Here is a 288,358-nt window from a genome sequence, read left to right as displayed (position 1 = left end):
GCGCAGTTACCTACTTTACTATCAAATGGATGGTAGATGCCATAGATCCCACCAGAAAGCAGAAAATCGAAGCCCAGAAGCAGGTATGACAGTACGATGGTAAATTCTCCTGCATGGGAAAGTTCTCAATTTATGCCAAGGTTGCATTTAAGGAATGTGCATATAATTCATATTTCTAAATAATTTAGTATTTTCCTATATAATAACCCCTGCGTCTCTGCTGCTTCCAGACTTGACAGTTTGCTGCCTGTGAACCTCATTGCATTGTGGGAAATAACAGCTTTTTCCAACTGCCAAGCAAGCAACATCTCCCTCTGTGCATATGCTTCGGACAGAGGTGGGACATGGGCAAGTAGGACACGTCTGTGTGCGCGGGTGGTAGCGGCCCTGGCCTAGCGCCTGTTTTTTAAATGGGCGGGCCTTTTTACTAGTCCTATATAATAAAACCTCTGTGTCTCTGCGTCCTGTCCCTGTGTCCCTGCTTCTAGACTTTGCATTGTGGGAAATAACAGCTTTTTCCAACTGCCAAGCAAGCAACACCTCCCTGTGTGCATATACTCCGGAGAGTGGTGGGGGACGGGTGAGCTGGAAATGTCGGTATGCACTTTGACTTTGCCGGGGTTTAGCGGCCGTGGCCTAGTGCCCGTTTTTTTACCGGGCAGGCCTTTTTACTAGTTGATTTATAAAGCGCCAACATATTCTGTGGCACTGTACAAAGTAAGAAACAAACATGGTGTACATAATAATACAGACAATTATGTACACCAAATATAGACACTGTTACAAAATACAGAATTGGTAGACATAGTAATTACAGTGACAAATGTAACATGCTGAATAAAATGTATAACAAATTCCAAGACACCAAAGGGTGAGCGAGCCCTGCCCTTGCAAGCTTACAATCTAATAAATTATGACTACCACCAGCCACACAAATCTTTTCAGACAACTCCTTTCTCTGTGTAATGCACATGTACTAGGGATGTCTTTCATATGTTGTTATCAGACTTGCACAAACCTTTGATGATGACGACAGACTAAGATAATACATTTTTACTATGCCGTATCTCTGTGGCCAACAATATGTGATTGGTAGTTACTTGTTAGACATTTTACATGCATAACAATGGCCAAATGGTGTTTTGGGAGACCTCAATATATGCCTGACTACTCTGTCTAGGAGCCTGTAGATGACGCTGGTCACATTACCCAGATACGAGAGAAACTATACAAAATAAACCTGCTTGTGACTGTGTTCTTCTTTTCAGGCTGAGAAGCTGATGAGACAGATCGGTGTTAAGAATGTAAAGCTGACTGAGTATGAAATGAGCATTGCAGCTCACCTTGTGGACCCCCTCAGCATGCTGGTATGTAACCAGTGGCCCAGCCACAGCACCCTCACTCTGTTTCCTGTTTTACAGGCAGATGTCATTGTTACAATTCTCTTATTATTTGCAAACTATAAATGTTTTCTTTGGGATTAATATTCAAAAAGAGATGTAAAGAGCAGGTAATTTGCACTGCACAGTACTCATTAACATGTTCAAACAAAATGAAACATGCATAGTTTTGATTTTTTTGCGATTAAAAAAATAAAATAAAAATCAATAACGGTTTTTGATGTTTTTGTCTATCAACCGTGGCGGAAAATTCTAATAAAAAAAAAATGGAATAGTGTATGGGGATTGGTTTGTTTTTACAAACAATACTCAATTAAGGAAATTGAAATGAATTAGCCAGAGTCACTTCTGCTACTGCGCAGCTGTGCTCGAGCAGGTGCAGTACGGCCATGCTTGTGGCAGAAGAGGGTGTTGAGGGTCCCGGTGAGTGGTGAGGGACCGCATGAAAGCGTGGGAAGCCTCTGGATCCAGAGTTGCGTAAGAATTGACTTTAACATCTCAGGTTCTCTAATTAGCTGCATCTGGCTTTGATGAAAATCAGGAATGAGATAAATTTGAATCCTGTGTAATGCACCATTACTTGCATATATGAGGATGAGGTCACTAAACTTCAGTAGGTTTGCATGTAACATTTGGCTGTGTTCTTTCCAGGTAACATGGAGTGATATTGCGGGGCTGGATGATGTAATAACAGACTTGAAGGATACTGTTATTCTACCAATAAGAAAGAAACATTTATTTGAAAACTCAAGACTGCTGCAACCACCCAAAGGTGTGGTGATTTGTATATGATCTATTGTATGTGCTAATAAATGAAGTAGCTGTAAAAGATCATCTTGGGAACATATTGAGAGTGTCTCAGACCTCCCCTCGTTTCTCCATGTTAGTTAGGAGACCTGGAACATTGACTTGGCATTACAATAAGCAAAATAATAATAAGGATCTAGTCACATCCTGCACACTGACACATCCAGTTACCCAATGTGATGATTTTAGGTTATATTATTAATGGTATATATGGTATATAAAAAAAATCCTGAGTACCAATGTATTTCTTTTACAGATACAGTAGAAAAATCACCTGGGATTTAGCTTGTAATGCTTGAAGTATAATCTCTTTCAGTGTTTTTCCCAGACTTTTTTTTTTTTTTTCCAGCCGGGTGGCATGGAAAAGTAGCTGGGTGGCATGGAAAAGTAGCTGGGTGGCATGGAAAAGTAGCTGGGTGGCATGGAAAAGTAGCTGGGTGGCATGGAAAAGTAGCTGGGTGGCATGGAAAAGTAGCTGGGTGGCATGGAAAAGTAGCTGGGTGGCATGGAAAAGTAGCTGGGTGGCATGGAAAAGTAGCCGGGTGGCATGGAAAAGTAGCCGGGTGGCATGGAAAAGTAGCCGGGTGGCATGGAAAAGTAGCCGGGTGGCATGGAAAAGTAGCTGGGTGGCATGGAAAAGTAGCTGGGTGGCATGGAAAAGTAGCTGGGTGGCATGGAAAAGTAGCCGGGTGGCATGGAAAAGTAGCTGGGTGGGGCGATATTAGGGAATGCAGGGCAGGTGCTTCTCTGCACAACTCTGCTTACAGCAGAGGAGGTGGTGAGCCGATGACAGCCGGGTGCTCACAAAAACTAGCCGGGTGGAGAACCCGGCTAAAAAAGCCTGGGGAGAACACTGCCCTTTTATAGTACAGCTAGCCATTAGGCCTGCTACATTAGGTTGTATAAACTGCCTCCTGCGGCCCATTCCCTTTCTGCCTTATTTCACCCATGCATGCACACTATGGCCTTCATTCACTAAAACGTGATAACTCCTATCAAGGCCAATTCGCGAAAACATGTGCAAAACGCTAGCGCGGCCGTGATATGAGTTATCACGGTTTAGTGAATTAACCTCCTGAGCGGTATGGACGAGCTCAGCTCGTCCATCACCGCCGGAGGCTGCCGCTCAGGCCCTGCTGGGCCGATTTTCTTCAAATAAAGTGCAGCACACGCAGCCGGCACTTTGCCAGCCGCGTGTGCTGCCTGATCGCCGCCGCTCTGCGGCGATTCGCCGCGAGCAGCAGCGAAAGAGGGCCCCCCTAGCCGCCTGAGCCCTGCGCAGCCGGAACAAAAAGTTCCGGCCAGCGCTAAGGGCTGGATCGGAGGCGGCTGACGTCAGGACGTCGGCTGACGTCCATGACGTCACTCCGCTCGTCGCTATGGCGACGATCTAAGCAAAACAAGGAAGGCCGCTCATTGCGGCCTTCCTTGTTTATTCTGGGCGCCGGAGGCGATCGGAAGAACGCCTCCGGAGCGCCCTCTAGTGGGCTTTCATGCAGCCAACTTTCAGTTGGCTGCATGAAATAGTTTTTTTTTTAATTAAAAAAAAACCCTCCCGCAGCCTCCCTGGCGATCTCAATAGAACGCCGGGGAGGTTAAGCCCTATGTCTGCACACATGGCCGCAGGTTGAAGGAGATACCTGTCCTTTTATTAGGTAGGCTAAAAACATTGTGCAATCCTATGTTAGCCCTCTGTCAAGAGTACATGATACAGGCCACACCATTGTGCATATTTTATGTGGTGTTTCAAGAAGAGGGGAAGGAAACCTAAAGTGAAAGGTATATGAAGACTGCCATAATTATTTCCTTTTAAACAAAATAAGTTGCCTGGCAGTCTTGCTGATCTTTTTGGCTACAGTAGTGTCTGTATAGGCCCATACACACGTCGGATTTCCGCGATTGACGGGTCGTTTGAACGTCCCGTCGTTCGCCCGCTAAATCGGGCGTGTGTACAGACTGTCGTTCACTTGATAAGGGTGAGTTTGAGCGATCCGTATATCACACACCTGAAACAAGCATGCAGCTAATCTTGTCAGATTTTTGTCAGAAATCCCTGATCTGCATATGCTTGTTTAGGGTATATTTTTGTGAGAAATCCCTGATCTGCATATACTTGTTTAGGGTATATTTTTGTCAGAAATCCCTGATCTGCATATACTTGTTTAGGGTATATGGCTAAAAGTATCAGAGACAGAGGATAAAAATGATATAAGTATGTCAGCCTCCATATCCCTCTCAGTTCAGGTTCCCTTTAATGTAAATAGTGTTCAGCCTGAAAATGTGTCATTACAAATAAGCCAGAAGTATATGTGATTGGCCCTATTCCAAGCTGCATACAGCATATTATAATTTGCATATCATTGACTGTATATAATTGCAGGTTAGGTTCAGCCGTTGGTGAATCTGGGCTAATGTGAAAAATATTTGATCACTATAAAGGGCCCATTCACACTTGAGGGGGAATTGCACGATTCCCGCTCAGCGCAAAACGATAGCGGTTTGTATAAACCGCTAGCCCATGTAATTTTATGGCAGTGTTCTCACTGCCGCGTTTGTGGTTAGCGTTAACCGCAAACGCGCAACATGCAGCGCTTTGCCGGTGATTAGCGATTAGCAATCGCGATTAGCATGCATAGCACCGCTAATCGCGTTTGCTCTCAAAACTCTGCAGTGTCCAGTGATTTTTCCGTGTTAATCGCAGAAAAATCACTCCCGCAAAACGCTAGCGGTAATCGCCGGCATTTTGCGGTTTTAGGTGTGAATGGGGCCTAAGAGGTGAGACATGGTCTATGACATGTTAGTAATTCCAGCTTGCATGTCAATGTAAGGCAAACCAGATGCAGCCAGGGCCAATCAGATGTAATTCCTGGCGTTGTTTGATCAGCCCAGTTCCAAATTGCATACAGTTTACATTAAAGAGGAACTGTAGTGCAAATATTTATTCAGTGTTTGCCCATTGTAAAATCTTTCCTCACCCTGATTTACTTTCCGAAATTTCTTACAGGCAGAAACATCTTTAGTACTGGCAGGTGATCTCTGCGGACTGTTTGTTGGTGAAAAATTACAAAGCCAGTACAAACTATACCTGAGAATTCCACATATCTAAACAACCTAGGCCAGACCTCACTGGTGGGGTTACATACAATATACAGCAATATATAGCTATAGGAAGTCTTTCTGATGCTGAAACCAGGAAAATTGCCTTAAAAGTGGCTATGCTAAATAATTTACTGCATTTTACTACAGTATCTGTTATGGTGCCTCTTTACGTTTGTTTGCAAAACAGAGTGGGTAACACCTATTAGAGGGTAATACCCACATACTTTACAGTTATCTGTTTACAGTCCTAATGAACAGGTATGAACGAGTATTTCATAGAGCCCTGCTTGATTTGCTAGGTGTGCTTCTGTACGGGCCTCCTGGATGTGGTAAAACTCTGATCGCCAAAGCCACCGCCAAGGAAGCCGGATGCCGCTTCATCAACCTGCAGCCATCCACACTGACAGACAAGTGGTACGGGGAGTCCCAGAAACTGGCGGCTGCCGTCTTCTCTCTAGCAGTCAAGCTCCAGCCTTCCATCATCTTCATCGATGAGATTGGTAAATCACTTTAATGAATAACCCTTCATCTGCAGATATGGCATGATATTTCATGCACAAAAACAAGTGTTTATTGATGCTTAGATGATTCTGAGGATTAATGATTTACTGACGTGTTTTGTTGCAGATACTCTGATTAAAAGCACTCATACGCAAACTCATTTTACCATGCTTCTCCATGAGCTACCTAGTCTGAAAGATAACTGGCCATAGATTATCACATAGAGCCTGTGCACCAGTCTCCAGGTATAGAAGACCAGGCCGCAGGTCTCAATTTAAAAAAATCAGATTGCTCTTTACAGCTGTATTCTGCTTGGAGTACTGCTGCCATGACAATGTTCAGAAATTCTCACTGTGCTGCACAGGAAAAGCCCTTGTTACACATTTTCAACACATGGACTACTCTATTGACTGTCCGCAGACTAAAACTCCCAACTTCCAGTTTGTGTTATGCCTGGTACACACCATGCAATTTTCCCATCAGATAGACAGCTCAAATAGATAATTTCCTATCATTTTTCTGATAGATCTGAAACAATTTGAAGAAGAAATATCGATCAGAAAAACAAATTGTACCTGTTGGAAATGATCTATTTGACCCTCTGACGGGAAATCGCATGGTGTGTACCAGTCATAAGACTTCGGACCCTCTACAGATCGCTTATCGCAGTTGCAATTGCTCAGCGTTTTTGCTAGCGTTTTCTAAATCAATTTTAGCAGCGATTTCCGGCGGTTTTTGTAGTGATCTTATGTTATTGCTAGCGATTGTGATTAGCAGTTTTGAAGGATCCTGTCCCAGATGGGAACAAATGGCTCAGTAACGAGTACAAGCTGCTTTGCAGACCCTTCATTTGAATAGCTACTGCCTTAGAAGGGTAGCAGGACTGTTCTGCAGTAAATAGGCTATTGTACAAGAACACTAAATCAATTCTACCTTATAAACTGGAAAACGGGTCTGTTTGGGAAACTTATAAATGTGGTGATTCAGCACAAAAGTTCTGATAAAGGTACTTTAAGAAATGGTGATCGCACTGTCCAATATTGAAAGTTTCTTGATTTTTTTTGGGGGGGGGGGGGGGGGATATATATATATATATATATATATATATATATAACTAGAAAGTGACTCTAGAAGAAATAACTGCATTTTTCAGCTTCACAATCACTTTTCACCTTTTATTAGTAATGTCGCTCTTTTGGCATAATGGCATAAGTGGCTAGTGAGTGATTATGGATGATTGTCATACTTGGATCACACATTAAAGCGGAATATAACCCAGCATTTCAACTTTGCTCCAAAACATTATTTACAGCATATTATATGCAACCAACATTTTTTTTTTACTAGACCAGCATTGGAAGGGTTAAACACAGAGCTTTAAAGTTCCTTGGAGAGAAATGCTGCAGCAGCCAAGTTAGATAATGATACATTTAAGTAAACAAAATGTAACAAGTGAGGAATGTTACACACACTCTGTGCAGGAGCTGGAGGACAGCCAGAGTGTGTAACATTCCTCACTTGTTACATTGTGTTTACATAAATGTACCGTATTTTTCGCCGTATAAGACGCTCCGGAATATAAGACGCACCCAGGTTTTGAGGGCAAAAACCAGGGAAAAAAAATAATTCATAGTAAACCTGGTGCGTCTATATTCCAGGAGCGTCTTGTAGGTGTTCTACCCTAATTAATGTCCTCAGGAGTCCCCCATGTGCCCTCAGTGTCCTCATGTGCCCTCAGTGTCCCCCCCTTAGGTGTCACGTATGTGTCCTCAGTGTCTCCCATGTGCCCTTAGGTGTCCCCCGTGTGCCCTTGGGTGTTCCCAGTGTGGCCCATATGAGCCCTTAGGTATTCCCAGTGTGGCCCCCAGGTGTATAATATGTGCCCTCAGTGTCCCCCATATGCCCTTAGGTGTCCTCAGTGTAGTCCTCAGGTGTCCCCATGTGCCCTTAGGTGGTCCCAGTGTCCCCCATGAGCCCTTAGGTGTTCCCAGTGTTGCAATAGGTGTCCCCATGTGCTCTCAGATGCCCCCATATCCTGGATCTTGCAGAATGGTGTTATGTACTGACTGCGAGTGACGTCAGAATAGGAAACTCCCCTGGTAATACAGCAGTGTCACGTAGGATCCCCTCTTAGTTTGTGCACCAGCAGGCAGGGAAGCCCAGCCTCCGACTCATATTCTAGCCCTTCAGTCTTCCCAGAGAAATGGTGCAGCAATCTTGAGCTCAAAACTACCTCTCTGCTCTAAAAGATCAGCAACAGCATAATGACCCCAGCTCCCTGTGTGGTCCACTCCCCGTTCCCCGTGTAAATAGTCTGGCGGGCGGCATGTATGTATAGAGTGGCCCCCGAGATCACTGCCTGGCTCCCCGTGCATCAGCTTGCCCAATCTCCTCTCTCCGCATCTGTGCGCTCACCCCCCGCTGATGTGTCCGCACTCACACCCCCCCCCCCCCCCCGCCTGATGTGTCCGCTCACCCCCCGCACTGCTGTCCGCTCACCTCCGCTGCCGCTGATGTCCGCTCACCCCCGCTGATGTGTCTGCTCCCCGCCGGGTGTCAGGCATCCACTCATCCCCCGCCTGATGTGTCCTCTCACATCCCGCGCTGATGTCCGCTCACCCCCGCTGCCGTCCGCTCACCCCCGCTGATGTGTCTGCTCCCCGCCGGGTGTCAGGCTTAGCATAGCGGCAGTCTTACTCACTTTAGCCGCTCTCCGGGAATGCAGACCTGGTCTCCTCTCGTCACCCCTCTAGTGATGGCTTCATCAATGACGCGTATCATAGAAGCCATCACTAGAGGGGCGGCGAGAGAGGAGACCAGGTCTGCATTCCCGGAGAGCGGCTAAAGTGAGTAAGACTGCCGCTATGCTGAGCCTGACATGCGGGGTGAGCGGACATCAGCGCGGGAGGTGAGCGGACACATCGGGTGAGCGGACATTAGCGGCAGCGGGGGGGGAGTGCAAACACATCAGCGGGGGTGATCTGGGGGCCACTCTATACATACATGCCGCCTGCCAGACTATTTACACGGGGAAGGGGGAGCGGACCACACAGGGAGCCAGTGCAGGGAATCCCCGACGTGGCGGCGGTTCGTATCTGCAGGCGTTCGTAAGTCGGGGATTCCCTGCATTTGCCGTATAAGACGCAGGGACTTTTTCTCCCCATTCTGGGGGGAGAAAAAGTGCGTCTTATACGGCGGAAAATACGGTATCTATCTAAACTTCGGATGCGTCTGCATTTCTCTCCATGGAACTTTAAAGCTCTGTGTGTAACCCTTCCAATGCTGGTCTAGTAAAAAAATAATAATGCTGGTTGCATATAATATGCTGTAAATAATGTTTTAGAGCAAAGTTGAAATGCAGGGTTATATTCCACTTTAAGCAGAAGCTTTTAGTTTTCTTATCAGGGCTATGGAGACTGTACAACAATCATCTGACTCCAACTCCTCAGTTAATGAAAACCTCCAACTTCAGGTACCCAAAATTGCTTCAACTCCACAGCCCTTGCAGGTCTATGTAGGGGGTACAAAAATCATCGACCTCAGACTTTTCAGCTTATTAATCCACCGATTCCAGGTACCCAAAAATTGCTCAGATTCCTTAACTCCAACTCCACAGCCCTGTTTGTTATACAGCATATATAGAACATATATATGTTCTTGGCAAAGTCATGGAACACCAGTTCCCATTTAGTATTGGTAGCAGTGTCTTCATTAGAAATTTTCAGTGTTTCCATGACCTTCAACTTGGTTCCTTCCCATCTGTACAACTTGAATGGTCATCTAGTTACATCAGCTCACATTTGTTGTGAATTGAAATGGGCATACTTGAGCATAAGAAAGATAGTATGTTATACATATTTTCAGAATAATTTGAAACTTTTTCTGCTTTGGTTTCATATAGACTCTTTCCTTCGGAGTCGTTCCAGTAACGACCATGAGGCCACAGCCATGATGAAAGCTCAGTTCATGAGTCTCTGGGATGGATTGGACACAGATTACAGCTGCCAGGTAATAATGTGTGGATAGAGGATGAGGTCCCATCAGGTTTATAGAGGTGGAGGAACACAGGAAGCAGCAGGTATAGGCATACTTTATATCATGCTTGTACCACTGAAGCACATGTATTAGTGTTTATGCACAGAGCCAACAGCCCCAATGCTGGATACTGGAATACATTAGCCATATGTTTGAAGCTCAACAGAGTAACCAAGCAGCTAAGGGTGACCTAAACCTCTAGGAAAGTATAGGGTACAAAAAGAGACCAAAAATCCCTCCTACTAAAAAGCAATGCTAAGTGTGATTTGCCTTCTTAAAGCCAAAGGTACTTGTGATAATTCAGCTTTAAATAACTTCAGTGGTTACACACAATGCACCACTACTGAATATGCAAATCATCTCGCCAATCACCTTGCCAATGGAGGATATGTATAGGGAGAACAGTAGGGGGCCAAGGACCGAGCCTTGGGGGACTGCCACAGAGATGGTTGGGGGTGGACGAGGACTCATTGAAGGAGGTCGTGAAGGAGCGGTTGCAAGCAATGCACTGACGAGTTGATCAGAAGGGGTCTGAGGGAGATCTGAGGGTGTGGGCGGGTGATTGGGTCCCTGTAAGGGGCAGATTAGGGTCTGATCTGATGGGTAGCAGTGACAGGGGGCGATTGATGGGTGATTAGAGGGGAGAACAGATGTAAATAATACACTGGGGAGGTGATCAGGGGGGTGTTTGGGTGCCCGCAAGGGGCAGATTAGGGTCTGATCTGATGGGTGGGGGTGACTGGGTGATTGATAAGTGATCAGGGTGTGATTAGAGGGGAGAATAGATGCAAGCAATGCACTGGCAAATTGATCAGAGGGGGTCTGAGGGTGATTGGGTGCCCGCAAGGGGCAGATTAGGTTCTGATCTGATGGGTAGTGGTGACAGGGGGTGATTGATGGGCGATCAGTGGGTGATTAGAGGAAAGATGTAAACAATGCACTTGGGAGGTGATCTAAGGATGTGGGCGGGTGATTGGCTGCCCGCAAGGGGCAGATTAGGGTCTGATCTGATGGGTGGCAGTGACAGGGGGTGATTGACAGGTGATCAGTGGGTGATTACAGGGGAGAATAGATGTATACAGTACACGGGGGGGGGGGGTCTGGGGAGGATCTGAGGGTGTGGGGGGGTGATCAGGAGCCCCCAGGGGGCAGTTTAGAACTTAATCTAAAATATAGTGTTGACAGATAAGGACAGGGAGTGATTGATGGGTGATTAGGGGGGTGATTGGGTGCAAACAGTGTTCTGAGGGGTGATCGGGGGGGGGGGGGGAGGGGGTCTGAGGGGTGGTTTGGGCGATTAGGGGGGTGGGCAGGATCAGTGTGCTGGTGTGTATACTACAAGGGCTGCCTCCTAGCCTGATGGTTGCTCGATCACTGGGGCCACCAGGGGAGGAGGCAGCCAGTATAATACTTTGTATACATAAAGTGTATTATACACTTTTGTATGCGGAGATCGCAGGGTTAACAACCCGCCGGTGCTGCTAATTGGCCGGCAGGTTGATGTTGCGAGTGGGGGGAGCCTAATGCCGGCGGATAGCGATCCCTGGCTAATCAGTCCCTCAGGTGTCACCGATCGGCGTTACGTGGTCCTGAGGGTGCCACCTTGCTGACGCCCATAGGTAGTGGGCAGTCGGCAAGTGGTTAAAGTTCCACTTCAAAGATATGATCTTGTGCCTTGTCACATGAGCCACAGTTGATTTGTGATGAAATAGATTGACATTTGGTATTAATGTTTATTTTCCTGATTTGAGCCACTGATTAGCTTAATTATGTCACATGTGACCTAACTTATCAGCGAGGCACCAGGAGAGTATCCTGTAAAAAATGGAAGCCAAGGACGGACTTGCAGCCAAGTGTAATGCTTTATACACACTTGAGATAACAGTCTTTGGAAAAGGCAAGATCACAGACCAATTTTACCCCCTTCCATGTAGTATGAGAGCCATACTCTACACAGTCTATTCTATGGAGCTGCACTCCTCATCAGATAAAATCTTTGCAAGATGCTGCACACAAAGATGCCCGTACACACTCAAAAGATCATTATCTGCAAAAGATCTGTTCCTGCAAAATATCCATTCCTGCAAAATGCATTCATAGTCTATGAGATCTGCAGATCCTCATACACACTTGGTTTAACAGACTTCATCTGCATATCTGGCAATCATCTGCAGATCTGAAAATCCACCCTGGTGAATCTGATCTGCAGATGATTGTCTGTTAAACCAAGTGTGTATGATGATCTGCAGATCTCATAGACTATGAATGCATTTTGCAGGAATGGATCTTTTGCAGGAACAGATCTTTTGCAGATAATGATCTTTTGAATGTGTACGGGCATCTTTGTGTGCAGCATCCTGCAAAGATTTTATTTGTTGGGGGAGTGCAGCTCCATAGAATAGACTGTGTAGGTATGGCTCTCATACTACATGGAAGGGGGTAAAATTGGTCTGTGATCTTGCCTTTTCCAAAGACTTTTATCTCAAGTGTGTATGAAGCATAAGCTGTGCTGTAGGCGCTCACTGACAGAAGGCTAAACTATCCAATGAAAAAGATGTGATGTGGCCCTAATGTAGTGTCTGTCTTTGTAAATGGGCAATAGCAAGGTGTTTTTATTAAAAATAAACTATAGCATCTTTAGTGCAACTTATAATTATAATTAGTTATAATAAATGACGACATTGTCGAGTACCTGTGTCACATTGATGTGTGGCACAGGTACATCGACGATATTTTTATGCTGTGGACAGGAGGCGAGGAACTCCTCCTGGAATTTGTGGAAGTATTAAATACCAACACTTTGAATTTGAAATTGACATGTACATTTGATAAACTTTCAATACCCTTCCTTGATCTTCAGGTGGGGATAGGGGAAGAAGGGATGATCACTACTAAATTGTATCGTAAGCCAACGGCTTCTAATACAATATTACATGCAGGAAGTTTTCATCCTGCACATCTGATCAACAGTATACCTGTGGGACAATACTTACGGGCCAGGAGAAATTGCTCCAGCTTGGAGGATTTCAAGCTGGAAGCAATAGAATTAAACTCTAGATTTAAAGCTAGGGGCTACTCGGGGTCATGCATTAAAAAGGCCCACAAAAGAGCAATGGACTCAGACCGTGATACTCTAATTGCTCAGAGAAAGTCTAAGAAAGGTAACAGCTTCCTCGAGACCGTCCCTCTCATCACCAAGTATAATAAACAACAGGACCAATTTTATAAAATTCTAAAGAGGCATTAGCATGTCCTAACCGACGATGTGAGGATACGCCAGTGTGTCTCAGATAAACCTAAACTGACATTTAGGAAGGCTCCTACCATTTCAAATAAGCTCACCAGAAGCCACTACCAGGGAGACCAACGTGGAGATTCATGCACTGATTGGGGGATCTACAGGTGTGGTTCCTGCAATCAGTGCCCTTATATCAAAGTGGGTCGACTTAATGTCTTCCCACATGTAAATCGGACTGTAAAAATTAGACATTTTATCAATTGTGCCACAGAGGGTGTCGTGTATGTACTTTGGTGCGTATGCGGCGCCTTCTATATAGGCAAAACGACCAGGAATTTACGTCGTCGTATCTATGAGCATGTCAATGATGTGGTGAGCCACAATTTTGGCTCCCCAGTCGCGAGACATGTCATAGCATGCGAATCAAATCCATCCAATAAAATCTCCTTCAGTGCTGTGGATAGGATACATCCACCCCTGAGAGGAGGTGATTTTGATAAGATCCTGACACAGTGTGAATGTCGTTGGATCTATAACCTTAAGGCTACGAAATCTCCAGGACTTAATGATAATTTAAAATATGCTCCCTTTTTGTGAAATCACATACTCCTACATCTTTACGAAGGGGGACTGTGCGGATCTGGGGGTTGGGAGGGGGCTGAGTGGGGGTTTTCTTGTTAGGGGGGCGGGCTTTGGAGGTGGGTGGCCTGATGCCCCCTCCGCCGGCTTTTGGGGCCCATAGGTCGGGCGGGGGGGCCACCCGCAGCATCCCATATTTAGGACTGCCTTTTACATGCTTGGGCAGCCCTTCTTTATGCTTTTTTGCTTTATAGCTTTTTTCTATGTACAGTATATGCAAATTTTTCTTCATTGTATTATCATGCTGAATTGGTTCTTTTGATATGAGATGTCTCTATTGACTATATATGTTTATGATTTCTGTTATAATGATGTAAGTTTCATGTGATATTTTGATCTGTAATAGTTTAACCACCCTGGCGTTCTGATAAGATCGCCAGGGCGGCTGCGGGAGGGTTTTTTTTAAATAAAAAAAAAAACTATTCCATGCAGCCAACAGAAAGTTGGCTGCATGAAAGCCCACTAGAGGGCGCTCCGGATGCGTTCTTCTGATCGCCTCCGGCGGCCAGAAGTAACACGGAAGGCCGCAATGAGCGGCCTTCCGTGTTTCGCTTACCTCGTCGCCATGGCGACGAGCGGAGTGACGTCATGGACGTCAGCCGACGTCCTGCCGCCAGCCGCCTCCGATCCAGCCCTTAGCGCTGGCCGGAACTGTTTGTTCCGGCTACGCTGGGCTCGGGCGGCTGGGGGTTCCTCTTTCGCCGCTGCACGCTGCGGCGGCGATCAGGTAGCACACGCGGCTGGCAAAGTGCCGGCTGCGTGTGCTGCTTTTTATTTCATTAAAATCGGCCCAGCAGGGCCTGAGCGGCAGCCTCCGGCGGTGTTGGACGAGCTGAGCTCGTCCAGACCGCTCAGGTGGTTAACCATTTCAAGTTGAGTCTCCTTTAAGAGTCCGTTGTGCCGGGTAGAGGCGTCCCTTTGGAGCTGGCTCTATTCTCCTTCCCTCTCCTTTCCCTATGTCTATGCGTTTCTTTCTTCCCTTTTGTTTCTCTCAGGTGTCTGCTCCATTGCTTCGCCGTATGCCCGGCACTTAGCCTGGTAAGGAGAGGGGCGGGATCGGCTAGACTTGGCCGGCCCCTGACCCAGCTCCCTTTGTTGCCAGGCTACCGGCTGGAACGGCGCAATGTACGCATTGGGCATGCGTGCACGCGTCAGTTCCGGCTGGACGGACCACGCTGGAGCGCAGAAGCCGCACCCACGGAAGTCACGCGGCTTGGGCCTCCGACGTAGACGCCATTTAAGGCGCATGGAGACGGCTCCTGACATACATACCTGGTGGTCTGTGTCCTGATGAGCCGAATATTTAGGCGAAACCGGTAGACAAGGTCTGGGCGGCCTGGGGAGGCTATTACTGCAGCAATACTCATCACTCTTCATGGAAAAAGTTTGGCATCCGACATCCACATAAGGACACGTAAGCTTATAACCGCACTACAAATCTGCTTTCATCATCTATGCTGAGGCCTACTTCATTGCCTCATATTGGGACTGCTTACAAATCACTCATATTGAGCTATTATTTGATCCCATGGATGCCTTATCTGTTTCATATGATGCAAAGATTGTGATTATGATACGCAACATACTAAAGGTGGACACCATTTGAACTATCCAAATCAATCACAGTGATTACCACAGTTGCCTGCTTCTGGACAGGAACTTTGGATCGTTTTTGCTTGCCAGACCTTGTGCTTCATGTTGTACTAAGTATTACAGCTTGACATTCTCTTGATATTAAAGTGCCTGCCTTTGGACAGGAAGTCTAAGCCGTACATCTGGTGTTATTACATTTATTTATCAAGAAACTGGGGCCCAAGCTTGGCTTACAAACAACTATTGATCCTTTAAAATCTCTAAACTGCCTATCCACGGACAGATATTCTAAATACAACAAGTTGCCTGCTTCTGGACAGGAACAGTACAATACCATCAGTTGCCTGCTACTGGTCAGGAACTTTGTGCTAATTGATCACTGTTATTACATACTCTTCTGCCTGTGAACAGGAATGCCACAGCATCATCTGTTGCCTGCTTTTGGTCAGGAACTTTGTGACAACTCTTGCTGCTACCTTGCTGCTACCACATCTCTCTGCATCCCAGCATCCTTTTAGCCTTATGGGCTTCCTCAAAAAAATGAAAGTGCTTTCTTTTTCAGTTTGAAACATGTTGCATTACTGTATAATTGCTGCTGCATATTGATACATCTTATTCTCCCCTAGCTGTCCAGACATTCAGATCACCTATAGTCTGTATGATCAATATTAACTTTTTTAATTGTATTAATAAATGCTAATTTTTACTCATATCTTTGTGTTTATGACTCATTGAAGTGAGACCTGGGTGCAGATGGGTTCTGCTTTTCTTTTTCTAAATTCTTTAACCCAGTCACTCTGAGTCATGTTTATTGGTGTTTACTATATGCTTGTAGGAGTGGTCTGGTGTTGGTTGAGCTGCACATTTATACAACTTATAATTAGGCCTATATTTTCATGCTAGTCCTCAGTGATCTACTACAACAATTGGGTAATTAAAATGTTAAGCCTGATCTACGCGGTACTATTTTTCATCAGATAGACGGATCTATTAGATGTAATAAGAAATTGCATTGTGTGTAGAGGTCAAAATTGTTTCAGATCAATTTTGCTTTGATAAGTACCCAAAATCTATTGCACAATCTAACGCAATCCGATTGGAAATTATCCAATAGATCTGTCTAATAGATCCAATCTGATGGAAAATTGTACCGTGTAGACGAGGCTTAATGAATAGAGCTGTGTTGCTTATACCTCATCTACAGTACTTCTGTTATCACTGAATTCCTGCATTATGAATTGAAAAAATTAACCTGTAAGTGAATAAAGGCAGCCATACACTGGTCGATGTGCCATCAGATCGACCAGCTGACAGATCCCTATCTGATCGAATCTGATCAGAGAGGGATCGTATGGCTGCCTTTACTGCAAACAGATTGTGAATCGATTTCAGCCTGAAACCGATCATAATCTGTTCAGCTGCTCCTGCCGCCTGTCCTCCCCCTGCGCATACATTACCTGACGCTGGCTCCCGGGCATCTTCTCCACGCTGCACCGCTGTGTTCTTGCTCCATCTCGGCGCTTCCTGTGTCACTCCGTGACCAGGAAGTTCAAATAGAGCGCCCTCTATTTGAACTTCCTGGGTCACTGCAGTGACCCAGGAAGCGCCGGGATGGAGCGGGTGCAGCGCTGAGAAGATGCGGAGAAGACGCCCGGGAGCCCGCATCAGGTAATGTATTTTTCATCAAATCGGCCGCCGCTAGCGACGCGCACTTTACCCGCGGGCGATCGAGGGTAATTTCCCGCACGGCGCGATCGACGGTCCGATCCGATTTCGGGAGGAAATCGGATCGTCGGCGGCGTTTACCGCGAACGATTGGCAGCAGATTCGATCCCAGGATCGAATCTGCTGTCGAAACGGCCGGGAATCGGGCCAGTGTATGGCCACCTTAAGTTCCATAGAAGATTTTTGCTGGTCCCACATCCTCCTCTTTTGCCTATAATTATATGTTAGAGCAGCAGTATAGATCATTGTGATAACAAAACGCTCAGATTTGTTTTTCTGTTTTTCCTGCAGGTGATAGTAATGGGAGCCACAAACCGTCCTCAAGATCTGGACACAGCAATAATGAGGAGAATGCCTACCAGATTCCATATCAATCAGCCGGTATGTTAATGATCATGGGACACAATGGTAATTAATAGGATATGTTGAACAGGGCATTGTTTGGCATAGATTACCTCCTGCAAGAAAGCACAGTTTGAGGGACTGCATGAAGCCAGTTAAAGCAGACTTGGTTTCCTTTGAATTTTTTAGTCATTTTCTAAAAACAGTAAGTTATTAAAGAGAACCTGAACTGAAAATAAAAAGTCAAAATAACCATACACAAGTCATCCTTCCTTCCTGTGTAGTCTACTCCTCAATATTTTTCTCCTTTCCTGCATCTCATTTGTTCATTAGGATCAATGGAATTCTCCGTCCTCCATTTTAAAAATGGCCATTACCCCCTAACAGCTTCCTGGTCAGCACACTGTTAAACTGTAATATCGCCCACTTGAGACTTAGGGAAACATGGACATTACCTTGCACATTCAGTTGTAACTGACAGCTGCTGATATATAACTGACAGCAACTGGTATATTTCAGAACTGGAAGGGATCACTGTAAGAAGAAAATGGTGAGCTTCTGAGAGGAACTGACGGTGAGGTAAGTATGTAATATTCATGAGCAGCTACGTCGTGTTTATTTTAAATAATTTCTTGCTTCAGGTTCCCTTTAAGTATAAAATATTAATCCTTACCTTAAGGTGCATACACACCAACCACGACTGTTGCCCGTTGGGTTTCAGGCTTGATCCCAAGAGTGACAGTGTTTGGCACAAGTTCATACAGATGTATTCATTGCCTACAGCCAAGTGACGCATGCTTTTGCTATGGGGAGGGGAGGATTAACAACAGTACAACAGAGAAGATTCCTGCAAGCAGAGTAAGGGCTCATACACACTAAACGCTTTTCTGAGCGATTTTTAGCTATCAGTGCTTTCTGAGAGCTTTTTAAAAAATGCTCCCATTGACTTATATTAACCACTTCTATACCATGCAATTTTGTGCGGATCTGTGCTGCGTGGGCTCTCCAGCCCACAGCACAGATCAGGTTGCAGCCAGGCCGATCAGACTCCCCCCCCCCCCCCCCCCCCCCCCTTTTTTCCCCACTAGGGGGATGTCCTGCTGGGGGGGGTCTGATCGCCGCCGGCTGCTTGCGCTTGCGGGGGGGGGGGGCTCTTCAAAGCCCCCCTTCGCAGCGCTTCCTGGCCTCCTTCCCCTTCCCTCCCTCTCCCTCCCCCTGTGAGCGGCGCAGGACGGATTTCCGTCCTGCGCCTGATGGGATAGGCTTTAGCCTATCAGATGCCGGCGATCCCCGGCCAATCAGAGGCCGGGGATCACTGATCTCCTCTACGGCGCTGCTGCGCAGCAGCGCCGTATACATGTACACACCGGGGAAGATCTTCCCCGTGTGTTTACATTTACCCTGCGAGCCGCCGATCGGCTCGCAGGGTGTTCACGGAGACACCCTCCGTGAACTGACATGGAACGGCCGCTCATACGAGCGGCCGTTTCCATGGAATACACTTCAGGATTCAGGGGCGTACATATACGCACCGAGAATCCGGAAGTGGTTAAAATCGCTGTAAAAAAAAAAAAAAAAAAAAAAAAATCACGATTTTACCACAATTTTAATGCAAGTCAATGGGAGCGTTTTTTTAAAAAGCTCTCAGAAAGCGCTGATGGCAGAAAAAGCACTTATAGTGTGTCTGAGCCCTAACAGTGTGCCTGCGCTTTGCCATCTCTTAGAGATCCATCTGTACACACAAATTCTCAGCTGAATTCAGTCTAGCATATGTATGAGGCTCAGCATTCTGAAGCCAGGTGCTGATACACAGACTTGGGGTCACCACAGTGTAGTAACTGAAGGTAGTGGCAGTTCATACATGCACGGATAAGTCCTCACAATGCACTCTTCAGGGAATAACTGCTGAAAATAATTATTAGTTTTTTCTTTAGTAGAGCTGTAGTGATTCAATTCTGAAATGTTTTCAAACTACATGTATCTGCCTTGCATTTTTCCTAAGCTATAGCTTTTTTTTCTGCAGTCTCTGAGACAGCGAGAAGCCATACTTAATCTCATACTGAGGAACGAGAATGTAAGTAACACAAACACGTTTTATGTGCATTTTATGTATGTCAAAACTCATTCATTCTATCTCCAAATTCTGCCTCTGTCCTAAAATGATGCAATGGTCTTTGTTTTTGTCCTTTTGGGGGGGAGGGTGTACAAATTTTAAAGCCTTTTTTTAAATGTCTATTCACATCCAAAACTGTGCTACCATTAACCCTTTTGCAGCAATTATAGAGGCTTGCAAGTGCTCCAGGCCAATTTATTTTAGCACATATTTTTTATTTTGTTACATTTTCTTGCTACTAATATGTACTGCTGTAATGTGTGTTTATGGCCACTTCTCACTAGGGGGCAGTGTGAGACACTAGCAGAGGACTTCTGCTTTCAGTTTCTATATTTTCTACTAGCAGGGAGACATCTAAGCATTCCAAGTACTTACAGCACAAGTTCTGCCGAGTTTAAAAGCAGTGCACTTATCGCAAACACAAGTTACACAAGATAATTACTTTGAAACTGCTAATGGGTTAAACCTCAGTTTCACAAATGGTGAACTATCGGGGCACACGATGTATGATGGGGGTGGTTTAGAGTGAAAGAGCCCTGGTTATGAGGGGACAGAGAAATGTTCAGCTATTTAATGAAAATCTCACAGCAAGGCGATTGTTCAAGTGATCAGTCAGGCCAACTGCATTTAATTTTGTTGGGCAAGTGTCGGTCCATGTTTTTTTATTTTTGTAGGACAGTACATTTGTTTTTCCCTAATTCATTGTAGTGCTGGTCTTTTTTTGAAACAGATCGATACATGTGTGGATTTGACCCAGATTGCAAGAAATACAGATAATTTCTCTGGGAGTGACCTGAAGGAGATGTGCAGAGATGCTGCTCTGTTGTGTGTCAGGGAGTGTGTGACCAGCAGCTCAGAGGACTGGTGAGTATGGCTGCCATGTATCAATGACTTTTATTCTTTCATCCTGGAATCTGTTGGTGGAAATTCCTGTCTCTGTTTCCTGCAGTCCGGGTGAAGAGATCCGACCAATTCAGCAACAGGATCTAATGAGAGCTATTGACAAAATGAAGAAATCGAAGACTGCAACGAACCATGGAGGTTTAATGCACGTTAGTCTGGACTGAATAGCTGTCGCTAGAATCACCTGAAGTGATCTCCAAAAGGGACAAACAAGAGATGCTGCAGGAGGAGGAGCATCATCTCTAGTGGTGACTGGACATTATGGACTTCAGTCTCCCTGGTGGTCTCCAGCAACAATTCAATAGAAAGTAAAGAGCCTTGCAGAGAGGAAGTGGCTACTCTCTGGCTGTGTCATGTGAGCTGCTGACTATAACTGACATGTTGAATGTGTGTGTGTGTCCTCATGTTTACTTCTGTAAGATTACTGTCTGTCTATGCATGTTGAGTGACTAGTGGCATTCCATCCAAGAGACAAAAACCACATTGGACTGCTGTATACTGCCACTTAGTCTGGATGCAGGGCTCAGCTGTATTCCTTAAAATAAATAATACGGGCTGTACAGTCCCTTTTTAGCCCATCATTTAGTCTACTATAAAACATGTACAGTATGCACAGGAGAACACTTCCAGCTGTATTTATACAAAGTTTAGGCTTAGACCAATATGCAGGATCAACAACCGTTTCTGTATGTAGGCCAGTATGTTTCACCAGCAGCAAATTCTTGGTTCCAAGTTCCCCCCCCCCCAAATTTTTTTACATTTGTAGCACGGCGGTAGCAAGAGAAGTTTGAAGCAAACCTGTGACAAAAAAGTTAATTACTTAACCCTCCTGGCGGTCAATTAAAACCGCCAGGGGGCAGCGCAGCACTATTTAATTTTTATTTTATTTTTTAATCATGTAGCTAGCCTAGCGCTAGCTACATGACAGCCGCTGAGCTGCGGCATCCCCCTACCCCCTCCGATCGCCTCCGGCGATCAGGCCCATCAGGAAACCCCGTTCTAAACGGGATTTCCATTAGGGTTTCTCCCGTCGCCATGGTAACAGGGCGGGATGACGTCAAAGGGAGTCCCGATCCCACCCCTCAGCGCTGCCTGGCACTGATTGGCCATGCTGCGCATGGGGGGGGGGGACTGGCGGCTGGTAGCGGCGAATTGGCGTGGAGCGGCAGTGATCGGGCACTGCACGCAGCTAGCATAGTGCTAGCTACGTGTAATAAAAAAAAAATTTTTGCAAGTCGGCCCAGCAGGGCCTGAAAAATCCTCCTGCGCGGCATAGCTCGAGCTGAGCTCGGGCTTACCGCCAGGAGGGTTAAGATGCTTTAGGGCCAGTGTTCCAACATTTTAGCATACCCGACAAAAAATAGCATACAAATCAGAATCGTTTATTTTGCCAAGCATGACTGGGTCATGCCTGGAATTGGTTTTAGCATCACAGGGCAAAGTTACAGAAGAGACATAAACATAAAAACGCAAACAGTGTACAAACATTAAGTTACAGCAGAAATATACAATGCAAGGAGCCGTGAGGCAGTATCACAGCAAGAAGCAAAAAGACGTGCTCAGAAAGATCCCAGTACAATAACACTCTCGTGCCATGGCTAAATACAAGTGTGAGGGGAGCACGATGGGATTTATAGGGAGTTCAAGAGTTTCACCGCTGTGGGGAAGAAAGTGTCTCTGTGCCTTGATGTCTTGGTGAGGAGGGCCTGGAACCTCCGACCCGATGGGAGCCGTTGGAAGAAGCGATGACCTGGGTGTGATGGGTCATTGGAAATCTTTGCCGCTCTAGAGCATAACCTACAGTTGTGGATGAGCTCCGGGGGGGGGGTCCCAAGTATCGAGGTGCAGAGGACAGACTCTATGGTGGCGGAGTAGAAGGATTTAAGGAGTTCTTGGGCCATACCAAACTTCTTTAGTTGGTGCAGGAAGAAGAGTCTCTGCTGGGCCTTCTTTTGGGTTGTGATGGTGTTCATCTTCCAGCTCAGGCCATCAGATATGGTTGTGCCCAGGAGTCGGACGCTGGAAACGACTTCAACTTCAGCACCATCAATGAGAATTGGGTGCGGGATCGTACTCTGCCTTCTGAAGTCAATGACCAGCTCCACAGTTTTGGTGGTATTGAGCACTAGCTTGTTCGCTCTGCACCAGTGGCAGATTCTATCCACCTCGTCTCGGTAGGTCTGCTCATTTCCCTTGCTTATGAGGCCAACAATGGTGGTACCGTCAGCAAATTTGATGACCTTAACAGAGTTGTCCTTAGAGGTACAGTTGTTGGTGTAGAGCGAGAACAGGAAAGGTGACAGGACACATCCCTGAGGGGCTCCAGCATGCGCAAAGTCATGCAGGTCATACATTAACATCATAATGCCCATCAGCAGCATTAACCTTGCAACCCGAGTTAGCTGCCTGGGTGCTGATGTGCAATCTCCACTATCCAAGTGGATATAGAGTTAGAATAAAAAGTTGTCCAAGCGAAGCAAGGACCGAGCCCGCAGCCCAGCGAGCGAAGCGAGCGGGCAAGGGGACACTGATTCTACTAAAAAGGGGTATATCGCTTTAAATGTATGCTGTTTTATCAATGTATGCTAGTTTGTTGGAACTCCGGTTCACACGAGTGTTAACCGCTGTGCTTGGCATCGGTTCCCATTGTTCAGTAATCGCTTCATGCTTTGACCCCTGCAGGGGGACATAGAAGTGCCCCGCTAAGGCAATCCTGCCCAGGACAAGATGATGGGATAGAGCGCGGCGTTAGCAAGAACAGGAAAACCTGATACCAATACTTTATGCAATGATCACTAAGCGCTACAACGCCGGTTGACTGTCCATGTGAACCGGTCTTTAGGGGCGTTCCAGATCATACTCAACCCCGCTGCTATTAACTGGGACCTTCTCCTTCCTCACAGCTGCCCTCCCGTCCATGTACAAACACAGCCATACTGCAGCGGCGCCGTAGTACAAAGCCACTTGTGCATTTAGGAAAAGGCTGCGCATGAGCAGTTTTGTACTACTGGACATGCACGGACAATACTTGCACATGTGCAGTACAGCCATGCTCGTACAGTGACAGGAGCAAATTCGACAAGCTGTTGTTGAATTGGTTCAGAAGAGGGTCCAATTGCTGGAATGGTGGGCACCAGGAGGATCTGAGAAACCTTTAACTTAATCTTTTGTTTTGCTTCAGGTATTTTATAAATTTAAGTTCCTCTTTTTCTGATTGCTTTCATTGGCAAGGTATTTTATACCATTAAACTCCACATTCATTGCTGAGTGCTACAAACCAATATTGGTGCTTCAAGACTTTTTTTGTAATTTTAAAGTGGAACAAGTGGAATTGCGGTAAATTTTGTCCTCTTCTCCAATAGCTTAAGCCAGACTATAATAAGTTATAAGAACAAACTCATATTTAAAGAGAGCCTGAGGTGGGCTCAAAAAAAAAAAAAGTAGGTTACCTGATCGCGGGACTGAGTGGATCAGGTAGCTGCAAAAACCACCACTCCCGCGGGCCGCAATGGCCCACTTTCACTTTGGTGATCTATAAGTCACGATGCTGCGCTGAGGCTGTGTGTCTCTCATAGCGTGCAGGGAGACGGGAGCGGCAGGAGGCACGGCCAGGGGAGAGAGCTGCCCAATGGCAGCTCAGGAGACCCTGCTGGAACACCCCTGGTGGACATTTTTTAACAGGGAATTCGGTACTTATCCGTTAGCCGGGCGCATCCGGCAGATGGCGACAAAACTCCAGAGTTACATCTTTCCCTACTATCCATGGTGGCCTGGAGGGGAAATAGTAATTAGCGCCACCTGCCGGATGCGCCCGGCTAACGGATAAGTACCGGGAATTCCTCTCCCCTGTGTTTATTTCCAAGTTAGTGACAAATCTTGTCACTAAACTTGGGGGGCAGAGAGCGGCGGTTGGGGAACACCGAGCCATGTCATTAGGCAGAGAACATGGCTCTTGTGTCCCATCTGCCCCCCGAAGATCCTCCTCGGGTTCTCTTTAAACATGTGTGTGAGTGGGTTAATAGTTACTGTCTAAAACTGATCTCCAGAGAATACAGCAGTGCCATTTCAGACAGCTTAGAAGCTTCCAATTTTGCTACATGACTAATTGGCTGCTTAGCTTTCTCCTTTTTCAACACCTGGACTAATTTATTCACTCACCGTCCCACATCAGTCACTGTAAGCCCTCGTTTTCACGAGCATTTGATAGGCAGTGAAAAGCCTATAAGGCCTCTTTTTCACGAACTGTTTACAGGCAGTGAAATGCCTTTCAAACTCTCACAACTGCTTGCTGCTTCCTGGTAACTGCTTGCTGCTTCCTGGTAACTGCTTGCTGCTTCCTGGTAACTGCTTGCTGCTTCCTGGTAACTGCTTGCTGCTTCCTGGTAACTGCTTGCTGCTGCCTGGTAACTGCTTGCTGCTGCCTGGCAACTGCTTGCTGAGCACACAGCTCAACAGTTCATGGAAAAGAGGCCTCAAACTCACAATTGCTTGCTGCTACCTGGTAACTGCTCACTACTGCTTGCTGAGCACACAGTTAAATTGCCCGTGGAAATGAACCCTAAGGCCTTTTTCAGACGGGAGGCTAAACTGCGCCCTTTATGGGCAGATCTGCCTCCCGCATGCTGCCCACGAGCACCATTCATGTGCAATTTAAATGCAGCCAAATGGCAGCGGTTGCAACACCACGTGTGTCATGCATCGACACGCTGCGGTATTACCTGGCGTCAGAGAACCTCTGAGCACAGCTGTGGGTATACTCAGATGTGACTCTATGGGGTGCAAACACCTGTCCAGTGCTGGTACCGAGCGCTAACAAGTGCCCGGCTGGTGCAGGATTGCAGCTGACAGATGGGGAATTTGGCACCTGTCAACTGCCTGTGTGAAAGAGGTTACTTTGTGAAATAACTTTCATTACCATTCATAGGTAAGCTGCAATGATGTTTTCCATTAATTCTTGCCATGGTAGAGTTAAACTACAGGCATTGGATTTTCCTCAGCATTAGTGGTGTTTCACTGCAATACATATCACATTTTATAACAAACACAATAAAGAATGTAAAATGCCTTTGTAGTTACTGAATACATCGAGCTCCTGGCCCCATCCTCCTATTCCTTACCCAGATGGAAACCCAGCCAGTGCATTAAATGGGAGGAATAGACAGGTGGCTGCCATTTCAACTGCAGACACGCCTCCCCAATAACTATCCGCCTATGCTCCTCCCTCCTGCTATTTAGAACATTGCTGGGGGGGGGGGGGGAGGGGGGGTAAGGTGTAAGTAGCAGCTGAACATTATTAGTGAAGAATGTCCTACCATGTATTTTACAGTCTTTTATTACACAACTTTTCCTAGAATTCTGTATGTTTTAGGCATAATCCAGTGATCAGTTGCGCTGCAGAATAACTCTGCATGTCATCTCACTGCCCATACAATTCTATGGGTCTGTTCACAGTCCTGCAAGTACCTAGCCTTAAAAAATAAAAATCATACTGCTAATAAATGCATTTAGAAAAAGGTGTACTATTCCGTTAGCCGGGCGCAACCACCAGGTGGCGTTAATTACTATTCCCTCTCCAGGCCGCCATGGATAGTAGGGAAAGATGTAACTGTGGTGGAATTTTATCGCCACCTAGTGGATACGCCCAGCTAACGGAGAAGAACCGAAAAAAGGTCCCTGGGCTTCACCAACAAGCAATCCTAGCTATACGCATTGTTAGGCAAAATGCTATTAATCCTATATTGATTTGTGCTTATAAAATATAAGTTGATAATGACTGGGGGTAACAAAGCTGCTGCCACACTCATTAGTGCTGCAGTGTGGGGGAAAAATAAGGTATTTCAACCATATGCTTAAGCAGGAAGAGGAGAATGGCTGGGCTGAACTTATCCCATCCATCCGGTTTAGAAGTGGATAGTGGGCTGTAAATTAAAATGAAAGGCCTAAATTACAAAAAGATTTGTACACAGAAATTTCTTAGCAAGAGTGCAATTTTCCTTTTAAAGGTAGCTCTAGGTTCACAGTGCTCAGTTGCATTGCAGAAAAATTAATGTCAACGTACTGCCCATACAATTCTATGGGCCTGTTCACAGTAACTGATCACATTATTCTAACTTGCTGCATGCAGGCTTTGCATTAAAGTCTATATCCAGTCTCCATTGCAGTTCACACACATTTTAACACGTGCGTTATGCTACTGACCACTGAATCCAGCCATAGGCCCAGTGCACACCAAAAACCTCTAGCAGATCTGCTAACGCTAGAGGTTTTTGAAGCAGATTTTCAGAGCGATTATAGGCATGTTTAGAGAGGTTTTCTAAACATGCCTAGCGTTTTTTGGAGATTTTTTTTGTAGCAGATTTCAAATATTGTTACAGTAAAGCTGTTACTGAACAGCTACTGTAACAAAAACTCCCAGAAAACCGCTCTGATCCTATACTTTCCTATGCTTTAAAATTGAGGCAGAAACGCCTCATATCTAAAAAATGCTGCAGCCCCTGAGTTTGCGTTTGTGGAAAAACTAACCGCTCTGGTGTGCACCATCCCATTCACTTTCATTAGCCAAGCAGTTTTCCCCCTGCAAGCGTTTTAAAAAACGCTCTAGAACCGCTCTGGTGTGCACCAGCCCTTAGTGTTATTGGATAAGTCAGTGTTTCTCAAACCTGTCCTCGTGGCTCCCCAATAGTGCATTTTTTGCTTGCAACCTCGCCTATACACAGGTGGGGTAATTAGTGTCTCAGCTGGGTAGATTTCATGTAGCTGAGACCCTAATTGTGCATAGGTGAGGCTGCCTGCAAAACATGCACCGTTGGGGAGTCCCAAGGACTGTTTGAGAAACACTGGAATAAGGCATTGAATATTAAAATGTTAGAAGCAATTTTTTTTGTCTTTCAAAAGTTATAGGCTATAAAAGTTTTAGGTACTATTCCGTTAGCCGGGCGCAACCACTAGGTGGAGTTAATTACTATTCCCACTCCAGGCCGCCATGGATAGTAGGGAAAGATGTAACTCTGCTGCCAGCATGCGCTCGCCTGAGCGCTTAGAAAAGCACTGGTTGTGGGTCCCAGGCCAAAAAGCAGAGAAATTACAATCCTGGCTAAGGTCTCTAGAGATAATGGTGTTATTTTTTGGGGAAAAAAAAGAATAGCTGGGTCATCCTGGAAGAAATTTGTCTCTTTGTTAAAGGGAACCTGAGGTGAGACTAATTTGGAGGCTGCCATATTTATTTCCTTTTAAGCAATACCAGTTGCCTGGCTGCCCTGCTGGTCCTCTGCCTCTAATACTTTCAACCATAGACCCTGAACAAGCATGTAACAGGTCGGGGGTTTCTGACAATATTGTCAGAACTGACAAGATTAGCTGCAAGCTTGTTTCTGGTGTAATTCAGACACTACTGCAGCCAAATATGGCAGCCTCCATATCACTCTCACCTCAGGTTCACTTTAAAGGGAACTTGAAGCGAGCCGTATATGGAGGCTGCCATATTTTATTTCCTTTAAAGCATACCAGAGCTCAAAAACTTTGGAGAAACGGGGGGGGGGGGGGGGGGGAGGAGCAGGCATACACTACCACCTGTCTTTATGCCCACCGCTCCCCCATAGCTCACCTAAAAGCCTCCCGGGATTCTCTTCCGGTCAGCCAGTCAGGACTTACTGCGCAGGCGCCGGCCTGGCTCATCTTCCGCTGCGGGAAAACTACACATTGCTCCCACTGAACTTCGATTGTGCATCGAGCAGCATTATGTACATTTTCGCGTTACAGAAAATGCCCACTATTTTTGGCCAGTGAGACTATAGTGTAAGAGGACATCACACATTCTGCTTACCTCTGGCTGTGTTAAATACAATCTGAAGCCTATCTCAAGGCACATAACAACCCCAAAGATATAATAGGCTGCAGTCTCCTGCTGACAAGGAGTTCTAGCAAATACACTCAGAACAGAATCGTATGCTCCCAGGCAGCCAGAACATTAATCTTGAGGAACAGGAAGTTTTACAGTGTAGCTCTACTTTCAATCAGAAAAAAATGCTTACCCGATCATCCCTTCACATCTTATGTATTTTAACCAGCTGTGTTATCCAGGCAGATCTGTGTTTCCTCCTGGTGATGACTGTAGAGCTCTGCATGTGTTGACTGCAGTAGCTTCTAAGCATTGCTTACACCTGCTATTGAGATCAGTGAGTACTCCTACCAGATGAATGTTAATGTGTCCCAAGATCACCCATGTGTAATCAATGGGCTCTATTCACAATTACACATGCGGTAAGGGCCCATTCACACTAGAGCGTTTTGCCGCGATTTCGGCAAATGCTTTTTAAAAGCGCTAGTGTAATGAAAGCCTATGGGCCCGTTCTTACTTGGGCGATTTGCGCTAATTACCGCAAATTGCCCGAAACCGCTTAACGCAAACGCGTAGCCTGCACCATTCTCAGGCAATTTCCGGGCAATCGCATTTCAGTGCTATAGAAGCGCTGGTACTTTTCCGATAGCTGGGCGCATCCGGCAGGTGGTGCTGATTACTATTCCCCCTCCAGGCCACCATGGATAGTAGGGAAAGATGTAACTCTGGAGTTTTGTCGCCACCTAGAGGATGCGCCCAGCTAACGGAAAAGAACCGAAGCCCTAAATGCAATCGCGGAAAAATCGCTGTGGTGTTCATTGATTTTTTCCGCATGATATCGCGGAAAAATCACTCCTGCAAAACGCCGGCAAAAATCGCTGGCGTTTTGCATTTTTAAGTGTGAATGGGCCCTTAAAGATTTTTTTACCGCTATATTACCGCCAGTGATAATTTTACACATTTTTTCCACATTCACTAAAAATGTTCCACGTTTCCCGCAAGCGGGAACAATGCGTAAAAAAATTTGGGAAACGTGCATAATTACATAGTGAACATGCGGAAACCATGCGGAAAAGAAGTGGCATAAAACAATCTTGCCCAACCCAAAAAAATTAAAGTCCAGCAAACAGCACTCAAGGCTCCAGACTCCATTTAAAGAGACACTGAAGCGAAAAAAAAATTATGATTTGTATGTGTAGTACAGATAAGAAATAAAACATTAAGATCAGATACATCAGTCTAATTGTTTCCAGTACAGGAAGAGTTGAGAAACTCCAGTTGTTATCTCTATGCAAACAAGCCATTAACCCTCTGGGGGATAATCCCGAGCTGAGCTTTTATTGAAAAATCATCATGTACATACAGCGTGGTTCAATATGCAAAAGTTTTATTTTGGTATCAGTCATTGATTGACTACAGAGTGATTTCTAGACAATATCCATGCCATTTTTAGTGACTGCAATACAATGGTATATTAGCCCCATATATCTACAGTAAACATATAAAGCATATAATAATTTAATAACTCCTTGACACAGAGGGTCTGAAATATCCAGAAGCTTTGTCAGGGAAAAAGAAAAGATAGTTAGAAAGATTAAGCCTTCTGGATAGAGCTATCTTACAAAAATCTGTCTGCCCAAGGCGACCATATCTTATCAAACCGATCCTCTTTATCATTTAAAGAAGCTGTTCTCTTCTCCATCCAATAGTATTCATTAATTTTGTGCTTAAGGGCATTTTTAACCAGGGAAGAAGATTTCCATTCTTTCGCAATTATAGCTTTGGCGGCATTACAGAAGTGTACTAGCAATTTATTATTATGATTGGAAAGAAGAGGGTCAGTGTGACCAAACAGGGCCACCCATGGGTCAGGCGTGACCTCTACGTTTAAAACTTCGGAGGCCAGTTGGAAGCATAGTTTCCAGAAATCCTGCACTATCTTGCATAGCCACCAACAATGCGCATGATCTGCCTGCTGTGCACAGCCTCTGAAGCAGATGTCTGTAGGGGAGAGACCCCTTCTAAAGAGGAGTGCAGGAGATCTGTACCAATCGTAAAGAATTTTGTATCCCCTTTCCCTGACTAGGCTATTCCTGGAGGATTTAGCTAGACCCAAAAAGATAGTTTCCCAGTCGTCTAGGGACCATACTTTCTGGAATCTCTCCTGCCACTTAATCATGGCTGGGGAGATCTCTTCCAGGTGCCGGTACCAGATTTCGTGGTAGAACAATGAAATCATACCAGGAGTATGTTTATAAGAATGGAATTCTTTAGCGATGGATGGTGTTGAGGTCTCGAGACCCTCCACTGCGCAACTCTGCACAAAATGCCTAACCTGTAAATATCTGAAGAAATCTTGTGCTTGCAGCTTAAATTTAGTCTGGATTTCCTCCCAAGGGGCTATGATACCTCCAGGAGCAATATCTCTAATCAGAGGGGGACCTGACTTCAGCCAGTTTACCCATGGTTGGGTCTCTAGACCCGGTGGAAAGTCCCGATTTAAGAGGATGGATTCGTCTAGTGAGCGTTTGTAAAGAAGCCCGAGTCTAGATTGTTGTCCTTTCCAGATAGATAGGGATTCTAGGATTACAGTTATAGGGCCTGATTTATTTAAAAAAGGGCGCTTTGTCCAGAGTAAAGATGGCATAGGGAAGGGATGTAAAAGGGCTGCCTCGAGGTCGACACATCTAATTGTACCCCTAGGGGCTGACCATTGTGCTAATTGAGCTAGCCTAGAGGCGTAGAAATATTTAAGTAGCATAGGTGCTCCCAAGCCACCCTGACTCTTCCCCCTGGCCAGATATTGATAGCTAATTCTAGGGACTTTACCTGCCCATATGAATCTCAGGAAATGTGACTGTAGTTTTTTTATGTCTAGGAGAGAAATCCTTATGGGGAGAGCTCGAAAGAGGTAGAGGATTTTTGGCAAGGCTGTCATCTTAAGGGCATTTATGCAGCCGGTTAAAGAGATATTGTATTGATTCCACTCATTCAACAAGGTATGTAACTTTTTGATAATGGGGGTGTAATTAGCTGTATAGAGTTGCGCAATGGAGGGTGTCAGAATAACCCCTAAGTATTTCAGACCCTTATTTTGAATCTTGAATTTGAAAGAGGTGGCCAATGCTTCTTGTTGCAGCTGTGACAGCCCAAATGCCATTGCTTCGGACTTAGAGCGATTAATTTTGAAGCCAGATACAGAGCAAAACTCGTCTATAAGCTGAAATAAAGCTGGCAAGGAGGTGTGAGGACTGGAGAGGGTGAACACTGTATCATCTGCAAACAATGCAATTTTAAATTCCTCCCCCCCCCCCCAATGCTCACACCTCTAATATTACTATTGCTTCGTGCCAGAATAGCAAAGGGCTCGATGCACAGGGCGAAGAGGAGGGGAGAGAGAGGGCACCCCTGTCTAGTACCGTTTAAAATCGGAAAGGGCTTGGATCGTAACCCCATATTGCAAACAGATGCTGTCGGATGTGTATACAGACTTCGTACTTCATTGAGAAATTCCCCAGCAATCCCAAATTTTTGCAGTACTAATCGCAGATATCTCCAATCTACTCTGTCGAAGGCCTTCTCTGCATCCAATGACAGAAGCAGAGAAGGCCCTCCAGCACGGTTCATGACCTCTATTGTACCCACCATTCGTCTTATGTTGTCAGTAGTCTGACGCCCCATCACAAATCCTGTTTGATCTGGGTGGATAACCTTTGGAAGTAATCTGTTTAGTCTGTCGGCCAGTATTTTTGAGAATATTTTAATGTCCGAATTTATTAGAGAGATTGGGCGATAATTTGAGACTACAGCACAGTCTCTTCCTGGTTTGGGGATAACTACAACTGAGGCCTGAAGAAACTCCGGTAATAGGTCCTCCTCTCCTAGTAATAGTTTATTGAAAAGGGAAGTTAGCACTGGTATTAATTGTATTTTAAATGTTTTATAAAAAAGGGCTGTGTAGCCGTCTGGTCCGGAGGCTTTACCGTTCTTTAATGATGAGATGGTGAGCTCAACCTCTTTAGGGGAAATGGGAGCATTTAACTTAGATATGTCCTCTTGGGAGAAGGAAGGTATTTGAATTTTATCTAGATATTGGAGGATAGACCGGGCTGACACCTTAGATTTATCCGTCGTAGTTCCATCGTATAGGTTGGTATAATATTGAGAGAAGAGATCTATGATATGGGAGGGGTCATAAGATTTATTCCCTTGCTGGTCTCTGATGGGGTAAATTCTGTTCTGGGCCAGCCTCTGAGACAATTTGCGCGCTAACAGGGTGTCAGGCTTATTGGCCTTGTCATAAAACTTTTGATTTGTAAGTCTTAAGGAACGTTCTGCCCTCTTGAAGAGGATAGCATGTAGCTCCTGTCTTAAAGTCAGAAGCTGGTCCAGTACATCCTGCCCCCCAGATTCAGCAAGTATTATTTCTAGATTTTTAATTTGTGCTTGGATTTTTTTAGTTCTAAGTTCGTTAGCTTTCTTTTTCTGGGAGGAAATTTTAATCAGTGTGCCTCTAACTGTAGCTTTCAGAGCTGCCCAGTGCATACTCCTAGAAGTATCATTTGGAGAGTTGTGGAAGAGGTACTGCGTAAGTGATTCAGAGACCTCAGTCTGTACTTCATGTTCTTTTAATAAAGCTTCATTTAGTCTCCACTGGCAATATGTAGGGGGCCCCCGTGTGGATATAAGGGCGCTAACTGAGGCATGGTCGGACCAAGAGATTTCTGACATATCAATTGTGCCTGACCTTTCTAATAGGGTCGCATCCATAAAAATAAAATCTATTCTGGAGTACGTGCCGTGTGGGTGCGAATAGAAGGAGTGCCCTCTCTCTCCCGGGTGTGACGCCCGCCAAGCATCCCAAACATTAACCTCTTGTACAAAAGAAATAAGGGCTTTACTGGGGGTCTGCGTAAACTCGAGTTAGCTGGAGGTGTATCCAAGGTTGTATTGAAGTCTCCAGCCAAGAGGAGTTTGCCTTCGCTGTGTAGTGCAATTTTGGAAGCAAGAGCGTTCAGAAAACATTTCAGCCCTTCAGAGGGAGCATACACGCTTACAACCGTATATATACACCCAGATATTAAAACTATGACAATGATAAATCTGCCCTCAGGGTCTCTAATTACTTTAGACACCTCTAGTGTGTTGTTTTTCCTAAAGAGCACGGCCACCCCACATTTTTTAGATGGGGCTGAAGCATAAAAGGTATAAGGATAGGCTTTATGCCAGTATTTTGGTTCAGAGCCTTTTTTAAAATGAGTCTCCTGGAGGCAGAGTATATCTGCATTCTGAGTTTTATAAAAATTGCTTACCATTCTTCGTTTTTGAGGAGCATTTAGGCCTTTAACATTATGAGTGACAATTTTGAGATTAATAGGCACTGAGTTGGTAAAAGAATTCGGAGGGGCACCTGTCGTCAAGGTCTGACTCATTTTAAATGTGGGGTGGACGTGCTTGCATATAACACTGACTGTGCAGGAGTATATACCATTAAAATCACCATAGGGATATTAACATTGAGGACTGAATACCAGTTATAAAATACATTTTGATGCTTGTACGCTTGTACATCAATAGAAACCTGTAACCAAGTGAACATAACACAGTAAAACATAAGTGAATAACATAAAAATAATTCTGCCATAATGAACTTGGCAAGGTAGGGAGTCAGATCTTTGACAACCCTAATAAACTTTGAGTTAGCTGCGTGAATGGTAAATGCAGCTTCCGTGGGGGTCGGTATGCCTCAGATGCCAAATCAGAGTGGCGCAGGCCTTAGATCCGACCTAGGCCCCGTTAACGTAGTAGACAGGGCAGACAGAGTGTCTAATCTATCCGCAGGCAACCAAAATAAAGAGATCGCATTTAGGGTGGTAGGAAAGATAAAATTCAATATTCGGTGCTGGCAGGACAGTCCTGTTGGTTCGCATTACGGATGGTTTTCCTGGATCTCACCTTTGTCCATGTGACCCGAGGAGAGGCCACTCGACTTTGTGGAGTAGTTGCAGGTGATGCATGATTCTCAGGGGTTTCTATGCCTAGCTTGTCAAGCGTATCCTGGATCATATGTGGACCGTGAACTGCAAGCTGCCGGCCGTTATATAGGATAAGTTTAAACGGGAATCCCCACCTGTATTTTATCTTGTTGCGTACTAGTAGCGAAGTTAGGGGCTTCATATCCTTCCTTCTTTTTAAAGTGATCTGAGATAAGTCGGGGAAAAAGGTGATGTGATCATCTCCAAAAGTAATGTCAGGTGAGTTGCGTGAGTGGTATAGAATAGCCTCTCGGGTGCTGTAGTAGTGAAACCGCAAGATTATGTCGCGCGGGGGCTCATCGTCCCGCGGTTTGGCCCTAAGCGCTCTGTGAGCTCGATCCATCCGTAATTCAGCAGGAGGGAGGTCGGGCAACAAGGAAGCAAAGAGGGATTCAAGGTAAGAAGTAAGATCTGAGATCGATTCTGGGACCCCTCTTACCCTGAGATTATTCCTCCTGTCTCTGTTCTCCTGGTCCTCCTGACCATCTTTAAGAGCCTGTACGTCAGTACGGATCTCCGCCATATCTTGTTCTGTCTGCATGCAAAAGGCCTTAACCTCATCTACCTCCTCCTCTAACTCGTGCAGCCTCTCCCCTAGCGCTGAAATCTCCCCTCTGATTTCCTTAACCACGCTAGTGTTGGATGTTTTTACCAGTTTCTCGATGTCTTGGTACAGCTGCTTCAAGTCTGCTTTGGTTGCTGTGCCTGCAGTGGGAGAGGCCTTGTTCTGAGGCTGGGCTGCCTCGTTAGACGGGCGGGCGCCATCTTGAGAGTTCCCCGGCTTGCTCTTACGAGCGAACATTTCTGGGATTCCAGGGTCGGAATCGGCTCCAGCCTTCTTCGGGCCCATCTCAGGGGTGCGTTGGGGCTTCTCAGTCCTGATTTAGTGAGGAGGAGGGGGTTTCCGTGAGGCAAGGGTGCTCGTTGAGGCCTGGGTAATCGGAGCAAGTCCTACATGCGTCCTCTCAGCGGCGCGTCCAGGCTCCGCCCCCCCCTGCATAATTTTTTTTTGTTGCACGCAGCTAACACTTTGCTAGCTGCGTGTATATACCGATCGCCGCCGCTCCGCGCTGATTCGCCGCTACCCGCCGTGCCGCGCCGCTCCCCCCCCCAAGACCCCGTGCGCAGCCTGGCCAATCAGTGCCAGGCAGCGCTGAGGGGTGGATCGGGACTCCCTCTGACGTCGTTGACGTCGATGTCATCCCGATCGTCGCCATGGCGACGGGGGAAGCCAAACAGGAAATCCCGTTCTGAACGGGATTTCTTGTTTGCTTTGATTGCCGGAGGCGATCGGAGGGGGTGGGGGGGATGCCGCTGCACAGCGGCTATCATGTAGCTAGCGCTAGGCTAGCTACATGATTAAAAAAAAATAATAATTAAAAAAAAATGTGCTGCACCGCCCCCTGCCGATATTATTGTATCCCTCAGGAGGTTAAGCTCTCCGACTAAGTTAGTCCTGGAGAGGGCTGTTATCTGACTTTTATTATCTCAACTATAAGTAAACTGTTTACTTTTTCTCTGCTAGAGGAGAGGTCATTACTTCACAGACTGCTCTGAAAGAATCATTTTGAATGCTGAGTGTTGTGTAATCTGCATATATTATAGAATAATGCAATGTTAGAAAAAATACTATATACCTGAAAATAAAAGTATGAGAATATTTTCTTTGCTGCTAATCTTCTAGAAATTATTCATAGTACACAACCAATTCATTATATCATATTTTTTTTCCGCTTCAGTGTCTCTTTAAGTCAATGGGAAGTGAATTATATCACCAAGGACTAGTAGGTAATAAAAAAATTCTGTAGTTAAGTCAGAAATAAGGCGCCCCTTTTTTTGTGAATTTTTTTTTTTTATTTATTTATTTTTTTTTTTGCGGGATTTACCGACTTGCGGACTTTTCCTGCATTTTTATGCATGCGGGTAAACAATGCGTACAAAGAGTGACATTTTACTTCCTACTTTTTGTGAAGGTTTCCAAACCAATGTCAGAAACCGGTTATTGTTGCTATGTTTGCAGCAGATTTACCAGAAAGTTATTGTAGCTGTAGTCTGAGGCTGTAAGATGTTATTCAATGGCATTCAGTTAAGAAATGGTTTGTGTCATGTTGACATGTTCGATTATTGTGCTAAAGTGCAATTACTCTTTTACCAGGATTATATTAAATGTCCCTTGTAATTTAGGCTTAAATGTAGCAAATGTTTGAAATGCTACCTAATACACTATTTGGTTTGCTGGTGTTATGAAAATAAACTTTCAGCACATTTAAAAGCAAAATAATCACTCAAAGTAAGTTGTTCCTGATATAATTCAGGTAAGAAAGGTAATATTGAAATGAATTTAATTATATTCTTACCTTAATTATATTATATTGTTGCTCTTTGGAAGCTTACAAATGTAACATAGAGAAGGTGAAAACAGAGGAAAACAGGTGTAAAAGCTTTGTGAATCATGCCCAATGGGCTCTATTCTCAAAGACTTCCCGTATGCGGTAAAGTACATGCGGGAAGTTTGCGACCAAAATACCGTCAAGTTGACATTCTCAAAATGTTCCGCATGTTTTTTCCGCATGCGGAAAAAGTGCGGTAAAAGTGCGGGATTCATGCGGAAAACTTTCCGCAAAAGTCGGTATTTTCCGCAATAAAAGATCCATTCTCAAAAATGTTCAGGCGCATCATTTCGTCGTTAATTACCGATTTTTTTTTTTTATCACCTACAAGTAGTAGGTGATATATTCCGCATCCCATTGACTTTAATGAAGTCTGGAGGCTTAAGGGCTGTGCTTGCTGGACTTTAACTTTTTTTTTTTTTTAAACACTTTTTCATGCAACCTTTTTACCGCATGATTCCCGCATGAATAATGGCTGTTTCCGCATCTTTTTTCCCGCATGCGGAAAACATGCGGAAAATATTAGTGAATGTGGAAAAAATGCGTAGTTTACCGCTGGGGGGAATATAGCGGTAAAATTTTGCGGAAAATTTGGCTCTTTGAGAATAGAGCCCATTGTGTAGGAAAGCTTCTAAGGTACATACACACGTCAGATTTTTCCAAAGGACCGGTCGTTTGGACCTTTGAGCGTCCGGTCGTTTGGACATGAAATCAGGCGTGTGTACGGTCGGTCGTTCAGCTGCTAAGACTGGATTTGAATGATCCACGAAGTGTACGAGCCTTTATTATACATGGAAGGGGTAAAATTGGCCAATCAAATTGGATGTGTGTATGCACCTTTATAACAAATGCATGATACCATTTTATCTAATCTGGAGGCTTTCACAGGGCCTGTTTAAGTTATTTAAGGGATTAGAATGAGGTCTGTTTTTTTTTGTTTTTTTTTAATGCATTAAAAACCGATTAGCAGCCTCAATAGAGTTATCTCGTTTAAGATAAGTGCACCGCTTTTGACCTCAGCTGCAGAACTTGTAGTGCTGTAAATTCTTGGAATGCTTTGATCTCTCGTTACTGAGCAGAATATAGAAACTGAAAGCAGAAGTACTCTGTTATTGTCTTACTCTGCCCCCTAGTGACAAGTGGCCATAAATATACATTACAGTAGTACTAATTAGAAGCAAGATCATTTATAAATTAGGAAATAAAAATGCTAAAATAGGCCTGGTGCACTTGCAAGCCTCTGAATAAATAGGCTGCTAAAGGGAATATTGCAAAAATACTTGTTTCTTACAATATAAAAATTAAATGTTCAAGCTACAAACAACCAGTGGTGGCAGTGAATTTACTGCTGACTTGGAATAACCAATGAGTTGCAAATAAGTTCTCCTTGCATTCAAATTTCATGTAAATGTTATGAGGCTTGAACTCAGACCAATATAAATTGACAGGAAGTTATTGTAATTGGTCTAATTGCAGGCTGCATATAATTTACATAAAATTTGAATGCAAGGAACAATTATTTGCATCTAATTGATGAATCCCAACAGCTGACATCCTGCTCTCCTATTTTCCGCTGTCAGTAATTCACTTGTCCCTGCACGTTAACATCATGGTGGGTGGGGCCAACTGTAAAATGAGGGGGTGAAAGAAGACAGAGTACACAGCGGTCCAGGCAATCGCTGACAGCCTTATGCCAAAACTTTTATTTTCACTTCACCCCAATAGAGACAGAGGTTGTAAAAGAACACAATTCTTTGCATAGTGCACGCCACCTGGTTTTCATGGTAATGTTGAAAGATTTTTGGATGCGATAAAACACACAAAAAAAGTTGTATCCCTTAACCTATGTTTTTCAAAAAGAAATAAATGCCTGAAGTTTGTTGATTTTGGATTTTTGTGGAATGTTTGCTATATGTACTTGTTTTTATCGAAGTTTGTAAGGGTGAAACGTTGGCTGCCATTGCTCATCATGTCACCCTGAATGTATCACTGTTGTGTGTAAATTAAACATATATTAAAACAGAAGGGGAGGCCACGGTTTGGTGTGTATCTACAGTGTTACGGTGTACAGCCAAACAGGCAGAAGCACTGACGACAATGGCTGCATTACCTTACTAAGAGCTGTTAGCTGCCGTTGGTCACAAACCTGATCTGCTGTGTTAGTATTTGCAAGAGTGTTGTCTTAGCATCACTTGCCGTTGGAAATCATGCTCAACTGGAGTTGCACATATTATTGATTAATAAAGTGCCAACATATTATATGGACCTGTACAAAGTAACAAACAAGCATGAGGTATATAATAATATGGTATACACCAAATATAGACACTGGTTTAAAATGCATAATTGGTAATTACAGTGACAAATGTACCATGATTAAATATTCATCAAATTCAAAGACACAAAATTAAAAACAAATTACAAGACACAAAAGGGTGCCCTTGTGAGCTTACAATCTAAAGGAATAAGGGGGAGACAAAGGGTGGTGTAGTATACAATATGCATAACTAGAGGCAGTGTGTTTTTAGGTGATCTAGTAAGGTGTACAACAGGGGTCCCCAAACTTTTTCGGACAAGGGCCGGGTCAACATACATCAGACTGCTGAGGGGCCGGAACATAGATAAAATGATGTTGAAAAACATTAAACTGAATCTAGGTCCCCCCTCCCCCCCCCCCCCCCCCCCCCCCCAATCATGCCAGGAGGAGATTTCCCAGCAGTCGCCATTCAGTCATGCGGTGCCTGAAGAACGTCTTTGTGCACTAGAAAGTGAAGCATACCCAGGTGACAACCTCCCCTCCAGTTGGACAGCAGTATCACCTGGTGCAGAATTGGATTGGAAACTAACGAATGACTGCTCACTGGCTTCTACAGTATGTGGATTTTCTTTATGCGGGCCTTGGATATTTAAAGGTGCAGTGGGCCACATCTATAAGTTATACATTTTGTATTTGGGGACAAGTGAAAAAGCCTTGGGGGGCCACATTCGGCCCGCGGGCCTTAGTTCGAGGACCACTGGTGTACAACTTAGTCAGAAGTTAGAGTGTATACTGTAAGAGTGATGGATTTGTTTTGGAAGGGGATTCCAGAGGAAGGTTGAAGCATGTGATAAATCTTTTATATGTGAATGTGAGGAGGTGATTCTAGAGGACACATTCACTAGTCCTAGGTTCACAACGCTCAAGGGGTCACTGTTTCATTGGACTGGTACCAGAAGTGTTAGAGATTATCAGAGCTGCTCCCCTGCAGATGACGGAATATACAAGGCCACCATGAGACTTCAGCTGTTTTTTATCCATAGCCACGCATTGAATTATAAGTCTAGTGTCAGAATCCGCTCTGCTGGCCTTGATTCTCTGGACAGTTTGTTGGTTTCCTATGCAGGTTGCATAGTTCAGTCCAGGGAAAAGAGGCCTTTTTGTCAGCTTGCAAGATTCGGGAGGCTTGCTGCTGTGGTGATTGATTTGCATCCACTTATCTTGCAATTTGCATTTCTGCTTCCCTTGAAAGTTTTCAGTATAAATGTCACTTCCTCCCAGAATTCCTTGCTCGTCATAGGTTCTGTTTTGTGAGACTGACCTTAGAGCCTCAGCCTCTTTGTATCTTGTTGCTAAAAATCCTAGTGTAGTTAATTCTTGGGGAGTGCATTTTGCACTCCTACTAGTGCAATCAGTTTTGTGTATTATTTGTACTACCTAGTCTTGTCTTGTCCTGTCCTTGCGATTGCATTATCTCCAGCGGTGGCTGATAGTAAATCGTTCAGTCCTGTTCCTTGATCGCATTTTCCCTAGCTCGAGAGGTGGTGGATCCCCCTTGTCTGTGTCTTGGAGTATAACCTTGGCATTGGTTGCTACTGGTTACTCCTTCAGTCTGTTTTGTCTGGAACGAACGCTTGCTGTTGTCTGGTGTTAGGCAACCGATTAGCAAGCGTTCCCGCTATCTGTTTGTCTTTGTTTTCCGTGTTCATTTGTTAGTCAGAGTTGGTACTTTTGTCACTGTTGCGCTTCTCTTGCGGTGACCGTGCTATTAACACGCTTGTCACTGTTGCGCATAACGTGCGGTGACCGCGTTTAGTTAGTTCTTTTGTTATTTTCCATGGCGTTTGGATTGTAGTTATTTGCTGTTCCTTCCTTTACTCTATTCATGCTCTGTCTTAGCCCAGTTTTGTGTTTCTAATAGCAATCGCCTCTCTTGCGATTAGCTTTCTCACTCTGGTCTGTTCTGTTGTTATATGTCTACCGTCGCCGGGTGGCGACTAGATTGGTAGACATTCTTATAGTCTGTCTCTGTTCTTGCTTTCTATTGAGTTGCTACCTTGTTTATATTGCCCAGTGCTGCTTCACGTCGTGCAATTTCAATCTGGCATCTGTGGTTGTAAAGAGGTCTTGTTCCTCTGTACTCCACAGCTCCGCCTGCTGGTTGGAATTCCCCTCTACAAATGTATTTACATATACTGGGTACTCTTCTTCTGTGATTGTGGGGATTCCCATCTGCTTCAGCGCACTTGGTGTGCGCTGACTGTGGAAATCGACCCCAGATCATTACATCTAGGCTTTAAGGCGTGGTCCAGCATGTGGATGGCCAAGAGTTAGCTAAAGATATTTAAAGAACAAGTGACGCCCATGCTAACCTAGAAATAAAAAAAACCACATATATAGAGCTCTTTACCACTAGCAATCACAATCGCAAGCAATTGCGATTTTTCATTATGGGCCCTTTTCCACTACACAGCTGAATCGCAAAAACGCAAATCGCTAGTGATTTTTAAATCGCAAGGGTTGCCTCTTTATCATAGAAATCATGAGAAGAATTTTTCACTATAGTGATTAGATTTACAAATCGCAATCGCTTTCTGGGGCGATTTTAATAGGGATAATGCAATGCAAATGAAAATCACAAATCGCAATCGCATAACAAAATTAATGAAAATTCGCAATTACTGGCGATTGTGATCGCTAGTGGAAAAGGGCTCTTATTCTGTTATACGATTGCGATTTTTCATTTGCATTGCATTATCACTTTTAAAATCGCTCCAGAAAGCGATTGCGTTTTGCGATTTCCAAATCAAATCTACCGTGTTTCCCCTAAAGTTAGACCTACCCCGAAAGTAAGGCCTACCTTATATTTCAAGCGTGCTTGAAATATAAGCCCTACTTCGAAATTAAGACCTAGCTGGGGGACGCTTTGTGTATGGGGAGGTGTGTGGTCTCTTACCGCACCTCCCTTGTGGCTGCGTCCCCCTCCGTTCCTAGTAATTCCTCCGGTGGCGGCGGCATTGTAATTCATCTGTGAGGGCGCCCTTTGACCCTCACGCAGTACGCTAGGTCAGACTCTGCGCTGGGGCTCTCTTCCTGTCATGTGCGCCTGGCTGATGCGTCCCAGGCGCACATTGAATCAATGTGCGCCTGGAACGCATCAGCCAGGCGCACATGATGACAGGGTAGAGAGCACCAGCGCAGAGCCCGACTGCGTGAGGGTCAAAGGGCGCCCTCACAGATGAATTACAATGCCGCTGCCACCGCAGGAATTACTAGGAACGGAGGGGGACGCAGCCACAAGGGAGGTACGGTAAGAGCCTCCACATACACACAGCGTCTAGCCCCTCCCACCCCCGAAAATAAGCTCTAGCACTAATTTTATCCCCAAAAAGAATATAAGACAGTGTCTTATATTCGGGGAAAGACGGGTATGAAAAATCACTAGTGATTTGCGATTTTGCGATTTGGCTGTGTAGTAGAAAAAGGCCCATAAGTAGATAAATACTAGTTCTACTTACATAACCAATGTATTGCACTGTCCACATTATGATTCCTGTGAATTTTATAAAGGAGAAGCAGAGAATCTTATTCTAGGCAGTTTCCATCTTGGTTACCTGTGACCTCCTGACATCATTACCTCCCTCACTCTTGTTTTTCTCCTTTTACTAATTGTGTATTTGTTAACCGCCCTCCTCCCAGAGTCTTCAGACACTCCCACTGAGGTCTATACTAGGAAGTGCACTGTCTGTTGGCAACAGTAGCATGCATTGGTGGCAGCACGCCACGCAACGTGGGACGGGTTAAAGAAGAAGGCTTCTGGGTAAGTTTAACCCCCCCCCCCCTGCACACACCCGCTCAGCTGCACTAATTATCTGGATGAAACCCGAATTAAACTCGTTCTAATTTTATCCGGAGCTCATGCCTGTTCTATACACATATCACTGACCATTAGGCACAGCAACTATTCCTAACGACACAGCGCTTGTAGTGCCTTTTGATAGAGGGAGTGTCTTGGGCTGCCAGGGTGCTAGACCTTTGTCTGTTGGTTCAGGAACAGGAAGCAGAAGCTCCAAACGTTTGTAACTGTATGTGTAGTACAGCTAAGAAATAGAACATTAGTAGCACAGAAACAAGTTTCATATTGTTTCTAGCACAGGTAGAGATAGGCCACGTTCACATCATGAGACGCAGATGGCCGTGCATTTTAAACGCGACGTGTAATAACGCACACCATCTGCGTGTCTATGCGTTGCGTGGCTGAAACCATTCACTGAAAGTGAATGGGTCAGCTGTGCGTTTTGGTAAAAAATGTTTGCAGCATGCATCCGCAACGCATGCAGTGTGAACATCAGACAGCGCAGTCTATGCACTGATGTCGTGCGACACGCGTTGCCTCCTGCACGCGTTGCCAACATCTGGACCACAATGCGTGCAGTGTGAATGGGGCCTTAAACTTCACTTATTATCTATGCAAAATAGCATCTCTGAGCTCTCCGACCAGTTACGTCGCCTACAGTGCTGTTTTCTGAGGTTCTTCAAATAAGAGTTTTACAGCAGGGACGTTTAAAAGGTCATTAGTTCTACTGTGCTGCATAATTTAAAATACAGTGTGGTTTGTAAATTGCAAATATGAGAGAATGCTGCAATGCTATGAAAAAAGCTACAGTATATACCGTACCTAAAAATAAAAACCTGAGATTTTCTTTGCTACTAATGTTCTATTAATTATCCGTACTATAAGTTTTTTGTTTTTTTTTCCTGCTTCAGTGTCACTATAAAGCACACCTGAACTGAGAGTGATCTGAAGAATGAATTTTTTTCTTTTAAACAATGAGCATTTCCCGAATGTAACTCTGCTCCTCCTGCTCCTCTGACTCCAATACTTTTAGCCACAGACCCTTAACAAGCCAGATCAGGTGTTTCTGAATGAAGTCTGACTAGATTAGTCGCATGCTTGTTTCAAGTGTGACACTGCTGCAGTCAATGAAATCAATTATCAAATTAAGCCTCATACACATCTACAAGTACAGGACTCGATCCCTCAAGCATCAGTCAGGGGTTAAGTGCTGTACAGATATGGTGCCAACTTTGCATCTGTTGCTATGGAGAGGTAGAGGAGGGACAACATACAGTGCAAAATAAAGCGGGTCTGGTGGTCAGGGTGAAAAGAAGAACAGTGTATTCTGGATGTTTAGGCAATGTCGGAGAGGGAAGCTTCATTACACTCAATGGATTTTCAACCAAGCTGGTCCTTAAAAGGCACCTGAACTGAGAGCGTTATGGAGGTAGACATTTATTTCCTTTTAAAACATGTAAATTGCCTGGCTGTCCTGCTGATTCACTGCATTTAATACTATTCCTCGCTCACCATCACCCGGCATATGGGAGCATCGCTCAGGCTTTCGCCTGAGTAATTGCTCCCTAACAATCGGCCATTGCACGCCTTAAATCGGCAATAGGTAATCCTTGTGCGATGGCAAGGTGATAAGAAGCTTGCATCTGCATGCTATTGATCACCTAGAATAGGATATGGTCCATTGTGTCTTGAAATTGTTTTTCTTCTTCTAAAGGTGGCCATAAAGGGACACCAAGGGCCCACCAAGAAAGTTTCAGCCTAGGGCTCGCCCCCCCACCATTTTGGGCTCACATACACATGTACTCTTGAAATTTTGCATGATTATGGTAGGGAATAGATTGTGAGCCCTCCTGAGGACAGTCTCCAATAAGGACATGTCCACATGCGGCCAATCCCGGTAAGTGATTCCCGCTCGCTGCTGCTGGCTGCAATTTTGGAGTGGGGGGAGCGCGGAAGGGGGGGGCCCTAGGTGAGGGAGGGGGGAGGCTTCCCCCCCCTCCCCGCTGCTTTGTGCCCACTGCCCCCCTGGCCCTTTCAGCATGGGGGAACACTGAGACCTGCCTACCTAACGGGGGGAGCGTGGAAGGGGGGCTCTAGGTGAGGGAGAGGGGGGAGGTTTCCCTCCTCCCCACCGCTCTTTGCCCACTGCCCCCCATCCAGCATGTGGGCCCCTACTAACTGGGGACCTGCTTTTGTGGGGATATCTGCCGCCAATCTGATTGTATTTTGTTGGGAAATCTGCCGCCTATCTGATTGTATTTTGTGGGGATATCTGCTGCCAATCTAATTGCATTTTGTGGGGATATCTGCTGCTAATCTGATTGCATTTTGTGGGGATATCTGCTACCAATCTGATTGCATTTTTTGGGGAAATCTGCCACCAATCTGATTGCATTTTGTGGGGATATCTGCCACCAATCTGATTGTATTTTGTTGGGAAATCTGCCACCAATCTGATTGTATTTTTTGGGGAAATCTGCCACCAATCTGATTACATTTTGTTGGGAAATATGCCGCCAATCTGATTGCATTTTGTGGGGATATCTGCCGCCAATCTGATTGGTGGCAGATTTCCCCACAAAATACAATCAGATTGGCGGCAGATTTCCCTACAAAATACAATCAAATTGGTGGCAGATTTTCCCACTTAGTTGTGGAGAGGGCTGTTATCTGGCTTTTATTATCTCAACTGTTCCTGGACTATTTACTTTTCCTCTGCTAGAGGAGAGGTCATTACTTCAGACTGCTCTGAAAGACTCATTTTGAATGCTGAGTGTTGTGTAATCTGCACATATTATAGAATGATGCAATGTTAGAAAAAACACTATATACCTGAAAATAAAAGTATGAGAATATTTTCTTTGCTGCTAATCTTCTAGTAATTATTCATAGTACACAACCAATTCACTATATCATATTTTTTTTTCCGCTTCAGTGTCTCTTTAATGTAATTTCACAGGGGCATTGCGTTCCCTGTAAAAAGAATTGCATTGTACAATTGGCCACACAATGGAATGCACACAATTAATGAAAAACGCACCAGTTGTCACACACCTTGTCTCACAGATTCCACAGCCTCACACTGCTAACACATACCTTCTAACTTTTTGAAACAAGAAAGAAATCAAGCCATGGCCATGCCACATCACTAATCACACCCCCGGCACACCCCTAATTAAACATACCATAAAATTGAATAAGAAAAATATGTTGTTTAAACAACACTGGTCCTTTCTATCCTGGTTTATTTTATATTATAGTAACATTTTAACATAAGAAATATATCAATTTAAAGGTTGAGAATAAAGTTTGGAGTCAATTACGCACATTTTTCAGTAGAAAAAGACAGAAAGACAGTATATTTACATAGATCTGTACATCAGTCCTGAAAGAAGGACAACTGTGGCAGAAAGAGGGTCCAAAAGAGGAACAGTTGGGAGCTCGGCGAACGTGCTAATGTGAACGTACCATTACAGTATAATGGCAATGCAATCATATTGATCAACGCAACCCATTGCAACGCCCCTAGCCTAATGGTACTTTGAGATCAGTGTGTTAGCAGTGTGGTATGGTGGAATCAGTTGGAATGAGGTCCCTTTTACACTTTCGGGAGTCACTTACACTCCCCTGCGGCAGCTCTTCATAGAGGCCATTAAAATCAATGAGCCATGACACACTACCTGCGGTGTGACAAGATACGACAGAAGTGCTTCGGACACCACAGAGGTGCATTGCTTTGCAACTTCAACAGTAATCCCAGAAGTCACGTTAGTTTTGTTTTCTTTAGTCGCACCGTGGGTATAACACGCATTGCAACTTTTCGGCTAGGGTGCGATTGTTTCAAAACACACTGGTACTGCAGCGCAACAGTCTAAAAGGACCCTAGCACGAGTTATGCGGTGTGGTAGCTGGACAACACCTGTTTCAATTTGCAGTAAAGCATACTTTTTTATGTATAGTTTTATTCAGTTTTATTATTTGATGACTGGTTCATGGCTGGCATTGGTTTTAGCACATACAGGGAACATACAAGACTTGGGGCCATATGCAATTCTCTTTTTCACCTGAGTTTTCTCCTAGGAGATAATTTTTCATCTTTGATTTTAAATAACTTTCCAGCACTTTTCCCCCAACGTTTTGGTACTTTTTTAGTTGAAAAGTACTAACAAAATTATTTTGAGCATTTTCTTGCTTTCTGGGGGCTTAAAAGGCATTTTATTGACAAGTTTAAAAGTATCACCTAGGAGAAAACTCAGGGCTCGTTTCCACTATTGCGTTGCGAAATCGCTGCGGCAAAATTCACATGCAGTGTGCATGCGAATTTTCGTGCGAATTCGCATGAAAATTTGCATGGATGATGATGTATGCGAATTTAACCATGACAATGCCGGTGTGCTTTTCCATTGATTTCATGTGAATTCGCATGAAAATTTGCATACCAAAACCGCATACGAATTTCCTATTAAATACATTAGCGGCGATTCGCATGCATTCCACTCGCAGGCAAATTCTGCGTCTCTTTTGTGCGTTTTTTCACCGCTGAAAAAAACGCACCTCAACAATGCTACAATGGAAACAGACCCATCCACTTGCATTACATGTGCGAATCTGCATGCGTTGGATGCATGCGGATTCGCGATAGTGGAAACGAGTCCTCAAGTGAAAAAGTGAATTGCATATGGCCCTTTAAGTTGAAAAATAAGACAACACTCATTAACAGCAAAATGGCAGAATAAGCGGCTCAACAGAACAGGAACAGTGCTTCCGCGCCGGGACAAAACGATCCTCTTGTCCCGCACAGCAACTCACTTCAGTTGTTTGCTGTTGTGGGCCACTGCGCAGCCCTGGCGTGCTCGTCCTTGTTCCCACTCACAGCGGGGCATGGAGCCTTGTGTGCAAGTCGTAGTTACACAGTTTTGAACTGAATGAATCGGTAGAAAGTTAGTGTTGTGATCCACAGTCAGATTTCTGCTTAAAGGTGGTCATACACAGTGCAATTTTTAATACGTCTTTTCAATTCCAGAATTACAATCACTTTGCCTGATTGATAACATTTTAAAAATACGACCATTTACATTGTGTTTCCCAATTATGAATTTTTTTTTGAAAACTTTGCAAAAAAATTGGTTTTGGGGGGAGGGGGATCTGCATAGTTAATAATCCTACCTAGGCTAAGCATCACTAGGAGGGTGGGGCTACACTCAATATATAGCAATAAATAGATATAGGCTAGTGCTACGTACACACGCGACAACGATCGTTCGTTGAGAACGACGAACGAACTTTTAATTGATGAAAGAACGACCTAAGTAAAGTTAGTTTTTAAATGTGTGTAACGATCTGACCGTTAGAACGAACGTTACATCACATAAAGCAACTATTGCGCTTGCGCATAAAAATGAGAAGTTTCATGGAGAAATAGCGAAATGCGCATGTCAAGCCTAGTACGAACGACCGTTTCCAACGATGTACTACTTTTGCAAACGATCGTCGTTGGTAAAAATCCGCCAAGCTAGATCGTTCGTTTTTAACGATCTAGCTTGTCCGTCGTTAGACTTAATGATCGTTGGTTGCTTTTTTTTAAACGATCGTCGTTTGAAAGGATCGGGGAACGATCGTTTCAAACGACTATAGTCGCATGTTTGTACGCACCTTAGGTCAAGTACCTATTCAGTAAGGAGTTCAAGGCAAGACTCCCTAACACTACAGGGTGGCCTCCTGAGCGTGTCCCAGTGGCTGCAGTTCTTGAGCGCTTTGAGTCCAACAGGAGAAAAGCGCTATACAAATGTTCGGATTATTATTATATATGAAGTGTTCCTGATGCTGAAACCAGGACAATTACCATGGAAGTGGGTATCCTGTATAGTTTACTGCATACAGTTCCCTTTTTAAGCCTAATCCAGTTGTACAAAGTGGTGGGATGATTGGACAAATGTCAATATTCCCCTGTTGAATTTAAAGTCAGAGAAATGTCAATTTTTTTTCTCACATAGGGATTACATAACATACTGTATACCTAGCTAGCAATTTGTTTCTCATAGATGTCCTGTAACTGGAGTGACTCCCTTTGTCTGATCCTTAGCATACAACTAAGCTTCCAAACTTTTACATAATGCAATCAGCTGAAATATTGCATTATGTAAACATTTGGATGGTGAGTCTGTATGCTGAAGATCTGCCAATGGGAAAGATGATCCTTAAAAAAATGAGTTGAGTTCTCACAATCTTTATATTTGCATTAACAATGGTTATTTGAAGATTAGCTTAGTGAGTTAGTTTAAAAGGTTGTCGCTTCATCGCTGACTTATTATACGGAAATCTCTGCAATCATCAGTCTATATAGCATCATCTGATTAAATGCTTGAGCACATTCCTGTAGTGTGACAGAAACCAGTTTTACTGGCTGAAAAAGGTTTTAACATTATTAAATACATGTATTAACCTTTATTTTACCCCCCAGAAGAAAAAGAATTAAAAGATTTTAGTTTCAATAAAGATAATGTATGCAGATTAGACCTTAGGCTGTAAAAGGGAAAGAGGCGCCCTGATGTAATAAAAGCATCTAAAATCAGCTTAAAATCGAAAAGTGATATGAGGTAACTTACCTCAATGACGAAACCTCTGTAGTTAATACAAGGGATTTTTATTAGCACAGGCAACGCGTTTCGCGGGTCTCAGCCCGCTTCATCAGGCCAGTAAAAGTGCCAAATAGAAAAGATCTAGCATAGGGGCTGAGACCTGCGAAACGCGTTGCCTGTGCTAATAAAAATCCCTTGTATTAACTACAGAGGTTTCGTCATTGAGGTAAGCTACCTCATATCACTTTTAAATTTTAAGCTGATTTTAGATGCTTTTATTACATCAGGGCACCTCTTTCCCTTTTACGTGCTAAGTATACCCCCGAACACATCCTGTTCGAGGAGAGGTGGCAGACCACCAGTGGAGTCCCCACAGTGGAATCTGTCCCCTTTTTTCCACTAAGAGAGCGACCATCCTTCCGGTTCTGGCTAGGACCACCCCGAGTGGAGTCGGGTTTATTGTCTCCACCTGCTTCCTGTGGTTGGTTGCCCCAAGCAACCTCCCTTTGTGAGTAGTGCTTTTAATTTATTTTCTTTTATTGTGGTCATTGACATATTGCACTACTGGGCTCCCGATTTTTGTCTCCTGTGACTTTTTCTACAGGGTGTTCATCCACCCCTACTACAATAGACCTTAGGCTGCACATCATAAGCAATTATAGACAAGATCCTATTGCAGTTGAATAGCTATAATGTGCCTTTGTAAAAGGAAAAAAAAAATGTTTTTTATTGTTATATTATCTTCTACTCCTCCACTCTATAGTTCTCCGTAATATGTTAGCACTTTATAATTAAAGTTTAATAATAACAATAATAGTGAGCACAGGTGATCTCCAGGTGAATGCTTATCAGTTTTAGACATACACACAGTGGCCACTTTATTAGGTATATTGTGTTAGAAAAGAGTTGGATCCCCTTTGCTTTTTAGAACTTAAAGAGTAACTGTTAGCCATGAAAAATAAAATCAATTCTCTATTTCTATCTGTTGATCATATAAATGGAATGCTAAAAAGGCAATGCATAACTTTAAAATCAATTTTACTTTTTTATTGCAGAGATTAATCCTCGTGTCCCCAGCGCCTTAGTACGCAGTAATCAGCCGCAAAAGAGAAGTTGCAGTGCAGGCTGGGGCAGGGGGAGTTTCTGTACAGACACAGCTAGTTCAGCCTGATTGTCTGCAGCCTGTGTCACTCTCACTCCTTTTCCTCTCATTGGCTGCCTCCCATGACCGTCCGTGTCTGCCCCCTCCCCACACTCCAGCCCGACGGGCATCTCCGCCGATTCATGTGGGCAGTGGCTGCCACCACCACACCCCATCGCATCCATGGGGACCCCTGTCCCTGCAACCATTTCCTTAGGGATTCTCTGCATTTACAATCAACTGCAATTGGTGTGGGGAGGAGGGGGAGAAAGGGAGGAAATGACCTCAACATTGGCTTCAGCTGGAGGGAGTAAAGATGGCCCCTGCCAGCGAACAGAATTCTCTCCATTTACCTTTTTATTTTATAAAGTTCACTGAAATCAACACTTGGACCGTGCAATGCACATGTTATGTAAGTAGGGCTAGTATTTATCTACTTATATATGTCGTTTTTTATATAGCATAGTATGGCTGACAGCTCCTCCTTTAATTTACTAAACTGACTTTTTACATCAAGTATACGCTGTACTTTAGGCCAGTTCACCTGTTGACCTCTGGCCAAGTTGTACTTCCTACCAGATAACCTAAAACACACTGCCTCTAGGTATGAATATTGTATCCTACCCCACCTCTTGTTTCCCCCCCTATTCCTTTAGATTGTAAGCTCACAAGGGCAGGGCTCTCTCAATCTTTTGTGTTTAGGATTTTGTTACACTTTTTTTGTATAAATTATGTCACTGTTATTACAAATGCTGTACTTTGTATTGATTCTGTATTGGGTACCAGCTCTGTATTTTGTATATTGATGTATACCATTGTCTGTATTATATAACCCATGTTTGTTTCTTACTTTGTACAGCGGCAAGGGATGTTGGCACTTTATAAATCAATACATTCTTAGTGGCATACATTCAACAAGGTGTTGTACACATTCTTTAGAGATTTTGGTCCATATTGACATGATAGCATCGCGCAGTTGCTGCAGATTTATTGGCTGCACATCTATGATGTGACTGTCCGGTTCAACCATATTATTATTATTTATTTATTTATAAAGCGCCAACATATTCCGTGGCGCTGTACAATGTAAGAAAACAAACAAGGGATACATAACGATACAGACAATGATATACATCAAATATAAACACTGATACAAGATACAGCACTGCTGATTACAATTTGATTTAACATGATGACTAAAATGTATAAATGTCTAACCGTGTGCAAGCAATTAAATGAATAACAGTCCATGACACAAAAGGATGAGAGCCCTGCCCTTTCGAGCTTACAATCTAAAGGAATGGGGTGGAAACAAGAGGTGGGGATGTATACAGTATATGTACAGGCAGTGCGTAATTAGGTTATTTAGTGGGTGCATGGCCTAAGCTAGAGAATATGCTTGTCGGAAAAGGTGGGTTTTGAGGGAGCGTTTATCCCAAAGGTGCTCTATTTGATTGAGATCTGGTGACTCTGGGGGCCTTGGTAGTACAATAAAGGAATTGTCGGGTCCAAGAAACCAGTTTGATATGAGTTTTGGAGACTGTATGAAGTTCATAATAACCTACTAAGTGAGGATTTTAGATACCTATAGACTGTAATGGTCGGGTGTAGAAGAGTGCAAGACTGTTGTGCAGCGCCGTCCTTTTATTGCTGGACAGTTTGAGATGATGCCAACTTTGTGACATAGTGCATTATCCTGCTGAAAGTAGCCATCAGAAGGCAGGTACACTGTGGTCTAGAGGTGCCCATTAACGGTATCATTTTTTCACCAAATGCAATCTTTTAATGTGATTTTTATGATCGAATTGTATAGAAAATTTGCCGTTTATAAAGGCAATCGATGACGAACGGTTCTTTGTTTGATTGCTAACTAAGATAAAATCAATCCGAAAGTTGAATTTTATGATCGAATTTGAATAAAGAATTGTTCAGTAAATGTGAACAATCGATAATTGCTTTCCGATTAGATACAATCGTAGAAATCACATTGAAAGATTGCATTTAGTGAAAAATTGTACCGTTAATGGGCACCTATTAACAGATAGATATGGTCAGTAATAATACTCAGGTAGGATGTTGCATTTAAAGCGGACCCAGACCAAATATTTTTTTAAATTAAAAATATTTAGTTGCACCACTCTGACACATACTAAGATAAATAAACACTCCTTCAATCCTATGAGCATTTCATTGCATGCTTCTCACCTTTCTCTTTTCATAACTAGGGTTATACAGGTGTCAGCCATTACTTCTGAGCTTAGTAGGAGGTTTTAGATCATGGGTGTGTTTGTCATCAGCTACCCTCCCTCACAGGGGCGTCGTCTATGTGAAATCTCACACAAGCTGAGATCACCTCCCCTGTGACATTAGTAGCAGCCGGTGTTTTGTTTTTTTATCTCCTCCACCATTCTGCTAGATTTTGTCCCGGCAATATGAAAGGAAGGGAGGGGTTCCTCCAATAAATGTAAAATATTTTATGTTTGTCATCATGCAGCTGAAAAAAGAGTGCTATTTATTATTATAAGTTAGAAAATAGATTTTATTTCTGAAATCTTGTATTTTTAATTTGGGTCCACTTTAAACGATGCTCAGTTGGTACAAAGAGTGCCAAGAAAATGTCGCCCAAACCATTACACTACCAGCCTGAAATGTTGACACAAGGCAATGCTTTCATGTTGTTTAGGACAAATTTTGGGCCTCTGAGCATGCCTTATTTACTGTCCAGGTTTTAACCCTCAAGGTGACCACACACCATACAATTAAAAGATCCAATTTTACAACAATTTGATAAATACGATTAGTTGTCCTAAAAAATTGAAAGCTTTTTTGTTTTCAAACGAGAAATCCAATCGAATTTCCCGTTTTTCTTTCTTTCTTTTTTTTTTTTAAGATTGAACATGTTGGAAAATTCAGACCAATTTTATCAAGAAGTATATGGTAGGTGATGGATTATCACACTGGTGCGTGACAAGATAACAAACACAGATAATGTACAATAACAGTAATACAAGGTCTAGACCAGTCAGTACTTGTGCACAAGTTTTTCTTTATCGAGGTACAAAGTCGCAAGGCTAAATCGTAGTCAATATCAGCAGGGTCAGTAACAGGTATCAGATGTCGGTCGTATTGCAGGGATCAGACAGTAGCGGGGTCAGGGTCAGGCCGAGTCGGTAACGTAAATCAGATGACAGTTGTACAGAGGAACAAGACAGGAGCCTAGGTCAAGACAGGCAAGAGGTCGGTACACACATAATCAAACAATAGATGTTACTTCAATAATACCACAAGGATATTACGAATAAATTACAGCTATCAATGAGAAACAACAAACGACTGACTAACTGGAGTACATAAATATTGAACGGCTGCACAATATATTATGTAACTCAGGAAGCTAGCTAGGCCAAGAACCAGCGAACTGATTAGTATCAAGGCCACTGAGCACTGAACGCTCCTGGCCTTAAATACAAACTCCACGATCTGTAGCCACTCCCATTTGGTGAGGTCACTCATGGCCTATAAGGCTCAGTAGAGCTCGCGCGTGAAAGACACCGCCGGAGGATGTCAGCGCGGCAGTCCCACCGCTCGTCTGAACCACGCCACATCCGCTGCGGGACCTGCCGCTGGAAGGTAAGAGTGTTACATTACACCCCCCCCCCCCCCCCCCGAGGAGTTGTCTTCGAACGCTCATTACTGGGTTTCTCAGGAAGTTTCAGATGAAACTCATTAATCAACCTGTCAGCATGAATTTGACGAGCTGGAATCCAGCATCTTTTCTCAGGACCAGATCCCCTCCAGTCCACAAGATATTGTGAGGACCCTCGAACTCTCTTCTCTACCTCCTCAACAGGAGGAGGAGGAGCTGAAGGTATGATGGTATTGGCAGGAGGTTTCAGCAGGGAGACATGAAATGACTTGACTCCTCTCATCGACTGGGGAAGTGTCACTTTATAAACCACATCATTAATTTTTTCCTGAATGGGATAGGGACCCTAGCCTGACCGACGGCTGGCGTAATGGGATATTATGAGTAGATACCCACACCAGACCCCCTGGAGAAAACTCATACTCTGGAGATCTGTAGGCATCGGCATACAATTTCTGACGGGAGACCGCCTCTCTCAAATTTTGCTGCACTTGTGGCCAGATTTGTTGGACGTGAGTGCCCCACTCCTCTAAAACCGGAAAAGAGTTGATAGACAGAAAACACATGAATTTGGGGTTTTGACCAGTGACAACCCAAAATGGAGACAGTTTGGTGCAGGTATTAGGTAAGTTATTAAACGCAAACTCAGCAAATGACAAAAATTCTGACCATGATTCTTGACAATCTGACACAAAGCAACAAAGATACTGTTCTAATGATTGATTAGTCCTCTCTGTCTGTCCATTGGTCTCGGGATGAAACCCAGACAAGAAGGACAACTTGATGCCCACTAGTTCACAGAAGGCACCCCAAAATCGGAAAACAAATTGTACCCCTCTATCTGAAACAATGTTCTCAGGGTCCCATGCAAGCGGAAAATATGTGTAATGAACAATTTGGCCAGTTCCTGGGCTGAGGGCAACCCAGGGAGTGGTACAAAATGTGCCATCTTACTGAATCTGTCCACTACAACCCAAATCAATTTTTTACCATCCGAAAGGGGTAAATCAACTATAATGTCCAATCGAAAGATGGGACCATGGTCTGGATGGAATGGGTAATGGCATGAGCTGACCCCGGTTTATAGGTTATTACAAAGTTGAACCGAGTAACAAATAATGCCCATCGAGCTTGCCTGGGATTTAACCTTTTAGCCCCTTCAATATACTGCAAATTTTTGTGGTCAGTAAAAACAGTGATTGGACGATCAGCTCCTTCCAACTAGTGCCTCCACTCCTCAAATGCCATTTTTACAGCTAATAACTCTCTATTACTAATATCATAGTTTCGCTCTGCTGAGGTGAATTTTTTGGAGAAGAGGGCACAGGGGTGTAATCGTTATGGCTGGCCAGAGTACTGTGAAAGGACAGCTCCCACTCCCAACTCTGAGGCATCCACTTCCACAATAAAAGTTAGATTCACATTCGGATGCGTGAGAATAGGAGCTGAACAAAAATAAGTTTTTAAATCAGAAAAGGCTTTATAAGCCTGAGGAGCCTGAACCTGCGATAATAATTGGCGAAGCCAATAAAACGCTGGACAGCCTTAAGATCTTTAGAAGGTGGCCAATCTAAAACTGCGGACAGCTTCTTTTCATCCATTGACCGACCAGTGTCTGAAATAACATACCCCAAAAAAGGAACCTGCGTGACCTCAAATACACAATTTTAAAGTTTAGCATATAACAAGTCCTCTCTTTTCTGCAATTTCTGCAATACAAATCTCACATGTCCTCGATGCTCAGACACTGAATGGGAGTATATCAGGATGTCGTCCAAATAGACAACCACAAACTTTCCCAATACATCCCTAAACACATTGTTCACGAAATCCTGGAAGACGGCCAAGGCGTTACAAAGCCCAAAAGGCATCACTAGATATTCGTAGTGACCATCTTGAGTATTGAAGGCCGTCTTCCATTCATCCCCCTCATGAATTCTGATAAGGTTGTATGCCCCTCGTAAGTTAAGTTTAGAAAAAACCTTTGCCCCTAACACCTGTGCAAACGGTTACAAATTACAGCTATCAATGAGAAACAACAAACGACTGACTAACTGGAATACATAAATATTGAACGGCTGCACAATATATTATGTAACTCAGGAAGCTAGCTAGGCCAAGAACCAGCGAACTGATTAGTATCAAGGCCAGTGAGCACTGAACGCTCCTGGCCTTAAATACAAACTCCACGATCCGTAGCCACTCCCATTTGGTGAGGTCACTCATAACCTCACCTGCTGCATCCTCCTCCTGAGCCTATAAGGCTCGGTAGAGCTTGCGTGTGCGCGATGCGACCTTAGGGTCGCACGCGAGCCGGAAGACACTGCTGGAGGGAAGACCGGGATGCCGCCAGAGGATGTCAGCGCGGCAGTCCCGATGCTCGTCCGAACCACGCCAGATCCGCCGCGGGACCTGCCGCTGGAAGGTAAGATTGTTACATGGATTGTGAAATTGTATTCAACCAGAAAAAAATTGTGTGTAAATATTCAGTAAATGTTTCTCTTGATTTTTCTAACCAACCAAAACCAACCTTTTATCCCGAAATTGCGGCAATCTCAAAAATACGTGTGTGGTATCTCGAAAATTCAGATCAAATCTTCTGATCAATTGGAATCGGATCAGAATGTTCAAATCGAATCAAAATTAAAAAAAAAAATTGTATGATGTGTGTAATATTTATTTGTTGGTTGCTATTGGCAACAGCACAACACACCTTTTGCTCTGGCACCATATCACAGGAAGTGTGATAACTCGACTCTCATCACAGCAACAGCATAGGAGATAGAACTTCTTAGACGTCCTCAAAGTTTAGGAGTTTATTCAGTAAACAGATATACAGATGCTTATTCTCTACATGTTGTTACATCTTAGCGAAGCAATTGTTCTGTAGTAAGTCCTTTGCGTTACAGCTATTGGTTCCATTGCATGGCAACCAGGTTTTCCCTTATGTTCCATCTATACTACGTTACATCTAGACTACGTGGCTCGTAGGCCTATATACAGCATACAGTTAGGTAAGATGGCAATACATTACAAAAAGATTAAAGGGTGTGAAGTCATCAACCAGCAGTCAGAAGAGGCATAAGACAGAAGTCAGAAGTACACTCTCTGAAGCCTGTCTTTTAGTATTGACCACTAAAGAGTTAAATGTGACATCATCTGAGCAGGGACGGTCCATAACTCATCGTCTACTTATTGGCTAAGACTAGGGATTCTCATTCGGATTCCGCGGAAATGCAATTTCCGAAATTCCGATCGGAAATTGCATTTCCGCATTGGAATGCGGAAATCTGTAATGCAAGTGCGTTAGGCGGATTTCCGCCGGAAATCAAAATCGCGGAAATTTTGCCCGACTTTCACAAGATTCAGTTTAATAACCCCTGAAAATTTGGTGTTTCTAGGACTTACGGGGGCTTTGCTATTAACCGCTAAAGTCGGCGGATTTTTACTGTAATGTAAAATGCAGAAAATCTGCTTCTGCCTATTTTCTGCATTTACATTACAGTAAAAATCCGCCGACTGCTGCTCTGGTGATCTGCTGCTCTGGTGAGGAATTTGCATCCATTTGGCATGCAAATTGCTTAGCTGCTTCCTTTGATGGCTTGCAGTATAAATACCATTTCCTCCCAGAATCCCTTGCTGGTCATAGAGGTTTGTTCCTGCTAACTTACCTGGAGTCTCAGCCTTTGCTAAGATTATCTTAGAGTAATTCTTGGGGAGTGCTCCTAGTACTCCTATTTAGTGCAGTCAGGTTTGTGTTTAATTTGTACTGCCTATTCTGTCTTATCTGTTGCGATTGTCTTGTTGCCAGCGGCGGTCGACAGGAAATCGTTCTGTCTGTTTGGATCGCAGCCCTAGCGGTAGTGGCGGTGGATCCTTCTGTACTCTGTCTTGGAGTTTAACCTTAGCTGCGGTTGCTACTGGTTACTCCTTCTGTCTGTCTGTTTGGATCGCAGCCGCCCTAGCGGTAGTGGCGGTGGATCCTTCTGTAGTCTGTATCTTTGAGTATAACCTCGGCTACGGTTGCTATTGGTTACTCCTTCGGTCTGTCTTGTTGTGCGGATCGCACTCGCTCTTGCGGAAGAGTAGTGGATCCTATATGACCTGTTCCTGTTGTCTGTCTTGTCTGGAACGAACGCTTGCTGTAGTCTCGGTGAGATAACTGTTTAGCAAGCGTTCGTGTTCTCTTTTGTTTTCGTGTTCCTGTGGTTAGTCAGGGTTGGTACGCTTTGTCGCTATTGCGCTTCTCGTGTTGTGACCGTGCCGCGCACGCGCTTTGTCGCTATTGCGCTTAACGTGTGGTGACCGCGTGTAGTTAGTCCTGTCTGCACCTGTGTGTTGGATTACAGTTTGTTATCAGTTCTGTCGTTATTCTGTTCCTTTGCTCTGTCTTACTCAGTCTTGTGTCACTTATAGCAATCGCCATTCGTGCGGTTGCGTTCCCACTTGGTCTTCGCTGTTGTGTGTTCACCGTCACCGGGTGGCGACTAGATTGGTGGACACGCATACATTCTGTCCCTGTGTTCACTCTCTCTCTCTCTAAGGGCTATCTTTCCCTGTATTGTTTCGCCTTGTACAATTCCCATCTGACATCTGTGGTAGTGCAGAGGATTATTCCTCTGCACTCCACAGCCCCATCTGCCGGTGGGAATTTCTCTCTACAGGTGCATTGCACCCAAAGCTGGGTTCTGTTATTTTATATGCTTGTGGAGGATTTCCGCAGTGTCAGCGCGCATCTTGTGCGCTGACCACGGAAATAATTCCGCAATCGTTACAATGGGTATGTACAGTGCCTAGCACACAAATAACTGTGCTGTGTTCCTTTTTTTTCTTTCTCTGCCTGAAAGAGTTAAACATCAAGTATGTAAATGGAAGTTCCTGTCTGAGTCAGGACTGGGTCAGACTACAGTGTGACCCTCACTGATAAGAAATTACAACTGTAAAACACTTTCCTAGTAGAAATGGCATCTGAGAGCAGGAAAGAGATAAAAAAAGGTCAATAGCTCATAAAATTTAGCTCCCGCATACATCAATGAATGTGTCATTGAGCAAAAACAATAAAACAGTAAAAACGTAAAAAGTAGATTTAAATATAAAATAAAACTGTGGAATATCTTAAAAAGTCATTTTTAGGAGGTGGAGAATAGATACAATTGCTTATTTCATTTGTTTATTTTCACCTAGGGCATCCCTTACTACTGCAGCAGTCACGGGAAAAAACAAAGTTTTATAAAAGCCAAAAGTTCACCTAGACTCCCCCCCTCCCCGCCTTACAACAGCGCACAAACATGAAAATGGCATGGTTGTTTGAGGTTTGTGCCTGTGAAAATCATCATTCTATCTGTTATAGTTTTCAAGATTTTTATAAAGGTCAAAAGTTCACCCTGCTTCATTCACACAGCATTTATTCTAAGAATCCAATTAGCACACAGAGGCTGGGTCTGCATATAATACCCAGCCTCTGTTGCACACGCAGTGTGCAACCAGCCGGCTGTTTACCTCTGAAGTGTCACTCTCGCCGCTCCACCCCCCCTCCTCCATAGCGCCGCTCCCTGCCTGCGTCCCTTCCCTCCCCGCTGATTGGAGGGAAGGGACGCAGGCGGGGAGCGGCGATATTGGAGGCGGAGGAGCGGCAGAGACCGACACTTCAGAGATAAACAGCCGGCTGGTGACACACTGCGTGTTGCCAGCATAGCATTTGATTTATGGGGGCACAGCAGAGCGCAGGGGGGAGACTGGTGGTAACAGTGTAGCAACAGTGCTGGGTATTATATGCAGACCCAGCCTCTGTGTGCTAATTGGATTCTTAGAACCCACCTCGGGTTCTCTTTAAAGTGAACCCGAGGTGAAAATAAACTGATGGGATAAACAATTGCATTTATCCTCCTACTCCTAAAAATGACCTTTTTATTAGATATCCAATGATTTTATTTTAAATGTAAAAGTTTACAAAGTAGATTGAATATTTTGTCTATACTTGTGTGGCATACTATAGTGGCAGTCTATTATGTGTCCCTAAATGAAAATACAGGAACTATTGACCTTTTTCTATCTCCCCCTGCTCTCAGAAGTTGTATTATGCCAGGAAAACGTTTATGGCTGTAATTTGTTATCAATGATATCTACTATATTCCCAACAAGGTACTGACAAGACAGAAACTTCACTTCCATGCCTAAAAACTAACTCTTAGGGCTGGAACCCACAGGAGCGCTTTTGGCAGCGTTGCGATACGCTAGCACTTTGCCAAAACGCTGGGCCAATGTTAATGGATGGGGCAACTTCCACAGGAGCGTTTGCGTTTCCCAAAACGCAAACGCAGGACGTGCAGCATTTTGGGAGCGTTAGCGCTTCAATGTAAAGTATTGAAACACTAGCGGAAACACTCAGCAAAACCTAAACTGAGCGGTTTTGCTAGCGTTTTGCGGTTCAGCACACTGTAGCAAAATGAAAAATAATTCACAGGACCAATCAGGATAAAAACGCAAAACGCTACGCAACCGCTGAGCAAGAAAATACAATGTTGCAAAACGCGACCGCAAACGCGCATGAATCCGCTTGCAAACCGCTCAGACAAAACTCTAGCGGTAGCGTTTCGCGTTTGCTGTTTTCAGTGGGTTCCAGGCCTTACAGTGTACCCAATGAGCTCAGTAAAAGTAAAAAAAATTATACATACCTGGGGCTTCCTCCAGCCCCATCCGCTCGGATCGCTCCCACGCTGCCATCCTCCCATGCCTGCAGCGTCGGTACTGGGTCCCCGCACTTCCATCAGTCGGAGCCGGTCTGACGTAAGGGAAGTGCGCCCTCTACGTATCTCTCCAGCAGCTGCTGGGGAGATATGCAAAGAGCGCACTTCTCCTGCGTAGACTGGAGCTGAATGATGGAAGTGCGGGGACTCAGTATCGGTGCTGTAGGCATGGGAGGATGGCAGCGTGGGAGCGATCCGAGCGGATGGGGCTGGAGGAAGTCCCAGGTATGTATAATTTTTTTACTTTTACAGAGCTCTGAGTCCCTTTAAGGCAGCAAAATAAAACAAGTAAAACAGCCTGGTTATTCATATATTTTGCAGTGTACATACACGTTTATCTCATAATTTCACGTGTCACCTCGGGTACGCTTTAAATGTTTCTGGTTTATTTAGAAAGTACTGCAATAACTTGAAAGTTCCACTCGCTTCAGATCCCTCATTTGTTTGATTGCTCTTGCAAATGGTAAAAAGGATTATCTGAGCTGTTTAACCCATTGAGCAATTTCTTGGAAGTATTTTAAATGTTAAAATATACAAAAATAAAGCTGCGTGATTTAAAATTGATAATACTAAACAAAGAAAGGAAAGAAACCATAGTTACTGTGGCAATACAGATAATTCAGTTTGAATGGTGAAGTGAGTTTGAATGTGTGTGTTAACTGCAAAGAAATGCTTACTGTATTCACATTCCAACACTATGCTGGGCTGTTCTGTTTTCTATGAAGTACTTTAGATAAAATAAACAACTCTTCCCATAATGCACTTCCTTTCAATCTACAAAAGAAATTACCTTTACTATGGCTGCGATTGTCATCAGGTTTTCTGGGAATTGTAGTTTTTGTGATGACCTGCTCTAAATGTACAGCAAGTATCCCAGCTAGACTACGTTTCCCATAATCATTTGCTGCTAGGTCAGCATAATGTCATGCTAGACTGCCTCTCAAAGGAAGGCTGATCTTGGAAAGTGAAAGTAAGTAAATTCATATAAAGATTCTACAGATAATCTTGCTTGATGTTGTGAGATGCTAGCTTTATGTGGCAGAATTTTAACACTAGGGATTGCTCTAGAATAGATTAACTTGTCAATATTGTTGCTGTTTTTGGCTGGGAGAGGAAGACAGATTGGAAACCGCAAGACAAGCTACTGAGTAATGATAATGTGGTGTGACCTGCTACAAGACAGTTTCCCTTGCTCTGCACTGAGCATGATCTCCCCTCCTCTGATCAGCAACTTTGTATGGGAATAATCCTATGTATTAGCGCTTATGCTACTGATCATTGACTGATGATACATGTCACCCTGATTGATTACTCAACCGGTGCTCCAACTCTGACTCCTCAGTTTATGAAACCACCGACTCCGACTCCTTGACTCCAACTCTGACTCCACAGCCCTGGGTAGAATAAACATACCTGTCGGGTTTGTCTGTTGCAGACGTGCAAAAGACTATGGCCGCAACAAAATAGGATGTTTTTGAGCTGGCCTATTGCAAATCATTACTTCATCCAATATTGTACTGAGGTTTAATCAAGTTAAAGAAAATATACCTTATATTTGTCTGTGTAATTAGTAGAGATGGCCGAACGGTTCGCCGGCGAACGGGTCTGGCCGAACTTTGCCGACGAAGGCGAACTTTCAGGGAAGTTCAGTTCGCCCTCATAATGCTCCATTAGGGACAACTTTGACCCTCTACATCACAGTCAGCAGGCACATTGTAGCCAATCAGGCTACACTCACTCCTGGAGCCACTCCCCCCTCCCCATATAAGGCAGGGAGTGCCGGCCATTACACTCACTCATGTGCCTGCAATAGTGAGAGAAGGGACAGTTGCTGGCAGACTCTCATAGGGAAAGATTAGTTAGGCTGTTATAGGCTTGTTAGCTTGCTCCTGGCTGATTCTTATTGGCTAAAATAGCACCCCACAACAGCTCTTTTGAGAGCTAATCTTGTTCTTGTGATTATTATTATTATTATTGATTTATAAAGCGCCAACATATTCCGTGGCGCTGTACAAAGTAAGAAACAAACATGGGGTACATAATAATACAGACAATGGCGTACACCAAAATACAAGATACACAATTAGTGACAAAATACAAAGAATGATACAAAATGCAAAATATAGAATTGGTAATGACAGTGATAAAAGTAACATGATGAATAAAATGTATAATGGTTACCAAGACACAAAAGGGGAGGAGCCCTGCCCTCTCAAGCTTACAATCTAAAGGGAATGGGGGGGGGGGGAACAGGAGGAGGGGTAGTATGCAACAAATATATAGAGGCTGTGTGTTTTAGAATACCTAGTAGGAGTGCAATTTGGTCTTAGGACAAAGGGAAGTGGCCTAAGGTAGCGCATACGCTTGTCAGAACAAGTGTGTTTTTAGAGAGCGTTTAAAGGTAACAAAGGTTGGCGAGTGACGGATGTGTTCTATTTTGTTTTCTGTGTGTCCCACTGATCTAACTGACAATTGTGTTGCATAGACAGCTTTTGTAATTAATACTGTGTGTGTGCCACTGCCAGGCCCAGCACATTCAGTGACTACCAGTTTGTGTCATAGGCAGCTGCACATTGTAATACCCATTACTGCATATACCTAGCTGTTGTGTTAAGTGAACCCACCTCATCACTGCATATACCTACCTTTTGTGTTAAGTGAACCCACCTCATCACAGCATATACCTAGCTGTTGTGTTCAGTGAACCCACCTCATCACTGCATATACTTACCTACCTTTTGTGTTGAGTGAACCCACCTCATCACTGCATATACCTAGCTGTTTTGTTGAGTAAACCCACCTCATCACTGCATATACCTACCTTTTGTGTTAAGTGAACCCACCTCATCACAGCATATACATAGCTGTTGTGTTGAGTAAACCCACCTCATCACAGCATATACATAGCTGTTGTGTTGAGTAAACCCACCTCATCACTGCATATACCTAGCTGTTGTGTTCAGTGAACCTACCTCATCACTGCATATACTTACCTACCTTGTGTGTTGAGTGAACCCACCTCATCACTGCATATACCTAGCTGTTGTGTTGAGTGAACCCACCTCATCACTGCATATACCTAGCTGTTGTGGCAAGTGGTGTCATCATTGTCCGCCATAACAGATTCTTGTTAAAGGTTTTTAAGTTAATTCATTTCAAATACAGCAAGCCCTCGAAAGTCCTCCTGTATTGTTATTTTTGGTCACTTCCTCGGGACGTGCATGCCATGCCTGCTGCCTTCTTTGGATGTGTGGTGGTAGCCGTTTCTGCTCCTTTGCCCACACCGTGCCTGCTGCCTTCCTTGGATGTGTAGCGGTGGTAGCCATTTCTTAGGCTCCCACTCCAGACCGGAATCGAACCAGGATTCTCTGGCCATTACCCCTGGTCAGTCACCATGGTACTGAGAAAGTACCATAAAAAGTTTCACACAGTTGAATGAATGGCACACTTGCCCTTCATAACACATTCTTGGCAAATGCGTTCAAATTGGTTTGTCTTCTGCTGGGTCAAGGGTCCATCTGACCACAGATGCCTGGTCTCTAAAGCACAGTCAGGGCAGGTACATTACTTATACAGCATGGGTCTCAGGCTCCCACTTCGAACCAGATTCGAACCCTGATTCCCCGGCCATTACCCACTGGTCACAATGGCAGACAGACTTGCCCTCCAGAACAGATTCTTATGAAAGGCAAGTGGTGTCATCATTGGTCCACCATAACAGATTTTCGTTAAAGGATTTAAAGTTAATTCATTTCAAATAGAACAGGGCCTCGAAAGTCCTCCTCCTGTATTGTTATTTTTGGTCATTACCTCGGGACGTGCATGCCATGCCTGCTGCCTTCCTTGGATGTGTGTGGTGGTAGCCGTTTCTTAGGCTCCAACTCCAGACCGGAATAGAACCAGGATTCCCTGGCCATTACCTGTGGTCACTCACAATGGCAGACTTGACCTCCATAAAAGATTCTCGCCTCCTTGAGGAGGAGACCAACCTGGTGAATCGCAGTGAAGGCACCATCAGATTTGCCCTCCATAACATATTCTCGTTAAAGGATTTAAAGTTGATCCATTTCAAATACACAACAGGGCCTTGAAAGTCCTCCTCCTGTATTGTTATTTTTGGTCACTACCTCGGGACGTGCATGCCTGCCTGCTGCCTTCCTTGGATGTGTGGTGGTAGCCATTTCTTAGGCTCCAACTCCGGACCAGAATAGAACCGGGATTCCCCGGCCATTACCCGTGGTCACAATGGCAGACTTGCCCTCCATAATAGATTGTTGTTGCAGGTACTGAACCGCAAGCAGATAATGTAATTTAAAAAAAAAATAGATGTAAGCTTTAACAATGGTAGAGAAAGAACCATGGAAAGTTGATAAGGCAGTCAGACATTACAGAACCTGACATCACTCAGTGAGGAAGAGCAATCTCGCCATGGTGCGCAGTAGTCCAGCACGGCTGTCACTGCACAAACAGCTGTTTGCGGTGCGTTACACAGTGAGTTTGGTGTGTCAGTGTGAAGCAGTACACTAATTACACTACCTGATTGATGTATACACATGCAAGATGTTTTAAAGCACTTTAGGCCTGCAATTTAGCATACAATGTGATTTCTGCCCATAAAACACTGCTTTGCGTCAAATCCAGATTTTTCCCTGGGACATTTGGCATGTATCCCACTCCGCCACCTGGGAGTCTAGGTATTAGACCCCTTGAAACATCTTTTCCATCACTTTTCTGGCCAGCATAAGTGTTTCTAGTTTTCCAAGTTCACCTCCCCATTGAAGTCTATTGCGGTTCGCGCAAGTTCGCGCGAACCAAACCTTCCGCGGAAGTTCGCGAACCGAAAATCGGTGGTTCGGGCCATCTCTAGTAATTACCAGATATGATCATAAAAATTGACTAGTTTGCAAATTCAGGTTCTGCTTCTTCTCAAGAAACCTGAATTTGCACATTTTTTTGAATTTTTAGATACTTCCTTCTAATGTTAACAAAAAACAATGCTCTCATCCTCTCTCATTACCTTCCTGATTCCTACTCCTTCTTCCGTTACATTGTAAAAAGTCACCAGAAAGGAAAAGCAGCATTTGAGCATTTGTACTATAAATGATAAGGCCATTTGGTATCAGAAACATCCCCCCCCCCCTGTTGATTTTGGTAAAGTGTACATTTTTTACTGTAGGTCTGATGTAATATGAGCGCTGTTGTCTGTTAGTAACTTAGAGAATTGTTATAGGGGTTGCTCTAGTTGGCTTGCAGAGTTGTTTGAAGGAGTTGCTCTAGCTGGCTTGCAGAGTTGTTAGAAGGGGTTGTTCTAGTTGGCTTTAATTTCTCAGGCCCGCTTAGGACACTTGTGTTAATATGAACTGGAGAATGGCAGCAGTGTGTGATTGTGATGCTTGTTGTTTGTGCAGGTGGACACCGGCTGTAAAAGCACAGATGCTGTTTGTGCATCCCACCAAGAAAGTCTACATTTCTGCTAATCAGCACGTAGATCACCAATATCGTCAGTATAAGTTCGTTGTTTACTACTTAATGGCTAAATGTTTACATGTGTCTGTTGGAAGTATGGGAGAGAATGTTTAAGCTGGATTCACACTGTACTGGATGAAAACTAATCCTGTAAAAACTGATCCGTTTTTTTCTTTAAATGGATCAGTTTTTTAGATTGGCATTAGTTTTTCATCTGATTCTGTCCATTCAGCTTTTGCATCTCCACCCGCTGTCACATTCGCTTTCCTCTACTGCCGTTGCCGTTCGAGTCCTCTGCACAGAAAATTGCCAGTGTTCAACTCCCAGAACCCCAGCAGAAGCATCAGACTCCTGTTGGTTTGCAAATGGTCAATGGGTATCCTCCATGAGCACCAGGAAGGATTTTCTTTGGTTTACTACTTTGTGAAGCAGTTTGAATCCTCCCTGGAGAGGAACGTTTCCCATTGGTCTATTCAGGGCTGGCCCTAGACTTTTTGCCGCCTGAGGCAAATTTAGGAGAAAATTGCTGCCGCCCGTTCGTGGGTGCGGGGGGGCCGGCCGCCGAGCCGGAGGGGTAGCGGGCAGGTCGGAGTTATTGGGCCTAGCGGTGGGGAGGGGGGTCGGCCTCCCCCTCCCTCGCCTGGGTCCCCCGATCTGCACTCCCCTCCAGCTGTAATTAGGAAGCAGCCGCTTGCAGATCGTAAGAGGCACAGGCGGGGAGGACTCACCTTATCCGCGTTCCATCGTGCGCTCCACTGACGTCACTTCCTGCATCGCCTTCCACTTACAATACAGTGGGCGGCGATGCAGGAAGTGACGACAGTGGAGTGCTCGCTGGAACGCGGAAAAGGTGAGTCCTCCCCCTCCCCACCGCTAGGCCCAATACCCCCGACCTGCCCGCTACCCCTCCGGCTCGGCGGCCGCCCCCCCCCCCCCCCCCCCCCCCGGGCGGGTGCCGCCCCTAGAAGTTTGCCGCCTGAGGCAAATGCTTCACCCCGCCTCATGAGCGGGCCGGCCCTGGGTCTATTGCAAACCATTGGGATTCTTACGCTTCAGCTGGAGCTTTGGGAGCTGGATACCTGCGGGGGTTTTTTCGGCGCAGCAACCCAAATGGACGGTAGCAGCAGCAGCTAAGGATCCACGTGGATGGTGGCAGATAATTATTTAGCAAAACATTAGTGGTGAGCAACTTGGTGAGAACTGACAACTTCCGCTCTCATAGGCTAGCATTGATTCCGTCGTCTTCTGTCGCTTTCCAGCAGAACCGGCGCAGGACCCAAATTTGCGTTCCTTTCACAGAATGCACTGAACAGATCTGTTCAAAAGGGACTGATATGAACAGATCCTATTGCTTTGCATAGGATCTGTTTGCATCCGTTCGAATCTATTCCCTTCAGTACCGATAAACAGAATGTTTTTCTGTGCAGTGTGAAAGGAGCTTAAGACTTGTACAGAAAACATACCTATGACATATGGTGGCTAAACAATGCAAATTGTCTGGCTGTTCTGCTGATCCTCTACTTCCAATACTTTAGCCATAGACCCTGAACAAGCATGCAAATCAAGGGCCTGACACAATGTATTTGTAGGTTTTTAGAAATCCGTGCAGAACTGTCACCAAATAGTGCAGATTCCTTGTTAAATGGAACCCAAGGTGAGAAGGATATGGAGGCTGCCATATTTACCTCCTTTTAAACAATACCAGTCGCCAGGCAGTATCGCTGATCTCTCTGGCAAAAGTAGTGTCTGAGTCAACCCCGGAACAAGCATATGGCTAATCCAGTAAAACCTGAGTCAGCTGAGTCAGAGTACCTGATCTGCTTCATGCTTGTTCAGAGCCCATTGGATAAAAGTATTAGAGACACAGGATCACAGGATCAAGAAGACTGCCGGGCAACTGGTATTTTGTAAAAGGAAATAAATATGGCAGCCTCCATATCCCTCTCTCACCTTGGGTTCCCTTTAAATAGGAGGAGTTAGGAAGGTTTCTCAGACAGTGCTGTGTATGAGGGAAATTGCTGTTGCTGAGCAGGGCTGTAGAGTCGGTACAGAAATCTTCCGACTCCAACTCTGACTCCTCAGTTTATGAAGCCATGACTCCAACTCCGACTCCGGGTGCCCAAAATTGCTCCGACTCCTCGACTCTGACTCCAACTCCGTCTCCACAGCCCTGAAGTAACTAATACATCTGCTGTGTTGCATCAAAGCCCAGCACTGGAAGGGTTAAGCACAGAACAGCTTCACAGGATTCAGCAGGGGGAGGAGCACTTCACAAATCATGCCTAGCCTGCACTGCACACCGTGTCTTGCTCTGGCCGGGCAGGGGCGTAGCGATAGCCATAGCAGCTGTTATGGGGCCCTGGAGCATGTATTCATCATTAAAGGGATGGTCTGAGCGTATTAAAAATACAAAATCAACTTACCTGGGGCTTCCTCCAGCCCCCTGCATCCGCCCTGTGCCCTTCCTGCAGCTCCGGTGGCTCCCGGTCCCCTCCGGTGGAGATGCCAACCTCGCCAGGTCAGCTTCCTCTGCGCTCCAGCATGCGGCTCACTGAGAGCTACTGTACCTGTGCAAGGAGCGTAGCAATAGGGGGTGCAGAGGTAGCGACCGCATCGGGGCCCTTGGGCCAGAGGGGCCCCTTAGGGCCCTCCCTGAACTTCAGCATTAGCTCTATATTGGTCCTGTGCTCATAATAATCAGTTGTATAGATACTTTGAATAGTGGTAATCATTAACAAACTGTTTCCCATCCCCTTCTTGCACATCTGACACTGTAGTTGCCATTGGCAGGTTTTGGCATGCCATATCAATTGTTATGTATAGAGTGCATGGGGGGCCCCATGTAAAACCTGCATCGGGGCCCACAGCTCCTAAGCTACGCCACTGTGTGAAGTGCTATCAAGCACTTCTTAATTTTTTGGCAGTTTAGGAATGGATTTGCACTTTTCTCAACTGTTGTGCAGTTCTAGAAATTCACGCTAAACTGCCGCTATTAAGTAGGATTTAAGAATATTCTTATTACCATACAGAACTCTTCCCCCTGCTGGTTAGAACTGTTTAAGATGAAATAAACTATTGGTAATGCTTTTGAAAAATCTGGCCCAGTGACTCAACTCTGACTGCTTTATTTGTATGCTTGTTTCAGGTGTGTGATTCAGACACTACTAACCAGAAAGATCAGCAGGACTATCAGGCAACTGGTATTATTTAAAAAGAAATAAATATATCAGCCTTCATATTTCACTCACCTCTGGTTGCTTTTAAAGGCTCTTTTCCACCAGTTCAGGCAGGGATCAAATGCGATTGAGCATCACGGACAAAGTGCGCGCTTGTATGCGATATATGCACACGTTGTCCAGGGCCGGGATATGCCGCTATTTTTGTTGTGGGCAATTTGTTTCCTGACTACCCATACCCTCTAATGAGCCCTATATCTGCTGCTGCACAGGCTAGACTCTAGCCCAGGCTTTCTCAACCAGGGTTCCCTGGAACCCCAGGGTTCCTTGAGTACTCTGCAGGGGTACCTTGGCATTTTACCCCATCGTGGGGGAAGTATAATAGAGCACACTATAATAGGTGGTACTGTAACAAGAAGCACTAAATTGGGGGGTCAGGAGACAGTATAATGAGTGGCAGTGTAATAGGAGATAGTGAAATTAGCAGCCTAACCTATTTAAAGACCATGCCTCCTGAAAAATAAATGTAGGGGTTCCTCGAGACCAAAAAATTGTTTGCAGGGGTTCCTTGAGATCCAAAAGTTATTTACAGGGTTCCTCCAAGGTAAAAAGGTTGAGAAAGGCTGCTCTAGCCTGTGCAGCAGCTAGACAATATTTCATATGCTTGGTATAAATCTCTATAGCCACTTTCCTCTTGTTTTGCAAGTTTCCGCAGCCACAACTTTTTACTTTGGAAACTAGTTTGTATTGCGCTACAAGGATTCTGCGATAGATAAAACATTTCAGCATGCCTGAGCTCTGTACAAAAAGACAAATCATTCCTCTGAAATACTTCAAACATTGTGGAAACAACAAGCACTTCTCTTTTTTTAATATTTGAATGCTCCCTGAAACCATCTGCTTTTCAGTTGTAGCCCTAGCAGGCATTTATTTTTTTCCTCTATTCTTTTCCCGTTTTCTGAAGTCACCATGATAATCTTTTCAGACTGTCATAGAAATGGTTCCTATTGTCACGGCTGCTCCTTTTACCATTTTCACAGATCAGAAGTTTGTCTTCTTATAACAGAAGGTATTTGCGTTTATTCAGGTTGGAGTGAGTATATGAGGTGTCCCACAATGCATTGCTGCTGAATATACAAATCATCTCTTTGTTGTCTCTGAAAGCTAAACACACCTCCAGAACCGCTGGAATGCAATGATGTGTCAGCTTGTCAATATTACAGAGTCACAATAATCCAACATCCATACAGGCTATTTCAGACTGGTTGATCCTCATCAGTGCATGGCATGGATTAATATGGTTCTATGGGGTAGAACTTGAAACACCCAGTTACAGATTGCCCAGCAAGCTTCCCATTTTCACACAGCCATTTCCTATTCAGGAAGTTTTTTATCCACTAAATTTGAACCAGTCAGTGGGATTTCCTCAGAGATAGACTAGATGGCAGAATAGACTACGTATGGCATCCCGTAATTGACCTTAAGAACTGGAACCATTTCCACTGTCTCAAAAGGTGGATCGTAATCATGCTGGGAATTCACTTTGGTAAATTAATGCTTGCTATGGATTTGTAGGGCACCTGTCTGTACATCCCAATGCACCTATCATTTGCAACATATATTCATGATCATAGATGTTTGGTTGCCATTAGTAGCATTGACGTAGTGTCTGCCATCTCCTCCAGTGACATTTACGTAGGTTTTACAGGCAATAATGTCCTGGCTCAGACTGCAATGGGTGATACTGTCACCCCCTCTAGATTACCAGGAATCAGTGTTCACTTCATAACTCTAAGAACAGAAACTCTTTGAGATTTTGGCCAGATAATAAAGCTACTGGATCCAACAGGATCCATGGTGTAAATAGCAACTCAGTCCAGAGCTATGAGAAAAAGTTTAACTGCAGTGGAATGACATCATTTTCATTATAAGCAATGCATGTCATTTGTATCCTTCTCACACTGTATCTAATTCGGGGGATTTCCTTGAGCATTTTTATCAGTTCTGTAACTGCGTTTCATGGGGTCGCCCAGCTAAACTGTGATGGGGTCCCCCAATGTTCACACCCCTTCCCGTGCCTCCCCGTGGTGGCCGTCACAGCTTGGGGGCCCATCTCACAAGGGTCACAACACTTTGGAACTGTGTGTAGGAAATATGTAAACTTTTGGCAGTTACAGTACAGAATATTAGTGCAATTTCCTGCATACACTGTGTTCTCCCCAGGCTCTTTTAGCCGGGTGCTCCACCCAGCTGATTTGGGTGATTACCCAGCTGTTATCGGCTTGCCTCTTAATCCTCCTACTATGCTCTAAGCAGAGCTGCACTGACCCTGCATTCTCCCGTCGTGCTCCACCTGGCTAGTTATGCCACCCAGCTGAAAAAAAAATCAGGGGAGCACACTGCACTGCATAAAAAATATATAAAAAGTCTTAGATTGCCAAGAATTGTTTGCATTGTGAAGAAAATAATGGAGAAAGATTAAAAATAGTCATTCTCGCAAAGATTAAAGGATACCTGAGGTGACATGGGACATGATGAGATAGACATGTGTATGTACAGTGCCTAGCACACAAATAACTATGCTGTGTTCCTTTTTTTCTTTCTCTGTCTGAAAGAGTTAAATATCAGTTATGTAAGTGTCTGACTCAGTCCTGACTCAGACAGGAAGTGACTACAGTGTGACCCGCACTGATAAGAAATTCCCCTTTTTATCTCTGTCCTGCTCTCAGGAGCCATTTTCTGCTAGGAAAGTGTTTTATAGTTGGAATTTATTATCAGTGAGGGTCACACTGTAGTCACTTCCTGTCTGAGTCAGAACTGAGGTCAGCCACTTGCATACCTGATATTTAACTCTTTCAGACAGAGAAAGAAAAAAAGGAACACAGCATAGTTGTTTGTGTGCTAGGCACTGTACATACACATGTCTATCTCATCATGTCACATGTCACTTCAGGTATCCTTTAAGAATTGTCATTGCATAACACACTCACAGCTATTTATTCATGGAATGATCTATTGAAAGAAAAGATGACTCAATTTAACAAGGATAATCAGATTCTCTCTGTGTGCTGACACCAATCGTTACAGAACGGCAGACCAAAACCAAATGGACTCACTACGTAGTCATGTTGAAGTCCTGACCACCGCAGTCAACGCTCTTTCCTGGGTGATTATTAACCAACAAAACCAGATTACACAACTGTCTGGGGCTATTCAGGAACTTCAATTGACTATAAATACAGTGCGATCTCCTCCAGTCACGGACCTCCGTATATTCGTACATGAAAAGTTTTCTGGCCATAGATCTGATTTTCAGAATTTCAGGAATCGGGTGTTGTCTTATTTTGAATTGAGGCCTACCTTGTCAGGAACTTAGTCTCAGAGGGTAACATTTATAAAGACCCTATTGTCAGGTGATTCCCAAACATGGGCATATTGCCTTCCTGCAGAACATGAGGCGTTGTCCTCAGTTCAGGAATTTTTTAGGGCCATGGCCATTATATACGATGACCCGGATATTTCGTCTACTGCTGAGAGGAAGCTCAAGAAGCTCAGACAGGATCATAAATCGGTAGAGGTTTACGCCGCTGAGTTCAGGAAGTGGGCTGTCTCAGCTAGATGGGGAACATATGCTCTATTAGACTGTTTTTTGGCAGGATTGTCGGATGCAATCCATGACGTAATGATAGGACATCCTGAGCCCAAATCTGTAGCTGAGGCAATTTCTTTGGCCGTGCAGATAGATCGCCGTTTGCGCTACCAGAAACAGATTCGTGGTAGGAACGCTATAAGGTCTGTTTCAGACGACTCTTCTCGATCTTCATCACCCTCTGACGAGCCGATGCAAATCGGATATTCAGGGCTAAGTCAGGTGAAGAAGAGTCACAGAAGGCCAAGAAAACACAGTCTATATGGTGCTAAGGGGCCAGGAGAATGCTGTCGCCTGTGGTTGGTCAACACCATAGGCGAGCAGTCTTTATCTCTAAATAATGATCGTCTGCTCCTTCCCTGCTCTATTACATGGGAGGGTCAGACTAGTTCCGCAGAAGGCGTTGTGGACTCCGGTTCTGCAGCGAACCTCATTGATTACGACTTCAAAAAAAAATTGGGGATACCCTTGTTCCCACTGGACCGATTCTGGTCACTGCAGTGGATGACTCTACGTTGCGGAGTGGTCAATCTCTTTTCCAAACCCCCTTATTGTCATGTTGTTTAGGGACATTGCATAAAGAAAAATTACAGTTCCTGGTCCTGCCAATGGTAAACTCTTGGTATGCCCTGGTTACAACTCCACTCTCCGCAGATTGACTGGGCTTCAGGACAGCTACTGAAATGGTCAGCTCATTGTCATCGGCATTGTTTGGGGAGAGTTGAGGTTGGTCCTATCACGACACAGGTCGGGAGAGTGGCAGTGCAGTGTGCGGATTTTTCTGACGGGTTCTGTCCCTCACGGTCACCTCTTACGCACATACCAGGTAGTAAAAATTCTAAAGCAGACGCTCTATACAGGGGTTTTAAGCCTAAGACCATTCTACCTCAGATAAAACGGGCAGATGAGAGACGGTCTGTAAAGTGGAAGTTTTCTCCAGGGGAATTGGTCTGGGTGTCCACACGACATTGGGCTCTGAAACAACTGTCACCCAAACTGGGCCTTAGATTCACAGGTCCTTTTCCAGTGATCAGAAAGATTAATAATGTCACTTATGCTATTGATCTCCCTACCAGCATACGGGGGGTAAGATCATTCCATGTGTCTTTGCTAAACCGGCAGTGTCAGGAATATACTGGGGTGCTTATGATGTAAGGATAATATTTTCATTTTCCTGTCTGCTATGTACTTCAGATGCGTATGTATGGGTCATCATCTGGCTTTGGAGAAGCTGTACTTGTCTGTGTGACAGTGTGGAATACAATTACTCTCAGTTCCTCTGAGAGCAGGGAGCTAATTAGAAGCCCTATTGTCCTATTATACAAATCAGGACAGAGTCAGGGAACTTCAAAGGCTAACAAAGGACTCTAGAATTTACATCTGACAGGCCTGCTGGGATGGGGAGGAAGCCTTAATCAATTGTCACCTGGAGTGGGGAAAAGACCTTTTTGATGATCTGAAAACTGAGACAGGAAAGGGTTTCAAGTGGCATATCACAGGAAAGGATATGACGAGCGTTAGGTATGGACTAGGCCTCTGGAAATCCAATTATGACTGAGGATGTAATTAACTCTAGCTCCCCCCCCGTCCACACAGGCTTACAGCCTCGAGGCGAATATTTCATTATAAAAACCAGGGGACAGCTACCTCAAATCAGTCCTCTCCTGACGGTAGCGGCAGCTGGTCTCCTGGCCCAAGCTAGTGGACTCCTGGTCTAACCAGAATTGTATCCGTCCGCAAAAGTCCAAGGTTCTTTTATCTGGATTCCTGTATTTTTGGTAAGCAAATTGCTTGGTGTGTATCTTTGTAACCTCTTATTTTTGTAACTTTTATCTTGTAACTTTTTTACTTTGTTTTTTGTACATCTTCTGTATATATTCTGTTCTGCATTGTTCCACTTTTTCCTGGAATATTAAATTATTATTTAATAAGATTGACTTCTGCTATACTAAACTAACCCTCATAGCCTAGAGGAGACTGCAGTGTAGCTGTGTATAAGTCATTGCCTAATTGTATGTTTGAGAAACACTACCATATGAAATTGTAATTGCATTGTGTGTATGGGGCACTTCTGCGCTCGACAGCCGAGTGGGAAGTCTAACAGTATCGTTCGGAACGACTGTTAGTGGGCTTGCTGCACGACAGTGTAACTTGCATGATAAATCATTGTCTGATTGTGCTGTGTTACTGTACAACTGTACTGTGTGTGTGGATGCGTGGTGTTCTCGTATTCGGCCTAAGCGCAAAGCTGACCCAAATACGAAAACGCAGATTGCGTGTTTAGCCCTCGACAGCTGAGGGGACGTGTCTAGCAACGCTAGTGGTGGCAGTGGGAAGTGTTTGAGGGGTTCCAGCCTTGTTTGTAGCTTAAATAAGGCTGTTCCCCGCTTAATCTGATCAAACCCGCAGTCGGGAACGGTATACGCAGGCGTGCCGCGGGCCGGTTCCTCACAGGCAGTACATGTGGATTCCGCTCCCTCCCCCCCTGTGTTGATTGATGATCAACCTGAGTATGAGATAGAAAAGATTCTGGACTCCCGGCTTGTGCAGAACTCCGTGCAGTATCTGGTTCACTGGAAGGGATATGGCATAGAGGAAAGAACTTGGGTGCCAGATTGTCATATGCACTCAGAGGAATTAAAGGAGCTATGGAAGCTCACATCCTGGAAAGCCTGGGGGGAAGTGTCCGGAGTCCACTGCTCAGGGGGGGGTACTGTAATAGAACGCGGAAAAGCCGCCGCGTGTACTGGCAGCAAGGCGGCTGATTTCGCGTCCAGCACGGCGGTTTGCACGCAGCAGCGTGCGTCTGGTGTGGCTGGGTCTGTTAGTTCACACAGATTGAGGAATACGCGCGCGCGCTGGAAGGCAGAACCTTTATGACAACCAAGGAGGGATCAGCTGACCAGGTTGGTCAGCTGACCTCAGAGCAAGTGACTATTGGTTGATCACTGATGGGTGGCGCCGGAGAGCGCCGCTCTATATATAGTTACTGCTGCTCAGTCTCAGGCTGTCTGCCGTTGCGAACACTTACGTAGAAGCACTCAGACCTTAGTCAGATCCTACAGTGTGTTAGAACCAGGAGGACCTGGGAATTCACACTGAGCCAGATTACTTCTGTTATCATTGTGTTATACTTTAGACTAGTTCCAGGGTGTCGAGACCACGGACCTCACACCCAAGATTAGGGACTCTGTGTTGTCATTCTGTTATACTTCAGACTAGTTCCATGGTGTTGAGACCACGGACCTCACACCCAAGATTAGGGACTCTGTGTTATAATTGTGTTATACTTCAGACTAGTTCCAGGGTGTCGAGACCACGGACCTCACACCCAAGACTAGGGATACTGTGTTCCATCATATTATACTCCAGACTAGTTCCAGGGTGTTGAGACCACGGACCTCACACCCAAGACTAGGCATTGTTTTGATATCTGTTATGACCTATTGCATTTCTGACTATCCCTCTGTTTTCTGATTCGGTACCTACGCATATCTGATTATCTGTTGCCAATCCTGCCTGCCTTTGGATACCAAATCAGCCTTCTGTCTATGTACCTTGTCTGTCTGTGTGTTGCCGACCTGGCTTGCCCGACCTTGAGAGCTATCTCTCTCCTTAAGAGATAGTCTCCAGACCTGCTAGTGACATCCACCTTTCAGGTGTCTCTCACTCACAGGTCCTTCCTACTTTCAGCCTGGGGCTCCACCTCTTTGGAGGTCCCAGGCTGTTGGAAGGTTTTTGCACTTCTCAGAGGGCGGTATCGCCCATACTGCCAAAGACCACCTGCTCCTCGGGTGGTCCAACTCAAAGTCATTACTGTTGCACCAAACACTCACACTATATAGGTGTCCAGAGGTTAGTTATACTTGGATTATCTGTGATTCTGCAGATCTTCAATAATCAGGTATATATCTGTATTCTTGGTGATACTGCAGATTACAAATAATCAGACTCTCTCTGTGTGCTGACACCGATCGTTACAGATAAATAGTCATTATCTTACCATCATAGCATTTATTTTTCCTTGTACCGGATAAATTGGTGGCTGAGCCTAATAAACAATACTCTTGTGTCCTGAAAGAGGAATTATGAGGTATTCTTTCCTTTCACCCTGCTTAAAACTACAAATTCAACCAGTTCCCATGCAAAACAGTTTATAGGTGATACACTTCAGCTGGGATTCATTTCTGCATAATTATCATCTGTGGGCTAGCTGAGTTTGAAAAAGAGAGATGCCTTTTGGTGCATTTTCAATTGCAAAATGCTAAATTTTTTTTAGAGAAGATGAAAAAAGAACTCCTAGGGGACAATTCAGGAGAAAGAGTTAATGGTACTTATCCGTTAGCCGGGCGCATCCTCTAGGTGGCGACAAAACTCCACCAGAGTTACATCTTTCCCTACTATCCATGTCGGCCTGGAGGGGGAATAGTAATTAGCGCCACCTGCCGGATGCGCCCGGCTAACGGATAAGTACCGAGTTAATTACATATCATGTGTTATTAATGTTTCTCCTGAGATTTCTACAAGGCAATATTTTCAAACCTTACCAATAAAATACCATTAAAGTCAATGGGAACCGTTTAAAAAAAAAAAAAAAGCCAGATACTTACCTATGGAGAGGGAAGGCTTTGTGTCCTATAGAGCCTTCCAGCTCCTGTCCTGGTGCCCTCAGTGCAGCGATGTCCCCAGGAGCAGTATTTGGCTAATTTAGTCAAATACTGCTCGCTCCACTGGCGAAGGGAGGCTTCGGAAAATCTTCGGGAGTTCAAGTGCGCCTGAAGACGGGCCACTCCACACTGCGCATGCGCGATCACCCTCTCTCACGCACTCACGCATGCACAGATTTCAACGGAGGAGCTGCCGCCGCAACGAGGGGACAGGGGGAGGAGAGGGAAGGCTCATTAGGACACAGAGCCTTCCCTCTCTTTAGGTGAGTATCTGTCTTTTTTTCTTTTCTAATGTGACTCCCATTAGATTTAAAGCCATGAGCAAGGAAGAAATAACTCAATATAAGTTTGACATTACTTTTTTCTTTTTTTTTTTTACACCTATTTTTTTAATACTTTAGATAAAATGAAAAATCATCTTTTAGGAGAAAACTCAGGACAAAAAATCTAACTGGATAAGGGCCTGGCAGTCATAAGCTATAACTATACCCATAGTGGATGGTTCATATCATGAGTCTGACATATGGGCCCGAAGTTCATACAGCTGCAGTCTGCCAATAGGAGTGCACTCCATTTTGGGACTATAATATGATGTGATATAGCATACAATTGCTTCTGTTGCCCTTTGATCAGATCATGGGTTTTTATTGGGGTGATTTTATTCAGTATGTTGTTGCCAATAAAGCTTCTTTGATATGTTTGATAGCTTTGAGCTCCCTTAGCTTTGCCTGTATATCAGTCATAAGAGGTTACCAGTCAGCAGTAAAGGCTGGAACCCACAAGGGCGATTTTTTTGAGCATTTAGGGAGCAGTAAATGGATGGGGCAACTTCCACTGGAGCGATTGCGATTACAAAAATCACAAGCGCAGGACATGCAGAAATTTTGGGAGCGTTAGCGCTTCAATGTTAAGTATGTAATAGCTGTCATAATCGCTCATCAAAACCTGCACTGAGTGATTTTGCTAGCGTTTTGAAGTTACTGCACACTGTAACAAAATTAAAATGAATTGAAAGAACCAATCAGACTTTAAAACGCTAATCGCTACACAACCGCTGGCAAATTGATACACTTTTTAAAATCGCTCCCTAAAACGTTCATGAAATCGCTTACAAACTGCTCATACAAAACACTAGCGATTGCGATTAGCGATAGCGTTTTGTAGTGGGTTCCAGGCCTTAGGCCTCGTTCTCATTAGGCAATGCAGATGGACGTACAATGGGAACTACAGTGACTGGGTCAGCGCTGCATTTTGCTAAAAAAATTTGATTAAAGGGGGCGTGTTTCAAACTAAATGAGAGTGAGAAGGCATTGTAGGTCATTGGGGAAGAGATGAGGATCTGTGAATGGGTGCAGTGCTTTCCTTTATCTTTCTTCTTTTTTTTTTAAAGCTACCTTTTTTTCTTTTTACAAAATTGATTCATTGCTTCATGCATAAAAAAGTGATTTTCTATTAAAGGACAACTAAAGCGAGAGGGATATGGAGGCTACCATATTTATTTCCTTTTAAGCAATACCAGTTGCCTGGCTGTCCTGTTGATCCTCTGCCTCTAATACTTTTAGCCACAGACCCTGAACAAGCATGCAGCAGATCTGGTGTTTCTGACATTATTGTCAGATCTGACAAGATTACCTGCATGCTTGTTTCTGATGGTGTTCAGACACTACTGCAGCCAGATAGACCAGCAGTGCTGCCAGGCAACTGGTATTGTTTAAAATGAAGTAAATATAGCAGCCTCAATGTTCTTCTAACTTTATTTCAAGTGCACATAGAAAACTGCCTAAACTGGGAAGTGAATATTTGCACTGCAACAAAACATGCAATTAGATGTTGCTCGTCAGCTTTTGATGTTGTATTATGTGTGTTTTTGTTTAGGAATTATTCAAGTCACATAAGTTAAGAGCAGAAGATGTTTAGGACGGTAGTTCAGTGTTCTGCCAGAGCTCTGCATATTAGGCGGTCATCTTCCTACATCAAACAGACACGGTAAGCCAGCTTGATTGTGTTTTTAGTGCTTTATTTTGCTTTATTTGCTATTATTTCAACAATGTTTGCATCACTATTAACAATACCGTATTTCTTTTGTATTTTTTTCTTTTTCATATGTACACAATATAACTTTTCTATTGTTAGAAGTCATTTGTGGTGATTGAGCTTCAAAGAATTCTACTTTTGAATATATGCACAAAAGTCACTAAAATGTACGTATTTCGCTTGACACATTTCTTCAACAACTGCTGAACTGAATTTGAACTCTGCTAAGCAAATATTATTTCCTGCAAATGGTCTGGTCTATAAATATGATGCAAGATTAACCTAGAAACTGTTGTGTGGTGAGCAGGGCTATTGCAAAGGTAATACTAATGTATTACAGGCCTTTTCTAGAAAAACGATTTTCTATAAGTTGTGTTGAGGGGGTTTAAGTCTGCTTTTGGGTTATTTATTGCTCTCCGTGACCCCATCTGGGAGAATATCTTTCATTTCTTGTCCTGACAGAAAGTGGACACTTCTCTCCAACATTGGCAGTTATTGTTAATATTATTGATTTATAAAGCGCCCACATATTCCAGGGCGCCTGTGCAGCAGTATCTTCCACTATTAACTACTTGCCAACTGCTCCACGCCAATTGGCGTGAGCAGTGCGGCAGCCCCAGGTCCGCTCCACGCCGATTGGCGTGAACGGCCGTTTATGGGGCTAGCACAGGCATGGGCAAACTTGGCCCTCCAGCTGAAAATGTATCACCCAAAGAAAGCCTAATTGGTGGCGAAAAAAAACAAGATATAGATTGTTTCATTGTGATAAGTAGTAATAAAGTTTTAAGCGAATTAATGGGAGGAGCGCTGAAAAGTGAAAATTGCTCTGGTACAGAAGGGGAAAAACCCCTCGGGGGTGAAGTGGTTAAGAGGGTAAAATATTGGGGTTGACCTATACATGAGGTTGATTTAACAACTTGAGGACAGCAGTGTTAAACCGCCGCTTGGAGACTGAAGGCGGAGATCCGCCTTCCAAGCAGGAGATGTGCGCCCAGAGATGGCGTGGAGTGTACCGAGCGGACGTTCGCGAGGTGACAATAATGGCTGTGCGCGCGGCAGCCGTCCTGCGGATCACACGCTCGATTGAGGGAGCCCACCAGTGGCCACCGATGCGGGGGAGAGCCCGCTAAAAAACTCATGCTGGCTTTTTAACGTGGAAATTGTAAGTGCAATAAATTTTAAAGTTTTATAAGTTTAAACAGTATCACACTATGTGGAGTTTTTATTTGGAGGTAACTACTGAATAAAGCCTATGAGAACAGAACTCAGGATCCACTATCAATAGATCGCAGTGGTCGGGGGTGACCTGGGAATAACCCCAGTGCCTGACTAAGACCTGATTGGAGGTCTTAGTAAAGGGTGAGTCCCTTTCCATATTCGGGTGTGCTGAAGGTGTAGAGAATCAGAAGACCCAGAGAGTAGGATACAAAGTGGACTGTTGAACATTGAGCAGTATTGCATGAACTCTTATACCCCAATAGGATTGTGTCGCGCTATATAATTTTGCCCACCAGACTCCTGCAATGCATTGTGGGACTTGTAGTTCCTTAACAGCTGGAGGGCCAAGTTTGCCCATGCCTGGGCTAGCAGGAGATCACGCGCAGGCTGCCCGCACATCTCCTGCTTGGAAGGCGGAGCTCTGCCTTCAGTCTCCAGGCGGCGGTTTAACACTGCTGTCCTCAAGTGGTTAAATCAACCTCATGTATAGGTCAACCCCAATATTTTACCCTCTTAACCACTTCACCCCCAAGGGGTTTTTCCCCTTCTGTACCAGAGCAATTTTCACTTTTCAACGCTCCTCCCATTAATTCGCTTAAAACTTTATTACTAGTTATCACAATGAAACAATCTATATCTTTATTTTTTTCGCCACCAATTAGGCTTTCTTTGGGTGGTACATTTTTCCTAAGAATTATTTTATCCTTAATGGATTTTAACATGAAAAATTTGAAAAAAAAGGAAAAAATCATTATTTCTCAGTTTTCTGCCATTATATTTTTAAAATAATACATGATTCCGTGATTAAAACCCACACATTGCCCATTTTTGCCAATTTTTCCCAGTTATTAAAATGCTTAAAATATTTCCCTAGCACAATCTATGGCGCCAATATTTTATTTAGAAATAAAGGTGCGGGGGGCGGAGCTAGCCATGGCGGCGTAAAGACCTATCTAGACGGAGCTCCTCACTCTGACAGCCTTAACTACCTGTTCTGCGGCACCCACAAAAGCAAGAACCCTACAAAGTATGCCCGGAGAACCCAAGAAAAAGAATACCGCAAGCAAAACACCTAAAAGAGAGAAGCTGACCCAGCAATCCATGTCAAAGTTCCTAACTCGCCCTGCTACTCCTGAGCCCAAGATGGCCGACACGCCTGCCACGAGGGGAGCTAAAGCAAAAGAGGACGCCAGTGAAGCTACTACCCGTTCTTTGAACGAAATATGGGACTACCTTCACAGTCTCCCCACGAAAAGTGACCTCACAGAGCTCGCAAAGAAAATTACTGCGAACACAAGAGCTGAGCTCCAATTGCTAGCCACGACGGTGTCGGACAACAGTGCCCGTATTGCAGCGGTGGAGGTGAACGTGCAAGCATTGCAGGCAGATCTAGCCGCACTCCGGGAATCTCAGACACGCCAGACAACAGTGAACACGATGATGCGAACCGGTATGGAGGACTTACAAAACCGGAACCGCCGGAACAACATCCGGCTCCGAGGCTTACCGGAATCGGTGGAGGCGGACCAGTTAACATCCACAGTGACGGCCATCTTCAATAGCCTCCTTGGCACGCCGGAAGATACAGCTATCCGAATGGACCGCATACACCGGGCCCTACGGGCAAAGCCAACCGCAGATGACCCACCTCGGGATGTGGTATGCAGGATTCACCACTTCCCCCTCAAAGAAAACATCATGAAGGCGGCAAGACAACGTATGGAAATCCTCTATGAAGGTAACCAACTGAGCCTATTTCAAGACTTGGCGCCTTGTACGCTGGCTCAAAGGAGAGCGTTGCAACCGCTGCTGAAAGAGCTACAGGAGAGGGGAGCGGTGTACAAATGGGGGTTCCCCTTCCAGCTGCAGATCACCTTGGAGGGGTAATCCTTCACTCTACGTACCCCTGCAGACTTACCGGAGTTGTTTCGTTCACTGGGGATTCCGGAGACTGAAGTTCCAGAATGGCAACCGGAGCAGCTTTTCCTTGGCCTTCCGCAACGCATACGGAAACAGCGACAAGCACGGAATAAGAATAAAGGAGATGATTAATCGAGCTTCATGGGTGCAGATAAGTGGGGTTACCATATAATTGTTATTATACAAGGGATGCTAGTTAGGTGGGTTGGGGAGGCACGAGTACTGAGGGATGTCCTGGGGGGAGAAAACGATTTGTATGCTGGGGACCCCCCCCCCCCCCCTTCCTACAGCTCATTAGAGTCTACACATGGCGCTGTGCCTCGGACTTTCCCTTTGTGAGAGGCTAACTATATGTGGCGACTACACAAAATACGAACCCAGATGCGACATTGGCCAAGGCTAGGGGATACTTCCCAACAGTAGACATGAGGCCAGAACTATTCAGCGACTCTCTCAATTCACGGAAAGGCAAAATTTGCCAGCAGGAAATACTCGTTGCCATCCAGTATACCTGATCTGCACTCCTAATGGACGGTTGGTGTCTCTCTGCGAGGCGCTTTAACTCATTACACATACACAGGTTTATAGCCTCATACTGGCCAGGTCCACGCTCCTTGATATGACAATTGTATTTCTCTTCTGCTGTTATTATGATTTAGTGCCACATGCAATTGTGATGAGAAGGCCTCCTTGTCAGCTGAATGGTCTCTGGTTGGCTTACTTACCGCATATTCATTTATATATATAATTAGGGGGAACTGTGATCACACATGATATGAGGATTTTCTTATGGGAAACATACATCAGAGATTCTTAGCCAATAGCCCGGGGAGGGGGTCCAGCTCCCGCCTAGATAACACCACACGGGGATGGCACTATAGCTCTAAAAATTGGCGCCATCTCATAACATAAACATCACAGCTCATAGAGCGCAATATAGGTCTGTCGTGGTAATACACACGGCCCCCAGTTATCCAAGAGGATAAGGCCCATACACAGATATGAGAAGTCCCATACCTCCGCTGAGGCCCGCGCGCTCCCTACCCTCCTCGAGGTCCCTTAGGTTCCCACTATCTGCTATCTACATGGCCCTGCACCTGAGCTTGATTTATGGTTTCTAAGTTGAGCACGTCTAGCATCACTCGGAGCAACTAGCTTTATACTCTGAATTTACCTAGTCTGCGCATTCATAACCCTTTCCATGGGGATTGTTTGATATTAGGGGGTTCTTCCCTGTGGTTCCTACTGACAGGGTAGTTAATATTATGCCTTAATTATGAATAAGTGTGAAAGGGTGAGGAAATGTCGACCGGGACATGCCCGTCATGATATCTTTCTTCCCACATAGGACAGTCCTAGTGACTGATATTACTAAAAGATTGCCTGTGCTTTTTTCTCAGCACATTGTTTGGATGTTAATATTATTTTGTTATGTTTTACCTTCCGGGATACGAGGTGTTCATTTTCAGCTCTACTTTAGTGACGCATATCAATGACAAAACTAAAAATAATGTCGATCAATGCTAGGGGCCTAAACATCCCTGAAAAGAGAACAGCACTTCTACATGATATATGGAAGCAAAGAGCGGATATAGTGTTAATACAGGAAACACATTTTAAAGGGACCAAAATTCCTAAGCTTACCAATAAACACTTTCAACTCCTTTATACTAGCAATTCCCCCGACTCTAAAACAAAAAGAGTGGCTGTTCTCTTGAACAAAAACATACCGATCACAGATATTGAAATAGAATCAGATGACCAGGGTAGATATATCATGATGAAATGCCTCCTTAATCAGCAAAAACACATCATATGCTCTATATACGCCCCAAATATAAACCAGGTTAACTTTATGCTAGACTTCTTAGATAAGCTGGACATATTTCGCGAAGGTAGTATAATAATTGGGGGGGGACCTCAATTTAACTTTAAATCCAGGAGTAGATACCTCCCATGGAAAATCCTCTATGTCCCACCACAAATTAAACAGACTGAAGAGGGCTTTACGTGAACGGCAGTTAGTGGATGTGTGGAGGCTGTTTAATCCAAACAATAAGGATTTTACATTGTATTCCTCGATCCATGCAGTTTACTCGAGGATAGATTATCTGCTTATCTCACATGATCTGCTCTCTGAGACACAGAGAGCAGACATTGGCATAATTTATTATTCAGACCATGCTCCTACCTCCATGGAACTATACTGCAGGCCCCTTCGCGAGAAGCCCTTTAATTGGAAGTTTAACGCCTCCATGTTGTCCGAGCCTGAGAATGTAGCAGTTATCAAGCGAGAGCTTGAAACATATTTTCAACTTAATTCCACAAACGACGTCTCTTGCCTGACAACATGGGAGGCCCACAAATGTGTGCTTAGAGGATCTTTGATCCAGCTGGGCTCCAGAATCAAGAAGCGGCGTAACAAAGAACTCGCCGATCTGATTGTTGAAATTCAGGAATTGGAACAAAGGCATAAACATCACCCGGTACCACAAGACCTACAAAGATTAAAGGAAGCTAGGGACTCAGTTATGAGACTCATGAAGGCGAAGCATTTAAAAGCGGCACACATATGTCAGAATGTTTTTTACCTGAGCGGAAACAAGTCTGGTAAACTCCTGGCCAGGGCTCTGAGAGAGCAACAACAACGAAATTATATCCCCCAAATTATAGATTCTAAATCCCAAAAGCATATACGTAATGAATCGATAGCCTCAACCTTCCGGAATTTTTATGCCAAACTATACAACCTGGTGGGAGAGTCTGGGGCAAACCGAGAGTCCGTAATGGGGGATAAAATGAAACAATACCTGAGAGAGGCTTCTATGCATAAACTGTCACAAGAGATGATTGAAGAATTAGAGGCACCAATTTCCGAAGAAGAGATAGCCCAAGTGATCTCTCAAATTAAACCGGGAAAGGCTCCGGTGCCTGACGGCTTCCCTATAGAATATTATAAACACTTAAATAGCATCCTGGTCCCATGTGTAGAGCCTTTAACAAAATTGCGGATCCCGAGGGAGATGGCTCCTTTTCTATTCAAAAGCTTGAATCTCATATTTCAGTTATAGTCAAGTCAAATAAAGACCCCTCCTCGTGTGCCAGCTACCGGCCTATCTCATTGCTCAACTTAGATCTAAAAATATTTTCCAAAATCCTGTCTAACAGACTTGCGACCCATATGAATCATCTTATCCATTGGGATCAGGTGGGCTTCATTCCGGGAAGAGAGGGCAGAGATAACACCATCTAAACTCTTGACGCGGTCCAGTCTGCTCGGTCGGAGGCTATCCCCTTAATGTTGCTTTCAACAGACGCTGAAAAGGCTTTCGACCGAGTAGACTGGACCTGGATGTTGGAGGTACTTGGGCACATAGACATGGGTCCTAGGATGCTTAAGCGTGTGCGTGCTTTATATTCTACTCCCACGGCACGGGTTAAGACCAATGGGTTTTTATCTGATGCATTGCAAATCAGAAATGGCACAAGGCAGGGATGTCCATTTTCCCCTCTAATTTTTGCCTTGGCCCTGGAGCCTTTCCTGTGCCACATACGAAACAACGTTGACATTCAGGGCCTCATACATAGAGACAACCAAACAAAAATAGCAGCATATGCAGATGATTTGTTGTTTTATATCTCTAACCCACTGATATCTTTGCCAAATCTCCTAAAAGAGTTCCACAAATTTAGCAACATCTCGCTATTTAAGATTAATCTAGAAAAGTGCGAGTGTAATGATCGCTGCTGCAGCAGCTATTACTGGAAGTAGTAGTGCTGCAGCTCAGGCAGTTCTGATCTATTTCCATGCAAGCTGCATAGCTTTGTCTGTCTTTCCCTGCTGTCAGCTTGTGACTGATTATCATTCACCTGTGTGGGAATCTGCATGTCTGCTCCCATTGGATGACCTCAGTATAAAGATCTGCTTCCTGCAGGGTTTCCTTGGGTTTTCATAATGTAAGGCTTGGTGGTGTATTCTCCACAGTCAGCATGCAACGCATGAGCTGGCGTGGAGGAGGTACACACACTAGCACAAGGAAACAGGCTATCCCTAGTATAGTGGAGGGGAGGACTGACTCCAATAGGAGATTGTGGCGCACAGAGCCGGTGCAGATCTGACAGCCACAAACAATGCTTTCGTTATAACGCCCCAGCGCAAAGTAGCGCTGAGCGCATAAACCAGAACTGAGGAGATCAGGACAGGTAGACAGAATGAACGCTTGCTAGCTAGCGGCTACTTAGCGACAGCAAGCGTCCAAAACCAGACAGACTGGAATGAGGCAGCCAATGCGATGCGGCGATGGCGTGCCTCACAAAGACAGGACAGGATAGTCAGAAAATAGCAGGATTAAGATAGATGAACGTAACACAGATAAATATACAATAAGTATGTTTTCCTAGCGTATTACAATTACAGCTATCAATGAAACTATTTGTAACGTCTGACTAACATATGTATATATCGGCAATGAACCGATATATGACATAAGCAGGAACGCTGACTAGGAATGGAGTAACACAGGGAACAGGACTCAGAAGGATTCGCTATCTCTTCGCAGAGATGAACGCAATCCACAAACGGTAACAGAACAGGATTCAGAAGGATTCGTTATCTCTTCGCAGAGATGAACGCAATCCACAAACAGAACCAGGAGCAGGGTAACTACCTCAGCACGGGTGGTCACGGTACGCGCAACCTACCAAAACGTGCTGGAAAGCTGACTAACTGCACACAGGATATAAACAGTTCGTGTACGTATACATCAGCGACACTGATGTATCGACGTAACACAAATACAAGGAAAATAATAAACGTGCTGGTATGCATATATATTGGCAATGAACCAATATATGATGCAAAGACCAGCAAAGTATCTTTATAACAAGAAACACGATCGGGGGCTAAAGCGACAGCAAGGCAGGCTTAAGCTGAAGCTATGAAAACCCAAGGAAACCCTGCAGGAAGCAGATCTTTATACTGAGGTCATCCAATGGGAGCAGACATGCAGATTCCCACACAGGTGAATGATAATCAGTCACAAGCTGACAGCAGGGAAAGACAGACAAAGCTATGCAGCTTGCATGGAAATAGATCAGAACTGCCTGAGCTGCAGCACTACTACTTCCAGTAATAGCTGCTGCAGCAGCGATCATTACAGTACCCCCGCCTTTAAAAGCGGATTCCAGACGCTTTTCAAAACCGAAATTCCCAACAAAACAGTCTGACTGATAATTCATGATGACCGGGACAGCCCGGCAAGACCGAATTCCAGAATCAGTCCCCACAAGACTGAACCCATCAGAACCAGAACCTACAGAACCACGCCCATCAGTACCACAAGCCCCAGTGTGACACCCATCAGAACCATGATTTCCAGAAGAAAGCCCTCCGAAATTCCCTGAGCGATACCCACCGCCTTCCAGGAACCGTTCAGAAACGCCAAAGCCTTTGCAATGCCCACCGGTACTGTCTTTACCAACACAAAACCCACTGTTGAACCAGTCCAAGGCACCAGGACAGGTTTTCTCAGAGACCTCCCAGAACACCTTGCAGCTCCAAAGAGATCCCCATAGGTCAGAACGCCCCTCAGGCTCACATGGAGAACTATCAAGAACCCCTATGGAACCTAGGGCAATTCCCGAGTCAGGGCCACAAGGACAAACATCAATATCAGGGCTTTCAGGGACCAGAACCATCTCTGGGCATGCAGGCAGACTGGCAACATCAGAACGTGTTCCCACTAAGGAAGCATCAGAGCACGCTAACACCTTAGACACACTTGGGCCTTCTGGCACACAAAGAACATCTGGGCACACCGGCACAAGAGAAACCTCTGGGCATGTCAAGGAACTGTGAGCCTCAGGGTCAGCCAAGACAGGACCAAAACCAGGACTGGCCAAAAAAAAATCATCATGACTAAACTTCGCAACCACTGGACTTTTACACGAGAATGCTGGATCAGACTTAGATGTCGCTGATTCCTGCAAAGTCAGTAACAAATCAGATTCAGGGGCACCAACAAAACAGGACAAATCTTCTGATGTATGCACTGAACCAGATAGGGACTCCACAACTACCTCTGGACTGGACAGAGACTCATTTAATACACTGGATTGGAGCTCATGAGGCGCTGCAGAACAAGTCAGTATTGCAGCAGCCCCCACTGGACTAGGCAAAACTGAGGAATTCCCTGGACAGGAAGGGGACTCTGGAACCTCTGCCACAGCGGCCAGAGAACTAGAATCTTTCAGGATACAGGGCTGGGTTTCAGGAACACTCATCAGACCGGACTGAAATTCTGAGATTTCTATTATTTTGACCAGAGAATCAGAATTATCCATGTTACAGGGCAAGACTTCTGAAACATTCAGGGGACAGGGCTGGAGTTCCTCGGCTGTTACAACACTGGAGAGGGACTCAACAACATTGGTTAAATCAGACTGTGTACAGGGCAAGGTATCTGACACACTTGCTGACGAGGACAATATTTCAATGGCTTCTGCTTTGCTGGGCAGAAATTCATCAAGTTTTATTAGAGCAGACTGTAATTCCAAAACAGCTGCTAGACAAGTGAATATTACTGCAACACCAACTGAGGTAAGCAGTGCTTCAGCCTCCTCTGCTAGAGGGTTTAAAGTATCCAAAATACTGGGTGAAGCATAAGACTCTGCGACCACAGCTTCACTGGACAGGATCACTGAACAGTCCATATTGCAGGGCAAAACCATGGAAGCACCTGCTGGACAGCATAATGATTCTGTGACCTGAGTTTCATTGGAGAGATCTACTGCACAATTCATGGTACAGGGCAAATTTATTGGAAAATTTTCTGAACAAGGTAAAAATTCTGCGATTTCAGGTTCACATAGCAGATGCTCTGAGCTATTCACGAAACTAGAGCGAAGTGTAGAAACAGGAAGATCAAGACACAATGTTTGCGCATCTGCTGGATCAGACAGGAGTTGAACTTTATTAACACAGGTAATTTCTGCAGAAGTGTTTGCAGAGACAGGCAAGATTTTTCTGGTGTCTGTTTCACTAAACAAAGAGTCATGAGTACTGGCTAGGCTGGACTCGGAAGTCAGCAGGACCTCTGGATTCTCTGCTGAGAAATTTGCGCAGGGCAAGGTTAAGAATGTATCAGTGGCTTCTGTTTTACTGGGAAGTAACACTGAGTTATCCATGGTACAGGGTGGAATTGCAGGAACTTCAATTTCACACAAAAAGAGCTCCGAATCACCTGCTGAATCAGCCAAAGGTGCTGAAGCAGGCGGGTCAGAACGCCAAATTTGCGAATTCGGAGTCACAAAAAAATCATCCAAAATCAGTTCCCACACATCAATCAATGGAGCCACAAAGTCATACTCACACACACCAGTTTTTATTAGGTTATAGGCAGACTTAATGCATGCATTCAATACCAATTCACTTTTTGCACTGTAAAATTGACAAAATGAACTTGAATCATTCTTCCATTCATTGACCAGAGCTTCCATCTCTCCTTTCTCAAATGGAGGATTCCAAGCATACTTAACAGGCAGATCATGGTTTGCAGATATGATTGTAGCAGGGACATATATTGGGTTAATTAGCAGGTGATTGGCAGATTCCTTATTCCTAAGAATCTCCAATACCTGTAGCAAGTGCTGAACTGTAGTGTATGCAAACTTTCCTTGCTTTACAAATAAGTTGATTTGTTCAATACTCTGTAATATCTCCTCATAATCATACTCAGATATTTTTTTTAAACAAAAATCTTTATTTTCCCTAGCCAGGGAGGAAAGTTCATTAGTAGTTTCATAAGTCCATTTAACTCCCCTGAAAGACAATTGCATTTCATTATCTGTTAATGGCAGAATCTCATTATAGGTCTCAGTCGCTAAGGATAACGACTCTGCAGATCGGACACGTTTCTTAGAACGTTTGCGTTTGGCCTTAGACCCTGCTGTTTTCCCTGCTGTTCTTGGTGATTTATTCAAGGCTGCAGGAAAATTATCAGTAACACTTTCTGCTTGCTGAACATTTTTGCAAGCAATTGAAGGAGTAGCTGATTGGCCTGCTGCCAGGAGTTCATTAAGAGGAAAAGGCAATGGATCTATGCGCAACCAGTTATGGATCACAAACGCTAGAAATTCCAGCGGTCTATCTTTCAAATCGGAATGATTGAGAACATCAAATGCCCACTGGAATAATTCCCCTTTAAACAAAATATAACTTAGTTGGAGTGCCCAGGTTGAAACAGGAGTCGCTTGGAGATCAGGATTGGTCAGGAACCTGGCACATTCAGAGAAAAACTCATTTTCTGTTTCAGAGCTAAGTTCTTCAAATTTCTTAAAGGAACAGGAACCATAATTAACAGTGTCATACTTTCTGGGAATCCCCCCCACAATGGGGATTGGTAATGGGGTTTTCATAATGTAAGGCTTGGTGGTGTATTCTCCACAGTCAGCATGCAACGCATGAGCTGGCGTGGAGGAGGTACACACACTAGCACAAGGAAACAGGCTATCCCTAGTATAGTGGAGGGGAGGACTGACTCCAATAGGAGATTGTGGCGCACAGAGCCGGTGCAGATCTGACAGCCACAAACAATGCTTTCGTTATAACGCCCCAGCGCAAAGTAGCGCTGAGCGCATAAACCAGAACTGAGGAGATCAGGACAGGTAGACAGAATGAACGCTTGCTAGCTAGCGGCTACTTAGCGACAGCAAGCGTCCAAAACCAGACAGACTGGAATGAGGCAGCCAATGCGATGCGGCGATGGCGTGCCTCACAAAGACAGGACAGGATAGTCAGAAAATAGCAGGATTAAGATAGATGAACGTAACACAGATAAATATACAATAAGTATGTTTTCCTAGCGTATTACAATTACAGCTATCAATGAAACTATTTGCAACGTCTGACTAACATATGTATATATCGGCAATGAACCGATATATGACATAAGCAGGAACGCTGACTAGGAATGGAGTAACACAGGGAACAGGACTCAGAAGGATTCGCTATCTCTTCGCAGAGATGAACGCAATCCACAAACGGTAACAGAACAGGATTCAGAAGGATTCGTTATCTCTTCGCAGAGATGAACGCAATCCACAAACAGAACCAGGAGCAGGGTAACTACCTCAGCACGGGTGGTCACGGTACGCGCAACCTACCAAAACGTGCTGGAAAGCTGACTAACTGCACACAGGATATAAACAGTTCGTGTACGTATACATCAGCGACACTGATGTATCGACGTAACACAAATACAAGGAAAATAATAAACGTGCTGGTATGCATATATATTGGCAATGAACCAATATATGATGCAAAGACCAGCAAAGTATCTTTATAACAAGAAACACGATCGGGGGCTAAAGCGACAGCAAGGCAGGCTTAAGCTGAAGCTATGAAAACCCAAGGAAACCCTGCAGGAAGCAGATCTTTATACTGAGGTCATCCAATGGGAGCAGACATGCAGATTCCCACACAGGTGAATGATAATCAGTCACAAGCTGACAGCAGGGAAAGACAGACAAAGCTATGCAGCTTGCATGGAAAGACATCAGAACTGCCTGAGCTGCAGCACTACTGCTTCCAGTAATAGCTGCTGCAGCAGCGATCATTACAGCGAGGCCCTGAATGTCAGGTTTCCTCTCGATTTGCAATCCTCGCTAAGAGCAAATTTCCCTTTTAAATGGAATGACCACTTCATAACCTATCTAGGGACAAAGATCACCCCCGATATCAGAGATATTTTCCAAAAAAACTTCCCGCCACTGCTGTAAACTCTGGCAGCGGACCTAAAAAAATGGGACAAACCCCAATTTTCTTGGTTGGGACGCATTGCTATCATTAAAATGAACGTGATGCCACGGATCTTATATTTGTTCCAGACTCTCCCAATCCAGCTACCGAACTCTTTCCTCAAAAGGGCCCAGACAGTATTTAACAAATACGTCTGGAAGAGCAGGCCTCCCCGAATACATAGACAAATCCTTTACAGACCCAAACATGCAGGGGGCCTAGCTCTTCCGGATGTACAAAAATAGTACTATGCAGCTGTCTAAGGGCTCTTTTCCACTATGAAATGCGATCGCGATTGCGATCGCGATCGCAATCGCGTTTCAATTTCCACCATGCGATTGCGATTGAGCTACTATACTCATTATAGTTCAGCTCGCATACAAAACGCGGCAGGACGACGATTGCGCTTTGACCAAAATCGCATCGCAATCGGATCGCACTAATGGAAATTGCTGCTGCAGTTTCCATTAGTTTAATGTACCTTGCGATTTGCGATCAGAAGCAAATCGCAAATCGCAGGCTAGTGGAAAAAGGCCCTTAACCAGATTGATTGATTGGCATAGACATGCCACATCTAAACAATGGGTCAGTTTTGAGCAACATTATACCCAGTACCCCTTAGTTAATCTACCTTGGTCATCAGTAATATTTAAATCGGATTGGTCTAAACTAGATTTGGTCCAAAATACTTTGAGGGTGTTCTCTAGTCTAGAGCACGATCTTTGCCTGGCATCTCCTCTTGGCCTACTCCTCTCACACCAATTTGGGATAACCCATGCTTTGAGCACGGATGTGATCCAGGATATCTGAGATACTGGAAAACAAATGGTCCATTAAAAATTTGTGATCTGTTCACTTTCAATAGGTGGACAACCTTGGAAGAACTACGATTGAAATATCATAACCCTAATCTTGATTGGTGGGGACACATACATTTGAAACACTTCCTGAGGGCAGTGGGAGCTACACCAGGAAGAGGACGCAATCCCACAGAGTTCGAAAACTTATGCCTAGCCAGAGATCCCTTGAGGAAATCTCTATCCCTGATCTACTCTTTCCTATCGTGTCAGGATGTGGACACCTTACCCTTCCTGGAAGCTTGGGAAAAAGATCTACAAGTATCTTTTACTGCTGTACAAAAAAGCACAATGTGTACACTTGCTCATAAAGCCTCTGCTGCATCCCGAATACAAGAAATAAACTACAAAATCTTGGCCCGATGGTACTACACCCCTGCCAAATTGGCACATATATTCCCAGAGAGGGATCCAAATTGTTGGAGATGCAAAATGGCTGTTGGCACCCTGCTCCATGTCCTGTGGGATTGCGCACTCATAGGCCCATTCTGGAAAAAGATTGAGGTGATTCTTGGGGAGATGTCGGGCAGAGATATCCCATTTAATGCCCAATTTTACTTACTGAACCTAAATAACTGGAAGATGAAATCCTTTAAAGGGTCTGTAGTAAGACACATTTTAAATGCGGCAAAGACTGTGCTCTTGAGAGCATGGGGGACGAGCAGGGTTCCTAAACTTTCAGAAATTGTTAAGGAACTAGACCTTATATATGATTTAGAGAACACAGTCTACACCCTCCAGAACAGATCCGAAAAATTCAACAAAATATGGAGAATCTGGGTCATTTATAGATACTCACCCGAATTTCGGCATTTAATAGACGCTGAAGGATAGATTGGTTGGATCGCTGTCCCGGGCGAAAACTGCCTTTATCCCCTGGCATTGGTCGATACCTTCTGCAGCACAAAACTATTGCATCTGCGGACTGAACCCTCGTATCCCGGAGTTTGTTTAATAACCAAAGTTGGTTGTTATCAATAGTTAGGTTATTATAAAAATGAGACTAAGCTATAATTAATGTCACCAAACCTATGGATGTAATTATCATTAGATAGCTATATTACTTACACCATGTATACGCTTGTACATTTACGGTAACTGGATGCATGTTCACTTTATATTTGCTTTCTCAAAATAAAGTATTTGAAAAAAGGTGCAGTTTTTCAATTTTGCATCTATTACTAAGTATATGCCCATAATTTCCTAAATAACATTAATATACCCTTTTGACATACATATTAAAAAAAGTTCAGTCCCTATGGCTACTATGTTTTATTTTCTATTTCTTTTTTTTATTATATGCATATAATTTATTTAGGTTACTATGGGAGAGGGTGGGAGGGAAGGAGTTAATTTTAAATGTAAGTTTGGGTCTTTTTAGTAAAATAAATGTATGTAGGTGTAATTTTTCTATTTGGCCACAAGATGTCCTCGCGCATTATTTCCTATTAGCGTACTATAAGTACGTGAACGGGAAGTAGTGCGTGTTACTTCGTTCTGTTACAATGATCGCAACATCTCACTGATCATTGGCACGGAGACTTAGATTAATGAATGGGAACTGCGTTTCCATTCATTCATCTCCCCTCTAACTGGCGGCAGCGAGTACCCACGCGGGAGCCAGTGCGGGAGCGAGCGGCGGCCATCTGCCACCACTGACGATTATTTACGTGGTTGAGCAGGAACTGAAGTAGTGCCTGATGTGTATATATACTGTGGAAGTGGTTAAGCTGGAATTTTTTAATGACTCAAAAAAAAAAACTAAACCCAGGAAACTTACCGTATTTTTCAGAATATAAGGACTATAAGACGCACCTAGGTTTAGAGGTAAAAAATCAAGGAAAAAATTACCAAATCTGGTCTGTCTATGGTGCAGGGGCATCTTATGGACCTCCCCCTCCCCCCCCCAAGCTACACTGCACAGCTACACTACACTAACCCCTGCTGCCCTCCCAGCTAAGCTATAATACACTAACCCCCTGCCGCCTTTACAACTAAGCTACACGATACTAACACTTCACTATACTAACGCAACAGCATGTGGTACTTACTTCCCTGTGCACTCTGCTTCACATTTTACCTTATTTTTAGAATATGAGATGTAGATGAGATGAAGTTAATGGCTACACTTGGGGGCTAGGAGGGGTTAGTAGCTGCACTTGAGGACCAGTAGAGGTTAAAAAAACACACGATTGGTTCACACGATGGCCAGGGGCCCCGGACCTCTCTCACTGGCTGGGGCCCCAAGGCCAACACGTGATACCTGGAGGGGAGTGCAGGTGGGCCTGGACCTCTCACACCCAGGCTCTGGACCTCTCACATCCAGAAAACCCACCAACACTGCCTCCATACTGAATGCTAAATTCAACACACACAAGCAATAGAACACAGCAGTACATGCATCCAGCTACATTTGAAATTGGTCAGCAGGTGCTCGTCAGCCAATCAGGATGCACTGTCATACACCCTTTACCTGCCATACCACATCTAGCAGCCATTAGCATTCAGGTGGGAGGCTTCAGTTGGACGCCATCGCAAGATTGCGTCGCTAGCAGGACCGCCCCGTGCAGGCATTCCTCCCACAGGGGTCCCTCCCTAACCGCTCACCTGTCCGCCATGTCCTAGAGCTGAAAGAAAACGTTTAAAAACACACGATTGATTCACACAATGGCCAGGGGCCCCAGACCTCTCTCACTGGCCGGGGCCCCAAGGCCAACACGTGATACCTGGAGGGGAGTGCAGGTGGGCCTGGACCTCTCACACCCAGGCTCTGGACCTCTCACATCCAGAAAACCCACCAACACTGCCTCCATACTGAATGCTAAATTCAACACACACAAGCAATAGAACACAGCAGTACATGCATCCAGCTACATTTTAAATTGGTCAGCAGGTGCTCGTCAGCCAATCAGGATGCACTGTCATACACCCTTTACCTGCCATACCACATCTAGCAGCCATTAGCATTCAGGTGGGAGGCTTCAGTTGGACGCCATCGCAAGATTGCGTCGCTAGCAGGACCGCCCCGTGCAGGCATTCCTCCCACAGGGGTCCCTCCCTAACCGCTCACCTGTCCGCCATGTCCTAGAGCTGAAAGAAAACGTTTAAAAACACACGATTGGTTCACACGATGGCCAGGGGCCCCGGACCTCTCTCACTGGCCGGGGCCCCAAGGCCAACACGTGATACCTGGAGGGGAGTGCAGGTGGGCCTGGACCTCTCACATCCAGAAAACCCACCAACACTGCCTCCATACTGAATGCTAAATTCAACACACACAAGCAATAGAACACAGCAGTACATGCATCCAGCTACATTTGAAATTGGTCAGCAGGTGCTCGTCAGCCAATCAGGATGCACTGTCATACACCCTTTACCTGCCATACCACATCTAGCAGCCATTAGCATTCAGGTGGGAGGCTTCAGTTGGACGCCATCGCAAGATTGCGTCGCTAGCAGGACCGCCCCGTGCAGGCATTCCTCCCACAGGGGTCCCTCCCTAACCGCTCACCTGTCCGCCATGTCCTAGAGCTGAAAGAAAACGTTTAAAAACACACGATTGGTTCACACGATGGCCAGGGGCTCCGGACCTCTCTCACTGGCCGGGGCCCCAAGGCCAACACGTGATACCTGGAGGGGAGTGCAGGTGGGCCTGGACCTCTCACACCCAGGCTCTGGACCTCTCACATCCAGAAAACCCACCAACACTGCCTCCATACTGAATGCTAAATTCAACACACACAAGCAATAGAACACAGCAGTACATGCATCCAGCTACATTTTAAATTGGTCAGCAGGTGCTCGTCAGCCAATCAGGATGCACTGTCATACACCCTTTACCTGCCATACCACATCTAGCAGCCATTAGCATTCAGGTGGGAGGCTTCAGTTGGACGCCATCGCAAGATTGCGTCGCTAGCAGGACCGCCCCGTGCAGGCATTCCTCCCACAGGGGTCCCTCCCTAACCGCTCACCTGTCCGCCATGTCCTAGAGCTGAAAGAAAACGTTTAAAAACACACGATTGGTTCACACGATGGCCAGGGGCCCCGGACCTCTCTCACTGGCCGGGGCCCCAAGGCCAACACGTGATACCTGGAGGGGAGTGCAGGTGGGCCTGGACCGTTTTCTTTCAGCTCTAGGACATGGCGGACAGGTGAGCGGTTAGGGAGGGACCCCTGTGGGAGGAATGCCTGCACGGGGCGGTCCTGCTAGCGACGCAATCTTGCGATGGCGTCCAACTGAAGCCTCCCACCTGAATGCTAATGGCTGCTAGATGTGGTATGGCAGGTAAAGGGTGTATGACAGTGCATCCTGATTGGCTGACGAGCACCTGCTGACCAATTTCAAATGTAGCTGGATGCATGTACTGCTGTGTTCTATTGCTTGTGTGTGTTGACCAGTAGAGGTTGACAGCTGCACTAAATAAAGTATTGCAGCCATTAACCTCTCCTGATACCCAAGTACAGCCAGTAACTGCGAATATCTATTAACCCCTTGTCACAAACCCCTAGTGGCCGGACTGCACAATGCCTTCCAATCAGTTTTAGCACACAGACCATGCAATCTGTGGTCGCAATCGGTGCGCAGAAACCGCTGGGATTTTGGCAGCAGATCGACTAGAAGGGAGCTTGTGAGTTACGGTAATACAATTTACACACTATTTCAGGGTATACCTGCCACCACTCCTACAGAAGGGTAGGAGGCCTAACTGCACTGACTAATACCTGCAAATAAAATGATAAAACACACTCGATTTTATCTAGCTATCAACAGTAGTAGCCACTCTGCAGAAGCTAGGATTCAGTTTGTGTTGCTGAACAATAGGTGTAGCTGAACAAATAAATGACGTTAGTGTCGTTTATTATAAATGCAATATAAATAATTAATATATACAGAAAATCGTTAAAATCAACAATTATAGAGACAATGATAGCGCAGTATGAAAATAAAAATAAGGGAAGAAATAAACGGATACTTAAGTTCATGTGGAAATATGTCCTTTCTGGGAAAACCCATAATGTTCCTTTGTTTCAGTTCTGGAGCAAAGTTCAGACAAGATGGCCACTAACCACATTGTCCTCTGGCTAGCAGCAGCATGCTCCTGTGAAGATGAGATTTGGAGGACTAATGGAGGAGTCCCTGGCAAGCACTTTTGAATAATCCACATTTTTGGGTAGAGTCTCAGGGTCAGCCCAGGGGCTGGACAGGGTGCGGTTAACCTCTTGGGTGGGTTTCTGGTGCCCCCCATAGAAAATGAAATTTTCTATATCTCGGCTTACGCTTCCCGCACACACATAACAGTCACAGATTCATATTTCTCAGAATATGACAGTGTATATGACATCAAACTTGGATGCTTTTGCATGCCCAGTTACGAAGTAGCGGAATACCTCGGGTTCTGGGCATGTCAGCGGACTCAATTTAATATTAAAATATTCACCAGATTCGGACCAGCAGAATGAGATAACTTTCATACTTCTCGTATAAATGGTATTCCTTAAACAGGCTAAACTCCATGTATTTCTAAGCTGGCTACTTGGCTCCGTCGAGTCTGAGCCCTGCTGTGTGGAAGGCTCAGTATGCTAGGTTCACCAAATGGTATCCCTTTTCAAATGGCAGGCTCACACTTAGCTGTGGTCTGCTTGTGACAAGAAATCCTTTGTTCCTTGCTAATTAAACAAACCTTGGGACAGTCAGAGACAAAGGGGCTTAATGAAAAGAGTTCCTCTAGCAGCTATGAAAGCTAGATTTTCAAAAGAAGACCCCCTAGACATACAATCTTGATCTGGTAATGCAACGACAATTGGTGCAGGAAACCGATTGCAATTGCATTTTCTGGTCTCACGGCTCTTCCATGACACCTCTCCTGGTCCCCAATTGCAGCCATTAACCCCTTGTGGTCCTCAAGTGTAGCCATTGACCCTACAGTTCCCCCCTAGTGCAGCAATTTCCCACCTTTCTTCCCCCTTGGTAATCAGTGCAGCCAGTTTCTTAGTTCATGTCTCCCCCCTTCCCCACTAAGCAGTGCAGTCAATATCTGACATCCCCGTTGGTAGTCAGTGGAACCAGTACCTAATCCCCTCCCCCTTGGTAATTGGTGCGGTCAAATTCTATCACTTTCATACCCCCCACCCATCCAATATCTTCACTCAATAGCCACTCTTAATTAGTGTGCCCAGTAATAAATGGGGCCAGTAATCAGTGTGCCCCTCCTAAGATGGCAGTACCCTGTCCCTATATGCAGGATGGCCACAGCGAACGCTTGTACCTGTTTCACCGCTGGGCATCCCCTCTTCAGTGAGGCTCAGTGAGAGTGCATTAATGTTCCTCCATCGGCTCCCTGTGACCTCATCAAAAGCCTATTGAGGCACACTGATGCAAGCTGACCAAGCCGCACCGAAGAGAAGATGATCGTCCCCATGCCCAGTGTAATAGGTAAGTGAGTTCAGTGCAACTTCTCTGCATATAGGCATATGGGGGGGGGGGGGGGGGGGTGCCCTTCAGGGACATAGGAAGAGAGTAGGCGGACATCGGGAAAGAGACAGGCCCCCATATCTCGGCTATAAGTCAGACATTTAGGTCCATATCTTAGAGAAGTCGACCTCCAAGCGTTTCTTCAGACCTACATTGCTCAACTTGTAGCCAAGAATATACAGCAAATAAAACCTTTAAACTTCGAAAGGTGAGGTAGTACCCTTGTTATATTTTCATTCATGTCCGTTATATCTTCTCTCTGGGATGTCTGTATGAATAAACTGATAGAAATTCATGTTGGAAATTTCCTGCCAGGGTCTAATTAGAATTTTCCAATGTATGATTCTCATTGGTTGTTATGAATAAACTAGCAAGAAACAGTGACAGGAAATTTTAAATGATCAGTTGACATGATCTGAATAACCTGATCGAAAATATGATTGTTCACTAAAAATTGTACCGTTAATGGGCACCTTACCCACCATATCCGGTTACAATTATTATATCTGTGGATGCAGGAGAAGGGGGAATCGTTTTTCACCTTGTGGGGAAAGGGGGTTGTAGGGATCTTGTTTATTTTTTCGAGCTCTGTGAGGATATGGAGGGTAAATGGTAGTGTGTGTTAATGTAGGCTGCCCAAATTTTGACTGTGGTTGCTACTCCAGATTCTTAAAAAGAACCCGAGGTGAGAGGGATATGGAGGCTGCCATTAGGGCTGCTCAAATAGTAGCTATCCGGAAATCTCCAAGTTACCTGTGCAGGGTGGGTGGGGGAGGGCAAACCTACCTGTCTGACGTCTTCTTCGTCCGTCCCTCGGCGCCTCCCACGATGTGGTCCAAGTGGCGGTCACGTTATTACAAACTTTTCCTCCTTCCGGGTTGAAGGAGGAAGTGTTTGTAATCATGTGACGCGCGTGGAGCGCATCGTGGGAGGCGCCGAGGGACGGCTGAAGAAGACGTCAGACAGGTAAGATTGACCCCCCCCCCGCCCACGTTTACTGGTAGCTATCCGGATAGCTACTATCCGGGTGTCTCCCGGATCCGGATTTGAGCCCTAGGTGCCATATTTATATATTTATTTATTTTTAAACAATACCAATTGCCTAGCTGTCCAGCTGATCTTTCTGGTCAGTAATGTCTTAACCCCCCCCTGACCTCCTAACGCCGATCGGCGTCGGGGAGGTGGAAGCCCCAGGATCGCTTTACGCCGAAAGACATCAAATCCTGGGGTGGGCTTGTGTAGGAGATTGCGTGCGCCGATGGGCGCGCATCTCCGCTTGAGTGACAGAGTTTCGCTCTGTCATTAGTCTCCCAGCGGCTATCGCCAGTAGGAGACTGTTAGACGGTGAAACCGCCATCTATTTACACTGTACAGCGCTGCAGTCTATGGCAGCGCTGTACTGGGGACAGCCGTGTCACTTGGCTGTCCCCTAGAGAGGCTCACAGAGCGATCCCCCTCTCATAGGCTAATGCCTATGAGAGAGGATCGCTGGGATTGGCTGTTGGGGGGAAGGGAGGGGTAAAATATAAATAAAAAATAACGAGATTGAATGAAAAATAAATAAATAAACAAACATGTCGGCAGGGATCAGAGCCCACCAACCGAAAGCTCTGTTGGTGGGCAGAAAAGGGGGGGGGAGGACTGGCGAGGAGAATCACTTGTGTGCTGACATGTACGGCCCTGCAGCAAGCACTTTTGTAAAAAATAGCCTGGTCACTAGGGTGGTGTAAGCCTATGGTCCTGAAGTGGTTAATCACGCACCTGAAATAAGCATGCAGCTAATCTTGTCAGATTGTTGTCAGAAACATCTGATCTGCATGCTTGTTCCGGTTCTATGGCTAAAAATATTAGTGGCAGAAGAAAATATATATGTCAGCCTCCATATCCTTCTCACCTCGTGTTCTCTTTCAGGAAATGGACAGCATGGACAGGATAGCATGCCACATTAGATCTCAACCCCAGAAATGTTTATTTTACTAATTTTTTCATTTGATAGCCTGCATGATAGCTTATTTCACTTCTCTCTCGAGGAAACACCCATTCACCACCTACTCCTCTATGCTTAGGAATTTCAGTGTCCTTTCCTCTGGGTAAAATCATATGATGGTGTTTCCAGCTGTAATATAACGTGGCTTGGAAATCTGGTGAAACTGAGCTATTTTGAGAATTCATCGGTTTTCTGTGGTATTTTAAAACAAAATTACAGTGTCTGTAGGAGTGGCAGTCAATGACATTATGTAAATGATAGCCTTGTTTCCCTTTTTTTTTCTGTAAACTCCTCAGCCTTTGTGTGTCCTTGTGTGCCTAATGCCTAGTACACACCATACAATTTTCTGTTATGCCGGGAATACACGGTACGTTTATATCGCTCGATTATGCCGCCTGATCGATTCCCGCTCGTCCCCGCGGGCGTTTCTCTTATCCTCTGCTCGTTTTCCTTATCTTTTTCCATTGTCCCGTCCCGCGGTATCGAGCGCGGAATCGATCTGGCGGGTGATCGGACACGTCAGAAATGATCAATCGAGCCATCTAATGGCTCGATCGAGCGGTACTGTGTATTCCCAGCATTAGATTTTTCTGTTAGATTTTCTGTAAGATTTTCTGTAATTAGATTATTTTCTGTAAAGTAGTGGTAGAGACTGGTCATTATCTCTGGTTGCATTTTCTTCTGCTTATCTCCTGCTAAGTAGAACAATGCCCAATTGCTAGGCAGATAGATGGTTAGATAATTTCCAACATGTTGGAAATGATCTGTCTGGCAGGTAAATCTAAAGGTCTGTACACACGCCGGACTGCAGGCATCGACGGGTCCGTCATCACCTCCCGCTGTTCCAGCGACAGTCCGGCGTGTGTACAGTCTGTCTGCAGACTGATACGGCTGTTTCTGAGCGATCCGCCCGGCGAATCGCTCAGAAACAGCCGTATCAGTCGTCGTTGCCTGCAGTCTGGCGTGTGTACGGACCTTAATGCTGGGCATAGACAGTTTGTTTTTCTTTATCAATCGAGCCGCTGATGGCTCATTTGATAATTTCCGACAGGTCCGATCACCGCGCGGATCGATTCCCCGCTCGATATCCGTGGGAGGACAATAGCGGAAATCGAGCGGAAGAAAGGGAAGCGCCCGCGGGGATAAACGGGAATTGATCCAGGCGGCCGCGGGGGTGAGCGTGGACGCGGTGGGAGTCGATCCAGAGGCTAATCGAGCCGCCGGATCGCTCCGTGTATTCCCGGCATTACAGAAAATAGATTGTATGGTGTTTACTAGGCATAATGTAAAACGGACACATGTAGCCCACAATATATGCATATAGCGCACTGCTTGCTTATATCTACTGTCCACTGCTCACAAGTCTACGGTAGCCAATCAGGGATCATCTTTCCTCTTTTTTTAAACCGATGAAAACTGATATTTGATGGGTTGACAGTACATTTTATCAATGCTTTTTGAACGGTTTCTAAAAACAGCCCAGAAATAAGGAAATCACCGAGGAATGTTAGTTTATTAATTTATTTTTTAAGCTACTGTTAAAAATAAGGTTTATGTGAAAGCTGCAATCTTTGTCCTGGTGTTCTGCCCCGTGTAACGTTTCATTTGCAAGTCTTGGTAAACTTGCTGGAAAGTCAGGTACATCAGTCTAGGACTCTAGGTGCAGTATTTTGTGGAATATGCTGTAAAACATTATTTAGTCTCCTTGCAGAAGCTAATGTAGGAGGTAACATTTTTAACACATTCATCCAGGTTGACCTTTTACAGAACAAGGACCAACCAGTCAGTGTAGTCAAAAGCAGGCCTGAAGTTGCTGCTTTGCCTCGTTTGTCCACTTTTTTGACTTGTCTTGAGAACTGGTTCGGAGGACTCATGAGCTCTACAGTACATGCCACCGGGGCAGGGAACATAATGAGATGCAGTGCGCAGCGGAGTACACGGGGAAAACAATTCACAGTAGTACATGCAGTGGGAGCATATAGGGGAGCAGTATCCAGTGGTACAGTAGTAATAGATACAGTACAGTAAGGCCCGGTTCACATCTGCGCTTTTTTTGCAGAGCCGGCCGTACGGATCCGGCCATCAGGATCAGGAAAAACTGTCACTTTTTACAGCCAGTGTGCTGTAAACTGTCAGTTTTCTATTTGTTCCCATGTAGCTGCAAAACCTTCTGTTTCCTTTCCGCTGAGCGAAACGGTTCCTGAAAATTGGGTCCTGCTGCATTTTTTTTTGTCCATTCAGCAGAAGGGACAACGGAACTGTTCGGCTGGTTCCGTTGGCAATCGCAGATGTGCCTTATGCAGACCTTCCTGACACCCCCTGGAGTGCAGAGCTGTCTAGAAAGGCTGTAAATCTTCTGGCAGTCTAGGAAAAAAATAGGTTCTAATCCCTGTCCAGAGAACCTGACAACTAAGGGTGAGGAGCGAAAAAGCTCTCTGCCCTCTTCACAATTGTTCTAATGACTGCTTAGCCACTGATAAGGAATCATACAAAGGTTTGTGGACAGTCCCTAAGTGTGTCAGGGTCTTCTGTTATGTACACTACAGAGCCCTATCCCCAGCTCCAATCAGAGGCTGAGGCTCTACACAGCATAGCACCTGGAGAACAGACAGCAAAGTGATTGGCTGGCTCTGCTTTCCCCCTGCCTTTGTTTACAGGCGGGATTCTGTCTGTCACGTCTGGAATACTTTCCAAAGAGAGCAGAGATTCTGCTAGTCAGTACTTATTTTACCACTTCATTGTCACCCTTCAAGAGCCTGTGCTGTATTATAGAATGAAGTCTCTTATCCCCAGCCATCATATACTTCAAGAGCCTGTACTGTAATAGCTACCTCTAGTACAGACCCACTTCAGGATCCTGCACAGACCCCTTCTGATGCCAGAGTTCCTCTTCAAGAGCTTGTTCTTTGATCGCTAGAACAGTACTTGCAGAGCCTCCCTTCAAAAATCTTATTACATGGATCTTATGTTGTTATAATATTCACTTCATCTAGCTAATATCCTTAAAGTAAATCCTTGGTAACTGTAATCAAGCCATACTTTTGTCCAAAATGCTCTCTGGACGCAGACAGCATCCTTGTTCTGGGCTAGAGGGTTGGGGCGTTCTAGCAAGAAGAAGTCTGCCACACATGTGCAGTTCAGGCCGTTTACATAAAGCACATAAGCAGTTTATACAGAGCGCTGTGGCTGCACTCACGGCAGCCTCCTGAGCATTATGTGCGCAACTCACAGCAGCTGGCAGCAGTGCATGAGAGGCTGAACTGCACAATGTGGGGCAAAGACTTATTACTTGCATTGGGGCCTGGTCCGGGCCAAATTGTAGCTGAAAGGAGCCGTGGGTAGGGGAACAGAGGACGTAGTCCATGTCCAACAGTATGAGCACAAGTATGGACACTGCTATATTCAAAGTATATCCAAGGTGAAATAAAAAGTTATGTTTTACTTACCTGGGGTTTCTTCCAGCCCCAGTGCTGCAGTTCGGCCACCCTCCAAGGTGCCGTTGTCCTATCCATAACATCGCCGACCCAAGCGCAGAGCGCTCCCAGCACCATGGAGGGCGGCCAAACTGCAGTGCTGGAACTGATAGACTTCTAGGGCCTAGAAGAAGCCCCATGTAAGTAAAACTTAACTTTTTTTTATTTTGGATATCCTGTAAAGTGTGTTACCTTGGAATTCCTTTTAAAGAAAACCTGGAACGAGAAAAAGTTCCCCTGGGGGGTACTCACCTCTGGTGGGGGAAGCCTCCAGATCTGATCGAGGCTTCCCCCATCCTCCCTTGTCCCACGGCGGTCTCGCTGTGCCCCTCCGAATAGCGGGGATGTAAATATTTCTTCCCGACTCCAGCGCAGGCGCAGTATCGGCTGCCAATCGCTGTCGGTCCGCTCTACTGCGCAGGCGCAAGTCTCCTGCACCTGTGCAGTAGAGCGGACCCGACAAAGATCGGATATTTTCGCCTATCTCTGTGCTGAGAGCCGCAACAGCGCCCCCGCTGGAGCCAGGGAAGGTAAATAAATCAGCGCTTATCAGCAATTGTCAGGCTTGTCGGGGGAGGATTCCGGGACGCTTCGGGGAAGCCAGCGCTGGACTGCCTGCAGCTACAGGGGTGGGGGAAGCCTCATTGGGATCCTAAGGCTTCCCCCTCCCGAGGTGAGTAACCCCCAGGGTCATTTTTTTGTTGTTGCAGAGTCTCTTTAAAGGATACCCAAGTGACAGTCAAACATAAATAGTGTTCTTTTTTGTTTTACTTGCCTGGGGCTTCCTCCAGCCCCCATAGGCTTCTTGGTCTCTCGCTATCCTCCCGGTTCCTCCCTCGATTCGCTTTTTTGGCCCAGTACAGTGTATCACTGTGAGCGGCTGATGGGGGGGCCCAGTTGGTTTGCCCAGTATGGGGCCCAGAAATTTCTGAAGGCGGCCCTGTCTGGTTGTACAGTAATTATGGTTTTGTAAATATACCCTACATTTATATAATTTGTACAATAACATTTTCTTTTTGATACAAAACAAAACACAATTACATATATTAATCCTTCACATTTCTATCTGACTAAGCATTTTATTAGGTTTTGGATTTTGCAAACCTAATCCGCTATACATTTATAGAATGATTTTTTGTTCCAAAAGCATTAGTCTAACAATGTGGCTGATGTACATGATGCACATTCAGTATATACAGTTATTTCAATGCATCTATCATATTGCAGTTCTTAATATTACTAAGTCTGCTTACTACTACTCAGCCTTCAGCAAATGCCTATTTTCCTGGAGTGTGATTAAAGGTTTTGTGGGAAAAAAAGAAGTCACTTAAAATAATTCCTCAGAATGTGTTGTACTGCCTGTGCACTAAGGCTGACCTCACAGCTTCTTTCATGAGTGATCAGGACACCAGTCCATGTAAACAGACTGTTTTGGGAAAGACCCATTACACAGTCAGGATACAGCTTTAGTAGCTTTGCTGAGAAAACAAAGCAGGAACTCTCTTGTGAATCAGGAAGATTGAGACCAGTGAAAGAATATGTAAACTAAGATGGATGGTAATTTACAGAGTTCTATTGTCATCTCCATTGAGGCTATGGCTCCTGCCTGCTCTCTTTTTAGATGTGTGCGTGTTCTACCGGTGAATATTTATACCATGTGTGGTTTAAAATTTTAAAGTACGTCCAGGAATTCTTCCAGTATGGTCCAGATTTCACTCACGGATATCATTACTTTCAAAATATTCAGAGCACCTGAGCAAAAGGATTCTAGATGTTCATCTCTAACCCCGTTGCCTAGAATTGAAATATTGCAGCAGCCATGTTTCGTTTCCTATGTTGAACTATGTCTTACATTGGACTTATGCTGAAAAAGGCCAATGTCGGACATAGTCGGACATGGGATTGGAAAGTGTTAAGAATTAAGTGTGCATAAGCCTCCCAGATATAAGTATTAGGTAGCCAGATATGTCTCCCCAAATAGTGTAAGGTAGCCAGAGTTTCCCCTTGAGTAGTATGAGGTAGCCAAAGGTGAAAGCCCCACCCATGCTCTCCACTCTGCAGTTCTCCATGAGGCTGGTAGATGGCCCCCTTATCACTGAACAGTCTCAAGTCCCATACACACACTCAACCGCGGTCTTTTATGCAGCTCAATTATCAAACAACTTTTGTTGCGAATCAAGTTGAACAACCAAAAAAAAGTTGCTTGCTATTGTTCACTCAAGTTCAACTGATAACAATGATAATACATTAATCCAAAAGTTGTTTGACAATTGTACTGCATAAAATCCCGCTGTTGAGCGTGTGTATGGGGCTTCAGAAAGAATGAGGCCGCTGCTCATTCTTTCTGTCCAGCCCTGCTGCAGTCACATGGTCTCCAGAGGTCATGGGGCCCCGTGCAGCCTATGTCCGCCCATGGTACCAGCATGTTAAAGCGTACCTGAATTGATATGCTCAGTAGTACTGCACAGGCACAGAATGCTCCCGGCCACGGGAGCATGATGGAGACATTCACGCAGCTGGGCTGCGTATGCGCAGTGCACCCTGGACCGGAGGACTTTCCAGGGAAAATTGCGGAGGATCAAGGTGGCGCAGAAGGAAAGCGATCAGGATAGCGAGTGAGCGATCAGCCTGAAGGGGGCTGGAGGAAGTTCCAGGTATGTTTTTTTTTTCTTCTGCCCCATCTCAGGTTTACTTTAACCTCCTTAGCGGTAACCCCGTGTGTGACACGGGGTAAGCCGCCGGAGGGTGCCGCTCAGGCCCTGCTGGGCCGATTTAAATAATTTTTTTTTGCTGGACGCAGCCAGCACTTTGCTAGCTGCGGCAGCACCCCTATCGCCGCCGCCGCGCGCCCGATCGCCGATATTCGTTGCGGCGCGCGCCCCCCCCCCCCAGACCCCGTGCGCTGCCTGGCCAATCAGTGCCAGGCAGCGCCGAGGGGTGGATCTGGAGTCCCAATGACGTCCCGACGTCGGTGACGTCATCCCGCCCCGTCGCCATGGCGACGGGGGAAGCCCTCCAGGAAATCCCGTTCTTTGAACGGGATTTCCTGATCGGAGATCGCCGAAGGCAATCGAAGCAGGCGGGGGGATGCCGCTGAGCAGCGGCTATCATGTAGCGAGCCCTGGGCTCGCTACATGATTTAAAAAAAAAAAAATTAAAAAAACTGCTGCGCTGCCCCCTGGCGGAATGTTTCATACCGCCAAGGGGGTTAAAGTGGACCCAAACTAAAAATACAAGATTTCAGAAATAAAATCTATTTTCTAAATTATAATAATATTATTATTATAATAATAATATAATAATAATATTTTTCAGCTGCATGATGACAAATATAAAATATTTTACATTAATTGGAGAAACACCTCCCTTCCTTTCATATTGCCGGCAAATAATCCGCCAAACTGGTGGAGTAGATGGTGTCCAGCAAAGGAGGAATTGCTAATGGCTGCCACCTGTATAACCCTAGTTATGCAAAGAGGAGGGTGAAAAGCATGCACTGAAATGCTAATAGGCTTGAAAGAGTGTTTATTTATATTTGTATGTGTCAGAGTGGTGCAACTAAATATTTTGTATTAAAAAAATGTTTGGTTTGGGTCCGCTTTAAGTATTTGGCACAAGAACATTGTACCCTTGTCTGCCAAAAAGCAGGGATCAGGTAGCATACCAAATTCCTTGAGTATTGGGTAACCCCAGAGCAGTGTATGTGCCTCATAGCCATCACTGCAGTAGGTTTTAGTCACACATTTCCACTCCTGGATTGCTTGATCCAAGATAGTGATGCTTTGTTTGCTGTTTGCTGGAAGGGACATACAGAGTGGATCTAGGGCTACACTCTCTTTTAGTGGGTCTTGGCAGTAACCAAGAGTTTCCACGTTGACGCTTGGGGGTACCAGAAACCAGGCTGCGATATGTTGTGTCTGTGTAGCTAGATAATATTTATGGAACACCGGCAGAGCAATTCCTCCCAATCCATTAGGGTTTTGCAATTGCAGATACCTTAATTTCTCTAGGTCTCCGTAGGCCACGAGCTCCTTCACCGTTCCCTCAGGCCACTTTGATCCTTTGCTGGCCGGCTTGGTAAATCCTCCAGTCACCCTCAGTTGCAATCTACTGTGCATGCGTTGCCCTATCATGCTCCCATCGCTGGGAACGTTCTGCACCTGCGCAGTACTAACGGCAAAGGTGCAGAACGCTTCAGATGGTGGGAGCATGATAGGGGCGCATTAGATTGTGACTGAAGAATTTACCTGGCTGGCCAGTGGAGGATTGAAGTGGCCTGGGAGGATGGCAAGTGAGCCCACCCCATTGATTTTGATGGTAAATGCATCATTTGAACTGAATCTTATAGGGCAGTGTTAATTTGCTCTTCTGGTATTTCCTCTTTTCCCTTGACATGAGTGTTTACCACCAACTCCTTTTCATTCATAGCTTCTTGTTTGAATTAAAGGAAAATGATGAAAGCTGTCGCCAGGCCCTGAACTCAGGATCATTCTATATGTTCCACAATCTTTCACCCTTCCTTCGGCAGTCTGATGGGAATTATTATGTACCAAGGATAAGCTGTTCAGGTAAGTAGGCTACTGATCCTATGTGTACTAATATTTAGTATGCTTGTTGCACTGTCATAAACTTGAAACAGAATAAGGTAAGGCCATGTTACATGCAGCATTTCATGGGCTATATGCAATTTCCTTTTTCTCCTAAGTTTTCTCCTAGGTGAAATTTTCACACTTTGCTAATAAAAGGTCTTTAAGCCACCAACAAGCAAGAAAATACTCAGAATAATTGTGATAGTACTTTTTTTCAATGGCAGATTGCTGAAAAGTTAGGTAAAACAGAAGATGAAAAATTATCTCTTAGGAGAAAACTTTGGAGATAAAATGAATTGCATATGGCCCCATATGTGCTAGTAACTGGCTTCCAGTGAACAAGGAGTAGTGGAGGTCTTGATATTCCAATTGTTCATACATCCAACCCTCTGACTTAGTTACTGTTGCAGAGGGGTCATGATGTAAAGCAACCAGGTCTTGAACAGATAGGATTTTCTTGTGACCTCGGAGCTCATTGGAGAATGGATTTGGAAAATAGATGCTGTTAGCAGATATGTAAGACTGCATGTCATACAGCCTTACACTCAATTTGAAATGTTATGAGCGAATTAGAGATGTAAAGGAATGAAAAAAATGTTAATGTCAACTGGTGCAACCAGCTGAGCAGCTGTAAAGCTTTTCTGACTCCGAATTAAAAATGAACTAAAAGGGAAAAAATTGAAAAGGAAGGTAGACAACATGTTATATATGGGATTTATGATCTGTATTTAATTGTCCCTTCCTTCAAAGAGTATTTTTAATGAAAAAGTCTTAATGCTGGAGGTATCAGTGAGTTTCAGGGTCCATAACTCACCTGCTCGCTCATAATTCATTTATGTCAGAAACTCCACCCTCCTCCTTGGCAAAGCCACCATGATGTTTTTTCTTAAAGAGGAATTTCAGCCTAAACAAACATACTTTCATTAAGTTACATTACTTATATTATTTAAAATAGATAGGTAATATAATCTCTTACCCACCCTGTTTTAAAAGAACAGGCAAATGCTTGATTTCATGGTGGCAGCCATCTTTTTGGTTGAAATGAGGTGACAGGGAGTATGATACACAGTCCCAACTGTCCTGTGTCCTGATCAGCCCTCCCAGTTGCTAAGCAACGTGAATAACAACATAGCAAATCCCATCATGCTCTGCACAGCATCAGGGAAAAAAGCCCGGGCTTTTTTTCTTTGATGGGTGGAGCTTAGATAAAAATACAGCAAAAAATGATGCTTTGGTAAGAAAAACTAAGTTCTGATGCTGTGAAACTGTTAAAGAAACACCAAGCCTTTTCAGTTCTGCTGAGTAAATTTTTAGTCCGGAGGTTTCTTCCGAAGCTTTGGCCACTCCCACCTGCATTGCCGCGGCATGCCCTCAGCCCGGCAGCCACGGCCTAATAAGGTTGCTCCTGAGCTAGGTGTGATCCACAGCAGCCTAACTGACTTTCGGAAGCCTAGGAAAGAAATGGCGCCCATTTCTTTCTGAGGCTTCCGAAGCCAGTTGGGCTGCTGTGGGTCACACCTAGCTCAGGTGTCTTGCTGATGGAGTGGGTGGAGCTTCACCTGTCTAATGAATTACATGCCTGCAGGTGAGTTATTAACCCTGAGACCCACCGATCCTGGCAGCATAAAGACATACATCTGTTTTTAAGTAGCGCTGCTCATTTCCTTGCTATGTACTAATGTAATTCGTTTTTGGTCAGCTGCTCCCACTTAACAGCCATGCTTTTGGTGTATATGCAGAGCTTCTGTTTGGGTTCAAGGTGCGTTTGTAGTTCCTGGGGGGGCTCAGCGCATCTCTGATGGAGGCCATTCGGAGGCGGCCTGGTGTTGCGCTGATCCACCTTGTGCGCAATTTTCAATTTTCGATTTTATTTGATTAGCCGCACCCAGGCTATGCATATACATAGGTTAGGATTTAGTTAGTGTTAGGCCCCTCCCATGGAGGATTGACTTCTTCGCAGTGGGAGGGACGAGTACTTAATAGGTTGCATGCAAGCTGTTAATGGAAATCAACATCCTCCTCTAGTGGTAGACAGGTCATGTGTATGCTCGGTGTGTATTCGACCCCACAAGTGGGGCTTGCACTCTTTTGCAGGTAGGCACTAATCTGTTTTTAAGTAGCGCTGCTCATTTCCTTGCTATGTACTAATGTAATTCGTTTTTGGTCAGCTGCTCCCACTTAACAGCCATGCTTTTGGTGTATATGCAGAGCTTCTGTTTGGGTTCAAGGTGCGTTTGTAGTTCCTGGGGGGGCTCAGCGCATCTCTGATGGAGGCCATTCGGAGGCGGCCTGGTGTTGCGCTGATCCACCTTGTGCGCAATTTTCAATTTTCGATTTTATTTGATTAGCCGCACCCAGGCTATGCATATACATAGGTTAGGATTTAGTTAGTGTTAGGCCCCTCCCATGGAGGATTAACTTCTTCGCAGTGGGAGGGACGAGTACTTAATAGGTTGCATGCAAGCTGTTAATGGAAATCAACATCCTCCTCTAGTGGTAGACAGGTCATGTGTATGCTCGGTGTGTATTCGACCCCACAAGTGGGGCTTGCACTCTTTTGCAGGTAGGCACTAGTCTGTTTTTAAGTAGCGCTGCTCATTTCCTTGCTATGTACTAGCATAAAGACATAGCCTTACATGACAGGCTCTGTCTTTTTTACTGGAAGTAGTCTTTAAAGCCTTACTTCACCCTCCCATTTTTCATTCTTGGTAAAGATTAAAAGTGCACTGTGATATTACTCACACAATTTGCACATTTGATGCAGCCATTCCAGAGGAATTCCCTTTGGAGAAGTTAGTCATGTGACACAGAGATCCCTCCAGAAAGCATGCAGCTGGCAGAAGAGGGCAGTGTTTGCAGTTAATAAACAGCTCTCACACTCTCTAGCTTTGCCATGTACTGCTGAGAGATAAACTCTTTATGATTATCACTGCAAATTAGCAGATTATTATTATCCTGAGATTTTGCTGTAGCTGCAGTCCTGGCCACTAAGAGTAAATCAGAGGGAATGAGTGGGAGATGTCAAGTGATCCTTATGTAGAGGTAAAGACCGATTGGTATCGTCTGACTGACTAGTTTATGTGTGATTGATGATGGGATATGGGAGGAGTCTGCATACCTTTCTCACTGGTAAAATTGCACTGTCTTTTCAACAGGAAGTTAAGCTAGAGGGCTCAACCAGCCATGTGTTATAAGTATATTTATTGCAAAAAGTACAGCCATGCAATGGACAAAAATATTGTGCTTTTTTAAACAATGCAACCTTAAAAAAATGGAAGCTGAAGTAAGGATTTAACAGTACGGTTTGGCAAAATGTGCATTGTTGAAAGGATTGAGCTACTATGCAAAATACTGTACAGTGCAAATGAATCCCTCTTCTCTTATTTAATTGGTTAGATGTTAGACCCTGATTCACAAATGTTGGGGAGCATGTGTAGTCCAAACCTGGTTTGGATCTGGATCCTGCAGTACAACATTTTTATATCTGTTGGTAGTCCTTTTTTTATTACAAATAATTGTACAAAATGATATACAAAATCATATAAATAATTGTACAAATATACAAAATCATTGCATAAGAGCTGGTTCACACTGCAAGAGCTTTTTAAAGAGAACCCGAGGTGGCTTGTAAGAATCCTATTAGCACACACAGGGTGGGTCTGCATATAATGCCCAGCCGCTGTTGCTATACTGTTTCCCCCCAGACCCCCCCCCCCTTGCACTCTGCTGTCCCCCATAAATCACACAGCCGTGCTAGCGACATCGCTAGCAGGCTGTTTACATTTGCACTGCCATTCAGCGCCGCTCCCCCACCTCCTCTATGTCGCTGCTCCCCGCCTGCGTCCCTTCCCTCCCCGCTGATTGGAGGGAAGGGACGCAGGCGGGGAGCGGCGATATAGAGGAGGCGGGGGAGCTGCGAGGATGACAGTGCAGGCGTAAACAGCCTGCTATCGACATGCTGCGTGTCGCTAGCATGGCTGTGTGATTTATGGGGGACAGCAGAGCGCAGGGGGGGCCTGGGGGGGAAACACTATAGCAACAGAGGCTGGGTATTATATGCAGACCCACCCTGTGTGTACTAATAGGATTCTTACAAGCCACCTCGAGTTCTCTTTAAGCGCTTGCGATTTGAAAAGCTCTGGCTAACACAATGCTATGGGTGATTTTTATAAAATCACATTGTTCAAGTGAGAACACACATGTAGCATTACATTAGCAAGAGCTTTTAAAATCGCAAGCGCTTACAAAACGCTCTTGCAGTGTGAACCAGACTTTTGTGGTTTGAAATTTCTCGATTTTGCTGAGATATGCGATCGGGATTTCTGTTCAATAGAATGAGAATCACATTGCAATTGCCCCCAAAATGCTGCATGCAGCTTATTTGCGAATTATGTAAATCGCAAACACTGCAGTGAGAATGATCCCACAGGGATACATTTATACAGCGCTTTTGCTGATCGCCAGCGATCAGCAAAACATCTGACGATGGATACATCTACAGACATGGGAAGCATTCTTGATCACATGAAACAGTTAACTATTTTCTGGAATGCCAGTTATAAATATGTCAGTGCTTTTCAGCATAGATCATGTTGGCTGGTGTCCAGGTCACAGGTAGTCTAGCAGAGATTTATGTAGTGGTATTCGATGATTTATTTGAGCACACTGTCAAATCGACCTTTATCAGCTTCAAGCAATATTAAAGGAAACCTGAAGTGAACAAAAACTTTTAAACTAAATATGTTGCATGAGAAAGTATTTAGTGCAGGTGCTGTTAGTGCTGCTTGTTACCTTCAGGGTCCCTCCTGTTCCCCATGCTGTCCAATTATAATATTGGACTGCTCGGGCAGTCCATTCCTTTTAGCCAGAAGCACTTGTGGCTATGCATGAGCACATACTTACTGGGCATGCACAAGTTTGGAAGGGTGTGGCCATGCATGAGCACATACTTACTGGGCATGCACAAGTTTGGAAGGGTGTGGCTATGTATGAGCACATACTTACTGGGCATGCACAAGTTTGGAAGGGTGTGGCCATGCATGAGCACATACTTACTGGGCATGCACAAGTTTGGAAGGGTGTGGCCATGCATGAGCACATACTTACTGGGCAAGCACAAGTTTGGAAGGGCGTGGTCATGCATGAGTACATACTTACTGGGCATGCACAAGTTTGGAAGGGCTTGTGCCTAATGGAAAGAAGGTGGGCATGAGAGCTTCCTCTCACTGGGCATGCTCAGTTTAAATCTCATGATTGACCAGTTTAAATGTGCTGCTTCACGGCCCAGTGCACTTTTGGGACTTTGTGGAAAAAAGACTGCTGAATGGGGAACAGGAGGGTCCCTGAAGGCAATGAGCAGCACTTACAGCTTCTCTAGAAAGTACTCTGTCCCAAAATGTAGCTTAATTTAATTCCTCTTCTGAGCAAATTGTTATAATAGACTGCCTTGGCATTACAGAGCTGCTGAATACCCTCAGCCAATATGAAAAAGACAAACCCACCTTAGATGACTCCGTTCTCGTTGGCTGCTCAGATTCCTGCAGTGCAGAATTTGCACTTGATTTAGGTAAGTGAATTATCACTTATATTCTATTGCATTTATTTTGTAGGAAAATATTATTATTTCTGATATATAAAACGCCATCATATTCTGTGCTTGAAATAAACTCGTCAGGAGAAAAATTTGGAAACTAACATTGCTGTTTTCTTAATAGGTGTAAGCTAGAGGCCTGCAGCACAGTATATCCTTTCTTCTCCCCTGTGCCCATGCTGAATGTCACTATACAGGAGCGCATAAAAGTGTACCAGAGACATAGTAAAAAAAAGTTTTATACATACGTACCTGGGGCTTCCTCCAGCCCCATCCGCACAGATCACTTCCATGCCACCGTCCTCACTCTTCTCCAGCTCCAGTACCGGCGTGTCCCATAAGTTCTGTCAGTCGCGGCCAGTCTGCACAAGAAAAGTGTGTCCTCTTCGTATCTCTACGGCATAGTGAAGAGAAGTGCCCAAGGTTCGACTTCTCTTGCACAGACTGGCAGAACTTACGGGACCCGAAGCTGGAGGAGACTGAGGACGGCTGTGAGGGAGCGATTTATGTATTACAGTCCAGCCTTCAAAAAACAACCCAATGATAGCTATATGGGACTTGAATATGAATGTATGAAAATAAAAAAAAAAACTTGTATACATACCTGGGGCTTCCTCCAGCCCCATTCATATTCAAGTCCCATATAGCTATCATTGGGTTGTTTTTTGAAGGCTGGACTGTAATACATAGATGATCCTGTAAACTTGGATTGGTTATTAGGTTGTTGTGATATTTGTAATGACTATTACGTCTTCTGTTCATTTAAATAATAATAAAAAAAAAATCTTTAGAAACCTTCTTTAGCTTAGATTTGTGTATAAAAATAAGTTTTATTAACTTTACGGCTCCCCAATGTTACTTTAAACGTGAAGTTTAGAAGAAAATGTAAAAAAGCGGGTAGCGGGTCGGGTAGCGGTTCTGCCGGTGCGGGTCAGGTTGCCGGTATGAATTTCACCAGAAAGCGGGTCGGGTGCGGGTCGCGGGTATGAAAAAGTGGACCCGCACAGGCCTCTAGTGGAAGCTCTATAATCCCCTGCTACTAGGTGGCAAGTGTCTTAAGGTGCCCATACATCACTAGATTTTCCATTGAGATATTAAGCAATCGACTACATCGATCGATCGAAAACAGTGTGGTCAATTGAAAGTAAATCCACTAGTGGCCCACACACTGCCATTGAGATCCTGGCGATTTTCCTTCACTAATCGATCTGAACTATGTTTGCCTCCATGCTTTGAAAACAAAAAATCGACCCTGTGTCAATCTAAATCATTTGCACATTAGCCAATTTTTTTTAAAGTCAACCCATATTTTCCATCCTGCTCGATCAAGAAATTTTGTCGAGATATTTGCCAATTAGCATTATTATTATTATTATTATTTAGTATTTATATAGCGCCAACATCTTTCACAGCGCTGTGCTGGCCCCGTTCACACTGCACGCGTTTGTGTCCGTTTTTAAGGTACGCGTTTTGTGTGCGTTTTGCGAGGGCCAGAAAAATCAATGCAAAGGTATGGCCCTCGTTCACATATACGCGTGGCAAACGTATGCGTGGCAGAAACGCATAGTTGGATGCATTTCTGTGCGTCGCGCACAGAAACGCATTATAATGAAAGTCAATGGGCGCGCACTAAAAACGCATGGCATGCGTTTTTGTATGCGTATTCGGAGGTGCGTTTCTCATCGGAAGTGTAGCTGACTCTTCCAGGTATGATCAAAAACGCATAAGGAAAAAACGCATACAAACGCATTACAAAAACGCGTACAAACGCGTACAAACGCATGCGTTTTTCCAGTGCGTTTACTACATGCGTTCTGCACGTTTTCCACACGCACATAATATGAACAGGGCCTAAACTGTTTACTTAACTGACTAATTTTCACATATCCGTACAGCTCCCATTCATTTATCAGTAACTTTATTACTACTTAGGTATCATACCTTAATGATAATGATCTATATATTGTGTTTTTTTTTTCAGGACAAAAAAGGCATTTAGTGTGTGATAATTTTGTTTAGTAATTACCTTATTTTCTATGTATTTTTTATTTTGGTACAGAATATGCAACAATTTAATTTCCTTTGATTCAGTTTGTGAATAAAAAAAATACACAAGACATGGGCCTCAACCCTAGGGCCATATGCAATTCACTTTTTCACCTGAGTTTTCTCCTAGGAGATAATTTTTCATCTTCAATTTCAAACAACTTTTTAGCACTTTGCAATGGAAAAAGTACCAACAAGTAAGTCAAAAATTACTGTAAAAATTATTTTGAGTGTTGGTTTGTTTGCTAGTGCCTTAAAGGGCATTTTATTTTAAGTTGTAAAAATATCACCTTGGAGAAAAGTCAGGTGAAAAAGTGAATTGCATATGGCCCTAAGTCTCTGTAAACTCTATTCTACTACTTATCACAGTTAAAATGTTACCACATATGTCTCTTGTAGTTTTGCTAGAACTTTCCCAAGTTTGATCATCATTTTGAAAATTACTTTCTTTTTATGTTGTATTGAGCTTGTTCCTGCCTATTTTTTATGTGACGTGTGTACAAGCTTTAAAACTACAACTTGTCATGGTTTATGGCCTAGTGCACACCAGAGCGGTTCAGCAGCGTTTTGCGATCCGCTTGCGGCTGCAGATACGCTTGGTCAGTGTATCTCAATGGGCTGGTGCACACCAGAGCGGGAGGCGTTTTGCAGAAACACATACTCCCAGGCTGCTGCAGATTTTGGATTGCGGAGGCGTTTCTGCCTCCAATGTAAAGTATAGGAAAATGCAAACCGCTCTGAAAAACGGCAGTTCAGAGCGGTTTTGCAGGCGTTTTTGTTACAGAAGCTGTTTAGTAACAGCTTTACTGTAAAAATATAAGAAATCTACTACACCAAAAACACTTCACAAAACCGCAGAATGCTAGGTGAAACGCTACAGAAAAATAAGAAAAAGCGTTTCAAAATCTGCTAGCATTTTGCGGATCTGCTAGCGGTTTTTGGTGTGCACCAGCCCTAAATGATACTACATGTGCCTCATTTAGTAACAAACTGGTGGTGTACTCTCCACAACTACATTGGACATTTATATACGTCCAGTTGTTGTTAAGTGTTAAACTATATTATCATATCTTTTTTTATGGGACAACACTGAAGATGTGACACTTTGATACAATGTAGACAGTGTACAAATTGTATAACAGTGTAAATTTGTTGTGCTATCAGAATAGCTCAACACACAGCCTTTAATGTCTAAACCGCTGGCAACCAAAGTGAGTACACCCCTAAGTTAAAGGGAAGGTTCAGGGAGGGTGGGTAAAAAATAAAAATCAATTTCCACTTACCTGGGGCTTCCTCCAGCCCGTGGCAGGCAGGAGGTGCCCTCGCCGCCGCTCCGCAGGTTCCCGGTGGCCGACCCGACCTGGCCAGGCCGGCTGCCAGGTCGGGCTCTTCTGCGCTCCAAGGCCCGGTACTTCTGCGTCCCACGCCGGCGCGCTGACGTCATCGGACGTCCGCCGGGCTGTACTGCGCAGGCGCAGTAGTTCTACGCCTGCGCAGTACAGCCGGTGACCACCGGGAGCCTGCGGAGCGGCGGCGAGGGCACCTCCTGCCTGCCACGGGCTGGAGGTAGCCCCAGGTAAGTGGAAATTGATTTTTATTTTTTACCCACCCTCCCTTCCCTTCCCTTCTCTTTAAGAATGTAAAATTAGTCAATTAGACAGTTTCCCTCCCCAGGATCATGTTACTCGTTAGTGTTCCAAGGGCTCAGGTGTGAATGTTGAGCAGGTGTGTTAAATTTGGTGTTATCGCTCTCACACTCTCTCATACTAGTCACTGGCAGAGAACCGTCAGAGGATCTTAAAAAAAAATAATTGTTGCCCTACATATGCAGTGCGTTACTGCGCCAGGACCCGACGCACCGTGTTCAGTGTGTTAGCCCCATAGGGGCTCCTGAAATTAAATGCGGCCTTTTCGGTATGCGGCGACGTAGTAAGTATAAAAGGAGCCTTAGTGTGGTCAGATGTAATGCAAACAAGATTGGCAAACAGGTTGGCAGGTCATTCTTATTAAATCCAGGCATGTTTTGCAGCCTCTGAATCCGGTCAGTTCTATTTCATAATGTGTACAGAAATCAGGCTCAAAGCAAAACAGATTTTTTGTTCCTTTTGATGATTCTTTCTTTTTATTTTGTCCTAGGTACCCTGGAAAAATCTGTCTTGGAGAAAGAATTTTCTGGAAAGTTCACAGATTTTCGCAAAACAATTGTACAATTGGATGGAAACGATGCACCCATTTTAGCCCGGGTATGTAAGTTCATGAATTGTTTTATATGTACCGGTATGTTAATATTTTTTGCGGAATAACCTCATTCTGTAAAAAAAGGGCCCTGCCACATTGTTTTGTACAGTAGCGTAGCAACAGGGGATGCAGAGGCTGCGACCGCACTGGGGCCCCTGGACCAGAGGGGCCCATTAGAGGCCCTCCTTCATCTATCTTATTAGCTTTTTATTGGTTCTATGCTGATAATGAACACCTTTATATGGTCCTTAAATAGTGTTTTCTTAGACCTGAACCACACTGTGAGCACTTTCTGAGCACTTTTCTGACCATCAATGCTGTCTGGGAGTTTTTAAAAAAAACACTCCCATTGACTTGCGTTAAATTGCCAAGATTGCGTTCTTTCAAAAAGTTGCGATCGCTGCAATTTTAATGAAAGTCAATGGGAGCGTTCTTTTAAAAAGGCTCAGACAATGTTGATGGTCAGAAAAGCACTTGTGTCTCAGGCCTTACTCTGATTACATCTCTCTGACACTGAAACTGTCCTTGGTAGGTTTTGGGGCTCCATATCAATAGAGTGCTTGGGACCCCATGTAAAACTCGCACTGGAACACCAAACTCCTTAGCTAAACCACTGGTTTTGTGCATCAGAACCTGCACACTGCTCGCTTCCTTTGTTTGTATCTCCTGCTGCATTCATTTTGGTTTTCCACAAAGAACATACATGAGCCAAAAGAAACATAGTGGAAAGACACGGAGGAGAGAGAGTAAAGTCAGCAATATCTAGCGTGCTATTTATGGACACATTTTTAAGGGCCCTCTTCCACTAGTAGCATTTTGCGATCCCATTCCGATTGCTTGCGAGTCGCAAAATGCTCGCGCTTAAAGACTTAAATCACAGAAAATTATTCCATTAGTGCAATAACGCTTTGTACTGCTAGGGGTAGCTAAGGTGTAAATAAACCCTGGAAAAGGGCTTTAAAGGAAACCAGAGACGTAATAAAAAAAAACTTTTTATACATACCTGGGGCTTCCTCCAGCCCCATGCGCACGGATCGCTCCCTCGCCGCCATCCTCAATCTTTTCCAGCTTTTTCTCCAGCTCTTCTCTTTTCCAACTTATTTTTTTTTATTTAATTACGTCTCCGGTACACTTTAAATAAAATCTATTCTGAATTGAATACAGAGTATTGACACTGCAGGTATGTGCAAACTATTGTAGACGCTCTTCTGCTATTGAAGGACTCGTTCCCAATGTATGCATTCACATGCATTTGCACAAACGCATGTGATTTCTGCATGCAAATACACTTTTGCATTCACACTTGTGCGTCTGCTTTCGGTGTGCTTGTAAAACTCTGCAGCTTGCATTTTTCCACAGAAACACATGCATTTTAAGGCTGTTGATAAAGCACTGAAGCCAAGCACACAATAATGCATAACTACAGTATGTGGAAAAAATGTGCAAAAAACGCATCACAGTTTCTGCACCTGCAGGTTGTAGTGGGAGGGGTGTGGGAGTAACCTTTTAACAATACTTTTATTATTATTATTGTCCAGTCCAGGTGTGCTGGATCACTTTTGTGTGTTCTGTGTTCTATATACTATATGTTATATATTGATATGTATGTATGGTACACTATTGGGTGATACTGTTGACTGACACTGAAGCATATCCCAGCCTTTCCATTCCAGACACATTTTACATCTCTGGTGCACATGCTGCAAGGCCACAGAAGGGACAGATGACTGTAACAGAGATTTCCACTGTCTTCTGTCATTTTTCCTCTAGGCTCTGAGACTTGCTGTAACAGGGACACAGTACTGCCAGGAGCAGATATTTTGTTTAATAGCTTGATACCATGTGAGCAGCAGGCCTAGCTTTCTTCCTGCCTAGACTTGTTTGAATGTAGCCAGCTGCATTCATTACCGAAATGTCCTCAATAGGCTTTGACAGGACTTTACACTGCTAGCGTATGGAGTATTTCCACAGGCTGGGAACAATTCTTCTTCATTTGCTTTCAAACATTTTTCTTTTCTTTTCTTTTTTTTTTTGATCCTGGTATGGTTAACGTCTTACAGTCATTGCATTACAAACTGGTATTCCAAGCAGTTCTGAAATATCTGACTGTGGACTAACACACCTCCAGTGTGAAGTTAAAAAATGAATGATATTAATAGAAGAGTTAATATAATCTTGCTAGTCTATATTAAAACTGACCAACCAAGTAAAAGTGATGCAGGGATTTCTAATAAAATAAAAGGGAATGCATAAAACACATACTGTAAAACAACAACAGGTGAAGAAAACATGTTTTATAAAACATAAGCCTGACTCACGTTTCTCAGCTCAGATGGTCTGCTTCATCAGTGGCTAACTCATATCTAACATACAATTTGCCATGACTTGATAAGAGCAGAATATCCAGATCTCCAAGGAAAAATGCACATCGTCAAGGGGCTGTTCTCCATCCTCAATTGGCCTGCAGTTCCTTGCTTCACCTGCAGGCAGTACCTGATTTATGAGGGCAGAAAAGGATTAAGATAAAACGGGGCCCAGGGCGAGGTAGTGCCTTTGCTTCCCCTATAGTCTTTATGGTAACCCAAGGTGGGATAGAGATAAGAGAAGGTGACAGCTCGGCCCCTTGACACCCACTAGGCACCAGGCAGTTGCCTAGGTTGCATTGTGGATGATCCTGCTATGTATGATGGTAATGTTGTGGTGACTTAGAAGTCAAAAGTAGTCTTTTTTGGAAAACGTGTCCTGTTGTATCTGGGGTAGAGCTAATGCACTTTGCCAAAACATCATACTAACGTGAAGCACAGTGGTGATTGTGTAAGTGTGTGGGGATGATTTGCTGCTTCAGGGCCTAGGCAACCTTCCATAATTGAGAGCAGCATGACTTCAGCTCTCTCCTGGAAAGTGCTGAAGAAGAAGAAGTCAGGTCATGAGACCATGCAGCACAGCTGGGTTATGCAACAAGACAACTATCTAAATCACAAGTGTAACTCCACTCCTGCATGGCACAGAATTAGGGTTTTGGAGTGGCTTAGTTAAAGTTCTGACTTGAGCCCCTTTGAGATGTTGTGATGGGACCTTAAATGGGCAATTTTTAGTTGCAAATCCTTTAGTTTGTTTAGTGTGATTGAACTTACAAAAGTGGGCCTTATTGTTTCCACATCAATGCCAAATACTAATCTCTTATTATCAGTAGCAGACGATTGCAGTTGTAGCTGCTGAAGTTGAGATAAGCAAGTATGAAGTTTAAGGAAGTAATTACTGTTCCACGTGGTTTGGTGAACTTTAGATTCTTCAATAAATCAAATAAAAATTCAAAGCTCGTGTATCAAAAATGTTGTTATCTGTAAGCCTGGCTTCTATCTGGTTGGCGACTGCTTTCTCGATAACTTTTGATAGGAATGGTAAGTTCGCCACAAGTCTGTAGTTGGTCACAGAATCAGGATCTAGTGATGGTTTCTTCAAGAGGTTTTATGATTGCTTTCTTTAGTTCTTCTGGGAAAAGTCCACTTTGCAAGGAGCACTGAGTTATTTTGTGAAGTGCTGGCCTGATCAGCTCTGGGCACTGCATTAAGGATCCAGTTGGGCCACGATCCAGGTTGCAGGTAGTGGGGCGGAGACTTTGAATAAGAATTCCACAATCTTCTTAACTCAGAGTGTCAAAGACTTGCCATGGTGGTACGGTAGTAGGCATATGCAAAGTCCAGTGGTCAATTGATGTTGTTGGTGTAATGCTGGCATGGATGGCAGACACCTTGTTTGTGAAGAAGGCAGAGAATTCTTCACACCTTTCCCTGGAGAATGTGGCTGGGGCTTTTAGGCAGGAAGTATTGCAGAGTGATTCCACTTAGTGGAAGAGTTGAGCAGCTTTGTTGTCGGCTGTAGATATTTTGTGTGAGATGAAGTCTGATTTTTTTCTTGGTTATTGCTTGTTGGTATTGTCTGAGGTGTTGAACTAGGCTAGATTTGTGCTCCTCAGACCCTGGTTTACGCCACTGTCTTTCTAGTCTGCACCCTTTCTTTTTTAGATTGCTGATTTGGTGCGCCATGGGTCAAGTGTTCCATAAATCATGTTGTTGTAAAGGGTTACTAGAGTGTTGGGGTCCATTTGACTATGGAGCAGATTTGTAAAATCCAGGTTGGCAGTTATCCTCTCAGGTGTTAATTTATTCAGGGGACGGATTTTGATTGTTTCCTTGGGGTGCTGCTTGATAGGGTAATGTTCAATAGTAAACTGTATTATGTGATGGTCTGACCATACCACTGGGGTTACTGTTGTGTTACTAATGTCCATTCCTAGGTGGAACAGTAAGTCTAGGGTATGCCCTCCTCTGTGGGTAGCAAATTTTACAACTTGTGTGAAGCCTAGTCCACCCATGAGATTTACTAGTTCATTTGCATCTTGTGATTGAGTCATCAGCTGAGATTGAGTCATCAGCCCAGACGTTGAAGTCACCAAGGATGATCTATCTCGGATAAGACATAATCAGCATGGCCAGAAGTTCTGATAATTCCTGTAGGAATGGGTCAGCATCAAATTTTGAAGCCTTTACAAGCTGAGATCTGGGCACCTATACATTCAAAGGACTTTGTTGAGCCAACATTCAGGGCTCTGAGCAGCAGGGTTGTTTTGCCACAAATTGCTACACCCCCTCCTCTGCGGTCTCGTCTTCCCTCACTTAGGACTGAGTAATTGTTTGGGATGGTTGCCTTCAATGTGAGACCCGCATTGGCATCAATCCAAGTTTCAGTGATGCATGAAAATTCGCATGTCTGAATAAGGTCCGCAATAATGGCTGTCTTAGTGTTTATAGAGCGGGCATTGCAGAGCGATGCGGTGACTGAATGAGATTTAGCAATGGCGACTGGGTTCACTGCCAGGGTGTTACTGCATCTCTAACTAGGGACATGGCAACCACTGCTACTTTTAGCCTTTGATTTCCAGTAAACATCACTGGAGATCACTGGAAAGTTCTTTTCCTTGAATGGACCTGGGTCCCTGAAGTTGGACTGAGTCTGAGTGTGGCACTTTTTATGGGCCTGACCACCTTTTTTACCTCTGTGCGGTTTTATTTAAAATCCCTAGAGATTCCAGCAAATTGGCTTGTTTTTTTCCAATGTGAGAAGCAGCTCTTGATGGCCTGAGAGACAGTAGGACACTGGCCTTATATATTAACATTGCTCTTTGGGAAGGAATGGGTTAACCTCCCTGGCGGTAAGCCCGAACTGAGTTCGGGCTATGCCGCCGGGAGGCACCGCTCAGGCCCCGCTGGGCCGATTTGCATAATTTTTTTTTGTTACACGCAGCTAGCACTTTGCTAGCTGCGTGTAACCTCCGATCGCCGCCGCTACCCGCCGATCCGCCGCTATACGCGTCGCCGCAGCCGCCCCCCCCCCCAGACCCCGTGCGCTGCCTGGCCAATCAGTGCCAGGCAGCGCCGTGGGGTGGATCGGATTCCCCTTTGACGTCACGACGTCGATGACGTCGGTGACGTCATCCCGCCCCGTCGCCATGGCGACGGGGGAAGCCCTCCAAGAGATCCCGTTCTTTGAACGGGATCTCTTGATCTCTGATCGCCGAAGGCGATCGGAGGGGCTGGGGGGATGCCGCTCGGCAGCGGCTATCATGTAGCGAGACATTGTCTCGCTACATGAAAAAGAAATTTATTTATTTTTAAAAAACGTATTTGCTGCCCCCTGGCGGATTTTAATAAACCGCCAGGGAGGTTAATTAAGTTCTTCCTTGATTGTTGTTGTTTATCAGTAGGGGGTAGATAAAAGCAAACCACTGGCCTTGAGATTCTGCTGGAAGAGGTGTGAAAATTCCATTGATGTGCAGAAACATGGGGCCTACTAAGGTTCACTTGGAAAGGCAATGGAGACACAGGTCTGTATAATTTCAGCCTCTGAATGCATTTGAAATATTTGTACAGTCTGCAAAAAACGGATTGCCAGCTGAAAGATGTTACTGCTGTTTGAGGAAGGAGGATGAATTCCCTTACCTTGGGATGAGGACTTGGGAAGGTAGGAGATCTGCTTGCTGTGTTGCATGGACATGCTTTTTGATGTATTGGTTTGTTTGAAGCTGTGAACCCCATGAGTATCTGGTGGAGAAATCCTATTCCATTGTGTGACCTTGTAGGCTTTTGTTTGTTTGTGTGAATTATCAGCTTCCCATGCAGGACTCCAAACATATGTCAGCTACACAGGACTTTCATGGTGAGTGCAATCCAGTGAGTGCAATCCATCTTGTAACTTAGCCATCCATAAACTTCCACGATTCCCAGAAGGTTCCAGTTGTAGCCAAAGATTTCATGGTGCAAAATCTCTAAATATTTTTGTTTCTTCTGTGCATATATGTGATTAATGCTTTCCAGAGCGGAGACTGCAGCATTTGATACTGTGGATCATGAAATACCAATCCAGCGACTGAAGTAATTCTTCAGTCGCTGGATTGGTATTTCATAATCCACAGTATCAAATGCTGCAGACAAGTCAAGAAGAATCAGAATTGAGCAATCACCCTTGTCCCTTGCAGTAAGTAGATCATTCATTACTCGGGCTAATGCCATTTCAGACTGGACTGAGCGCGCTCAAGATGGCTGCCTCACCTTTTACCTGCTCCACACCTTGTCTCCGCTCTGGAGGCCTAAGGGTTGCTGTTCTTAGCTGGTTTCAGACCTTCCTATCTGGCAGGACACAGCAAGTATGTCTGGGCACACACTACTCTAATCCAGTGCCACTTGCCTATGGAGTTCCACAGGGTTCTGTGCTATCACCATTACTCTTTGCAGTCTACATGCTTCCACTGGGCAAAATAATCCAGAACTATGGCCTAGGATACCATTGTTATGCAGATGACACACAACTGTATTTGTCCTTCAAGCCTGGCACCCAAGACCCATCAGCATCCATAAATGCGTGTCTAGTGGATTTACAAAATTGGATAAGCGCCAGCAGGTTGAGGTGTTGGTGGTAGGCGGTCCACACATGATGGATAAAGTTCAAAATGCTCACCACGTCAAACTAGCAATTGGGGGGAGATACCGTACAGTATAAAGACTCTGTGCGAAACCTTGGGGTGATCCTGGATGGAAATTTAAAACTCAGACAGCAGGTATCAGCTATCGTCAAGTCTTCCTTCTTCCATCTAAGAAATATAGCGAGAATCAAACACCTTATCCCAGCTGAAGACCTACCTGCCCTGGTTCATGCATTTGTATCCTCCCGCCGAGACTACTGCAATGCCCTGTTCATCGGATCTACAGATAAAGTTTTGCACCCCTTACAGCTAGTACAGAATGCTGCAGCCAGACTCCTAGCCAATGCCCCCCGCAGCTCACACATCACCCCAGTACTGCAAACTCTTCACTGTTTGCCAGTAAAATGGAGAATCCACTTTAAGATCTGCCTGCTGACATTCAAGGCTCTAAACCACATGGGACCCAAATACATAGCGGATCTATTGGAACTTATGTCCCTCCACGCACCCTTTGCTCTGCCAACAAGATGAAGCTGGTTATTCCCAGGATACACTTAATGTTTGGTGCTCAGGCCTTTTCTTATGCAGCCCCTACTCTATGGAACTCACTTCCACAATCAGTACGAGAGGCTCCTTCTCTGGACAGCTTTAAAAAAAAGGCTAAAAACTTACCTCTTTTCCCGAGCCTTTGAGACTGCATAATGCAGGGTCACAGCGCTTTCAGTCCCCAGGGAGAAAAGTGCTCAAAATATAATTGTTATTGTTGTTACTTAGATTGTATTTTGTGTTGTACTGTCAGGCTTGCCTGATAACTGCTTTTGGTTGGGCCCGGTTCACACTAGCGTTTTGTGTGAAACCGGGCCGTACGTCCGGGTCCGGGGGGCCGTACGCATCCCTCAGGATCTGGTCAGGTTGCAAACAAAAAAGTATCAGTTCGGCATCCGGAAAGTAATACTTCCGGATTGCCGATACTGTACTTTAAACAGGCGCAGCAGCAGAGACAGGCATGGGGAGAGTGGGGGCCCCTATCTGTCCATGCCTGGACCCCCCATGTGGCAAAGGACAGGTGCCGTGAGCACCCGTTCCTATTGCCAGTGTGATGAGAAACTTCCGTTTCTCATCACTTCCTATGGTGCGGGGAAAATGGTCAGGTTCAGGGTCAGGTGCGGCGGCCGGAGCTGCGTTCCGGAAAAATGCTGCATGTTGGAAAAATCCTGAACGCAGCCCGGACCGCAGCCCGGACCCGGATCCTGACAGACGTACGGGTGTGAATGGATACATTGATTAACAATGTATCCATTCACATCCGGGTCCGTTTGTACAGTATACGGTGCGTTCCGGTCCGGGGAAACCGGACCTGGAACGCTAGTGTTAACCAGGCCTTAGGCTGAATACACATATAACTTAAAGAATGCCGCAGTCCTAACACCTGCTCAAAACTCCTACCTAACCACAATCTAAACCCCTGCAGGTAGATGTTGTATACAGACTGGCCAGATAGCAAATGATCAGTACTTTAATAAGCAGAGTAATGATTCAACAGTCACCTGAGGAATTAGTGTAAAGATGATCAGAATCAGAGTCCAGTAAGCGTGGTCAGACAAACTGGAGTCGGGACAGGCGGCGTTCATGCAATTACTTTTAACAAGTCAGAGTCGGGGCAGGCGGCGTTCAAGCGGTTCCTTTTAACGAGCTGGATCAGTAACGTGTAATTAGATTAAGCGAGGTCAGAGACAAGCCGGGTCGGGAAGCCAGAAGACAGAATAGTCAGGAACAGGCCGGGTCACAACAGGAATCGATCTACAAGATAAGTACAGAGACTGCACAGCACAGCGTGAGCGTCACTCAACTACAAGCCCAGTTAAAGGCTATCACGGGGCGAAGACTGAGCACGCTCACAAGAACCATATACTAACAACATCCAATCAGTGCACAGAATTTCAACTCAACTATCCAATGCTGGTTGCGGCGTGTAAGCAGTTAGCTGACACGCAGGTGCACATGTGACTAAGTCTTACCACGGCGGAGAGCGTACTGAGGACGCGTCCGCCAACCAGCCAATAGGGAAGGAGCACTATGCACTCCACTGACCTCAGAGCGCCGCCGCCTTTCAGGCGCTTGCGGTCCAGATGTACCACACACATTACTATGAGATCTAACATGTACTCTTTTGTTTGGAGATCAGAAACCGTAAACTATGAATATGCAGTATTAGAGCAAATCAGAAAGGAAAGGAATCAGAATAAGTAAGAAATTATCACATGATTGTGACTAGCCATTCAGAGACCAGCCAATCAGTCACCTGATGAAATTGATCACGTGTCTCCATGACCTTTCCTCAAGGAGAATTTCTGTACAATGAATTGCCTATTGTTATTTAGCCGTTGCAGTGACTTACTTCTGGAAGGTCTGCTGTCTGTTTAGCTAATGCTGCTGTATAATACAGGGCCAGGCTCTTCTTCGTTGGCATGAAAGCAACCAATACTGCAGCAAATCTGGAAAGCCCACTCAGAAAAATCTGTCTGGAAGTAAGCGAGTGTGCACGTCTAACGGAATGATCTATTATCCACAGGTGAGTTGCTATTCATATGACTTGGATAGATAATGCATGTTAGAGGAGCACATTGAACTGATTTATGCAAAGATAAGAACTCCTAGCCAAATGTTTTAGTTGGCTGAAACCATCAGAATCAGCCATTTCAGCCTGCTACCTGATGGATGGTTAAACATGCTGCCCTATTAACAATCATCCTAACTTAAAGGACAACTGTAACGAGGGATATGGAGGCTTCCATATTTATTTCATTTTAAACAATACCAGTTGCCTGGCTGTCCTGCTAATCCTCTGCCTCTGATACTTTTAGCCATAGACCCTGAACAGGCATGTGCAGATCAGGTGTTTCTGACTTTATTGTCAGATATGACAAGACTAGCTGCATGCTTGTTTCTGGTGTGATTCAGACACTACTGCAGCCAAATAGATAAGCAGGGCTGCCAGGTAACTGCTATTGATTAAAAGGAAATAAATATGGTAACCTCCATCTTCTCAATACAATTATCCTTTAAGTCTGATTCTCTAGGGCATATTGATTCCGTATGGATACTGAAAGATTTCCCCCTCTAAAAGGGAGAAAGGGTAAAATGATATCTATTGGGGCTAGTAATGAAGCAATATGTAGATTGTTAGAACATACATTTACTGAAGCATACTAAAGTGGAGAGGAGAGTACTAAAAGACTTGCCTATAATATCCAATCAAGTAGAGTAGAGACAACCAATTTACACAGTATTCAAAGAAAATTAAAATGCATTCAAAAGACTGAACATGAGACTGGACACATATGCTTCAGATTTTCTATCTACAGATGGAATAGTTTGCTTTCAGTACTTAAAGGCAACCTAAACTAAGAAGGATATGGATTTTTCCTTTTAAAATAATACCAGTTGCCTGACTCTCCTGCTGATCCTGTGTCTCTAAGGGTGCGTTTCCACTAACGCGAATTCGCATGCGTTCTCCGCATGCAAATTCGCATAACCAATAAAAGTAAATGAGCCTGTGTCCACTTGTCAAGAAAACAGAGCGTTTTCTTGTGCAGGAAAAATCTGCACAGCAGAGCCATCCGAATTCGGACACCGCACATACCGCATGCGATTCGCATACAATGTATTTAATAGGGAATTCGCATGGCGGTTTTGTTTGCGAATTTTCATGCGAATTTGCATACGATTTCGCATGAAATCAATGAAAAAGCACACAGGCACAGACATGGTTAAATTCGCACACAGCATCATCCATGCGAAATCGTATGCGAATTTGCGGTAAAATTTGCATACAACCGCATGCGATTTCGTTCCTGCATGCGAATTCGTCTGCGGAGAATCCGCAACGATTCCACACCGCACTAGTGGAAACGCACCCTAATACTTTTAGCCACAGCTCCTGAACAAGCATGCAGATCAGGTTCTCTGACTGAAGTCAGACTGGATTAGCTGCATGCTTGTTTCAGGTGTGTGATTCAGCCACTACAGCAGCCAAAGCAAACAGCAGAAATGACAGGCAACTGGTATTGTTTAAAAGGAAACATCCATATCCCTCGGAGTTAACAAAATCAGCAATTTGACATCTACTTCAAATAATATTTTAGATTTCTTCTTAGTTATCAGCCTGTTGAGTCATATTTGTAGTGAGCGGAACATGGAGACTGACATTGTTTTTCCATGGCTGTCTTGTTGATTTGTTTGCTTCTGGTATGTCTGACCCACTGACACTTCCAACAGTTATGGAGCCAGTTGCATTAGAATATCTGATCTGCATACTCAGTCTGAGTCAGTGACGTAACATATTAAAGGCAGAGCAGTATCAGACCAGCTCAACAGCCAGGCAAGTAGCTTTAGCAGACTACTAGGTTAGGGTCATACAGTGCTGCCCATAATTATTCATACCGCTGGCAAATTTTGAATTAAAGTTACTTTTATTCAACCAGCAAGTAATTTTTTTAAGGGAAATGACATAGGTGTCTCCCTAAAGATAAAAAGACTATGTACAATAGGCATTATTGTGGAAAAAAAACATTTCTTTTATTTACATTTGAGCAAGTGTCCAGTCCAAAATTATTCATACCCTTCACAAACTGTCACAGTCTGTGGGAAAATCCAAAGTTCTATACCATTACAAATAGCCAAAGCTGTTCTAAAGCATCCTAATTAACCTGATTAATTGGGAACAGCTGTTTTAATCAACTCAACCGGTGAAAAACAGCAGGTCTCTGCAGTTGGTTTTTGGACAGTCATGGCTAAAACAAAGGAGCTCAGTGAGGACCCGCTGCTGCCCATTGTGGCTGCTCACAAGTCAGGAAAGGGCTACAAGGACATTTCTAAATAATTTCAAGTTCCAGTGGCTACAGTGCAAAGTATTATTAAAAAATACAAGATGTTCTGCACTGTGAAAAATCTCAGAGGACGAGTTCGGAAGCCAAAAGTGACACCTGTGCTGGCCAGGAGGATAATGAGAGAGGTAAAAATGAATCCAAGGATCAACCACCAAGGCCATCCTGGTAAATCTGGGCTCTGCTGGTGGCAATGTCTCAAGGCAGACAATCCAATGGACACTGCACACTGCTGGGTTCCATGGATGCAGACCAAGGAGGATGCCACTTCTCTAGATACACAAAAGCTCGTTTGGCCTTTGCAAATGCTCATGTGGACAAAGAAGTCTTCTGGTCTTCTGTGTTATGGTCAGATGAAACAAAATTTTAATTGTTTGTTCACAATGATGTTTCCTTCGTTTGGTGTTAAAAAGGAAAAGCCTTCAACCCAAAGAACACCATCCCCACTGTCAAACATGGTGGTGGGAACCTAATGCTTTGGGGGTGTTTTTCAGCTAATGGACCAGGGAATTTAATCACAATAAACGGCACCATGAAAAAAAAACAATACATGAGGATTCTCAATGACAACATCGAGCAGTCTGCAAAAAAACTTGGCCTTGGGCAGCAGTGGATATTTCAGAATGACAATGACCGAAAACACACAGCACATGGGGTAAAGAAATGGTTAGCAGACAACAACATTAATGTTTTGGAGTGGCCCAGACAGAGTCCTGACTTGAATCCAATTGAGAATCTGTGGAGGGAGCTAAAGATCAGGGTGATGGCAAAAAGACACTCCAACCTGAAAGATTTGGAGCTCAGTGCTAAAGATGAATGGGCAAAAACACCTGTGGAGACATGTGAAAAGCTGGTCTGCAATTATAGGAAGCATTTGATTGCTGTAATAGCCAATAAGGACTTTTCTATTGATTATTGAGAAGGGTATAAATCCTTTTGGACTGGACTCCTTTTTGCTCAAATGTAAATAAAAGCTGAGATTTTTTTTTTTATACATCGTCTTATTATCTTTTGGGAGACATCTATGTTATTTTCCATCAAAAAATTATTTCCTGGTTGATAAAAGTAACTTTAAGTAGAAATTTGCTAGGGGTATGAATAATTATGGGCAGCACTGTAGGTTCATTACATGTACATCATACCAATAACTTAATTCGTACTTCATGCAAAAAATATTTATACTTCATATTTGCTCCTTTTTAGTTTGGTAACATATTTTAAACAGAACTCTCTAAAGCTCTTCTCATATTTCATTATATTGTAGATGAGTCCGGTTATAATTACATTAGTGCATAGCGGGAACCGCTGCTTACTTGCTCGTCAGGAGAACTTTCCACCTGGAATGTACACTGCTCTGGCAGGCTTCTGTGAAATTGGTACTGCTACTGATTTTATTCATGTTATTAATTTACACATTTATATAGTACTAAAACAGAGAAGTGATCTTTACAGATGTCAGTTTGCACCACGTACTGTTGCTCAATGGAGCTCACAATGCAATGCATCGAACACATTCTGGAGGGGGGGAGGGGGCTTAGGGGCACAAATCTACCAGTATGGTTTTGGGACATAGGAGAAAATTGATTCTCCTGGAGGAAAGCCATCTGACACTAGCAATAATGGTTCTAACAGTAGTGACAACAGTGCTATTACTTTGCAAAGCATGATGGGCTGAGAATATGTACAGTCCTGGCCAAAAGTTTTGAGACTGTCAAAAATATTGGAAATTAGAAAAGTTGGTGCTTAAGTTTTTATAATAGCAATTTGCATTTACTCCAAAATGTTATGAAGAGTGTTCAGATGAATTGCATAGTCTTTCTTTGCCATGAAAATTAACTGAATCCCAAAAAACCCTTTCCACTGCATTTCATTGCTGTCATTAAAGGACCTGCTGAGATCATTTCAGTAATAGTCTTATTAACTCAGGTGAGAATGTTGACAAGCACAAGGCATTATGTCAGGCCGATTGGGTTAGAATGGCAGACTTGAAATGTTAAAAGGAGGGTGATGCTTGAAATCATTGATCTTCCATTGTTAACCATGGTGACTAGCAAAGAAACGCATGCAGCCATCATAGCGTTGCATAAAAATGGCTTCACAGGCAAGGATATTGTGGCTACTAAGATTGCACCTAAATCAACAATTTATAGGATCATCAAGAACTTTAAGGAAAGAGGTTCAATTCTTGTTAAGAAGGCTTCAGGGCGTCCAAGAAAGTCCAGCAAGCGCCAGGATCGTCTCCTAAAGTGTATTCAGCTGCAGAGGTTGCTCAGGAATGGCAGCAGGCAGGTGTGAGCGCATCTGCGTGCACAGTGAGGCAAAGAATTTTGGAAGATGGCCTGGTGTCAAGGGCATTAAAGTGTCAGGGCAGCAAAGAAGCCACTTCTCTCCCCCAAAAACTGGGGTAAAGTCATATACTTCAATGAAGCCCCTTACCGATTGTTTGGGGCATCTGGAAAAAGGCTTGTCAGGAGCAGAAAAGGTGAGCGCTACCATCAGTCCTGTGTCATGCCAACAGTAAAGCATCCTGAGACCATTCATGTGTGGGGCTGCTTCTCATCCAAGGGAGTGGGCTCACTCACAGTTTTGCCAAAAAACACAGCCATGAATAAAGAATAGTACTAAAACACCCTCCAACAGCAACTTCTTCCAACAATCCAACAACAGTTTGGCGAAGAACAATGCATTTTCCAGCACGATGGAGCACCGTGTCATAAGGCAAAAGTGATAACGAAGTGGTTCGGGGACCAAAACATTGAAATTTTGGGTCCATGGCCTGGAAATTCCCCATATATTAATCCCATTGAGAACTTGTGGTCATTCCTCAAGAGGAGGGTGGACAAACCAAAATCAACTAATTCTGAGAAACTCAAAGAAGTGATTATGAACGAATGGGTTGCTATCAGTCAGGATTTGGCCCAGAAGTTGATTGAGAGCATGCCCAGTCGAATTGCAGAGGTCCTGAAAAAGAAGGGCCAACACTGCAAATACTGACTCTTTGCATAAATCTCATGTAATTGTCAATAAAAGCCTTTAAAACATATGAAGTGCTTATAATTATATTTCAGTACATCACATAAACAACTGAAACAAATAACTAAAAGCAGTTTAGCAGCAAACTTTGTAAAAACTAATATTTTTGACAGTCTCAAAACTTTTGGCCAGGTGGTTACTTATGAGCCAGAGCTCAGCAATTCCAGTCAGAGACTAGTGTTGTGACTAACAGTATGCAGCATCCTGGGAACCCTGCCCCATTTCCAGCCTGAAGCAATAGCAGATGCTGCAGCTTTTCTTTTTACATGGTACAATTTGAGTAGAAAGCAGAAGAACTGTGATCAATCACTTAATCAATAAAGGTCAATCACTTTAAGTCAATCACTTTAAGTATGTGGCTTCATTATTACTACTGACATATTGTAACGATTGCGGAACTATTTCCGTGGTCAGCGCACAGGACGCGCGCCGACACTACGGAAATCCTCCACAAGTGTGTAAATTGAGAGAACCCAGCTATGGTGCTATGCACCTGTAGAGGGAGATTCCCACCGGCAGATGGAGCTGTGGAGTGCAGAAGAACACAGCCTCTGCACTGCCACAGACGCCAGATGGGAATTGTACGAGTTGAAGCAATGCAGGGCAAGATCGCCCTTAAAGAGAGAGAGAACACAGAGACAGAATGTATGTGTGTCCACCAATCTAGTCGCCACCCAGCGACGGTGAACACACAACAACGGAAACGAAGTGGGAACGCAATCGCCAGAGTGGCGATTGCCAATAGTGACACAAGACCGAACTAGACAGAGCACAAGTATAAAGAAAGAGCACAGAGACAGAATGAATGTGTGTCCACCAATCTAGTCGCCACCCAGCGACGGTGAACACACATCAGCAGAAACAAAGTATGAATGCAATCACCAGACTGGCGATTGCCAACAGACACAAGACTGAGCAGGACAGAGCACGAGAGTAGCAAAAGGCACAGCAAGCAACAACAATTAGAACATCAAGGAAAATAACAAACGCTAGCTAAACGCGAACACCGCACTCATTCGCAACAGCGAACGCGTTATAGACACAATCACCGCGCGTTATGCGCCCAGTGATAAGCATGCCACCCTAACTAACCAATACAACACAAACACGAAATAGAGAACGCGAGCGCTTGCTAAACGGCTACCTCACCGAGCCTACAGCAAGCGTTCGTACCAGACAAGACAGAGAGAAGGAGTAGCCAGCAGCAACCGCAGCTCTGGCCTACACTCCCAGACAGAGCACAGAAGGAACCACCGCTGCTACCGCTAGAGCGAATGCGATCCAGACAGACAAAAAGATGAGGCTACCAGTAGCAACCGCTGCTCTAGTTAGCACCCCTAAGGCAGAATACAGATGGAAGCACTGCCACTACCACTAGGGTGAATGCAATCCAAACAGATGGAGCAGCCAGTAGCAACCGCAGCTCTGGCCTACACTCCCAGACAGACAGAACGATTTCCTGTCGACTGCCGCTGGCAGACAGAGAGACAGAACAAGGCAATACAGATAATACAACCTGACTGCACTAGAAGGGATGCCTAGTGCAGTCCCCGGGAATTACTCTAAGATAATCTTAGCAAACGACAGCAAGGCTGACATTCCAGGAGAGTTTGCAGGAACAAACCATCATGACCAGCCAGGGATTCTGGGAGAACATGGTATTTATACTGCAAGCCTTCGAAGGATGCAGCTAGGCAATTTGCATGACAAGTGTATGCAAATTCCTCAGCAGAGCAACTCTGAAACTTGCAAAGCGAAGACAGGTCTCTTTTCCAGAGACCTGCAGCATTCAGACCTAAGGAATGGACAAACAGCTGTCTGCCCGTGCAGACAGCTGAGCAGATCCTTACACATATTTTGTATTCAGTCAGTAACATGTCATGGTACATATGTTTTTCTTACTTGCCTGGACTTAGGCCCCTAGCTCACTTGTGCGCTGCATGCAACGCAGGTGGCCATAGCAACGAACAGCACTTGCTCTGATGCACTGCGTGTAAATACGCATCTAACCATGAGTTGCAATACTGCACAGAATTGCATCATATGGATGGAAGCATCAGACAGTGCAGTCCATGCACATCTGAGGTCTATGTACAAATTATACATTGCTGAAAACACGACCAGCAAAGTGGAAATGAGGCATTAGGGTTTAAAGGGAAGGTCCGAGCAGCTTACAAAAAAATATTTTTCCATGGGGCTTCCCCCAGCCCCTAACATCCAATGGGTTCGATTCACAAAGCGGGGATAACTCAGTTATCGCGCCTAAAAGACTTTAGGCGTGATAACCTTTGCACCAGCAAAGTTATCACTGCTTTGTGCTCTAACTCGCGCAAAGTCCCATAGGGCTTAATGGGCACTTCGCGCGAAGCACGGAGTTCGCGCGAATTCCTTCAGATCACGCCTAAACTAAGTTTAGGCGTGATAAAGGGCTTTTCACAGGCGTGCAAAGTGTTTGCACCGCTTTGTGAATCAGGCCCAATATGTCCCTCGCCACAGCTCCGCACTCAGCCACTGGCTCCCGGTCCCCTCCGCTGCAGAGGATGACCTCGCCAGGTCATCTTCTACTGTGCCTACGCCTGCAGGAGCGCCGCTGTCAGTCACTCACACATGGTGTGGAGTGTTCTGCGCAAGCTTAATTTAAAGTGATTACATTTATTTCTTTTGTTTGTGTCGACTATTCAGAACCACACTATTGTATATAGTTTTTATTTTAGCTGTAAATATTTCCCAAAATATATGAAAACCTGCCTTTACATGGACTTTAATATCCCATTCTTAAAGGGATACTGTAGGGGGGTCGGGCGAAAATGAGTTGAAGTTACCTGGGGCTTCTAATGGTCCCCAGCAGGTATCCTGTGCCCGCGCAGCCACTAACCGATGCTCCAGCCCCACCTCCACTTCACTTCTGGAATTTCAGACTTTAAAGTCTGAAAACCACTGCGCCTGCGTTGCCGTGTCCTCGCTTCCCCTGATGTCACCAGGAGCGCACGGCGCAGGCACAGACAATACTGGGCCTTCGCAGTACGCTCCTGGTGCCATCAGCGTGAGTGAGGACACGGCAATGCAAGCGCAGTGGTTTTCAGACTTTAAAGTCTGAAATTCCAGAAGTGAACCGGAGGCGGGGCCAGAGCATCGGGGAGTGGCTGCGCGGGCACAGGATATGTGCGGGGGACCATTAGAAGCCCCGGGTAAGCTCAACTCATTTTCCCCTGACCCCCCTACAGTATCCCTTTAATACATAGGCTTTAATGTGGAGTTGGTCCACTCTTTGCCGCTATAATGGCTTCAGCGTTTCTGGGAAGGCTTTCCACAGTGTTTAGGAGTGTGTCAATGAGAAGATCCTTCTTTTTTTTTTTTTTTTTTTTTGTTTGCCTTATTTTGTTTTTATTGAAGGTGAAACACTGGAAGAGACAGTCCGGAGAGAGGTAGCTGAAGAAGTTGGGTTAGAAGTTGAAGGCCTTCGATATTTTGGATCCCAGCACTGGCCCTTCCCTAACAGTTCACTTATGATGGGCTGTTATGCTACAGTCAAAGATGAAAAGGTGAGCCTTTTCATTCATTACATTCTAAAATTGTTTTTGACATTAGAGACTGGTCATAAATGCTGCAGTGAATTAAAGTGGACCTGAACTCTTGCACAGGACACAAGGAAAACAGAGTGAAATGCTCCCTGTGTTTTTAGAGAGAAGCGCCTGTCTAATTCCCCTTATCTGTAAGTAATCATACGTGTAATTTGATCTCTCAGCTGTGTCAGCACAGAAATTTCGTCAGTCGTCACAAGACACAGCTAATATGTAAAAAGGGGATATTATAGAGGAGCTGTCAGCCATACTATCTCAGGAAAAAAAACCAAATATATAAATAGATAAATACTTGCTGTACTTACATAACATATGTATTGCCAGTCCATGTTATGATTCCTGTGAATTTTATAAAGGAAAAGTAGAGAATCCTATTCTAGACAGTTTCCATATTTACTGTGGCTATATTGAAGCCAGTCGTGATGTAATATCCGCCCTTAGTCTCCTCTGCCTGATTTGCCCGCCCTTCACTATAGAAAGTGCATTGTTTCAGCCTGAGAAATTTTGGCCAATCAGAGAGGAACAGAGGTGTGGGAGGGGAAAACAGGAGGGAAAGAAGCTTCAGCCGAACAGGCTGCATTAGTTAACCTCTTGACGACCAGCTAACGCCGATCGGTTTTCGAGCGGCCGTTCCATGTCAGTTCACGGTCCCCGGTGTTTACACTGTATGGCGCTGCAGCAGCGCCGTAAAGGAGATCGTCGATCCCCGGCCTCTGATAGGCCGGGGATCGCCGCCGTCTGATAGGCTGAAGCCTATCAGAGGCGGTACAGGACGTATCGCCGTCCTGTACCGCCCACAGAGCCAGGGAGAGGGAGGGAAGGAGAGGGAGGGGGAATAGCGCTGCGGAGGGGGGCTTTGAGGAGCCCCCCGCAAGGCACTGCAGAGCGACGGCGATCAGACCCCCCCAGCAGGACATCCCCCTAGTGGGGAAAAAAGGGGGGAAGTCTGATCGCCCTGCCTGCAATACGATCTGTGCTGGGGGCTGAAGAGCCCACCCAGCACAGATCAATGGGAAATCACTTGGTCGGCAAGTGGTTAAGTCTGAGGGGAAGTAGAGAAGCAAAAAAAAGACAACCCAGCATGCTCTGCAACTTCTCTTTTGTGTACCAAATTTTCTGTGTACCAAATAAGAGTCAGGTAAACTGGGGAATGATAATTTATCTTCAAGCACACATAAGAAAGGCTTACCCTCAGCTCAACCGCCTGAATCACAACCACCAGGGAGTCAACCAGCTCACACCTGGATCCTCATTAGGTGTGTGTATAAACCGCAAGAAAAGAAGGATGGCTGGGTCTCCACCTGGATTTAACCACTTGAGGACCTAGGGCTTTCTACCCCTTAAGGACCAGCCACTTTTTTTCAATTCAGACCACTGCAGCTTTCACGGTTTATTGCTCGCTCATACAACCTACCACGTAAATGAATTTTGGCTCCTTTTCTTGTCACTAATAAAGCTTTCTTTTGATGCTATTTGATTGCTCCTGCGATTTTTACTTTTTATTATATTCATCAAAAAAGACATGAATTTTGGCAAAAAAATGATTTTTTTTAACTTTCTGTGCTGACATTTTTCAAATAAAGTAAAATTTCTGTATACATGCAGCGCGAAAAATGTGGACAAACATGTTTTTGATAAAAAAAAACCCATTCAGTGTATATTTATTGGTTTGGGTAAAAGTTATAGCGTTTACAAACTATGGTGCAAAAAGTGAATTTTCCCATTTTCAAGCATCTCTGACTTTTCTGACCCCCTGTCATGTTTCATGAGGGGCTAGAATTCCAGGATAGTATAAATACCCCCCAAATGACCCCATTTTGGAAAGAAGACATCCCAAAGTATTCACTGAGAGGCATAGTGAGTTCATAGAAGATATTATTTTTTGTCACAAGTAAGCGGAAAATGACACTTTGTGAGAAAAAAAAAAAAAAAAAAAGTTTCCATTTCTTCTAACTTGCGACAAAAAAAAAATGAAATCTGCCACGGACTCACCATGCCCCTCTCTGAATACCTTGAAGGGTCTACTTTCCAAAATGGGTCATTTGTGGGGTGTGTTTACTGTCCTGACATTTTGGGGGGTGCTAAATTGTAAGCACCCCTGTAAAGCCTAAAGGTGCTCATTGGACTTTGGACCCCTTAGCGCAGTTAGGCTGCAAAAAAGTGCCACACATGTGGTATTGCCGTACTCAGGAGAAGTAGTATAATGTGTTTTGGGGTGTATTTTTACACATACCCATGCTGGGTGGGAGAAATATCTCTGTAAATGACAATTTGTTAATTTTTTTTACACACAATTGTCCATTTACAGAGATCTTTCTCCCACTCAGCATGGGTATGTGTAAAAATACACCACAAAACACATTATACTACTTCTCCTGAGTACGGCGATACCACATATGTGGCACTTTTTTGCACCCTAACTGCGCTAAAGGGTCCAAAGTCCAATGAGTACCTTTAGGATTTCACAGGTCATTTTGAGAAATTTCGTTTCAAGACTACTCCTCACGGTTTAGGGCCCCTAAAATGCCAGGGCAGTATAGGAACCCCACTAATGACCCTATTTTAGAAAGAAGACACCCCAAGGTATTCCGTTAGGAGTATGGTGAGTTCATAGAAGATTTTATTTTTTGTCAAAAGTTAGCGGAAAATGACACTTTGTGAAAAAACACAATTAAAATCAATTTCCGCTAACTTGTGACAAAAAATAAAATCTTCTATGAACTCGCCATACTACTAACGGAATACCTTGGGGTGTCTTCTTTCTAAAATGGGGTCATTTGTGGGGTTCCTATACTGCCCTGGCATTTTAGGGGCCCTAAACCGTGAGGAGTAGTCTTGAAACGAAATTTCTCAAAATGACCTGTAAAATCCTAAAGGTACTCATTGGACTTTGGGCCCTTTAGCGCAGTTAGGGTGCAAAAAAGTGCCACACATGTGGTATCGCCATACTCGGGAGAAGTAGTACAATGTGTTTTGGGGTGTATTTTTACACATACCCATGCTGGGTGGGAGAAATACCTCTGTAAATGGACAATTGTGTGTAAAAAAATCAAAAGATTGTCATTTACAGAGGTATTTCTCCCACCCAGCATGGGTATGTGTAAAAATACACCCCAAAACACATTATACTACTTCTCCCGAGTACGGCGATACCACATGTGTGGCACTTTTTTGCACCCTAACTGCACTAAGGGGCCCAAAGTCCAATGAGTACCTTTAGGATTTCACAGGTCATTTTTGTTTCAAGACTACTCCTCGCGGTTTAGGGCCCCTAAAATGCCAGGGCAGTATAGGAACCCCACTAATGACCCCATTTTAGAAAGAAGACACCCCAAGGTATTCCGTTAGGAGTATGGTGAGTTCATAGACGTTTTTATTTTTTTGTCACAAGTTAGCGGAAATTGATTTTAATAGTTTTTTTTCACAAAGTGTCATTTTCCGCTAACTTGTGACAAAAAATAAAATCTTCTATGAACTCACCATACTCCGTACGGAATACCTTGGGGTGTCTTCTTTCTAGAATGGGGTCATTTGTGGGGTTCCTATACTGCCCTGGCATTTTAGGGGCCCTAAACCGTGAGGAGTAGTCTTGAAACCAAATGTCGCAAAATGACCTGTGAAATCCTAAAGGTACTCATTGGCCTTTGGGCCCCTTAGCGTACTAAGGGTGTAAAAAAAGTGCCACACATGTGGTACCGCCGTACTCAGGAGAAGTAGTATAATGCGTTTTAGGGTGTATTTTTACACATACCCATGCTAAGTGGGAGAAATATCTCTGTAAATGACAATTGTTTGATTTTTTTACACACAATTGTCCATTTACATAGAAATTTCTCCCACCCAGCATGGGTATGTGTAAAAATACACCCCAAAACACATTATACTACTTTTCCTGAGTACGTCGGTACCACATGTGTGACACTTTTTTGCAGCCTAGGTGCGCTAAGGGGCCCAACGTCCTATTCACAGGTCATTTTGAGGCATTTGTTTTCTAGACTACTCCTCGCGGTTTAGGGCCCCTAAAATGCCAGGGCAGTAAAGGAACCCCACAAGTGACCCCATTTTAGAAAGAAGACACCCCAAGGTATTCTGTTAGGAGTATGGTGAGTTCATAGAAGATTTTATTTTTTGTCAAAAGTTAGCGGAAAGTGACACTTTGTGGAAAAAAAAACAATAAAAATCAATTTCCGCTAACTTTTGACAAAAAATAAAATCTTCTATGAACTCGTCATACACCTAACAGAATACCTTGGGGTGTCTTTTTTTCTAAAATGGGGACACTTGTGGGGTTCCTATACCGCCCTGGCATTTTACGGGCCCAAAACCGTGAGTAGTCTGGAAACCAAATGTCTCAAAATGACTGTTCAGGGGTATAAGCATCTGCATATTTTGATGACAGGTGGTCTATGAGGGGGCGAATTTTGTGGAACCGGTCATAAGCAGGGTGGCCTTTTAGATGACAGGTTGTATTGGGCCTGATCTGATGGATAGGAGTGCTAGGGGGGTGACAGGAGGTGACTGATGGGTGTCTCAGGGGGTGGTTAGAGGGGAAAATAGATGCAATCAATGCACTGGGGAGGTGATCGGAAGGGGGTCTGAGGGGGATCTGAGGGTTTGGCCGAGTGATCAGGAGCCCACACGGGGCAAATTAGGGCCTGATCTGATGGGTAGGTGTGCTAGGGGGTGACAGGAGGTGATTGATGGGTGTCTCAAGGTGTGATTAGAGGGGGGAATAGATGCAAGCAATGCACTGGCGAGGTGATCAGGGCTGGGGTCTGAGGGCATTCTGAGGGTGTGGGCGGGTGATTGAGTGCCCTAGGGGCAGATAGGGGTCTAATCTGATAGGTAGCAGTGACAGGGGGTGATTGATGGGTAATTAGTGGGTGTTTAGGGTAGAGAACAGATGTAAACACTGCACTTGGGAGGTGATCGGACGTCGGATCTGCGAGCGATCTATTGGTGTGGGTGGGTGATCAGATTGCCCGCAAGGGGCAGGTTAGGGGCTGATTGATGGGTGGCAGTGACAGCGGGTGATTGATGGGTGGCAGTGACAGGGGGTGATTGATGGGTGGCAGTGACAGGGGGTGATTGATGGGTGATTGATAGGTGATTGACAGGTGATTGACAGGTAATCAGTGGGTTATTACAGGGGAGAACAGATGTAAATATTGCACTGGCGAATTGATAAGGGGGGGTCTGAGGGTAATCTGAGCGAGTAGGCAGGTGATTGGGTGCCCGCAAGGGGCAGATTAGGGTCTGATCTGATGGGTAACAGTGACAGGTGGTGATAGGGGGTGATTTATGGGTGATTGATGGGTAATTAGTGGGTGTTTAGAGGAGAGTAAACGCTGCGCTTGGGTGGTGATCTGATGTCGGATCTGCGGGCGATCTATTGGTGTGGGTGGGTAATCAGATTGCCCGCAAGGGGCAGGTTAGGGGCTGATTGTTGGGTGGCAGTGACAGGGGGTGACAGGGGGTGATTGATGGGTGATAGGTGATTGGCAGGTGATTGACAGGTGATCAGTGGGTTATTACAGGGAAGGATAGATGTAAATAATGCCCTGGCGAATTGATAAGGGGGGGTCTGAGGGTAATCTGAGCGTGTAGGCGGGTAATTGGGTGCCCGCAAGAGGCAGATTAGGGTCTGATCTGATAGGTAACAGTGATAGGGGGTGATTGATGGGTGATTGATGGGTAATTAGTGGGTGTTTAGAGAAGATAACAGATGTAAACAATACATTTGGGAGGTAATCTGACGGCGGGTTTGCGGGCGATCTAATGGTGTGGGTGGGTGATCAGATTGCCCGCAAGGGGCAGGTTAGGGGCTGATTGATGGGTGGCAGTGACAGGGGGTGACAGGGGGTGATTGATGGGTGATAGGTGATTGGCAGGTGATTGACAGGTGATCAGTGGGTTATTACAGGGAAGAACAGATGTAATGAATGCACTGGTGAATTGATAAGGGGGGGTCTGAGGGCAATCTGAGCGTGTGGGCGGGTGATTGGGTGCCCGCAAGGGGCAGATTAGGGTCTGATCTGATAGGTAAAAGTGACAGGTGGTGATAGGGGGTGATTGATGGGTGATTGATGGGTAATTAGTGTGTGTTTAGAGGAGAGAATAGATGTAAACAATGGATTTGGGAGGTGATCTGATGTCGGATCTGCGGGCGATCTATTGGTGTGGGGGAGTGATCAGATTGCCCGCAAGGGGCAGGTTAGGGGCTGATTGATGGGTGGCAGTGACAGGGGGTGATTGACGGGTGATTGACGGGTGATTGACGGGTGATTGACAGGTGATTGACAGGTGATTGACAGGTGATCAGGGGGGATAGATGCATACAGTACATTGGGGGGGGTGGTCTGGGGGGGGTCTGGGGAGAATCTGGGGGGTTGGGGGGTGATCAGGAGGGAGCAGGGGGCAGGGGGGGGGGGTATTAAAAAAAAATAGCGTTGACAGATAGTGACAGGGAGTGATTGATGGGTGATTAGGGGGGTGATTGGGTGCAAACAGGGGTCTGGGGGGTGGGCAGGGGGGGGTCTGATGGGTGCTGTGGGCGATCTGGGGCGGGGGGGGGAGAAAATCAGTGTGCTTGGTGCAGACTAGGGTGGCTGCAGCCTGCCCTGGTGGTCCCTCGGACACTGGGACCACCAGGGCAGGAGGCAGCCTGTATAATACACTTTGTAAACATTACAAAGTGTATTATACACTTTGTATGCGGCGATCGTCGGGTTAACATCCCGCCGGCGCTTCCGTATGGCCGGCGGGATGTTGCGGCGAGTGAGCGGCGACAGGCGGAGGCGGAGGATCGCGTCACGGATGACGTGATCGCTCCGCCCATGCCCAAACAAGGACCGCCGCATTTTGTCAATACGGCGGTCCTTGCGGCGTCTGCTTCCCGGCCGCCATTTGTCTATACGGCGGTCGGGAAGTAGTTAAGCTTAACACTTGATAAAGGCCGCAGGCCGAAACATCGTGTGTTCGTTTTGTGCTATGGTGCAATAAATACTGCAATTTGCTTAAATCCAGGTGGAGACCCAGCCATCCTTCTTTTCTTGCGAATGATAATTTATCACCAAGAAAAGTAATAGTGATTTTAACTTTTGGATTACCTGATTAGCATCCTTATTACTTGTTTACCAGATAAAAATAAAGAATTGATTTTTGATTTTATGCCCGACAGTTACTCTTTAACCATTTGTCTGCTTCCATGAAAGCAGGAAGTATACACACTGCAGATTTATTGCAGGAGTCCTGTAAGCTGTAACAAATAAATCTTTTATTGTACTGTTAATTATCTTTTAGAGCAGAGAGGTAGTTCTGAGTTCAGGTCCGCTTTAACAAGACTTAAGTTAAAAAATCTTCAGTCTTGTACAAAAATGGATACTCAGCTCAACCAGTAATTTTCCAGACACCTGCACGCATAAGACCATTGCCTGCACTCACTCCAGTACTCCCTCCTTCCAGCTTTGAAGTGGGAAGTATTGGATAGCTGGAATGTGACATGGAGCACAGTGGCCAGAGGAGGTGACAAGGCTGTCACTGTCCGCATGCAAGTTCTGTTCGGAAGAATTCAGAACGAGGTTCTGAATTAATTTAAAGAAGCCAAATATGTCAACACTTTTCATTTAATTATACAGATTTTTGTTGTTGTTGGAAATCCCAGGTAAGCATTGATGTAACCTTTGCACAGTATAGGAAACGTTCTCATGTTTCTGGCACATTTAGCTGGGTCTTGATTTTTATAATTAAAGGACACCTGAAGTGGAAGGGGTATAGAGGCTGCCAAAAGCCTCGGTGGCATTATTTACTATCCCCCCTCTAGGCCACCGAAGTCACACACAATTCAGCTTCCAACTATTGTTGGTGGACGAATGACGCTGTTTTTATCGTAATTTAGGCCTCGTCTTTTGACTGGGCCCAAATTACTGAATGAGCACCACTATAGCTGTAATTCACATTAGGGCCTATGGTGGCGATGGCTGCGCCCAAATTTCCAGCACCATTTGTGCCTAATTTGGTCCTGCTGATGCTCTGCCTCTAATACACATGGCCATAGACCCTGAACAAGCATGCAGATCAGGTGCCCTGACTGGATAAGCTGCATGCTTGTTTCAAGTGTGTGATTCAGACACATTAATGCCAGAAAGGTCACGACTACAACTGATATTTTGTCTAAAAGGAAATAAATATGGCAGCCTCCATATTCCTCTCACTTCAGGTGTCCTTTAAGAGTTATGAACGTTGACTTTAGTGGCTGGTTGAATGACACGCAACAATTCACCTTTAACGTCATAGTACTTCCTGATAGGTGCAACTATGAGAGGATTCACCCCAGTTCCCTGTCTTCTTCATTTGGAGATCATGGCCCTGCACAGGGGGTTTGGTGGGGTATAGACTTCGGTAGTATTGCAGCCGCCCATGTCTGTGTATGCAAAATCATGTTCGCCAGAGTGCATGGATGCTAGGGGACATTTTCACCATTGTTTATGAATTTGTATTACGTTCCTTACTAAAAAAGGTACTTAGACTAACTTTGCAGCATCAAATAAAATATTTAAATTACCGACTGGAGCACCAAACCCTTACCTTTCTATACTACGGCAACACCCATGGTTTGAGCACACATATATAGGACTTTCACCATAGGAATGCCTTTGTTAAGAGAGAAAAAGGATCAGCAGGCTCCAGTTGAGTGCATAAAACCGGTAGTCTTTATTGCCAAAAAAATCCAGACACAAGACATGTGCATCCTCAGGATCTAACCGAGACGTATCGGGCTCAGAATGTGCCCTAAGTCATAGTGGTAACTATCAATTAATAAACACTGCGCCACAGTTCCAATTTTTAGCATAAACCTAATTGCACCAGAGTCAGAGATCGCTACAGAAAGTCCAGTTCAGGAATTATTATTATTATTATTATTTAGTATTTATATAGCGCCGACATATTACGCAGCGCTGTACAGTGTATATATATATATATCTTGTCACTAACTGTCCCTCAAAGGAGCTCACAATCTAATCCCTACCATTGCCATATGTCAATATTATGTAGTGTAAGTACTGTAGTCTAGGGCCAATTTTTTTTTAGAGGGAGCCAATTAACTTATCTGTATGTTTTTTGGAATGTGGGAGGAAACCGGAGTGCCGGGAGGAAACCCACGCAGACACGGAGAGAACATACAAACTCTTTGCAGATAGTGCCCTGGCTGGGATTCGAACCGGGGACCCAGCGCTGCAAGGCGAGTGAGCTAACCTCTACGCCACCGTGCTGCCCAGGAATAGTGGTAACTATGACTAAGGGTTTTATGCACTCAACTGAAGCCTGCGGATCCCTTTTCTCTCTGTATATTATGGTCTGGCTCACCAGATCCTGCACCAGTGAGTACACTTAGGAGTTCCAGAGTGTTGAGATTTTCTCCTTGACTTCATAAATCCCTCTGTTAACATTCTACTATATTTCCTTTTTATGCATGGTGTATGTTCTGAAGCTGTTGTGAACTGCGCTTGTGCAACAGGCAGTAGCAGTCAAGTTATGCCTATTCCAATAACTATTTCGCACTTTATGCATAGTGTTGTGTAAGTCCACGTCACCCATGACCTCCAACACAACTTCAAATTATGAGATAGGCCACTAGAGATGAACACCTATAGGATAAGCAATGACAAATTATGTTACTTGTAAGCATGTGACTGGCTGGTTGTGATCACTTCCTGTTTAAGCATACTTGGGAAGACGTAACACATAACCAGCCAATCACAGACTTACAAATATATCACAAATAGTTAAAATGACCATATGTAAATATTATAGTAAGAGAAAAGATGGGCAATTGAAACCAAGAAAAAGATTATGCAGTAAATACCTAGAAATAGGCTTAAAGTAGACCAGAACTCTTGCAAAGGACAGAAGGAAAGCATAGAGAAATGTACCCTGTATGTATTTAGAGAGTTTAGGCTGTCTAATCCCACCTCATCTGTGACTAAGCACAAGTTGTAATTTGATCTCTCCCCTTTGTCACCTGACTGCCAGAACAGATAAGCTCATTTGAAATCACAGGATGTTAACAATATGTCTGCTTCCATAAAAGCAGGAAGTAGAAACAGTGCCGATTTATTTCAGGATTTGTATCAGCTGTATTAAAGAAATGTTTTTCTTTAAAGATTATTATGCTGTTGCATATCTAGAGAGGAAGTTCTGAGTTCAGGTCGGCTTTAGGGCTCGTTTCCACTATCGCGAATCCGCATGCGTCCAATGCATGCGGATTCGCACATGGTATGCAAGTGGATGGGCCTGTTTCCACTGTTGCGTTGGTGATTTGCGTTTTTTTCAGCGGTGAAAAAACGCACAAAAGAGCCAACGATTTCGCCTGAGAGTGGAATGCATGCAAATCGCATGCCATGTATTTAATAGGGAAATCGCATGCGTTTTCCCCATGCGTTTTTTGCCGCGAATTCGCATAGGTACCGATGTAAATTCACACAGGCAGTGACATGGTTAAAATCGCATATACCCTCACCTATGTGAATTCGCGGCAAAAACGCATGGGGAATTGCATCCGCATGCGATTTCATCAGCGGTGGAATCCAGGCGATTCCGCACCGCAATAGTGGAAACTGGCCCTTAATGCAGTTCTCACCAAGGATTGGGGAGACACCTGAGGTATACCCTCACCTATGCGAATTCGCGGCAAAAAACGCATGGGGAATCGCATCCGCATGCGATTTCATCAGCGGTGGAATCCAGGCGATTCCGCACCGCAACAGTGGAAACGAGCCCTTAAGGAGAGTTTGGAATGTTGAACATTGCTATCAATCTGCAAAACATTTTCTCAATATTTCCTAAAATTTCCACTGGATTCAAATTGAGCTAGTTAAATGTATTAATTAAGCAGAAGCTAGAAGAGTTATTGACCACTTTTAACCTCCTTGGCGGTTAATTTTTTCTGCAAAAATTGCAGAATTCCAATTTTTTTTTATTTTTTTTTAAAGTTTCATGTAAAGCTACCAGAGTGGTAGCTACATGAAACACCACTAGAGGGCGCATGTGGCCCTCTAGTCCGATCGCCGCCGGCAACAATAGCAAACAGGGGAATGCGTATACAACGCGTTCCCCTGTTTGGCTTCTCCTGTCGCCATGGCGACGATCGGAATGACGTCATGGACGTCAGCCGACGTCCTGACGTCAGGGACACACGATCCAGCCCATAGCGCTGCCCGGAACTCATTGATCCGGGCAGCGCAGGGCTCTGGCGGGGGGGGGGGGGGCCCTCTTCAGCCGCTGCGTGCGGCCGATCGCCGCAGAGCGGCGGCGATCAAGCTGTGCGCGCGGCTAGCAAAGTGCTGGCTGCGCGCACAGCAATTTACAAAATGAAAATCGCCCCACCAGGGGCTGAGATCTCCCCCTGCGCGGCATAGCCCGAGCTCAGCTCGGGCTTACCGCCAGGGAGGTTAACAGATGGATTTGGAAAGAAAGGATGATTTTACTTATGCTATGACTGATGAGTGTTTAATGAAGAATTTGCTCCTAATGCAAATTTTCACATATGGAAAAGGAAGCTGTGTTGAGCAAATCAAAACTGATGGGTTACTTTGCAGTTTGATTATGGCATTAGTGGCTATCACCATTGATTTGACTGCCATGGCTTCCACTTCCACTTAGTGGTGATTTGCGTTCTAGCCAAATTTTATGCTCTGTTCTGATGCTGTTCTTTGTCCCGAATACAGATAAATATCAACACAGCAGAGATAACAGATGCCAGATGGTTCAGCGTGGATGAGATAACTGAAGCACTGTCTCATACAGTGAAGTGGTTGCCTCCAAAACTGCCAGATGGCACAAGTCCAATTTGGGTACCTCCAAAGTATGCCATTGCTCGTCACCTTATCCAGGAATGGGTAGAAGGACAGAAGGCACAAATTAGATGAAACACAAGAATGAAAATTGTAAAGTGGTGCTCCACCTATTAAAGTGCCAGCACTTTTCCCAGTGATATATTTAATGCCAATCATGGTCTATACACCACAAAGTATATTACAGAAAAATGTACTTCATAATGTAAATTAGTTTGCTGAAATGTTTTAGGCCCAACAATGTTCCCAGCATTGTATGAAAAAAAAAAACAATACCCAGATGATAAAGTAGTCTTTCTTATGCCAGAATTGCCCCACAGGATAGATTCTGTTACTAGCCTTTCTTAACAAAGGGGACCCTGTGAGGCCACAAAAGAATTGTCAGTTTTTGCTGTCCTGTGGAGGCAGTTCTCGGTTAAAATATACATGTTTTGAACTATAGTGGTGTGTAGATCATACGTGGATTACTATTTTTATACAAGAGATGTGACTCCAGCATCCCATGACCTAGCATCCACCAAGCGTGGACTACAGTGTATATACACTGCAGAATTATACCTGGGCCCATATGCAGTTAACTTTTTCTCCGTAGTTTTCTCCTATGTTATATTTTCATGCACTGGCCTAAATTCACTAAGCATTACCTCACTCGGTAATGCAGAAAACTGCTAATTTTACCGATCACCTTGTCAAATGCCAATTCAAAGTTTAAAACATTTGGTAAATCAAGCAAAAGTGTTCAGTATTTATCTCCAGCTCTGTCCAGCTGGTAACTCACAATCTCCATGCGGTAAAAGTTGACAGATGTAGCAGATAGCCAATAGGGAGAGCCAGGCAGCCAATAGGGAGAGTCACACAGCTCTGCTTCTCACCCCATTTGATCTGATACTCTGTCGGGCGTGACTTCAAAACAGCAGAGCAGGAGAAGGAGACATTCAAATAGGCTTTTCTGTATCCCTTTAGATGTGCATATCTGTATACTGATGCACAGAGAAGCTCTCTCTAGTTGGCATAAATGCACATCTGAAGGGATGCCGGAGATGTGATGGACAGAAAATAGAACAGCTAATGCACAGACTTGTGAGAAAAGAGTGATAGCTTCCTGCCTTACCTGCTCCACAGTTGGTGAGACTACCAAACAGGGCTTAAGGCCCTTTTCCACCAGCGCGTTTGCGCTGGCTGAATCGCAAAACCGCAAACCGCTAGCGATTTTACAATCGCTACGGTTTGCTTTTTAACATAGGAATCGCGGTAGGTCATTTCCACTACCGCGATTCGCTTTTGTCGGGAACGCGAACGCGCGGCGGAGCGATAATTGCCGCGATTTTGCTATGCAGTGCATAGCATAGCAAAATCGCGGCCGCAAACGTCGGGGGAATCGCTGGTTTTGCGATTCAGCAATCGCTAGCGTTCAGCGTGAACGCTAGCGATTGCAGGTGGAAAAGGGCCCTAAGTGAATTGAAGCAAGTTTTTTCGGTATATAACCGAACTTCTACCACATGTGGGAAACCAGTGAATTTGGAAAACAAAAAGTGTAAAATACAGAATGCAGTATTTTACCGACCTAAATTATTTTTCTGGACTGCCATTTGTGAATTGAGGACATAGTCATTATAATGCCCATTAAACCCCCAGCAAGCAAGAAACTACTCTAAATAATTTTGTTAGTACTTTTTCAATTGTAAAGTCCTAAAAGGATATTTTAAAGGGAAGATGAAAAATTATCTCCTAAGTGAAAATTTAGGGGAAAAAAGTGAATTGCATAGGGGCCCGGTGTCTAAATTGGTGCTTTGAGATATTTTTTACTGGTATACTTGAAAGACTTCATATGAACAAATACTAAGTGGATTTTTTTTATCACCTGTGGCATATATGCATTAACTTATAGAACTAGTAAAACATAGAAATCTCCACTGATCCATGGAGGCAATTAAATTAAACCTATTAAAGTCTCTAGCTGTAAACTTAATTTCAAGCTTCCAGCTAACTGATGGGTCGCTGCTAACTTTGAGGTGCTCAGTTTCTTTTTGCATGTTGAAAGAATTTTTTGCACATCGCTATATAGCCAAGATTGAGAGAATCCGCCTTGTTGATCATTCAGTATTAGCAGATCTCTTAAAAGGACCCTGAGCTGTGTCTTAGATAGGGAAAACTGTAGTTACCTGGGGCTTCCTTCAGCCCACCATAACTCGCGAGGGCCCCTTTCCCCTCTGCGGTGTTGTTGGAGGCTCTGGTAATGCACAGACTTTGGGTGCTCGCCCCTGCTGCGTACCCAACGCATCATCACGCCGGCCGCCGTACGAGTCCTGCGCATGCGCAGTTCAGTCTTTAGAAATCCGCGCATGTGCAGGACTCTTATAGCGGCCGGAGTGATGACGCGGTGGGTATGTAGCAGGGGTGAGCACGCGCAACTTCACCTGGAGTCAGCGCATTACTGGAGCTACCAGTGGGCGCGCGGAGGGGGCCAGGAGGATGCTGGGGACCTAACGGATTATGTTGGGCTGGAGGAAGCCTCAGGTAAGTCCAGTTTTCTTTTTTAAGACACAGCTCAGGGTGTCTTTTAATCAGGGCTATATATTTTGTAATTATTTAGAATCAATTTACTTAGTTGATTTCAGTTTTTGTTTTTACTATGCCAATTTGAATAAACACACCACTCTCAATACTTGTGACTTCAGTGTATAATTTCATTCACTGTTTATTACCGGTAGTTCTGGATAGAATGTGGATGGGTTACAATGTGTTTTTTGCTTTTTGCTGTATACAGTATCAGTACTACTACTACTAAAAAGTTTCCTTTACTTCCTTTCTCTGTAACATTTAACACTGAAAGGTAGAGGCCTGCATCGGGTTGGGTACATGTGAGTTACCAGAAATGCGGGTTCTTCATTTAAAGGTGGAGTCCCCTCAGGTACAAGAGGCCTACTTGCATTCCAGTGTGCAGCTCACGCAGTCGCGCTGACGTCATCCGGACTGTACTGCGCAGGCGCAGTAGTTCTGTGCCTGTGCAGTACAGTCCGGATGACGTCAATGCGACTCAGTGAGCCGCATGTTAAAGCGCAAGCAGATTCAGGTCAGCATCTGTACTAGAGGAGACTGGGAGCAACTGGAGCTACAGCAAGGGCACAGGACAGCTGCCAGGGGCTGGAGGAAGCCCCAGGTAAGTAGATTTTTACTTTTTATTTATCCTGGACTTTCCCTTTAATTTATCAAGGAGAGAAGATTTTAGCATAGAAACTGAAACCTTGTGAGAATGTTTTCTTGAAAAATGATATGATAATGAACTTTTAGACAAGGCATTAATGAAAGCCAAAGAGAGAGAGACAGGGAATCATTATTGATGGGACATACAACAACTGGGGCTTGGAATCAAGAGTCTCCTGCTCTATAATTCTATGTGGCATTGATTCAACAAGGTGCTGAAAGCATTCTTTAGAAATGTTGGCCCATATTGATAGGATAGCATCTTGCAGTTGATAGAGATTTGTGGAATGCACATCCAGGGCACGAAGCTCTCGTTCCATCACATCCCAAAAATGCTCTATTGGGTTTAGATCTGGTGACTGTGGGGGCCATTTTAGTACAGTAAACTCATAGTCATGTTCAAGAAACCAATTTGTAATGATTCGAGCTTTGTGACATGGTGCATTATCCTGCTGGAAGTAGCCATCAGAGGATGGGTACATGGTGGTCAGCATGGTGGCGTAGTGGTTAGCTCTCTCGCCTTGCAGCGCTGGGTCCCTGGTTCGAATCCCAGCCAGGGCAGTATCTGCAAAGAGTTTGTATGTTCTCCTCGTGTCTGCGTGGGTTTCCTCCCACATCCCCAAAAAACATACAGATAAGTTAATTGGCTCCCCCAAAAAATTGGCCCTAGACTACAGTACTTACACTACATAATATAGACATATGGCAATGGTAGGGATTAGATTGTGAGCTCCTTTGAGGGACAGTTAGTGACAAGACAATATATATATACTGCACAGCGCTGCGTAATATGTCGGCGCTATATAAATACTAAATAATAATAATAATAAGAGCGGCCGCTCTGTGCGGCGATTGGCTGGTAAGAACACGTGATGCCACATGCGTCCAAGAGTACGCATCACAGGACGCATGAAGAGCTGCTTAACGCAGCTCAATGTAACGTCCAGCTTCAACCCCACTATGCGTTGCGTCAGGGGCACGTTATGCGACCTTAACGTGGCATCTAACGCAATGTCTTAGTGGGAAAGAAGCCTAAAAGTGGGGAGAAAAAGTCAGTGCATCCAGAGGTATAAAGTGGGACATAAGGCACAAGGGGGCCATAATAATTGGGGGGGGATGAAGATGCACAAGATGCTCCTGCACCATGGAAGCAACGGGCTTAGTATATTTTTCTCCTGATTTTTTTTTTTAGATAAGTCTTATAGTCAGGAGCTTTTTGTGGTCTGAACAATATGGCAGTGGAAGAATCTTTAAATCTAAACAGAATTAATTGGCTTTAAGATGACATATTTTCTCCAGGTAATGCAGGAATATGCAAATTATGTATTAGATTTTGTGCAGCTTGAAACCAGCAATGGTAGAATTTGATTAGTCCATTTTCAAGCTGCATAATCCTGCATCATCACAGAATTATTTGTATTTAGCATTTCTTCAATAAAATGGAGACAGCACACACGTGGCTCAACAGAAAATCTTTATTAGCAACATACAAAGGCACACAACCTGAGGAAGGGCAATGCCCGAAAAACATGTCCCGTACCTCTGTATGCTGCTAATACAGGTTTTCTGTTGAACCACGTGTGCCGTCTCCGTTTTCATTAAGTCTTCTGGTGTGCAGGAGTGGTATTTCTGAAAGGGTTTGGCACCGGCATCCAAGTCTGAAGCTATAGACCTGAAGTGGCGAGGAGAGTGTTTCTTGTGCATCTCACTGAGCATCCCTAGTTCTTTCTTAGTGAGTCCAGTGACTTCACAGCAGATGGAGTGAATCTTCTCTAGAGCATTTTTGAAGTTTTACTTCCACTAGAGCTATGCTGTCATGTTTCCTGTTGTCACTCATTAAAATAAATAATGAGTAATGCTGGTTTGAAGGCCATCTTCATTGAAAACAGCTGTTTCAGCCTTGGGGTTGGCATAGATTAGCTGACTCACCTAAGTGGTTTGTTGTAACCTTGACTACAGACATTGCCCTGCAGCAGTCCTTGTTGCTGCTCCTCCCTCTAGGCCTTAAAGTGTACCTGGGATGCTATAAATATGATAAAATATGAATATTGCTATCTACATGACCTTTATCCTTTGTCTTTCTGTTTAGTGAGTCAATGCTGGTACAAACACAAACGTTCAGCTTGTGATGTCTGTTACTGCTCATGTTCCAGGTCAGTGACGCCTGGTCATCCAAACACAATGGAAGATATTCCACCTATTGTGTAGCATCTTGCAGTTCACAGCTGTTGGACAAGATATAAATTCAGGAATAGGGTACAATGTCCATAGGGTACATTGCAGGTTTTCAATTGGCAGTAACGAATATGAAGTCAGCAAGCACTGCTATGCAGAAGGGGGATTTGGAAAAGTAGAGACAATAAATGACAGTGGATAAAAGCAACACAACACAGGTAGACATATTTTCAAGATTTATTGTGTTATAAAAATATATTTATAAAAAAAAAGAAATCATTCTACTATGAAACATTAAAAACTTCCAGATATGATTCTGGAGTTATTTCTTACTTGTATGCCATGCGGAACAAGAAATGTTCAGAAATCTATGAGGCATTTTGTAGACTGGCTATGACTGCTGATGGCAGCTAGGTATAACATTTCTCTGTTGACCTAGCTGACTGGAGACTCTGCATCCCTTTTCCCTGGCTACAGGATCATCCTATTACATATTAACAACTTAACTACCACAAGACCGGATCGCGCCAATGGGCGTGACTGCGGCATCAGCCCCAGGACCGCCTAACTCCAACTGGGGCCGGCTACTGCAGGAGATCGCGCACAGGCTGCATGTGCATCTCCTGCTTGGTAGGCAGAGCTCCGCCCAGCAGCGATCGCCGCTCGGAGACTGTTAAATGGCGAAACCGCCGTCTTTTAACATGGTACAGCGCTGTGATCTACAGCAGCGCTGTAATGGGGACAGCCGTGTGACACAGCTGCCCCCCTAGGGCACAAGAGAGCAATCGGTAGTGATAGGCTGGCCGGGAGGGTGGGGGGGGGGGGGGGGGGGTGAAATCAGTTGTGTGGTGTGTTGTGCAGCCCTGCAGCTTGGCTTTAAAGCTGCAGTGGCCCATTTCAGTAAAAATGGCCTAGTCTTTAGGGGGTTTAGCACTGTGGTCCTCAAGTGGTTAAAGGATACCACAGCTGAATAAACCGATAACTCCAGTGTGTGGGGGGTTAAAAGTACATACTGTGACCTCCTCCTGCCCCCTCCATCTGCCGCCGTTCGTGCACGATTCATGCCGGTGTCCCGGCGACTTGCTCGACCTGGACATATTTCTTCCCTCTTCACTTGTGGCCGGCGCATAGCGATCGGCTCAGAAGCACGCTGTCCTCTCCGTCTAATCTGGGCTGCGTGTGCGCTCCATTACACCAAGCGTCACATGATTAGCATGTGGCGCTTGGTGTAATGGAGCGCACACGCAGACCAGATTAGACGGAGAGGACAGTGTGCTTCTGAGCCGATCGCTATGCGCCGGCCACAAGTGAAGAAATATGTCCAGGTCAAGGGTCAAGCAAGTCGCCGGGACACCGGCATGAATAGTGCACGAACGGCGGCAGACGGAGGGGGCAGGAGGAGGTCACACACTGGAGTTATCTGTTTATTCAGCTGTGGTATCCTTTAAGCCATGTGCACACTTTAGATTTTCCTTGGATGATTGTATTGCCTAGAAAGTGTAAAGGGGACCTTGACTTTGCAACCCTCCCCAGTCAGATCTCTGTCCCTTGATGCCTATAGTTCCCTGCAGTAAGTAAGACCTGAAGACTGAAGGAAATTCATGCAGTATAGCACTTCCATCTATAGAGCAGTATATACTTTTCAGCCAGGAGCCAAATGTGTGTTTGTACAGTGATCATACCAAAAGTGCCATCCAAAAGATCTCTAAAGATCATTTTGGGCGACAGGTGTGTATGTACTGTATCTTTAGTGCCATCACATCAATAATTAAATGCAGATATTACAGCTTAAAACAGTTTTCTAAACTTTTCCTCAATTCCAGCAATATATGGTCAATATCTCCTAGAGGCTAAGGTGGCCCATACATCACTTGACTGATCAACCTTTTCAATCTGATAATTTTACTGGATTGAAGCAGAATCGGTATAGCACTATGGCCACCTGATTCATCTTTCGATTTAATTCTGGACAAAAATTGGTCAACAGGCTCTATCAGGAATGATGGGAAATCTTGGTTGCAAGAGCACGATCAGGTGCTTGGTGGTAAAGGCATTCTATATCGTGATGGCCAGCAGACCCCCAGCCCGTGTCCCAAGTGTATTTGTGCCCCCCCCCACCTTGCACATGTGCAGTGCTGAAGGCTCATCTCTCATGCTGCTGTGAGTCCCAGCCTCCTCTGGGGTGTTCAGAGTCACCCCAAATGCCTGTACCATGTGGCACCCACACATGTGGCAATGTCACTTAGTCACTTACACGCATTAACACTTTTGGGGGGGGGGGGGGGGGGGGGCTTGCGGAAACTGATGTGCAGTGTGTGAGCAGACAATAATCAAAGAGGGATCCGATCCATCTAATAACCGGTCTGGTGGCAGAATATCATGTTATAATAAAGCAATAAGTGGAAGTGACATTTGGTTTCATGGTGAAACAGCCAGTCAAAAACTTCATTAAGTCTTGCAATTCATTAAGTGATTGTGCATTGCTTTATCATGCAGTTCAGCCCTACCCAATTTTGCCTATAGACAAAATCATGCAGAAGAAACGGAACATCCACCTACAGTGCATGTTTCTGGATAGCCAAACAGGGAAGCTGTATCATGCCTCTGACACAATGACTCCACTGTGTATATGGGAGGTCACCTGCAGTACAAGAATTACTAAGGGCAGGTTTGGGAGACATAAGTAAGATTCATGCAGGTGTCAAACAACATGTGCTAAGCTCTGCCCCGGAATGATTTTAGCTGAGTCAGTCTTCTGTGATGTCTTTTCAAGCCCAAGCCCGCCCACTCCTGGCTATTTCCCGCTATGTATACTCGTAGCAGGAAAGCAGAGCCACAAGGGGGTTTGAAAAGACATCACAGAAGACTGACTCAGCTATAATCATTCTGGGGCAAAGCTAGACTGAATGCTCAGTCGGGGATTCTTATCAGAGCTGATAACAGGCAGACTAACCAGTGAAGAATGAAACAAAAAGCAGAGTATGGCCTGGTGCACACCAGAGGAGTTTTTCTGCGCGTTTTGAGTTTTTAAATCTGCTGCTAATGTTATCCTATGTGTCTGTGCACACTGGAGCAATGAGGTTTTGTAAAAAAAACCCATAGCATTACATTGGGAAGAGCTTTTAGAGGTTTCAAAAGCTCTTACCAATGTAATGCTGTTTTTTTTTTTACAAAACCTCATTGCTCCGGTGTGCACAGACACATAGGATAACATTAGCAGCAGATTTAAAAACTCAAAACGCTCAGAAAAACTCCTCTGGTGTGCACCAGGCCTATGTGTTTACTGTCATGTTCGCATTGATATATATGGTAAAATACATGAGGGTGCTTCATCTCTGGTCCGCTTTAAGGATTGTATGTTCTTTAGATTAAACGTGGCCGGGATAGCTGCTTAAGACTGCCCCAGGTGAGAATCTAGAGCAGGTACGGCAGCCCTGATACTTTGGCAAGAGAACCTGCATGCTGGATCATCTTGCCTGAACACTGCCCTAAAATATTGTTCTCTTCTTCGCTCCACCCCCCTCTATCGTGTGCCTCACATTGCCCCTCAGCAGCCCTCCGCAGTGGCAGAATGCCTACAGGCTAGGGGTGTGTCTGTATAGCTGCTGCCATGAACTGTCATTTCGATGGATTGTGTTCCAATCCCTGCCAGGAACAGTGTGTATGAGGCTTTATTCACAGTAATTAATTCTAGAATTCTAGAAGCAAACAATGAGCACAACAGCTGAATAAGCAGTATTCAAAACAAAAGTTAGTAATTGTTTCCCCATATCTCTCATTTCCATTTTCCTTGAAATAAAATGTCTTAGCTTGACAATCTACTATGTAGTAGGTTTGGGGATAGAATAATTGTGCTGCATACACTGACCAGTCACAACATACAAAAACAGTGACAGGTGAAGTGGATAGCATTATTTATACAATGGTAATAGACTTGTCAACAGGTGGGATGGATTAGAAAACAGAAAATGCTAATAATACTAACACATGCAAATATAATGCATATTGTGTTTAGCTTGAAATCGTCAGGAAGTGCTTTTGATTGGCCCAGTACCAAGCGGCACACAATTTGCAGCACACAAGCCAAAATTATTATTAGCATATTATTAACCATCTCTAGTAAATGGTCTGTTTATGAAAGTAATGTGTTGAAAGTAGTCAAATCAGGCAGCGTAAGCATCTTTTACAAGGTCAAACTGTCATGGCCAGATGGGTCAGAGCATCTCAAAAAATGGGTTTTGAGGGTGGTTCCTTGTACCCTTCAAAGTGCTTCAACAACACGGCCATGGGCACCCAAGGCTCACTGGTGCATGTGCTCAGGTGCACCTGCAGAAGGGCTCTGCCCAAAACATGTTGGACATTCTTTGACTTGCTCCAATACAGCAGTAGCTGAAACCTATTGTGCACGCTCACTTGCATTGCCAGAAGTGGTTTCCCTGTGGAGACTGAGCAATGGTAATCAACTGGGAGGAAAATTGTACAATTGTGTCTGGTTTTAATATGTTGGCTGATTGCCATACGTCAAGCTCTTTATTTACAGATAAATGATACAATGCTTTCTGAACAGGCATACTGGGGTCAGTCATTTTTATTGTTTCTGTTTTTTGCTGGGGATATATCCGCTCACGTCCTGGTTCAGAGAAATGATAGGGAGTGATAGGAAATCTCCCTTTTGGAAAAGGAAGTACCACTTCAGTTATCGCTAAGACAGGCGACTCCACAGGAGTTTTATTCCTTATTCCTGTTTTAAAAAAAACTCTGAAAAATGCATGAGATCCAGCTCATGCTCTTGCCTCAGTACCAACGGTCATGAGGAGAAGAAGGAGGGCAAAATTGTCTCCATCTATGACACAGACAGCAATACAAAACTTACAGGGGATTTATACTTTCCTACACAATCCAAAATACAAAAAGAAGAAACGCTTAAATAGGAGGTTCTTACAATGACTTTCATGACTTTATAATTATTTATAATTTACAAAACATATCTTGAAAATATGAAAAAAGAAACATGCAACTTATAGGACATAGTCCACACACTTTACTTCTCAAAAACATCTATACCCAGCATGGTATATAATTTCCTTTTTGCTCCTAGAGTCATCATACTGGATGCATCCAGTTAACTCCCGATCCTTGCTCGGTCCCCTTGTTCCATTGCCTCCACCCCTGGGGCCTTCAGAAGGCTTTAGAAGCACTTGTGTTCCTGAGTGTTTCTAAAGTCTTTGGAAGAAATCGGGGACACAAGTTCTTCCCAATCCTTCCGAGGGCTCCCGGAGGTGGCAAATTCAAACCGGTGACAGCACCGGAACAAGGACACAGAGAGAAGACAGGAATGGCTCTGAGATCCAGAGCCAGCCCTCTCCATAGGTGAGTATCTGCCTATTTTTTATTTTGCTTCCTTTAAAACCCTACTAAATAGAATATTCCACTACAGGGCTAGTGCAGGCTTCCCAATAATTAGCCTGCAATGCTCACCAATATTCACCGCTGTTTTTGGTAGGTGATGGGGTGTGTAATCTTTTCTCTAAGACATGTGTCCATCTATCTATAACCGCTGCTGTTTTCTGTAGGTGATGTGATATCTCTTCCCCATGATGTGTCCATCTATGTTTTGAGCTAGGACTGCAGTACCTCCAGCTACATCTAGCAGTGCCAGCTCCTAGTCTCACAAATGCTAGGGCAGCAAAGTTGCGTCCTCACGTATAGAAGCTATGACCACCAGAACTAGATAGCAGCACTGTGGTTCTAACTCTGAAGGTGGACAAATGGCTGGCAGGGGTAGAAGGCTCCACACCTCACTACCTCCAGAAATAAAAAAAAAAGCAGGGAATGGTGAGCACTGCGGGCTACCACTCAATCAGTCATCACAAATCATAATGTGTATTTTTTTATCTGGGATTAGATGGGCTTTAAAAACATTAGATAATTGAAGGAGGACAGGAAATAAGCAAACACTAGTCTGCACTGTATATCAGTGCCTTGCCGTATTATCAGACGTGTCCAGGTCAGTGTTTTCGGGTAGGTGTATCCCCATACTCTGTAATAAATTAGAAGCTGGACCAGCAAGTCCAGACTGTGAACTGTATGACTCCAGGATATTGGCCACCAGATTCAAGTCCACATCTATAGGTGCCAAACTTGAGTCTTCAGGTCCAGCTTCTTCTTCAGAGCCGCTATTTGCACTTTCCTGTGGCTCAGACTGAGATGTTGTTTGCTGTATGGAAGTAAACATGGATTTATGCTGAGGATCATTCTGCGATTATCAAAAGCCATAGTGACTTTCCTTATGCATGAATCTAGCTCTGAACATTTCAACTTCTGCTACTAACATGCATTCAGTACTTTATTAAAGGACCTCTATCACAAAAAATTGTAAGATTTAAAATACAATAGAATCTCAATATAGTAAACTCTGACATAGTAAACTCAGTCCTCCGGTCCCAGCAAATGCATCTGTATAGATATACAATGTATAACCAATTCTGATGTAGAGAAATACTTTTCCTGGTTCCTTGGGGTTTACTATAAAGGGATTATACTGTACATGTATGTAAACACATACAAATACCGTATGTTTTGGACTATAAGACGCGCTTTTTCTTCCCCAAAAGTGGGGGGAAAAAGTCAGTGCGTCTTATAGTCCGAATAGTACATATCGGGACCTGCGCCTCCTTTCCCGTGTCCTGCCTGTCCTAGTGTCTGCGTGTCCCTGGTGTATTAAATACATTCACGCAGCTGCAGCTATCCTCAGGCTGTCCTGTCTTAAATACATTTTTTTCTTCGCAATGTCCCCGGGTACTACTGCAACTGGAAGTTCGCACAACATACCGTACATGCAGCTTTCCTCAGGCTGGCCCTGCTTTTATCACCGCGCTCTACCCTTATCTTAAAGGGAAGATCCGCGCTGGAAATTAAAACAAAAAAATCCACTTACCTGGGGATTCCTCCAGCTCATGGCAGTCGATCTGTGCCCCCGTAGCAGCTCCTCTCCCTCCCAGCATCCAGCGGTGAAGAAGCAGACCTCGCCAGTCGGCTTCCGGGTCGGCTTCCTGTGTGCTCCACGGCGTAAGTCACGTGGTGTACATAACGTCAGTGGGTCTCTACTGCACAGGCGCAGGCGGGGACATTGCAAACAAACAAATGTATTTAAGACAGGAGACAGGACAGCCTGACGATAGCTGCAGCTGCGTGAACGTATTTAATACACGGGGACACGCAGACACTAGGACAGGTTGGACACGGGGGACACCAGACACTGATATACAGGGGGACATGCAGACACTGGAACACTGTGGACAGGGATAGCAGACACTGGACATGGAGGAAACAGGACATTGGAGACAGAGGAAGGGGGACAGATGACATGGGGTCAGAGGACACAGGAAGACACCAGAGGGCACAGGGAGACACGGGACACAAGGGGGACAGGGGACACAAAGGCAGCAGAGGGACAGAGGAGAACACAGGGGCACAAGAAGAACAAGGAAGGCACAAGGGAGACATAATATTGTGGAGGAAAAGTCTATAAGACGTCCCTGCAGCATGGACGCACCAGGCTTAGTATATTATTTTTTTCCCTTGGTTTTTGTCCTACTTACCGTATTTTCCGGACTATACGATGCTCTGGAATATATGACACACCTAGCGTCTTATAGTCCGGAGCATCGTATAGTCCGGAAAATACGGTAAGTAGGTGGTTTCTTCCAGAGTAAAATGACCCATAAATTACTTTTGTGCTATGTTGCTGTCATTTATAGTAGTTGGTAGAAGTCTGATGGAACTGACAGGTTTTTGACTAGTCCGTCTCTTTATGGGGATTCTCAGTATTTAAATTGTTCTTAACGAAAGCATTCCCTGAAGGATCTGTATAAAGATGCTGGCCTCTCCTTTTACCCATTGGCACACTATTCTAGCAGTTGGACTGAGCAACTGCCGTTCACTAATTGCTTCTGAAAATAAAGAAAAGCCTGAGAATACCCTATGAGGAGATGGGCTAGTCCAAAACCTGTCAGTTCTCTCAGATTTCTACTAATTACACAACAGTCAGTGGTCTAGCTACAGACCCATGGGTTACTATACACATTTCATACTGGTGCTTCCAACCAAAGAAGTCTACATTTCCCTCCAACTGACCTCTACCAGCACTACACTTCCTTCTCCCCACAACATATTTTCATAGAGCAGTGGGAGATTCCGGTCTACAGGGAAAGTTGATGATAACCATTATGAAACACACAGTGAGTAATCATTCATATCCCAAACATATACATAATGATCTTCAGAACTTTTCAGCTCTGCCCTGCTATCTTAAAAGTGTTTAACAGCTGCAGAGGTTTAATGGCCTCTATTAGTTTCTTTTTAGGAAAACTACAGCAAAGATAAAGCAAGTTCTAAGTAGGGTTGCCATACGTCACTTTAACTGGTTCCGGACCGACGCAGTATGAATCTACATTCAGCAGGTTGTGCTGCGGCTCTGACTGGACATAGATTCAACGTCGCAATGAATCACGCGTCCCCGCCTTTACTGCCAATCTTGCCGCTCTGCATTCGCCGCAATTCGCTTGCTCTGCTGTCTATAAGACGGCGGAGCTCTGTAAGCAGGTCAGGAGCCGCTTTCATTGGCTCCTGACCGCGTGATCACAGAGAGCCAAACACATTGGCTCCTACTGATAGACAGCGTCAGGAGCCAATCAAAGTGGCTCCTGACCGGCTGTCTGCACTCTGCCGTCATAGAGACAGCAGAGAGAGGAGCCTGCGGCGATGTGGCAGCGTCGTGACCGGGGAGAGCTACAGGTATGTGCTGTGATTCGTCAGAAGGCGGTGTTTTACTATGCCAGCAGTCTCTGGTCCTTAAGGGGGCAGAGACTGCTGTTACCAAAGTGGTTAAAGACCATTAAAAGCTGTCCTCGAGCATCATGGCAGTTTATAACATGGAACCAAAATGTTATGAATGTATGATCTCGCTGGGTTAACAATTGTGTTCCTTCAGATACTGAACTAAAGCAGTGTGGTCATTTTAGCAAACTGCAGTCATGCACTGGTCCACTTTTACATAGGTCTGGTGGTGTTATCTGTGTACCCTTTAATTCTGCATTCATTCTAATATTTCCCAGGCACTGGATGTTTAGAATCCTCTTGTCTGTGGATACTGACTTAAAGGGAACCAGAAGTGAGAGGCATATGGAGGCTGTCATATTTATTTACTTTTAAACAATACCAGTTTCCTGGCAGCCCTGCTGATCTCTTCATCTGAAGTAGTGTCTGAATTACACCAGAAACAAGCATGCAGCTAATCTTGTCGGACTTCACTGACAGCGCCTGATTTGCATGCTTGTTCAGGGTCTATGGTTAAAAGTATTAGAGGCTGGGGTTCAGCAGGACATCAAGGAAATTTGTATTGTTTAAAAGGAAATGAATACATCATCCATTCCGCTCCATTCAGGCGTGCTTTAATCACTTAAGTACCAGCGGTCTCTGCCCCCTCAAGGACCAGAGACTGCTGGTACAGAAATGGCGCAATCATGAAATTGGCTCCTGACCGGCTGCCAGGAACTCTGCCGTCATAGAGACAGGCAGAGCCAGTGAGCTGCGGTGACAGACGGCAGGGATTAAGCGGCGAGATCGGCGGGAGCAACGTAAGCGGCGGATGCGCGCAGCGGCGGCTAATTGAAATCTCCCCTCCCAGCCAGGTGACCACCAAAACAGGGCGTAGACTTCAATTAGCTCGGTCCTTAAGTAGTTAAGAACACAGTCTTTGAAATAATGGACTGAAATAGTGATTTGTGTAGTAAACTTCATAACCGTACCTCACTTTTCTTCTTGGTGAAACTCTTGGCAATGTGTGTATGTGCCAGTTCTTTGTCCATGATATCCATGTAGGAGCGCAAACTTCCCAGCGAATCAGCACCAAGCGACGGATCTTCATCATCTTCTTCTTCATCTTCATCACTGTCTAGAAGATCAAACTCCTCCTCAGACTCTAGATCATCAGAGTCCAGCTCTTCTGGACTTGGCCCTAATCATGAATACATAAATGGAACATAACTGTAATGGTGCTTGAAAATACAAGATAGAAACAAAACATCTCTTAATGGAAGATTTTGTTTGTTACAAGAAGAAAAAGACCGCTTTGTATTTCTCTGCACAGCAAAAACAGATTGCGCTGTGTTTTTGAGATATGCATTCACTGAAGGCATACAAGAAAAATGTAACTTTGCTTTTAACATTCGACTATCATCATTAAAGGACACCTGAATTGAGAGGTTTGTGGTGTGTCAAAGAGGGGACAGCTGTGGCTGGAGGAGTCACAGAGGGGGACAGTGGTGATGCACAGGGTAGGCACAAGGGATAGAGGGTGACACTGGAGGCTCAGTGTCCCAACTTGCATACAAATTCAGCTTAAAGGGAACCTGAAGCGACAGGTTAAAAAGGTTTTTGGAGGCTGCCATATTTATTTCCTTTTCAACAATACCAGTTGACTATCCTGATAATCCTCTGCCTCCAATACTTTAAGACATATACCCTGAACAAGCATGTGCAGATTGGGTGTTTGATATTATTGTCAGATCTGACAAGATTAGCTGCATGCTTGTTTCTGGTGTGATTCACCATTCACTGCAGCCAAATAGACCAGCAAGGCTGCCAGGCATTTGGCAATGTTTAAATGGGGATTAAATATGGCAGCCTCCATATACTTCTCACTTCAGGTTTCCTTTAAGTACAGACCTACAGTGCCTTTCTCGTTAATAAAAGACTACCTGAATTTTTTAAAAGATCCATGGGGTAAATTTACAAAAGTGTGGTAAACTGCATGTTACATAAACTGGCATTTACACAATGCCTACCTGAAATTAACCTGTGTGACAAGTGTCATCAGCAAACAAATACAACACAACTGCGGAAAACTCACCTAGGATTTTTTCTAAAGCGCTTGTAAATGAGTCAACATCAAATGTGATTGGCGCCTCAGATGGAAACCTGGATTATTATGAAAAAAAGAGAGCACTGTATTGGCAATTGCGGCAATTTTGAAAATCAGTCTAACAACCTAACCAGAAATTCAGAACAGAGGGGCAGATTTATCAACACTGGTGCAAGAAAAATTAGAGCAAATAGTTGCAGAAATGAAACAACAGTTGCTCAGAGCGACAAGTCCCAAATCTTTGGCCTGAGAATATTTTCCAACTTTCCTTTTTCTACAGTTATCTGCTAACATTTTCCTTGCTTTTCTTAATCTGCCCTAAAGATCACTAATTATGCCCAAAAACACAAAGCAAGCAGTAAAATTTCTAACATCCTTTTGTTCCTCTTTTCACTAGAGTCACTGCAATGACAACTATTACAGAGGAAGGAGAGACCAGCAGATTCTGGTTATGCTGAGGATGCGTATGCGGCACCTGGAGTAATCACTCTCGTCTCAGTAGCTGCTAAGCAGCTGTTGTAGTGGGGCACTTGAAAAGCTGCTGAAGGGCAAACACAAGAGTAATCACAAGCATATGAGTTTGCTAAAAGTACTTCAAATGTAAAGAGCTGGCCCAGTGAAGATAGTTTCTCCTGGAGAAAGTGAAAAGACACTTTTGCATCCAAGCTCATTTGCATCCAAAAGTAAAGGTCCACCACATTTGGATTGCAAATGAGTAAATTTAACCTTGCATATCTCACAGAAGCCTTTCGTTGTACTGCCGCATCTATAACAATAACATTTCTATAGCGCTTTTCTCCCATAGGACTCAAAGCACTTAGGCTCTTTTAGATTCAGTAATTGGTAGTTGGATGAAGTATTAACACAACAAGAATTATATTTCTGCAAATGCCAAACTGAACAGGTGGGTTTTCAGTCTGGATTTAAACACGTCCAGAGATGGAGCTGTCCTGATCTGCTGAGGTAAGGCGTTCCATAAATGTAGGGGCAGCATGACAGAAGGCTCTAGGACCAAAAGTTTTCAGGTGGACTCGGGGTATGACTAGATTATTAAAACCTGTGGATCTGAGATTGCAGGGATTGCTACACAGCTGCAACATTTCTTTCATGTATCCAGGGCCCAGATTATGAAGTGACTTAAATGTCTTTAGGCTAATTGTGAATAGGTGTAAGTAAGTGAATCTATGTGTAAGTTTTACCAATCTCACTGCATAGGAAACATCAGAAAACGGGTGTATTGTGCAAGATACTGTATTGTACATCTTCAGTGCAGATTGATTCCTAAATCCAACTTTCCCACTGCACAGAATGCAAGGGCTAATGGACATCTGCACACACACACACATACCAGGGCACCTCTGCTCCTTCATGTGAAGACACCTTTGATATGAAAGCCTTCATACTGTCTGTTACTTCAGACAGGTTGTAATTCTGGTCACCATCTGATGATGAAGAAGGAACAGTTTCTTTTGAACATGCAGCATCTTGTAATATCTGCTCCAGCTTTTCTGGAGAAATATCCAACCAGCTGTCATCTTCATCCAAATGTGTGGTGAAAAGCAGAGAAAGAGGGAAAAAAAAGACATGAATGTCTAGAAGCAGATCATTGCAAACTAAAGCTATGTACAAACGTGGATTATTACATTAAAATATTGTTTTGTGTGGCATGTTGAAGGGATGGGAGGAGCTCAGCTTCAGTAACTACAAACTACCCATAATTGTGGTCATGTGGTGATCAGGATCTCCTGAAAGGACGGTCAAGGATTTTCACAGACACCTGTGCACATCTGTGATGATCACAGAAAAAAAAAATCTAGTATGCAGACATAACTTAACCCTCTGGGCGATACAATTATATCGCCCAGGAAGTGGCGCAGCACTATTTTTTTTAATTTTTAATATTTTAAATCGTGTAGCGAGCCCAGGGCTCGCTACATGATAGCTGCAGCGCAGCGGCATCCCCCCACCCACTCCGATCGCCTTCGGCGATCAGAGTAAGCAGGAAATCCCGTTCAGAATGGGATTTCCTGCTGGGCTTCCCCGGTCGCCATGGCGACGGGGCGGGATGACGTCATGACGTCAGAGGGAGTTGCGATCCACCCCTCAGCGCTGCCTGGCACTGATTGGTCAGGCTGCGCAAGGTGTCGGGGAGGGGGCGGGGCTGCGTGGCACGGCGGGTAGCGGCGGAGAGCGGAAGTTACATGCAGCTAGCAAAGTGCTAGGTGCATGTAACAAAAAAAAATTATGCAAATCGGCCCACCAGGGCCTGAGAAATCCTCCTGCGCGATATACCCCGAGCTCAGCTCGATGAGGCATGATAGGAAATCTAGTGTTAATACACTATTAGTTATTCATATCCCCAGATGTATATCGTATACAGTTTATTTAGAATGGAATGATTTCAGAAGTGACATCCGTAGGGTTATCACTGGGAGATGCTAGTGAGGTTGTAAGAGGATTGCCTTAAACAAGCCTGCAATAAAAAAAACTGTTTTACTAACCTGGGGCTTCTACCAGCCCCCTGCAGCCATCCCGTGCCCTCTCAGTCACTCACTGCTGCTCCGGTCACCCGCCGCCAGCTAGTTTCGTTTCCCTGACAGGCCTGGCCATGCATAGTCTTCTTCGCGGCCCCGTCCTCAACCTGCACATGCGCAGGATGCTATTGTGGTCGGGAACGCGAAGGAGACACGTGGCCTGGCCTGCACCGGTGCAGCGAGCCTGTCGGACGACAATGAAACTACCTGTGGCGTGGGACAGGAGGATCTGCGAGTGACTGCGAGGGCACAGGACGGCTGCAGGGGGCTGGTAGAAGACCCCGGTGAGTAAAACGGATTTTTTTTTTTTTTTAAACAAGGCTTAAAGGAATTGTCAGGCAACAAAAAAATAAAATGAGTTTCACTTACCTGGAGCTTCTACCAGCCCCATGCAGCCATCCTGTGCCCTCGTAGTCGCTCACTGCTGCTCCGGTCCCCTGCCGCCAGCTAGTTTAGTTTTTGCCGACCTCGGGGTTGGGGGGCCACCACGCATACATTTGCACGCATTACCGCTGGTGCATGAACATTAACACATACATTTTTACACATTAGTGGTGCAACGCGTAAGTAAGTAAGTAAGTAACTAAGACATAAAAATGTGTGTTACGGTTCATGCACCAGTGGGAATGCGTGCAAATGTATGCATGGCGGCCCCCAAACCCCGAGGTCGGCAAAAACGAAACTAGCTGGTGGCAGGGGACCGGAGCAGCAGTGAGTGACTACGAAGGCACAATATTGGCTGCATGGAGCTGGTAGAAGCCCCAGGTAAGTGAAACTTTTTTTTTTTGCCTGACGATTCCTTTAACCACTTCCTCCCAAATCGGTTTTTACCCTAACGGACAAGAGCGATTTTTACCTTTCAGTGCTCATCCCTTTCATTTGCCAAGAGCTAGGGATGGAAGTGACAGCTTTCTTGTTGGTACCTTGTCAGGAATATATTAAACATCACTGATAAGCAAGTTACAACCATAAAAGTTTTCCTGGCAGAATACAACTTCTGAGGGCAGGGAGCAATAAAATACTTGAACTACTGACACTTTTCTAACTCTGGGACACTTAATAGGCTGCCAGTGATTAGAGACAGTAAAACATTCAGGCTAGATTCACAGTGGAACATTATTGTCCTGCGGTAATAAAGTCGCAAAACGCAGGTTACTGCAATGTTAACCCTATGCGACGGTTACAGTGCGACGTTGTTGTGTTTAGTGTGACGAACTTCAGCAGTGCGTTACCTCTTAACGCAGACGTTTACAGATACAGGGAAGCATACTTTTCATTGCCTATATGCTCTACTGTATGCAACGATAACAGTGTTAAGCTGCGATGCGACTTTTTTGTGCATTGCGTTGTAATGTTGTGTTGAGACCTTAATGTTGCATCATAACGCAACATCCTACTGTGAATCTTGCCTCAACTGACTTTGTGAATGTTTAACCACCCTGGCGTTCTATTTAAATTGCCAGGGTGGCGGCGGAAGAGGTTTTTTCGTCGTCTTTTTATTTTTTCATGCTGCCAAATCCTGCGGAGAGCGGGTTTTCTTGTTAGGCTTACCCCGTCGCCATGGCGACGATCGGGATGACGTCATGGATGTCAGCTGATGTCAGACCACGCCGATCCAGCCCTTTGCGCTGCCCGAAAGTGTTCGGGCCAGGCAGTGCTGGGCTCGGGACCTCTTCCGCCGCTGCACGCAGCGGATCACCGCTGAGCGGCGGCGATCGAAGACCACACGCAGCTAGCAAAGTGCTAGCTGCGTGTGGCACAGTTTATTTGGTGGAAATCGGCCCAGCAGGGCCAGAGATATCAGACTCGGCGGCAATGGACGAGCTGAGCTCGTCCATACCGCCAGGAAGGTTAAAGGGATCCTGTAGGGGCTTCCGGTGAATAAAAACCGCCACTTACCTGGGGCTTCTATCAGCCCCTTGTAGCAGTAATGTCCCACGCCGTCGTCTTCCGATCCGCAGTTCCCCGCCGCCGGCCCTGGTGTAGCGAGGCGCGCCGTCCAACTGCGGCTGCGCGGCTGTGGCCTGTTCGCTCTCGCCCGCGTCATCAGAAGCTTACTGCGCAGGGGCAGTACAAGAAACCTTCGCAATGCGCCTGCGCAGTAAGCTTCCGATGACGAACGGCAGCGCGCATTATTCGGCTATGATAGACGAATAATGCCCGGTGCCAGCGGCAGGGAACGCATGATCGGAGGAGGATGGCGTGGAACATAACAGCTACAGGGGGCTGATAGAAGCCCCAGGTAAGTGTCAGTTTTTATCCACAGGAAGCCCTTACATAACCCCTTTCAATATAAAGGAAAACCCTGGGATTCTTAAAGTAATTTTAGGAGTAGGAGGATAAATATAATTGTTTATCTCATCAGTTTATTTTTTTTTTTTTTTACCTCGGGTTCACTTTAAAATAACTTTTCAGTGCTCTGCAATTGAAACAGTACCAAAAATAGCTGAAAAATAACTGTCAACAGTTTTACAGTATTAACCATTTCAGCCCGCGGGGATTTTTCACCTTATGCATCGGAGCAATTTTCACCTCCCATTCATTCGCTAATAACTATCACTGCTTATCACAATTTATTGATCTATATCTTGTTTTTTTCCGCCACTAATTAGGCTTTCTGTGGGTGGTACATTTTGCTAAGAACCACTTTACTGTAAATGCATTTTAACAGGATTAATAAGAAAAAAAAATGGAAAAAATTCATTATTTCTCAGTTTTCGGCCACTATAGCTTTAAAATAATCCATGCTACCATAATTAAAACCTATGTATTTTATTTGCCCGTACGTCTCGGTTATTATACCATTTAAATTTTGTCCCTATCACAATGTATGGCGCCAATATTTTATTTGGAAATAAAGGTGCATTGTTTCCATTTTGCGCCCATAACTATTTACAAGCTTATAATTTAAAAAATGTTCGTAGTATACCCCCTTCAAATGCATATTTAAAAAGTTCAGACCCCTAGGTAACTATTTATGTCTTTTTTTATATTGTAATTTTTTTTTCCATTAAAAATTTTATTTGGGGAATATTTTGGTGTGGGACATAAACAGTTATTTTTTAATGTTGTTAGATGTGTAAATTGTAATGTAAAAAAATGTGTTGATGTAGTTTTACTATTTGGCCACAAGATGGCCACCTTCATTTTTGGTTTCCCTCCTTATACTTCTCGCTATGCGAAAGTACAAGGGGGATGCGGAAATTTTTCCGGGCAGAAGAGCCGAAGCCTCACGGGTGAGCGCTTTGATTTTTCTGCGGGAGACAGGGATCGGTGAACGGGAACCATGTTCCCTTTCACTGATCCCAGGGCTACCGGGGGACACGGGGGCGCGCCCCGCGATCGCGCGTGGGAGCGGGAGAGCGCAGCTGAGCAGCCGCCCGGACGTGAGCTTCACGTCTGGGCGGCTGAAATGGTTAATATTTAGTTTATTTTGCATGCTGATGGCCTGAACCATATTTATTGTAAGATTTATCAGGATGATTGCTTATTAGCGGAAAGTTTCACAACAAAATCTGGTCAACAAAAAAACAGCTGTCATATCAATCAATCAATCAATCAATCCCTGAAACCATTTGTGAAACTTGTGAGAAATGATGTGATTTGCCAAACATAAACGGCCTCATAGTGTACTGCAATCCATTTACCTTCATCTGGTGGAAGACTGGCCTCCTCTTTCTTCATCTCATCCAAGTTAATAGACAGCGTGCTGAGTAAGCTCAGGACTTCCTCACCAGCACAGACAGCTCCAGAGCTATAAAAATGAACAGTGGGTAATGAATAAACATTTCATCAATAACTATTATTTCATTAGGTTTTGTCATTTAGTACCTGTGTTTCTAGCCATAACTGTCACAAACCAATAAATCAATGGTAGAGATAATTTAGCTCTAAAACCTGCAAAACCTGATTATTTAATCGTGTTATATTTTTACTATGAATTACTTTTGCAAGTTTTAACTAAAAAAAACAGGCTAGAGAACCCCTACATGATGGTATGTCTTCATAAGTGTGTTTTCACTTCAGATTCCCTTTAACCTCCCTGGGGTATGGACAAGCATGACATGTCCAGGGAAAATAGCTGAAAACGGTATGGACAAGTTAGGCTCATCCAGCAGTTCTAAGGCAGGATTCCTTTTTCACATGCATTTTTTTGCATGAACATTTGTGTTCATATACAAGTTTTCACATGCTCTGGAAATCTGCATGCAAAAATCTGCACATGAATATGAATTTTAATGTGAAAAAGGTATGCGAAAAACTGTGCGTTTTCTGCCAAAAAGCGGAAAGTGGGGAAATTGTGGCCTGGCAGAAAGGGAAAATTGCATTTATTTTTTTTGCCATGATTTTGTGTTTGAAACTTTTAGTATACTCAAATGTATACTAGGCAAGGGCTTGACACATTTTGGTAAGTTACAGGCTAAAATTTCAAGAAAATTAATTGAACCACTTTGGTAAGTTACAGGCTAAAATTTCAAGAAAATTAATTGAACCACTTTGGTAAGTTACAGGCTAAAACTTCAAGAAAATTAATTGAACCACTTTTGCACAGAAATCCAGCAGAAATTGAACGCCAGAGAGGCTAAAACAACATTGGGCTGGGCTTTACAAAATAAAAATGAATGCAAACTTAAAGGAAACATGAGATATAAAAAAATGGTAATTTATATTTACCTCAGGCTTCCTCCAGCTCCATAAGGACTGTGGGCTCCCTCGCTGTCCTCCCCACCTGCTCCGTTGTCCCAGAATCACTGGAGGAAGCCCCAGGTAAGTTTAAATTAAGCACAGTGTACCATCTCAGATACACTTTAATTGCCCCTTTAGCTCTGATTAAGAAAGTATGGTCCCTGTGAAAAGGTCAATACCAGATTTTTTTTTGGTTTCAGTCGAGTGAAAGAAAGAGTACATGGGCATGTAAGACTATACAGCTGCACAATGGCTGTAGAGTTGTGCTTCATCATAAAAGTGTGTGGATTTGGACATATTATAAGCCTACGACACGCTTTCAATAACTCGTGGTCTGAATATAATTCACTGGCATGCACATTATTTGTAAGTGGATTGAATTACCTATCGGGTTTGAATACTGATTGCTGGAAATACATTTCTGCTTTCTTCATAAGTTCACAATAGCGTGCTGATCCTTCCATTTCACCCTAAATTTTAAGACATAAACAATACACAGTTTAACAGTATTCAGAAAATCATGGACTCTCGGATTTTTATTATATAATCTAGGCAACATGGTGAAGTCATTATTATTATTATTATTATTATTTTTAGTATTTATAGTAAGTCATAGTCATGCATTAAATTAAGTAATACCAACAACTGACCAAGATAGCGTACAACTGAAGCTGTCATATATAGTAAAACAAGCATTTACATGAAGGCATCATGATCATGTGATATACCTTAAAAAAATCATTATTTTTCAAAACCTCCAGAAAGCCTGTCCACATTGGGCTCTTTAGGGGCTGTTTTTTGGCCTTTACAGAAGATCCTGCACATTTGGAACATAGAATCTCAAAGCCATGCGCCTAAATATGAAGAAAATATAAGATTAAGATTCAGATGCATTTTCAATGGCTTCTGACAAAAGTTGCTGGGTATAATCAGGAGGCTTTCAAGCAAATTACAGTCTGGCATAAAATACAATACAAAACCTGTCACACAACTCCCTATTATCCTAATAGCTGTCCTGCTTTCCCTTATTCCAAAGTAATGTAATCTAATATCACAGTTTTCACAAGCAGCACAGCACATTCCAGCCTGACTGCCTGAGCCCGACAGAGCCAACAAAGGAAAGAAGATTAGATCATATAACAGAGATAATACGGCCACTGTGCAACTAGGAAAGGCTCCAGTAAGACAGAGCACATTAGAACAGCTATAGGAACTTATATGATAGAAGAAATAAGGCTGAAATGTTGTTACAGAGTCTATTTTATGCCAAAGATCTCGAGAATCCGTCGCAGCGTGACAAGTGTGAACAGCTCCTATTTATAAAATAGAAGCCATTCTCTTGATCAGATCAGGTGTTTCTGACATTATTGTCAAGATTCACTGCATGCTTGTTTCTGGTCTTACTCAGACACTACTGCAGCCAAATAGACCGGCAGGGCTGCCAGGCAACTGGTATTGCTTAAAAGGAAACAATTATGGCAGCCTCTATATTCTTCTCACTTCAGTTGTTCTTTAAGTCACAAGCCAGGAAAATGTCATTTTTTTAAAGAAATTAATTTAAGCCCTTATGTCTCTCTCAGAAAAACATGTCCTTTACTATTACAAACTCTCGCTGGTCCATCCTAAACTCCGCCTCCCCTCCAAGGTGTCACAGGCAGTGCATAAAGTAATACTACCATGACACACAGAATGCTGACAACTTGATGCTGAAACAATACCATGGACAGCAACCACAAATATCTAGTTATGATGCAGATGTGAACCCACTGGAAGCAGTGCATTCAGATGTGAAATATAAAAGACAAAATGCCGAAATAATTACCAGCTTTATGCCTAGCTCGTATGCTTTATACTTGGGATGTGATAGTGCAGGGAGGGTATATCCACTTCGTTTGTCAGGCTGGAACCTCTGCTGGACAAGCTGTGCATATAAACACTTTGTAAATGTCACCTGGAAGACACACGTGAGAGCATGAAAAACACAAACAATGAAGACATCAGCATATCAACATGTGTTTCATAGGTTCACATATACAGTGGTATGAAATTACCTCATGCTAACTTCCTCTAGATTTTCTTGTCCAGATCTGATCTGATCTGATCACACAAAAATAGTATAAAAGACAACTAAGAAAAAACAGTAAATCGTTCTAAAAAGTTCACCAATACCATGTAAAAAAAATGATTTTTGTATGCTGCCAGGCACAAACTTTTTCAAAATATGCACTGTAAAAAGAACAGGCATGCAATGCAAAAACGCACATTGCTAATTAATTCAAATTTACTATCATGTGCACTAAAAAATGTAAGGCTGAACTAGCGCTTTAAATGCCTGTTTTTATAAAGTAACATGTCCACTAGAATTCTGCTGTCAGTGGGCTATGTAATATAGAGTAAAGTTTTGAATGCAGCTTGTGCCCCGATACTGACACGTCTCACCAGGAAGAAGGTTATGGAGAATGCATTTACTTTGATCAGGAGTATTTTGACTGTTTAATAGCTAAGTATATGGAGTGGTTGGATAGTGTACTAGTTAAGAGCACCACATGTAGGAGACCAGACCCAGCAACAAATCTTGTCTGGAGCCAGCAACTACTGCAACTAGTGAGGAGTCCTTGGGCAAGACTCATTAGCACTCCAGGGTGGCCACTGAGCACACCTTTAGTGGCTGCAGCTGTCAAGCACATGGAGTGAGACAGGAGAAAAGTGTAAAGTGCTACACAATTTCATTTCATCTTCTACAAATCAAAAAACAAGAGGTCTAATAGAATAATTATAAAATAGTCTTTAAGAATCAGAAATGTTCTTACCGATGTGAATACACAAGTCTCAGGCTTAAAATGCACGAATGCCCGACAAGCCTTCAAATCCAATGGATCCCGTAGATAGAATGCTTGTACTGCTGCCGCCAACAGCTGTGGGCGCTCCTTCAATACCCCTGCAATCCCAGCTGGGACATAGCAATGAGCTCGGTGCAGCGATTCCTTCATTTTTTCAGGATACCTAAAAATGTTGTAAATGATGACAAAACAAGCTGAAAAGAATAATCTCTCCATTTGTAAGCAGGTATTGTATTTTACTGACTTTTACAATATGGGGAGGAGATGGCTGGACAGATTTTTCCAAAAAGATCTATTGGAAATCTGAGTGCAGAGGTGAGCAATAGGTCACCCCACTCTTCTGAACACTGCACAAGAGAGGACCTGAGCTTTGAACATGCTTAGCTGTTTCCCATGTGCATTTTTTCAGAAGTGCATGTAGTGGCGGGGGGGGGGGGGGGGGGGGATGCTAGAATGGATGTGCTGCAGACATTCCATTCCAGTAAAGCACACCCCTTCCTCCCTGCCTGTTACAGATATACAACCAGCTGCTTGTCAGAATTTACAAGGGGGGAGCAGAAAGCGGTGCAGAAGGTACACAGAGGTATGCGAGTACTGTGGGTACATGCCTCTGTTTATATTCTTTAATCCCCCTTGGGTTCACTTTAAATGATTAATGCCAGCAGGAGTGAATAATGGGCAGGGACATTGCACAAATGATAGCTGCATTACTGTTTACTGCAGTGTTCCAAACAATAACTGATCAGATTTCTGCTGATATTGGATTAAAACACACTGCTAATACTTAGAAAAATATCAAACACTTAGCCAGTCAGGAATATGTCACAAAGTAAATCCCAAACTTAAAGGGAACCTGAAGTGAGAGGAATATGGAGGCTGCCAACAATGCTAGTTGCCTGATTTCTGCGCAGAGGCGTAGCTATGGGGGAGCAAGGGGGACATATGTCCCCTGGTGCAGCACTGTGAGGGCGCTCAGCATGGCCCCTGCACCGCCCGTGCATGAGGTGGCTCGCTGGCTGCCCAAAGTGCCCCTGCTTCTCTCCCTCCCTCTACAAAGGAGTGCAGAAGCATTCATAGCAGCAGAAAAAGCAGGGCACATTTGGCTATCTCAATGGGGGGAAAGGTGGCACATCTGTTTAAAGGGGGGCACATTTGGCTATCTGAACAGGGTAAGGGGGCACATCTGGCTATCTAAAAAGCTTTTGTACATTTGACTCCACCCATGATCCCTACCACATTCTGATGCGTGGCCATGCCCATTTTGTCCGGAGGGGGCGCACAAACTGTCTTTGTCCCCGGGTGCTGAAAACCCTAGCTACGCCTCTGCTTCATGATGTAATGTCTCAAAAAAGTCACTGTACCAAAATGACCATGCAGGTCAGATGCTTTGACTCTGGGCAGAATCCACTGGCTGCATGTACACTCACCTAAAGGAGTATTAGGAACACCATACCCTCTTTCACCTTCAGAACTGCCCTAATTCTACGTGGCATTGATTCAACAAGGTGCTGAAAGCATTCTTTAGAAATGTTGGCCCATATTGATAGGATAGCATCTTGCAGTTGATAGAGATTTGTGGAATGCAAATCCAGGGCATGAAGCTCCCGTTCTATCACATCCCAAATATGCTCTATTGGGTTGAGATCTGTGATTGTGGGGGCCATTTTAGAACAGTGAATTAATTGTCATGTCTAAGAAACCAATTTGAAACGATTCAACCTTTGTGACATGGTGCATTATCCTGCTGGAAGTAGCCATCAGAGGATGGGTACATGGTGGTCATGAAGGGATGGACATGGTCAGAAACAATGCTCAGGTAGCCCATGGCATTTAAACGATGCCCAATTGGCACTAAGGGGCCTAAAGTGTGCCAAGAAAACATCCCCCACACCATTACACCACCACCACCACCAGCCTGCACAGTGGTAACAAGGCATGATGGATCCATGTTCTCATTCTGTTTACGCCAAATTCTGATTCTATCGAGACTCATCAGACCAGGCAACATTTTTCCAGTCTTCAACTGTCCAATTTTGGTGAGCTTGTGCAAATTGTAGCCTCTTTTTCCTATTTGTAGTGGAGATGAGTGGTACCCGGTGGGGTCTTCTGCTGTTGTAGCCTTCCGCCTCAAGCAGTGGCTTCGCAAATGCTTTGTTGCATACCTTGGTTGTAACGAGTGGTTATTTCAGTCAATGTTGCTCTTCTATCAGCTTGAATCAGTTGGCCCATTCTCCTCTGACCTCTAGCATCAACAAGGCATTTTCGCCCACAGGACTGCCGCATACTGGATGTTTTTCCCTTTTCATGCCATCCTTTGTAAACCCTAGAAATAGTTGTGCGTGAAATCCCAGTAACTGAGCAGACTGTAAAATACTCAGACCGGCCCATCTGGCACCAACAACCATGCCACACTCAACATTGCTTAAATCACCTTTCTTTCCCATTCTGACATTCAGTTTGGAGTTCAGGAGATTGTCTTGACCAGGACCACACCCCTAAATGCATTTAAGCAACTACCATGTGATTGATTAGATAATTGCATTAATGAGAAATTGAACAGCTGTTCTTAATAATCCTTTAGGTGAGTGTATGTTAAAGGTGTGTGACTCAAACACAACTAAAGCTCCCACTTCAGGTTGGAAACTGCATCAATGACTTGACTTATGCTGGGAATACTTTAGATAGATGGGTTCGATAGATAAATTCCAACCTGTTGGATCTGGTCGATTCTACTTTCGTTTCGATTCTCCTCATTCAAGTGAATGTAATTGATAAGAAAAGATAAGGAATCGAGAGGAGAATCGAGCAGTGAATCGAGAGTAGAATCGAACGAAAGCGAAAACGACGGCAAAAACGAACGCAAAAACGCATCGTGTATTCCCAGCATAAGTGTACAAAATATTGAGCTAGTGTACAAAATATTGAGCTTGGCATAGGTTGAATTTGTCTGCTTTCATACTACATGCACTAGGTTACATCATTTAAACATATGCTTAAAAACAAGAAGAGAATTGAGAGCTCAATATGGTGCAGTATTGTCAGGTAAAATGAAGAGTTCAATACAATTTTATGTGTATATACTCACAAACATGGGTTACCCATAGGCAACCACTTTTAAAGCAAGCCTCACTTCATACTGACACAGAGGCGCTCAAACCTATTGCTTGACCCACTGAGTTGTGCTCCCATTTTTGCCTGAGAAAGCGGGGTCACGCCCGCAAAACGCGTTGCATTTGTGGAGTTGAATAAATTATTTGTCAATTATTATTATTATTTAGTACTTATATAGCGCCGACATATTACGCAGTGCTGTACAGTGTATATATATATATATATATATATATATATATATATATATATATATATGTCTATATCTTGTCACTAACTGCCCCTCAAAGGAGCTCACAATCTAATCCCTACCATTGCCATATGTCTATATTATGTAGTGTAAGTACTGTAGTCTAGGGCCAATTTTTTTTTTTTTTAGGGGGAGCCAATTAACTTATCTGTATGTTTTTGGAATGTGGGAGGAAACCGGAGTGCCGGAGGAAACCCATGCAGACACGGAGAGAACATACAAACTCTTTGCAGATATTGCCCTGGCTGGGATTCGAACCAGGGACCCAGCGCTGCAAGGCGTGAGAGCTAACCACTACGCCACCGTGCTGCCCCAATTCTGTTTTATCGAGACTCAAGTGAGTTTTCTTTTTTGTAAGAGGGAGGTGAGTCCACCTTAACATCCCCCTCTGCTTTTAAGCGGTTTTTAAAACGTTTTACTCTACTCTGGCACCTCTGTATACCGAGTTTTTGCTGATCATTTAAACATAACATTAAACGGATATGTACTTACCCTTTAATTCGTCTTTCAATAGCCTTGCACATAGACTCTGATGCCAGGAACCTCTCCGGGTGAGCTGAGAGAAGTTTCAGAGCATGTGCTATATCCATACTGGAAGAGGGGTCCTGCACACCTCCCTCATCCTGCTGCGGTGGGATGATGCACAACTTTCCATGATAGAAGAAGACCTGCACAGCAGAGACAACAAGACTTGCTTACTGTGGTGTGGATTATTGTGCTGTATGGAGGCAGTTACTTTTATGTGAACTGCAGAACAATGGAAATGTCGTAAGACTTATTTACCCGATTGGAGCTGTTCTCCGGCTTCAGCCACCTGGGCAGGTAATCTGCTGCTTCAATCAACAGAAATTCCCCATCATTGTCTTCAACCCTGTACAACAAGTAAAAGTCACAGCTCTGACGTGCAATATGTATGTGGAGCTTGTTACTAAAACATATTTTATTACTAAAACAAGCGTTTCCCATCATTCAAAAGCCTCCCTGCTTGATAAGTTTACAAGTCAGCAGGGAGGCATGGATTCAGCTGGCACAGCAACTCCTCTCACTGCAAGCCAATGTAACTAAGCTGGAAGGGGTTTCATTTGAAAGAGTGTGAGCAGTCAGCTGGGAAATGAATTGGGACAGAAGCAATTTTCCCTTTTATTTTCAATTTCTGAGGGGGGGGGGGGGGGGGGGGTTATGGAGTCAGAGTCAAGGAGTTGGAGGATTTTTTGTTACCTGGGGTCGAAGTTGAAGGTTTCATAAACTGAGGAGTCAGAGTTGGATGATCTTTGTACCCATTCCATGGAATCTGAGTAATTTTGGGTACCTGGAATCAGTGACGTTGGATTTTTGTACCCACTCCACAGCCCTGCTCCCACAACCCAGAAATATGCAGACAAGTTAATTGGCTTCCCCCTACATTTGGCCCTAGAATATGATGGACATATGACTATGGTAGGGATTAGATTGTGAGCCCCTCTGAGGGACAGTTAGTGACAAGACTACGTACTCTGTAAAGTGCTGCAGAAGATGTTGCCGCTATATAAATACTAAATAATAATTATTTCCTAATAAATAATGATTACAAAACCATGTCTAAATAGAGATTTAAACATAGTAAATGAAAAAATAGTAATCTATTTGAATGGCCACTCTATTACTGCAGGTGTGCATAGAGAATGAGGGCTCTTTCTATGAAGGCACTTCTATTGGTAACTGCCTTTATTAGTCGTTCTATTCTCTTCCAATATTCTAAAAGTATGGGACAGGCCCACAAAATGTGTAGTAGGGTACCTGTGGCTTCGCCACATCTCCAGCAAGTATCATCCTTGTCTGGGTAGAATTTGAGTAATTTGTTTGGGGTGAGATACCAATGAGCAAGTATCTTATAATTCACCTCCTGCATTCCAACCGACCGCGAAGTCTTATGGGCAAAAATACAAATCTTAGCTTTTTGGTTTGAAGAGAAGGATGTCCCAAGGTCTGCCTCCTAGGAGTGGAAGAATGGTAGCTCAGGTATTGCTTGTGAAGCAATTATCTCATATATTTTAGAAAGTGTTTTGCCATTAGTGCCCTCTGCTGTACATAAGTCCTCAAAATCAGTGTACTGCCATATTTGCGATGGAGTTATATTTTGTGACATTAAATAAAGTCTATATTGTAGGTATTCCCACCAGTTGGTATTTGTACCGTTAGGATTCTGTCCAAGCCCTACTAGTGTCACCCATCGTCCAGCGGAGCACGTCTACAAATTTCAACCTCCCCAGCCCCTCTCTTCCCCTTCTGGTATGCTTTAAGCCATCTCGTCCAATGTTAGGGTTATCTGAAAGTGGATGTAAAGGAGATGGATCAGGTGCAAGATGAAAAGCCACATCAGCCTTGTGGAAAGTTTTCAAAGTGACCTGGGGTAGGGGAGGGAGCAGCCATTCCAAGTATGGGTTTTGAAGAGTCCAAAACAAATCAGTAAGGGAATAAGGTGATAGGTTTTTTTTCTAGATTCACCCATTGTTCAATACAAGCTGCTTACTAAAAGTGTGTGTGTGGGGGGGGAAGTTACCAGCCGGAGCCCCTACGGCCGTGGTCACCTTTCCGGCAGGCACCATCTTTCATTTCTTAATAAAAACACACACACACACACGTATATATATGTATATATAGATATATAAAAAAAACTGGAATATCGAAACAATGCATTTGTTATTTTGTGGATTTTGATAAGTGTGAAACCCTTAGTAAGCAGTAGACCATCTCAGAGTTTCCATGGAACTGGTAGCAATCAGCTTTACCCTGGCATTCTTATGCTAAACTGTAAAAGGATAAGGATGCATGTAAAAGGAGATGGGCGATGTCAAAGAATTCCTGCATTTACCAAAGAGAGCAAGACATACCTGGCTGCTAGCTCTGGGAATTCCTTTGTAATGAGTTTGATGAGATAAACAATAAACCATTCATCCTCAATGTTGTCACCAAAATGGGTTTTCCCTCCAATGTGAGCTGGAGTATTACCTAACAAAAAGGGAGAAAGAAAAAAGGATTTGATTACCAGTATACTTGACCTTGAGGCCTCTTACACACTGGACCTGTTGCATCGCACCGCGGTACTCTTCTCCGTTGCAAGGAACATGCAAGTGGATGCAATGCGGCACAAAAGAAGTATCCAGATTGTGACAATGCCGTTGCAAAGTCTGCAGTGTGTTATCGCATGAACCATGCATACATCACAGATCACGCAGTAATGCAAGTCAATGGGTGACATAGCGAGTGTGTATAACGGGAGCACGGTGCGGTGCAGTGCGCACTGACTGGAATCCTAGTGCTGTACTTCATGCCCAGCAAAGGAGTAGGTCACTGAGCGGGGGGTGGGGGGGGCGGACATATGCATATGACCCTGTCGCCACACCTTGGTCACTGCACTGCACCGTTTAAGTGCAAGACCGGCCTAAAGAGAACCTATAGTGTTTTTAATATACTGTACTAATGTAAATGACTTGGTTTCTTTTCCAGGGACCCCAAAATTACTTCTCCCTGGGAGTTGCTACAAATTTGAGCGGCATCAGATGAAAAAGTGCCTACCATTCCATGGACACACAGCTCACAGACTCAGGGATTTCTCACATATACTTTGTCATCTGATGTCCACAAAGAAATGGGGCCGACTCTTGGGTAGTGTCAGGACTACATTTTACTCTCTTCCGCTGTCGGATTGTAATGCTAACTCACGCTAAACGATGCCTCTATGGCTCGCTGCTATCTATGTCTCTATCTATGTTCTCTCTCTGAGCCTGATGTATTGTGCCAAAAACAATTCCGGGCATGACCCAGTCATGCTCGGCGAAATAAAGTTATTCTGATTCTACAAAATCATGATCTGCCCTCAAAAGTAAAATTGAGACATGATCGCAAGGTTGTGTCAATCCAATCACAGAAGTTCAAATCTATCACCTGATAAATCTACCAGGTTCTTCTCCACAAGAAGTTTTTTTTCTAGAGGCCACTCCTGACACAATCAATCATCTTTTTTTTCTATTGGTTTATTGAAACTGGAGCGTTACTTTTATGGTACTGCTGGAGTAGTTGCTTTTTTCATTAAAAAAAAAAAAAAAAAAAAAAGAGCTTTATAAAAAAAAAACAAACACTGCCATAAGCATGACTTGGTATTGTTCATAGGCTGCGTTTTGTACCCTGACTAAGTTGTCACAGGCTTCAAAAACATACATTTCTAAAATGCCAGAAATCTCTGAAACGTAAAGGACAACTGAAGCAAGAGGGGAATGGAGGCTGCCATATGTATTTTCTTTTAAGCAGTACCAGTTGCCTGGCTGTCTTGCTGATCCTCTGCCTCTAATACTTTTAGCCGTAGACCCTGAACAAGCATGCAGCAGGTCAGGTGTTTCTGACATTATTGTCAGATCTGACAAGATTAGCTGCATGTTTGTTTCTGGTGTTATTCAGACACTACTGCAGCCAAATAGATCAGCAGGGCTGCCAGGCAACAGGTATTGCTTTACAGGAAATCAATATGGCAGCCTCCATAGTCTTCTCACGTCAGTTGACCTTTGAAGGAAACCTGAGGTGAAAGACATATGGAGACTGACATATTTATTTCCGTTTAAACAATACACGTTGGCTGGCTGACTTGCTGATCTAATGTTTCTAATACTTTTAGCCATGGACCTAGATTAAGCATGCAGATCAGATGTTTCTGACTAAAACATGACAAGATTAGTTGCATGCTTGTTTCTGGTGTAAGTTAGACACTACTGCAGCCAAATACATCAGCATGACTGCCAGGCAACTGACAGTTGAATAGCAGTAGACAGCTCTCTGTCACCTGGATGGTAGACAGCTATGTCAGTTGTGAGCAGTAGACAGCTGTCAGTTGGATAGCAATAGACAGCTCCCTGTCAGTTGGATAGCAATAGACCGCTCCCTGTCAGTTGGGTAGCAAGAGACCGCTCCCTGTCAGTTGGGTAGCAAGAGACAGCTCCCTGTCAGTTGGGTAGCAAGAGACAGCTCCCTGTCAGTTGGGTAGCAAGAGACAGCTCCCTGTCAGTTGGGTAGCAAGAGACAGCTCCCTGTCAGTTGGGTAGCAAGAGACAGCTCCCTGTCAGTTGGGTAGCAAGACACAGCTCCCTGTCAGTTGGGTAGCAAGAGACAGCTCCCTGTCAGTTGGGTAGCAAGAGACAGCTCCCTGTCAGTTGGGTAGCAAGAGACAGCTCCCTGTCAGTTGGGTAGCAAGAGACAGCTCCCTGTCAGTTGGGTAGCAAGAGACAGCTCCCTGTCAGTTGGGTAGCAAGAGACAGCTCTCTGTCAGTTGGGTAGCAAGAGACAGCTCTCTGTCAGTTGGGTAGCAAGAGACAGCTCTCTGTCAGTTGGGTAGCAAGAGACAGCTCTCTGTCAGTTGGGTAGCAAGAGACAGCTCTCTGTCAGTTGGGTAGCAAGAGACAGCTCTCTGTCAGTTGGGTAGCAAGAGACAGCTCTCTGTCAGTTGGGTAGCAAGAGACAGCTCTGTCAGTTGGGTAGCAAGAGACAGCTCTCTGTCAGTTGGGTAGCAAGAGACAGCTCCCTGTCAGTTGGGTAGCAAGAGACAGCTCCCTGTCAGTTGGGTAGCAAGAGACAGCTCCCTGTCAGTTGGGTAGCAAGAGACAGCTCTCTGTCAGTTGGGTAGCAAGAGACAGCTCTCTGTCAGTTGGGTAGCAAGAGACAGCTCTCTGTCAGTTGGGTAGCAAGAGACAGCTCTCTGTCAGTTGGGTAGCAAGAGACAGCTCTCTGTCAGTTGGGTAGCAAGAGACAGCTCTCTGTCAGTTGGGTAGCAAGAGACAGCTCTCTGTCAGTTGGGTAGCAAGAGACAGCTCTCTGTCAGTTGGGTAGCAATACACAGCTCTCTGTCAGTTGGGTAGCAATACACAGCTCTCTGTCAGTTGGGTAGCAATACACAGCTCTCTGTCAGTTGGGTAGCAATACACAGCTCTCTGTCAGTTGGGTAGCAATACACAGCTCTCTGTCAGTTGGGTAGCAATACACAGCTCCCTGTCAGTTGGGTAGCAATACACAGCTCTCTGTCAGTTGGGTAGCAATACACAGCTCCCTGTCAGTTGGGTAGCAATACACAGCTCCCTGTCAGTTGGGTAGCAATACACAGCTCCCTGTCAGTTGGGTAGCAATACACAGCTCCCTGTCAGTTGGGTAGCAATACACAGCTCCCTGTCAGTTGGGTAGCAATACACAGCTCTGTCAGTTGGGTAGCAATAGGCAGCTCTCAGTCAGTTGGGTAGCAATAGGCAGCTCTCAGTCAGTTGGGTAGCAATAGGCAGCTCTCAGTCAGTTGGGTAGCAATAGACAACTCTCAGTCAGTTGGATAGCAATAGACAACTCTCAGTCAGTTGGACAGCAATAGACAACTCTCTGTCAAATGGATAGTAATAGAAAGCCCTCTGTCAGTTGGACAGTAGTAGACAGCTGTCAGTTGGATGGTGGTCAGCAAGTCAGTTGGATAGTAGACAGCTGGGTCAGTTGGATAGCAGTAGACAGCTGGGTCAGTTGGATAGCAGTAGACAGCTGGGTCAGTTGGATAGCAGTAGACAGCTGGGTCAGTTGGATAGCAGTAGACAGCTGGGTCAGTTGGATAGCAGTAGACAGCTGGGTCAGTTGGATAGCAGTAGACAGCTGGGTCAGTTGGATAGCAGTAGACAGCTGGGTCAGTTGGATAGCAGTAGACAGCTGGGTCAGTTGGATAGCAGTAGACAGCTGGGTCAGTTGGATAGCAGTAGACAGCTTGGTCAGTTGGATAGCAGTAGACAGCTGGGTCAGTTGGATAGCAGTAGACAGCTGGGTCAGTTGGATAGCAGTAGACAGCTGGGTCAGTTGGATAGCAGTAGACAGCTGGGTCAGTTGGATAGCAGTAGACAGCTGGGTCAGTTGGATAGCAGTAGACAGCTGGGTCAGTTGGATAGCAGTAGACAGCTGGGTCAGTTGGATAGCAGTAGACAGCTGGGTCAGTTGGATAGCAGTAGACAGCTGGGTCAGTTGGATAGCAGTAGACAGCTGGGTCAGTTGGATAGCAGTAGACAGCTGGGTCAGTTGGATAGCAGTAGACAGCTGGGTCAGTTGGATAGCAGTAGACAGCTGGGTCAGTTGGATAGCAGTAGACAGCTGGGTCAGTTGGATAGCAGTAGACAGCTGGGTCAGTTGGATAGCAGTAGACAGCTGGGTCAGTTGGATAGCAGTAGACAGCTGGGTCAGTTGGATAGCAGTAGACAGCTGGGTCAGTTGGATAGCAGTAGACAGCTGGGTCAGTTGGATAGCAGTAGACAGCTGGGTCAGTTGGATAGCAGTAGACAGCTGGGTCAGTTGGATAGCAGTAGACAGCTGGGTCAGTTGGATAGCAGTAGACAGCTGGGTCAGTTGGATAGCAGTAGACAGCTGGGTCAGTTGGATAGCAGTAGACAGCTGGGTCAGTTGGATAGCAGTAGACAGCTGGGTCAGTTGGATAGCAGTAGACAGCTGGGTCAGTTGGATAGCAGTAGACAGCTGGGTCAGTTGGATAGCAGTAGACAGCTGGGTCAGTTGGATAGCAGTAGACAGCTGGGTCAGTTGGATAGCAGTAGACAGCTGGGTCAGTTGGATAGCAGTAGACAGCTGGGTCAGTTGGATAGCAGTAGACAGCTGGGTCAGTTGGATAGCAGTAGACAGCTGGGTCAGTTGGATAGCAGTAGACAGCTGGGTCAGTTGGATAGCAGTAGACAGCTGGGTCAGTTGGATAGCAGTAGACAGCTGGGTCAGTTGGATAGCAGTAGACAGCTGGGTCAGTTGGATAGCAGTAGACAGCTGGGTCAGTTGGATAGCAGTAGACAGCTGGGTCAGTTGGATAGCAGTAGACAGCTGGGTCAGTTGGATAGCAGTAGACAGCTGGGTCAGTTGGATAGCAGTAGACAGCTGGGTCAGTTGGATAGCAGTAGACAGCTGGGTCAGTTGGATAGCAGTAGACAGCTGGGTCAGTTGGATAGCAGTAGACAGCTGGGTCAGTTGGATAGCAGTAGACAGCTGGGTCAGTTGGATAGCAGTAGACAGCTGGGTCAGTTGGATAGCAGTAGACAGCTGGGTCAGTTGGATAGCAGTAGACAGCTGGGTCAGTTGGATAGCAGTAGACAGCTGGGTCAGTTGGATAGCAGTAGACAGCTGGGTCAGTTGGATAGCAGTAGACAGCTGGGTCAGTTGGATAGCAGTAGACAGCTGGGTCAGTTGGATAGCAGTAGACAGCTGGGTCAGTTGGATAGCAGTAGACAGCTGGGTCAGTTGGATAGCAGTAGACAGCTGGGTCAGTTGGATAGCAGTAGACAGCTGGGTCAGTTGGATAGCAGTAGACAGCTGGGTCAGTTGGATAGCAGTAGACAGCTGGGTCAGTTGGATAGCAGTAGACAGCTGGGTCAGTTGGATAGCAGTAGACAGCTGGGTCAGTTGGATAGCAGTAGACAGCTGGGTCAGTTGGATAGTAGTAGACAGCTTTCTGTCAGTTGGATGGTAGACTGGTATATCAGTCCAATAGTAGTAGACAGCTCTATCAGATAGCAGTAGACAGCTGTCAGTTGGATAGCAGTAGACAGCTCTGTCGGTGGGATAGCAGTAGACCACTATGTCAGTTGATGGCAGTAGACAGCTGTCTGTCAGTTCAAAAGCAGTAGACAGCTGTCTGTCAGTTCAATAGTAATAGATATAGCTGTTTGCCATTTGAATAGTAGCAGACAGCTCTCTATCAGTTAAATAGCTGTAGACAGCTGTCAGTTTATAGCAGTAGACAGCTCTCTGTCAGTTGGGCAGCAGTAGACAGCTCTCTCTCAGTTGGGTAGAAAAGTATGTCAGTTGGATAGCAGTAGACAGCTCTATCAGTTGGATAGCAGTAGACAGCTCTCTGTCAGTTGGACAGTAGTAGATAGCTATTGTTTTAAAGGAAATAAATATGGCAGCCTCCATTCTTCTCACTTCAGTTGTCCTTTAAGCTATAAATCAAAGCAGAGCTAGTGACACTTTGAACTTTCCTGCAGTAAACCCTTATCGCAAGGTGTCTGCCATGGTTTCTTGGCTGTTTACTTTCAGGAAACAGGACTGAGTTGGGCCAAGTTGGTTGAATGGCTCCAAGAAGCTGTTTTGCATAGATGAATATATAACAGCACACAGCACATCACCTTTTCCCCATTGTATTATGTTACAGACGGATTCCAAAATGGATTCATTTCATTTTTTTTCCTCAGAATTCTACACACAAAACTCCATAATGACAACGTGAAAAATGTTTACTTGAGGTTTCAGAAAATTTATCAGAAATAATTAGAATAAAAAACCCTGAGAAATCACATGTACTCAAAGGCTTTGCTCAACACTTTGTCAATGGACCCTCGGCAACAATTACATCTTCAAGTCTTTTTGAATATAATGCCACAAGCTTGGCACACCTATCCCTGGCCAGTTTCTCCCATTCTTCTTTGCAGCACCTCTCAAGCTACATCAGGTTAGATGGAAAGAGTCAGTGCACAGCCATTTTAAGATCTTTCCAAAGATGGTAAATCTGATTCAAAACTGGGCTCTAGCTGGGCCACTCAATGACATTCACAGAGTTGTCCTAAAGCCACTGCTTTGGTATCTTGGCTGTGTGCTCGGGGTCGTTGTTGTCCTGCTGAAAGATGAACCATTGCCCCACTCTGAATTCAAGAGTGCTCTGGATCAGGTTTTCATCCAGGATATCTCTGTACATTGCTGCAGTCATCTTTCCATGTATCCTGACAAGTCTCTCTGTTCCTGACACTAAAAAACATCCACATAGAATCATGCTGACACCACCACCATGCTTCACTGTACTGATGGTATTGGCCTGGTGATGAGTGGTGCCTGGTTTTCTCCAAACAAGATGCCTGGCATTCACACAAGAGAGTTCAATCTTTGTCTCTTAAGACCAGAGAATTTTGTTTCTCATGGTCCTTCAAGTGCCTTTTAGCAAACTCTAGGCTGGCTGCCATGTCTCTTTTACTGGCTTCCGTTCGGCGACTCTACCATACAGGCCTGCAGGATTTCTGCAGAGATGCTTGTCCTTCTAGAAGGTTCTCCACTCTTCACAGCGGACTTCTGACAGAGTGACTATCAGGTTCTTGGTCACCTCCCTGACTAAAGCCCTTCTCCATCGATCACTCAGCTTAGATGGCCGGCCAGCTCTAGGAAGAGTCCTGGTGGTTTAAAACTTCTTCCATTAACAGATGATGGAGGCCACTGTGCTCAACTTCAAAGCAGCAAATGTTTTTCTGTAACCTTCCTCAGATTTGTGCCTCGAGACCTTGAAGGTCTACAGACAATTCCTCTGACTTCATACTTGGTTTGTGCTCTGATATGAACTGTCAACTATGGGACCTTAGATAGACAGGTGGGTAGCTTTCAAATCATCTCCAATCAGCTGAATTTACCACAGGTATACTTTAATTAAGCTAGCAGTAGACAGCTCTCTGTAGATAGCAGTAGACCGCTCTCTGTCAGTTGGATAGCTATCAGTTGTTTATCTCAGTTTATTTTCACCTCATATTCACTTTAAAGTGGACCCAAATTAAAAATACAAGATTTCAGAAATAAAATCAATTTTCTAAATTATAATAATAAATAGCAGCCTTTTTTCAGCTGCATGATGACAAATATAAAATATTTTACATTTATTGGAGGAACCCCTCCCTTCCTTTCAAATTGCCGGCATTTTTCCGGCAAACTGGTGGAGTAGATGGTGTCCGGCAATGGAGGAATTGCTAATGGCTGCCCCCAGTATAATCCTAGCTATAAAAAGAGAAGGGTGAAAAGCATGCACTGAAATGATCATAGGTTTGAAGGAGTGTTTATTTATCTTTGTATGTGTCAGAATGGCGCAACTAAATATTTTTAATTAAAAAAATGTTTGGTTTGGGTCCGCTTTAAGCACATTTTGAAAGATTCATAGACTGAAGCTTTTGAAAAGCCCACAAAGACCAGGTTAACTATAGGCAAATATGTGAGCCTTTGAAAAATTAATATATGTTGTAGCGCTTGTCTAATCAATTTCAATTGGCAGCACAGTTTATAAGGGAATCCACCACCTTACGTTATACAGAAAAAGAATATTAAAAATAACTCTTGCGCCTGTGCAAAAACAATGATGCAACAATGTATTTAAATTACACATACAAAATATCCTGTGCTAATACAATGATCCTCACTCACAGTGTCACCTGCCCTGCAGTTTCACCAGACTAGGCCTAAATTCCAGGACAACTGCGCGTTTATTCATCTACGAGTCACCGGCCAGGACTCGAGCTACCTTTGAAGGCTCCGAGATTGGAATCTCCTCCGTCTCCCACCTCCGGATAACGTGAGTTGTGTATTGACATATACAGCCGCTGATGCGACAGAAACTGTTTTATACAAATCAGATGGCTGCTGAATGAACTGTGAATAGCCGTAAGGAACGGCGCATATCAACTATTTTTGGAAAGGAACATTTTTATGCGACATTGAGTCTATGTGAAGTGGACTATATACACTATCAAGCATTGTTTTTTTTTTTTATCTTTTTTGGTTAGTTTAAAGGTATAACATTGTATAAGCGTACAGATTAGAATTGCATGTACATCAGAAATTTCTTTAACAGATTATTATATCTCTAACCATGTTTAACCCCTGCCCCATACCCTCCTATTCTGATGTTCCTCTCTACTATACAGATAGATACAGCCATACAGTATAGTATGCACTTCAGCATCATTGGGGTCATGTTGGCAATAGCAGATAGCATTAGAATCACATATTTGCTTATCAGGATGGGGTACCAGATCAAGGGATTTTTAGTTTCCCTAGCGAGCCGGAGAGGTCTGCTTTGCAGTACCAAGTGGTTAGTCGGAATGGAGAAATATAGTTATGAAGATCTGCACCTGTAAAAATGTGTTCAATGAAAGATCTCCATTTTTTGAAGAAAGATTTAGTCTTTTTCTCTTTATTCAAAAGGGCTTCCAGTCTGCCCATTGCAAGTAGTTGAGAGAGTTCTTCCTGTAAGTCCCAAATGGTTGGAGATGTGGGATAAATCCAGCAATTATAGATTGTTTTACGTGCTGAAATCATTATAATATGAGTCAGGTCTGAGGGTTTAGGTTGTGCTGGTGTTGGCGTTTCCTCATAGTTAAATAAGCACATTAATGGGTTCTTCTGAAAGGAAATACCACAAACATCATTAGTGAAATTCATAACTGCATCCCAGTAGGTGGCAATCTGGTGACAAGTCCACAGGCAGTGGACCATATCTGCGGCCTGATGACCACACTTTGGGCATGCCCCCTGATATCCAAGCCAGGGGAATTTTATACTTGATATTGAATGCATATTTTACAAAGTACAGCATCGTAATATGTGACCCTCTCCAAGTCTCATTAAATATAATTTACGAAATAGGTTATTACCCTCTAGTATTTTCTCCTCTAATTGGGTGTAGTTAAAGAATTTCCCCCATGGCTTCATGTTTTGGGTGGATAGATCCTGTGATCGAACTCGAAGGAGGTCAGATTGAATGTCGGATAGTGACTTTCTTTCAGGGCCTGGTTTAACAAAGGTGTCAAATTCTAAGAGTTTGGCAATAGAGCCTATATCTTTTAGGTGGCTGTGAACATAAGATCTAACCTGCGCTAATGCCAGATAATGTTTTTCAGGTATGCAACACTTGACTTTAAGCTCACGTAGTGTGTGCTATCTATGCTGTTCAAGGTCAAGGAGATTCCCTAGCCTAATGATCCCCTTTTGTTCCCATTCTGCAAACATATTATGGAATTTAGCTGGGCTGAAGGCTGGGTTGCCATGTAGTGTCATGTATTTAGAAATCCTCCAGGGGAGTTTGAATCATTTGCGGACCTCCTTCCAAGTGACCACAGTATCCTTGAAAAGTGCATGATATCTGAGACGAGTGGGCATAACAAACCCAATTTGAGTGTAGCAAGCCTGCTAAGGACCAAGGGGCTGCAATATCTGCTTCTAGTAACGTGTTCGAGAAATATGAAGTAGAAGATAGCCAGTCTCTGGTGTGTCGGAAAAGGCAAGCTAGGTTGTAACGTCTAACGTCAGGAATATTTAGTCCTCCTAGGTCTTTAGGTAATTGTAGACTAGTAAGTTTGATTCTGGCTCGTCTCGATTTCCAGATAAAAGTGGTAAAAGCTTTATTTAAAGGGGAACTGAAGTAAAAGGTATACAGAGGCTGCCGTATTTATTTCTTTTTAATCAATACCAGTTGTCTGGCAGCCCTGCTGATCCGCTGCCTCTAATACTATTAGCCATAGCCCCTGAACAGGCATGCAGCAGATCAGGTGTTTCAGACTTTAAAGTCAGATCTGACAAGACTAGCTGCATGCTTGTTTCTGGTGTTATTCAGATACTACTGGAGAGAAATAGACCAGCAGGGCTGCCAGGCAACTGGTATTGATTAAAAGGAAATAAACATGGCAGCCTCCCTATACCTCTTCAGTTCCCCTTTAATATTGTAACTAGTGTTGTCCGGATCATGAACGATTCGGATCTTTGATCCGAATCTATTTTATGAGTCGATCATCCGAATCATCAAAATGAGTGATTCGGATCGCAAAAGGGGCGGGGCCAGGAGCGACACGCCCCCCTCTCAGCGGGCAGCGGGGTCTTGGAAGCAGAGCTGAGATGGATCGCTCTGTTGGATGGGAGGCAGCCTTGCAGGGAGACAGGTAGATGAGAGAGAGGGGACATGGGTGCCACTGCCAGATATGTGTAGAGCACACATACTGGCTATAACGTGCTGCCCATTATAGGCTGGCTGTTCTGTAGTGCTGCACAGTGAACACATTGGAAGCTTTTGGCTCAGCACAGCTCAGTAACTTTGCAGGCACTGTGATTGCTGGGCAATTATATGATCCTCCTGCACTCGGCACTAAACAGCTGCACTTATCTTCTGGGAATGCTTTCTTTCACTGTGCGACCTTTTCTTTCAAAGTGTACAGATGAACATATAGGTGAAATATATGTAAAGCATATGACTTCAGCATGTGGGTATTATGTGCAAACATTTCTGCTCTCTGCTCGTCCCTCCTCCCTTCTCTGTCCACTCCCTGCCCTCTGTCCATCTTCTCCCCTTCTCTGTGTCCACCCCCCTCCCCTTCTCCTGTCCACAGACCTGTCCTGCTGTTCATTTCACCCCCGAATGCTTCCGGTAGTAAAATGATCCGAGATTCGGATCAAAGATCCGGATCTCTTCAATGATCCGATTCGAATCATCCGGATCATTGAAAAGATCCGAACTTCCCATCTCTAATTGTAACGTCCTTATGTTTGATAAGTAGAGGCAGCGTCTGCATAGGGTATAGTAAGCGGCCAAAACTTATCATTTTGATCAGAGCAGCTCTTCCCATAAATCCTAAGGGGAGATTGCTCCATCTATGTAGTTGTTCGGTGATAGACTTAATTAAAAGGTGATCAAGCATTTTTTTTATTTTTTTATATATGTAGCTACGAAGAGGATTGTTGCGCAACTAGGAAATAAATTGCAGGTTTTAGATTGAGTTTTTATGGGCGACAGGCAGGTGAATCTAAACGGTGGACGGATCTATGCAGTTGTCCTGGAATTTAGACCTAGTCTGGTGAAACTGCAGGGCAGGTGACACTGTAAGTGAAAATATGCAAGCCTTGTCAGTTCATATGGAAACGTTGTGGCAAAACAGAAGAAGTCTGGGTGCACACCTGCATGGCACAACCTATATCAATACACATATCAAAACACACAACACAAAGTGCCATCATGGACCAAGAGGGAATTATTTACCTTTCCTGGATTTGAATTTTAGATTAAATGGTTGATTTTGCCAGATGTAGTCAGCTAGTAGAGGAGCCAGCCTTGCTAGTATCTGTTCATTGTATTGCTGAAGGGTTTCTCTGTGCTTCTCAGTGTTGCTTTGTTCTTCATGCACCAGGTAAAGGTGATACACAACAAAATCTTCTACAACCATCAGTTTTCGCTCTTTATCCATTTCTAAAATACAGAAAAGAAAATGTATGCAATGGTCAGTGAATAAGATACAGAAAACTAATAATAGCTTTCCTAAAGCAAGACTTCTATCACTTACAGCACTCTTTGAAGCAGACAAAGCAGATCTTACTTGTAAATATTGTGGTGCCCAGGGAACAATTTGGGCCCTGGCTATAGCTTAAGTGTTGAAAGCGCCAGAAGCAAGCACAATAACAATGCAGATAGTGGAGGAGGGACAGATGCCCAGTTAGCGAATGCTCATAGTTTCCTCATAGTCTAGTTTAGGGGACCCAGCAGGAAACCTCATTGGAAAGAGCGGAGATTAACAGCACAGATAGCAGCTGGGGTAAGTAATCGGGCACATGGGGTTTGGTTATGATGTATCCGAACAGCATGTCAGCACTGAAAGTGTTAGGCTACATACACACTTGAGATAAAAGTCTTTGGAAAATGAAAGATCACAGACCAATTTTACCCCCTTCCATGTAGTATGAGAGCCATACTCTACACAGTCTATTCTATTGAGCTGAACTCCACATCAGATAAAAATCTTTGCAAGATGCTGCACACAAAGATGCGGTACACATTTAACAGATCAGTATCTGCAAAACATCAATTCCTGAAAAAGTTCCGTTCTTGCAAAATGCATTAATAGTCTATGATATCTGCAGATCTCATACACACCTTGTTTAACAGACATTCATCTGCAGATCAGATCCACCAGGATGGATTTTCAGATATGCAGATGAATGTCTATCAAACAAGGTGTGTATGAGATCTGCAGATATCATAGACTATGAATGCATTTTGCAGGAACGGATCTTTTTCAGGAATTGATCTTTTGAAGATACTGATCTGTTGCAAGTGTACAGCATCTTTGTGTGCAGCATCTTGCAAAGATTTTTATCTGATGGGGAGTTCAGCTCAATAGAATAGACTGTGTAGAGTATGGCTCTCATACTACAATGAAAGGGTTAAAATTGGTCTGTGATCTTGCCTTTTCCAAAGACTTTTATCTCAAGTGTGTATGTAGCCTTATTAGAGGGAGGTGGGTGGGTGTTTTCGGTGTAGGCATAGGTAGGGGAAGGTTAGGCATAGTGCTAACCTTGGGCTGAATAGCTAATAATAGTGCTAAATAGGCGCTATATGCATAGACCCTCCACCTGCTGTCTGTACCTTTGGCTCTGTCTCAACCTCCTCCTCTCTGTAAGCAATGGCTGGTCGGTCTGTCAAACTACGCGCACTCCATGCTACGTTTGTTTCCGTGCAGTAATCAGGCAGCGCCGCTGTAGTGTCAGAAGCAGGGAGCGGCGCCTAGTATGACGTATTCGACTGTCATGACGACTATGGAGCGTCCTTACGGCGGCCTGACAGCTGCGGACTGCTGATAGGAACATCGCTAACAAAGCGGAGACCTGGAATAGGCCATGCAGCGCTCTATGGGGACCTGGCCTGGGGGTAACATTGCTTCTTGCCAGACTGGACAGCTCTGCCTTCGGTTGTCAGTTCTGCTCTCCCGCTTGTTCACACTATACTCGCTGCGCTATTAAGAGCTCTAAGCCTTGTTTCAGAGGCGTGCATTGTTCGGTTAGTCTTCAGTTAAATAGTTTGGAAAGTGGTTAGAAACTTGGGGTTTATATTGCTTTCTTTGTTTACACTGGAATATCTCCTCTTCCTGTTTTTGGGTCCTCCATAGTATTTTGTGGCATTAATATGAAAATTAGTAGTTCTAGGGAAAGGCATTAAGGTCTGTACACAAGCTAGATGCATGTTGCCTATTGGGTATCGTGACGTGATCCCTCGGGTGACATTTCAGGGCTGAGGCTGTACAGACACGTGCCTAGCGATGGGTTTTGTTGCTGTAAGGGGGGGGGGGGGGGGTGGGGGGGGGGGGAATTGAGGGCTACAGAAGTGGCATCACATAAGAGACGGGTGAGTGGGGAGAACAATGCCATCAATTGGCCAAATTGACCCATCAGGCTCTGAAGAAGCAGGTTTTCCTGTGTTTCACTGTAAGCCCAGGATTTATTGCATGTATATTTTGAGGGTGTCGGGAACCAATCAATAGGTGACTAGCAAACTAACTGGTGCCCAGGTTCTTCTATCCTTCTGGTTTACATTGAATCTGGTGTCTGGAGGCACAGTGGTATGCACCTAAGGCTTCTGAGCTACCAGTCTGACCTGTAGTGATGATTCTTCTTTCTTTGTGTTTACTATAGACAGCCAAGACCCCACTTTCCCGAGAGTAGGTTGTCAGAATCACCCCTGCGAGCATGACCCCCCTCCTGCCACTGAGTATAGATTGCCAAAATCACTTGTGCTGTATAGGCAGCCAGAGGGACACCCCCTTCCTCCCCTAGTATAGGTTGCCAGAATTACCCCTGCTGTATAGGCAGCAAGTGCCCCGCCCCACCCAGGGTCAGACTGGGACACTAAGGGCCCACCAGGAAAGCTTTAGCCTGCCCCCCCCCCAATTTGGGCTCACATATGCATGTACTCTAGAAATCTATCTATCTATCTATCTATCTATCTATCTATCTATCTATCTATCTATCTATCTATCTATCTATATAATTTGGTAGGGCATTAGATCATGGTAGGGAATAGATTGTGAGCATTTCTGAGGACAGTCCCCAACAGGGAGATGTCCACATGTGGCGCGTGCGTGATGGGTCATGGGCAGACTTAAAAATACACAAAATAACAAAAAAATACACAAAATAAGTAGCGGTGTTATTCACAGAGATGGGTTCGACCAGATACATTTTAGATAACATTATCAAGTAGTTACATGCCTCATGATAATTCATCAAGTAGTCAAATGCCGCAAAATAAAAATATTAAGTAGTCCTGTGCTGTCCAACTCCGCGGGCATGGAGGGCCATGTTTTTTCCAGACCACATAGTAGAGGGTGACCCCCCCCCCCCCCATCCCAAAAAAAAAAAATCTAGCAGCAGATTTCTCACAAAATGCAATCAGATTGACAGCAGATTTTCCCACAAAATGCAATCAGATTGGCAGCAGATTTCCCCAAAAAAGGGAGGGCCTGGCATGCAGGTCTGTAGGTGTCCCCAGTTTAGGTAGGCAGGTCTATAAGTGTCCTCAGTATAGGTAGGCAGGTATATAGGTGTCCCCAGTAGATGTAGCCAGGTCTATAGGTGTCCCCAGATTAGGTAGGCAGGTATATAGGGGTCACCAGTATATGTAGCAAGATGTATAGCTGTCCCCAGTATATGTAGCCAGGTTTATAGGTGTCTCCATTTTTTTTTTTTTTTTTTTTTTTTTTTTTTTTTTTAACAAATACGTTTTATTGAGTTTCCATTTTAAACAACAAAACAAGTACAGCACCATACAATTGTACACAGAGACCCCAACAACCGAGACCTAAGGGAAACCCATGACCACCTACAGAGACAATACAAAGACACCCTCAGGCAGAAAAAACAGAGCCACATCTCCCACAAACTCCAACAGCTGGAGGACTCCCTCCAAGACAACTCATTCTGGGAGACCTGGAACCATATCGGTGCAAAGCCTAAAAAAAGCCCTCTTCATATCCAAAATGGCCACATCTGGCTCCACTACTTCAGGAACCTCTACAAAGACATCCCAGAAAATGCCCAAACCCTGGAGCAGAAACAAATAGCCGCAAAACTGAAGGACATGGAGGAGACAATCAAGGACTTTCAAAACCCTCTGGATACATTAATCACGGTGCTGGAAATAAGAGAAAGAACAAAGCTGATAAAATGTAAGAAGGCTAGCGGTACCGATGGCATCCTGCCAGAGATGATCAAATACAGCCCCCAGGAAATACATGAGGCACTCGCAAGACTATTCAACCTTATCCTGAGGGCGGGCTCCTTTCCTCAGGCCTGGAGTGAAGGCCTCATAACACCCATCTACAAGAATGAAGACAGATATGATCCAGCAAACTACAGAGGAATCTGTGTCAGCAGCACACTGGGGAAACTGTTTAACAGCATCATCAATAAGAGGATCCTCTCCTTCCTCACACAGCAGGACGTACTCAGCAAAAGCCAAGCTGGGTTCATGCCAAACCACCGCACAACCGACCACATCTACACACTGCACAGCCTCATCAAGACCCATGTCCACAGCTCACGTGGCAAAATACACGCTTGCTTTGTTGATTTTAAGAAGGCGTTTGACTCAGTGTGGCACCCAGGCCTTTTCCTAAAACTCCTAGAGAGCGGAATAGGAGGTAGAACCTATGATGTCATCAAGAGTTCATATACTGGGAACCAAGGCAGTGTGAAAGTAGATGGGAAGAGAAGTGCGTTCTTCAAGCAGGGTCGAGGAGTCAGGCAGGGCTGCAGTCTGAGCCCAACACTCTTTAACATATACATTAACCAACTGGCTGTAGCCCTGGAATCCTCCCCAGCTCCAGGCCTCCTCCTGCATGACCGTGAGGTGAAGTTCCTGCTGTATGCAGATGACCTTGTGCTGCTCTCCCCAACAGAGAAAGGACTACAGGACAGCCTGTCAGTATTGGAGAGTTTCTGTACCACATGGGCACTGCCCATCAACCCAAAGAAGACAAAAGTGATGGTGTTCCAGAGGAAGAATGGAAATAAAATCCCCACCTCCTCATTTATATTAAATGGCTCCCCACTGGTGTCCACTAACAGCTACACCTACCTGGGGCTGGAGATCAACCAATCAGGAAGCTTTAAACCAGCAGTACAGGCCCTGAAAGACAAAGCCTGCAGAACATTTTATGCCATCAGAAGACAGCTTTACCACCTAAAACCACCGGTGAGAGTGTGGGCAAAGATATTCGACAGCATCATCACCCCAATCCTGCTCTATAGCAGTGAGGTATGGGGCCCGGTCACCTACCCTGACCAATCAAAATGGGACTCCAGCCCAACAGAAATCTTCCATCTAGAGTTCTGCAAGTATCTCCTCCATGTCCATCGAAACACTTCAAACTCAGCTTGCCGGGCAGAGCTAGGCAGGTTCCCACTATGGCTTACTATCCAGCAGAGGGCACTCTCATACTGGGCGCATATACAGAGCAGCAAACCCAGCACTTACCACCATAAAGCCTCACTGAGCCAGGGGGGCGAGGCCATACCACATGCTCTCAAGCAAAGCATCAGCAGCCAGCCCAGCCAAGGCCACCAACACAGGCTGACAAAAGCCCAAATAAAACAGACTATAGAAAGCTGCAAGGAACGATACATAGAGGAATGGAGAAGTGACATAAAGAATTCCAAGAAACTCGCTGTCTATCAATCACTACAGAGGGAGTACACAATGGCTCCATATCTGGGGAGGCTACATCACCACAAAGACAGACAGGTCTTGAGTTTGTACCGTCTGAGTGCCCACAGCTTGGAGATAGAGACAGGGCGGCACAGACAGACATGGAAGCCCCGGGAGGAGAGACTGTGCAGACAATGCGACCAGGAGGTCTTGGAGGATGAGGCCCACTTCCTGCTACACTGCAGCAAATATGCACCTGTGAGGACCGCCCACTTCCAGAGACTCTCCGCCCACATCCAGGATTTTACCTCCACAGATGAGGAGAGGAAACTCTACATCCTACTGGGGGAGGAGGAAACAACCGTGCAAATGGCTGCCCGATATGTCACAGCCTGCCACCAACTGAGAGGAACATGATACCACATGGACTGTATTCCCCCCCCCAATATCCCCCTATGGACTGTATATCCCAGTCCCCCATGCTGTCCCTTACATCCTCCACACACCTATGGACTATATACCCCAACCCCCTTTATCCTTCCCTTATTCCCCCCCCCCCCCCCCATGTTAATGTTTTGTTTTGTTTTGCTTTGGCAATGCTAAATGTATTTGGTCCTGCCAATAAAGCTTTTTTGGATTTGGATTTGGATATACAACATACCCCCAGGACATCCCACCCAACCCGCCCTTTCAGGTGTCTCCAGTTTAGGTAGGCATGTCTATAAGTGTCCCCAGTTAGGTAGGCAGGTCTATAGGTGCCCCCAGTTTAGGTAGGCAGGTCTATAGATGTCCCCAGTTAGGTAGGCAGGTCTAAGTGCCCCCAGCCTGGAAAGTGGGGCAGTGGGCACAGAGCGGCAGAGGGAAGCCTCCCCCTCTCACCTGGAGACCCCCCTTCCGCACTCCCCCCTCCAAATTTGCAGCCGGCAGCGGCAGCGAGCGGGAATCACTAACCGAGAGTCAGATAGCTCTGCGTGCCGCTGCAGTTCTGGTCTCCTGCACTGCACTGTCCAATCACGCTGTCACAGGAAGTACCCCCTCCCTTGTAGGCCCCCCCAAGTTTAGGTAGGCAGGTCTATAAGTGTCCCCAGTTAGGTAGGCAGGTCTAAGTGCCCCCAGCCTGAAAGGGGTGGCAGTGGGCACAGAGCAGTGGGGAGGGGGGGGAGCCTCTCTCACCTTGAGCCCTTCCACGCTCCCCCCTCCAAATTTGCAGCCGGCAGCGAGCGGGAATCACTTACCGAGAGTCAGATAGCTCTGCGTGCTGCTGCTAGTCTGGTCTCCTGCACTGCACAGTCCAATCACGCTCTCACAGGAAATACTGTGAGAGCGTGATTGGACAGTGTCAGCCAGCCAGCGGCACGCAGAGTTATCGATCTGACTCTCGGTAAGCTATTCCCCGCTGCTGCCGCTGGCTGCAATTCTGGAGGGGGGAGCGCGGTAGGGGGGGCCCTAGGTGAGGGAGGGATGCTTCCCTCCCCCCTTCCCTGCTGCTCTGTTCCACTTTCCCCCCCTTCCTGCGCTGTGCCCCCTCCTTCTCAGCACTAGGGCCCCCGGGAGTAAGAGGCCTACCGGGCAGAAACCCGAGCTCCCGCCGGGCCTGTCTGAGCCTGGGTCGGACTGGGACACTAAGGGCACACCAGGAAAGCTTTAGCCTGCCCCCCCCCCCCCCCCCCCCCAATTTGGGCTCACATACGCATGTACGCTAGAAATTTTGAAATATATAGGCAGGTCTATAGGTGCCCCCAGTTTAGGTAGGCAGGTGTATAGATGTCCCCAGTTATGTAGCCAGGTCTAAGTGCCCCCAGCCTGGAAGGGGGGCAGTGGGCACAGAGCGGCGGGGGGGAAGCCTCCCCCTCTCACCTGGAGCCCCCCTTCCGCGCTCCCCCCCTCCAAATTTGCAGCCAGCAGTGGCAGCGAGCGGGAATCACTTACCGAGTGTCAGATAGCTCTGCGTGCCGCTGCTGGTCTGGTCTCCTGCACTGCACTGTCCAATCACGCTCTCACTGGAAATACTGTGGGAGCGTGATTGGACAGTGTCAGTGCAGAAGACCAGTCCAAACAAGCGGCACGCAGAGCAATCGCTCTCGGTAAGCCATTCCCCGCTGCTGCTGGCTGGCTGCAATTCTGGAGGGGGGAGCATGGAGGGGACCCTAGGTGAGGGAGGGAGGGAGGAGGCTTCCCCCCCCCCTCCCAGGCGCTCTGTGCCACTTTCCCCCTTCCGGCGCTGTGCCCCCCTCCTCAGCACTGGGGCCCCCAGGGGCAAGAGGCCTACCAGGCAGTAACCCGAGCTCCCACCGGGCCTGTCCGAGCCTGAGTGATAGGGTTAATATTTGTGTGTTACCCTGCGAGTACTGAGCCCTCTGGCAGTGATAAGGTTAATATTTGACTGTGTGTTACCCTGCGAGTACTGAGCCCTCTGGCAGTGATAAGGTTAATATTTGACTGTGTGTTACCCTGCGAGTACTGAGCCCTCTGGCAGTGATGAGGTTAATATTTGACTGTGTGATGCCCTGCGAGTGAGATAAAGGAACATAATATGGAACCTTGAGCCAGGAGATTGATATTGTGGGACCTTATGGCAAAGAGGGGGTTACGTGTGAAATGGTTGGCTTGTAAGGAAATTGCAGCATGTGACATTGCTCCTAGATAATCATCCTCCTCATTGGCTGTCTCTACTGTACATTACCCAGCCAGCATTCTGCAAGGACCAGACACCACATCCAGCTCCGTACCACACTACCCTTATGAAGCAGGGTCACTTGATGGGGAGGAATGCTTTGCGTTCACAGAACATATCAATGTCACTAAAGATCCCTTCCTAATGACCAAAAGTTTTGTTTCTGCTTCTGGGATTTGACTTGTGGACTGTCATGGAAGATGCATGAATATTTCCTGCAGCAGAATAGCTGAAGTATTTTTTTATTAACGGCAGGATTGGGCAAAAGCGCTCTTGGGTAGGACTGTACTTGATGTGAGGTTGGCAGGGTTTTCTGCATTCTCTAGGAAACTAATGGAAGGAGTGTAATTTATTGATGCAGGAGTTATATAATGTTATTAAAAATTGCCTTACTAGTACAATGTGCAACCATGTACAAAATACAAATGCTAAAAAATGTAAATTATGTACAATGAACTAACGTAAATTTCTCCAAAGCACAGGAACCTCGGAGACATGAATAAATGACTTGTGTACTAGAATGATTTCCAGATATAAAAGGAAACAAGTATCACAAAGTTTGCAAATGTAAGTCTTATGTATTGTATTATTGATATGGCTATTTTACATTCAAGATTTCTTTTTCTAAGTCTGCTGTACTCATTAATTGTTTCTGCTTAGCAAGTGTCTTAGTTTAAATACACACATTTTTTTTTCTTGTTATTGTGGTATGTAAAGGATTGCTGCAAATGGACCAATCAGATCAAGTCGGGGTAGAATTTAATTGGTCAGTTTCCAAGCTACATAAATTTGCGTTAAAGTTGTATAATCACCGCATCAACCCTGAATTATTTGCATCTCAGTTACCATCTCTCATAGCTACACACCACTTATAATCATAATAGGAAGGGTTCAGTGAGTTTGGGGCGATGAGCGGTATCTGGCCTGGTTATAAATTTTGTATCTGTTTATAGCCTCATTTTGGAAAAGCAACATACGTTCTGTATATAACCTATTTCTTTATTACTGGTGCCTCCAGAACTAATTTTTGTAGGCTATGATCTTATTAACAAGATTGGTGGATGCAAAAAATTGCCTTGCCTAGGGAACTAAAATAGGCAGAAATTGCCCTGTATAAAATTGAATATCTTCTGGCTTTATGTATCGGCGGTCCCCTACTTACAAACAGGTTCTGTTCTAGGAGATTGTTTGTAAGTTGAGTTATACATAGCAAAATGTGGATACATGATTTACCAGTTTTTTCTCCATAAGACGCACCTTATCATAAGAAGCATCTAGGTTTAGAGGGGGTAAAAACTTTAAACCATTTGCATCTTCAGCATGCAGGGCAGCAGGGACATGTTCAGGAGCGGTAGACCTGTTGTCAGGTCTCCCTCCAGGTCTGTCAGGTGTCCACCCCCCAACAAATTAATAGTGATCCCACTGTGGACCTTGCAGAGTATGGCGGCAGCAGAGCCTTCTCGTTTGTCTGGCCAGCATGCTCCTTCCAGACTTTGACTTCTCCTTTCATCCTCGCTGTCGTTCATTCCATGACCTCATGGCATGAATATGCTGCCGCTGGGTCACGCAACGAGTGCCAGCGAAGATGAAGAAATAAGGGCAGGAAGGAGCGCGCGGGCTGAACATGTAAATATATGTGGAATTACTATTAACTGTGTGAGTGCGTGGTGGGGAGGGGGGAGTGGCGGAAGTTAGCTTGAGAATGGAGACCTGGTGCCGGCCCTACTGTATATTTGGTTCATAGGAAGCACAGATATTTCCCTCCCAATTTTTTTCTGTGCGTCCTATGAAGAGAAAAATACGGTACTTTGGGACAGCTCTGGACTTATAGTATAAGTGGTTTTTTTTGTTTTTGTTTTGTTTTCAGTGTAATTTTAACCAGTTCAGTACCAGCGATCTCTAGCCTCTTAAAGGACAACTGAAGTGAGAGGTATATGGAGGCAGCCATATTTATTTTGTTTTAAGCAATACCAGTTGCCTGGCAGCCCTGCTGATCCTCTGCCTCTAATACATTTAGCTATAGCCCCTGAACAAGCATACAGCAGATCAGGTGTTTCTGACACTATTGTCAGATCTGAAAAGGCTAGCTGCATGCTTATTACAGGTGTTATTCAGACATTGCTGCAGCTAAATAAATTAGCAGGGCTGCCAGGCAACTGGTATTGTTTAAAAGGAAATAACTATGGCAGCCTCCATATCACTCTCACTTCAGTTGTCCTTTAAGGACCAGAGACCGCTGGTACAAAAAAACAGGGCTTGCCGACATGCCACACGGAATCGCCACTGTTGCCACTCACTTGTTGCCCTAGACCACTTGCTATGTGGGCTGTGAGTGGGCTGCGGCGAGTGAATGATTGGTGGTAGTGGCAAGAGTGTATGGCAGCGGTGAGTGAAATCTACTCTTTGGCAGAGATACCGCTCCCAAACAGGGCGTAGATTTCAATTAGCTTAGTCCGAAAGCAGTTTGTGTTTTCAACTGCTTACAACAGTTTACACAACACTGTAACATGTAACAACAAAGCTTTTCAATAACAAAACAGTATTGTATATTTTTACAACTTTGTATGTATCCAATACAAGTTGAGTCTGTTCTATTTAGGGGACTGTCTATTCTATTATTACATTTCATATTCTTCTGAAATGAATTTACGTTTTCAGAAATCAGACCCTAACAAAGTCAGCAGAGAGTCACCCTCCTCCAGACATCGTAGAATTTGTACCTACCTCCCGTGGCAGTGAACACTATGTAGCAGCTTGTGAACATGAAAGGTACAAAAGTTTGACTGACAGTAAAAAGAAATATTTATCTGGGGCTACAAGAAAACAGCACGCTGTAAATGTGACCATTTATGAAATGCAAAAGACCTGATTTCTCAGTCTCAAAATAAAGCAATATTTATTGATTGCTTATTGACATGACGAGAAGGCAAACCTTAAATACATTTTCTTGGTTGACTGTGTAGTAAAGGGTAGAAATAAGCAGATTGTCATGTGGTTCGCCAAGGATTTGGAGAATCAGATACTAAGGAAGAACAGTGATTTGCGGTCTTAATTGATTATATACATGCCAGTTGGCACACTCTGCCGTGGGCTGTGTGAATCGTGCATCATTATGAAACGTATTCATTAAAAATGGTGAATCATGATTTGCATTACTCTTTGGATTTTTTTCCATCCATCTGTTTTGTAACTGTGAGCGACTTCCTTCTGGTTTTAATTAATGCTATGTATGGGAATATGGTGACTGACAGCAGTACTAGTTGTTATTGAATGCTGAACAGTACAGTTTTCTCTCTCATTACCATAAGATTTGTACATGCGGTAAGCCAATATTTAAGGGCTCATTCACACTATGTGCTGCGCTGTCAGTTTTGATGCACCGCACATAGTGTACGATCCACAAGGCAACATGAAGGTCCATAGACCATTTACATCACAGCTGTGCTTTCCCATGCGTTGTGATGTAACGCGCCTGGGAACCTTTAAACGCACAAGTTCAGACAACGTCTACGCTTAAATGCACCAAGATGTGCATTCCATGCGATGGCAACGCATGCACGAAATTGCGTTTGCGCATGTGTTCTGTAGTGTGAATGAGACCTAATGAATGCAGATGTGGTTTACAAGGTGGATTGTAACATCAGGTCAGTTACGTAATAGATTCCTATGTTGTTCTTTTCAGTAAGTCGGATGTCCCAGGAAGTTCAGGACTGCAGAGAAATGACCCGGAGAGATCATGGTCAGAATTTCCCAGCTGTGCCGGGCTGTCCACTGACAACAGCTCGGTTATATCTTGGGGCTTTGACGTAAGTGCTGTGATTACCTGTTCGGCTTATTGTGTGTGCCTTTTATGTGGAAGAAAAAAAAGGAAACATGGGGATAACGGGTGCCCAATCTGGTGTAGTATTTTTGTTGAACAATATTTGTCAATGTGGTCACTTCTCCAAAATTTTTTAAAGCAGTCAAATCTAAAATTTCTGACCTCCCTGGGCAGGGAGAAAACACAAGCGACCAGTACCTGGAGGTGCTCATAAATTATAAAATAAGGAAAAAACACTTAAAAAGAAGGTAGGTGTTGGCTTACCTTCAATGATGATAAGTTTCCAATGAATTTTAAGCTTATTGAAAAAGACACACAATGCTTTTTGTGGCCTGGAGCCACTTTTTCAGGTGAGTATATGCCAACAGCTGTTATATGTTTGGAGCGCCTTTAAGCTCCAAGTGCCAATAACTGATATAAGCTTGGAGCTAAAAGATGCTCCAAGCATATATCAGCTATTGGCAAGGCATATAGAGTATTGTGGAGCAGGTTATTTCGGTGCACCGAAGCTGGGAGTCGTCATAGCAGCAGTGCTATGCTGTGTGCCCCATGTAACAGTAATTCGGGGCTCCATCGGTTGCCAGACCCCGAATTACATCTCCCTCCAGGTTGCGACAACTCGGAGGGGGAGTAGTGTGTAATGCTGCCTGGGAGTTAGACAGCAGCAGGGAGAGCAGTCATTCAGCTCGCCCTGCGCCGAACTGCCCGATGCCCAAATAAGATGTACTCATATATTGGCCTGAAGAAGTGGCTCCAGGCCACGAAAAGTGTTGTCTTTATTTTTCAATAAACTGTTAGAATGTATTGAACAGTAATCATTATTGAAGGTAAGCCAACACCTACCTTCTTTTTAAGTGCATTTGAATTACTTTCCTATTTATGAGCGCCTCGAGTTACAAGTCACTTTACTTTGTACAGTAATTTTAAATGATATCCATTCCACTTTTTTTTTTAGACTTGGATAGAGTTATTAGTGTTACAACAATCAGGCTGTTAGTACTGTCTGCGGCCCCACTGGGGGAGAGATTCTCACACTTCCTGTCTAGGTATCAGTCACAGTTTTATTGTGAAATATGAATGTCGATGGGGCAGAGGTTCAGTCTAGAGAGGATCCATAAGATGCTGATAAATTTTGAGTGGATGCAAATGTTATGTAAATATATGCAGCTTGCAACTGAAACAGTTAAAACCTTCACCTACTTAATTGTATTGCAAACATACATTTGCATACAATTACCATAAAACTTAAAATTAAAGCGTTGACCAGCTGTAGTTCTTTCTTTTCTCAGAGCTGGCACTATGGGCCTGGTTTACTAAAGGCCTCGCCAATTTTTTTTGTATTGCTAAGGCCTTCCCAATCATCTCGAGTTGGAATGTCACAAAACTCATATGCTCAACTCCACTGCACTGGAAGAGGGAGTTGTGGTACACCTGGAATCCTGCCATTGCACCCCAAATGCTGCAGAGCATAGCCACATATTCCATTCTGGGGAGGGGGGCACATTAACACCTATACAGGGGCACACAATATAAATCCATGAAGGTATGCGAAGAACAAAGACCTAATTCAGTGACTTGAGGCGCCCATACATCAGACGAAGTATAAGCACATTGACCAAAAGACAGATCTCTGAGCGGAGAGAGATCTGTTGCCTGCCCATACACCACAGGCCAATTCCCAATCGATTTCAACATGAAATCTCTCTGGAATCAGCCTTGTGATGCCGCATTTGCCCTCTGAGCTGTCAGGCCAATGTAAAATGTGCCTCCTGGTGCAGTATACTTTACTTATCCCTGTCTGCCGCTGGTTCCGGGCTCTGCCCGCATACAAGCACCCCACGTGGTTGCTGGTGTATATATGTGGGTACATGTTTGACTTCACATGCGCCCATGTTACAATGGCAACTGTGGGGCGCGTATATGGAGATGGAGCCCAGAGCAAGGGGTGGACACGGAAGGGTAAAGTATACCTCACCGGGGAGACACATTTTATATTAGACGGCACAGCGCCAGGACTGTGGAGTCGGTACAAAAATCATCCAACTCCTCAGTTTATGAAACCTCCAACTCTGACTCCAGGTACCCATAATGGCTCCGACTCCTTAGTCTAATACTTAGCAGGGCTATGGATTTGGTACAATAATCATCCAACTCTGACTCCAGGTACCCATAATGGCTCCGACTCCTTAGTCTAATACTTAGCAGGGCTATGGATTTGGTACAATAATCATCCAACTCTGACTCCAGGTACCCATAATGGCTCCGACTCCTTAGTCTAATACTTAGCAGGGCTATGGATTTGGTACAATAATCATCCAACTCTGACTCCTAAGTTTATGAAACCTCCGAATCTAGGTACCCAAAATTACTCCGACTCCACAGCTGTGCACAGCGCTGGGAGGTTCAGTCAAGTTTGTTGCTCGTCCCAGTATCTCATGTCGTTATTGTCGCCCACCCGATCGCGCATGTCGGTCCCACATCTTGCAGCATGTCCGATCAATATGTGACCGATTTCTGCCCAAAATTGGTCACATCGTCGATCGGGCATGTTCTTGGTGGCACCAATTTTCATCCAATCTGATTATAAAAATTGAATTGGATGGTCGATTGTCTGCCAAGTCTCCTGATGTATGGTCACCTTAAGTCTTTGCTGCACTTAATGGAATTTGTATGCTTCTGTCTTGTCACGCTGCCTGTTGACTGCAGTCGTTCATGGTAGGACAGCTCTCACGATGAAAGGAACGCTGTAAGAAGCATAAGTCTGTTTTGACCACTAAGTATGAATGAGGGCATTATTCACACCTTTCTGTGCTCAGGGTAAACTTAAATCATTGAATTATTGCCAGGGGTGCAAACAGCCTTTCAATGAGGCCCATTCATGAATCTATCCCACTAGCTTACCTTCATGAAGTATATTTTCCGGCACCAGGAAGCAATGGCTTTTTGGTATGGAATCCTCTGCTGGCTGGGAATGGAAGCATAATTATTGTGCAAATAATCCACACAGCTTCTGCTCCCTAATTTAAACCATTCAAGATTTAACTTAAAAATGACATTTTACTTTTACAAACTCTAAAGCTGTGGATGTATATGAATCTTATCTAATTATTTATGTAAACAGAATAAGCAACTTGTCTGTATTAGGCAGGGAGCACACTTGTAAGAATCGCGGGCGTTTCGCCCCGTATGCCTACCGCCACAAGTCTATGGGCCACTCAGGAATCGGAGCCTTTTTTTCATTCACCCGCCTTTCGTTTGGTGTATTATTCAGCTGTGAAAGATCAGACAACATTTTGCTTTTTTCCACATATCGTGTGAATTTGAGTTACATTAAAATGAGAAACTACATAAGAAAATAAAAAAGCATGCGGAAAGCGCAAACAAAAATGCACTCGCAGAGTTTACAAAGTAAACAAATTTGGAACATTTTAGTTTCTACTTTTCACAATTACTATAAACAACAGAGAATGCAATACAAACAGTATAATTGGGAATGGCATGGGAAATGTAAACTAACAGTCTGGCTGTCCAAGTGGAAATAATCTATGCACATTTTTAATTAAAGGGTACACGAGGTGACGTGATGAGATAGACATATGTATGTACAGTACCAAGCACACAAATAACTATGCTGTGTTCCCTTTTTTCTTTTTCTGCCTGCAAGAGTTAAACATCAGGCATGCAAGTGACAGCCTCTGTCTGGGGCGGACTATAGCATAAGCCTCACCAGTAAGGAATTACAGCCATAAAAACTTCCCTGGCAGTAAATGGCTTCCGAGAGCCAAGAGAATAAAAAGAGGAAAGCTAAAAAAGGGTTGATAGTTCATACATTTTTTATAGCTCTGACACACTTCAATGAATGTGTCATTGAGCAGAGACAATGAAACTGTAAAAATGTAAAAAGTGCATTTAAATCTAAAATAAAACTGTAAGATATCCAAAAAAGGTCATTTTTTTAGGAGGAGAAAGATAGATGCAATTGTTTATCTCATCGGTTTATTTTCACCTCTGGTGTCCTCTAATCATTTAAAATGGGATTCTTTAATGAAATATCTTGTCCTTTGCAGGAGTTTGACCAGGCTGCAACGCATCAGGTGCAAAAGATTTTTAAGCAGATTGATGAATTGCTGTATGAGCAGAAAGCCAGCAGCCTGGTGGAGGGGCTACAGGAGGAGTGTCATCAGTGGATGTCCGCTTTCCCACATCTGCGGTACTTCCCTTTAGTGTACTTTTACCGATGTGTGCTTAAAATAACTTAGTTATGTTCTGCTCAATAATGCAGTTTATGTTTATTAGCAGAGATGACTTTCTTTTAAAATAAGTTTGTCACGGCCATTACATTAAAAAAATGGGTCACCCCCAGCCATTACTCCTGTACTCGGGTTGAACTGAAGTGCAAAAAGGAGAGTATACATACCCTATTTCCAGCAGAGGAGGAGCAATTTGATCCCATAATTATACTAATAATAATACTAATACGGTGTTTGACCCCCTTTTGCCTTCAGAACTGCCTTAATTCTACGTGGCATTGATTCAACAAGGTGCTGAAAGCATTCTTTAGAAATGGTGGCCCATATTGATAGGATAGCATCTTGCAGTTGATGGAGATTTGTGGGATGCACATCCAGGGCACGAAGCTCCCGTTCCATCACATCCCAAAGATGCTCTATTGGGTTGAGATCTGGTGACTGTGGCAGCCATTTTAGTACAGTGAACTCATTGTCATGTTCAAGAAACCAATTTGAAATGATTTGAGCTTTGTGACATAGTGCACCTCTGTCGGCAAGTACAAAGCTGTAAGGTTAAGAGGCCGCCTGCCAGGAATGAGGAAAGTTAACTATAGATACAAGCACACTTCCAATGCACGCACTCTACATGGGGTCCCGCACACCTGACTCTAGCATAAACAACCCCCCCTTGCCCCTCCTCGCCCCCCCTCCTCATTCTGGGCCACTTTTTTGGTTCCAAAAAGTCTGCTTATATTTGAATATATACGGTAATTCTTGGAGATGCACGTTACTGCGTCCCTTGCCTAGCTAGGTGTTTGTAGATCGGGTCTCCTCTTTGCTATGCATTCTGTTCCAGTGTATGCCTCTCCTGCTTTCAGGGCACAGACAGTTATCTGCACAGAGCAATGAATAGGCTTCACTACAGGTCAAGCACAGAGATGAGCCTGGGAAAGCCGCAGAGTGAAGAGATATTACAGTTAGCGTCAGTATACACAGTATGCAGTCTATTTTGAAGTAGAAATGTTTATCTATAGATAGCTAAGGTGTTCTTGGAGCCAAAACAGTATATATTTGATATAGGTTTACTTGTGGTGTTCATATTTTAGAATACAAGGCAGACAGACTGTGGTGCCAGTTGAAGATGGGTACAGCTGGTATTCCAGTCAACCTGCAGAAGCTGCTCCTCCCACCACTTACAGCTCCACCCATGGAAGAGAGTCCACTGAGTAAGTACTGGCAGTAATGGAATGGAATTTGATGGGCAATTCAGTATTTATACCAACTCTCATGAAGTGTTCTTTTATGGTGAAATGTTTCTTGTATTGGGAGTGTAATTAAGCCTTCCTCTCATATACACTTATATACATGGCTGCAGTAACCCCCCTTCTTTTTTTTTTTTTAAATTTTTTTTTTAAATTTTTAAATTTTTTTGTATAAAGTGTACATTTATTGTTATTGTTCCTCTTTACATGGCAGTGTATATAGTGAGCTGCTCCATAGGACTGCATTAGGCATGCATACAGTAATCAACAGTAGTAAAGATCACTTGAAGTATTTTTGTTGCTATGGGTTTTTAAGTAGGCAGGTATAGGTGCCCCCAGTATAGGTAGCCAGGTCTAGGTGCCCTCTGTATAGGTAGCCAGGTCTAAGTGCCCCCAGATTTCATTCAGACACTTCATATTCTTCTGCATCCTCAAAACATACTAGTAAGTCCACTGGTTTCCCCCCAAACAATCCTATAATGAAAATATTAGACTATAACTATGGTAGAAATTATACTGTGAGCTGCTCTGGGGACAGTCAGTGACACGACTATGTACTCTATAAAGTGCTGCAGGAGATGTCAGTGTTATATAAATACATAAAAATAATATGGTAAGACATTACAATATGACTATGGTAGGATTCGATTGTGAGCTCCTCTGAGGACAGTCAGTGACATGACTATGTACTCTTTAAAGTGCTGCAGAATATGTCAGTGCTATAGAAATACATAATAAAAATAATATGGTAGGACATTAGACTGTGACTAAGGTAGGAGTAGATTGTGAGCCCCTCTGAGGACAGTTAGTGACATGACTATGTACTCTGTAAAGTGCTGCAGAAGATGTCAGTGCTATAGAAATACATAATAATAATATGGTAGAGCATTAGACTATGAATATGGTAGGATTAGATTGTGAGCCCCTCTGAGGACAGTTAGTGACATGACTATGTACTCTGTAAAATACTGTTGAAGATGTTAGTGCTATATACATATATAATAATAATATGGTAGGACAATAGACTGTGACTACGGTAGGATTAGACTGTGAGCTCCTCTGAGGACAGTCAGTGACATGACTATGTACTCTGTAAAATACTGTTGAAGATGTCAGTGCTATATACATATATAATAATAATAATAATATGGTAGGACAATAGACTGACTGCGGTAGGATTAGACTGTGAGCTTATCAGAGGACAGTCAGTGACATACTATATACTTTGTAAAGTGCTGGGAGTGATGAACGCAGCAAATCTCCTGGCGCAGTTCCCACAAGTGTATAAATGTGCCCCCATGTGTGCATTTATACATTCCTTGTCTTGTGTCGTTCACTGCATGGTGCCCATCTGTCTTCAGCTTTTTCCTCTTCCATTTGTAGCTCACATGCCACCAGCATATAGTGTGTGACGCATGTGTGATGTCACGGGCGCTAAATGCCAGCGACGTGTGAAGCGCAAATGGTGGAGTGGAAGATGGATGGGCACCAGGACAGGTTATGTATAAAAACACATGGGGGCTGGACTCAGATGATTCTGGATTGATTTCAGCATGAAACTGATTGGGTATCGCCCTGCTGTGTATGTGCAGCCGACAGATGTCTCTCTAGTTAGATTTGATCAGATAGGGATTTGTCTCTTGGTTGAATATGCCCATCATCCATAGATGTATGGCTACTTTTACTCTAGTAGCAGCATTAGGACCCTGCAATGTCATTCCTGTAAGTCCAGGTCCTTATCAGTACTAGGAGTGGAGGGGGGTAGGGAGAAGTACAGAAGGCTTTACAGCCTGTCTCCCTGACTTTTTAGAACACAGGTTCAGGATTTAGAAGGGGGGAGCAGAGCTGCTCTCTCACACACACCACACATACCTTTCCTGTTCAACTTAGAATAACAATCTCTGTTGGCCAGCCTTGCTTGACTGGGCTGAATTACTACTCCATCCTGGGAGTGTGTCAGCAGCCCTGGATGACTCACTGACAGAAGTCAGTGATTAAAGGTGGCCATACACTGGTCGATGTGCCATTAGATCGACCAGCTGACAGATCCCTATCTGATCGAATCTGATCAGAGAGGGATCGTATGGCTGCCTTTACTGCAAACAGATTGTGAATCGATTTCAGCCTGAAACCGATTCACCATCTGCTGAGCTGCTCCTGCCGCCTGTCCCCCCCCCCCGTATACATTACCTGATGCTGGCTCCCGGGCATCTTTTCCGCATTGCACGGCTCTGTTCCGGCTCCATCCCGGCGCTTCCTGTGTTACTCCGTGACCAGGAAGTTCAAATAGAGCGCCCTCTATTTGAACTTCCTGGTCACTGCAGTGACACAGGAAGCGCCGGGATGGATGGAGCCGGAACAGAGCCGTGCAGCGCGGAGAAGACGCCCGGGAGCCAGCATCAGGTAATGTAGACTTGATCGGATCGGCCGCCGCTAGCGACACGCACTTTACCCGCGGGCGATCGAGGGTAATTTCCCGCACGGCGCGATCGACGGACCGATCCGATTTCGGGAGGAAATCGGATCGGCGGCTGCGTTTACTGCGAACGATTGGCAGCAGATTCGATCCCAGGATCGAATCTGCTGTCGAAACGGCCGCGAATCGAGCCAGTGTATGGCCTGCTTAAGAGTTAAAATAACAAAGGAACTTGCAGACCAGCTGAGCGCCCTTACTGGTGTGCACTGAATAGAGGGACTGTCTGCAATTCTTAGTCTTCAGAGGCAGAGCAAATGCAGTCTTTAGAGAGCACTGTGCAGAACTGTGCGGAGAGCTTTTTATCTTTGCTCCCTTACTCTCTCTCTTATTAGGGCAGGGGGGAAAAAAACTTTTTTTCCTGAACTGCCTATGGATTGTAGTGGGTGATTGGTGTCAGGACACCTTCTGGGGAAGACACAGGAAACAAAAACACGGGAGCCCAATAGTGTAATATGTTTAGTCAAAATTGTCAATGTAGAAGATAAGAATCTACTCACAAGAGTGGGTTGCAGAGGGGCAACCGACCACAGGAAGCAGGTGGAGACAATTAACCCGACTCCACTCGGGGAGGTCACTAAGGACCTGGATGCGGTCTCTCTCCTTGGAAAAAAGAAGGGAGGCAGATGTCCACCGTGGTGTAAACCACGTATGTTATGCCTCCACCCCTCACACGGGTATCGTATGGGGGTTAGGGATGCACTAAATGGTTTAAAGAGGCGCCCTGGTGGTATATAAAAGCGTTTAAAAGCAGTTTTAAAACCAATAAAGGTTTGAGGTTGCTTACCTCAAGGACGACAAATCTTTGTAGGGACAAAAGATTTTATTGATAGCGTTTCACTGGTCTGAGCCCGCTTCCTCAGGCCAATAGCAGTGCCAGGCCAATTGAAATAGCAAGCTAAGGGAGCCTCAAGATTTGTTGTCCTTGAGGTAAGCAACCTCAAACCTTTATCGGTTTTAAAACTGCTTTTAAACGCTTTTATATACCACCAGGGCGTCTCTTTAAACCATTTAGTGCCTATGGATTGAAATGCATTTGAAAGCGCCCTGTCTTGACCTGCTGACCTGCCGCTTAGAGGCCAGAGACTTGTCAGCCTCTGTGTCTGCCCGGCTCTGTTTAGAGGTATTTTCACTTCCTGAATATAAATAGAAAAAGCAGTAAGACTGCTGGTCACATTCGAGCTTTGCAGTCCCATTTTATAAAAGTAAATGAGAATATCCATCTCCACTACTTTAAAATGTGTCTAGTATTTTCCATTTTTTTTTCATTTCTCTGTTAATAAATACTTCTCACCTATATCACTAATTGTTATAAATTGATGTTATATCACAATACATACTAGCAATGTCCCTTTATCAAGAAACGGTGCACTTGTTTTATTAGTTAAATGTTCCCCGGAATTTGTTTAGGGAAATTTGCCTAGGCAAAAAAATTCAGACTCTGCTTCACTGCAGCGGCAAGAAAATGTCATCTATAGCATGTAGCCCAGTGTCAGTGGGGTTGATGGCTAGTGACAGGTATAAGCTGCAGAGAGTCATTACCGATGATAATCGGATCTCCGCTGCTACCTCTCGATCTTCTCCACGCTGCTAGGATGAAGACGAGGGCCACCAGGTTCTCTCTTAACCCCTCCCACCCTGGCATTCGCTACTTTGACCTTTTCCCGTCGGGTCGCTACTATAGAACTATCCCATCCAAACCCACGAGGCGCAGGAACTCCTTCTTCCCCCAAGCAGTCCGGATCTTAAACTAGGGAAGTACTCACTTGAGGTCAAGAAACCTCTATCGCTCACTGATGCTCACACCATATGGGACAGTACGGCCATGCAGCCAGCTTTTTGATGCTTTTGATACTTTTTGAACTAAATGTCTCTACGCAGGCCTCAAAGGCGTGCTCTTACTGTTGAGCTGCTGGTAATATGTCTATGTACTTTTGCACACATGTTATTGTCTGTCCCGTCTGCCGGCGTATCTGTTTCCTGTCTTTGTACTTGCCTATGCCATGTGAACCACAAACAATTCCGAGTACGACTTCTGTCGCACTTGGCGAAAAAAAATGATTCTGATTGATGCAGAAAATGCCAGTAACCTTGCACACTGCGTGGCAATGTTATCTGCCTGTACTGAGCCTAATAACACTTGGTACTACCCCCATGTAGCACACGCTACACTACTGCTATACCATGTGCACACTGTTTACGTGCGTTGCTATGGTAATGCTTTCACACTATCTGCGATTTGCTTTTTTCCATAATTGTATTTTTGTCGCACATCTATTTTATTTCAATGGCATTGCTTTTTTTTGGTATGTTTTAATGTGATTTGCGGTTTATCTGCATTTTACATTCATGCTGCCTTTATTTGTGTTTCAGTGTAAGCCAGTGACAATGCAGAAAAATACCATTATGCATATTTTCATGTGAATTCCCTTCACTGGTATTTACAGAAAAATCTAAAAATATCCCAAAACTGCACACAAAAGTTCCTACAAAGAATACCTTAAAAATATCAAACTTAAATTCATGAATGTAGTAATTCACTATGACAAGTAGGAACAACCTTAATCCCTTCGCTGCATCTGATCTGAAGGGGTTACTTGGCATAGTAATGAAACATCTTGTAGATCCCCAAAAAACTGAGAATGTAAACTTCCACAGTAGAAAACGAAACACAGAGAACCCCACCCTGTGTGTAGATAAAAAATAACAGCCTGCCTAACTCTCCCTTATCTAGAAGTAATGAGCCACTGTAAATTGAGCTGTCATCTAATATGTTGCCGGTGAGCCCTTCGTACAGGCTATATGTAAACCCAGGAGTTTAACCCTTTCTGTGCTCCCAGCAAACCAGGAAGTAACTAAACTACAGCATCTTCGAAGGAGCTTTATAAGCTGTAACAAGGAAATTATTTTCTGTAAAGGTTATTATGCTGTTGCTTATCTTTTAGCGCAGAGAGGAAGACCTGGGTTTAGATCCTCTTCAATCGTCTCGGAGTGTCTTAATTTATCATCATCTTTTTACCCTTTTCAGGCTTGGAATTTTTGGTACCACATTTCCACTCTCCGCTGCCAGTAGCTCCAGTGCTCCAATCTCCTTTCACCTCTATGGTGAGGAGGAGGATGATGAGGAAGAGGGCACAGGTGTAATCATGTCAGATGGCATTGTGGAAGAATACTTGGCTTTTGATAGCAGAGATAAGTAAGTAACTACTACTGGAATTGATTTTTTGGCTGGTTAAGGAGCGGAAGTATGACATTGAAACGGAAATAAGGGACTCCGAGCAGTGCAGATGGAAAGATGTATATCAACTCTTTCTCCTCTTTCTGACGCCACCTAAATCACCCTACGCCTTTTAGTTTTCTCTATTTTTGCGATCGAAGCCGCAGCAATTTCGATCGCGAAAATAGCTAAAACTAAAAGGCGTAGGGCGGTGGTTTATATATCATTGGAAAGAGGAGAAAGAGAGCTTTAAAATGATATGCATCTTTCCATATTTTCTGCACTGCTCAGAGTCCCTTTAAAGGACTCACGAGGCCAAATACTAAAAAAAAAGTTAAATACCTGCATGAAATTTAATGCACGGAGGATGCCATCCGCGCCCTCCATGCCGTTCCGCCATTTCCCCGCTGCTCATTAGCCCCCCGGGCCGGCTCCCGAACCCACAGCCCGGGTCGGGCTCTCCTGCCTCCACTAAAATGGCTGCTTGAGCTTGCCGCTGCTGTGCAGTCCACACAGATGCGAGTGCGGCTGCACAGCTGTAGGGCTCCCCCCCCTCCCCCCCCCCTCCCCCCCCCCCCCCCCCGATCCACCTGATTAACCACCTCTGCGGATTTCTACAAAACATGTACTGTTGGTGGGCCTTGAGGAAAGGGTTGGGGAACACTGGACTAGTCCATCTCTTCATAGGTGATTCTCAGGGATTTATTTATTTTTAAAAGCACTTAGTGAATGGCAGTTGCTTTGTCCAACTTCCAAAAAACTGTGTAGCGAGCAGGGAAGCTGTCCAGCATCATTGTTTAAATCCTTTTTAGGTAATATCTTTGTAAAGAATAAAAGTCTTTCTGAGAATCACCTATGTAGAGATGGACTAGTCCAAAACCTGTCACTTCGGTCAGATTTCTACTACCTACTGTAAGTGACAGCAACATGGGAGAAAAGTAATTTATGGCTCGTTTTACTCTGGAAAAAAGTACTTATTTGTTTAAGTTTGCACATATTTTAAATTTTACATTTTTTTTTTCGCCGTAGTGCCCCTTTAAAGATTTGTAGCCTCCTAACTGGCTTTCGACTGGAATTTCATGTAGCTAAATGTTGCGTCTGAGCATGGACGTGGCTGTGCTCAGCAGTGACTCCATTGGGGGGGCAGCCTCTCCACTGCCCTTGCCAGGCTTTAGCAAGCACCTACCCAGTGCATGGAACCAGCTGACAGGCTGTGTTTCACTGCTTTCAGCCTCCCGTGTGAGGCCCAGTGCACACCAAAACCGCTAGCAGATTCTCAAAACACTAGCGGTTTTTGGAGCAGATTTCAGAGCGATTCTAGGCATGTTTAGAGACGTTTTCTAAATACATCTAGCGTTTTTTGGAGCGTTTTTGTGTAGCAGATTACAAATACTGTTACATTAAAAGCTGTTATTGAACAGCTTCTGTAACAAAAACGCCTGGAAAACCGCTCTGATCTAGCGTTTTCCACAGCGGTTTGCGTTTTTCTTATACTTTACATTGAGGCAGAAACGCTTCTGCAAACAGCAAACGTGCAGCAGGAGGCACGTTTGCGGTTTGCTAAAAACCTCAAACTGCTGGTGTGCACCATCCAATTGAAATACATTAGCCAAACTTTTTCACTGGCGGATGCGGTTGGCGGATCACTCCTAAAACCGCTCGGTGCGCACTGGGCCTGAAAAGAGGGCTTCCTTTCTAAGTCTGTACATTTGAGTTCTATTTATTTGTGTCTATATATTGTTCATGTTTTGTTTTTGGTTTTTTTTTGAGTAATCTTATTTTGATTAGTAAAAAAAAAAATGGAATTAAAAAGAACCTCTCTCCATATCCTGTGAAGTAAACATGTGAAAACATTAATCATGTTGCCATCTTATGATTGTTCCATGTGTGACTTCTTTGATCTGAAATTCTTTTTTCGTGTGTATTGAGTGAGACTTCAGCCTGGGTCATACATTTTGCTTACCTTTTTCCTGCCTTGCAAACCTGCTCCGATTGGCCAACTGTCATGTGACACTGTTGAAGAGATTAGTGTGAACTTCTTTTTAATCTAATATAGCTACTCTTGTTCAAGAGATAAAACTGCAGCCCATGAAGTCATGCGGGGGAATTATTTGTGTGTGTGTAGCCCATAGCAGTAATTTTCAAATCAGCACTTGAAAATAACAGAACCAGAACAAACATTTCAAGGGAACCAACCGTCATTCTTGCACATCGTGAGGTAGGCCATACAGGCTGCAAAGCCACAGACTTCGTGTCCTCCCAAGAGATATTAACTACTTTAAGATCGCCTCACGCCAATGGGCGTGACTGCGGCGGCAGCCCCAGGACCGCTTAACGCCAATTGGCATCAAGTCCTGGGGCTGCACTTTGCAGGAGATCATGCGCAGGCTGCGCGCACATCTCCTGCTTGGGGTCGGAGCTCCGCCCCGCCTTCAGTCTCCAAGCGCCGTCTTTACATGTAGTACAGCGATGCGATCAGCAGCAGCGCTGTACTGGGGACAAAAGAGTGATCGGCTTTCATAGGCTGAAGTCTATGACAGCCGATTGCCTGATTGGCTGGCTGGGGGTAGGGAGGTGTTTTCTAGAAAACAATAAAAATGAAGTAATAAAAAATAATAAAGAAAAGTGAACATAAATATTGATAAAAACAAACAAAGAAACAACTGGGGGGCCATCAAACCCCACCAACAGAGAGCTCTGTTGGTGGGTGGAAAAGGGGGAGGAATCACTTATGTGCTGTGTTGTGTGGCCCTGCAGCTTGGCCTTAATAATTAGCCTGGTCTTTAGGGGGGTTTACCACTGTGGTCATCAAGTGGTTAAATACTAATTAGAAGAAACATAAACCACAAATCAGAAACGTAGAGAAGACATTCCCTTATTACCGCCCATTATATCTGTTCATGCATTTAATTTATAAAGCTACTAGTGACCTTAGCCCGTTTAAAAACGGGCTAGGTCTGTCACTGCGCATGTGCCCACTGCGCTCTTAAGTCCCAGGCACAGATGGAAATTTAGATTTCTGAACATAACCTTTTTTTTTTCTTAGAGATGATGAGCACTTTGAATGGGGCAGAGCGATGTCCTTGGACAGCCTGAAGATGGGGTACCCCCCTATTTCCCCACAGTACTGCAAGAAAGCGGCAGTGCTGGCTTGTCTGTTTGATGATGTCTGGAGGGAAGTAGTTGCTTGTCTAGAGGAGCTCATTTGCAGACATTGGGAAGAATCAATTGCGGGTAAGTGGAACACAACTGAGCCTGTTTTGTTCAATACAGACAGGAAACATTATTTTTGAAGTTGATCTGAAATGCAAACATTCAGACCACAATTTCAAAGCATTTGCCTCCAAGTTTTATGTGCATGTGTTAAAGTGAACCTAAAGTAAAAATACAACTTCCTGTGACGTGGGCTAAGGGAAGCATTATTACCTGCTTTTATATCACCTTCACTGGAAAGATGACAGTGTACTAGCTGAAAGACTTCTGTGAGGGTTTCTACATGTGTTGTATGTCCAAATATACTTTATCATTTAATGTATGTCCTCTATAACAGGAACACTGAGCAATCAGTGCTTGTGCCTCCTAATCAGGACAAAATTGACAAGACCTACATTTTTTTCAGAATCTCTGTGCTTTCTCCCTCTCTCTCTACTAAGAGATGGCACAGTATCCGTTACCTTGTAGTACTTTAGTGTGGTCTTGGGTACTAGATAAAGTGACTAGTGATTCTACGTAAAAGCAGGAAGGGTGTTTATGCTTTATGTTTAAGCTTTCTTTTTCATTGTTTCTTGTCCATAGTTCCATGCAAGAATGCGAGGATCCAGATAAAAAGTTGTATTTTGTCCAATACTCTGCATGTGGTTTCCTAAAATCATAGAAAACTACTGAAAGTCTGCAGTGCCCTGAAAGCTGCAGTACTCTTCTCAGGAAACATAATGTTTTTCTTATCTGGAAATGCTGTGACAGTGTTATACATGTTACCACTTCTCTTTAAAATGCCTTATTTCCGTTCTGCCATTAGTAGTGTCACACAGTGAATGGACGGCACATTCACCCCCTGGTCACCCTATCCTCACCCATCCGAGCACCGCAAATGGAATAAGGTTTGCTTATTTGTGTATGCGCTCTACTGTGTGACACTACTAATGGCAGAACTGAAATAAAGCATTTTAAAGAGACAGTGCTCGGACTAACCTTTATGTACTGCCTCTTGTTGCTACGCTGACGTTGGCGATGGGATTACAACGGTTGGTCCCATGGGAGCTGTAGAGCAAGGCTTTTCAGTCTGTGGTACCCCCACAGACTGAAATGCTGTGACAGTGTTATACATGTTACCACTTCTCTTTAAAATGCCTTATTTCCGTTCTGCCATTAGTAGTGTCACACAGTGAATGGACGGCACATTCACCCCCTGGTCACCCTATCCTCACCCATCCGAGCACCGCAAATGGAATAAGGTTTGCTTATTTGTGTATGCGCTCTACTGTGTGACACTACTAATGGCAGAACGGAAATAAAGCATTTTAAAGAGACAGTGCTCGGACTAACCTTTATGTACTGCCTCTTGTTGCTACGCTGACGTTGGCGATGGGATTACAACGGTTGGTCCCATGGGAGCTGTAGAGCAAGGCTTTTCAGTCTGTGGTACGCATACCACCGGTGGTACTTTGCTGTTGGCCAGGTGGTACATACCAGGTTTGCCTGTCACTTTATTGCTCGCATGCCACTTGTCCTGTCCTGCCTCCACAAAGTTTGGAACTTGCAAGGCTACCTATATTGGCAGTCTACCTGCAGCTTGCCAATACTGACAATATGTCGGCTAGCAATCTAATTGTAGTCTATTTCCCCACCAATGCCTCCTATTTTTCCCATCCCAAATGCCTTTTTTTCTTGGTGTACCTGTAAGGAAAAAGTGCCCAGGGGGGTACTTACCTCAGGGAAGGGTGGCCTTTGTATCCTAAAGAGGTTTCCCCCTTCCTCCTCAGTAGAGGAGATCCAGCTCTGGGAGCCCCAAAGTTCTCCTCGTCGGTGTGTGCGCATACGCAGTAGCTCCAGCAGAAACAGCCAAGCCCGATCTCATCCGATCTACTGTGCAGGCACACTGGTGGTACTTTTTTTTTTTTATGTGATAAAAATGGTAGAATTAGTGAAAAGGTTGAAAAGCCCTGTTGTAGACACACACACACACGCGTACGTTCTCAGCAACTATATTTGTTTTCCTTGACTGCAGTGCTTGAGTTTAGGTCTTCTTTAAAGAGGTTCTGTGGGATTCTGAAAATCAAACAAGCTGACACATACCTGGGGCTTCTCTCGGGCCCCTGCAGCTGTAATGTCACGTGCCGTCCTCCTCCGATGCTCCGTTCCCCGCCACCGGTCCGGTTTAATATTCATCTAAACAGACTAATAATGCTCACTCCTGGTCGCGTCATCGGGAGCTTTCTGCACTGGCGCAGTACGAAGTTTTCTTGTACTGCGCAGTAAGCTCCCGATGATGCGTGCGGTAGCGAGCACGCGCGCTGTCATGGCCGCACAGCCACAGTATGAGGACTTGCGTGATTACACCGGGACCGGCGTCGAGGAACGGAGCATCCTCGCTCCAACCTTATTTCCATCCATCCCACCCACAAACACATACTCCCCCTACCCTGCGGTCTCTGGAATGCCAGATCCGTCCGCAATAAACTTACAGCAGTCCACGACCTCTTCCTCTCCAAATCCCTCACCATCCTCGCACTCACTGAGACATGGCTCACCTCCTCTGACTCTGCCGCAGAGGCTGCCCTCTCCAACGGGGGGCTTCACCTCAGTCACACCCCCAGACCAGACAATAGGACCGGGGGAGGGTCTGCTCCTCTCACCATCCTGCACCTTCTGTGTCCTCACCCCACCTACCTCTCTACAATTCACATCATTTGAGGCCCACACCATCCGCCTCTACCACCCCCTCCCTGCCATTGTTGCGGTCTTATACCGCCCTCCGGGCTCCACCCCACAATTTCTTGATGACCTTGCCTCCTGGCTCCCTCACATCCTCTCCTCTGACCTCCCCACCATCATCCTTGGGGATTTCAATATTCCCATCGATGAAGCCCAGAGCTCCGCTGTGACCCGGCTACTCACCATTGCCAACTCACTTGGACTAGTACAACACGCCAACACCCCCACTCACACTGCAGGTCACACTCTCGACCTTATATTCACTAAATCCACCACCATTGCAGACCTTGACATCGCACCCTTTCCACCCTCAGACCATCACCTTCTCATCTTCAACCTCCTTACGGAAAGCACCTCAAAATTACCCACCCACCCACCTGGTCGATGGCAGCGAGACCTACGCAAGCTCAACCCTAGCGTCCTTGCTGACCCCCTCCATGCCCTCTCCTCCACTCTCCCCACCCTAACCTGTCCTAATCTTGCTGCAGCTCAGTATCGCCAAACTCTCTCATCAGCCCTAGAGAAAGCTGCTCCACCAATATTTCGCCGCCACCGACCCCCTAACCCCCAGCCCTGGCGCACTACCCATACTCGCAACCTCCAGAGGAAATCACGTGCCACTGAACGGAAATGGAGAAAAACTAGACTTAACCAGGATTTCCTACAGTACAAGACCAACCTGCTGCAGTTCCACGCTGCCCTTGCTCATGCGAAGCAGGAATACTTTACCAAGCTTATCGGAGCACAAGCTTCCAATCCCCGGCGTCTTTTTGCCACTTTCAACTCCCTGCTTAAACCCACCCCCCCACCCTCCGTTTCCTCCCTCTCTGCCACAGATTTAGCCACCCACTTCACCAACAAAATTGTCTCCATCCGCCAAGAAATATCCAATCTCCAATCTTCACCTCCCACCCCCTCCCAACCAGCTCCTCCTCCACCCTATTCTCCCCTCACATCCTTCACTCCTACTACCACCGAGGAAGTCAACCACCTACTGCAGACTTCCCATACCACTACTTCGCCCCTTGACCCCATCCCTTCTGATTTACTCCAGCCTCACTTCACGGAATTGGCCCCAGTCCTCACTACCCTGTTCAACCTCTCCCTATCCACAGGCACCTTCCCCTCAGACTTCAAGCAGGCCACTGTACTACCCCTTCTCAAGAAACCCTCCCTCGACCCCTCGCTACCCTCTAACTACCGTCCTATCTCCCTCCTCCCCTTTGCCTCAAAACTCCTTGAGCGTCTGGTTCACAAACGCCTGACCCAGCACCTCAATGCCAACTCACTCCTAGACCCACTGCAATCTGGATTTCGGCCTGCCCACTCAACCGAAACTGCTCTCACCAAAGTGGTCAATGACCTTGCCTTATCTAAAGCTGAAGGTAAATACTCCATTCTCCTCCTCCTTGACCTTTCAGCAGCTTTTGACACAGTAGATCATCCCCTACTCCTCCAGTCCCTCCAGTCCTTGGGAATTCGCGATCTCGCCCTGTCCTGGCTTTCATCCTACCTCTCCAACCGCTCCTTCACGACCGCCTTCAATGAGTCCTCGTCCACCCCCAACCACCTCTCGGTGGGAGTCCCCCAAGGTTCGGTCCTAGGCCCCCTACTGTTCACGCTATACACATCTTCCATTGGCAAGGTTATCTCCTCCATGGGTTTTAACTATCATCTGTATGCAGATGACACCCAGATCTACCTCCACACCCCTGACATATCCACCACTATCATGGACAAGGTCTCCTCCTGCCTATCAGCCATCTCCTCCTGGATGTCCGCTAGGTTCCTGAAACTAAATCTAGACAAAACGGAATTTATGATCTTCCCACCCCGGCCATCCACGAACCTCCCAGATGTGCATGTCACTGTTAACCACACTACCATTCGCCCTACCTCTCAAGCCCGTTGTCTGGGTGTCACCCTGGACTCCGCACTCTCCTTCACTTCCCACATCCAAAACCTCACAAAGTCCTGCAACTTCCACCTTCGTAACATCTGTAAGATTCGCCCTTTCCTGACCTCTGCCACCACCAAACTCCTCATCCATGCCCTCATAATTTCCCCCCTTGACTACTGCAATGCCCTGCTGTCTGGTCTCCCTATGACCCGAACAGCCCCACTGCAGTCCCTCATGAATGCGGCAGCCAGAATTATCCACTGTTCCCATCGCTCCACCACGGCAGATCCCCTCCTAGAATCCCTCCACTGGCTTCCTATCCAGTCCAGAATCAAATTCAAGATACTGTGTCTGACCTACAAATCTGTCCGCAAAACTTGTCCAACCTACATTTCCGATCTTACTCAGAGGTACACACCTAGCCGCTCACTCCGCTCTTCCAATGAACTTCGCCTAACCGCCCCCCGCATCACCCAGTCCCATGCACGCCTCCAGGACTTCTCAAGAGCTGCTCCAACACTATGGAACTCCCTACCTCCACCCATTAGGGCAGCCCCCTCCTTCAACATCTTCAAGAAAGCCCTCAAAACTCACCTTTTCACTCTGGCCTACTACCCCTCACAAGTGCTCTAAACCTACAGCTGAACTCTGGTCCCCTACCGTTCGTGTCCTTACCTCTCCCTCTAGATTGTAAGCCTTTGGGCAGGGTCCTCCTCCTTTTGTGTCCTACCTGATCATGCACCTCCATTACTGTGAACCCATGCTATGCATCTGAGTGAACCTAACTTGCCTAATCTACATGCTCAATCCAATGACTAAGCATTACCTGGCACTTATACTGTGCCGTGTGATCTGGTTTTCTATTATTCCTGTATTGTCATATTGCTGTATGTCACCCCTAAATATTGTCTGTAACCTAAATTAATGTTCAGCGCTGCGTAATATGTTGGCGCTTTATAAATACAATAAATAAATAAATAATAAATAAATCTGAAGAGGACGGCGTGGGACGTTACTGGTGCAGGGGGGCGATAGAAGCCCCAGGTAAGTGTCAGCTTGTTTGATTTTTAGGATGCAAAAGATCGCCTTTAAAGTGCAACTGAAGTGAGAAGAATACGGTGGCTGCTATTAATTTCCTTTTAAACTATGTAAGTTGACTGGCAGCTCTGCTGATCCATGTCTCTGCAGATGTGTCTGAATCACACCAGAAACAAGCATGCAGCTATTCTTGTCAGATCTGACAATAATGTCAGAAACGCCTGATCTGCAAGTGCTTGTTCAGGAGCTAAAAGTATTAAGGCAGAGGATCTGCATGAAAGCCTGGTAACTGGCATTACTTAAAAGGAAAAGCATTCACCTAATGGATTATTAGGAACACCTGTTCAATTTCTCATTAATGCAATTATCTAATCGACCAATCAAAATGGCAGTTGCTTCAATGCATTTTGGGGTGTGGTCCTGGTCTAGACAATCTCCTGAACTCCAAAACACTACAAAAAAGAACCTCATGATATAATTCTCTAGATCTACATAAATGCCTAGGTCTTCAATGAAGTACCATACACAAAAAAGAAAAGACTCAACTAGGCCACCATCAACATTATTGTTATCTCAAGAAATCTTCAGAATCTCCTGAACTCCAAACTGAATGTCAGAATGGGAAAGAAAGGTTGGTTGTTAATGCCAGATGGGCCGGGCTGAGTATGTCACAATCTGCTCAGTTACTGGGATTTTCATGCACAACCATTTCTAGGGTTTACAAAGAATGGTGTGAAAAGGGAAAAACATGCGGCAGTCCTGTGTGTGAAAATGCCTTGTTGATGCTAGAGATCAGAGGAGAATGGGCCGACTAATTCAAGCTGATAGAAGAGCAACATTGACTGAAATAACCACTCGTTACAACCAAGGTATGCAGCAAAGCATTTGTGAAGCCACAACATGCGCAACCTTGAGGCGGATGGGCTACAACAGCAGAAGACCCCACCGGGTACCACTCATCTCCACTACAAATAGGAAAAAGAGGCTACAACTTGCACAAGCTCACCAAAATTGGACAGTTGGAGACTGGAAAAATGTTGCCTGGTCTGATGAGTCTCGATAGTCAGAATTTGGCGTAAACAGAATGACAATATCAATCCATCATGCCTTGTTACCACTGTGCAAGGCTGGTGGTGGTGGTGTAATGGTGTGGGAGATGTTTTCTTGGCACACTTTAACCCTTTTAGTGCCAATTGGGCATCATTTAAATGCCACAGGCTACCTGAACATTTTTTTCTGACCATGTCCATCCCTTCATGACCACCATGTACCCATCCTGTGATGGCTACTTCCAGCAGGATAATGCACCATGTCACAAAGCTCAAATCATTTCAAATTGGTTTCTTGAACATGACAATGAGTTCACTCTACTAAAATGGCTGCCACAGTCACCAGATCTTAACCCAATAGAGCATCTGTGCGATCTGATGGAACGGGAGCTTCATGCCCTGGATGTGCATCCCACAAATCTCCATCAACTGCAAGATGCTATCCTATCAATATGGGCCAACATTTCTAAAGAATGCTTTCAGCACTTGTTAAATCAATGCCACGTAGAATTCAGGCAGTTCTGAAGGCGAAAGGGGGTCAAACACCGTATTATTATGGTGTTCCTAATAATCCTTTAGGTGAGTGTAAATTTGGCAGCCTCAATATCCCTCTCACTTCAATTGTCCTTCAACTGCTCACTTTTTTTCACTGTAGTGGTCCTTTAAACAGTTGAAATTTGACAGTTGATAAATGATTTCCAACTGTCATTTTCCAGCTGCTGTTTTCCAACTGTCATTTTCCAGCTGCTGTTTTCCAACTGCCATTTTCCAACTGTCAAAATTTGACAGTTGGAAAATGGCAGTTAAAATTTGACAGTTGGAAAATGGCAGTTAAAATTTGACAGTTGGAAAATGGCAGTTAAAATTTGACAGTTGGAAAATGGCAGTTAAAATTTGACAGTTGGAAAATGGCAGTTAAAATTTGACAGTTGGAAAATGGCAGTTAAAATTTGACTGTTGGAAAATGGCAGTTAAAATTTGACTGTTGGAAAATGGCAGTTAAAATTTGACAGTTGGAAAATGGCAGTTGGAAAATGACAGTTAAAATTTGACAGTTGGAAAATAGCAGTTAAAATTTGACAGTTGGAAAATGACAGTTGTAAAATGGCAGTTAAAATTTGACAGTTGGAAAATGACAGTTGAAAAATGGCAGTTAAAATTTGACAGTTGGAAAATGGCAGTTAAAATGTAACTGCCATTTTCCAACTGCCATTTTCCAACTGCCATTTTCCAACTGCCGTTTTCCAACTGCCGTTTTCCAACTGTCAAATTTTAACTGCCATTTTCCAACTGTCAAATTTTAACTGTCATTTTCCAACTGCCATTTTCCAACTGTCAAATTTTAACTGCCATTTTCCAACTGTCAAATTTTAACTGCCATTTTCCAACTGTCAAATTTTAACTGCCATTTTCCAACTGTCAAATTTTAACTGCCATTTTCCAACTGTCAAATTTTAACTGCCATTTTCCAACTGTCAAATTTTAACTGCCATTTTCCAACTGTCAAATTTTAACTGCCATTTTCCAACTGTCAAATTTTAACTGCCATTTTCCAACTGTCAAATTTTAACTGCCATTTTCCAACTGCCATTTTCCAACTGTTACATTTTAACTGTCATTTTCCAACTGCCATTTTCCAACTGTCAAATTTTAACTGTCATTCTCCAACTGCCGTTTTCCAACTGTTACATTTTAACTGCCATTTTACAACTGCCATTTTACAACTGTTACATTTTAACTGCCATTTTCCAACTGTTATATTTTAACTGCCATTTTCCAACTGTCAAATTTTAACTGCCATTTTCCAACTGTCATTTTCCAACTGCCATTTTTAAACTGTCTTTTTCCAACTGTCATTTTTCCAACTGTCCATCCAACTCTATCGTGAGGAGAAGGACTAGTCCATAATCTGTTGGTTCAGTCAGATTTTGAAGGGGACCTAAACTCAGAGCTTCTTCTCTGCTCTAAGCAGCAGCATAATCCCTTTAAAGAAAAACATTAATTTGTTACAACTTACAGAAATCTTACAAAAACCCTGCAGTGTTTACTTTCTGGTGTCCTAGGAGCACAAATGAGTTAACCTCCTGTGTTTACATATTAGCCCAACTATGCACACCTAACAGCCCAAATTTACACTTGCTGTTTACTTGCTGATAAGGCCTAATCAAACAGGCTAATCTCTGTAGACCAGAGATTTGCACCTGTGGTACGCGTACCACCGGTGGTACTTTGCTGTTGGCCAGCAGTGATGAGCGAAAATGCAAATATTGTTTTCGCCAAAATAAGTACAATTTTCGATTCGACAAGCGAAAATTCTCCCGAATATTTTGGCGTTTATTTTTGCCTAATGTCTGCGATTTTTGTGGTAAATTGCAAAGCCCCCTTACAAGCTAGAAACACCAAATTGGCAGAGTATGTTAAGGAGAACAGTGGGTATAAGGGGAAAAATAATTTTTCAAAAAGACCTTATAGTTTTGGAGAAAATCAATTTTAAATTACGATAGGAAAAAAGTATAATTTTTTTTAAAAAGCCTCAATATACATACGGTAGTGATTTGAATAATACATTTTTTTTTTATGAAGTGCACGTGTCAGTATTATTACAGTGGCAGAGGAGGGCAGCAGCTTGGTCAGTGAACATCACCCCCCCCCCCCCATAAGTCAGGTCCAGGAGAAGCAGGCAGTGGGCATATCCCATAAAATGACAGTGGCAGTGGGAGCAGCAGCTCGGTCAGAGTGACTATCACCCCCAGGGCCGGATTTAAAGCTAGGGAGCCTATAGGCACAGTCGTTTTGGCGCCTTAAACCCTGCCCCTCTGTACAGGCCACACGTGCAAGTTACTTCCTCTTTTACCTATTAAATTAACCATGCAAGGTAATGCAGCCATAACCAAACTCATGTAGAGTATACCAACAGTATGCAGATAATACCAAAGATATGCATTGCCAACAACAAACAGACAAAGTTTCTAGATTAGTGATTAGAAGGGGATTTAGGTGTGGCCATGTAGGTTAGTGTTAATTTAGGGTTAGGCAACAATTTGGTGTTTGAAGGAGTTTTGTCTGGCATTCTACAATAATGTTTAATACCTCAAAAACCTGTAACAGATGCAGCTTCTGTGGAACCACAAGGCTCAGCATGTCCTACACATCAGTGAGATCTAGGGATGAGCCTAGGGATTCCATAAACAAATGCTCAGAAAAAGAACACGAATTTGAAACAGCGGACCGCAGCATGGGGTGTTAAGTCACCTTTGACGCCTCCTGTGTGCGCTGCCCTCCATGGTGCGTTTTAGCTCACCAGCTACTTCCTCTTTTTGAGCTGTGAAAGAGGAAGTATTGTGAACTGAAGGGCAGCGCACAGAGGAGGTGTCAAGGGTGATCTAACCCCTCATGCCGCGACCTGCTGTACTTCAAGTTTGTGTTTTGTTCCAAGTCATTGAGAACAGCATTTAGATGCGGAACGCTCCCTAGTGAGATCAAACTGAGAGGCTGCATTGTACACAGAGAGGCCTAATTGTACACAGAGAGGCCTAATTGTACACAGAGAGGCCTAATTGTACACAGAGAGGCTGCATTGTACACAGAGAGGCTGCATTGTACACAGAGAGGCTGCATTGTACACAGAGAGGCTGCATTGTACACAGAGAGGCTGCATTGTACACAGAGAGGCTGCATTGTACACAGAGAGGCTGCATTGTACACAGAGAGGCTGCATTGTACACAGAGAGGCTGCATTGTACACAGAGAGGCTGCATTGTACACAGAGAGGCTGCATTGTACACAGAGAGGCTGCATTGTACACAGAGAGGCTGCATTGTACACAGAGAGGCTGCATTGTACACAGAGAGGCTGCATTGTACACAGAGAGGCTGCATTGTACACAGAGAGGCTGCATTGTACACAGAGAGGCTGCATTGTACACAGAGAGGCTGCATTGTACACAGAGAGGCTGCATTGTACACAGAGAGGCTGCATTGTACACAGAGAGGCTGCATTGTACACAGAGAGGCTGCATTGTACACAGAGAGGCTGCATTGTACACAGAGAGGCTGCATTGTACACAGAGAGGCTGCATTGTACACAGAGAGGCTGCATTGTACCCCGAGAGGCTGCATTGTACCCCGAGAGGCTGCATTGTACCCCGAGAGGCTGCATTGTACCCCGAGAGGCTGCATTGTACCCCGAGAGGCTGCATTGTACCCCGAGAGGCTGCATTGTACCCCGAGAGGCTGCATTGTACCCCGAGAGGCTGCATTGTACCCCGAGAGGCTGCATTGTACCCCAAGAGGCTGCATTGTACCCCAAGAGGCTGCATTGTACCCCATGAGGCTGCATTGTACCCCATGAGGCTGCATTGTACCCCAAGAGGCTGCATTGTACCCCAAGAGGCTGCATTGTACCCCAAGAGGCTGCATTGTACCCCAAGAGGCTGCATTGTACCCCAAGAGGCTGCATTGTACCCCAAGAGGCTGCATTGTACCCCAAGAGGCTGCATTGTACCCCAAGAGGCTGCATTGTACCCCAAGAGGCTGCATTGTACCCCAAGAGGCTGCATTGTACCCCAAGAGGCTGCATTGTACCCCAAGAGGCTGCATTGTACCCCAAGAGGCTGCATTATACACTGAGAAGCTGCATTATAAAAGTGAACTGCTATTTTTTTTTTTTTTTGTAAGGATTCAAGTCAGCAGGGTCTGAGAGGGCATGCTGGCTGGGACTCCACAGGTTTTGTTAGTGCATCCTGGCTCTAGTCCTTTACAAGGTTAAAAAGCAATGAAGGGGAGGAAGCCAAACGACAGGATGCATCTTGATGTGCTGGTGGAAACTGACCTTAGGTCACAGCTTGTGTGCCAGGCTTTTGTCAGCTTAGGCAGTGGGTCCCTCAATTTGGTAGTTTAGCCTGTGTGTCTTACAGCAGCAGGGACTTCCCTGCTCTCTATTGCACAGCAGCTGGCTGCGTCTCTCTGATGATGAGACGCACTGCGACTGTTTCTGATTGCATCACATGTGTAGATGTATCCACGTCTATAACCTTTACTTATAATTACTGCTACTGGACTAACAGTGCCGAAGATGTCTCTTCTCTCCAGCAACTCGTGCTGCCCCCACGCACAGGAATCCTTGCAGAGGCATATAATTACCTTCTCCTGCTGCTGGGTCCTCTTCTCTTCATCTCTCGATCTCACCCACTCTGCTACAGCCAATCATGCATAACCACTAATAGTCATGTGACATAACTATGCATGTGTGGCTGAAGCAGATAGAGGATCGGGAAGATGAGAAGATCCAGTGACACAGGTAACTATACCAGCTTTAGTGTGCTCCCGCTCTGTACTTCTCTCCACTAAACAGCGGCGGCAGCACAATCAAAAAGGGCGGTGTTTGATGATCAGGAAGACAGCCAGTATATTACCACATATGATCCATTTCTCCCACAGCAGGCGCCTGTAGGCACGTGCCTACAGTGCCTAGTGGGAAATCTGGCCCTGATCACCCCCATACATCAGGAGAAGCAGGCAGTGTACATATCCCATAAAATGACAGTTGGGGGGGAGCAGCGGCTCGGTCAGAGTGACCATCACCCCCATAAGTCAGGAGAAGCAGGCAGTGTACATATCCCATAAAATGACAGTGGCGAGGGGAGCAGCGGCTTGGTCTGTGTGGCCATCACCCCCATAAGTCAGGAGAAGCTGGCAGTGTACAATTAAAAAAAGAATCCAGAGGCAGATAGGACCATCGGCTTGGACACAGCGACCATGCTTAAAGGACAAGTGTAGTAGGGGGAAATGGAGAATGCCAAATGCATTTCTTTTAAAACAAAACCAGTTGCCTGGCAGCCCTGCTGGTCTGTTTGGCTGCAGTAGTATTTGAATCAAACCAGAAACAAGCATGCAGCTAATCTTGTCAGAAATCTGACACAAATATCAGAAACACCTGATCTGCTGCATGCTTGTTCAGAGTCTATGGCTAAAAGTATTAATGATAGAGGATCAGCAAGATAGCTTTGGGAACTGGTATTGCTTAAAAGGAAATAAATATGGCAGCCTCCATATACCTCTCAATACAGTTGTCCGCGGGAAGAACATGGAGGCTGTCCTATTTATTTCCTTTGAAACAATACCAGTTGCCTGGCTATCTTGCTAATCCTCTGCCTCTAATACTTTTAGCCATAGACCTGGAACAAGCATTATTTATTTATTATTTATTGTATTTATAAAGCGCCAACATATTGCGCAGCGCTGGACATTAGTTTAGGTTACAGACAATATTTAGGGGTGACATACAGCAAAATGACAATACATGAATATATGAATACAAGAAAGACCAGATCATGCAGCACAGTATGAGTACAAGGTAATGCTTAGTCAGTCACTGGATGGGAGCATGGAGATTAGGCAAGTTAGGTTCACTCAGATGCATAGCATGGGTTCACAGTAATGGAGGTGCATGATCAGGTAGGACACAAAAGGAGGAGGACCCTGCCCAATGGCTTACAATCTAGAGGGAGAGGTAAGGACACAAAAGGTAGGGGACCAGAGTTCAGCTGTGCATTTAGAGCACTTGTGAGGGGTAGTAGGCCAGAGTGAAAAGGTTAGTTTTGAGGGCTTTCTTGAAGATGTTGAAGGAGGGGGCTGCCCTAATGGGTAGAGGTAGGGAGTTCCATAGTGTTGGAGCAGCTCTTGAGAAGTCCTGGAGGCGTGCATGGGACTGGGTGATGCGGGGGGGGGGGGGGGGGGGGGGCGGTTAGGCGAAGCTAGGTGTGTACCTCTGAGTAAGATCGGAAATGTAGGTTGGACAGGTTTTGTGGACAGATTTGTAGGTCAGACACAGTATCTTGAATCTGATTCTGGACTGGATAGGAAGCCAGTGGAGGGATTCAAGGAGGGGATCCGCCGTAGTGGAGCGATGGGAGCAGTGGATAATTCTTGCTGCCGCATTAATGATGGACTGCAGTGGGGCTGTTCGGGTCATAGGGAGACCAGACAGCAGGGCATTGCAGTAGTCAAGGCGGGAAATTATGAGGGCATGGATGAGGAGTTTGGTGGTGGCAGAGGTCAGGAAAGGGTGAATCTTACAGATGTTACGAAGGTGGAAGTTGCAGGACTTTGTGAGGTTTTGGATGTGCGGAGTCCAGGGTGACACCCAGACAGCGGGCTTAAGAGGTAGGGTGAATGGTAGTGTGGTTAACAGTGACATGCACATCTGGGAGGTTCATGGATGGCCAGGGTGGGAAGATCATAAATTCCGTTTTGTCTAGATTTAGTTTCAGGAACCTAGCGGACATCCAGGAGGAGATGGCTGATAGGCAGGAGGAGAACTTGTCCATGGCAGTGGTGGATATGTCAAGGGTGTGGAGGTACACCTGGGTATCATCTGCATACAGATGATAGTTAAACCCCATGGAGGAGATAACCTTGCCAATGGAGGATGTGTATAGGGTGAACAGTAGGGGGCCAAGGACTCCCACCGAGAGGTGGTTGGGGTGGACGAGGACTCATTGAAGGCGGTCGTGAAGGAGCGGTTGGAGAGGTAGGTTGAAAGCCAGGACAGGGCGAGATTGTGAATGCCCATGGACTGGAGGGATTGGAGGAGTAGGGGATGATCTACTGTGTCAAAAACTGCTGAAAGGTCAAGGAGGAGGAGAATGGACGCCGTGCCAGTTCATTGCCCGCAGCCCCGCTCCAGCCTCCTTCTTCCGGTGTCTGTTCCAACACCGGCAGGCGAGCAGGGCTACGGCAAGATGGCTGCCGGAGCCATGTACTGGAGACTATTTGTGTCTCCAGTACAGGGCTACGGGCGCCATCTTGCCGAAGCCCTGTCAGCGCGGAAGAGAAGATCAGGAGCAAGATGGTCCCGGGAGCAGCGCACCAGAGACCGGAGACTTCTGCCGGGTGAGTAAATGCTTTCTTTTTTGGTGAAATGTTTGCCCGCATTGCGTTTATTTTCTGGTGAAATGTTTGCTTGCATTGCGTTTCTTTTCTGGTGAAATGTTTGCCCGCATTGCGTTTATTTTCTGGTGAAATGTTTGCCTGCATTGCGTTAATTTTCTTGTGAAATGTTTGCCCGCATTGCGTTTATTTTCTGGTGAAATGCTTGCCTGCATTGCGTTAATTTTCTTGTGAAATGTTTGCCCGCATTGCGTTTCTTTTCTGGTGAAATGTTTGCCCGCATTGCGTTTATTTTCTGGTGAAATGTTTGCCCGCATTGCGTTTTATTTTGTGCTGACATGTTGCCCATTGCGTTTATTTTCTGGTGTCCGGGGTTACTGTTACTGCATTTATTATTTAATGGTCATAGATGGCTATGTTTGCTGCTTTGTGGTTATGGTATACTATTAGCATCACACAGTTTCTGCACACCCATGATGCAAAGTCTCGTTTGTCCACATCATGGCGTAAACACTGCTTTCTTATGCCTCGCTGTTACATCATTACGTTAGCTCCGCCCATACAATGTCATGGCCACGTCCATTTTTGCCGCGGCGCAGCCCCCCCCCCCCAGTCTTCGTCCCTGCGCGCTCCTCAGTCCTCCCCACTTTTCCCACGCCCCCCCCCCCTCCCCGTCCCAGGTTGGACCCACAAAAATCTGGTCACTCTACTTAATGAGCTCTGCTGAACTCCATCGCTAAGTGAATTTAGTGGCAGACATTCTTACTTATTTGTAAGACGTTTGTGGCATTTTTTTTTGCATTCTTCATATGGATGCCATTTTGGATTTTACTTACCGTATATTTATTTGCTGTGAAAACATTGTTTTATTTTATTTTTGATAATTTTCACAATAGTGCCCCTTGAAGAATATGAAAGGCTTATGGCACATATGTCCAAAGTCTGTCCTGGGGGCCAAATCCGGGCCACCAAGCCTTCTCTGATGGCCCTGAGGCTCCCTACAGTTGTTAACGCTATGCGGCACGCAGGCCGTAGCTGAGGTGCCACATGCAGGGGCAACCTTGTATCACCACTCTGCCACCCCATTTGTTCGCATATAGATCATCAGCCACCGGTGATTAGCAGCCGCCACTATGCCAGCAGCAGTAACAGCCAGTGATTAGCAACTGTCATTGTACCAGTAGCACTATGTCTGCAAATTAAAAGGGACATGCTAACTGCACATGGTATATAGGTTATTTCTGTGGAAATGTTTTATTTGACAAAATGTCACAAGCATAGTGTACCAAACCGTCATCATCAAAATTGTGTTTAATTTCACTAGTTTGGACCCCTAGCACTCTCAAGAACGATGATATGGCTCTTGGCCTAAAAAGTTTGGACACCCTTGGCTTATTTAATCATGAGAGTAAGGATTTTTAGTCCTAATATTCCTATCTTCTTGGAAATTTTGCAGAAGGGCCTTGATAGTGTTCTTAAACAACGTATGCTTAAACTAAATCTGTAGCTAAAGAAAAATCCGATATTTCCCAGTACTTCCAAGGGCTCCCAACGGTTGATGAAGCTGTTTTCAAATACGGTAGTTGGTAGAAAACAGCTAATGGGGGTGACAGCGCTGAAGCAAGGGGACTGAGAGGAAAGGGAGGGCTCTTTAGGACCCAGAGACTTCTTTGTACATAGGTAACTGTTATTTTTTTTTAATCCCTACACTTTAAAGTGCAAGCATATATTTGAATGCATTTTTCTGACAGCAGATATATTTTTATGACCCAGATCCACTAGGGGAGTATAGGGGGCCAAAATAGACAGACAAAAAAAGACCCTTCCCTCCCCGTCCGCCCCCCCCCCCCCCCCCTTCCCCGAGGAGTTCTACTGGTTTTAGAACTCTCAGTAAACAAACATTCTGCAGAGATCACCTGATGGGACTAAAGATCTCACCACCTGTGATGAATTTCAAGATGTAAATCGGGTGAGGAAAGATTTTTTTTACAATGGGTTAATACTGACTAAATCATACCTCCCAACTTTTTGAGATAAGAAAGAGGGACATTTAAGCCCCAGCCCTAACCACACCCCCAGAACACCCCTAGTCTTGCATACCATAAAGATTTCAGAAGAAGTATGTTTTATAATTTAAGCCACATTAGTCCTTTCTATCCTGATTCATTTTACTTTATATTAACATTTGAAAACAAGAAATCTATCAATTTAAATGATGGGGATAAAGTTTAGAATCAGTTAAATGCATGTTTCAGGAGAAAAATACATATATTTACATAGATCTGTACATCTGTCCTGAAAGAGGGACAGAGGGTTTGGGTTCCCAAAAGAGGGACAGAGGGTTTGGGTTTCCAAAAGGACAGTTGGGAGACTAAATAATTTATAAAATACATAAAAAAAAAGGAATTTTATTCATTGGCCTCAATTCATAAAGCATTACCGCATGCAGTAATGCTGAAAACAGCAGACTTTCCCGAGCACTTAGCAAAGTGTCAATTCATAAAGGATGTTACCGCATAAAAAACTGAAATTACCAAGCAGTGAGGAAAATTACCGACTTGGCTGTAGTTACCTCCAACACCTGCCAGTAAATTGTCAGCAAATGTCAATTCATAAAGCCTTCAACAAGTGGTAAGCCAGACGGTAATTACCGACACCTCTAATGAGGTCTTATCAAGTTACCAACACCTCTGGTGAGATCTTAACAATGCAAAGTGCAGGGAGCCGAAAGTCTATGCAGGGAGCTGCAGTCTCTGTGAGTCTGTGCAGGGAGCTGAAGTCTATGTGAGTCATCTATGCAAGGAGCCGAAGTCTGTGTTAGTCATCTGTGTGAGTCATCTGTGCAGGGAGCTGAAGTCTGTGTGAGTCATCTGTGCAGGGAGCTGAAGTCTGTGCAGGGAGCCAAAGTCTCTGTGAATTGTCTGTGCAGGGAGCCGAAGTCTGTGTGAGTCATTTGTGCAGGGAACCGAAGTCTGTGTGAGTCATCTGTGCAGGGAGCTGAAGTCTGTGTGAGTCATCTGTGCAGGGAGCTGAAGTCTGTGTGAGTCATCTGTGCAGGGAGCTGAAGTCTGTGTGAGTCATCTGTGCAGGGAGCTGAAGTCTTTGCAAGTCCGTGCAGGGAACCGTAATTACAGCTTGTAACAAAAGAGAGATATTACCATACTTCTGCTGTACCGCTCAATGGGCTGCGGTAATTTACTGAACTTCAAAGGCAGCTGTGAAAATCTTTATGAATTAGCACACAAGGGTCTAAAATACCGAATGCGGTATTTTCCCTCCCATATTTTTTTTACCGCAAAGCCTTTTATGAATTGAGGCCATTGTTATTTTCACTATAGTTCCTCTTTAAATTCAGTGTGGTTGTCCAGGATCCATCACTCCTGAAAATGCAAGTCATTTCTCTATGTCCCTGAAAGTCAGACACACATCTAGAACCACTGGTTAGCTTATACATTTTGAAGAGCAACTCCAATCCAAGCTGCACACAGCCTGTTTCGGACTTCCTGGTCCTCATCAGTGCGCATGGCCATGTGAATCCATGCTATGCCCGGTATTTCTGCAATTCCAGGGAGGGAGTAAAGCTTTGGTCAGATGGGTAAAGCAGAATGATGAATTAGGTTATAAGACTACTGTAGAAATGTCATTGCAGGTCTAAAGATTAAATATTCGGGGCAGCTACTTGATCTAATATTATTAAATTTAGGAATCCCTACAATTTAGATATAAGAAGGATCATGTTAGAAGTGGTCTTCCCTTCTCTATGCTTCGTTCTGTGTGACGTGTCGGCGTACCTGGGAGTTCAGATTCCTCTATTCAGTAATTGAATTTCCTGGAGTCCTTCAGGATTTTCTTTGGGAAAGCACTTGGGGTTTAGGGGATAAGGAAGGGCCTTTTAAGGGACCTATACACTGGTTGATTTCAGCCATCGAACGATCGATCGAATCGATCGGCCGCAATTAGATGCATGATTGATCAGCCGATCGAATTGTGTCCGATTTCGATCGATTTGATCTATCTGACAGGATGGAAAATCAGGCAGCAGATCGATCGCCCATAGAGTTGCATTGGATCTAGTGGTGCAATAATGCATTTAGATCAATAGGTTTCCAATAGATTTCATTCTGTGGCACACATCAGATAGATTCCTGTCAGATTCGACCTGACAAGCATCTGATAGAAATCTATCTGATGGTCTAATCTGCTGCAAATCTATCAGTGTATGGCCGCCTTTAAACTCTTGGCATACCTGTTGTAAAGGACTTGTGGAAATCTCATTGCTACACTAACCTTCTGCGATCTATTTCAGCTGGACAGTTGCGAGAGTCCCTGGTGTAGAATGCATTTCTTTTGGTCACACAGAGAACATTATTGCATTCCATGTGATCAAACTGTATACCTGATGTACAAATTGCTGTGTAATAGTTTGCTCTCTCCACCCACTCAGCCTGATTTCTTTTTGGCTTGAGTACCTTGAATTTTTGAAGATTCAACTCACCATGTTATCTGAGAGGTAGATTATTCTTTTTACTTCTCATCACCTGGGTCTGATAAAACCTTAACCTGTTGATATATAGTTAAGTCAGTGGATAGAGCTATAAGAGCACACAAGCTATTGAAAAACCACAGTTCACTCCCAGTTTGTTTTGCTGGTATTGATGAGATAATTCAATTCTGAACAAAGATGGTAAAATCTGGGGAAACGGCCATACACTTTAACCACTTAAGGACCCTTCCCCTCTGAGCGGCGCAGGACGGATGATAGGATAGGCTTCTGCCTATCAGATGCCGGCGATCCCCGGCCAATCAGAGGCCGGGGATCGCCGATCTCCCTTACGGCGTTTCCATGCTATACCACTAACGACCCGCCGACGCCTATCGGCGTTAGGCGGTCGTTAAGTGGTAAAGTGGACCTGAACTCTTGCACAGGACAGAAGGAAAACCTAGAGAAATGCACCCTGTATGTATTTAGAAAGTTTAGCCTGTCTAATTCCCCCTCATCTGTGACTAATCACAAGTATAATTCTATCTCTCAGCTGTGTCCGCTTTGAAATTTTGGCAGCCTCAGCGGAGCAAGCTAATTTGTAAACACAGGATATTAATCCTATGTCTGGTTCTATGAAAGTTGGAAGTAGACACACTGCAGATTTATTGCATGATTTGTATCAGCTGTAACAAAGAAATGTACCAGAGACGAGAGCCAATAAAAGTTTTATACATACCTAGGGCTTCCTCCAGCCCGATGTGTACGGAAAGCTCCCACGCCGCCGTCCTTAGCCTTCTCCATCTCTGGTACCGGGTCCCATAAGTTCTGCCAGTTGCGGCCAGTCTGCGCGAGAGAAGTGCGCTCTCAACATATGTCTTCAGCGGCCATATACGTATAAAACGTTTATTAAATCTTGTCTCTGGTTTTCTTTAAAGATTATTATGCTGTTGCATACCTTTTTAGAAGGGGGGTAGGGGGAAATAGAGTTGAACTTACCCAGGGCTTCTAATGGTCCCCCGCAGACGTCCTGTGCCCACACAGCCACTCACTGATGCTCCAGTTCAATTCTGGAATTTCTGACTTTAAAGTCTTAAAAACCACTGCGCCTGCATGGCCACGCCTTCGCTGCCACTGACGTCACCAGGAGTGTATTGCGCAGGCCCAGTACAGTCTGCCAGTGGTTTTCTGACTTTAAAGTCGGAAATTTCAGAAGGGAACCGGAGGCGGGGCCCGGAGCATCAGTGAGTGGCTGTGCAGGCGCAGGACATCTGCGGGGGACCATTAGAAGCCCCAGGTGAGTTCAACTCCTTTTTTTTCCCCCCCCTACAGAAGTCCTTTAACAAAATATACATTAATCATGCCAAATTTGTCACCTTTTTATACTGTTTGAATTCTTTATTTTTTTTATATATGTATACGCTTTAATTTTGATCAGAATGCTTGATATGTTATACTTATATTTAATCTGAATTTAACCATGTCTTTGTAACAGATGATGACAGACATGACATAGCAATTAAAACCACAAGGGTGGAATTGGTGAATCCATATGCTCCTCTCCAGCGTCTTCCATTGGTTCTACCTCCTGTTCCACATTCTAGAATTCCTGCCGTTTCCCCCAATGTGGTAAGAATTGCCCTCCCCCACGGTGACTACAATGCACTGAGGTGGAGATGCTCTTGTCATAGACATATACTGAAAAGTGGTAGCCTAAATTCATTGCACAGTGAGTGAACTTTTGTTATATTTTTCAAGGGTTTCCAGTGTATGTGAACTGAAATCCCTAAAGACCACCATCGCCCGGCTTCTTCAGTAAGACACCTTAAAGTGCAGTTATGAATTGCAGTCCCTTACTCTTACTAGAGCGGAGGGATTTGGGATTCTGGAAGGGGTTACTATAGCCAAGTTGTCACTCACCACTCCTCCCAGACAAGACAACTGAGCTACTGCTCAGCCACCCACCCTGGGGTGATTGGAATGCTCTTTTAGCAAAAGCATGCTCTTTTAGCTATGGCAACAAGCTCCTGAGGACTTGAAAAGGATCCTGTCTATCAGGCATAATATGGTTTAGAAGCAAAGGTCATGTGACTGTACTGTTGATTGTAAATTCCAGACATTTCAGCAGTTTATTCAAACTTTTATTCTTATTTTGTTATGGGAAATAGACTGTTGTAGGCAGTAACCAACAAGCAACCATTTACATTTTAAGCTGATTGAGCCAGATCACTTAATAGACGATAATACTTGCTCAATTCGCTTTTCTCCTAGGTGATATTTTCACACCTTATCAATAAAATGCCTTTTAGGCCAAAAGCAAGCAAGAAAATACTTAAGGCCGGTACACATGCTGGATTGATGTCACCCGATCGGGACCTGATCCCTCAAGTGACATCACTGGGCCAAGGCTTTACAGAGGCTGAGACAGCTGTACAGCTGATGGTGCTTTCTGTAATAAAGCAGGGAGGCAGAGAGCCGATGGAGAAGTGCAGACGTGATATCATGTGGCAGGTGGGGTTATCGCAAGGAAAAAGGTATTGGCCATTGCTCTGTCAAGTTACGGTAATCCGCCTTACTGATCGCTGGTCAGGCAGGGGCTGCTGTACTTGTGCCAGTTTTAATCTAGCAAGTGTACAGAGCTTTTGAATAATTTTGACAGTACTTTTTCATCTACTTTTTGGTACTTTATCAATTGCAGAGTACTGAAAAGTTATGAGAGTTAGGAGAAAACTTAGAAAAAGTGAACTGAAAAAGGGCCAATGTCTTCAGAAGATAAAGTCAAATCAGTTAACAGACAATTTCCATTTGCCATGGTCACCAGACTTTGCATTTCCTAATTGCTATGTGTTCCACCTTATTCAATAAGTTTATGCATGGAAAGAACAAATTCTACAAGCACTTATTTCACATTCACTGGAGTGATGAGAGAAGTATCTGAGGAAAGTTTTCTAAATATTAGACAATACAGTAGTAGAGGAAGTGTAGATTCATTACTAACTTAAGGTGGACCTGAACTCATGCACAGAACACGAGGAAAACACATATTAATCTACCATGTATGTATTCAGAGAGATTAGCCTGTGTAATCCCCCCTCATCTGTGACTAAGCGCAACTGTAATTTGATCTCTCCGCTGTGTTAGCACAGGAATCTCGACAGTCCTCGGCAGGGCAGCTAATTTGTATACACAGGATGTTAACCCTATGTCTGCTTCCATAAAAGCAGGAAGTAGACCACTACAGATTTATTGCAGGATTTGTATCAGCTGAAACAAATATATATTTTTCTGTAAAGATTATTATGCTGTTGCTTATCTTTTAGAGCAAAGAGGAAGTTCTGAGTTCAGGTCCGCTTTAAGAAAAACATTTTATTCAATTAATGGTCCCTCAGTGTAGTTCTTAAAGAACCCGTCATCAATGAAATCGCATATCTTGTAAGAAAAGGGTACCTGATGTGAGGAAAAGAAAATATTTAGAAACTTGGCTCAGTAGGGGGAAACCTCCCGCTCTTCCTATATTCCTCTGAACTGCGCTGGGATCCTTAGGAGATAATCAGTAATAATGTGGAATATGGTGCTTGTGGCTGTGCATTCCTCCGTGTTCAATCTTGGATGCCTTGCACAGACACAGTGTAGGACCTGCACAGTAGTATGGGGGCACAGCTTTTTGCTCTTTGCTGCTGCACAGGCCCTAACCCTACATGTGAGGGCTTGATGAGGATTGCAGAAGCTTCTGGAGCAATCCAGAGGCTTCCCTCTACAGTGGTCCGTATCCATTTTTTTCACTTCAGATTCTTTTCAAATGCTTTTGATAATTCCAATCACCAAGAAAGAGTGGGAGATGCTAAAACATGTACTGTGTAAATTAGGCAATAGCACTATTGTGGCATATGAAATTGGGAAGACAGCATTACATCAGATAATTTCAAAACAAAGGCATGGAGTTTTGTCATTAGCATTGCTAATATCTTTTATAAACCACTTTTTTTTTTTTTTGTATACTGATAACTGGTTAGTATTCTGTTATGAGGAGAACTGCAAAGCTTTTTTCCCTTTTTTCTTTTTAGTACTTTTCTTGTTTCTTTATTGCTTTAATAATTCTATTTTTATCCTTCACTGTCTTTTCTATCCTTCTACCTGTTTCTGTTTTCTTTAACTTCAGTGTGTTCTGTTCTCTTTCCGCCTGCTGTCTCTGCTATGGGCTGTTCAATGTGGTAGTGCTTAAAATGCAACCGCGTCCTCCGGAGCAAAAAGAGAGGCAAATCCTCCCACGTATGTATGCAATCTTCTGTACTGAACAACCTCATATGGCCAGTGCCGCTTGTGCAGCTCCCATGCAATAGTCATATAGAAAACCATTCATACTTTATATTTATACTTACATTTATGTAGTATTGTTCATTAAAAAGAATAGTAATATAAATTATATTAGGGAGGTAATCATCATTTCACATATCAGTCTAAAGGTGTCTACACATGAAACAATCATTTTATATTTCTTTTCAATTTGAGAATTGCAATCAATGTTTCTGATTGTAACTTTTGAGAAATCTGACAAATCTGAAAAATTGATCCGATTTTTCCACTAAGAGAGGTCAGAGGTCAGATTACTGTTTATCACTGCAGATAAGCTGACTTGTAGGGATCTGCCTATCTGCAGGTTATATACCATGAGCAGGGCCCCCCTATGCAGAGCACGTGTTGGAGCGCGCAGGTGGAAGTATATCTACGGTACTTGTCCTCGCTCCAGCTTGCATCCTCACGTTTCCCTGGCAGCTTCTGTAATACCCGCTAGAGCTCCGGGATCAAAAGCCGTCACATGACAGAAAGATTGGAGCTCTAGTGGAGAGTTTAGAAGCTGCCTGGAAGATGCAGAGACTGCATTTGTAGTAAAGAGGGGTAGATATGCTTTGACCAGCACACTCCAACATGCACTCTGCATGGGATGCTAGGGTGCTACATTTGGGGTTTGCTAATCGGTGGGTCATGGCTTTTTGGCCTATTTTTTTAGGCCAAAAATAGGGGGGGGGGTGGACTTATCTGCAGGCAACCTATACGTGGGGATATACAGCACATTTATCACTAAAAAAAAAATTCCAAGCAACCATTCAAAAGTTTTCTTTGTATCCTGTGAAGCAATCTTTACATATCCGTAAATTTGGAAAGCTGCACAATTTCCATAATTTTGTCCCTGAACTCAACTACAGTGAATTTCAAATGACACAATCAAGATCTCACTAACCTCTTTTAGTTTAACAAAATATGTCATATGAACCATTTCAAAATTACAGCCACCTTTATACAGGGTCTTCCATCTTTATAGACTCAAATGAATTTGGGCAAACTAATAAGCATAAATAGTATGAATATGCTCAGTTCTTTATTAAAAATCCTTTGCAGTCTGCAGCTACTTGAAACCTGCAAACCTACGGATGTCACCAAATACTGGGTTTCTTTTGTGGTGATGCTGTGACTGGCCTGCAATGCACTTGCTATGTGTGTGTTCCTTCTTTCTTTAGTTCTGCCTTCAGCAAGTCAATTCTGTTTTAATATGAGTAGTTCAGTTGACTGGTCCAACCACTTGCAAATATTCCACTCCTCTTCCTTAAAAGGCTTTTGGATTGCTTTACATAGGAAAGTTCTCACCAGTTGTACAACATTTACTGGATCTGAACACTTTTTATAGTGTTCTACATTTCAGAATTTGTCCTGCTGCTACTGTCACCAGTCCTATCAATAAACAGTAGCGACACGGGACCTAAAACTGCAGTGTGCTGCGGTTACCATCACTGGCAGAGTAGTGCATAATAATCCATGTGTAATAAGTCCAGGTTAGACCACAACACCAGGAAATGTGGACAAAGTACCTAAAATAGCACACACTAATGGTAATAAAGTAAGAGGCAGGTGAACATTGGGGCAGGGAACACTCTACATGCGTTTTTGCGCGTTTTGCCGCGAACGGCAAAACGCGCACGATTTTAGAGGCTATTGAAATTAATAGCCTAGCGCAGGAAACGCTGTGCCGCATGCGTTTGTGCGCGTTTGCGTTCGCGTTTTTCTCCGCGTTTTCTAAACGCACAGTTTTCTGCTTTTTCCCGCACGTTGCATGGCAGTACATGCCATGCAATCGCATAAACGCGGAAACGCACGCGGAAAAACGCACGCGTTAGACGCGACCGCAAAACCCGATGGAAACCTAGGAAACACAGGGGAAAACGGCCCTGCAAGTGTGTTCCCTGCCTAAAGGTAATGGAGATGTACAGGTGTCTCAGGGAGGAATAAAATAGGGTGTCATGGATTGGGCATTTATGCAGGTACTGCCACACTCCTTCATTGATGCTGTAACTGCTGATGGCAGTTGCACAATGAATTCAGAGGCATATAGAAATGAGATCTGCTCCATGTTTTGGAAAATCCTCCAAACTAATTGGCTGATGCTTCATCCTCTAATAAGAAAATGTTCCCAAAATGACTGCTAAAGCAACACTGGAATTTCTCAAACCTACATAATGGAAAATGTTTCAATGGCCAAGCCAGTCGCCTGATTTAAATTTAATTGAGCAAGTCTTCATTATACTGAAGAAGAAATGTAAAGTCCCTGGAACAAGCAGGGGTGTTGAAGGCGGCTGCAGTAGAGGCTTGATAGATCATCACCAGAGAAAATACTTAGGGCATGGTGCTAAAATCAGACTTCAAGTAGTCACTGCATACAAGGGATATGCAACAAAGTATACCTGCCATTTCCTTGTCCAAGATTATGCTACCCTGAAATGAGGGAATTGCCATATTTTGCAGACTATAAGACGCACCTAGGTTTAGAGGGCAAAAATCAGAAGCCATTTACTGACAGGAAAGTGTTTTATGGCTGTAATTACTTATCAGTGAGGGTTATGCTATAGTCTGACCCAGTCGGAAGTGGACAGAAACTGTAACTTGCATACCTGATGTTTAACTCTTTCAGGCAGAGAAAGAAAGAAAAGGAACACATCATAATAAATTGTGTGCTTGGCACTGTATATTCACATGTCTATCTCATTATGTCGCTTGTCACCTCGGTTGTCCTTTAAAGAAAAAAACAGCTGATGGTTTTGGCTACTGTATTCACTTATGCCATTGGTAACATCAGTTTAATACCTGTTCAATTATCTTTGAGTATGCATATTGGTGTACATTCATTTATTTTTGTTTTACATTTGTCAAATCCATTTTTTTATTGTTCTCCCGTATGTTTACACTGTTTTGCAATGGTTTGCAGGCCAATCGTTCTCAAGTTGGAAACATTATGAATCAGCGTCACCTTAATGATTTAATGTTGATCCACGGAATTCCTTTACAGCAGAGGAACCTGCATCTGATGGAAAAAGTCCTGTGAGTATTTTTCTTTCCGCTTTTTATTTATAGGTGCGGGTATGAAAAGGAATCCTACAGTGGAGGAATGTGTTGGCTGTGATTTCTGACCTGGTTCAGAAAATGCAACTTTCCTGGATACATGCTGATCCAGGTGCTTATCACGCTGGGACGTGAGAAGACAATACGTACAGAAAGTATAATACAAATGAGGTCTAGACCAGTCAGTACTTGAGCACAAGTATAGTCGTGGTACAAAAACGTAAGGCGTAATCGTAGTCGGTAAACAGCAGGGTCAACACAGGTATCAGATGACTGTCAGTTTCTAGGGATATCCCAGTAACGTAGTCAAGTCAAGCTGAGTCAGTAACAGAAATCAGATGGCTAACGTACAGAAGGAAGAGACTAGAGCAAGGTCTGGAGGCAGGCAATAATTCGGTACACAGATAATCATACAAGAATACAATATATCAGATTACTACTGCATTACAAATTACAGCTATCAATGATCAAATAATAACAGACTAACTGGAGTACATATATATGGTGTGTACCACAATATATGATGTAGCTCAAAGAAGCTAACTAGGGCCAAAAACCAGCGAACTGATTAGTATCAAGGCCAGTGAGCAACTGAAGCTCCTGGCCTTATATACTGTGGAGATGATTCCAGCGTGCAGCCTCCCAGAGAGGTGTGGTCAATGACCTCACTGCTGACACCTATTCACCCGCCTCCTGAGCCTGTAAAGGCCGCCTGATCTCGTGCGCGACTGTTCATTCTCATTACGCACGCGTGGAGGACAGAGCTCGGCTGCAGGGACGCTGGGGACGCCAGAGGGTGGTGAAGCAGCACGCTGCATGCACGAACGAGTACCAGCCAACACGCCATGACGGACGCCGCAGGACTCAGCGCTGACGGGTGAATTTGTTACAATGCTCTTGTACTAGAAGAATTCATTGCTGCATTAAATTATAAGGGGTGGTGCATGAAAAACTGTCCTGCCTGCCAAGAGCGCATTTACAGGCAGACACCAGATTGTTCCTTTTTCCTTTACTAGCGTGTTGTTTGTATGTTGTACAGAGACAGTATTTGAATTCTACTGAACAGAGAAGGAAGAGGCACCCAATAATTGCAAAGTTTTTTTTTTTTTTTAAGTTACTTTTTCTTTTCTTTTTTGAAAGGTAAGGAAAATAGCTCACCATAGTAATGTGCAAAACTTTTTATAGGTTCCTTTATTAATAATATATAATCCGAACATTTGTATAGCGCTTTTCTCCTGTCAGACTCAAAGCGCTCAAGAGCTGCAGCCACTGGGACGCGCTCAGGAGGCCACCCTGCAGTGTTAGGGAGTCTTGCCTTGAACTCCTTACTGAATAGGTACTTGACCTAGCCAGGATTCGAACCCTGGTCTCCCATGTCAAAGGCAGAGCCCTTAACTAGTACACTATTATTGAGCACTCAAAAAGACAACGCATTTGCCATTTCTTTGCACGCTTCTTTAGGTCAAGTGACAGTGTCTCGGAGAAAAAAATCTGCAGCTAGGAGCACCTGTAGGAGGCACCTGGTGCAGCTAACCACTAACAAACAAACACAGAACATTTATATCGCGCTTTTCTCCTGGCGGACTCAAAGCGCCAGAGCTGCAGCCACTAGGACGCGCTCTATAGGCAGTAGCAGTGTTAGGGAGTCTTGCCCAAGGTCTCCTACTGAATAGGTGCTGGCTTACTGAACAGGCAGAGCCGAGATTCGAACCCAGGTCTCCTGCGTCAGAGGCAGAGCCCTTAACCATTACACTATCCAGCCACTACACTATACAGGGCTCCTGTGCTCTCTGAGGGTGTGTGTGTGTGTGTGTGTGTGTGTGTGTGTGTGTGTGTGTGTGTGTGTGTGTGTGTGTGTGTGTGTGTGTGTGTGTGTGTGTGTGTGTGTGTGTGTGTGTGTGTGTGTGTGTGTGTGTGTGTGTGTGTGTGTGTGTGTGTGTGTGTGTGTGTGTGTGTGTGTGTGTGTGTGTGTGTGTGTGTGTGTGTGTGTGTGTGTGTGTTTCTGGAAAAAGGCCTTTGGACTTCTCTAGACGCCTACTTGTATTTGCATTCTACTAGTTCATGTCTCATTTTGTTTTATAGATGTTTTTACCAGGCACAATTTAATGCCTTCTAGTGACACTAGCAAAATGTTTTCTTTCAGAGATTCTGATGACAAATCACCGATGAGACCCACTTCTGCTGCTGTGATCTCAGGGAAACCACGGCCAGGCCGACCACTGGAGCACAGCTCCTCCTCATTGTCCCACAATGTCCCTTCCGCAAGAAGAAGAAACCCTCCACGAACTCTTCACCCAATCAATAATAATCCTAATAATTCTAGGTCAGGGACTCCAAAAATTGAAGAAGTCATCAGGGGAACCAGACTGTACGTATCTTGGGGTTTGGTATCTGAGTTATCTTTCTTGTTTTATCAGCTTTTAATTAACTGCTCTCTAATCAGCTCATCAAGACAGAATGTTAGTATGGCTTGGTAGTTAGCTGTAAGGTGCGTACACACGCACTACAGCAGCCAACGGCGGGTCCGTCGGCACCTTCCGCTGGGCGGGTTTTCAGCAGACTGTAGTGCGTGTGTATGCACTGTCGGCAGACTGATAAGGCTGTTCCTGAACGATCCGCCGGGCGGATCGTTCAGGAACAGCCTTATCAGTCCGCCGACAGTGCGTACACACGCACTACAGTCTGCTATAAACCCGCCCAGCGGAAGGTGCTGGCGGGCCCGTCGTTGGCTGCGGTAGTGCGTGTGTAGGCACGTTGCACACCAGCAGTTCTAGATGTGAGTTTTGCTAAATGTAAAGGACTGATTTGCTTATTCAGTAGTGATGTATCATAGGAGGTGCTTTTTGCTTACATAAAGCTGAGTAACTGCAAATATCTTCAGATTTAAAGGGAACCCGAGGTGATAGTGATATGGAGGCTGCCATATTTATTTTCTTTTCAACAACTCCAGTTGCCCGACAGACTTCCTGATCCTGTCTCTAAAATCCTTTCAGCCATAGACCCTGCACAAGCATGCAGCAGATCAGGTACTCTGACTTGACTGACTCAGGTTTTACTGCATTAGCCATATGCTTGTTCCAGGGTTTTGACTCAGAAGATCAACAGGGCTGCTAGGCAACTGACATGTTTACAAGGAAATAAATATTGCAGCATATCCCTCTTATCTCGTGTTCCCTTTAAGAAGGTAAAATTATATTTAACATAGCTTTTTCAATCACACAACATAACTACCATCCACAATATAACAATCCTACACCCCATTTAATCAGGTCCATCTTCTCCTAACCTTTGGGAAACTCTGTAACATCACATAAACATTGGTAATGTAAGGCAACTCTAATATTTTTTTAAATGTCTTTTAGACACTGAAGTGAATGTGGCCATGCTACTACTTTTTTGTAATTTAGTATGTATGTGGGACAACCATATTTTTCACTGTACTATTTATTCCTGCTAAGTTGGGCAGCATACAGTATAATGGTTGTACCTTACATCTATGAGTCAGGTCTGACTGACTGCAATCTACTTTCTATGTACCATATATCACCATAGACAGGCATATTTTGGGTGTAAAGTGGGAGGGTCAGCGTATCCATGGGGGATATATGATGGTGATGTATGCAGTGTGTGCTGCGGAGCGTGGTTTAGCAGGTATAGCTACCTTTCCTCTTTCTGGCTTGCTTCCTCTAGTGTCCTGTTCAGTTTCTCAAACTGGCCACTAGAGCGCCAGGCTTACTGCAGTCACGTGACCATAAACCTGAAGCTGCACTGGACACTAGAGAAAGAAAGCCGGGGTAATCTATACATGCTAAAGCTTGCTCATGCGGACACACTGCACCAGTTGGCACACTACATATCTGCACACTGCATTGGGTTCGAATCGGACAATTGGCGGCCAAAAGTGCGTGTGTGTGTGCGTGTGCGTGTGCGTGCGCGTGCGTGTGCGTGTGTGTGTGTGTGTGTGTGTGTGTGTGTGTGTGTGTGTGTGTGTGTGTGTGTGCGTGTGTGCGTGTGTGTCGCATACTTGAGTTTTTTTTTTCTCTTTTCAATCGACACAGAAGACTGAGTTGAAAATATTGTTTGTCATATGTTCCTAGTAAAAACAATATATTTTTAATATGTATTCCTGTTATTACAATGTGGGTTTTTTGTCGTTTGAATGCTATTGACTAAATACTATTCTTCAATTAATTTGGAAAAGATAACCATTTTTGTTTTTTTTATTTTTTGTAAAAAAAATTATATTATGTGTTTTGTTGAGGACAGTCAGACTGCAAATGACCAGCTGCCCTGCTCACCAGTTCCATTCAACAGAAACAACCTCCTCCCCCCCATTGGTACATCAGATGCAGAATACCACTACCTGCCTGGATCACAAAGACAAACGGTGAATCATTTTTGGAGGGTTTTTTGTGTGTGTGTATATATATATATATGTATGTATGTATATGTTTGGACTATGCACAGTTTTGTGGCTGCACTTAAAGTCCAGGTAATCTGCTCTTCAGTGGCCATGCTATACACCTGTGCACATTATTGGAGGTCAGTTTGTAGAGTTTGGTCAGGTGGATTTATCAAGATAATAGTCAATCAGGTTTGAGCTGTTGAATGTAATGAGGATTCTGATTGGTTAGTAGAGGAAACGGTTTTAGGCCTCCTTTCCACGAACTGTTGAGCTGTGTGCTCAGCAAGCAGTTACCAGGCAGACGTAAGCAGTTATCATGCAGCAACAAGCAGTTACCAGGCAGCAGTGAGCAGTTGAGAGAGTTTGAGAGGCATTTCTCTGCCTATCGACAGTTTGTGGAAAGGAGGCCTTACTTTTGCACCAGCTTTCTGTGTAACAGTCTTTTAAATCAGCCAATTTTAAATAGCCCAATCCTGAAAACCTTTATTGTAAGTGGCCATTTAAGTAAATATTGGTTTTAGGGGCTCCACGCTGAGTTTTCAGAGAAAAGTAAAGTGCATTGAAATATCTTTAGATCTATCCGTTTTCAGTACATCAGACTGCAATCAAATGCTCCTCCTTTGCAGCGGCTGCAAGCGTTTTGCTGTGTGCGGCAGTACAAAGCTACAGAGCTTTACTTTTGTGCTGCACCTGTCTGCACCTCAGCCCTGACACCTACCCCTTTCAATGAGCTTTCTCCTGCTTTATCTCTTTCCCGATCAATGTTCGATTGACAAAATGATCAAACATCTATCAAGGAGCCTCATTTTAATAGGATCAATGTTTTTATTGAAGCAGGTGATTTTGGCGCAGTACCGCTAGTCACTACTTGGCGCCTCTATAGACCACAATGTAAATGAGCGACTAAGGAGCCCTGGGTGATTTTTTGGCGTTAGCACTTTGATATGATATAGCCAAGCACACAGATTGGTTGTGAGTTTGGCAACCATGTAGCCTCATGGCAGGGCTGGTACTTTAGTGTGAGGGTATAGCAGCGGGGCTGAGCCCCGAGGGTTAATGTTAGGTGATGAGGTAGCATGGGGAGGAGGGGGATAGTGTAAGGAGATAGAAAAGCAAATAGTAGAATATCAGTGATAAAGACAGGGTAAACATGTAATTCAGACATGAGCAGCGTGTGGAAGGCAAGACTACTTGCGCAGGTCCTTAGTCAGTGCATTGAACAAATTGTAATTACATTATATTAGAGGATCTAAAAACTATGCTCTTTCTGGATGATCAAGCAATGTTACAAAAGAATTAGACAAACTGTCCACAAGATGGTGCTGAAGAGAAGCAAAACAGCAAACCAGTAGCACCAAAAATATATTTTTTTTCCAGGGGGAGACAAAAAATAAACCAGTAGCTTCTTATGGAGTTCACCCTCCCGGATCTTATGCTGGGTACACACTATGCGTTTTCCCACTCGATTTCTTGTTCGATCGATAAAATCGGTCGAATCGTGGATAAATCTATGGTGGCAATCGAGAGAAATAATTGAAAATCACCATAGATTCGATTATTTCGTCGATCGAAATCTGATCGAGCATGTTGGAAATAATCGATCGAAATACCCATAATTGAGCATTTTTTTCGCATTTTTTATGGCATTTCGATCTATTACCTCGACCAAACGGTTGAGTAGCATTTACATAAACCCACCCATACTCTACACCTTATCTAGAGTGGGAGTAGTCTACAGGATCTAGAGTGGGAGTAGTCTACAGGATCTAGAGTGGGAATGTGTGTACATACATACATACACACACAAACATATATATATATATATATATATATATATATATATATATATATATACATACATACATACATACATGCATGCATGCATGCATGCATGCATGCATGCATGCATACATACATACATACATACATACATACATACATACATACATACATACATACATACATACATACATACATACATACATATATATATATATATATATATATATATATATATATATATATATATATATATATATATATATATATATATATATATATATATACACACAGTGGTGTGAAAAACTATTTGCCCCCTTCCTGATATCTTATTCTTTTGCATGTTTGTCACACTTAAATGTTTCTGCTCATCAAAAACCGTTAACTATTAGTCAAAGATAACATAATTGAACACCAAATGCAGTTTTAAATGATGGTTTTTATTATTTAGTGAGGAAAAAAAACCACCAAATCTACATGGCCCTGTGTGAAAAAGTGATTGCCCCCCCCCCCCCCCCTTGTTAAAAAATAACTTAACTGTGGTTTATCACACCCGAGTTCAATTTCTCTAGTCACCCCCAGGCCTGATTACTGCCACACCTGTTTCAATCAAGAAATCACTTAAATAGGAGCTATCTGACACAGAGAAGTAGACCAAAAGCACCTCAAAAGCTAGACATCATGCCAAGATCCAAAGAAATTCAGGAACAAATGAGAACAAAGTACTGTAATTGAGATCTATCAGTCTGGTAAAGGTTATAAAGCCATTTCTAAAGCTTTGGGACTCCAGCGAACCACAGTGAGAGCCATTATCCACAAATAGCAAAAACATGAAACAGTGATGAACCTTCCCAGGAGTGGCTGGCCGACCAAAATTACCCCAAGAGCGCAGAGAAAACTCATCCGAGAGGCCACAAAAGACCCCAGGACAACATCTAAAGAACTGCAGGCCTCACTTGCCTCAATTAAGGTCATTGTTCATGACTCCACCATAAGAAAGAGACTGGGCAAAAATGGTCTGCATGGCAGATATCCAAGGCGCAAACCACTTTTAAGCAAAAAGAACATTAAGGCTCATCTCAATTTTGCTAAAAAAACATCTCAATGATTGGCAAGACTTTTGGGAAAATACCTTGTGGACCGGTGAGACAAAAGTTGAACTTTTTGGAAGGTGCGTGTCCCGTTACATCTGGCGTAGAAGTAACACAGCATTTCAGCAAAAGAACATCATACCAACAGTAAAATATGGTGGTGGTAGTGTTATGGTCTGGGGTTGTTTTGCTGCTTCAGGACCTGGAAGGCTTGCTGTGATAAATGGAACCATGAATTCTACTGTCTACCAAAAAATCCTGAAGGAGAATGTCCGGCCATCTGTTAGTCAACTCAAGCTGAAGCGATCTTGGGTGCTGCAGCAGGACAATGACCCAAAACACACCAGCAAATCCACCTCTGAATGGCTGAAGGAAAACAAAATGAAGACTTTGGAGTGGCCTAGTCAAAGTCCTGACCTGAATCCTATTGAGATGTTGTGGCATGACCTTAAAAAGGCGGTTCATGCTAGAAAACCCTCAAATAAAGCTGAATTACAACAATTCTGCAAAGATGAGTGGGCCACAATTCCTCCAGAGCGCTGTAAAAGACTCGTTGCAAGTTATCGCAAACGCTTGATTGCAGTTATTGCTGCTAAGGGTGGCCCAACCAGTTATTAGGTTCAGGGGGCAATTTCTTTTTCACACAGGGCCATGTAGGTTTTGAGTTATTTTTCTCACTAAATAATAAAAACCATAATTTAAAACTGCATTTTGTGTTCAATTATGTTATCTTTGACTAATAGTTAACGTTTTTTGATGAGCAGAAACATTTAAGTGTGACAAACATGCAAAAGAATAAGAAATCAGGAAGGGGGCAAATAGTTTTTCACACCACTGTATATATATATATATATATATATATATATATATATATATATATATATATATATATATATATATATATATATATATATATATATATATATATATATATATATATATTATTGCCCATTTTCCTAATTGTATTAGAAAAATTCTCTTTGGAAAAGTCAATAATGTGACCCAGAAATCCCCCCAACCAGCATGGAGCTGGCAAAAAAAGTAAATGCGGGGGGGGGGGGGGGGGGGGGGAGTGGGGTTTATCAAGGTTAATTTGCTTACCAGATCACCCGTAATTCTCCTCCCCTCAAAAATGTGGCCATGGCGGGTTTTTTTCAAGTTCTTCTGAGGCTCTGGCCATCCCATCTACATACTTATTACCTAAATTTTATATTTCAAGATGTCGAAGAAAAATGGCTATGATGCGAAAACAGAGTGACCATCAGGGTCTTGACCAAAGAAGGATATACAGCTGTCAACATCTACAAAATGTAAAAAATGTGTATGATGACGTGAAGATTAATGAGAGTAATGTGTGACTATGAGTAAAAGCATCTCAAGAAGGTGAAACTATTGTTGTAGGTGAAATGTGTAGTGAAAAACCATTGATTACTGACAATGAGGAAATCCAAAAGCGCATTCTTTGGCCAAGAACTCGATGACTGCTCTTTGTTTCTACTTCATATCCAGGGTCCTACAGTTTAACAAATATAAAGTAGTATTGTGAAATGTAGGACGTTTAACTTTTGTCTAACTCATAACTGAACTTCTACTGCTGTTAATTCCTTCCTGTTCAGATTTTCAAATATTAAAGTAATGGTTTGTTGCCAATTTTTATATTTCAGGAGCTCTTAAAGCACTAAAAATGAGGGATATGCTATATACAGGCGCCCCCCCCAGTTACAAACAACTCAAATTACTTTTTATATTTACAAAGTTTTCTTCATGTACTGTACTGTTTTTATTACACCTTTTTGTTGTTACGTGTTACAGTATTGTATAAACTGCTGGAAGTAGTTAAAAACAAATAACTGTATATACTCGCATATAAGCCGATCCGTGTATAGGCCGAGGTTCACTTTTCCCATAGAAACCAGGAAATAGTGATTGACTCACATATAAACCCCCTTCCCAATATATCCCAGTCCACAGTAATCAGATGTGCTCCCAGTACAAGTCAGCCCCCTCCCTATAGCCAGATGTGCCCCAGGATCGTACAGCTGTGTCTCAAGAAGCCACTAGAAGGTGTCATAGATATGAGACACAGCGATTACCACACAGGAAAAATCCCCGATCATTGCACCGCTGACATGTTGCTTGCACGTTTTTCTCCACAAGCCAGGGGGCACAGGTAGTCTTGAGCAGCACAATCTGCAAACCATGTTGCGGGAGATGGGAGTATGGACACAGCAGGGCGCAAGCTGGTAAAAGCAGGATCACTAGTGCACAATCCTTACGCTCTACTGCCAGTAACAAAACCTGCTCCACCATCTGTTCTGCTCCACTGACTCGCATATAAACCGAGGGAGTAACTTTTCAGCACATTTTTATGCTGAAAAATTAGGTTTATATGGGAGTATATACAGTAAAAGCACATTGAAAACAACTACAAACCATTGTTTAAACTATATGACCAGTGGTGCTCAGCAGAGCTCGAATATTCGAGTAGCTCGAATATTCGAGCTCTTTTTCAGCTATTCGAGCTCGGTATTCGAGCTCCGAATAGCTGGAGCTATTCGAATGGGCTATTCGAGTGAACTCGAATAGCCCATTCACTATTCGCGCTATTCGAGCTAACAGCGCTATTCGAGCTCGAATACTGAGCTCGAATAGCGTCATAGCCCAGATTGATGTCCTTAGAGCCAATCAGAGGGCTCCCAGGCCCTCTGATGGCGGCCAATCACTGAGGGGGACCCTGGCCAGCCCCTACCCTATAAATAGCGGCCGCCATGTTCCGTTTCTCCGTCCTTGCCCGACTTTGCACAGAGAGAGATTTGCTCCTTTGTGCGTTGGCTTAGCAAGAGCTTTATTGTGGTCATTTACCTAGCGTTTTTGCTCACATACACCTCCTATATACACCTATATTGTTGTTAGTTAGATAGACATTCTATTTTAGTTAGTAGCTTTTGTGTTACATAGAGAGAGACTCAGACAGCTGCTGCAGGCTTACAGCTTTAGGCCTCAGGGCCTTGCCTGTGTGGGCAGCTGTTCTCTCCTGTCCTCTGTTTATTTCTCATCTATACCAGTATTTCTGCTGTCCTTTAGTACTGATTGATTGTATTTTGTATTGTAGTTATATACTGTAACTGTACTAGGACACTCACTCAGTCACTGTTCATAGGCTACTAGCTCCTGCGTGTGCGTGCACTCACTGTCTGTGTACTGTACACACACTCTATTTCCTTCTGAATAGTTATATACTGTAACTGTACTAGGACACTCACTGACTGTCACTGTTCATAGGCTAGCTCCTGCGTGTGCGTGCACTCACTGTCTGTGTACTGTAGTGTACACACACTCTATTTCCTTCTGAATAGTTATATACTGTAACTGTACTAGGACACTCACTCACTGACACTGTTCATAGGCTACTAGCTCCTGCGTGTGCGTGCACTCACTGTCTGTGTACTGTAGTGTACACACACTCTATTTCCTTCTGAATAGTTATATACTGTAACTGTACTAGGACACTCACTGTCACTGTTCATAGGCTACTAGCTCCTGCGTGTGCGTGCACTCACTGTCTGTGTACTGTACACACACTCTATTTCCTTCTGAATAGTTATATACTGTAACTGTACTAGGACACTCACTGTCACTGTTCATAGGCTACTAGCTCCTGCGTGTGCGTGCACTCACTGTCTGTGTACTGTACACACACTCTATTTCCTTCTGAATAGTTATATACTGTAACTGTACTAGGACACTCACTGACTGTCACTGTTCATAGGCTAGCTCCTGCGTGTGCGTGCACTCACTGTCTGTGTACTGTAGTGTACACACACTCTATTTCCTTCTGAATAGTTATATACTGTAACTGTACTAGGACACTCACTGTCACTGTTCATAGGCTACTAGCTCCTGCGTGTGCGTGCACTCACTGTCTGTGTAGTGTACACACACTCTATTTCCTTCTGAATAGTTATATACTGTAACTGTACTAGGACACTCACTGACTGTCACTGTTCATAGGCTAGCTCCTGCGTGTGCGTGCACTCACTGTCTGTGTACTGTAGTGTACACACACTCTATTTCCTTCTGAATAGTTATATACTGTAACTGTACTAGGACACTCACTGTCACTGTTCATAGGCTACTAGCTCCTGCGTGTGCGTGCACTCACTGTCTGTGTAGTGTACACACACTCTATTTCCTTCTGAATAGTTATATACTGTAACTGTACTAGGACACTCACTCACTGACACTGTTCATAGGCTACTAGCTCCTGCGTGTGCGTGCACTCACTGTCTGTGTACTGTAGTGTACACACACTCTATTTCCTTCTGAATAGTTATATACTGTAACTGTACTAGGACACTCACTGTCACTGTTCATAGGCTACTAGCTCCTGCGTGTGCGTGCACTCACTGTCTGTGTACTGTACACACACTCTATTTCCTTCTGATTACTGATTGATTATTGTAATTTCTGGTTGTACTTACTGTTACTACTTACTGTACTAGTAGGGACACTCAGTCACTGTTCATAGGCTAGCTCCTGCGTGTGCGTGCACTCACTCACTGTCTGTGTACACACACTCTATTTCCTTGTGATTATTACTACTGATTATTGTAACTTCTAGTTGTACTTACTGACTCTGTTACTACTTACTTACTGTACTAGACACTCACTCAGTCACCTCGCCCACCAACCCACTCCATTAAAGTACCCCACTTTTCACCCGCCCTTTTAAAAAACTTTTGTGTTTACGCCCAAAACATCGAAGATGTCTGGAAGTGGCAGCCAGCGCGGTCTGGGCAAGGGGAAGGGCAGCAAGGGAATCAGGAGGAGAGGGCGCAGCATTGTGGCAAGCCGCGGGCGCGGCCGCGCCACCATGCACAGTTCCGCAGCAGCAGCAGCAGCGTCAGTGGCTAACATTCCTCCTATAGCCACAGGCCGTGGACGCCTTGGGCGCCGCCCAGCAGGAGCATCTGCAACTCACGCTGCAGAGACACAGCAGCAGCAGCGTGTAGCACCTGCTCCGATTTTCCTCCAGCCGGGTCGGAAACGTTACATTGAGGAGAAGGATGCAGACACTGTGGTGCAACTGATGACGGAGGATGAGCAGCCCGCCATCAGCTCTGCATCCGAGGCCTCCACCCTCACCACCACCACCCCTGTTCGCAGCAGCCGCCCAGCAGGGCCTGGGGAGGAGGCCAGTTCACCGTCAGTCGCCGACCTGTCACTCAGCACTCTTTTGACCCCAGGCATGATGAGTCAATTGTCTGCTGTTGTTGGCGATTTGGAGGAGGAGATGCTGATGGGCACTTTGGGGGATGAGGGATTGGACAGCAAGACTGTGGCGACAGTCAAGCAGCCCATCCATGCATCAGGAGAGGAGTTTGGGGGGTCATCATCCCAGCAGGACATGTTTCAGGAGGGGGAGGATGATGATGACACGGTGACAGACAGAGACTGGGTGCCACCAGCTCCAGGGGATGTCGTCATCAGCAGCTCTGAGGAGGAGGATGCGCTTGTGGGCCTTGCAAGGAGGCGCATCATTGCAAGCATTGGCAGCAGTAGGCAGGTCCCCCAGCCTGCTGGTGTCTCAGGCTCAGCAGCAGCAGCATCTGCCAGTACCACCACCAGCCGCACCCAAGCCCCCCCCCCCCCCCCCCCCAACCACCACAGGGAGACAGGCAGCAGCGGTTCCATGCCGTAGGGGGTTGTTTTTGTCACCAATCTGGCGCTTTTTCACCATGCCCACAGTGTACAGCAAGTACGCCACTTGCAACCACTGTCAGCGGAAGTTGAGCAGAGGTGCAGACCCCTTAAAGTTCAGCACCAGCACGCTCATCAACCACCTTGCTGCGAAACATTTCCACCAGCATGAGGAGTTCCAGAGGCTGAAGGCATCTGGTGCTGGCAGTGGCACCACACCCATCACTGCACAGCCTTCAGCAGCAGCAGCAGCAACAGCAGCCACCCGCCCTCCTGCTCCTCCAGCAGCACCAGCAGGAGTGCGGAAACGCACTGCTCCTCCCCCCTCTGCAACTCCTGCCGCCGACACTGAGGCCTGTTCTGGCAGCCAGTCCTCAGTGGCCTCCTCTGCTGTGTCTGCTGATTCCCGTGCCAGCAAAAGGCCACGCCAGAGCCTTTTGAGCGAGTCCTTCCAGGGGGTGGTTAGGGCTCTGCCTCCCAGCAGCCGTCGCGTGCGGCAGCTGAACGGCTTGCTGGCACGGGCCATGTGCTCCCAACTCCTGCCGTACACGCTCGTGCAGGAGGGGAGCGACATTCGTGCGCTGCTTGCTTGCGCAGCCCCAGACTGGCAGCTCCCCAGCAGACACTTCTTCGCCCGCAAGGCCATTCCTGCCCTGCACCGCTTTGTGATGGCCAATGTGGAGCGAGGGCTGGAGCACGCGGTTGGTGAAAGGGTCCACGTCACCATGGACTCCTGGAGCAGCCGCTTCGGGACAGGCCGCTACCTGTCCTTCACTGTCCACTGGGTCAGCTTGGTGGAAGGGGGTGAGGATGGGAGAGCAGCAGCGGGCACAGCAGCAGCAGCAACACAGTGGGTGGTGCCACCCCGCAGGGTCGGGGGAACTGCAGCAGGTTCCTCCGATCCTCTGCCATCCTCCGGCACACCTGGCCAAACCCCCCGCCTCAGCAGCAGCGTGAAGGCCCGCCACTGCCAAGCGCTGCTGCACTTGGTCAGCCTTGGGAAGACCAAGCTGACGGCAACCCATGTGTTGGCCAAACTCCAGGAGCAGGAGAGGATTTGGCTGACCCCCAGAGGCCTCAGAGTCGGAGAGGTGGTGGCCGACAATGGGGCCAATCTGGTTGCCGCAATAGACAGGGGAAACCTGACCCACATCCCCTGTCTTGCCCACGTGCTGAACCTGGTGGTGCAGAAGTTCTTGCGCACCTACCAGGGGATGGGCGAACTGCTGGAAACGGCAAGGAACGTTGTGCGTCACTTCCGGCGCTTGGCTGCAGCCTGTGCGAGCCTGGAAGACGTGCAAAAGGAGCTGGAGCTGCCACGCCATCGGCTGATCCTTGACGTTCCGACTCGCTGGAACTCCACCCTGGCGATGTTGGAGCGTCTGGTTGAACAGAAGCACGCTGTCAACCAGTACCTTGCCCTGGCCACTGTTTCCGCCGCTCAGAGAAGGGACAAGACCAGCAACATCCCGTCCATCGTCCCCGATGATGACTGGAGGCACATGCAGCAGGTGTGCTTAGTGCTGGCTCCCTTTCTGCAGGCCACTAACATGGTGAGCAGGGACCATGCTATGGTCTGCGAGTGGGTGCCCCTGGTTTGTCTGCTGAACAGGGCCCTCGATGCTTTGCTGGAACAGGGAGCGGCAGCCTTGGACCAGCAGGAGCGGCAAGCAGCTGCACAGTCCACCTCTGAGGGGGAGGAGGAGGAGGACTTGGTGGAGGTCCCTGACCTTGCTGCTGATGAGGGGGATCAGCACAGCGCAGCTGAGTTGGTGCGGGGGTGGAGAGAGGATGAGGCGGCAGAGGAGGAGGATGAGGAGGACAGCACTGCCGTCGATGTGCCAGCAGACGTGGCCCGCCTCTTCCCAATGGCAGCGCACATGCTGACGTGCCTGCGCAAGGACCCCAGGGTGATCCAGATGAAGCAGAGGGAGGACATCTGGATCAGCATGATGTTGGACCCGCGCCTCAAGGGGAAGTTGAGCCAGTTCCTGCCGCCTGCAGGAGGAGACCCAGCGCAACAAATAAGGAGCTTGCAGCAGGCCCTTGTTGAGCGCTTGGAGGAAGCCTTCCCCCAGCCTTCCACCCCCACTGTCCAGCCAGAACAGAGGCAGCAGCAGGTGCCTGCATCCAGCAGCAAGCGCCCCACAGACCTGCTGTCTCTCAGCCACGAGCTCTACAGGACTGTAGAGGCTCCGGCAGCAGTGACTAGAGAGGAGGTGCATGCAGCAGCATCCTCCTCCGGTCACAGCCAGCGCCTGACCCGCATGGTGGCTGACTACATGGGGTCCTACAGCGGGCTTGACAGCGATGCCCCTGTTGATCCCATGGAGTATTGGGTCAAGCGCCTGGAGATCTGGAGCGAGCTGGCGCAGTACGCCCTGGAAGTGCTGTCCTGTCCCCCTTCCAGCGTGCTGTCCGAGCGCTGCTTCAGTGCAGCTGGTGGCGTGGTCACCGAGAAACGCTCACGTCTGTCTCACAAGTCTTTGGACAGACTGACGTTTCTCAAGATGAACCAGGCGTGGGTGGAAGGCGAGTTCCTGGCCCCTGTTGTCGGCGAGAGGGGGACATGAACTGAAGAACCATCGTTAATGTGCCTTACCACCCTTTACCACCTCCTGGCTCCTGCTCACTAAGCCAGCTTGGTTCACTTTGACTATTACGTCGCCTACAGCCACACATTTTACACCTACAGTGGGCTGCTGTGTACTGCCCTTCTGCTGTCTGTCTGTGTTTCCCACTGTCAGGGTACACAGATTTACCTTCTGCTGCCACTCTGCCACCAGCTATTACGTCAAAAAATAGCTATATCTGTGTAATTGGTTGTAAAACCAAAACTACAAAACCATTAAAAAACAAAAAAGGTTTAATTTTTCTGAGGTGCCCGGGTTGAAAACTGTGTTGTCCCAGTTGTGTATTGGACACAATGTGGGCTGCACGACCGCTGTCTGGGACCTCCTGTTGTGTTTATTTACGCCCTGGTATCACCGCTAGGTACCAGGGCTATTATGTCACGCTGCCTGCCTGCTGCCACACTCACACTACTCCTCCATTCCTCCTGCTGCTGTCTGTCTGTGTTTCCCACTGCCAGGGTACACAGACTTACATTCTGCTGCCACTCTGCCACCAGCTATTACGTCAAACAATAGCTGCTCACATTACTCCTCCATTCCTCCTGCTGCTGCTGCTGTCGGTCTGTGTTTCCCACTGCCAGGGTACACAGAATTACATTCTGCTGCCACCCTGCCACCAGCTATTACGTCAAAAAATAGCTATATATCTGTGTAATTTGTTTTACAAACAAAACCAAAAAACCATTAAAAAAAAAAAAAAGGTTTAATTTTTCTGAGGTGCCCGGGTTGAAAACTGTGTTGTCCCAGTTGTGTATTGGACACGATGTGGGCTGCACGACCGCTGTCTGGGACCTCCTGTTGTGTTTATTTACAGCCCTGGTATCACCCGCTAGGTACCAGGGCTATTATGTCACGCTGCCTGCCTGCTGCCACACTCACACTACTCCTCCATTCCTCCTGCTGCTGCTGTCTGTCTGTGTTTCCCACTGCCGGAGGAGGAGGAGGAAACAAAATTCTGGACACAACTTCTCTTTCCACCTTTTTTTTTTTTTTTAAAGGAACATCCCCACATAATCACTTGCTGTTGTTACTTGGAAAAAAAGATGTTTCTTGCATCATTCACCCTCAAAACAAGTGTTGGAAGCTATTTAAGGCCAATTCGAATAGTCAGCTCGAATAATGAGCTCGAATACCGACTCGAATAGTGAGCTCGAAGTCCGAGTTCGAATCGAATAGTAAAAATTATTCGACTCGAATATTCGACTGACCTCGAATAATTTACTATTCGAATTCGACCAAACTCGAATTTTAAAAAGGGGTATTTGAGCACCACTGTATATGACCAAATCCAGAGTTGTGTGAAAATAAATTATTTATCCATGTTTTACTAAGCATAACTCATGTCTCAACCTACTAATTCAACTTACAAACAAACTCACGGAACGGAAGCTATTTGTAAGTAGGGGACCGCCTGTTTAGGTAAAAATTTAAGATAGGTCTAATGTGACACGTATTGGATTTCCATGATCAATGTGTTTGTAATGTTGAGGATTTTGTACTCCTATAATATAAAGGGGGCCACACGCCATACAATTAAAAGATCCAATTTTTCACCAATTAAATATTATCGATTGGTTGTCCCGAAAAATCGAGAGCTTTTCTTTTCAATCGATTAATCCGATCGAATTTGGGTTTTGTTTTTTTTCGATTTTTGGAGATTGGACATGTTCAGAACAACTTAATCAAGAATTGTATGGTGTGCGATGGATTATCAATTCCAATGTACAGTTCCAATGAATTTTTTTCTGAGCTTTCAATTATTTTATTCATGATTGGGGGAAAAAAATTTTAATTGTTACAATCAGTTAGAAAAATGAATTGCTATTTTTTAATTGAACGGATATTTAAAACTTTGTATGGTGTGTGTCCACCTTTAGGGTCCTTTTACACTATATCAGTTGCTGTCAGTTATAACTGGAAGTACAATCCATTGTCCATGTTTTTCTATAGCCTCTTTCACACTATATGCATGAAAAACCGAAGATTTTTCACAATGCACTGCTATGGAAAGTTGAAACGCATCAGGTGGAAAAGGGCCCTAATGGTTACAAATAGTAGTGGCTGGATAGTGTACTGGTTAAGGGCTCTGCCTTTGACATGGGAGACCAGGGATCGAATCCTGGCTAGGTCAAGTACCTATTCAGTAAGGAGTTCAAGGCAAGACTCCCTAACACTGCAGGGTGGCCTCTTGAGCGCGTCCCAGTGGCTGCAGCTCTTGAGCGCTTTGAGTCCGACAGGAGAAAAGCGCTATACAAATGTTTGGATTATTATTATTATTTATAAATATGTTCTTTAAATTACAGTTAGGCCTTTTTTCCATCTTTGCATTTCAAAACTCATTCAAAAATGCATCCGCGTTTCTTCACTTTTTTGAAACGCGTTCTTATGCGTTTTTGTAGTTTTTTAATGTTTTTTTAATAAATGCGTTGGAAGGGCAGGTTTCTGTTTTTCTGTATCCCAATTTAAATACTGTTTGAAAACACACAGGAATGCAAGATTGCGCATTTCTATGCGCTCATATGCATATTTTCTACGCACACATTGAAATCTATTGGTGTGCGCAACACACACAAATTAAGACAACTGTGTATTGCATTATAGGACCGACAGGCAACCTGCAGATGGAAAGTAGCACTATTTTTGCCTATGGAAAATAAACTTCTCACACTAAATGTAGCTCAAGCATAGTTTGAAAATCGACACTCAAACGCACAGATGGAAACAAGGCCCTAATACAGAATGGTGGCGTTTCCACAGGCGTAGGTGTAGCTGAAATTGTGAAAAACACTTTTCAGAGTAGTCTGACAATTTATGAGTCACTCTGCGGGGCCAGTTTTGGGTAATTTTGTATTGTGTTTATTAGCTGCAAATCGAACCTGCATTTTTAAACCTCTTCATTTGTGGCCTATTAACTCTTGACACGCCTGATCACACAGGGGTATCCTTAGGCAGATTTATTGAAGTTTTCACAGGTTGTCTTCTCCCCAACCTCAGCCGATGTCCAAGAGTCTGACTACATGAAGGTGTGTGCATGTGTGTCCTCTAACTCCTGCTTTCTCATCTGGATTGCCTTCTCTATAGACGTGCGCATGTGGTGGCTCTGATGTACCAGTTCTGTCCTTGTGGCTTCATGCTTCAATCATTTAAACAATAACTCTGGTCTGATGGAAAAGCAGGACATTGTTTTCAGTGAAGCAGCTCAAGTCACTCCATAAAAGTGTCTTATGACTTTTACTTTCTTTTTCTAGAAATGGGAGATAGGGTAATATGTAGTGTTATCCTGTTTTCTATGCCCTTTAGTCTTATTACAGTATGCTGTAAAGCATTTTTACCTGGTCCAAAACCTTAGTTTGGACGAGTCTTAATGTTTTTATGTGTTTTATGAGACCAAAGCAGATTTTATTTTAAAGGACAACTGTAGTGAGAGATATATGGAGGCTACCATATGTATTTCCTTTTAAGCAATACCAGTTGCCTGGCTATCCAGCTGATCCTCTGTCTCTAATACTTTTAGCCATAAACCCTAAACAAGCATGCAGCAGATCAGGTGTTTCTGATATTATTGTCAAATCTGACAAGATTAGCTGCATGCTTATTTCTGCTTTGATTCAGACACTACTATAGAAATAGACCAGCAGGTCTGCCAGGCAACTGATATTTTGTAAAAGTAAATAAATATAGCAGCCTCCATATTTACTCTCCAGTTGTCTTTGAAGTGGTGGTTGTTTTCTGAAAATGTTGGGGGTGTGTTATATGATTAATTAAAACGATCCCAGGCCAAAGCTCGGGTTCAAAATAAGACATTAACCTGAAGACAGGGAAGCCTCAGGATCCTGTTGACGCTCCCTTGGTGGTCTGATGACCCCCATTGCTGTGGTGTGGCCCAGATGTGGAGGGGGGACGTGCTTCCCGTTACAAGCGCTACTGTGCAGCCAAGCTGAAGGGAAGGTGTGCAGCCCCAATATGATTAGTGATAATGCATTGTTGCTAATCTTCCAGGGGGGCTACGCTCAGCGACTGGGGTCATCAGAGCACCGAGGGAAGCCTCAATAGGATCCTGAGGCTTCCCTCTCTTTAGGTAAGTATCTCATTTTGTACCGGAGCTTCGGCTCAGGTACACTTTAAGTACAGACTGATTAGTGTATTTTAAAGTTAACGGAATCCACTTATTTACACAACATTGTTTATTCTTTCAGCCAGATAACCCTTTGGGACGATCTTTTGTAAGTTCTGAGCAGCCAAACCCAATGCGCCATAGGAGAGGATCTGATGGAATAGGTAATACAGTGTGTATAAAACTAGATGAAATTAACTCTGTTTATCTCGAGTCCTAAAGCATTAATCCGTATATGGATTATGGGCATTTTTATGAAGGATAAGGTATGTCTCATAGGTATAGTATACAGAACAATTGCTCATATTCAATGCCAAATCCTGGTGAAAATTCACCACAAAATGGAATCACTGGGGAAATTTCACCTTTGTGTCAATGCTGCACAAGTGTTTTTTTTTGTAATTTAATATTATTAAAATTGCCACTCCATTTCAAATTGCAGCCACCTAAGAATTTTTAAAACTGGTAGTAAGTTAAGTTGCAGCCACAGCAATAGTACTCTGAAGCATAGATTTTTCAGAAATTACTACCTTGTTGCATGAGTAATAAGCTGCACAAAGCTGTGTTGAACACCTGCACCAATCCACTGAATAACTGTCATAACTGCTTTAATAAATCTGTCCCAGTGTGTTTTATAAACAGATAAATATAAGCTTGCTGAAATGATTTTTTTGCCCATCACAGTTGGGTCCGGTGTTAATGAGTTTCCACCATAGGTCTCTGGCAAACACATCCGCTATCTGCAAAAACGCTGCAGGTCTGGACTGTGCATTATGGTTAATGCAACGCAGCAAATTGATCTGTTAAAAATAGCACGTGTAAGCACAAGCTATTTTTTAGCATTAGATCAGTTTGCATGTCTGTCACTGCGTTGCAGAAAGTGTACCAAATGGGTACAAGTGGGAACCGAGCTTTAAATTGAAATGTCTATCTTTATTTCTTACTCATCAAAACTGCTTGAATTACATCTATGTTCAGACCTGGTTAATAACCGTTCTAACTCCCACTGTCATTCTGTACTCTTTTTGGTGCGGTTTACCATCCTTTACTTCTACAAATCCCTCTCCTCTTTAGGCATTCAAGGCTGTGCTTTCTCATTGATTTATTTTCAATTCTGTAGAAAGACTTCCAGTATTGCCCATTGCGATATGCTCTCTTCTTCCTCTGTCTGTTGGTGTACTACAGCACTCAGTCCTTGGACCTCCTCTCTTTTCCATCTACATCTATGCTGTTGGTCTGCTCATTAGCTCTTTTGGCTTCCAATATCAACTTATATTTGGATGATACTCAAATATATCTTTCAGTTTTAACTTTTTGTGTCCCTGATTGATTGTAAATGCTATCTCCTCTTGCTTTCTTAAACACTATAAGCAAATTAGAAATTGGAATTTTTCAACCTTCTAATTCATCTTCCTTTTCTGACTTTAAAGGGAAGGTTCAAGCAAAATAAAAAAATGAGTTTCACTTACCTGGGGCTTCTCCCAGCCCCATGCAGCCATCCTGTGCCCTGGTAGTCACTCACTGCTGCTCCAGTCCCCCGCTGGCAGCTTGCCAACCTCGGAGGTTGGCGGGACGCATTGCGTACATTTTTACGCATTCCCGCTAGTGCAGGAACATTAACACATACATTTTTACGCGTTACTGGTTCAATGCGTACCAGTAATGCGTAAAAATGTATGTGTTAATGTTCCTGCACTAGCGGGAATGCGTAAAAATGTACGCAATGCGTCCCGCCAACCTCCAAGGTCGGCAAGCTGCCAGCGGGGGAGTGGAGCAGCAGTGAGTGACTACCAGGGCACAGGATGGCTGCATGGGGCTGGTGGAAGCCCCAGGTAAGTGAAACTCATTTTTTTTATTTTGCTTGGACATGCCCTTTAAAATGAACATTGATAGCACCCCAATAACGTCAGCTTCTCACACTTGTTGCTTAGGGTCAATACTTGATTCGGCACCCTCATTTAAATTTCACATTAACACGTTAACCACCTCCTCTTGTCTCTCCAACACAAAAACATTTCATGGATCCGTCCATTTTTAGATGCCGGATGCAACTACAGTGCTAATCCATTCCCTTATCATATCCCAACCAGACTACTGTATTGCAAGACCTTCTTCTGTGGTCTACTAGAGAAGTGCCAGTGAATTGTATCCTAAATTCTGCTGCTTGACTCATCCATATCTCTTCTTGGTCCTCAGACGCTGCCCCTTTATGTAAGTCCTTCTAGTGGTTGCCAACCAAACATAGGGCATGGTCAAGCTTCTTTTACCTACAAAGCTGTCTTTAATCTGCATAATTTTCAGATACCATCCTATGTGCAGTCTATCATTTTCCTATTATCTCCTCCTCTCATCTAACCTCTTTTCAACTCTGCATAAAGTTATTCACACGGTTCCTCTACCTTCTGGAATTATCTACCTAAATCTGTTTGATACTCTCCAACCTTGGTGAGGTCCAAACACAACCAAAGGAATCATTATTATTATTTAGTATTTATTTAGCGCTGACATCTTCCGCAGCGCTTTACAGAGTAAATAGCCTTGTCAGTAACTGTCCCACTGAGGACCTTACAATATAATCCCTATCGCAATCATATGTCCATTGTAGACTACGGTCTATATTGGGGGAAGCCAAATTACTTATGTGTATGTTTTTGCCATGTGGGAGGAAACCAGAGTACCCGGAGGAAACCCACATACAAACTCTGTGTTCTGGCTGAGATTCGAACCAGGGACCCAGCGATCTACTATGCCACTGTGCTGCCCGCAAATAATATGACCCCAAATAGTTCAGCTTGTTACTGAACTAGTACTGCATCCAACTTAAGCTGGGCATACAGCACTAGACTCTTATATACAGCTTATGGACTTATTACATTGTTATCTCCTTATCCTGTAAATTTGAATGCAATCTATTGTATTGGCATCACTGTATTTTATGACTGACCCATTCCTGAAGACTTCTTAAAGAAAAGGGAACAGGTCAGAATAGGGGGTGCAGAGGTAGCGACCGCATCGGGGCCCTGTAGGGCCCTCCCTCAACTACAGTATTAGCTCATTATTGGTCCTGTGCTCATAATAATCCCTTCTATAGATACTTTGAATAGTGGTAATCATTAACAAACTGCTCCCCATCCCCTTCTTGCACCTCTGACACTGTAGTTGCCATTGGCAGGTTTTGGTGCGCCGTATCAATTGTTATGTATAGAGTGCTAGGGGGGCCCCATTGTAAAACTTGCATTGAGGCCCATAGCTCCTTAGCTACGCCACTGTAACAGGTATGTGATCCAGCACACAGAGTACTGTTGTGTGAAGTTGTGGGACACCCGTATTGACATTAGATTTTTCATCCAAATCATCTTGAGCAACAGAAATCCATGTGCACATAGCTACAGACTGGTCACACTAGGGCCTATATGCAACTAACTTTTTCTCCTAGGAGATCATTTTTCATCATCTATTTAGAATAACTTTTCAGCACTTTGCAATTTAAAACGTACCAAAAAGTAGGTGGAAATTACTATCAAAACTATTTTAAGTATTTTCTTGCTTGCTGGTGATTTAAAAGGCATTTTATGGACAAGGTTGAAAATATCACTTAGGAGCAAACGTTAATTGCATATGGGCCTAGGTCAATAGGCAGTAATCCGTGAAATGAAAGTATTGGTTGATAAATTGTTAATGTTCCAAATTTTCTTGCATGCAGATTCCATTACTATTGGTGTAACTGGTATTGGCTTATGCTTCATACACACTTGAGATAAAAGTCTTTGGAAAATGCAAGATCACAGACCAATTTTACCCCCTTCCATGTAGTATGAGAGCCATACTCTACACAGTCTATTGTAGACAGCACACCGTGGGCAGCACGGTGGCGTAGTGGTTAGCTCTCTCGCCTTGCAGCGCTGGGTCCCTGGTTCGAATCCCATCCAGGGCACTATCTGCAAAGAGTTTGTATGTTCTCTCCGTGTCTGCGTGGGTTTCCTCCGGGCACTCCGGTTTCCTCCCACATTCCAAAAACATACAGATAAGTTAATTGGCTCCCCCTAAAATTGGCCCTAGACTACAGTACTTACACTACATAATATAGACATATGGCAATGGTAGGGATTAGATTGTGAGCTCCTTTGAGGGACAGTTAGTGACAAGATATATATATACTCTGTACAGCGCTGCGTAATATGTCGGCGCTATATAAATACTAAATAATAATAATAATAATAATAATAATAATTCTATGGAGCTGCACTCCCCATCAGATAAAATCTTTGCAAGATGCTGCACACACAGATGCTGTACACACTCAAAAGATCATTATCTGCAAAAGATCTGTTCCTGCAAAAGATCCATTCCTGCAAAATGCATTCATAGTCTATGACACGGGTCCTCAAACTATGGCCCGCGGGCCACATCCGGCCCGCCTTCTCCTGCTTACCGGCCCGCCAGTCATTCCCCCATCAGGCCGCCGCTGGCCGAGTTCTACACCACTGCCACATCAAACCGCCGCTGGCCCAGTTCAGAAAATCCAGTCCCCGCCTCTGCATGCATGCAGTGTGACTTCGGGTAACCATGGTAACCGCGCTGGGCTGTGACCAAAGGGGCGGTGAAGTGTGCCGAGCGGGCGATCATGCGCACAATGAGGGGAGCTCTTCAGTGTCCTCCGCGCTGGGCTCGGGGAGGTGACGTGTGCCAAAGGGGCGGCGACGTGCGTCAAGCAGGCGATCATGCGCACAATGAGGGGAGCTCTTCAGCGTCCTCCGCGCTGGGCTTGGGGAGGTGACGTGCGGCAAAGGGGTGGTGACGTGCGCCAAAGGGGCGCGAGGATGTGACGTGCTCGCGCTATTCAGAGCGTAGCACTGATAAACGAGCAGTGAATGTGTGTTCTCCTCCTCTCGCAAGAATACCTCGGAACAGTATCTGTTGTACCAGTACCATAGTCTTTTTTTAGTGTCTGCCAGCTTTACAATTACTGAGCCCTGGTAGCTTGCAACTACAGAGGCCTCCACTACACCAGCAGGTCCAGCTGCAGTACAGCAAGCCTGCCAGGCCAGCAGTAGCTCTTGGCAGCCCAGGTGCCCGGTTACCAGCAAACCAGCAGCAAAATCTGGGCCAGCAGCACTTACATCCAGTACCAGGCCAGCAGCATTTTTAGCCAGTACCAGGCCAGCAGCACTTTTAGCCAGTACCAGGCCAGCAGCACTTCCAGCCAGTACCAGGCCAGCAGCACTTCCAGCCAATACCAGACCAGCAGCTGCTCACGCCAGCCAGTACCAGGCCAGCAGCACTACTAGCCAGTACCAGGCCAGCAGCACTACTAGCCAGTACCAGGCCAGCAGCACTTCCAGCCAGTACCACACCAGCAGCTGTTCACGCCAGGCAGTACCAGGCCAGCAGCACTACTAGCCAGTACCAGACCAGCAGCACTTCCAGCCAGTACCAGGCCAGCAGCACTTCCAGCCAGTACCAGACCAGCAGCTGCTCACGCCAGCCAGTACCAGGCCAGCAGCACTTCCAGCCAGTACCCGACCAACAGAAGCTCCTTTAAGCCAGTACCAGGCCAGCAGCACTTCCAGCCAGTACCAGGCCAGCAGCACTTCCAGCCAGTACCAGGCCAGCAGCACTTCCAGCCAGTACCAGGCCAGCAGCACTTCCAGCCAATACCAGACCAGCAGCTGCTCACGCCAGCCAGTACCAGGCCAGCAGCACTACTAGCCAGTACCAGACCAGCAGCACTTCCAGCCAGTACCAGGCCAGCAGCACTACTAGCCAGTACCAGGCCAGCAGCACTTCCAGCCAATACCAGACCAGCAGCTGCTCACGCTAGCCAGTACCAGGCCAGCAGCACTACTAGCCAGTACCAGACCAGCAGCACTTCCAGCCAGTACCAGGCCAGCAGCACTTCCAGCCAGTACCAGGCCAGCAGCACTTCCAGCCAGTACCAGGCCAGCAGCACTTCCAGCCAGTACCAGGCCAGCAGCACTTCCAGCCAGTACCAGGCCAGCAGCACTTCCAGCCAATACCAGACCAGCAGCTGCTCACGCCAGCTAGTACCAGGCCAGCAGCACTACTAGCCAGTACCAGACCAGCAGCACTTCCAGCCAGTACCAGGCCAGCAGCACTACTAGCCAGTACCAGGCCAGCAGCACTACTAGCCAGTACCAGGCCAGCAGCACTTCCAGCCAGTACCAGACCAGCAGCACTTCCAGCCAGTACCAGACCAGCAGCACTTCCAGCCAGTACCAGACCAGCAGCTGCTCACGCCAGCCAGTACCAGGCCCGCAGCACTTTCAGCCAGTACCCGACCAACAGAAGCTCCTTTAAGCCAGTACCAGGCCAGCAGCACTTTTAGCCAGTACCAGGCCAGCAGCAGTTCCAGCCAGTACCAGACCAACAGAAGCTCCTTTAAGCCAGTACAAGGCCAGCAGCACTTTTAGCCAGTACCAGACCAGCAGCTGCTCACGCCAGCCAGTACCAGGCCAGCAGCACTTCCAGCCAGTACCCGACCAACAGAAGCTCCTTTAAGCCAGTACCAGGCCAGCAGCACTTTTAGCCAGTACCAGGCCAGCAGCACTTACAGCCAGTACCAGGCCAGCAGCACTTACAGCCAGTACCACACCAGCAGCTGCTCACGCCAGCCAGTACCAGGCCAGCAGCACTTCCAGCCAGTACCCGACCAACAGAAGCTCCTTTAAGCCAGTACCAGGCCAGCAGCACTTTTAGCCAGTACCAGGCCAGCAGCACTTACAGCCAGTACCAGGCCAGCAGCACTTACAGCCAGTACCACACCAGCAGCTGCTCACGCCAGCCAGTACCAGGCCAGCAGCACTTCCAGCCAGTACCCGACCAACAGAAGCTCCTTTAAGCCAGTACCAGGCCAGCAGCACTACTAGCCAGTACCAGACCAGCAGCACTTCCAGCCAGTACCAGGCCAGCAGCACTACTAGCCAGTACCAGGCCAGCAGCACTTCCAGCCAATACCAGACCAGCAGCTGCTCACGCTAGCCAGTACCAGGCCAGCAGCACTACTAGCCAGTACCAGACCAGCAGCACTTCCAGCCAGTACCAGGCCAGCAGCACTTCCAGCCAGTACCAGGCCAGCAGCACTTCCAGCCAGTACCAGGCCAGCAGCACTTCCAGCCAGTACCAGGCCAGCAGCACTTCCAGCCAGTACCAGGCCAGCAGCACTTCCAGCCAGTACCAGGCCAGCAGCACTTCCAGCCAATACCAGACCAGCAGCTGCTCACGCCAGCTAGTACCAGGCCAGCAGCACTACTAGCCAGTACCAGGCCAGCAGCACTACTAGCCAGTACCAGACCAGCAGCACTTCCAGCCAGTACCAGGCCAGCAGCACTTCCAGCCAGTACCACGCCAGCAGCTGCTCACGCCAGGCAGTACCAGGCCAGCAGCACTACTAGCCAGTATCAGGCCAGCAGCACTTACAGCCAGTACCAGACCAGCAGCACTTACAGCCAGTACCAGGCCAGCAGCACTTCCAGCCAGTACCAGACCAGCAGCACTTACAGCCAGTACCAGACCAGCAGCACTTCCAGCCAGTACCAGACCAGCAGCTGCTCACGCCAGCCAGTACCAGGCCAGCAGCACTTCCAGCCAGTACCCGACCAACAGAAGCTCCTTTAAGCCAGTACCAGGCCAGCAGCACTTTTAGCCAGTACCAGGCCAGCAGCACTTACAGCCAGTACCAGGCCAGCAGCACTTACAGCCAGTACCACACCAGCAGCTGCTCACGCCAGCCAGTACCAGGCCAGCAGCACTTCCAGCCAGTACCAGGCCAGCAGCACTTACAGCCAGTACCACACCAGCAGCTGCTCACGCCAGCCAGTACCAGGCCAGCAGCACTTCCAGCCAGTACCCGACCAACAGAAGCTCCTTTAAGCCAGTACCAGGCCAGCAGCACTTCCAGCCAGTACCAGGCCAGCAGCACTTCCAGCCAGTACCAGGCCAGCAGCACTTCCAGCCAGTACCAGGCCAGCAGAAGCTCCTTTAAGCCAGTACCAGGCCAGCAGCACTTTTAGCCAGTACCAGGCCAGCAGCACTTACAGCCAGTACCAGGCCAGCAGCACTTACAGCCAGTACCACACCAGCAGCTGCTCACGCCAGCCAGTACCAGGCCAGCAGCACTTCCAGCCAGTACCCGACCAACAGAAGCTCCTTTAAGCCAGTACCAGGCCAGCAGCACTTTTAGCCAGTACCAGGCCAGCAGCACTTACAGCCAGTACCAGGCCAGCAGCACTTACAGCCAGTACCACACCAGCAGCTGCTCACGCCAGCCAGTACCAGGCCAGCAGCACTTCCAGCCAGTACCCGACCAACAGAAGCTCCTTTAAGCCAGTACCAGGCCAGCAGCACTTCCAGCCAGTACCAGGCCAGCAGCTGCTCACGCCAGCCAGTACCAGGCCAGCAGCACTTCCAGCCAGTACCCGACCAACAGAAGCTCCTTTAAGCCAGTACCAGGCCAGCAGCACTTTTAGCCAGTACCAGGCCAGCAGCACTTACAGCCAGTACCAGGCCAGCAGCACTTACAGCCAGTACCACACCAGCAGCTGCTCACGCCAGCCAGTACCAGGCCAGCAGCACTTCCAGCCAGTACCCGACCAACAGAAGCTCCTTTAAGCCAGTACCAGGCCAGCAGCACTTCCAGCCAGTACCAGGCCAGCAGCACTTCCAGCCAGTACCAGGCCAGCAGCACTTCCAGCCAGTACCAGGCCAGCAGCACTTCCAGCCAATACCAGACCAGCAGCTTCTCACGCCAGCCAGTACCAGGCCAGCAGCACTACTAGCCAGTACCAGACCAGCAGCACTTCCAGCCAGTACCAGGCCAGCAGCACTACTAGCCAGTACCAGGCCAGCAGCACTACTAGCCAGTACCAGGCCAGCAGCACTTCCAGCCAGTACCAGACCAGCAGCACTTCCAGCCAGTACCAGACCAGCAGCACTTCCAGCCAGTACCAGACCAGCAGCTGCTCACGCCAGCCAGTACCAGGCCCGCAGCACTTCCAGCCAGTACCCGACCAACAGAAGCTCCTTTAAGCCAGTACCAGGCCAGCAGCACTTTTAGCCAGTACCAGGCCAGCAGCACTTCCGGCCAGCAGCACTTCCGGCCAGCAGCACTTCCAGCCAGTACCAGGCCAGCAGCACTTCCAGCCAGTACCAGACCAACAGAAGCTCCTTTAAGCCAGTACAAGGCCAGCAGCACTTTTAGCCAGTACCAGACCAGCAGCTGCTCACACCAGCCAGTACCAGGCCAGCAGCACCTCCAGCCAGTACCAGATCAGCAGAAGCTCCCATAAGCTAGTTCCAGGCCAGCAACTCCCACCAGCCAGTACCAGGCAGCAACTACCACCAGCCAGTACAAGGCCACAGCTACAAGTACCCTTCCAAAGGTAGTCATGTCCAAAAAAAGAAAAATTGACTCTGAGTGCAGAATATTTAAAGAGCAGTGGACCTATGATTACTTTTTTATACAGTGCAAGGAGAGAGCCGTTTGTCTGCTATGTCAGGAGTCAGTAGCTGTATTCAAAGACTACAATTTGCGCCGACACTACGAAACACGACATAAAGACAAATATGATTGTTTGGTTGGACAAGTGAGAAAAGACAAAATATTAAAACTGAAAAATTTACTGTCAACTCAACAAAATACTTTTGTGAAGCAGAAGCCGTTAAATATTTCATCACTGCGAGCGAGTTTTCATGTAGCCAAGCTGATCGCGCGCACTGGCAAACCATTTACAGAGGGAGAATTTGTAAAAGAATGCCTTCTTTCTGTTGCCAAAGAGGTGTGTCCAGAGAAGACTGATTTGTTTAACACAGTGAGTCTTTCAGCACCAACAATTACCCGTAGAATTGAGGAAATGGGGGATAATTTGCATCAACATTTGCAAAAATCATCAAAAAATCTGTGCTATTTTTCGTTGGCACTTGACGAAAGCACAGACGTCCGTGATTCTGCGCAACTTCTCATTTTCATTCGTGGAACCAATTCACAATTCGAAGTCACAGAGGAGCTTGCTGCCCTGCAAAGTATCAAAGGAACTACAACAGGAGAGGATATCTATGAAAAAGTTTGCCAAACTGTTACTGATTTGGAGCTGGACTGGGGTAAACTAGCCAGCGTGACAACTGACGGTGCTCCTAGTATGGTGGGATCTGTGAAAGGAGTAGTAGCACGCATTAACCAAGAGATGGACAAACACCGATATTCGCGTCCTATAGCCATACACTGCCTCATCCATCAACAAGCGCTGTGTTGTAAATCACTGAAATGGGACTCTGTCATGAAAGTTGTGGTCTCTTGCGTGAACTTTATTAGGGCTCACGCACTAAACCACAGGCAATTTCAAGAACTGCTGTCTGAGCTGAATGCTTGCCATGAAGATATACTGTACCACACAGAAGTCCGTTGGCTGAGTCGAGGGAAAGTTTTAAAACGATTTTATGATTTACTTCCAGAGGTATCTGCATTTCTGCTTTCAAAAAACAAAGAAATACCGGAGCTTCAGGATGCAGAATGGAAATGGCACCTTGCCTTTCTGACAGATGTCACAGAGCAACTCAATGTTTTAAATCTGCAACTTCAAGGAAATGGAAAGCTCGTCTGTGACATGTACTCTCATGTGAAAGCGTTTGAAGTAAAATTAGAACTCCTCATTAAACACGTAAAGGAGGAAAACTTTTGCCATCTCCCAATTACTCAAAAGCTGTTGGCTGAAAAACCAGAAGTGGCATTCCCAAACCAAAAATGTGTGGATGCACTGGAAATGCTGAAAAGGGAGTTTCAAATGAGATTTAAAGAGCTTCATCTCCATGAACAGGACATACAGCTTTTCCGGAACCCATTTTCTGTTGACATTGAGATTGTGGATCCAATTTATCAAATGGAACTGGCTGAATTACAGAATTGTGACTCTCTGAAAGACTCATTCAAGTCAAGCAACCTTACTAATTTCTATGCTTCTCTCGCCTCTGAGACATATCCTAATCTCAGAAAACATGCCCTCAAAATGGCAACCATCTTTGGAAGCACCTATGTCTGTGAACAGACTTTTTCCCGAATGAAACACCTGAAATCCCCAACCAGATCCAGAATAACTGATGCGCACTTGCATCACTTGTTACGGATGGCAGTGACAAACATGGAACCGGACATTGACTATCTCATCAGCCAAAAGCAGGCCCACACTTCCCATTGAAATAAAAATGTGCAGAGTGCATGGAAATAGTTAGTGTTTCTCACATTATCAGTAGCATCACCAATCACCCAATACACAGAAACCCAGGCCAGCTGCATCACTTTCCACCCAGAAACCCAGACCAGCTGCATTGCCTGCCACCCAGACCAGCTGCATCACCTGCCACCCAGACCAGCTGCATCACCTGCCACCCAGAAACCAAGGCCAGCTGCATCACCTGCCACCCAAAAACCCAGACCAGCTGCATTACCTGCCACCCAGACCAGCTGCATTACCTGCCACCCAGACCAGCTGCATCACCTGCCACCCAGACCAGCTGCATCACCTGCCACCCAGACCAGCTGCATCACCTGCCACCCAGACCAGCTGCATCACCTGCCACCCAGACCAGCTGCATCACCTGCCACCCAGAAACCAAGGCCAGTTGCATTGCCTGCCACCAAGAAACCCAGACCAGCTGCATCACCTGCCACCCAGACCAGCTGCATCACCTGCCACCCAGAAACCCAGACCAGCTGCATTGCCTGCCACCCAGAAACCCAGACCAGCTGCATCACCTGCCACCCAGAAACCAAGGCCAGCTGCATCACCTGCCACCCAGACCAGCTGCATCACCTGCCACCCAGACCAGCTGCATCACCTGCCACCCAGACCAGCTGCATCACTTGCCACCCAGACCAGCTGCATCGCCTGCCACCCAGACCAGCTGCATCGCCTGCCACCCAGAAACCAAGGCCAGCTGCATTTCCTGCCACCAAGAAACCAAGGCCAGCTGCATTACCTGCCACCAAAAAACCCAGGGCAGCTGCATCGCCTGCCACCCAGGCCAGCTGCATCGCCTGCCACCCAGGCCAGCTGCATCGCCTGCCACCCAGACCAGCTGCATCACCTGCCACCCAGACCAGCTGCATCACCTGTCACCCAGACCAGCTGCATCACCTGTCACCCAGAAACCCAGACCAGCTGCATCACCTGCCACCCAGACCAGCTGCATCACCTGCCACCCAGACCAGCTGCTTCATCTGCCACCCAGACACCCAGGCCAGCTGCATTGCCTGCCAACCAGAAACCCAGACCAGCTGCATTGCCTGCCACCCAGAAACAGGTAGTTGTATTTGATGTTTTATTTTCACTACAAATAATAGTTCCGGCCCCCCAACAGCCTGAGTGACCGTGACCTGGCCCCCGGTATAAAAAGTTTGAGGACCCCTGGTCTATGAGATCTGCAGATCCTCATACACACCTGGTTTAACAGACTTCATCTTCATATCTGGAAATCATCTGCAGATCTGAAAATCCATCCTGGTGGATCTGATCTGCAGATGATTGTCTGTTAAACCAGGTGTGTATGAGGATCTGCAGATCTCATAGACTATAAATGCATTTTGCAGGAATAGATCTTTTGCAGGAACAGATCTTTTGCAGATAATCTTTTGAGTGTGTACAGCATCTGTGTGTGCAGCATCTTGCAAAGATTTTATCTAATGGGGAGTGCAGCTCCATAGAATAGACTGTGTAGAGTATGGCTCTCATACTACATGGAAGGGGGTAAAATTGGTCTGTGATCTTGCATTTTCCAAAGACTTTTTTATCTCAAGTGTGTATGAAGCATTAGGTATTAGCAGCTCATCAGCAAGTTCAATGTTATGGGGCCATTCAGTGTACGAGAAAAAAGAGGAAAGGGAAGAGCGGCACTCTGGTAACATGTGAAATGGTTAAATTACTTTTCATAATCCATAATCCATAGTGGGGTCAGGATAATCTCCCCACCTGCCTTTACAGTGGTTGCCTATTGGTGACCCATGTTTGTGAGTGTAACAACTATTACTCTTTGTCATTATCCCGTGTCAATACATACTACACTATTGGGGCTCTTGGTGTTCCTCTGTTTACCTTGTTTTCATAATCCAAGATAATTATATATAAATAATTGCTTATCATCAGGCACCGAGTGTAGCTTTTGTTAAAAAAAATTTGCAGAAGTCATTACTGGTAATTCTCCCAGTTCACAAAGCCTCTTAAAGCAAATCTGAAGCAGGGAAACTCGCTTCAGGTTACTCACCTATGTAGAGCTTTACTGGTCCTCTCTCCATCGCTTCTTTCCACCGCTGACCTCAGTTCAAATTGCACGCCTTTGGGACCACTCTGAAGGCTTCAGAAACACTCATCACTGAGTGTTTCCGAAATGGCGGATCCACACTGAGCATGCTGGGGACCCGATTCTCAAGTGCACAGTACGCATACGCTCTTCTCCGGGGAAGGGAGCTTTTCCGAGGGCTGTCTGTGGAGGGCCAAAGATGTTTTGCCCTGTTGGTTGAATAATTTTAACGGGGACAGTGGTGAATGAGGGCATTGAGAGAGGATCGGGAAGGCTCTATGAGATCCAGAGCCTTCCCTCTATTTAGGAGTATCTAAATATTTTTTTCATGGCAAGCTTCAGGTTTACTTTAACCTCAGCATTGTGGTGCTCAGAGCTGGGACAAGGTCCTCCAGCACCCAAGGCTGAGACACCAAAGTGCGCCCCTCCATCCCTGCCACCCCAGCCATCTTACACTGATTGCTATTAGATGAAGAGGCGCCACAGGGCCCACAGCCTCCCCAACACCTTAATATCTAGTTATCTGGCTTGCAGTCACTGCCATGTATCCCCTTTTCTTATCTATTTCTGCTTCAAACACAATTAGGAATGACAGCTGAATGAATTCTGCGCCCCCTCCTACACTGCGCCCTGAGGCTGGAGCCTCTCCAGCCTATGCCTCGGCCCGGCCCTGGTGGTGCTTATACATTGAACTGCATATTACATTATGATGCAAGATGGGAGCTGCCAGTACTAGCTGAGGGCACAAAATAACCTATTTACACAGATGATGATACTGTGGCTCAAAAGCAGGTTGTTTAACTTAATAGTCAGTAAGGAGTTGGGAACATGGGGTTTTTGCAGGAGGCATGTTCTTTTGCACCAGCAGCAATTCTGCTGCAATTGCGCTGTGCTTGCGATTCCGAAAGTACTGCATGCCAGAGTGATCGTTTCCCTGAACATGAATGGCAAATGCAATTTTGGCATCCGCGCAAAATCGATACGATTTTCAGTGTGAAAAAGCATTAATGTGGGTAAACAATGTTTTCAATTGTAACATGTACTTTAGTCTTGTTAGCTTAGTTAAGCGGTGGTGAACCAATGGCATGCGTGCCTGAGGCGGCACGCAGAGCAGTCTCTGTGGGCACGCATGCTGTGTCCCATCGCCACCGATCTGGCCGCATGCCTGGAAGGGGTGGTGCGGGGGCCATTGCCACCTCTGCTGATCTAGCTGCATGCCTGGAGGGGTTGTAGCGGGCGGCTCTACCCACGGTACCCCAGTTGTCAGGGCTCTGAGTGCCCTGAATGTCTGTGGCAGAGGGGTGGGGGCACTCAGACCGGGAGCAGTGCTGAAGGGGGGGGGGGGGGCCTGGCTTCTTTCCTCCTCCTTGGGGCCCCCCTCCTGTCACTGCGCTTTTCCATAATGCTGCCGCTGTGGAAGAAACAGCTTCACATTCACCTTCCTTGGCTCCATCAGACGCTAGAGCTCCAGATCCACGCCGTCTTCTATGCACTGCCGCTCGCACTACTTCCTGATTCAATGCGAGCGGCAGTGCAGAGGAGACAGTATGGATCTGCAGTTCTAGCGTCTGATGGAGCTAGGGAAAGTGAGTGTGAAGCTCTTTCTTCTGCAGCTGCAGCACTATGGTGGAGCACAGTGACGGGGGAGGGGGGGGGTGCAAAAGTGAGTTTTCCACCCCACAGCAGCCAGTGGAGGCAACTTACCCACCCATCCCACATCAGCCTGTGACCCACCCACCCCACAGTGGCCTGCCTGTGGAGGCCACTTACCCATCCACCCCACAGCAGCCTGTGGAGCCAACCTCCCACGTACCCCACAGCAGCCCATGGAGCTCCCCTCCCACCCACCACACAGCAGCCCATGGAGCCCCCCCCCCCCTGCCACCCACTCTACAGCAGCCCATGGAGTTACCATCCCACTGCAGCCCATGGAGCCCCCCCCCCCCGCCACCCACCCTACAGCAGCCCATGGAGTTACCATCCCACTGCAGCCCTTGGAGTTACCCTGAATTATCGTGCCAGCTACTGTCTGTGGAGGAAAAGGGAGGGAGTGAGGATGACTGCAATCTGTAGCACAATCTGTCATTTTCTGTCTGGAAGAGGTTCGGTCGTAAGCTGTCACTAAATGTGTAGGAGAGAAGGGGGGTAATTTGTCACCCAATCTGTCAAGGGGGGGGGCACTTTGCGATATACTAGCGACTTATGGGTTGCAGTTTGGGCACTCTGTCCTCAAAAAGTTCGCCATCACTGGCTTAGATGATGCATTTGAAACACTCTCTACCTCCTCTCTCAGGAGGGGCAAAATGCAGGGAAACCCCTGCAGGGTTCTCGAGGAGCCCTAAAGTGCCACAGAAGTGTAGTTAAAAATGTCTGATCTAGACCAATCCTGTGATTGGAAACGGGCTTTAATAATTTCTTTTATGTGCATTAAGAAATTGATGATTTTTTTAAGCAATCTAAAAAATTTTGCCTTTAATCCATGCATATGTACAGCTTTCCCCTCAAAGTAGCATTTTACTTTAACTACTTATGAGTGCTTCCCGGATTCTGTGCTTTTATCATGCTATAGGTTTCTTCTAGTGCTGCCATTTAAGTGAATGTTAAGTTAAACTACATAATTGTTCTTTTTTTCCTGTTTTAGGTATGCCACTTCATTTAGCGCTCAAATCTCAAAGTCGAGGCGGAGCCCTGGCAAGAAGTAGGCAAGGACTATAAATATTTCTGTCACCCAAAGTTTGAATATTTGAAGTAATAAAGCCAGATGCCAAATTTGAGAACTTTGCTGCCTGGTCTGACTACCAGAACTGTCACTTCCTAAATACAGCTTGGCATCCTGTTTCAATGATCCATTTCGACTGTCATCCACTTTGTTTTGTAAACTATTGCTTGTATATCCTCCTTTGTATATATATACACTATGCTCAGGTTTTAGAAATAATTTCTAACCATACTGCTGATCCTATAATGGATACTTGACAGTTAATTGGTTTACAGTGGGTAAAAAAACAGATGGCTGTCCAATCAAGGAGCTGTGTGGGAAGATTAGTCATAGCTTTATTGCAGAAAGCAGCTGTACAATTGCTAGAAAATTTTTCTTCTTTCCTTGAGGCTCATAGGTCACCTTAGCCAATCAAATAGCTCCACTTAACATCACTGTATACTTTCCGTCAACTTGAGTACTGTTAAGACCATGCCACATGAGCAACTTGGTCATTGCAATTGTAATGGCTACTCCCTCATGCTAGTCACTAGCAGAGATGGTCAGTGGGATGCTAATACAGTACCTGTGATTTCAACTTAAGTCAACACAAATATATCCGGCTTAGAATTGGAACAGCCAAATATAGGAGTTTATGATTTTGATTGGCCCTGTTCCAGGCTGGACCCTTCTTTGCAATAAATTAACATGTATTTATATTTCATGAAGTCGCCAGTGATAGTCACTAAGATGCTCAGATGATATGCTAATTTCAGATTGATTCTAATACTGTTATTTTGGATTTGTGTAGTACTAACTTCCATAGTACTATACAAATATAGTATAGAACAGACAGTTACATGGCGATGGGTTACAGATAGACAACTGAACGGTCAGTGATGCATCGGTAAGATATGTAACCACTTTACACAGTAGTAATAACACATACAGGGAGAGAGCCCTGTCCAAATGAACTTACAGGCTAAGGGCTACAACAGTAGGTAGGACTTGTGTACAAGGTGGTGGTGGGTGGCAGGTTTAGTGTATTAGATGAGAAAATATGCCTAGCTAAAGAGGTGATTAAGGATGCACCTAAAGCTAAGTGTGGGCGAGTGCCAAATTGTGGAAGGAAGTTCCAGAGAAAAGGGTAAATTTGAGAGAAGTTTTATGTGAGAATGAGATGGAACTAAAAGGAGCGGAGTAAATAGGTAGTAGAGCCAAGATTACTTGTAGGGTAGTATCTGGAGTCAAGCAGGGAGGGGCAAGACTGTGGAGTACTGTGTAGGTGAGAGTTAGCATCTTGAATGGTATACTTTTGTGTGATAAGCAGCCAATGCAGGAGCTGGCAGAACGGGTTATCATTATGCTAGGTACGCACCATGCAATTTTCGGTCAGATTTACCTGCCAGATCAATTATGTCAAACATGTTCAATCTGAATTTCAATCAGTTCTATGAAATCGATCAAAAAAAAAATGAAAAATCAATTCAGATTGACATGTTGGAAATAATCGATCTGGCAGGTAAATATGACAGAAAATTGTATGGTGTGTACCTAGCAGTAGAGGAGTGCGGTGGATGAGTCATGCCAGAGAGTTCATGATGGACTGCAGCAGGGTCAGGCAGTTAGCAGGTAGGCCACGGAAGACTGCGTTGTGAAATTAAGAATTGGGACAATCAGGGCATGCACAAGAAGTTTGGTAGTGTCCTGGGTGAGAAAGGGGCGAATGAGCAAACCTTTCTTTAGGAGACAGGAGGTGGATAATGAGCGTACGAGAGGCGCAGGAGACTTGGTCACAAGATACTGCCTGTATGACTTATCCTGCTCCTGCACACATTCCCGTTGATTTTAAATACTATTCCCCCTCCAGGCTGCCATGGATGGTAGGGAATGGAATAATTCGTCTTTCAGCAATTGCTGGAGGCCGAATTATAGTGTGTAATAAGTAACTTCAGCGCTGTCTTCTGACGGCGCTGAAGTTACTCACTGCTGCGCCCAAGTCTCCTGTGCTGGAATGGCAGTGTTCTGGATAGTGAGTCCATGTATGGTTTGAACGAGAGAGGAGTTTATTAGTACACCTGGGCCCCGGGGTTATTGGAGTGTTGTCAACATTAAGTTATGCCAAGCAGGGGAACTAAATCACATGGTGGAAACATAAGCTGCCCAAAATCATCACAATACATGGAAAAGTGAAGGATTTTGAAGAATCTCAGACAGGGGGTGTGAGGAGGGCTTGTCTGAAAGTGCAACTTTGAAGGATTTTCCTAAGAGGAAATTCCAGAGAAAGCAAGACCCTGGATGTCCAGAGAGGACAGGATTTGGAGAAGCAAAGGATGGTCTACTGTGTCCAAAGCTGAGGAGAGATCCAGAAAGATGAGCATAGAAAAGAAACCTTTAGCTGCAGATAGGTCATTTACTACTTTTAGCAGGGCATTTCCGTGGAGTGACTGGGGTGGTTATTATCAACCAGTGAATTGATATCAGTTCCAAGTAAACAAATGTTTAACGGTAACCTGAATTGAGAGGTATATGGAAACTGCCATATTAGTTTCCTTTTAAAAAATACCATTTGCCTGGCAGTCCTGCTGATCATTACGGCATCAATAGTGTCGATCACACACGTAAAATCAGCATGCGGCCAGAAACCCACTAGGAGCGATCTTCTCAGCGCATTGCGATTTGAAAACTCTTGCTAATGTAATGCTATGGGTGTGATCCCACTTGAGCGATGTGATTTTATAAAAATTCCCCACAGCATTGCATTAGCAAGAGCTTGTTCAAATCACTAGCGATTAGAAATCGCTCCTAGTGGGTTTCTGGCCTGTAGATAATCTTGTCAGTTTTTTGTCAGAGATGTCTGATCTGCTGCATGCTTCTTCAGGGTCTATTTTTTTTGTAAGTATTGCTTGACAGTGAATGGAAAAGTAACAGTGGAGAGGGAAAGGTTAAAGAGAGAGATCAGGGCAAATATATGCCCAATCACAATAGTTGCTGTATTTGACCCATTTCCAAACTATAAATTTGCATCAACTCAAAATTATTAGCATCTCAATGGCCATTGCTAGATGGGGCTGTTATATGTTTTAAATATAGTAAAATAGTTATTTATTGAAGGGTTGCAGGAATATATAGAATATAAAAATTATAAACATTTTTCTTGCAAAATTCCATGTTTAAAAGCATTGCCAGCTGGAACACAAAGCTGAAGAGTGGAGGCCAACGATCACTTTGTGAGTTCCTAATGTGCCATCATGAGTGCTGCCTGTGGCACTTTATTCAGGATATTGGAGGGTCCCCCCCCCCCCCTTTTTAATCAGTCAAGATGTATTACATGATCTGCAGTATGAAAAGCAAACAGATGAGACTGCCTCTGGATTGGGTGTAACGGCTATGTTCCAGAGTCTAGACCCTTATCAGTTGCAAGCCATGTACACTAAGCATACCATTATTTATTTTTCTAAAAGCAGTAGCATCTTCATTGCATGTCATATTGCCAGATTAAACCAGGAAATGAATATCAGGAAACTTCAGTCAGTCTTTAGATATTGTAAATAAACCTTTTTGCCAAGAAAGTTATTTTATATAACTATTCTGTAATTTTTCATATTAAAAACTTTATAAAAAAAATTCCCATTGTTGTACTTTGCTTTATTGTTTTATCTTTACGGGAGGATGCTGATTTCCATTGGTGCCTGAAGACTGTAGTCATACTGCTTGATTACTATACTTTTAACAGATGCCCTAGTTTACATGACTGATTTCAAGAGGATCCATAAGACCCTCTCCCCTTACTTACCTCAGTAGGATGAAGCCTCTGGATCAGTCATCCTCACCCTCCTACATCCAGCGCTGGCAGCCCCCAAACACCACCAATGTAAATATTTACCTTCCACAATCCAGGGCAGGCGCAGCAGCATCTTTCCAAACAGGGTCAGGTGGAAATAGCAGAGCTCTGAGCAGTAGATCGGACCCGATCAGGCTTGGTTATTTCCATCTGAGCCTGATCAGAAAGCTGCTACTTTATTGAATCGCAGTAGGTAAATATTGCAGGTGCTATTGTGCCACAGCCGGCAGCCTCGTCAGCTGTGGTTTCAGGGACTGCCAGCATTGGATCCTTCAGGCTTAGGGGGATGGGGAAATCCTCTCTAGGACCCAGAGGCTCCCCCCCCCGAGGCAAGTACCCTCTAGGGTTTTATTTTTGTTACAAATCTTCTTTAAAACAATCCTAGTTTAGATTTCAATTGTCTGAAATGTAAAACTGCAAATACTAAAAATTGATATCGCCATTCACAATATAAATGTATTTGCTTGCAATTTGCCTTAGTTTCCACGATGCCACATGGATAATTCCCACTCACCAGAAAGTGGTCACCCTCTGAAGCAAGGGTGAAAAACATTCTGTAGACTGAATCCAGTGGTCTTTGAATACAGCAATTATACCACCCTGAGTACAAAGACCTACAATGCCAGCCATCAAGGTAAAAGCTGATTTCTAGATCAACTGCAGCAGGTAACACTGCATTTGTTTGGCTAACACGGTACAGAAAGTTTGTTGCTACTATCTCAAATGCAGTGTTTGGTATCAGCTGTTACGATGCAGGGGATAGGCTGCAATGGGCTCTATTTACAAAACTTCTCATAAATTACTTATCACCTAATTGATAAAAATAACCTTTCAGCACATTTACAAGCAAAATAATCACTCAAAGTAAGTTGTTCCTGATTAACTTCATTTTAATATTTCTTTTCTTACCTTAATTATATTTTTGCTCTTTGGAAGCTTAAAAAAGTAACATAGATAAGGTGAAAACAAGTGTAAAAGCTTTGTGAATTATGTCCAATTAACTGCACGTCTGAGGGTAGGAACACACTAGGCAGAATTGCTTATGCGTTTTACTGTGCTATGGAAACCGCATATGC

At 44.8% G+C, this 288,358-nt stretch overlaps 5 protein-coding genes across 20 annotated transcripts in view; 3 read left to right on the top strand and 2 right to left on the bottom strand.

The window, feature by feature from the left end:
* P4HA1 (prolyl 4-hydroxylase subunit alpha 1) overlaps positions 1-256 on the bottom strand; it is a 110,609-nt gene extending 110,353 nt beyond the window's left edge. For both annotated transcript variants that reach the window (XM_068257661.1, XM_068257662.1), the window contains exon 1: positions 1-256. This exon is cut by the window's left edge and continues 94 nt beyond it. The gene's annotated coding sequence lies outside the window, so the exon portion shown is untranslated.
* LOC137535770 (outer mitochondrial transmembrane helix translocase) overlaps positions 1-20,960 on the top strand; it is a 31,440-nt gene extending 10,480 nt beyond the window's left edge. Inside the window, exons 2-10 of one of the 5 annotated variants that reach the window (XM_068257665.1) lie at positions 1-83; positions 1,269-1,367; positions 2,052-2,172; positions 5,606-5,806; positions 9,709-9,815; positions 17,329-17,418; positions 19,403-19,453; positions 20,223-20,356; positions 20,442-20,960. The exon at positions 1-83 is cut by the window's left edge and continues 82 nt beyond it. In XM_068257665.1, coding sequence (XP_068113766.1) covers positions 1-83; positions 1,269-1,367; positions 2,052-2,172; positions 5,606-5,806; positions 9,709-9,815; positions 17,329-17,418; positions 19,403-19,453; positions 20,223-20,356; positions 20,442-20,559 — 1,004 coding nt within the window. In that variant the 3' untranslated portion in view covers positions 20,560-20,960. The other 4 variants (XM_068257666.1, XM_068257668.1, XM_068257669.1 and 1 more) reach the window with 4 other exon arrangements.
* Positions 20,961-30,003: 9,043 nt separating this feature from the next.
* NUDT13 (nudix hydrolase 13) lies at positions 30,004-153,058 on the top strand. 4 transcript variants are annotated; one of them, XM_068257672.1, is made up of 9 exons: positions 30,004-31,231; positions 79,715-79,825; positions 110,028-110,167; positions 115,647-115,754; positions 119,961-120,067; positions 129,488-129,613; positions 133,192-133,303; positions 138,354-138,502; positions 150,268-153,058. In XM_068257672.1, exons 2-9 carry the CDS (start codon positions 79,749-79,751, stop codon positions 150,466-150,468), a joined length of 1,020 nt encoding a protein of 339 aa, XP_068113773.1. In that variant the 5' UTR covers positions 30,004-31,231; positions 79,715-79,748; the 3' UTR covers positions 150,469-153,058. The 4 variants fall into 4 exon arrangements, with proteins under 4 accessions (XP_068113773.1, XP_068113771.1, XP_068113772.1 ...); XM_068257670.1 differs by lacking the exon at positions 30,004-31,231 and adding an exon at positions 61,792-61,851; XM_068257671.1 differs by lacking the exon at positions 30,004-31,231 and adding an exon at positions 66,290-66,381.
* A 5,896-nt stretch (positions 153,059-158,954) lies between these two features.
* On the bottom strand, positions 158,955-196,703 carry ECD (ecdysoneless cell cycle regulator). Its single transcript, XM_068257637.1, has 14 exons — positions 196,304-196,703; positions 194,924-195,130; positions 182,985-183,102; positions 180,898-180,985; positions 180,607-180,782; positions 176,727-176,919; positions 175,739-175,867; positions 174,645-174,770; positions 174,301-174,386; positions 172,878-172,984; positions 168,045-168,231; positions 166,685-166,752; positions 165,582-165,790; positions 158,955-161,989 (listed from the first exon to the last, which is right to left on the bottom strand). The coding sequence occupies exons 2-14, from the start codon at positions 195,126-195,128 to the stop codon at positions 161,747-161,749; spliced, it is 1,935 nt and encodes a 644-aa protein (XP_068113738.1). The 5' UTR covers positions 195,129-195,130; positions 196,304-196,703; the 3' UTR covers positions 158,955-161,746.
* FAM149B1 (family with sequence similarity 149 member B1) lies at positions 196,447-283,585 on the top strand. Of its 8 annotated transcripts, none has more exons than XM_068257638.1 (15): positions 196,448-196,585; positions 203,516-203,600; positions 205,692-205,802; positions 206,716-206,839; positions 210,921-211,063; positions 212,189-212,308; positions 217,846-218,013; positions 221,081-221,268; positions 241,820-241,953; positions 244,540-244,593; positions 247,580-247,692; positions 249,857-250,081; positions 251,980-252,100; positions 267,518-267,599; positions 283,382-283,585. In XM_068257638.1, the coding sequence occupies exons 2-15, from the start codon at positions 203,554-203,556 to the stop codon at positions 283,453-283,455; spliced, it is 1,704 nt and encodes a 567-aa protein (XP_068113739.1). In that variant the 5' UTR covers positions 196,448-196,585; positions 203,516-203,553; the 3' UTR covers positions 283,456-283,585. The 8 variants fall into 8 exon arrangements, with proteins under 8 accessions (XP_068113746.1, XP_068113739.1, XP_068113741.1 ...); XM_068257640.1 differs by having other exon boundaries at positions 203,511-203,600; XM_068257641.1 differs by having other exon boundaries at positions 196,448-196,628.
* The last annotated feature ends 4,773 nt before the right edge of the window (positions 283,586-288,358 follow it).

The sequence above is a fragment of the Hyperolius riggenbachi genome, chromosome 10 (genome assembly GCF_040937935.1).
Source record: "Hyperolius riggenbachi isolate aHypRig1 chromosome 10, aHypRig1.pri, whole genome shotgun sequence".
NCBI lineage: Eukaryota > Metazoa > Chordata > Amphibia > Anura > Hyperoliidae > Hyperolius > Hyperolius riggenbachi.
This window is presented reverse-complemented; position numbering and strand designations above follow the sequence as displayed.

Bases quoted from the DNA above. Each gene is read 5' to 3' on its own strand.
- NUDT13 (XM_068257672.1), top strand. From the start codon at position 79,749: ATGTTTAGGACGGTAGTTCAGTGTTCTGCCAGAGCTCTGCATATTAGG. The intron at 79,826-110,027 runs GTAAGCCAGCTT...TTTCATTCATAG, and splicing joins TCCTACATCAAACAGACACG to CTTCTTGTTTGAATTAAAGG. The intron at 110,168-115,646 runs GTAAGTAGGCTA...TTGGCATTACAG, and splicing joins ACCAAGGATAAGCTGTTCAG to AGCTGCTGAATACCCTCAGC.
- ECD (XM_068257637.1), bottom strand. From the start codon at position 195,128: ATGGATAAAGAGCGAAAACTGATGGTTGTAGAAGATTTTGTTGTGTAT. The intron at 175,868-176,726 runs GTAAGAACATTT...TGTGTCTTCCAG, and splicing joins AGACTTGTGTATTCACATCG to GTGACATTTACAAAGTGTTT. The intron at 174,771-175,738 runs GTAATTATTTCG...CTTCATATTTAG, and splicing joins ACGAGCTAGGCATAAAGCTG to GCGCATGGCTTTGAGATTCT.
- FAM149B1 (XM_068257638.1), top strand. From the start codon at position 203,554: ATGATTTCCAGATATAAAAGGAAACAAGTATCACAAAGTTTGCAAAT. The intron at 205,803-206,715 runs GTACAAAAGTTT...TGTTCTTTTCAG, and splicing joins GCAGCTTGTGAACATGAAAG to TAAGTCGGATGTCCCAGGAA. The intron at 252,101-267,517 runs GTGAATCATTTT...TTATTCTTTCAG, and splicing joins CTGGATCACAAAGACAAACG to CCAGATAACCCTTTGGGACG.